This window comes from Artibeus jamaicensis, unplaced genomic scaffold, assembly GCF_021234435.1.
Source record: "Artibeus jamaicensis isolate MK-2021 breed Jamaican fruit bat unplaced genomic scaffold, CSHL_Jam_final scaffold_614, whole genome shotgun sequence".
NCBI lineage: Eukaryota > Metazoa > Chordata > Mammalia > Chiroptera > Phyllostomidae > Artibeus > Artibeus jamaicensis.
The window spans coordinates 4821044-5099872 of NW_026522050.1; the positions used below are offsets into that span (position 1 = coordinate 4821044).

The following is a 278829-nucleotide window of genomic DNA, read 5'->3' on the forward strand; positions in this document are numbered from 1 at the left end:
TGGTTGTACCAGTCTGCAATCCCACCAACAATGGATTAGGGTCCCCTCTTCTCCACAACCTCTCCAACACTTGTTGTTTGTTGCTTTGTTTATGACGGTATTGGTTCAATTTTTTAACAGTTATCATCAGCCCTGGCTGGTGTAGTTCAATGGATTGAGCGCAGGCCTGCAAACCAAAGGATTGCGGTTTGATTCCCAGTCAGGGCACATGCCTGGGTTGTAGGCCAGTTCCCAGAAGGGGACGCACAAAAGGCAAACATACATTGATATTTCTCTCCCTCTCTCCTTCCCTTCCCCTCTAAAGATAAATAAAATCTTTAAAAATAAATAAATAAAAGTTATCATCAATATGAAATGTCATCTTCATTTTAAGTAAGGGGTATTCAGATAAAATTTCTTCATCATTTAATTAATTGTAATCACATTAATTCTTATCATTAAGTACTCAACTCAATTTATTGTTATATATTTATCTAAAATGTAACATTTTTTCATTTAAATTACATTTGTTTGTGGTTACCATTTATTGTAACGAATAATTCTTCACAAAAACATGCAGTGATGACATTTTATTTTTAAATGCATTTATTTAAGTACAAACAGTGGGTTAGTTGAAATAAGTAAGTAATTTTACAATTGGTTTACAGTTATGGTTCTTTAATTATAGAATTTGAGTATAGAGCACTTTAAACATCCCAGGTCTTTTTTTATTAGAGTTAATAGTGAATATTATTTTATATTAGCTTCAAGTGTACAGCATAGTGGTTAGACAATTGTATAATTTACTGAGTGATTTCCCCCAGTATTTCTAGTACCTGCCTGCTACCATACGTAGTTATACAACATTATTGACTATATTATCCACACTGTATCTTACATCCCCATGACTATTCTGTAACTACCAATTTGTACTTCTTAATCCCTTCACCTTTTCTACCCCGCCCCCCAAACCAAATCCCTCTGGCATCCAACAGTTCCCTGCATCTATGAGTCTGTTTCTGTTTTGTTTGTTTGTTAATTCAGTTCTTTATATTCCACATACAAGTGAAATCATATGGTGTCTTTCTCTGACTTATTTCACTTAGCATAATATCTTCTAGGTCCATCCGTGTTGTTGCAAGTGATAAGATTTTATTCTTTTTTAGGGCCAAGTAATATTTCATTGTATATATCTACCACCACTTTTTTTTAAATTTTATTTAGTTATTTTTTTAAGTACAGTTTTTTTGTCTATTTTTCCCATCCCAGCCTCCCCTGCCCCTTGCTCCCCACCTCCCTCCCATTTCCACCCCCCTTAGTTCTCGTCCCTGTGTCCTTCCTATTTGTTCCTCCAAATCCCTCCCACTTTTTCCCCTTAACTTCCCTTCCCTCTCCCCTCTGGTCACTGTCCCCTTGTTCTCTATTTCAGTGTCTTTGGTTTTTTTTTCTGCTTGCTTGTTTGTTTTGTTATTATCTTCCTGTTAAAGGTGAGATCATATGGTATTTGTCTCTCAGCACCTGGCCTGTTTCACTCAGCATAATGCTTTCCAGTTCCACCCATGTTGTTGCAAAAGGTAGTAGCTCCTTCTTTCTCTCTGCTGCATAGAATTCCATTGTGTATATGTACCACAATTTTTTGATCCATTCATTTACTGATGGGCACCTAGGTTGCTTCCAACTCTTGGCTATTGTAAATTGTGCTGCTATGAACATTGTGGTGCATAGGTTCTTTGATATTGATGTTTTAGGATTCTTAGGATATAATCCTAGCAGAGGAATTGCTGGGTCAAAAGACAGGTCGATTTTTATTTTTCTGAGAAAATTCCATACTGTTTTCCATAATGGTTGTACCAGTCTGCAATCCCACCAACAGTGAACTAAGGACCCCTTTTCCCCACACCCTCTCCAACATTTGTTGTTTGTTGCTTTGTTTATGATAGCCATCCTGACTGGTGTAAAGTGGTATCTCATTGTTACCACCACTTTTTTTAATCCACTCGTCTACTGATAGGTACTTAGGTTGCTTGCTTATCTTCGGTATTGTAGATAACACTGCAGTGAACACAGGGGTGCATTTATTTCTTTGAATTAGTGTTTTGTATTTCTTGGGATATATTCCCAGAAGTGGAATTGCTGGGTCATAAGGCAGTTCCATATTTTAATTTTCTGAAAAAACTCCAGACTGCCTTCCCACCGCCAGTGCATAAGAATTCTCTTTTCTCCACATTCTCACCAAACACTTGTTGATTTATTGATGACAGCTTTTCTGACAGATGTGAGATGATATCTCATTGTGGTTTCAATTTGCATTTCTCTGATGATTAGTGACTCTATTCATCCTTTCATGTCTATTGGCCATCTGTATATCCTCTTTGGAGAAGTGTTTATTCAGGCTCTCTGCCCATTTTGTAATTGGAGTTTGGTTTTTGTTGTTGTTGAGTTGAATGAGTACTTTATAAATTTTGGATATTAACCCCTTATCAGATGTATCATTGACCAATTCTTCTTTAAGAAGAATCATATGGTGTTAAGGAATTTAATAGTTCAGTCCCTAAAGCATGAATATATACAATATGGAGAACCCAAAAATAATATAGCACTTTTTCTTCTATTTAGAGTTTCAAAATCTTTGTGCCTTGTAGTTAAATAAGCAGGACTCACAGAAAAAACAACCTTACTCTTTCTGACACAACTATGTGCCTAGTTCCCCTCAGATTCTAATTCAAAATCTAAGTTAAATTACTGACAGTGAATGAAGAGTTCTCCAGTCACTTCAGTAAATAAAATGTACAGTGTTATGCAAGAATCAAAACTCAGCTGTCATTTACAGTGAAAATGCCTTCTTTTCCTCAGTTGGGTCTGCTTTAGACAAGACACTTGTCTAAAATGAGAAGAAGGAAAGAATGTTCTTTTTTATCTCTAGCTGGCTTGCTGAGAGGGATTTCTGATTCCTGCTGAGCCAAGGGTAGGAATGAGAAATGCTGAGGAACAGAAAATTTCTTCCTTCTTAGGTACTTTCCCAACTTGATGTCAGGCTAGTGAGGGTTGAGTACCCAGTGGTTCTATCACTGGGATTCATTGGCATGGTACCCTCACAATTCTAATGCTCTTACTCAGCTAGGTGTTCATGTCTCCTCTTTTGTTTCATCCCTGAGGGTCCAGCAAAATATCCAGCCTCAGGGTCTCTCCTTCCTTCCACTGATGTCCATTTGGAGCAAGCTGTGAAGACCACCCCACAGAAGTCTCTTTGACGTGGCTTGCAGTAGGAAAGGTCAACCCAATACCACCTACCCTTCCTGCATAGTTATAGCAGACAGACTCTAGGATGTCTCTAATGATTCCTGACCCCTGGCACTAGCTCATGTCTTGTGTGATTGCTTCCCTTGGGTATAGGTAAGATCTGTGTCTTGCTATTTTTTTAAATTTTTGTTTATTTATTTTTAGAGAGAGGGGAAAGGAGGGAGAAAGAGAGGTAGAAAACATCAACATATGGTTGCCTCTCACATGCCCCCTACTAGGGACCTGGCCCACAACCCAGGCATGTGCCCTGACTGGAAATCAAACTGGTGATCCTTTGGTTTGCAGGCTAGTGCCCAATCCACTGAGCCACAGCAGCCAGGCCTGTGGCTTGCTTTGAATTAATAGAATACGGCAAAGGCAGCAGGATGTATGAGATTATGTGTATGCGATTACATGATTGCTTTGCAGAAGGTTGTAACATCTGTGTCTTTCTCTTCCCTGCTGGCTTTGAGGAAGTAGGCAGCTCTATTAAGAAGGCTATGTTGCAAGGAACTGTGAACAGCTTTTAGGAATTGAGAGTGGCCTCTAGCCAACAGCCTACACAGACCTCCAGTAAACACCAGCAAGAAAACTGGTGGAAAGGCAGGCTGGTACAGCCACTGTAGGAAACAGTATGGAGTTTCCTCAAAAAATTAAAAATGAACCTGTCTTTTGACCCAGAAATCCTATTTCTGGGAATATATCTGAAGAATCCTGAAATATTAATTTGGAAGATATATGAAATCTATCCAGAAAAGTCCAACCATTGTTAATATAACAAGAATGGTTGGCGTGACCTCAGTGTAGCCTGGCAGCCAAGGAGAATGTACTGGAATGCACATGCATGAACAGTGGTGACTTCATTGTACTAGTCACTGGGGTGGTAGACATCACTGAGTGAGGACATGTACTGTGTGGCCATCGCATTCAAAATGACTGAGCAAGTAGAGCAACAAATCCGCAGAAAATTTTGCATTAAACTTGAACATTGCTCTACAGAAACTATTCAAGATGATTCAGATTTTCAGGATGATGCAATGAGTGCAGTGCAAATAGAAGTGTGGCGTAAATGCTTCAAAGGTGGTCGAGAATCTGTTGAAAGTGATCCACTTTCTGGAAGGCCTACAGCAAGCAGAACACTTGAGAATGTTGAACGTGTGGGGGCTACAATCAACAAAGATCAGTGACTGACAGTGAGAGAACTGGAAGCTGACCCGGGGATTTCAAAAACTACTGTGTCCAAGATTCTGATGTAGGATCTTGGCATGAAGTGTGTTGTGGCAACATTTGTTCCACAGCTTCTGCTACCAGAGCAGAAGGAACATCATGCTGCAGTTGGGAGAACTGTGTGAAGTCCCAAGGTGCCTACTTTGAAGGAGACTGAGATGTCATTGTCCTGTGTGCAATGTTATTTTGTATCTTGTATCTTCTTCAGTAAATGTCTCTATTTTTCATATTGCTTGGCTGGATACTTTCTGGACAGACCTTGTATATTAAGTTGAACCTGCATGAAGCCTGAAAAACTACTATATTTAGTTTCTTCTAGAGCGTGTTTTTCCTCCCTCTGAGTGACAAGAATAAATTTGGCATGCCTGTAAAGGCATTTTTTTAACCCTGGATATGAAGAACTATTGCCTTCTTAAGGGAAAAGAGAGAAATATTTATCAGATATTTGGTCTTTATGATAACATATGAACACCCACCAAGAACCCCAACCCAAGAAAGTAAATTTTGAGTTCCCTAAAATGTAAATTTTTATGTAATGAATATTTTTAAATAGTATTTTTCTCTTGTCATTGAATATATGTGCTCAGTGGTGGATGGGGGGATCCTCTTGATTGGCAGATACTGGCTTCAGGAAAAGCACAGAACTGTAAATTGCCACTGACTAGACATTTTACATAAAATTAGAGTAGTGATTCATTCAGTAGGTAGTGGTGAAGTAAAGGAGACAACTTTCTCTTGTACCCTTTCATTGACGACAGGCATTCACTGATTTATTGTGGTGTTCAGACTCTTTTCCAGTGAGACTGTAAAAAAGTACAGTGTCTGATCACACATACTTTGCTCATTAGTGCATGCAGACAAGCCCCTACAATCACATCTTGGAAACTATGTAATTGCCTTTGAAATAAAATTTTTACTTGATTGTTAGAGTGTGTGTTTTTTTAACAATACCAAACAATTAATTCTGACACTATCTACCTGGAGATAGCGTCAAATATCACAGGTTAAGGGCTCAATCCTCCAAGACTCCCCGCCACCCCTTCCCCACTTTGAACATCAATTGCACGTCCAGGTGCTTCTAACCCATGGGGAGCTATACATTGCAAGTTTCCAAGACCCCTTCTCCTCAACGTTCATTGTTCATTAAAACCCTATGCAGAGTTCTCAGATAGAAGCTGTTTAGGAGCCATAAATGAGCCCATTGACTCTGTGGAGTGAGCAATGTTTTTCCAGTGGAGGGAAATACTCAGGAAATGCAGGTGGCAACTACCAAAGACTCTCACACTCTTGTGCACATAAATATATCACAACACTCTAACTCAAGATGAAATAAAATATGGATATGGTGCCTTATTTTACACTGATTTTTGTGGGTAGATCTATACCTCATACAATAGGAATGATTTGAGAATTTTTACTTCTAAGATAATTTTCAGAAAGAATCTTTTCAGTGGCTTTTGTCAGGAAAGCTCAGGACAAATATTATCATCCCAGATGTCTTGCTACACAGTGCAACAAAGAGCTCTGATTGTTATTGCCACCCCAACCACAAACCTAGCAATTGTGATTCTCGCAAGCACAGGACATGGAAACAAAAAGATCGGGTGGGAATCTTCTGTTCCAAACAGTTCATTTTCAGATAAAAAACCTGAGGTTCATGAAGGGAACAGATTGTCCCAAGTTCACAAATAAACCAGGGTCCAGACCAAGTTGTAAAATGGGACTAATGGTCCAGTGTCCTTTTGACTTCATCCCACCATTCATTGACCAGAGATGGCTGACGATTGTTCTTACAACTGTTTTCTGTCTGTAGTGTTATTAATAGATTGTCCCATTTGATAAAGCTTTGATTTTTTTAAAAAAAAAGGACTCTAGAAACTGTTCATGGTCCTTAGCATTATTGAATTGATGCTTCACTTCCAGTATTCTTCAAGAGCCACTCACCCTTATATACACCCAAAGAGAGACAAGAAGTCAAGGTAAATGGTTACAATTTATTGTATAAATACTAGTAGTTGATGCATTAAGGAGATCACAAGCACACTATTAATAAATGATAATACAATGCTTCATAGGGTAAAGTCATCATAAAGCAAGAAATAAAGACTGTATGAATAGGTGTGCATTAGGCAATTCTCATGGAGAAGATGACCTTTAAGTTGAAATTTTTCAAAACATAACTTTGAAGAATGAATGGGTAGAGAACACGGAAGTTATATGCTTAGTGTATATCTGAAGTGGGCACCTGATAAAAGACAGGCAGAGACCGGACAACTGTCAGAATGGTCTTGAGACAAAAATTAGGTTTTGTACATAGGAAATGTAGTCAACAGTGTGGCTGAAAAAATGAACCGAGTGGGAGAAAGAGTGGTGTAAAACATTACACCATTGTAAAGACAGACTGGATCCATTCGAAGAGTTCCTGATAGACCAGGCTTTGTGTTTGAATGTGAATGCCTATACCATGGATGTGATATGATAAATGCTTATGGGTGATCAAGAATGGAGATACAGCATAGCAAGCTACACAGTGAAAGGGTATATTTTCATTCTGCTGTCAAATTTTGAGAAAGAAAATTTTATTTCAGAAAAATGAAAATAAAAACCTGAGGTCCTGAGGTTAGTTAGGCATACCAAGTCACTTAATTGCTTGTCATGTGGCTATGTGATCACTTCTATAGTCTGGGAAGTTAATATTTAATTGTCTCTTTAATTTTGGCATCCTAAACACATATAATGTAATTAATTATTTTATTAATAAATTGTGAATAATACCCTAACATGATTTTCCAGTGCCTCTGCAGGATGCTTCTCCTTAGGCTAAAGATTTAAATTTCTTTTCCTTCTCTTAATAATAAAAACATCAACAGCAACAAAATTATTTTGCTTATCTTTTTTTTACTACTTTGTACTCACAACCTACTTTTACTTCCAACACCATGTATAACCCCATTCTCTCTCTCTAAATGCCTCTGTAAATGTTATTCATTTCCTCATCACCATTCTGTTTCAAATTTCTCTGCACCTTTGCAGTTATTCACCACTGGTATTTTCTCTGCCCCATCTCCATGCATTACCTGGAGTTGACTTATCACTATAGACTTGCCCAAGCCTGCAGATTCTGTCTCTGATGGTCACCTTTTCCCTTTTCTGTTTAATCACTCTCCACTTGGGGCTACTTGCTGTTACTGTTTCACAACACACTTTTCTGAATAATTCTTTAATCTTCCACCCTAGGTTATTTTTTCCTTTTACTTTCCCTCTGGTTATAGGCATGCAAAAGGTTAACTTGGCTTCACTTTAATCTCAAAAGTGTTCTCTTAGCGTGTTAATCTGCTTCACTGAATAATGAGCTCTCCTATAACAACACGAACCTCCATCACCACATTTTATCTTTACTGAAGTGCTGGAATAAATGCTGTCCAGTTGCACTGCTTTTGGTCTCCTAAAAATGACCATCTAAAACCAAGCTTCATTTAGGCCTGTCTACAGTCCTCCCCATTAACTCATATTTCTGATTCCTTGTCATTTCTTTCAACATTTCCAGGTATTCTCCTTTGATCTTATGCTCAAACACTTAATGTATTACTTAACCAATTGTTTGCCTAAATTTATCCTTTTGTTCAACTTGTTAACAAGACTGATTAGTCTTTCTATGTTTTAGATATGACCATTTCTCTCCATGCCCACTGACTTCATTTTAGCTAAGCTTTTCATTAATTTATTACTCTTCATTTCAAATTCCTCCTTAACTGATCTTTCTTCTAATGGTTTTCATCTCACCAGACACTGAGTAACTTAATTAAACTTTCCACTGCCCACTCATCAATCTGCAAAGTTTATTGAATATTGTGTCCATGAATGTGCTGATGAGTCAGGCAATATACAGATCTGTATATGACTTTGAGTCATTAGAAAAAATGTATTATCATTAATGAAAAGTAAAATATTTGCATTTAAAAAGTTATATATGGTGTAAGTTGTGTATATATTTGGTTTGAAAAAGTAATCATCTTGAGAGAGGAGCAATGTTGGCTAGAATATCTTAAAGAATGAGGTGGTATTTAAAAGAAGCATTAAAGAAAGAAAAAAATCAAGCAAGTACAGAGGAGAAGGCAGAACATTTCAAGCCAGGGTGCTGATATGAGGTGGTCAAGCACAAAGCATATTAAAAAGAAAGTTGAAGTGGAACCAGAAAGTAAGGCTTCTGAAGTTAAGAAAAAATGGATTTAAGTTTCATATAATTGGTGATTACTAAGATTTGAAGATTGCTTATATGTATACATAAGTTAAATAATTTATACAATCTCTCAGAGCACTTTTAATTGTGACACATGTATGTATGTGCCATCATACATATGTATGTATGTGTGTCTCCACAATAGCCCTTTAGTGATGGCAGGTAAATTATTCTTAATATCATAATTTTATAGATGAGGAAACCCATATTGAGTAACTAGCTAATTATTTGCCACAATTCACTCAACTAATAAGCAGTAGGCCTGGGATTACAGCACAAACTTCCTACATTGTATAAAATTGGTAATCCTTCTAACATACTATGTTGTTTTCTCCATAGAATAAGATCACACATAAGCAGGAAGCATTCATTGCTAATCTGGTATGAATCCACCAAAATATTTAATATTTTAATATTAAATATTCATGCTTACAGAATCTGCATTCAAATCTCTGTCGGAGTATCCTCCTAACTCTGTTCTTAAATCTGCCAATTTGATCTCCTTATCACCTCCAAATTCACTTTAGAATCGTTTCTTTCTCCTTGTCTACTCTATCTCTGGCCTGGTCTGGTAGGATATTGTTCCCGAATCTCTACCCATTCACTTCATAAATACACTGAACACCAACTCTGGATGAAATACTGGAATATACAATGTGAAAGAGGCAAGTGTGAAAAACTTCAACACTTAATTAGTTCCTAGGAAATGTCTGATTAATGGTGCTTATAATCTAGTGGGAGATATGTATGATGCCCATCACTTTTGGGAATGCTAAAAAAGGTTGAAAACCACACATCAAACTGTTAAAGTTTAACTCAATTTCAGCCAGCCTTCCTCTTATTTCTCCTGTTCGCACAGTTATGGGCACAGAATAAATTCCTATTGCACGTTGATTTCCTAGAAGAGATGGGTGTAAAATAACAATAGAAAACATGAAAAATGGGAGTCTATCATATACCTACAAATTGCATAGCGGGGTACTTAGTGTACAGAAACAACAGAAACAGAATATTATCATCTGGAGAATAAATCACAATGTAAAATTGGATTATAGAGAGAAGTGAAATTTTGCCAGTAGCCTCTTAAACAAAGATCTTGGCTTTCTAATACTCTTTGTGTGAGAATGTTCTGAACATGATTCTTATGAATCAGTGGGAGATGTCTCCCCTTTGTCTTCCAACTCACTGTAAATTGGTGACTGTACAGTTAATTCCTCATAAAGACGTTCTTCTTGAACCTGGTGAGGGAAAAATTATTCAATATCAATGACCAAGAATATTCCACCACTAGAAGACTTGTTCAAGAGATGTAGATGATCTCCTTTTGTCTCTGAATCTCACATTCTCTCCCATTACACTCTAATTATTTCCTCCACCTTCAAAAAAACCAAGCCAGACTGGCTGGCTGTGGGCCCAAATAAATTATGTCAGCCAATGACAAGCTGGTAAGTGTGTCTGAATTTTGGCATGTCTGCAGCCTTGTTTGTCTCTGGAGGAAAATGATTGAAACAGGCACCCATGCTTGAATGCTTCAGGCAAGTGGACAGAAGTAAAGAGTGTGTTTCATCTGGAAGATCTGAGAAAGTGTAAGTGCCTCAAACATGGGCAATTCTTTTAATACATTAAAGGTACAATGGATGAATAAGGCAAGTGGAAATGTAGGTGTTAGTTGTGAATTAAAAAGAAAAAAGTCCGAGGCTTCAGAGCAAATAAAAAGGTAAAAGCCAAGAGGGTGAAATCTGTTCAGGGATAGGAAATAAGTCCAGTTATCTGTGTGGTTCCATCACATGCTACCTGCTCATTCATCTCATGCCCAACACTTTTCAAAGCATTTGCATTTTCTAAAATGATGAAGGTTATATTGTCCTAACCCTCAGTCATGGAGATATTCTGATATTGTACTACTTATGAGTGGGAAATGTGCTTTAATACATGAGATTTGGCCACCAAAACACTGAAACTTGGGGAAATATATTTCTGGAAGAAATGTTCCAGGATATGTAGGCCATATGTCAGCAAGTAAGCTCAAAGTCTTTAGCCTGTCATTCAGGATTTAGTATCAGGTCTCTACCTACCTTATCTTCTTTGAGTAATTCCCCAACTCTGTAGACTATGAGTAACACAGCAACACCAAATCCCAGAATGGTGAGGAACATGATCATTGCCACAATTTCCTGTTGAACAACAACCAATAACAACCAAAAAGACAAGTAGAGTCACAAGGTAGGTTTCTCAAGGTGCTCTCCCTTATATCACCCACCCCCACATGATCAGTCCCTATAAAGCAACACACAGGCACAGAAAACCAGGGGACGGTTACTCAAGGCAGATGATTTCAACCTTGCAGAATTGAGCTGGGGGTGGAAGGAAGAGGTCATCAGCATCTCTGTGCATGAGCCTACAGAATACCACACTGAAAAGGAAATGAGGGTTTCTTACTTAGATTAGGACAAAAGAAACACTTACAGTGGAAAAAAAAACTGCGAAGCAGAAGTAATCCCGGTAAGCTTCCGAACAAATGTTGTGATAAGCCATTGTATTCTTTAGGTTGTCCACCAGAAAAACGATTCCTGTTCCTGCAGCTATGCTGCTGACCAAGTTTGCTCCCATGCTCCAGTGCACCTGATAATAAGGACACTTAGTGCCACTCCTGCTCCTGCCAGCACATTCAATTAACCCATTGGCATGTCAGGGCTGGGCATACCCAGTAAACTCTACATTTATATAAAATACAGATTAAAAAGGGAAATCTTGAAAATGTGTTTATTTAATAAGGATCTATAACTTTCTTGCTGGAATCACACTCAGGAAGACCCACACAGAGTCTCTCCTCAAATAGTCTCCTTAATTGAAAATAAATCATTTGACCATATGCCTATACTTTTAAGGGTCAGGCTGGTGTGATGATATTTTCTAAACAAGTGTCAAGGTAATTATATTTTATTGTTTTTAAGTGACACAATTGATATTTTAATAATTATATCCAACACAGAATAGACTAAAGAACAATCACATTATCTCATAACATAAGAGCCGATGACATGACTCCATCAAAACTCCTACACTTTGACTGTTCTTACCTTTACAAGTATGAATGACAGAATTGTGACTCACCAGATATGTTGCATTTTTCTTTTCAGACATAACCGACAAAAATCCAGAAATAGCAAACTGTTCAAAGGAAGGGAGGAAGGGTAAAAACAGTGAGTCTCTGCTCTTCTCTATGTCCCTTTCACCTCCCCTCCTCCACATATAAGGTCAAGTTGTGGGTACTCTATAAAGTTAACCTTTCAGGTTTTCCATGAACTCACTATTTTCTTATTCTTATTTTCTGTACAGTGCTTCTCAAAAGTAAATGTACACATGAAGTATGAGGGTCTTGTTAAAATGCAGATTGTTTTTAGTAGGTTCTGAATGTGACTTGAGATTCTCCTGTTCTACCAGGCCTCTCAGGTGCTGCTAACACTGATGGGCCACAGGTCACTTTCAGAGCAGCAAGAGCAGCAGCACCTGGAGCATGACTCTGCTGTAACACCACTCTCCTTACCTTGCAACTGTTTGTATGAGCACCCTGTATGTTAGGCTGTCAGCTCCTTTGTGCGAGGAATGTGTTTGTGACATGTATATCTCTAGAGGCTAAGATATATCATGTAGATGTTTAGTAATTATGAGAATGTACATGGTGAAAATATAAATCAATAGCATACATTCAAAACCATTTTAAAGACTGCATGAGGAGCTGAGAGATGCAAATAAGCTAAGTGTTTAGAATTAAAAGACAGTAGGGAGAAGTTTCAAATAAAATACAACCAAGGTTCAAGAAGACTCCTGATCTAGTCCTAAGTCATTAGCAGAGTGCCAAACCAATGTGATTGCTTTTTTTAGACTCAAAATATATCCTGGGAATGACATGGAGATACAAAAAAATAGCATGGATTAATTGAAAATTATTCTGAGTGAAGGAAGCCAGACAATAGAGAACATGCTGTATAATTTTACTTATATTAAACTCTAGAAAATGCAAACTAATCTATGGTGACAGAAAGCAGACCAGTGATTGCTTGAGGACAGGAAGACAGGGAATATTGGGAAGGAGGGATTACCAAGGGGCACAAGGAAAGATTTGGATGTTCATTACATTAATGTGATAATGTTTTTATGTGTGTGTACATGGATCAAAATTTATCAAATCACACACTTTAAATATATGCAATGTATTATATGCCAATTATACCTCAATAAAGCTATATATCTTTATAATCTCATTCAGTCATATAGTTTTCTAAACAGTATAATGATTAAAACAGATTCTATGAGAAAGCACCTGAAAAAGTTCATAGCGCATGAGAGAAGTTCATCAAATGACTTTGACCTTGTTCTCCTCACATCAGTAGTTTCTTCCCTCTTCCCTTCACTAAAATAACTTTATTAATAAATAGAGTTATATAAATGTTTCTAAAACTGTATTCTGAAGGTTTAGTTTCTATTTTTATTGGCTAAAGATCCCTTGAGCAATTTATTTAATTTGTATTAATCTCAGGTTTCTCATCTGATAAAAGTGTGCTGACATATTTAACCTAAGGTGATTTTTTTAAAGATTTTATTTATTTATCTTTAGAGGGGAAGGGAAGGAGAATGGGAGAGAAATATCAATGCATGGTTGCCTCTTGTGCATCCCCTGCTGGGAACTGGCCTGCAACCCAGGCATGTGCCCTGACTGGGAATCGAACGGCTGTTGTTTGGTTCACAGGCCTGTGCTTAATCCACTGAGCTACACCAGCCAGGGATCTAACCTAAGGTGATTTATAAACTGCAAACATATTTTATACAAACATATGCAAATATAAATATAAATATATTACTATGTATAATATAAGTGCTAGAAATAAACAATTGGATAGATCTGATCCAGTAGGAGAAGAGCTACATGCAGTGTTATTTCAGAGACAACTATTGATACATGTATACTCACAAGTACTGCTCCCCAGAATGGATAGCCTATTTGAAATGATGAAAAAAAATTTTTCTCAAATTCTGAAATTGTGATCCCAGGGTAGACAACTGTCCCAAAATAAAGACATATGAAACCAATCAGAATTTGTGTTACCTGTAGAAAAAGGCAGAAATTTTGTGAAATAACAAGATATTTTCCCAAGATTGCATAAATTTCATTATAAGTGAGGCCAAATGTGAGAAATTGCTTTGGTATCTTAGGCTGTCCTGAGAAAGGATCCAAATGTGATATTTTCCAGTATCCTCTGATGCTAAGAACTGATACAAGCATGACCTAATGCAGGAATGGCCAATATATTTCTCATGGCCTTTTACTTAGGTAGTCATTGGTGGATATCAATATTTGTCAGCGTAATGTCAGATATTACATTAATCCACCAACAGCTGGCCAGAGTTGCCAGATCCTGTTTGTCATTTTCACTCTAATCTCCATGGGGAAGTGTTTCTTTCTACCCAACAGGGCCCAGCTGGTATCAAGTCTTCACCTACTGGGTTCTTTAATCCTTACAAATACAAGTGGGCAAACTGTTGATGCAACCAAATACTTTTTCCTAGAGTCAGGCCTTATTTTAATTGAGGTTGGAGAAGGCTCACTTACCCCCAGGAATTCCACCTCCCTCTTCAGAAATATCAGCCATGTCTTTCGTGATAACGAGATATCCTTCTCCACTGGGATGTTACCAGAGAAAGGTGCTTCTGAAAGTTCAATTTCAGACCCTCTGTGAAGTTTAAACAGAAATTCAGTCATAAGAAAACTTTCTAACTTCCTGTGCAAAGTTCTAAATTCACAAAAAGGGAAGTTTTGATGGCTTGTTTTTCAAAACAATCTTCCAATTAAAGTCTTTATTGAAATGAATGAAAAGCTGACGTTCAAAGTGTCCAAGTAACTGGCCAAGATCACCATCTAATCAGTGATTAAAGGAGACAAAATTGAATGAAAACTATGCCAAATCTTCCTATTAATCCAAGAATTAATCCAAGTTCTTTTTCATTAATCTATACTGAGTGAAAATAAACATGATCAAACAGATTTACCTATGTATTAGTCAGTCCTTCTAACACAGAAATGTGTCTGAATTTATTCTGTCACTGACATACCCAATTTCATGTGCACAAAGAAATGGCTTTGAAAGGTTAGTTGAATCTCCAATCCTGTTTTCATCCTCAGAGGAGGTTAACTGGAAATACTCTCCCTTCTAAAGATGGAATATGCTTAACATTTTGCAATAATATTCAATCTGACATTGATTCACAAAGTGCTGTTTTCAGCCTCTCCTAAAACTGTTCAAAGGAAGTCTTAACATATGTTCACATTGGGCATTCAAAGGAAAACTAAATTATCCTCCTCTAGTGGCCTTCACTCCAAGACATTTCCCCTCTAAACAGTGGGGCAGAATCCCACAGCTTGAAGTTCACAAAGACGAACCAAGAAGGAGCCCAGGATCATTTTTAAAAGTGTCTGTTCCTTAGTACACATCAGACACAGAGGCAAGAGATCTGTATTGATAGTACAAACTCCCCTCCTCATACCTAGAATGTGACCTTCTTTTGTTAGAAAATTTAAGTTATTCCCAGTTAACAAGCTAAGTAAAAAACCTTCCTCCCCATAAACCAGACAGAACTACTGATAAAGTATAGCAAATGGCTTCCTTACACTCAACATATTATCAACATATTAAATAAACCAAGTGGGTCCATGATTGAGCCCATGAACTGACATTTCCCCAGCACTATGACTATCTCTGGCCCACTAACTGAGCATAGAAAACAATAATAGCCTGTGCCTACCTGGAGGGCTCTTGTGGGTTGGGGAGAGCAAGAGTTGCTCTGCTTCTACTTTCCGTGTCCATTTTTTCAAATTAACTGAACTATGCAGCAATAAAAATTACTGTGAACAACAAGCCTGTGGGCTTCCTCTCAGGTTCTGCTCTGAGTGGGAAGTTAAGATAGATTGGCTTGTGACATTGATGACTATCTTCATAGTTAAGACACTCGTCAGGCAGATAAGTTTACTGGATGACTGAGATCAATAGGGTTTTTCTTGTTATGTTGAGAAGAAAACCTGAGTAGTCTACTGAATAGGAACTAAGGTGAGACTCCTGGAGAAGAACTTTTCCTGATACCAGCAGGATGTACAAACCCTAAAGATGGAACAGTTTAATGGAAATTGAGAAGGTGAAGAAGAAACTCCTGCAGAACAGAAAGAGATGTCATTCTCTACTGGAACTCTCTCTACTTGTGTCCCAGTTCAGCTATTTCTATACCAGAAGTTCTCTAATTATACCTTTGAAAAGCCTATCTTCCCTACATAATACATATTGAGGTTCACACATAAGCTAAGGCTGAAGCACTTTTTGCAAGTAGGAATGTGTCTTAGTCTCTGAATCTCTGGATTCATCTCTGACTTGGATAGTTATTGTCTTTCTCTCTCTTCCTCTCTTTTGGACACTATTTACATGGCTCTCTGGAACAGATGGTGTCAGAAACTGGATAGGAAGAGTTCTAACTACTGTGAATCGTTCCTGATGCAAGAGCACTGAGACATTTTCACACTAAAGACTCCATTGTCTGCTAAATTATTAGACTGATGGTCTGTTGCTTTGATTTTTGTGATGACAAGGATGGGACAGTGAAAACACTGAAGGGCATGAATTTGAACTTGATGGCAAATCCTATGAATAGGTCTCAGTATCATTGGACTGAGCCGTATGCCACAATTAAGGTTAAAACTTAACTAATGTGTTCATTCTGATTGCATAAGTAGCTAGACCATAGCAAAGTGAACTTACAGGTGAATATACAGACTTAGGACACTTTAATTTGAGTTTAATTATAGTTATAACCTTGAATGCCTCTTCATTAAACTGTAAGATACTACAAATTGTATCACTAATCATCTGGATTGTTTCTCTGGGGTGTGATAAAAATCCTCATTCTTCGGGAAACTAAAATAATTGTATGAACAAGAGGACATAAGAATTTATTAACCCATATGTTATCTTCCCACTGTGTCTTCAGGAATTGTTGTACCTGACCAATGTGTTATTGTACTTAAGAAATAAACCTCACTCACTTATACATTCATCCAAAAAGGACTTTAATGTACCATGTCAGGTACTGCTGGTATCACTGAGCATGCACAGATGAGAACCAGGGTCCCAGGCCTTGTCCAGCTCACAATCTAGCAGCGTAGAACAAAGATAAATTATGTAATATTACCAGTATGTCAGAAACTGCTGGGACATACAAATGATATACGAATTCTACCTGAAAAGGAGTATGTAGAATTCAAAGAAGAAATTCCCAGAGAAAGGAATATTTGGGTCAGGATTTAAGAGCATAGCCTCAGGAGATTTCACTTCCTTACCTTTACCTCAGAGAAATTATAACACCTCTGTTGGAAAAAGACCTGAAGAAATGCCTGTTTATGGAGTTTTCTGGGAGTATATAATAGTTCACTATGTGGGCAGCAAATAATTCAAAATTAGACTTGAGATTTAGACAGGAAACCAATGGAGGACAGTCTTTGGTATTTGGGTATGATGCTATTTTGTGAGAATTTCCAATAGAAAATTGAAAAATGCAAACCAGAAACTGAGACATATTTTATGATCTCCAAATTGCTTCATATCCCAGTTTCAACCAGCACCTTCCTCCTACCCTTTCTGAGATGCGTATCATCTTCTGCATCCACACTGTGGGTCCTTACAGCCATGCTCTGTCATCTTTCACAACAGTGAACATTGAGATATATGACAAAATGGCTTTTTCTCTTGGTGGGAGCAAAATTATCAAGATGAGTTTTAATCACACATTTGCCTGAAAGGAAGAGATAATTGAACTAACATGTTTCTCCAACCACATACATTTCCTCCTTCTGATAATGCATTAGCACCTGCTGTTCATCCACATCCCCATCTGGCTTCCTCTTTGACAACCAAGGGTTTTTCCCCAAACTCAAAAGAAATTTGCTGTCATATTGCATCTGAACCATTGTTTTCTCAAACTGAATGCTCAAGTTACTCAAAATAAATATGCATGAATTTGCATGTTACACATTGAAAGTGCACTATCTCTTAAGAGGAATCTTCTGATACTCCCGAAGGGAAATCCCTCTCTCCCTCTCTCCCCACCCTCCACAGGCAATTATGGGTTTAATAAATACAGTTAAGGTGCCAATGCTGAGAGAGGCTGAGATTGATACCAAACTATGAATGCTCCACAGGAATGAGAAAATATTGTTTACAGAACAAGACAGATGGCCCCAATAAGCTTAGTGCTGAGTCCAAACTTGAAGAGAATACCTTTGTTTTTTCATTTATATGACCTCAGAAATGTAAAGAGAAAGATTTATACAGACTATTCAGTTGCTCCAAATCACTCTCTAATGTATGCCAAACTGCTAATATAGTACATGACACATAATAGGCACTCCATAAATGATTGTTGAATATACTAAAAAATAGTATATATATAAAATCTGTCTGGAAAAAGTCAAGGCATTGTTAATATAATGAGAACAGTTTGCATGACATCAATATAACCTGGCAGTCAAGAAGAGTGGACTGGAATGCACATGTGTGAACAATGATGACTTCACTATACTACTCAGTGAGGGAGGTAGACACCATTGAGTGAGCATGTGTACTGCATGGCTGTGGCATTCAAAATGACTGAACAAGTAGAGCAATGAATCAGAATCAAATTTTGCATTAAGCTTAATCATTTCTCTGCAGAAATTATTTGGGTGATTCAGAAGGCTACAGCTATGGGCAATTGTGGTTGGCAGCATCATCACAACAATGCACCTACTCATGAATCACGTCTCGTGCAGTTTTTTGGCAAAACAACAAATCACCCAGGTGACTCAGCCCCCTACAGTCCAGATTTGGCATCCTGTGAGTTTTGGCTTCTCTAAAAACTAAAATTACCTTTGAAAGGGAAGAGATTTTAGTCCTCTAATGAGATTCAAGAAAATACGACAGAGCAGCTGATGGTGGGCAATTGGGAGAAATGTGTGAGGTCCCAAGGTGCCTACTTTGGAGGGGACTGAGGCATCATTGTCCTATGCATAATGTTTATTGTATCTTGTATCTTCTTCAATAAATATCTCTATTTTTCATATTACATGGCTGGATACCTTCTGGACAGACTGTGTGTGTGTGTGTGTGTGTGTGTGTGTGTGTATATATATATGTATATATATATATATATATATACTTACACACATGCATACACACACATATATTCTGAAAAAGAGAGATAAGAATTAATAGAAATTATAGAAAGATCTTTGCACATATGGTAAACAAGGAGCTAAGAGTAACTTGTAGGTATGAACTTATGGACATTGTGGATGATTCAGTTCAGTGTCAAGAGAGAAAAATTAATTTATAGATCAGAAATATAAATAACTCAGCAGCAGATTCATAAATCAGGAGCCATATATATCAGAGGAAAGAAAGCCTTTAAAGTTGCTGGAAGGTGAAGGGGGACCCACAGTGAAAGAACAAGGGTTTCTGCCATCTTTTCTGAACATCTGACCATGATCCCACCTCAGCCTAACAGCAACAACAAGACCAACAACAACAGTCAAGGAGTGTGGTGTTAGTTTCCATTTGCTTTACTTTTATTCCACCCTCAAAAAAAACTGTTGATACGGTTAACTGATACTCTTACACTTACTTTACAGATGAGGAAAAACAGGTAAGAGGTTAAATAACTTACTCAAATTAACACATATTTGTGAGATAACACATACTGTTATATGAGATAACACATAATACATACCTTTATGAGTGACAGTATCAGAATTTGAACCCACATCTGTGAGACTTTAAAGCCCTTATTCTTTATGTCTTGGGTTTGCAGTTTCTCACCATGCTTTGAAGAATAAATGTTGATCTTGCTCTCAAAGCTCTCAATCTATACCATTACTTCTGTATCAGGATATGTGTGAATGCTTCTCAGCAGCTAATTGAAATAAAATCTTGAGGTCTGACTGCCTCACCTCAAATATAGTTACAATTTACCTTAATGATGACATTGATTTTTTTCATGACCATTTTTGCAATGCTGATTGACCTGAAGTCAAGAAGCATTTTTTGTAGTAAAAAAAAAAAAATCTGACTTTTCATTGGATAGATGGAGGTTGGATTTTAGAGAGAATACATGAGATAGAGATTATTCTCTTTGCCTTCTTTAAACCTTATAAGGCCATGGCATAGTTAGGTAAGAAGAAAGAGTACCAGTTTCTGGGAACAACTTTGGAGTGGTGATCACAGAAGTTACAAAGCTAGAAATGCCTAAAGAAGCATGGAGTTTATAGTGAGAACAGAAAGGACTGAGTTAAGTGTCCAAGTTTCTCATGATAGGTGCCATGATAGTAGGAATGCGCTTCAAGGCTCATGTTCTTTCGAGTTCCTGGCTGGAACTCTAACTCATGTAGATTTGAGGTTGAATTTCCTTGTGTCCAAATTTATTTTAATGAGGATGTGATCCTGATTCCACAGAACTGGGGGTTGAGGAAGTTGCCTGAAAAATAAAACAACATCAGTCTCCAAGAAGAGGCTCATCACCTGCCTCTCCTTCCATCCCTTTCTATTATCATCATGATCATTACCAATAATATTAATTCATGGATTATTACTGTGCTAAAGTACTATATACATAGTTCTTACACAAACATCAGTTTGTGAATGAATGAATGAATGAAAACAGTTTCATTTTACAGTTACCAAAAAAATCTAAAAGGAATTGGTGGGTTTTTTCCTGGGTATATAGCTAGAAAGTGACAAGTTACAGGAAAATAATAATTTAATTCTTTCCGTATAAAAAATGTGTGCTCTTAGTATGAAGTGCACTCTTTCCTCCTGCGTGTTTTACATCAGAATTCTTTTCCAGCCTTCATTCCATCTCTAACATTTGTACCATCTGTTACTCCAGGAACCCCACAAGCCATTACTGCATAGATGTTTCTTTTCAATCTCAAGAGTCAGGGGTGACCTCAAAACCCAGAGGAAGGTGGCAGACCATGGGAATAATTACTCATTTAAACAAACCCATCTCTCTTGAACTAAAGCAGTTTGCTTTGCACCCCATGGCTGAGTTAGAGATGGTTATGCATAATTCTATCAAGGTAAAGATCAGCATTAAAAACACAAGGCACTAGGGGATATGATGCCTCATTTCAAACCCAGTAGAAACATTCAGAGAAAAAAAACATCAGCAGAAAATCAAACTACAATATTTCCCTCCCACAGAATAGAACAAAGTAAACTGTAAATTAGTTTTAAAACACAGCCACACACTAACACTCTGTAAGAGACACAATTATCAGTCTGAAAACATGGAAATCTTTTTCCTGGAGAGAGATGTTGTATTTCTGTATCATGTGAAGTAGGCATGAGGGGGAGAAGCTACAAAGGCAGAATTCTGACCCAGCCACTAACACCTCCCAGTTGGAGTAGCAGCAAACAAAGAAGGTGAGAAGAAAGTTTTTTTAAAATGGACAAATATCACCCCTCCACAATCTCATTAATAGCACTTCATAAAGGTTTGGGCATTTACTCTATTCCTAACTAACAACAAACACTAAGCAAAAATATTAAACAAGAAAAGTACTAGATTAGTGGTCCTTCTCCTATTACTGAAGCACCTAGAAAAAAAGCAAATACAAAATTGCACTGGAAGGAAAATTCCATAGGATCTACAGAAAAGTCAGAACCATATAAGTATGAACTGAGTCATGAAAAATATAAAAAGAAAATGAAGACACTAACTACCATGAATAGCATCAGCAAACTGGAGGATTAGAAGTGAGTCGGTAAATAATAGTTTACAAATCATCATGGGGAAAATGAACAAATTGAGGAAATATCTTAATTTCTAAGTTACTCTCAGAAGAGAAAGGATGCCTAAACACAAACACACAAAAAAGGAGTTTGGAAAGGTTATTAAAGACCTTTTCCTTTGAAACTTCCACAGCCAAATTCAAAAGTGAGGTAATCCAAAACTTCAATGAGTCATTATTTGAAAAATCCCAGACCACAGAGGAACTTACAAATCTTCCAAGTTGGTTTTAAAAAGCAAGATGTGAAACAGAATTTTTTAAAATTTAAACTTTTTGGTGATTTTAGTAGTAGTAGTAATATTATATTATATTAATAATAATATAAATCACTGTAGTAAGCATTATTTTAATTGTTTGTCACATATTAATTTATTTAATCCTTGTACCAACCCTGTGAGATCGATACTATTGCTATCATTTCAAAGATGAGAAAATTGAAACACAGAGAGGTTATCTGATGTGCCCATCTTTACAGAGCTAATGAATGGCAGAGCAAAGATTCAAATCAAAGCAAGATGGTAACCCTACATTTTAGATTGTTTGCAATATTTTGTAATGATATATAACTTTTTAAACACATAAGATTGATGTGACACCCAGGTAAATGCATAAGTCCCATGATGGTGCAGACTGACAACTCTTGAATAACAAGATGCTAGTTACCAAGTTTGTTGAGAGAAAAGCAAAGCCTACTAAAGTGATTGTAGTGCTGGCAACATTCATCCCACAATTGTTTTTCATCTGGAAAGCAGTAAGAATTTTCAGTTAATATAGACAGCACATACTTCCTTCCTTTGTCTACAACTCATTTAAATAAGTATCAATTGAACATTGTTTACACAACCAGCAATATCCTACCTGCTGGGCAAACATCAATGAACAAAGATTCCCTACCCTCAAGGAGTTTATATGCTTAGCAGCGATCACAACAACAACAACAAATTAAGTATACTAATAGGTAAATTATGTAGTATTTTTTTAAAGTAATTAAGTGCTGTAGGATGCTAGAGTGGAGTAAGGAGGATATGGAAACCAGAGAGAGGAGGGGAGGTTTGTGATACTCATTAGGAATGACCAGTCGGGGGAGGCATTAAAGAGCTGAGGGAGTTAGCCTCAAGCATATCCGGAGGGACGTCCTTGTAGTCCAGGAAACAGTCTGTTCAGAGTCCCGGGGCCACAGTGTCCCAGGTGTGTTCCAGGGAAGCAAGGGGCAAGGTGGGAGGAGGGGAACGGAAACAACATCAGGAAATGAAGACGGAGAGTGAATAGACACCAGACCATGTTGGTTTGCCGACTCGTGAATGAATACGATCACCAGTGGAGCTAGTAGAGAAGGTGACAAAGCACTGAGCTCTAGGGCACCCCAACATTAACAGGTCAGAGAGAAGAAAAGGAAATAAGAAAGGAGATTGAAAAGGAGAGACTAAAGAGACAGGGAGAAAACCATTCAATGAAGATGTCCTGGAAGCCAAGTGAAGACATTATTGGAAGGACTAAGTGACCAGCTGTGTGCTAGTTGAGGCTCAAGGGGCCATTTTCAGAAGAACTGAGAACTGACCTCTCCGCTACCAATGTAGAAATCTTCAGTAATCTAATAGGGGTGTGATAGGGGAGAACATAAAGCATATTGGAGTGGGTTTCATTGAAACTGGGTAGATTAGAAATTGCAGACAAAGTAAAGATAATTCCTTTAAGTCATGGGTTGCAAACACAAGGCCCATGGCCGAATCCGGCCTCCACCTTGTTTTATCCAGCTCAGTGCCTTGTTTCTACCCTGTGGCAACACCGAGCTCTTGCCCCAGTTAAGAGATGGTTACATTTACACAGTCCTAAAATTATTTTGGCCCTTTGAAGGCAACTGTGAAGCTTATGTGGCCCCCAGTGAAAATGAGTTTGACACTCCTGCTTTAAGGGGTTTAGCTACAAAAGGAAAAGCAAACTGTAGCTAGCTAGCAGCAGAAAATAAGGTTGAGACTTTTTTTTCTTTTGACAGAAGTAACTGGATGCTTATAGACAGATTAAGAAGGTCTAGGAGAGCCGTCGCTGGTGTAGCTCAGTGGATTGAGCGCAGGCCTGTGAAGCAAAGGATCACAGTTGGATTCCCAGTCAGGGCACATGCCTGGGTTGCAGGCCAGTTCCCAGTGGGGGACACATAAGAGGCAACCACACATTGATATTTCTCTCCCTCTCTCTTTCCCTTCCCCTCTCTCTGAAAATAAATAAATAAATAAATAAAGAAGGTCCAAGGAGAAAGAAAATTGGAGTGATACACTTGCGTGGTGGGGAAGGAACAGAAGCTAGGATTCAAGGAGGGGTACTGACTTTGGAGAAAATCACAGAGAAGTCACTGATGGGAAAAGGTTAGAGTGAAAAAATGTATCGGCACAGATCTGGTCCATGAAGGAGATGTTAGAGGGGGATCTGAAAATTCTCTTTTGATGCCTTGAGCATGTCAGAATAGGAAGCCAGGTCATCACCAGAGAGAGTAAAGATGAGAGAAAGGGGATTGGTATTTGAGGATAGAATATAAAGGAGAAATAGCCATCCAGGAAGGAGGAAGAGTCGATGAACCAGGAAAGTAGTCTAAATGGGTAGACAATTTAATGGGAACACATAATAGAGACTTAGTAATTATTTAATGGATCACTAAAGATAGAATTTTTGGCTTTCAGTTATGGAACTAGTGCTGGGAGAATGCACACTCAAAACAATTAAATTGTTCAAAGTTAACAACACAAAAGAAGCTTTTTCCTAAGTTTCAGATTCATCAAATATTCATAGTAACCATTGTATTCACAACATATGTGATTTTCTGATGATCTACCATATGAATGCCTTAAGAAAGTTAATTTTATTGGGCATTAAAGAGACTCAGTATCTCAGATTCATCAACTTCTACCCTCCTATTATTTCTTAAAAACCTTTTAAACAGATTTATTTGTTTACTTTTAGAGAGAGGGGAAGGAAGGGAGAAAGAGAGAGAAACATCAATCAGTTGGCTGTTTCTCACATGCCCCCATACAGAGAAGAGCCTCATACGGAGAAACTCCAGAGTAGTCCTAGAGGGAGGAAACCTATTCTAACCCCATTATTTAACTTGACTTTAAAAAAAAACTATAAAATCAGGGAGAATTTTTAGCCTTCAGGTAAAGTAAATTATGTTCTAAAATATTAATTTAGTGCTTTTCTTTATAAAGGAAATGTTGATTTTTCTAAGGACACACCAGTTAAGTCCACTTATCTAGCTTTCAATGTACATTTTAAGTATCCTACTCATGTTACCTGACTTAGTTCTCACAACCTCCATATGAAAAGGTGATACTGTTACGACCTTTTCCATTTTACAGATGAGGAAGCTGAGCATCAGAGAAGTTAAAGTAACTTGCCCAAGGGAGCACAGCCAGCGATCTGAGGAGCTAGGAATCAGAACCTGGCTGCCACTAGAATGTCATTAACTGAAACTGTCCCCCTGAGTTTATGCAGAAGCTCACTCCCCAAATTCCGTACCTCAGGTGTGTCCACACCATCCCTCACTGCCAGAGCTGGCAGACAAATTTGGGTGCAGCCACTTGGATTTAACATATCTAAGAGGTGTACGTCTGTATGTATGTGTGCCCACGCACACCTTTTTCCAAATAAATAACTATGTAATTACATCTAACATTTTTCACCATGGCACCAAAGTAACCATCAAGAGAAAGCCATCTATAGAGCTGGCTGTTCCAAATCTCTACATAGCAACCAAGCAGAAAATTTTGCAGACATTCTCAGTGGCCTACTGGGTGACACTTTTAATTGATACAAAAGGCAGGAGAGAGGGATTCTATAGGGTTTACCTTGGAGGCTTCAAGCCTTGACAGACTTCTTTCCTCTCAAGCTTATCTTGTCGTGAGTAGGAGACACTCTGTAACGGTCACCACAGCATCTTTACCAGAAGATGGCAGCCTCTTCTAACTCAGGCTGAATGGATCTCTACCTTATGCAATAGTTCAGAGGAGGCAATGAACATGTTTTGCTGGGAGACTAAAGAGTGTGCTAACCACTTAGATGTCACTGTGCTGTGTGCAGGCATAGTGTTGGGTAGGAAACTGGCATCAGGAATAACTGTTTCTGACTTTGAGATGTTGTTTAACACATTGGTGGAACAAGAAATACAAGCAGAAAATATGGGTAGAGGGATAGGAAGGAAGGGATAGGATTGGAATGAAGGAAGAACAGTTAGCCAGAGCCATTGCAAATGGAATACTGCAGACAAAAGGGACAAGAAAGTGTCTTAAAAGAAAGAAAGAAATATGAGGAAGTGTGTCACAAGCATATGTTCATGATACAATCTTTCCCTATAAAGTCAGCCAGGCAACTGCTCAGCTAGCTGTCTGCTGAGCAGCCTGGCACCAACAAATAGATGAGTCACACACAGTAACTGTGCTATTCACTCAGCTTTTATTGAATGCAGCTTCACTCAAAGTAGAACATTGACATATATTAATATCCTTCTCACACTCTAACAACCTAAGAGAAATATAACACACACACAGAACAATCGATGGGGGATAATGAACCTGAGTTCCAGAGTCTTAGTCTGAAGGTTTTGGAGAGAGCATGGTGGGCAAGGGAGTTATCTGTATCTTGCAAGGAAGGATCTCAGGAGCCAGGTGGGCTGCAGGGAAGACAAAGTCTTCAGTCCAGCAGGGCAGAGCCTCCAGCAGCTGATGCCAAGAGAGATCAGCGTGGCATGGAGCAGTACTCTGGTGTGTGGAGCTCAGCTGATTCAGCAGTGGTCTGGAGTCTGCCTCAGTTCTGTCGTGAAAGTGGTACACTCCAGTCTTCTGGGTCTTTTGTTAAGTGTCTTGGCACCCCTGATGGCAAGTGGGGAATTTGCCCAGGAACCTATCTGTGGGTGGTCCTGCTCTGCATATGTGACTCTTCTGCCCACCTGTGCAGATATCTTACGTGTGTTTCCGTGCCAGAAGTGTCTGTTCTGACTTAGTTTCCCTCTTGAACCAAAGTGTCATGGCTGACTGACAGTCTTCTTGATTGACATGAGTGACTCTACTTTATCCTATCTTGATTGGACCAATGCCATTTTATTGATCCTGCTCTCCACAAAGTGAAAAAAGTATTTCTTTGAACATACTTGTTTTAAATTTAGAACTATAGAAAGAGCTGTGCAAGGAAATTATTAAAACTATAAGACTTCAGTTACCTCATTTGTACATTTAAGCTCATTGTACCCACCTTAGAAAACAGTTTTTCAATGACAGAATGAATAGAAAGGTCTTAGCAACTAAGGTCTTTTATAGTAATGGATAACTCTTCAAGTTGTTAGGATTAAATAAGTTGTCACAACACGCTGGTGGTATTGTCTGACATTCCTTTCAAGCCTTCCAGAGATGTCATCATTACCTGTGTTTTAACTGCCAAAGGATGTATCCATTATGGCAATGGTTAAATTCTTTGACAAGGAAATAAACAACATTTTATTGAATATAAGGTAGCAGCATGTTAAACTATTTTTAAAGCTTAATGAGTGTTGGGAACTATCCTGCCTGGTTTCAGAAGCTGTAACCCCCTATGGCTAAGGCTGAGTGAGAGATCTTGGGACAATAAGCCACTAAGGAAACAAAGTTTATCTCCCTGGCAGGGGCACCACCTCTGCCCCCTCTACTTCGCCCTACTTGGCCCCAAGCCTGACCAGTTAGCCAATGACAGGTAAGATTCCTCAAGGGAGGGATGACCTAAAACAGGCATGGTCATGAAGGGGCCCTCAGGGAAGGACTTGGGGGGCTATAGCAAAAAGGGGTGATGGACCCTCACTCCTCAGCTTTGACACAGCCTGAGTCCTCATTCTGTCTGCAAGAAGTCTCCTAATTTCTTTGGCTGCCTTACTTCCCCACCCTGACTTAAGCCTGAAACAAAACTGGATGTGGGTGCAGCCCTGTTCCGGAAAGAATGGTTCCCTTGGGCAATCAGGCCTAAGAAAGAATGCATAAAATTCTATGAAACCTACTTTGCTAAAATCCTCAATTTAAATGATAAGGGCCCAAGCATGAAATCGGTTTGTTCCCCAAAGCTTTATGGCCCTCTGACCCTGACTCCAAATAAGCCTTCAGAGTTCTTTGAATGTTATCTATTGTTTGATCATTATTGCCTGACAATGATTGACGAGCTTTACAAATACACCCCATATTCACACGCAAATTAAGCCAAATAAAAGCCCATTGAAGAACAGGCTCCTAGCCCTTCTCCTTTGAGAAATCGGCCACCTTTCCTCCTCTAACAGACCATGTCTTGGTAAACTTATTCTCATCCATGGTGGCTGGGCAGGGGCAGGGCAGGGTGGGGAACTCTTCAGGCAGATACCTCCCACAAAGGAGCCCTGGCTGATGTACCTCAGTAGATTGAGCGTGAGCCTGTGAACCAAAAGACTGCCAGTTTGATTCCCTGTCAGAGCACATGCCTGTGTTGTAGCCAGGCTCCAGGTAGTGGGTGTACAAGAGGCAGCCACACATTGATGTTTCTCTCCCGCTCTTTCTCCCTCCCTTCCTCCCTCTCTAAAAATTAATAAATAAAATCTTTAAAAAAAACAACCTTAATGAGCCCTGGCTGATATAGCTCAGTGGATTGAACACAGGCCTGAGAACCAAAGGGTTGCTGGTTCGATTCCCAGTCAGGGCATATGCCTGGGTTGTGGGCCAGGTCCCCAGTTGGGAGCATGTGAAAGGCAACCACACAGTGATATTTTGCTTCCTCTCTTTCTCCCTCCCTTCCTCTCTCAAAATAAATAAAATCTTTACCAAAAAAACTTAATGAAAAATATCTTAGCAAAATTTGTTCCACAAAGGATGTAGCACCCAAAATGTACATATCAGTAACTAATTGAATATAAGAAATATCCCCAAAGTCAGAAGTGAATTTTTTTTGGTGTATTATTGGGCAGACTTCCCCTTGAGTGAAAAGAAGACAGCACAAATAGCTGGCGATAGGTGATCATGTAATGAATTGCTCTTATGTGTCAGGATGATACGATGCTTGAGCATCTCACCCTGTCAATTATTTCAAGTATAGAAAAGTCATATCAGAAAGAAAGGATAATCTGGCATCACATTTCAGTGAAGGGAGTAGTCCCTAAATTCTAGAACATAGATTTTATTTCTCCCACAATAATTGCTTAAATATGGTGAACATTATTTTTAAGACTCAGCTTTATTGATTAACTAGGAAAGCACACCCAAGTTAAAGCATTCTCACATAAAAACACTTTGTGTCTCCTGGGAGTTAGTATATTTAATTTTAACTTCTGCACAAATTTTAGTCTCTGGCACATGTACACACTTGTCTCTATTTTTTATTCTTACTAAAAATATATAATAATTTCCAGAGGTTCATATCAAATAGATCAAACTATTGTCATTGAGGACATATGGCTCAATTAATATATAGAACAGGAAATAGAATTTAAATGGGTAATACCAAGTACCATATAGTTAACATAAGATTAATAAGGCATACTTCTAATAAATAATACTATTTAAAAGTGCACCTTCATTGAATCAGAACCATCATTTGAATTAAGGTTTTTTTTAAGGATCAAGATACCTAAGACCCCGGGGAAACGAAAGGCAACCATACATTGATGTTTCTCTCCCTCTCTCCTTCCCTTCCCCTCTAAAGATAAATAAATAAAATCTTAAAAAAAAAAAGATACCTAAGGAAATGTTTATAGCAATTATTTTTTGTACCAAAAAAAAAGCCCCAATGTTTTCCAACAAAATTCATGATGTCAATTTCACATTTTCTTTTTTCCTTAAGGAGGGAGTCAGTTTAACCAGAACATAGTAATCCTAACTCTTCTGGCGTTGCCTTGAAGTCAGCAATAAAAGGACTGGGATCCAATTTTATTTCATCTGTTGAGACTGGTGTAAGCCACACTGATTGCCTAAAGAAAGAAAAAACAGAAAGCAGCTAGTGTGCATGTGCTTGGCACCAGGTCTTTCTGAGGCTGACCTTAGAGCCAAGTTATTTTCCTTTTCATCACTTTTGAACACCATAGTCACTGTCAGTTTGGTGTTTTGGTGGTGCAGAACAGGACCTGTACCTCCTGGAGGAAGGTGACATAATGTCTGCATTAGCAGAATGCCCAAGTGTCCAGACTTAGACTTTTAGGTCCTAAGAATGGCAAATGAAAACTGTCAAAAGCTTCACCTGACCCATTGCTGTGTGTGTGTAGTGCTGAACCCCTCAGCCTTTGTTTTGCTCCATTAACATGAGCTAAAGGGAAGGTCAGAGGCTTTCAACAATGTGAATGCACTTAATGCCACTAAATTTTAAACTTATAATAAAATGTACCATTTAAGCCATTTTGTATATATTTTACCATAACAAAAAAACAATTCTTTCTTACTCCCCCCAATAATACTCTGATCATGCTAAAGGATACTGCACATTAGCTCTGAGCTCCAAATTCTTTGCTTTGGTGTTAACTATTTTCATATATTAAACAAGGACAGAATTCTCCTGTGGTTTTCAGGTGGTTTCCAGATTTGTCATTCAAGTTTATACCACTCAGTGCACGTATTTCACTGAAATGGTCAAAGTCTACCAGGATAGCATTCCACTGGTCTCAGAGTTCAATGTCGGTCCTTTTAGGATTCAGTGTCTCAGTTTCACAAAACCGCAAGCAAAGTACATTTAATTATTAGGCTGATAAGCTCTTCCTTTCATGTACCTCTGTGACTTAGTATTAAAATGAAAAATTGAGCCCTGGCTAGTGTAGCTCAGTAGATTGAGCGCAGGCCTGAGAACCAAAGGATCACAGTTCGATTCCCAGTCAAGTCACATGCCTGGGTTGCAGGACAGTTTCCCAGCAGGGGATGCACAATAGGCAACCATACATTGATATTTCTCTCCCTCTCTCCTTCTCTTCCCCTCTAAAGATAAATAAATAAAATATTTTAAAAATAAATAAATAAATGGAATAAAATAAAAAATTGCTTTTCTCTTAAATTTTTAGCTATTTACTCTCCTAACATGGACATGTACCAGAAGACAGTATTATGGAGAGAGCTTTGAAAGGTAATATCATGCTTGATTCTCTTACTTACTAAAGTGACTCTGCATATTTAATGACTGTGCTTTGTAGTTCAGTTACTATAAAATAACTTAGTCCCTCTAGATTCCATATGTTTTGATTCTAAAATGGTTATTATATTACAAAAGATAAGAGTATTCATTAAAATATTTTTGTAAATGCTAATTTAGTGTTTGTTTAGAGATAGGCTTATAGGCTTATGGGTGAATCAGATAGTATATGCTTCTGCAGAACTGTCTGATAAGGTGAAGTGAAGGCACTGGAAAGCGGTCTGAGCTATCGGACTCACCTAGAGGTGGAACACTGCAGAGGAATTATTTGGCAATGGCAATGTAGATCCCTTGGGTTATAGTACAGCTCACTTTGCAAGAGGAGAATATGCTCTGACACAACCTAGGAGAGCACAAAGATCAAGTAGAAGGTACTTATTGTGGGAGAGGAGTCATACACACATACGAACAGGAAGTAGAAAATATTCAACCTCACAGAAATGGCTATTTTCACTTTTAGGAAACTGTGAAGGTCTGACAACCCCCTGGGACAGCAGAAGTTGTTAGCTGGAAGAGTGAATTTAAAGTGTCTGCGGGGGGCAAATCTGAATAGTACCTCTAAGTGACCTAAACTGCCATTTAGAGCCACCTTTGTGATTTATTATTGAAAAGGTTTTCAACAGTTCTTTTGAGAGAGATAATTTGGAGGTCAAATAATACAGTGGTTCAAAGCATAAGCTTTGAAGGATAACCATCCTGGTTTGGCTTCTAAACTATCACCAACCAGCCCTGCATCCCCGGGCCAATTTTTAAAGCACCTTCCGAAGCTCCAGTTCCCATCTTTCCAAAGCAGAGATAAGACCTTATTCACAGATGACTGTCATCATTAGTAATTGGCATGAAATATTTTTGTAGTATGGCTACACGGTGTTTAAATTCAAAAATCTGTTTTAAAAGATAACATGTCAAGATAACAATGCAGTTGATTTGTGCCAGCAAAATAGTTGACAGATTTTATTCCAGTAAAAATCTACTCCCCATATTGATATATGTCCTCACAGAACATGGGCAGGTTCAAATGACATAAGGTTGAATGTGATAAACTGGCCCAGGACTGGGGACCTTCCATATTAGGAGCTTTCAATGAAATTTACAACTGTCTGCTAAGTTGTGGTGAAATTCAATTGTAGCCTGAAGATAACTTAAGGTCAGTTCCCTTCCAGTCTGTTAATCTGTGTTACAAGGTCCTGTGCACATAGATGGCCCATATTCATTGATTGGTAAGTAGGAACTGTGTTGTTATCTATTCATAAATCATTATAACCAGAAGCAAAACTTGCTCTTAAAAAACAATTTTAGCCCTGGCTGCTGTGGCTCTGTGGATTGAGTGCCAGCCCGTGAACCAAAGGGTTGCCAGTTCAATTCCCAGTCAGGGCACACGCCTGGGTTACAAGCTGGGCCTCAGGTAGGGGGCACTCAAGAGGCAACCACACATTGGTGTCTCTCTCCCCTCTTCCTCCATCCCTTTCCCTCTCTCTAAAAATAAGTAAATAAAACCTTAAAAAAAAACAATTTTTGCACCAGCCATAAAGGTCTAAAAAAGTATTTATAAATTGTCTTTACAAATAATCACTAGTCTCACCTGTGTCCTGATGCCGCAATCAGAAATGAGATATATAAAATGATACACATATGTTTCAATCCGAGTCGCAGGACAACCTGATCCCAGGTATAATTCCTCAGCCAGTATATACTGATGTCCACTGCAAGTATTTGGGACAACTTGGACCATCATCCAGTCCAGAGAACAAGTTATTTTCACTACAGAAAGAATCATAAGACAAAGTGTCAGATGTGTATTTATCTTTAAAAAGTGCTCAAAGGTTATTCAGTTCTGACCTTTGTAATAAATAAAATATAATTAATTGATCATGAATCTATCCATGAAAGGCAAACACAGCTTATAATATAGAAAAGATTTTCACATTACCATTATCTCCTAAAATATATACACAGTTATTTCCCCAAATAATTACATTTCAGTAATTTCACAGGGAAGAAAATCCACACACCAGAAGAAGAAGCACCATAATCATAGAGCTCCCTCCTCTTAAAGAAACTAGATTCCAGGTGGTCTTGACTTCTGGCCAAAATGGAGGCATAGGTGGAAACATTGTGCCTCCTCGCATAACCAAGTTTAAAGACAACAAAGTTTTAGTAACAAAAACGCAACCAAAACACAGAAAATTGAACTGTACAGAAGTCTGACAACAATGAAGCATTCAGCCAGACCAGTAAGAGGTTGGAGTCAGCGGCTGGTGGAATGGAATCGGGCAGGCAAAAGCGGCCTGACTGACCCAGGAGCGCAGGCCATGGTTGGAGGATCTAAGGTGTGGGGTTGCAGTGGGCAGACCCAGTGGGGGCACAAGGTGGCTGGCTGAACGCGGTCACACATTTGTGAGCAGGTAAACCAGGCAAAGGAGTGAGCAGTGAGACAGACCACACAGGCTAGGGCCCCAGTGCCAAGACTTAAAGCATGAAAGCATTGATTGGAGAAGCTTCCAGGCTCACCAAGAGTTTGTTGGAGAGACCCACAGGGTCCTGGAGGGTGCATAGGCCCACACACCCAGGAGCCAGCACCAGGGAGAACCGGTTTGCTTGCAAGAAGCAGCAGAGGGGACCGAAATCCCAGAGAGAGCTGAACAAATGCCATTGCCCCTCTCCGACCCCGCTCCCACAAATCATGGAAGTCACAAACAAATGTAAACACATACCATGTTCATGGATTGGAAGAATTAATATTATCAGAATGTCCTTACTAACCAAAGAAATTTACAGATTCAATGCAATACCTATTAAAGTACCAATGACATACTTTACAGACATAGAAAAAACACTTCAAAAGTTTATATGGAACCATAAACGACCCTGAATAGCAGCTGCAATTTTGAGAAAGAAGAACAAAGTAGGAGGGATCGCAGTACCTGATACCAAACTGTATTACAAGGACACTGTAATCAAAACAGCCTGGTACTGGCATAAAAGCAGGCACATAGACCAATGGAACAGAAAAGAGAGCCCAGAAATCAACCCAACCCTCTACAGTCAATTAATATTCGACAAAGGGGGCAGCAACATAAAATGGACTAAAAATAGCCTCTTCAACAAATGGTGTTGGGAGAACTAGATAGCTACATGCAAAAAAATGAAACTCGAGCACAGACTTACACCATACACCAAAATAAATTCAAGGTGGATAAAAGACTTAAATATAAGCCATGACACCATTAAAGTCCTAGAGGAGAACATTGGCAAGAAAATCTCAGATATTTCATGCAGCGACTGTTATACTGATATGTCCCTTAGAGCAAGGGACATAAAGGAAAGAATAAACAAATGGGATCTCATCAAAATTAAAAGCTTTTGCATGGCTAAAGAAAATAGTATTAAAATAAAAAGACACCAACTGTATGGGAAAACATAATTGCCAATGATACCTCAGAAAAAGGTTTAATTCCAAAATATACAAAGAACTTACACGACTCCACTCTAAGAAGACAAGCAACCCAATTAAAAAGTGGGCAAAGGACTACAATTATTTTTAAATGCATAATAAGTAACAGAGATAAAAAGCAATCTTAAATTAGATAGCAATACTTCCAAAATTGGAGAACAAAACATAATGAAGGAAAAAAATTTTAATTTTGAAACAATATAGAAGGCAAGAGAGACTTCCGCCAAGATGGAGGCATAGGTGGAAACACCTTGCATCCTTGCACAACCAAATCTAAAAACAATAAAGTTTTAACAATAATAAACGCAACCAAACCACACAGAAAATCGACAATACAGAGTCCAAAAACAATGAAATGCTCAGCTAAACTGGTAAGAGGGGCAAAGCCAGCAGAGGAGCAGGTTGGCCAAAAAGATCCCCGCCCTGGGTGGTGCACAGGCAGCTGAGTGCTCGGATCCCAGGTGCGGGCCAGCTATGGGCGGACACAGGGAAGAGGCGCAGCTGGCTGTCTGTGGTCAGTCGAGCATTTGCGTGCAGATAAACCAGTGAAGAGGCGAGCATTGACACCACACGGCACAGGGCGGCAGGCTCGCACATTTCCGCTCAGATGAACAGGCGGGGGCAAGCAGTGGGACGAACTGGGCGAGCAGAGAGGACCGCCATTGCTCCCTTTCTGACCCCGCCCCCACATACAGCATCACAAACCAGCAACCTGGGCGGCCCCACCCTGCACAAACAGATAAAAACATGGCTCAAAGAACAACTCAGAGCCCCAGAGCTGATAAATCTAAGCGATGAAGAAATAGCAAAACTTTCAGATGCACAGTTTAAAACACTGGTGATCAGGATCCTCACAGAACTGGTTGATTTTAGCCACAAATTAGAGGAATATATGAAGGCTAAACTAATTGGAATGAAGGCTAAACTAATTGGAATGAAGGGAAACGTACAGGAAACCAATAGTAATGGAAAGGAAACTGGGACTCAAATCAAGGGAGTAGACCAGAAGGAAGAAAAAATGACCAAACAGAAAAGAATGAAAAAATAAGAATTCAAAAAAATGAGGAGAGGCTTAGGAACCTCCAGAACATCTTTAAATGTTCCAACATTCGAATTATAGAGGTACCAGAAGGGGAAGAGGAACAGTCATGAATGGAAACCTTATTTGAACAAATAATAAAGGAGAACTTCCCCATTCTGGCAAAGGAAATAGACTTCCAGGAAATCCAGGAAGCTCAGAGAGTTCCAAAGGAGTTGGACCGAAGAAGGAACACACCAAGGCACATCATCATTATATTAGCCAAGATTAAAATGAAGGAGAGAATCCTAGAAGCAGCAAGAGATAAGGGGACAGTCACCTACAAAGGAGTTCCCATCAGACTGTCAGCAGATATCTCAAAAGAGACCTTACAGGCATGAAGGGGCTGGAAAGAAGTATTCCAAGTCATGAAAACCAAAGACCTACAACTAAGATTGCTCTATCCAGCAAAGTTTTCATTTAGAATGCAAGGACAGATAAAGTGCTTCTCAGATAAGATCAAATTCAAGGAGTTCATCATCACCAAGCCCTTATTATATGAAATGTTAAAGGGACTTACCTAAGAAAAAGAAGATAAAAAAGATGAACAGTGAAAGGATAGCAAACTCACAGTTTGCTGTGAGCAAACTCACAGTTATTAAGAACCACACCTAAAACAAAAGCAAAGTAAGAGGACAGCTAGATCAGTAGTGAACCATAGAAATGAACATCACGTGGAGGGTTAGCAACAGGGGAGTAGGAGAAGGAGAAGGGGGGAGAAAGTACAGAAAATAAGTAGCAGAGACAGTAAATAGAAAATAGATAGGGGGAGGGTAAGAATAGTATGGGAAATATAGAATCTAAAGAACTTGAGACAAGTATTCATGAACTAAAGGGGGGAATGGTGGGGGAGGGGGTGTGCGGGGTGGAGGGGAACGGAGGGGGGAAATAGAACAAATGTAATGGCATAATCAATAAAATAAAATAAACAAAAAATAACAACAAAAAAGAAGGCAAGGAAAAGAAAAGACAAAAAGCCAAAACAAACAAAAGAACAACAAAGTAAACAATAAGCTATGCAGAAGAATATATCAAAGAAATATTCAAAAAAGGAAAATAATCTAGAACAACCAAAATGTTCACCAAGAGAAAGGTAATGAATAAACATGAAATAAGCAGACTAGAAAATAGCAGATAGCTGCAGAAATAAATAAACCAAAGCAAAAATTCCCATATGGAGTAAAAGAGAAAAGCTGACTTTGGCTGTAAAAATTTCTAATAATATTTATGCAATTTATTTTTAAAAAGTAGAAAAAACGAAGAGGAAAAAAGAGACACTTATTTATCCTCTTTAGGAACTAAGTTGACAAGTAATTTGGACATAATTTGTCTTGCCACACTAACACCTGAAGGAGACAAATTATGATATTGTAAATATTTTTTTCTATTAAAAGCAGATGGACAGATGGCCAATAGACATATGAAAAAACGCTCACCATCACTGACCATCAGGGATGTGTAAATCAAAACTACAGTGATATACCACCTCACATCTGTCAGAATAGCCATCATCCACAAATCAACTAACAAACCATGTTGGTGAGGATGGGGAGCAAAAGGAACCCTGTGGTGGGAATGCAGGTTGGTACAGCCATTGTGGAAAACAGTATGGAGATTTCTCAAAAAATTAAAAATGGAACTGCCTTGTGATCCAATGATTCCACTTCTCAGAATATAGCCAAAGAAATCTGAAACACTAATTTAGAGGAATATATGCACCCTTATGTTCATTGAAACATTATTTATAATAGCCAAAATTGGAAGCAGCCCAAGTGCCCATCAATAAATTAGTGAATAAAAAAGCTGTTGTACATGACACAATGGAATACTACTTAGCTATATAAAAGGGTGAAATCATACCTTTTGCAACAGCGCAGATGAACATAAAGCATATTATGCTAAGGGAAATAAGTCAGAATGATAAATACAGATACCACAGGATTTCACTTATATATGGAATCTAGTGAACAAAATAAACAGGCAAAATAGGAACAGACTTATATGTTCAGAGATCACACTAACAGTAGTCAGTAAGGAGGGGTATTTGGAGGCTGAGTGAATGAGGTGAAGGGATTAAGTAATAAAAATTGGTAGTTACAATATAGTTACAGAGATGTAGTGTGCAGCATTGGAAATGTGGTTGATAATGTCATGATAACTATGTACGAGACCAGGTCGTGCTTGGGGAAGAAGGGGGACCACTCTATGGAGTGCATGGTTTTCTGGCTGCTTAGCCGTGCATCTGAGACTGGTACAGAATGATAACAAATGCGGCCTGTGATCAAAAACAAGTAGAAAAATGTTAAAATAAAGGCCAATGAAAAGGGAAGACAAAAAAAAAAACAATTTCAATAAATGAATTGCAAATATATCAACAATAATAACCAATGTAAATGAACATAATTCTCCAGGCCAAATGACCAACAACAGAATGAAGACACAAATTGCGATACATTCATATAATCAAATTCCATGTGGTATGGAAAATATAGTCATACATATAAACAGATACATCTGAAAACAATTATGAGATAGAAATCACAATACAAAACATATATGTCTATTGAGACAAAGTTCAAATGACAGATAAACATTTTTTAAAAAATTCCAAGCAACCAGACTGTTCTTAAATAGCCAGTACCCATCTCATACTTCTTTTGTATTAATTTATTTTTTATTGTTGTCCAAGTAAAATTATCTCAATTTCCACCCACCACTCCCCCTCCCCCACCTATCCTCACCTCTCACCCTCAATCCTACCCCCCTTTGCCTTTGTCCATGACCCTTCCCCTTTTCCCTCCATTATCTCCCTTCTCTCCTCCCTTCTGGTTACTATCAATTTGTTCTTTATTTCAATTCTCTGGTTACATTTGCTTGCTTGTTTGTGTTATTGATTAGATTCTACTTATAGGTGAGATCATAGGTATTTGTCTTTCACCAACTTGCTTACTTCACTTAGCATAATGCTCTCCAGTTCCCTCCATGCTGTCATGAAGGGTAGGAGCTCCTTTTTTCTTTCTGCTGCAGAATCCTGAAACACCAATTCAAAAGAACCTATGCACCCCAATGTTCATAGCAGGTCAATTTACAATAGCCAAGTGTTGGAAGCAAATTTACTGCCTATCAGTAAATGAGTGGATAAAAAACTATGGTACATTTACGCAAGGGAATACTACCCATCTCATACTTGTTAAGGCATTAGGCTCGTAACCTGAAACATGACTCTCCATCTCATCTGATACAACCTCCTCATGTTTTACAAAAGCAAAAGCAATGAGGTTTAAATCTTACCTTTTTATTTGATGTTGACATAAGCAACTGTAACACAACCTGTCATCCAAGCTAGAATATTTCGAACACGGACTTCATTTCTTAATCATCTTTATATTCACAGCCACACAAAGAATAAATGTTGAACACATATATTTGTTGTAGCCCTTGCTGACAGTGTACCTGCACACAAGGCTCCTAAATTAATGGAAATATTGAAGTTTCACTTTACCATTTAAGAAAGGGGAGGGGCAAAGCCTGACTAGCAATCCAACCTTTAGGGAGGCAGCTTTTTCCCAGCAGGCTGCACAGAGCTTGAATTCTGTATATACCCAATTACTAGTTAAAACTCAATACAACTGGAGCCTGGAAGTTCATGGCCTTTAAAATTAATCATCATCAAGAAAAGAAGAAAATTCAGGGAGATGTTATGGGGGAAAAAGTGAGGTTGGAGAAGGCAGGTGTTCTACATCAGTGATTGTAACCTACGAATCACCTCTCTCCATCTGTGTGAAATATCAGTCTAATACCACCCAGATAAGATTATTGAGATGATTCCTCCTAAAGAAAAAAAGGAAGAATTGTTTCAACAATGGATTTGTATGGCATTTGTCTTTCACTGCCTGGCTTATTTTACTTAGCATAATACTTTCCAGTTCCATCCATTCTGTCACAAAGGGTAGGAGTTTCTACCTCATGATCTCACTTATAAGTGGAACCTAATAACAATACAAGCAAGCAAAGTAAAACCAGAGACATGGAAATAAAGAACAAACTGACAGTGGCCAGAGGGGTGGGGAGAGAGTGGGTAATGGGGGAAGAAGGGGAAGGGTCAAGTCAAGGAACTTGCATAAAGAACCCAGGGACAAAGACAACAGGGGCATAGGATTGAATGCAGAAGGTGAGTAGGTGGGTATGGCAGGGGAGAGTAATGGGGGAAAAATGGGTACAACTGTAATTGAACAACAGCAAAAAGTTTTTTTAAAAAGATGGATGCTAAAGGGTAAGTGGGCATGGACATACAGAAAGTCCATGCTTCTGGCTTCACCACTTCCTTACATACTAATTGTAGAGTCAAATTTCCATTTGATATTCTGAGGTTGTCTCAAATAGCTGATAAATGAATTGAGAAAAAGCCTGAGGAACATGCATAGCTGCTACATACATTAACTGGAGCAGAATCTTCCTGGCACCACATTTACCATGATGGTACCATCATGTACCACAGCCAGGCCTGAACATCCCACTCACTCCATCTGAGATCTCCAGGATTCTCCCCTGACTCATAAGTCACTGTCCTTTCTCCACATGGGCCTAGCTGAAATTTTTGAATATCAATAATAATTCGTTGGTACGTGTGAGCTGTGGTATTCTAGGATTCTGAAAGATTTATCTTGGATATGATGGAAAGATCAGGAAATATATGAGATCCTTGCTAACAAAAGATTTACAGTCCAAACAGATAACAAAGAAATTCACAAGATGTGGTAAATATACACAATGGAATATTACTCAGCCATAAAAGATAATGGAATCTTACCATTTGCAACAACATATATAGCCTAGAGGGTATTGTACTAAATAAAATAAGTCAGAGAAAGATAAATACCACATAATTTCACTTATATGTGTAATCTAAATAATAATAATAAAACAATACACAAAATAGGTACAGAGAACAAATTGGTGGTCACCAGCTGAGAGGATGGGTGGGGAATGGATGAAAAAGGTGAAGGGATTAAGAATCACAAATTGCTAGTGATAAAAAAAAACAGTCATGGCAATGTAAAGTACAGCATGGGGAATATAGTCAATAGCACTGTAATAACTGTGTTGTCAGATGGGTACTAAACTTACTGGGTCATCACCTCATAACTTATATAAATGTCTAATCACTATGTTATACACCTAAAACTAATATAATATTGTATGTCAATTGAAATTTTAAAATAAAATTTTTAAAAAAATAAATTTTAGAACATCATCAGTCCTATTCACAGGACCTCATAGAGATGTAGCTTGTCATAAGAACATGTAGAGGATCTGTTCTGTGTCTCCTATGCACTGGGCAGTTGGAGAATATGATGTAGCCTTTACAAAAAAATTACAAGTCAGTTCCACACAAAAATGACCCACTGCAAACAGAAAGAAACATACACGTATAAGTGATCTTCTAAAAACATGAACACAAAAAATAATATTAAAATACTACCTTAGAGAGGTTGATGTTTAGTCAGGCCTTGAAGTTGGAAAGCATTGCAAAACACACATACACACACACAAGAAAATATTCCAGATAAAACAGAAAAGTATTCGAATCAGCTCGTGGACAGACCAGATATTGATATAGCTTTATCTTCCTAGCTTTGCAGAGCCATTCATGAATCTGACATGAGTGAAGTTCAGACAGTATTTTAAAAGAACAACAGGACTTCTGGCCAGGATGAAGGTGTAGGTAGATACACTTTGCCTCTTCACACAACCAAAAGGACAACAACAAATTTAAAAACAAAAACAACCAGAACTCACATAAAATCAAACTGTATGGAAGTCTGACAACCAAGGAATTAAAGAAGAAACATTCATCCAGACTGGCAGGAGGGGTGGAGACAGGCAGCTGGGGCAGAGACGACCCATGGCAAGACAGCCACTGGAGGACTGGGCGGTCCCACACTTGCGTGCAGATAAACCAGAAGGAACAACAAAGGACAAAGACGGACTGCACAACCCAGGCTGCCAGTTCAGGAAAATAAAGCCTCAAAACCTCTGGCTGTAAAAATCTGTGGAGGTTGCAGCAGTGGAGGAACACTCCTAGCCTCACAGGAGAGTTCACTGGAGAGACCCACAGAGTCCTAGAATGTACACAAACCCACCCACCTGGGACTGGGCACCAGAAGGGCCCAATTTGCTTGTAGGTAATGGGTGAAGTGACTAAAAGTCAGAGAGCCAAGCAATCATCATTGTTATCTCTCTTCATTCCCTCATGTAGAGAATCTTAAAAGCAGCCAGAGAAAAGGAGTTACATACAAAGGAGTTCCCATAAGACTATCAGCTGATTTCTCAAAAGAAACCTTGCAGGCAAGAAAGGGCTGGTGAGAAGTATTCCAAGGCATGAAAAGCGAGGACCTACATCCAAGATTATTCTATCCAGCAAAGCTATCATTTAGAATAAAAGGGCAGATGAACTGCTTCCCAGAGCAGGTCAAGTTAAAGTTCAACATCATCAAGCCCTTATCATATGAAATGTTAGAGACTTATCTAAGAAAAAGAAGATGATCAAAAATATGAACAGTATAGTGACAACAAACTCACAACTATCAACAAATGAACCTAAAAAAGAAAAAACTAAGCAAACAACTAGAACAGGAACAGAATCACAGAAATGAAGATCACATGGAGGGTTATCAGTGGGGAGCAGGAGAGGAGAGAATTGGGGGAAAGGTAGAGGGAATAAGAAGCATAACTGGTAGATACAAAATAGACAGGGCGAGGTTAAGATTAGTAATAGGAAATGGAGAGGCCAAAGAACTAATATGTATGATCCATGGATATGAACTAAGTGGGGGGAGGAATGCGGGTAGAAGGGCGCATGCTGGGTGGAGGGGAATAAAGGGGAGAAAAAGATGGGACAACTGTAATAGCATAATCAATAAAATATACTTAAAAAAAGAAGAATAGAGCAGTATCATCACCAAGGGAAATATTAAGAGTCTGGAAGTAGGAAGTTAGGTTAAGATACAACCAAGTATCTTACAATACAATACAATCAATTGTATTGTAATTGGCTGTGGGTTTGAAAACACAGACAGACACGTAGAGCCGAGGAGTATTTCTGAGGCACCTGCAAATGAAGGTCAAGATAGAAGATCACAACAAAAGAAAAAGAAAGACCTCAGGCATTTAGGCAAAAAGAGAAAATGTGTCCTCAACATATTGACTCAAGCCTGGTTAGTCCAAAATACTTCTCTTCTAGCAAACTGTAAGATCAGATTTCGCAGAGAGGAGAGTGCCTAAGTGGAAAGTCATCATTATGAGTAACCCCTCCAAGGATGCGTTCTCTAAAACTGGGCATTTACCATACATGTTGTTAGCACAAGGCCACATTGAAGCAGCAAGGAGAAACAAGATCTCTAAAGCCACAGAGACCTCCATCTTGGCAGACCCTCTGCACAGGGCTTCTCAGGAAATAGGAAGGGGTAACTGGCTTAAGTGATTTTATATGGCCTCCCATGCTCAGCTGCCTTTATTTTCCTACTTATTTGGATAATCCATGGGGTTTGCTTATAGCATCAACCTCCTAGAAGCTGAGACTCTCCTAATTTCCCAAACACTGAAGTTCAGGGAGGTGTATCAGGCAAAAAGTGCTTTTTGACTTTTGTGTCTGCGTGAGACACCTAGTTAAGTCGCCTGGGAGGTTGGCACAACACCCTACACATCCAAAAGATGCTCAGTTGTAGGAAACTGTGTTCAATAGGTGATTTTCAGGTGTTGCCTAGTAGGCTGAACAGCCTAAAACATGCATATTTGAAATCAGGAGATGATCACTTTTTCATTTCTGTGGGTTTGGCTGAAAGAATCAGCAGCAGAGACAACCAAGTGACTTGATTAGGACTATAAACCCCAAAAGGAAAAGCTTTGGTTTACTTTCTTCTGCCAATTAGGAGTATTTAGGTGGAAAATAAATTAGTAGTATGAAATTTGTGGATTGTGGATGTAATCACTGAAGATACTGTTTGTATTGCAGAAAGAGAAACAGGTGCAGACCAAAATGAGTCTCCTGTGGCTAATGTTGAGGTGCCAGCAGGGCTGCACTCCTTTGGATGACTCTAGAGGAGAACCTGTTTTCTTCTTGTCTTCTAAAGGCCCCCCCCATTCCTTGGCTGTGGCCCCCTCCATTGTGGTTCCATCAGTCCAATCTTTACTTCCATCATCACATCTGATCATTTTCCCTTCCTCTTATGATCCTCTCTCCCACCTTTCTTTTATTACATTAGACCCACCAAGATACTCCAAGGTAATCTTCCCATCTCAAGATCTTTAATTTAATCACACCTGCAGAAGTCCCTTTTGTCATATAAGGTAACATAGTCAGTCACAGGGATTAGAATGTGGACAACTTTTTCTTCTGCACCACAATTGCCCAGCTAAGTCCAATCACCTAGGACCTGACATAGGTCTCATAGAATGATAACGAAGTTAATCTATATTCAGGAACAGAGGGAGGCGGGTGATATAACAGCAGTTAAAATCCTAATATGCAAAAAACATCAAACAAACTCAAAGGTAACAGTAGGGTTGGAAGTATACTCTACTGGAAAATAAGCACACATGTATAAGATTTGTTAGAGGTTTCTACAGTTATGCAGCTCTGAGGATTATCAGAAGGAGAAATCCCTTAGCTTTCCATTGTACTCAGTCAAAATGATGTGCAAGCCTGGAGAATGAAGCCATAGCACTGGTTTTAGCAAAGTCAAGGGCACAGCCTCCATAGGTTTCTAGGGGGAGAAAAAAAGCATCTTGAATACACTTAGTAATGTTCTTCTTTGCAGGATTAAAACACTGTAAAGGTGAATGAAATGCACCAATGATACTACTCAACATTAACTCCAATATTAGTAGATTTGCATACTGGAGCAAACTAAAGATTCCTTTTTGAATAGATGAAGAAAATTATGAAAGCCACTTACTTCTGAAGGTATACTATGTGACTGGCCCTGTTGAAAATGCTTTAAATGTATTATCTTATTGCAGCCTCACCACGTGCCCATCAGAGAAGGATGTGAACAGATGGTTCAACTCAGGCACAAAAAACTCAAGGACCTCACGCAACATAATTCAGCAAATATTAGATAGATGCCAGAGAAATTTCAACCTGCAGAAAGCCTAAGTGTGGAGGCAAAACCCTGAGAATACCATCATTCTCTTTACTGTCCATTACAACCTTCAGTCACCACAGTCGGAGTTAAGAAAGCCCATGTCTTCTCAGTCCTAAAGCCAAGAAACTTACTCCCCAACCTAAGCAGCTGATGCTACGTTGTTTGACTGAATTTATGTTCTGTGTCCTAATAACAAGCATGGATCTAAGTATTAGGAGAAGGACAGAGATGGAGACTCTAGTAAAACTTAAGACCCTTCTGACTTGTTCATAAAATATGAAAATAATATCTTGGAATCACTGTATTGGATGATCATACAGGAAGATCAAGGTGGCAGCCACACAGGGACAAAAACCATGAACCTGATTGGAAATACAGAACTGGCCCATCAAACTAGCTACCAGTTTACAACCAAGGTAAAGCCTGTTTTAGACAGCCATAAAGGAACTATTTATACAACAGCTTTCAAAGGCCATCACACCTTATAAACCACAACCACTCTTCTATGTTCTCTCATTCATATCAGGTAATAGACCCAAAGCAGACCAAGTCATAGAAATAAGGAGGAAAATCCTTTGTAGCACAGAAGCCTTCATCTCCTCTGATGCAGAGTCAAAATCCCATTAAGGAAATGAAAATGCAATCATTGACTTTGCCGCATGCAGCTGTCTGCAATGACTCAGTCTGCCCAAGGGCAAGACCAAGGCTCTGCACACCTCACTAGATAGGGCTCAGGTGTTGAGAAATCAGCTTCTGTGGCCTGCATCTGCTTATTATTTCTTGTGACCACTGTTTTGCCTTACAGGTAAAGAAAGCTGCTTTGCTTTGACTTTCTCTGATCCATTACTCCAATCTCTCTTAGGCTGTGCATGTACAGGAATGGAGAGCACAGGGTCTGGCTCAGGTGCTTCCCTGGGCTCTGCAACATTAGCAACCAATTTAAAGCAACACTCCTGCATAGCCCTCCTCTATGTTCTCCATGCCAGAGTGCCTGATACTAGACCAGCTGTGAAACTCTCCTTGCCAATATTATGATTTTCCCACTGATAGTATCATTTACCTACCGTCTCCTCACACTTACCACCTTTACTTAGACTGATCTTTTATTTTAGTTTTACACATCTTAACAATGTTTTAGTAAACAAGAGCCATTAAGCAATCCAAACCCCCAACACCAAGAGCTACAAAAATAATGCACGCAAACCAAGATTGTGAAATCAACCTACACACACACACACACACACACACACACACACAAATGTGTGTGGATGAATGTAGACAGATAGATGCAAAAATACTCATTTTCTGGGACTTGTGCATTTCAAGAGGCCCAGGCCAGGTGCACTGCCAGACTATCCCATTCCATCAACTGACTTCAGTCAGGAAAGTGAGTGTTTTTCTACAGAAAATTACATTTGAATTAGGAACATCTGTGACTTGGCATTTCAGTTACGCCATTCATTCAGTTAACAAGTATTTATTGAGAGATCACTATGAGCAAAATATTGGTTTATGCCTAAGGAATACATTAATTTTTCTTTAAAAAAAGACAAAAATCTCTCCCTTTCTTTACCTTACATCATAATCAATAAGAAAAGTAAAATATATGGTGTGTGTTCAGTGATAAGAAGGCAAAATAAGAAAGAAAGGGAGTATATAAAATGTTGATGTGTATGAATTTTTAGATAGGGTAGGAAGGACTCAAAGAGAAGATGGTTTTGAAGAAAATAAGCAAGTAGCCATATGGGTATCTAGACAGAGGGAACAGCAAGGGAAAAGTTTGTGAGAAAGAATGAAGTATCTCAAATGCTATTTAAAGTAACTAAAGATTCGCTCCCACAAAACAACAGCATACATTGGACTCAAAAAATAGTCACTGCTCATGCACATGGACAATAGTGTAGTGAATGAGGGGTGGGGTGAAGGTGGAAGAGAGTATGATGGGGGATTAATGGTGATGGAAAAAATAAAATCAATTAGTTAATCAATTTTTGTAAAAGATAGTCATTAAATACATTAGACAATTGTCTATGATGGAGGAAGGATTGGTCAATTAAATCAAGAGAAGGGTCTTGCACTGGCTAATAATGTGGGGTTAACCTGACCCTTAAAACCTATTTAAGAAGCATGTCTACCTGGTTTGATTTTTGTCTAAAATCGAAAGCAGATGAAGCTAGTTCTTCTAGGTTTTCCCAGACAGATGAGAGACTTCAAATCTGAAAAATTAACTCTAACAGTGAATAATTAGTACCTCAGCATCCCCAGAACTACCTCACATGGGTACCCCTTACAAGTGAAGTGGCTCTTGACATTCACCATGCATTAGTTTCACCTGTTAAAACACAGCCTGTTGGGCTCCCACTCCCAGGCGTAGGGCCCAAGAATTTACATTTCTGACAAGTTCCCAGGTGATGCTGATGCTGGTACCCCGGGGAGTACTCTTTGGGAACCGTACTTCAAAAGACCTAAAGATATTCCAAAGATGACTCACAAAATGCTTCCGTTGGTTCACACAATAATACCCTGCACTTCAGACCTCAGGAGTGTGTTGAGGGCTTTCTCTGGGCTCCTCAAAGTCTTGAGTAATCATATACTAAGTGGGGCATTAGGTATAAGCCCATTTCAAACTTCTCAGATCCTCTCAACTTCCAGTTGCTTCAGGTGTCCTTAACTGCAATCTAGCATAAAGGAAGGCTTTGTGAAGTTATGTTCTATGCATCTTTAATTTGGACACGTTCTCGGCAGGACCCAGGTATAAGTGAACTTTGGCTGATAGTACTTTGAAAGACTGGTTTCTTGATGACCATGAGTTAGGGGCTTCCTGGCAAGTTGCTTAGGTTTGATTGTTCTTTCCTAAAAACTGAGAATGGGTGGTCCCAATCAGCCTCCTTGGGTCTGGTTAATATCACTGAGTAATTGATGTGCTTACATCATCTTCTCTCTCGAAAACATAGTCTGAGGGTTCTCAGATTTAATGTGTCTTTCCTCTTATCTCCTATTTCCTCCTGTTAAATCATCCTTGTCCTACCTGCTTCTTCCTGCCAGTGAGAGAATGCAGCAGTGAACAAATCTCTAGCTTTGCAGATGCTGCCTTCTAGTGGCAGAGTCAGAATTAGAAAATACCCAACCCCAAGTTAATGTTATCTGTTTAGCTTAAGAGATTCAGCAAAGACAGTAACAATCATATGGGAAGAATGGCTAGTGTGGATAGGGAGCTGAAAGCAAGTCCTCCGAGGAAGGTGACATAAAGCAAGACATGCAAGATAAGACTCATCAGTGCAAATGTCCATTTGAAGAGCTTTCCTGGCAGAAGGAAGAATTCGGCCTGTTCAAGGAACAGAAAGATTCATCCTCACATCAATGGTCATCACTAAGAAAGTAGCAACTCACTCAGGGTCATATAGGATATGTCCCAAAAAGGAAAGAATGGAAGTCGCAGTCCTGACTTCCTGACTTGGCTGCTCATCCACGGACAGGGATCGAGAAAATTGTCAGATGGATTACAATAGTCCAGCCAGAAATGATGAGCGCCTGCCTGAATTATAATGAGGGAAATCAAGAAAAGGAGGTGAGTTCAAGAATTTTTTAGAGTAGAATCAAATATTATGTAATTAAAATTGACTGTTTATAGATGTGAGCAATGAACCTCATCACTCACACCTCCATCTTTAACACAAAAAGACTACCCTTCTGTTGCAGACCCTGTCCAGCAGAGTCTGCCTGTTGTGGCTGAAGACGAGAATCAATGCACAGGAAACAACAATCCTGTGTGGAAAAAGGAAAACAGGCACGACTACTCTCTCAAGGGGAGAGTGCCTATGGTGCCTCGGCCACTCCCTCAAGAGGAGAGTGCCCCGACCCTTGTCTGGATAGGCTTTTATTGTTTTCCTTGGGTCTTACATAAAGAAAGATTTATAATCTATCACATAGAACATTATTCTCTACATTCTATGCACAATCGAGGAAATAAAAATAACATGCAAAGGGAGGTCGCAATTTGCTGTTTAGCTCTGTCCTTGGGAGAGCTCACACAGGCTTTGGAAATTACCTTGAAGATAAACAATACACATTTGTTGCTTTAGACCAGGGTGAGGGAGTTTTAGCAAAAGCAAGCCGTAACAATCTGTAAGCATTTTCTAGGCCTGATTCCCATGGGAAAACTCAGTTTGAAGGTCTGGCTCCTGCCCACCACTTCGCATCTGTAGGTTTTCCATACCGAGCTGAGTCACATTCGCCTGGCCAAGACAAACCGGTCTCCTACACCCTTCCAAGAAAGTTGACCAGGTAGATGCAAGATTTAAACTATCCATCGCTTTCATAAGTTAATTTGTTTGTAAATATCAGCTTCCCAGATTGATAAGGAAATGGGCATACATGTAGTTATAAATGGTTAAATGTGATATGTGCATGTCTGACAGTAGGACCTGTATTCACGCGGTCTGATATCGCACTGCGCTTCCTTTTTTAGCAACATTATCTCCACGAATAAGGGTTGTGACCCTTATTAATTAGTGTTTCCTATACATATTAAAATGAAATTAATAAAACTTTATAGTTTCATGAGTACAATCTATAATCATCTCACAGACCACAAAATATACCTGGAAAATGCGGAAAAGTCTAGAAAAGAAACAACTGTCAATTCATGGTTTTTTTTTTTTTAATTCCTGTTTCTTTAACTTGCCTCTTTTTGCACACAAATAGACCAGGCTCCAAGCCTTGAGGATGTGATTAGGTAAGGCAATGAGTTGGACTATGTAAAAAGGGAACAGTCCTGGAGGTACCCACAAGACGTATGTGCCCCTTCATTTTCACACATACTGAAAAATTAATAATTATACCCTTCTTACAAAATAATGATAAAATTATCCATCTACGTAAAAAAGCACCTCTGCTTTTTAATTTCAGACAATCATGTTTCTCAAAGTATGAATCGAGGGCCAACAGTTTCACCTTTACGTAGGAAATCATTAGTATTAGAGATTCTTGGGTCCCACTTCAGACCCTGTATCAGAAACTCTGGGAATAAGTCCATAAGTGATCCTGATGCATGCAGAAGTTTGACGATCACTGTAGACTGCTGGTCAAGGTGACAGCACAAGTAAACACGGCTCGCCTCCTTGCACAACCACATCAAAATCACAACTAAATTACAGAACAACCATCACTCAGAACCATCAGAAACTGAGTTGAATGAAAGTCTGACAACCATGGAATTAAAGAAACCACATCCATCCAGACTGGCAGGAAGGGCAGAGACGCTGAACAGGCTGGTCCCACTTCCATGTGTGGTGGGTAAAAATTCGGGAGGGATATCTTGGGAGCAAGGAGTCCCAGCACCACACCAGGACTCCCAGCCCAGGGTTCCAGTGCCAGGAAGATAAGTTACCATAACTTCTGGCTAAAGAAACCAGCAGGGATTGAGTTGGTGGGAGAAACTTCTGGAGTCCCCAGCAGTTCCTCTTATAGAACCCACCCATGGACTCACTCAGACGCACTCCCTCTGAGCTCCAGCACCAGGGTAGCAGCTTCAAAGGCACCAGTGGCACACAGGGAGGAACAGAAGTGTCTGGCATCAAGGCAAGAGCTGGGGGACAGCTCTCTCCCAGACAGAAAGGCAGGCAAAGCCACAGAGGACTCAGGTAGGTGCCATATATGAGACTCCATGAACCTGGCTCACTGTTTGCTCAACCCTGGAGATTCCCTGAGGCTCCTTCCCACACAACTTACAGCTGTTAACTATAGCTTTTCCATATGAATGACGGGCCTTAGCTCAAACTTCATAACTTCCTAAACTTTAGGTGGCAAACACAAGGACCGCAGGCCGAATCCGGCCCTCCACCTTGTTTTATCCGGCCTGGCACCTTGTTTCTACCCAGCGGCAGTGCCAAGCTCTCACTTAACTGGTAAGCAGTTATTACATTTTATACAGTTCTAAAATTACATTCAGCTCTTTGAAGGTAACCATGAGGATGATGCGTCCCCCAGTGAAAATGAGTTTGACACCCCTGTCCTAAATCCTTTGAAACAAGCAAGAGAGGAAAAATTCACAGGAAATGGAATAGACAAAGAACTTGTACATATGGCCCATGGACATGAACAATGTAATGGGGATTGCAGGTGGGGGAGCTGGGTAGACAAAGTCAAAGGGGGGAAAATTGGAACTATAATAGCATAATCAATAAAATATAATAATAAAAAAATCACTTTCGAGTCCTTTATCTCTAGAAAAGAATTTGGTATTTTAAAAATACATGCTGCCCAGAGGGAAGAGGGGAGGGAATTTCAGGGGAAAATGGTGAAGGGTTTGTAGGAACAAGTATAAAGGACACATGGACAAATAACAAAGGGGGGGTGGAAACAAGAGGGAGGTGGAGAGGGCTGGGGTACTGGGCTGGGATGAGGGTGAAAGGAAAAAACTGTACTTGAACAACAATCAAAAAAATAAAAATTAAAAAATTAAAAAAATACATGCTGCACATGAATCAAATGATGATCTCAGGTTTTTTTCTTAGTAAATTCTGAAAAAATCTTATTTAAGATTTCTGAGTGACAAAGGAATTTCACTTTAGCGCTAAATATTTCGTAACATGCAAAAAAGAATGAGCTTTTGACAAGTTTTCCTACTGGCGATATTGGGAGCAGATAAAACTTGTTTTCTGGGTCCCAATTGTACTCAAAGGTTTGCTCTGGGGATGTACAGAAAATGTAGTGTTTCTTAAAAGTGCCTCATTTCAGTACCACCCTACCACCATCGCCAAGAAATATGTGTACTCAGAAGTGTTAAAAGGAAAAAAAAAACCTGCAAGAACCCCTCTATAGGTTCAGAGTCATCAGCAGTAAAGATGATCCTCTTCTGTGCTTTTCAGATTACCTCCCAATGACCAAACACTGAAATTCACTCAACACACATTTGAAAGTGATGGATTCACAAATACAACCCTGACACCAAGGAAGATGGTTTCTATGGAAGTATTCAAATGATACATTTCACTCTATTCACCTTATTCTCCAGTACTTGTATTAATAAAATGCTAAATTTTAGGAGGCTTTCTTATAATGAGTAAAGGCCCTCCTCCAGCTGTCCAAGGTGGTGGATTATTGTGGACACCTGACAGACTTCAGTTATAACACAAGGCAGGTGGTCCTCTCACAGCTCCCCATTCCCTGAGTGAATGTTGCCTTGGGCTCTGGCCAGATGAAGGCTTTTCCAGTGTTGGGAGAGCTGTACCTCCTTTTTTCTCTGATTTGGACTTGCTCCGGAGAACAACCAGGTATTTACAGGGCACTAGGGGAGATGGTGTAAAACTGATGATCAATAATGAGGTTACTTCTTTGACTTTCCAAAGCTGAACGTCATAGTCTGCTACTACATTGCTAATAACAAAGGGTCTATACTACATGATCAGCTTTGGGTGGCTGCAGTTGGAATGCCTCATTTTCCCGCCTGGTTTCATCCCTGGTCGCTTCCTTTGCCCCACAGTATCCCCTCCCCTTTAAGGATGGCTTATCATCCTGTAAGAAAGGTGGGGTTGATTGATTAGAGAGCAGGTTTCCGTATATGCAAGATGGAAAGGTTATCTTGGCTTCAGCTATGAAGAATGATGTTTGGGAATAAACCTTAAAGAGAGAAATGCATTCTCAATACATGTGTATGTATCAAAGCTTGACTCTAGATTATAAGCTATTTCACAGGGAATATATGTGTTTTATGTTTTAATTTATGTTTTTAGCTTTGTAAAGCAAGACACCAAGTGATTGGGATTACTTGTAACAAAGATTCTGACAATGGAGCCAAGGGAGTTATTATGTCCCAGTACATTTTCAAGATACAGAGTCTAGTCCACCTCCAGAATTTATTTGACATACACACTTAAGGACCTCTGGACATGCATTCTTAGTGCTATTTCTAAAGAAAAGGCAATGAACTCTCACAACTGGAGAAACTAATTCAGAATTCTGACAAATGCAAGTCCCATATCACTCAGTGGTTTTGGAGGCTTCTTGTATAGAGAAGATCTGGGGTACATATTAAAACATGTGGACCTCTGGGTCCCACTCCACACCTTATTAACTGGATTTCTGAGAGTGTGACCAAATAATTTCATTTTTTATTTTTTTTCATTGTTATTCTATTACAGTTGTCCCAACTCCCCCCCACCCCCGCCGTTGCTCTCCCCTGCTTCACCAAATCCCTGCTCCCACAGTCAATCCCCACGGTGTTGCCCATGCCCATGGGTTATTTACACTTGCTCTTTAACCAGGCCTTTCTGCTTCTTTCCTCCTTATCCCCCTCCTCCCTGACTCTTGTACCTGTCAGTTTGTTCCTTGTTTCCATGCCTCTGGTTGTATTTTGCTTGTTTGTTTTGCTCATTAGGTTCCTGTTATAGGTGAGATCATGTAGTATTTGTCATTTTTTTTAAATTAAATTTTATTTAGTTACTTTTCAAGTACATTTTTTTTATCTAATTCTCCCATCCCACCCCACCCCCGCCCGGTCTCCCCCTTCCCTCCCATTCCCGCCCCCACAGTCCTCATCTCTGTGTCTTTCATACTTGTTCCTCAAAATCCCTCCCCCTTTTTCCCCTTAAGTTCCCTTCCCTCTCCCCTCTGGTCACTGCCCACTTGTTCTCTATTTCAGTGTCTTTGTTTTTATCCTGTTTGCTTGTTTGTTTTATTCTTTAGCTTCCTGTCAAAGGTGAGATCATATGGTATTTGTCCTTCAATGCCTGGCCTATTTCACTCAGCATAATGCTTTCCAATTCCATCCATGTTGTTGCAAAAGGTAGTAGCTCCTTCTTTCTCTCTGCTGCATAGAATTCCATTGTGTATATGTACCACAATTTTTGGATCCATTCATTTACTGATGGGCACCTAGGTTGCTTCCAACTCTTGGCTATTGTAAATTGTGCTGCTATGAACATTGTGGTGCATAGGTTCTTTGAAATTGGTGTTTTAGGATTCTTGGGGTATAATCCTAGCAGTGGAATTGCTGGGTCAAAAGGCAGGTCAATTTTTATTTTTCTGAGAAAATTGCATACTGTTTTCCATAATGGTTGTACCAATCTGCAATCCTACCAACAGTGAACTAAGGTCCCCTTTTCCCCACACCCTCTCCAACATTTGTTGTTTGTTGCTTTGTCTATTATAGCCATCCTGACTGGTGTAGAGTGGTATCTCATTGTGGTTTTAATTTGCATTTCTCTGATAGCTAACGATATTGAGCATCTCTTCACGTGTCTCTGGATATTCTGTATGTCCTCTTTAGAGAAGTGTCTGTTCAAGTCCTTTTCCCATTTTTTAATTGGGTTCGGTGTCTTCCTAGAGTGGAGTCGTGTAAGTTCTTTGTATATTTTGGAGATTAAACCTTTGTCTGAGGTATCATTGGCAAATATGTTTTTTCATACAGTTGGTTGTCTTTTTAATTTAATACTGTTTTCTTTAGCCATGCAGAAGCTTTTTATTTTGATGAGATCCCATTTGTTTATGCTTTCCTTTATCTTTCTTGCTCTAGGGGACATATCCGTAAAAATGTTGCTGCGTGGAATATCTGAGATTTTCTTGCCAATGTTCTCCTCTAGGACTTTAATGGTGTCACGGCTTATATTTAAGTCTTTTATCCACCTTGAATTTATTTTGGTGTATGGTGTAAGTTGGTGCTCAAGTTTCATTTTTTTGCACGTAGCTGTCCAGTTCTCCCAACACCATTTGCTGAAGAGGCTATCTTTACTCCATTTTATGTTACTGCCCCCTTTGTCGAATATTAATTGACTGTAGAGGGTTGGGTTGATTTCTGGGCTCTCTGTTCTGTTCCATTGGTCTATGTGCCTGTTTTTATGCCAGTACCAGGCTGTTTTGATTACAGTGGCTTTGCAATACAGTTTGATATCAGGTATTGTGATCCCTCCTACTTTGTTCTTCTTTCTCAAAAGAGCAGCTGCTATTCGGGCTCGTTTATGATTCCATATAAATTTTTGAAGTGTTTGTTCTATGTCTGTGAAATACGCCATTGGTACTTTAATAGGTATTGCATTGAATCTGTATATTGCTTTGGGTGGTATGGACATTTTGATGATGTTAATTCTTCCAATCCATGAACATGGTATATGTTTCCATTTGTTTGTGTCTTCCCTGATTTCTTTCTTCAGTGCTGTGTAGTTTTCTGCATACAGGTCTTTTACCTCTTTGGTTAGGTTTATTCCCAGATATTTTATTTTTCTTTTTGCTATATCGAATGGGATTTTTTCCTTGATTTCTGCTTCTGCTGATTCATTGTTTGTATACAAAAATGCCTTTGATTTCTGGATATTGACTTTGTATCCTGCTGTTTTGCCAAATTCATTAATTAGTTTGAGCAGTATTTGTCTTTTTAACAACCATTAAAAATGACTTTTATCAATAGAATTTTGAGAAAAATCCAGACTTCATAACTTCTAACTGAAATTGGGACTCAATGTGAAGTCACCTTATGCACATGCTCAAAATGGACAAAATAATCTCTCAGGAGATTTGGCAAGGCCCTCCAATTCTTCTCTACAATATGAGTTCATGTTGATAATTTCTATATGTCAAATTCTCTGAGATCTTATACTAACACATTATCTCATCTGAACTCTTCTAACTAGCTATCAGCATATTAACTTGGATGTTCAGATGTATCTTTAAATTATTATATCTAAAATAAAATGCATGCACTTTAAAAAAAATCTCAAGCCCACCCTTCCTCAGTTTTGTTTATCTCAGTTAACAGCAGCATCATCTATTCAGGGTGTTTTATTTTTGTTTTTATTTGTTGATTTTATAGACAGGAAGGGAGTGGGGAGAGAGAGAAATGTTGATTTGTTGTTCCACTCATTGATGTATTCATTGGTTGATTCTTGTATGTGCCCTGACCAAGGCTTGAACTCACAATCTTAGGGTATTGAAACAGTGCTGTAACCAACTGAGCTACCCAGCCAGGGCCTATCTGGGTTCCTTTCAAATTATCACTTTTTCTTCCCCAGTCCTACATCCACATGCATCCACAATATTTCTAGAATCCCACTGGTTCTCACTATCTCTTCTGCAACAACTCAAGTCCAAGCCTCCAGTAGCCAGTCTTGGTCTAACTTAATATTCTTAGAACTGATCTCCCTGATTCCGCTCCCACTCTTCTCCTATCCACCAGAACAAGCTTCTCAAATCGTAAATCAGATCCTATTTACTCCATGCCATACTCGCCATGGTTCATTACACTGTGACCACATTGGCCACCTTCTGGTTTTGGAAGTCACCAACCAGGGTCTTTGCACTCTTAATTCCACTGCCTAGAATAACAAGTGACTTAATGCTCAAGATGCCCTCTTCATCTCTGTGTAAAGGAAGAATGCCTAGTCTATCCACCACATATGAGCCAAATAGAAAGAATGGACAGGTCAATGATTTTGTGTTAAGTCATGTCACTCTCATGATTCTAGTACCAAGATTCGCCAGTGGTTAGAAATTACTGGCAGCTAAAGATGGCTTTACTATAGTGAATGGTTTACCCATAAAAGCTCATCAGTTCCACCACAGGTTAAGCTCCTAGTGGTTCTATGCCTGCCCTTTAAAAGAGCACATAATTCCTTCTCAGATTTTCCAATTTATTATCTGAATTGCCAGCAGTTCCAAATTACTCTGGGATTTAACTGCCAGAACCTATATTTCACCACTCTGCTTCTTGATCTTTAGCAAACTTTCATGCTTCGATTAAAAATATAGCTTCAAATGTCTTCTGCTTGATGAGGTATAATATTTCTTGAAGTCACAAACACTCTTCAATCTTTTATCAGCAACCTCTGGAATATTTCAACTTCATCACAACTCCAAGTTTTCCCTCTGTTTTAGGTCTCCTAAAACACAGCCCAGTGTGTCTCTCTTTCTGAGCAATAGTTTTATTCATGTATTTACTTAACAAATATTTACTGAGTGCTTGTTGTGGGCTTGTTCTTGGTTCTAAGTAATGCAGCAATGAAAAATAAACAAACCAACTCTTAATTCTCATGGACCTTCCCTTCTCATGTGAAGAGAGCAATATTTTAAAGCATATAATTATTAGGTCACAATTAGTAGTAAAAGAAAAAAAAGTATTAGAAAAGTATGCTCTGTTAACCTGTCTATAATCACTAGATTTATATTCCAAATTTGTTAGTTTTAGTTTGATCCAATGTCTGTATTGCTTCAGAAAATACCGAAATTAAACAGAGATACCAGGATTAGAACAAAGGTTGTGCTTTTCAGGAGCTGAAGCTAGGAATGAGGGCTGGCTGACCATTGCCCATAATTACTAACATAAATGCCACAGTGGAGATGTCTTCCACTTAGAACTGTAAAATGGGGCATCTAAGATCTTGTTTGGGTTCATGCTTATCCATGTGTAGGATCACCTGGATGATTCTTAGAGGTGGGAGGGCAAGTGAGTGCTTCAAGGGGGAAGGTAAGACTATAACGATCACCTCTCAAATCTGTTTTCCTCTACCGAGGGCAAGGGCGGGCATGTGCCATTTTTGTTAACTGGCCTTGAGCTTCCCTGACTTTCCATGGTACCATTGGATTATCTGACAGATTCTACTTTCTACCTTGCAATAGTGTATGTGCGGTGCAGCCCCTCTCTGTTCCTGGCCAGAGTCAAGTCAACTGCTTTTGATAATGATCTACCGGTGGGCCCTGAAGAAGTGTTTCTAGGAGATCATTGTCCTGTAACCTCGGTACATCAAGGATTTTATGAGTTTCGATACCATCCCACTGATTGTAAGATTAGGATTCAGGTAATGATATACCTGCCTCACTAATTAAATCTTCTTAGAGACTTTCAGGCTCACATACAGCGTGCCATGGTTTTGGTTTGGGGATATTTTGTTGTTGTTTTAGTTTCTTGTTATTCTAGTAATAAGACAAATTGATTTTTGCCAAATGTTATATCCAGACCATGAGCAGTGGAGGAAGGTAAAAATGCACAGTTTCCACTTGTCAGTCAGTTGTACCTCCCTCCAGAGAATGCAAAACTAAATAAGATATACCCTGGCCAGTAAGGTTCACTTGGTTGGAATATCATTCCATAACCAAAGGGTTGTGGGTTCCATCCCTGGTTTCTCTCTCTCCCTTCCTCTCTCTCTCTAAAAGCAATGGAAAAATTATCCTAGGTAAGGATTTTTTCCCCCCAAAATTTAATTAAATAAGACATGGGACTTATCTTACTCTTAGAAAAGAATAGGCATGTTTTATTTTTTTGTTCTCAATACATGGAGTCATCGAATTACTACAGCCTGCAGGCCTGATCTGGCCCACCACCTACTTATGTGGTCCATAAGCTAAGAATAGATTTTTAAGTGCTTAAATGCTTAAAATAATATTTGGTGATAGGTTAAGAAGTATAAAATTCAAATTTCAGTGTCCGTTAACTCAACTTCATTGGAACACAACCATGCTCATTTACTTATTTATTGTCCACAGCTGTTTTCATTCTAGGAGGGCAAGGTTGAGTAGCTGGGCCAGAAGCTACATAGCCCATCCCGCCCCATTGTAAAAAGTTAACCACAGAGCTTCATTTACCTCTAAATTTTTATAGTGCTGCCTGGCTGCAGGCCAGTGGAGAAAGAGTTCAAGTAGTTGACATATCTGACATTTTCAAGTGACATCTTCAAGAGACCAGCTGACCTGTCCCCTGACATCTCAGCTCCCACTGGAGAGCCTGGTGCCCCTTCCTGATTCAGGGGTCAGGATGGAGAGAATAAGGGCATCAGTCTGACTCAGGGTATGGATAGTTTGAAAGCCTCACAGGTAGCTTGGGTGCTTTGCCTTCACACATACCCAGTCTCACCCCATTCAACTTCCAGTAAGGAACCCTGAGAAATGTGTCATTTCCGTTAACTTCTCTATTTAAAAACTGAAGAACAAAAGCTTAATGCCTTTTTTTAAAAACAAATTTTAATAATATATTCATGTTCCTAAAAAATATTAGGAGGCTGATGAGAGTTAGTGGCTGGGCTCAATAAGCTAATAGGAGAGTTCCCCTGTCATTAAATAAATATTGAGGGTAAACAAAGAAAACATGCACTAGTCTTCACTGTGGTGGTCCCCAGATGATGAGATTAAATTTTCACATTGTTTATGCTATGTCATTCACATTTTCTTAAAAAAATGTTTTTTTTCTGAAGAACATAAATCTATTTAAATTGAAGTAAATGAAGAACATTAATCTATTCTTATAACTAGATGTATCTCACTATTTTAAGGTCATGCTCAGTATCTTAAGGCCTAAAATCTGGAAAAAAGTTTCTCAAAAGAAGAAATTATGAATGTTTTCTTGATAATATAAATGATCATTTGAGGCAATTTTATTTAAACTCAAGTGGCAGGTTCTCACACTTTCTGAGAACCATACCCTATAACATTCTAAGAATTCTAAGAAGTTAATTCTTCTTAGAATTAACTTCTAAGAGAGAGCCTCTTAGAAAATGGCTCTCTCTTTCCCACTGGTAAGATGCCTTTTAGATGTGTGGCCTGGTAAGATGCCTGGTAAGATGTGTGTGCCCATTTCTCAGAGATGTTGACTGAACCAAGTAATTCCTAACAAAATCTTGAAGTCAACTTATACATTTCCTTTGTCTCCTCAGACACTCCCAAGGAATCATCTCCTTTTTATAACTGAAATCATCTTTTTGTCACTGATCTCCATTCTTGAAGCTTCGATACCTGTGGCCTGTGCTGTCCCCCGGTGAGTCCACCAAACTAGTGTCATATCATCTCCACTGTCTTTACTGGTTAGAGGAGGAGAAGTGAGCTGAAGCCTAGAGATGAATACAATGTTGACCAAGCCTTCGTGAGACTCTGACTCTCTTGGTGCCATATTGTTCTGTGTCCCTGATCTCTCAGCTCTGCTACTTATTACCAGTGTGACTTTAAGGAAGTTATTTATTCTGTGCCTCAGATTCCCCACCTTTAAAGTGGAGAGAATAGTGCCTATTTCACAGACTTGTGGTAAGAAGTGAATGACATAATGCATGTAAAGAGATTAAACAGTGCTGGACTCATAAAATGTGTGTAGTGGCTGGTGCCCTCATCGCATCAGTTACTTCTCTTCATTGTGGTATAAAGCTGTGTATACAACTAGTAGGTCTCATTTCGCCATATATGTAGTAACTCTTAGACTGAGAAATCATCTTGTTCTCATTATAGTGTTCATGTTACAAATTCTCTCTCTTATTTCTTAGCCAAGACCCACTGAGAATATTTGAGGTCCTAATTGAATCAATGATAGTAGACCGATCACTATAAATTCATAAACTAGGGAAAGAGGTTTATTAGAATACTAGTTTTAACTACTTTAATGTTAAATATTTTAACTTTATCCATGATTGATGATAATAGGATTCTTACTGGCTCATTTAGACCCTGCCTTTGATAGATGGCTTAAGATCATCCAATTTTAAGTAATGATATCTGATCAGGTAATAGCAATCTGGTGATATATTTGGGAGACCCTTCCCTATATGAAGCTTCCTAGGTTCAATTGTTAAACTATTAACTCATTTTTTAAATTTTTTTGTTGTCACTATATTACAGTTGTTCCAATTTTCCCCCTTTCCCATCCTCTGCCCAGCCCACCCCCACTTCCACAGTAAATCCCTGCACCATTGTCCATGTCCGTGGGACATTTATACATGTTCTTTGACTAGTGCCTTCCCTTCTTTCCACCATTATGCCCCTCCCCACTCCCTTCTGGTCACTTTCAGTCTGTTCCATGTTTCCATGCCTCTGGTTCTATTTTACTCATCAGTTTAATTTTGTTGTTGTTGTTATTGTTATTGTTGTTGAACTATTAACTCGTTTTCTAAAGTGAGGACAGGATGACACCACAGGTTGAGGTACTGAACTTCAATCACCAGGACTTGCACAGATATTAATCCCATTCCTCTGTATCTTCTTTTCTCTTTCTCTAGCCATCCAGCTCCTATAAGAATAAGCATAGGAAATGATGCAAATAAACAAGGTGGTCCCCCCAAAAGATCAGGAATAGCAAATTTATACATTGGAAAGCCAATCGACCAGGAAGTTGAGGTGAGCTTACTTAAAGTATGTAGACTAACTCGGTTCGAACGTATAACAGGGAACAACAAGGTCTTTTACAAGGAAATTGTATAAACACCTGCACTTCCAATTCAGAGAAGGCCGGTTAAGGCACTCCTTCCTCACTACAGGTGTTGGTCTTTTTAGCAGCCCCTTGTTTGTCTGGCATTGATCAGCATGTTAACTGGCTTTAACCACATTGACTCAGATTGTCTCTCAGGAGCCATGGAGGAGGAGGCAGTAGGTGAAACATTTTTACCAAAGTTGACATCAATAGAGTATTGAATAGAAATGTTGTAAAATTGATACCAAACCATAGAATGTGGACTTTGATAAGGTAGAGATAATCCACAGTAATAGGCACTCAGGAATATTTTAGACTCTGTCCCTAAGGGATTAAATGCCTGACTGCCATGGTGCATATTTCCTAAATTGTATGGCTTTCCCTTCCTGGGCAGTGAGAGGGGAAATTCTAATGTATATAAATATGTATATTATGACCTTGGATGTAGCTCTCTCTGGAGGGGAGGAGCTGTACACTAGAGAGATGGTAAGCACTCTTTAAAATCTGAGGTGTGTTACAGACGCTATATTAAATCAGATATATATTACATATCTGGTATATTTTATGGTTAAGAAAAGTAAAAATACTTATATTGCTAGACATATACAAGTTGTATTAATACTTTTAGAACATGATCCAAAACATTATCTCTTTGCTCTCCTCCTCCACTCCTCCCTGGGGCTCAGGAACACTAGGGCCTCTGAGACAAAAAAAAAAAAAAAAGCTACACTGTGAAGATGCTTATCCTTTTTCTCTTTGCAGAGCTATAATTATTTTTGCCACTTAAAACACCCACTCAGCTCATCTTTCTCCACCTGGGAATTCAGAAGCAGATACTGTCCCCATAGCTGTGACAAGGAGGATGGTGTGTTAGAAGCTGGAGTGCTGCCTCGGGGTCCTGTTTGTCATCTTAAACTTTTTAATGTTTTAGATGATTTGATTTTTAATGGGATGAACTTTGTTGTTTTATGATTCTTCATTTAGAAGGGTCTGCCTCTGTTTTTAACTTAATAAGGAGTTATAATAAAATGGCTTTTCTTCTAATGGGTTATCTGCTATTTCCTAATGCACTGTGCTATGTGACACCTCACCACCGGCACAACTTGTATATGGAAGTGTCCATTGCCATTAGTGGTTTAGTGCCTGGAGTCCAAGGTTAACCCTAGTTGTCCTAAATGACACAGCCTGGGAATCTAGCTAATTTCTTTGTGACTGGTTAGAATAAATCGAAGAACTGCTGGAAACAAATGAAGTTAGAGTAAAAGGGTGAAAACTTTCCTGTTTCACCCACACTATTCAGTTCCAAGGGGAAAGGGAGGTAAAGACCCCAGGGAATGTTCCCAATTTACCAACAGGGGCCCTGATGGACAACACAGAGATGGGCTTATTCCAAGACCATGAAAGCAGGAGGTGCTTTGACTACTAGTCCCATACCACCATCAAATCCAAAATTAAACTGAAATCTTTTCCGTGTTCTCTGAACAGAAGTGGTCCTGAGTTTGGGATATGCCTCTTCTTAGGTGACATTTGTATGTGTGTTTAGAAGAAAACCAGGTTGCAGTATTATAAATAGTATAATCACACCCACCCAATTGTTCAAACCAGCATCATGCCAGGACTCCCTCCCAGCTGAGCTTCACTTTCCAAATGTTTAACTTTTAACAAGCAGTTCTTAGAAAACAAACTGTGAACCAGTCAGTCCATTAAACTCACCTGGAGACAAAGCACATTAAGGGAATTCTTCCAGTGACTCCTTTGTGAATGATGGTATAGTGGAGAGCTGAATAAAAGATCACTATGTGGAAGAAAACCTAATGGGGCACCTTTTTAATATCACCTCACACAGGGGTTTTAATGAAATCTGGACAAGGAACAGATCACATCAAGATGTAAGATCTTTATACTAAAGTCTTTTCAGAGAGCATCAAGAAAACACCAAGTCAGGGTCTACCAAGGGTGTCAAACGGTCTACGGGCCACATGAGGCCCAGGATGGCTATGCATGCAGCCCAACACAAAATGGTAAATTTACTTAAAATTTTTACTTGAAAAATCAGTGTATTCTTCCCTAATGCACCATGAGCTCTTCAAGATCAAATCCTGGGTCCCATTGGTCTTTATCCTAAAAGTACCAAATTCAAGTGTTATGAAAATGAGCAGGCTCTTCATGTTTGGCCTTGACTGCACCTATCTTGCACTGACTCTAAGCACAGCACCATCGCAAGCTAAGATCAGGCTGACATTCAGGGGTTAGGTTGTTATTTGAAATGGCCACAGCTCTTACCTCTTTCTGAATCCCATACTCAGTGACCAAGTATTTAAACTCATATCCCTTCTTAGGGATTATGTTGCTTACAGGACAGCCAATTCCCAGAGACATTGTGTCAGAATGCAAAAAGTGATCTTGACCAAGGAGAGTCAGTTCAACCACAGCCCAGAGCATAGAAGAAGTACATCCTACAGACACTGTTGAAAGAACACCCCCCAAAAAGATTCAGACAAAAATTTTAGTTCTAGAGGACACTCAGAGAAAATTTGTGCATAGTCTCTTAATAAACTAATAAGTACCCCCTGGAACACCCCTGGGAGATGCAATGTGATCGTTCAGATGAAGTTGTAACAGCTTTGAGTGAAGAATTGACATCAGATCAGGCTTGTGCAGGCCTATCTGGACACAATCTTCATTTCCTCCTCCCAGCACCATTTCCTTAAAAACTACAGAGTTAGGCTATACACGTGATGCTGTCTCTGCTTCGCTTGCTGGGTGGGACTGGTCCTGGTGTGCCAGCCTTGGGTCTCCAGGATGAGACCAGTATAAATGATCAGTGGGACATTTCCTCTGGCCCTCGTCTGTAGCAGTCACACACCTTTTGTAGTTGAAGGAACAAAGGAAATCATATAGTTGAGCAACCGCTGATCTTCCTATGAAATGAAGATCTGTACCTGTTGTGTCTCCTGCTCCATATCCTTCTCTAAAGCAAAATGGTGAGTATCTTAGATTAAAGCCCACTCACGTCTGGTGAGTTTGACTGTCAGCTCGACTCCTTATCCACAGCTGTGGTGCCTCATTTACTCTACTACCAGGGGTAAATTCTAAGTTTTCAGATGGAGATGCTGAGACACTTTATCTACAGATAAAGCTATCCAACACTGTGTTTTCATGATTGGGAAGTATGAGAAATAATGAAATTAACATTAAGTTTACTTTGTACATAGTACTTCTATCCAGTGACATTTTCAATAAAGAAAAAATAAATAACTTACATGAGAGAAGATCACTGTGAATTAAGCCACAAGTAGAACACATAGGGTAAGTGAGTTACAAATAAGAGATAGTAAAAGATAACTTTGCAGGAAAAGTAAGAAGTGAGAAGAGAAAAAGTGGAGAGCTCTGTTTCCACAACCCGACTTAGAACTAACACTCAGCCCCTTGGGGGGTCTGGGGTGACCAGACGCGGGCAGCTGGACTGGGAGCAGATCACTGTGGCATAATGGAAGAGCAGTCTGAAACTTGAAGTTGGGAATCTCTTTCCCCAGGTGGGACAATGGGAGGGAAAGCCATACAATGGGAAATATGTGTATCTAGAAAGAAGAATACAATGATCTCTTTCCCAAACATAAGGTAAACTGGATAAATCACTTGCTTCGGAGTATGGGGGCAAGGCATGGAAAAGGAGAAAGGAGAAAGCATCACTACTGCAGAGGTTAGAAAAATAGAATGGTGAGTCGTTGCTCCTGAAAGCAGCAAATAGTAACAGCCAGCAGCTTCTAGGAAACCACACCTTCAAACAACAAAACAGGTACCTGTCTCTTGCTCAGAAAAAGCCAAAATCGTGTACAAAAATAATTATTAACCCCACAAAATTCTTCCTGGTTTTGGTCATCAGCTCCCAACCAACGACCCTTGAAAAACACAGGAAATTGGAAGCACCTGACCTGCTCTGGGTACTTTTGTAGCCAATGCCACACCAAGCTGACTGCATTTCCAAATTACTTTTTGCTGATTGCTTTTACTTTCTAGGGATGTGTATTGAGTTTTTTCCTGATCCAAATTGCTTAATGTCTAAAAAAATATGGAGAGTACAAAGAACACAATTAAATATTCTTTATAAAAGTGGCCATTTTTTAAATATTCCCAGAAAGACTTCTTCCTCCCTCCTGAATCCGGACATCTCATGACCGCTCCAGTACCAAAACCGGGGGTGCATGTGCAGTGCCACTGGCAGATCTTTGAGACCTGTGACTCCTCCAGGCCTTCTGAAGCTCCTGGGGAAACAAAATGTTCAGGAGTGTCAATGCCTGTTTATAAAGTGTCAGGGAATGACATTCAGGGAGATATTTTGAGACTTTTTTTAAACACAAGCAGCGTCCAAATCATCTGCTGGGCTTGTGGAAACATGGGTTGCCAGGCTGTGTCCTGGAGGTTTTTACTCAGGGATGGTGTGGAGCCTGAGAATGTGAATTTCTGAAAGTTCCCAGGGGATGCTGATGCTTCCGGTGCCAGGACCACACTGTGAGAACCACTGACTCGAATACTCTCCCTGCAGAGAGCATCCAACATCATCTGGAGTGCTATTTGAAAACACAGATGTGTTAGTCCCACTCCAGTCCAGGGGGACCTGCTGTAGCTGGAAGCTTTAGAGTGCATGTGAATCACTGCAGTTTCTTGTCAAAAATGTCAGTCCCCACAGTTTAATATAGAGGAACAGGGCCCAGGAATAGGCATTTTTACCAACTGCCCCAGGTGAACTGTGGGGGCTCACATTTCGAGAAACCTTGAGCAGAAGTCCTGGGGACTGCTGATGAGGGAAAGAGCAAGGCAGGCCTCCAACTCCAGTTATTTGCATTTCACTCTCATCTGTTTTATAGTAGGAGCCTTAGTTTAAAAAACTCACCAATATTAGAAATCCTCTGTGTCCTTTTCGTGTAAGATCATAATTTTAAATAAGACATGAGATGTGCCTAGACTACTCAATAAATGTCATCTTTGATGAATCAACCAGGAATAAAAAAGTGAATCCAAATTTTATTTCACTTCATGTACTCTCTTGGTATTTCTAACATTGACCTGACAGAAACACTGTAAAACATTAGTACTAGTAGTCCTGGTCATTTGAGGATCTGGAACAACCTTAAAGAACAGAGAGACCAATTCAAGTAGCATGACATTGGGGCAAATTCCAGAATCAACAGTCTGAACAAGCCTTTCCATAAGCGGGGGGAAAATAGCCTTCACTCAAGGTAGCATTTCACTCCTTCCTCCCAGTTTTAGCCTCTTCTAGACTTCCACGTATAATAACAGAGGAAAAAAAGATGGGATAACTCAGTTGCCACCAGGCCATCTTTTGTCACCCTCTGACATGGAAAGGAAGGGTCTCTGCTCAGCAATCCATGCTTTCAAGGGCCTCACTCTGGCTTTCTCCATCATGCCTTTGCTTGGGGAAAAAGGTATGTTGGACCAAGAGGTCAAGCCCCCAGAGTTTCCTGCCCAAACAGCTCTCAGCTCACACTCAGGGTCTACATGAGATCCTTCCCTGAGTCTGCCCTCCCAAGTTGTGTACCCTCCACCCAGTGAGGAGCCAAGGGCCAGATGCCTGCTAGAAATGTGAACAGAGCTTGGATGCACCATCTGTAGTGCCTACACACATGCACATGGGTGGGAGGGCCCTTAGAGCACAGGTCAGAGTGGGGTTGGAAAGAAGGGACACACTGGGCCATTGGCTGTGGGTTGGGGAGTGCAGTGGAGTGGAGATGGATGATGGCACTCGCCACATGGAAATGTTTTGGAAGGGCATTCTGAGCCTTGGAGAATTCTGAATTAAAATCTGTCTTTCTATCTCATTTTGAATGTTTGCTTGTCAAAACAGGAGGGCAGGGCAGATCTTGTTTAAGAGTTTCTTCAACTGATTTATAACTTTTACATAGAGATATGGTATATGTGCCTCCACTCATACCCTTGTTCTAGCCCCTGTACATGCAGTGCAGGAGTAAACCTGAGGCCATTTGTGCTCAGCTCAGAGTAACTCGTTTTGGGCTGTATCTCCTGATCATCCTAGGAGCCCTGAGGACCTTGTCTTGCTCTCCTGATAAGCCTGGAAAGACTTGGGTTTTACTAGACAACTGGTGCTTGGCTCATTTCTCCATAGTCACCCTCAGTAAGTCAAGCAAAGAACCAGAATTCTAAAGCTTGCATATCAGCACAAAGAAGTAAAAGAAAAGGAGTGTAGATTATCTCAAAGTGGATCTGCTTGATTAGATAAGGAAGTGCTGAATAGATGACTCCAACATATTTAATAGTTGGGTGACCTTGACTCCAAACACCAGATGCTTCAATTGTGAATTCTCTCTCAGTCCTGTTGGAAGTCACCTCAATAGCTTACTTTTCTAGTTTGCTCCTGTATAAACTTCTAATATTTACTCCAATAAGATTATCTACTAATATGTGTCATTAATTAATCACCTGGCTCTGGATCTGAGGAGTTTCCTTCCAGCAAACATTCGACAACCTCTTATCTAGCAAGCATTTCATGTGGTATCAAAAGAAATTCAAGAACAAATGAGAAAAACTTACCTCTGCCTTTGAGGAACTCACTGTCTGGCAGGGAGACACACATTAAACAAACACAGTTAAGAAATAATTCTGCAAGTAACTAACTGTACTTCTCAGAAGTGCCACAAAGGAAAGTACAGAGTGCCAGGAGAGTAGATCACAGGGAGGCATAACCAGGCCTGGGGGTGCAGAGAGAGCATCCCCGAATAAGTGGTATTGAATCCGAAGGAGGAGTGGGCTTTTCAAGGAGACAGGAAGCAGCACCACCTGAACGCAAGCATTCAAAGAGAGGAAAACCACTTGTGCAAATGAGCCTTGAGGCAGGAAGGATCTTGGCACAATAGAAGAGTTGGGGAAAAGGGAGTCTGGAGCATGGTACACAAGATAGTGAAATAAATGCCGAAGAGACAGGCAAGGGTCAGAAGGTACAGGCTTTCAGAGATCACATTTAAAATATGAAGTTTTATTCAAAGTGCAATGGATGCCTCCAAGGTCTTAACCCGGAAGCAAATAATCAGAATCAAGGTTTGGAAGGTCACTGTGGGTGTGAGACCATACTCAGAGCCCCGAGTCGCAGACATATTTTCAATTCCATGAGGATCTGAGTAACTTTAAAAAAAAAATTTACCAGGACAATGAAATATCTCTTCTGCAAGAATAACTCAAAACTGATATTTTCCTAGTGCCGAAGTCTTAGGGTACTCTGTGTCAAACTCTATTCCTTATGAATTCCTTTCCTTTAGATGCGGTGTATGCATTAATCAAGTTTGGGAAATGCTGCTCCAGGAGTTAGATGGAAAGGGGCCAACAGGAGGGGGCAAGTGGCTAAAACAAAAATGTGGGAGTAAAGAAATTATGGTAATTTAAACCAGAGTAATAGCTGTGAAGGCAGAGGAGCAGACTGGTTCCAGAAGGTAGAATGTTTGACACTGGAGACTGATTTAGCTCAGTGGCTGGGGGAGGGAGTTACCTATCAGGTTTGACCATCAGAGTTCAGGTTGGTACAAATGAGTTCATGGTTACTAAGACAATAAGAGTTAAGAAGTATGTACTGCCTGTTTTGTACTAGGTGCTATTCCAGTGTCCTTATGGTAATTTATAAAATTCTCACAAAACCTTAGGAACAAAGAACTATTATTATCTACATTTTATTGATAAGGAAACTGAGACACACAGAGGTTAAAGACCTATGTAAGGCTGTTTCTGCGTCTCTAGCCAGGACCACAGTCAGTGAACCCCCCAGGCCAGAAAGGAGAATTTGAGTTAGCTAATTCTGCACTTGAGCTTGTGTGTATACAAGGCTTTCTCTGTTGGTGTGCCTTCTTCATACAGCCCTCCTCAGCAGCTCCACTGGGATTTCACCACTTCCTACCTGGAACCCGAAATTCCCATAGAACTTTCACCTATGGATGGATGTATCACATATTATTTCTGGAGGCAGGGAGTGAGCAAGGGACCTCCTATTCCACCATCTTGCTGACCCAGAGCAAATATTTTAAAACTAACCTGATAGAATTCGCTAAGAGTTCTTAGAAAAACTGAGAGATATTTCTCACATGTAGCATGTGGCATCTTGCCTGGCACAGCCAAAATCCACATTCATCATGTATCTTTGTGGTTATCCTTCTGGCCTGGAAATTTTCAGGGCATCTATCTTGGGAGAAAATCATCGGTCAAAAACCACTCTGCCTCCCGTGTGCCAGGCTCCCCTATACTGCCTGCTCCAATTTCAGGATTAGAACTTCTGCTTTCACATTTATGTGTTGTAAGCCCTTGCCACATCAAGTCTAATGTCCAGGACACATAAAAAAATAACAACAGTGGAATGGAAAAGAGGGAAACACTACTGAAAATAGTCTTTCACCGAATTTATTCTCACTGGGATGAAGGCAAGCAACACATGTGAACCTTGATGGTTTGGAGTAGGAAACAACTTATTTCTTCATTCTCCCTGACTGTACCTTTCCAGATTTCTTCCTGATTTGTCATATTACTTGGAGAAATGCCCTTGACCACACCTACCTGAATTGCTCAATATTTGCTTGAGTAGAAGAGGCTGCAAGCTGAAGTAGGAGCTCTCATTATCTTCTGTCTATCACCCAATAAATAGCCAGCCTAGTTAGTCCTCCCTCACCTTCCCAATACACTGTTGGAAAGATGAGACGATCACACCAGCTGCCTCTAGTGGGGCTCCTATTGTTTTCTCTTATTCCAGGCCAACTATGCACCATCTGTGGTGAGTATCCTTTGATCTAATATTACTCTAATGTGATAGACTCCTGACAGGTACTGATAGAAAACTTTGTAGAGTTTCCTGAGCAAAGACCCTATTTCAGTTCTATATGAGGATGGACTCTATAAGTAACATAAAGGGTGGCTAGAGAGGGTAGGGAAAGTTCTACAATGTATATTAGTATAAACAGGATCATAGATTCAATGTTAACTTTCCTAACTGTTCTTTCTATGCTCAGGTCCTCTGTACTACAATGACACTACATAGTAACTGCCTATTTTTGTTCCTTTTCAATGGTAGAAAATTCATGACCCCAGAAAATTCTCAAGATCATGGAAAGTTATCTTTTGAGATACAATCTATATTCCAAAGTTCAACCCATGGGTTTTGGGTTAACCATTTGTGACAATACAGAAAAAAACAATATTAATAATCCCTTTCAAATAATGAAGACTGTTCTCTTGTCATCACTGAGTTTAGCTGTCCCAAGCTACACATCCCCCTCCCTTCAGCTTTTCCTACAGGACATGGGTACAAGCCCCATTATCTCTCCTTTGAGTGTAGGCTCCAGCAATTATGTGGTTCTATCAAAAAGTAGCAGTAGAAGAAAGAAAAACTGGGTTCAGGTCTAGTCTGATCCCTTAGGAGCTGAATGATCTAGTGTTCTTTTTTTTTTAAATTATTGTTCAAGTACAGTTTTTTGTCTTTTACTCTCATCCCAGTCCCCCCCCCCAGTGCTCCCCACCTCCCTCCCATTTCCACCCCCCTTAGTTGTTGTCCATGTGTCCTTTATACTAGTTCCTGTAAATCCTTCCCCTTTTCCCTGAAATTCCCTCCCCTCTCCCCTCTGGTCACTGTACCCCTGTTCTCTATTTCAGTGTCTTTGTTTTTATTGATTAAATTCATTCATAAACAGAGGATAATCAGAGAAGGGTGTTGAAGCACATTTCTTGAAGTCTAGTGTAGCTCTCAGATGTATGATTTCTGCATGTAAGTCTTTACCTTGGAATTGAGCTTCAAATCAGCCCAAAGATGACTACATGGTCCTATCTGTGGCTTCATCTTCCTGGTGCTCTATAGCCCACAAGAAGAGATCAACACCACAACAGAAAGACTTGTGTTCATATAAGCTAAAGCACGGACTAGGCCAACTCTAATGTTATTTCCCAGCCCGTCATTTCTTTTTTGTATCCTAAGAATAGGGATTCTCTCTAGAGGCTTTGAAGTTCAATTCATTAAACAAAATAATTAACTTTGCCTTTAGTGGTCAAGGAAGCTGATTTGACTTGTTGACCAGGTCTCTTTAAGAGCCAAAGTCTGTTTCAGAGCCAGAAAATCTGCTGAACTGGATGCTTCCACAAAATGTCAGAGGTGACTCAACAATTGTCCAATTGTACTTGTGGCAAAATATGACCTTTCTACAATAACTCAATTCAGATCTTCCTGATCTCTATTTTAAAATGAGGAAGGGTAGTCAAGGCAAGTCACATACCCTGGATTCTCTAAGTATAGGGATAGAAGGTCCAACTAAGCAAAAGTAATAGTTTGTACAGTATTTTAAAATTTACTAAGTGACTTTCTATCCAATATCTATGAAATGTTAATATACACTATTTTAAAATGCAGAAACTAAAAGTCAGGGAAGTTATGTAACTTACCCACAGTCATAAATTAAGGAGCACAGAATCCAGCCAAGGTCTGGCTAGACCAGGGCTCATGTTCTTCTCATTATCCCTCTAATCCATGATAATCTGGAGATAGGTAGGATTTTTTTGGAATTATAAACTAAGCATATTTAGAAATGTTCTGAGTGGAAACTAACTCTTCTTATTCTCCACCAGTTGTTGGGGAACTCTGGATTCTCTTATTCTTTCCACCATATAATGTGATTCCCACCACCCTTCCCCCTGGGATTTGGGCAGGTTGTTGGCTAAGACTGGAGAGTTTCCCAGAGCTTGCCTACTGCTAAATAATGATCTTGGTGCTTGGTCAGTTGGTTATCAGATAATTCCATTTTGGGGGCAATCTCCAATATAACATAAAATGTTTGCCTTCTCTCCCTTAGCATTAACCAAATTGAGGTAGCAGAAGATGGAAAAGAAAAGAACAGAATTCAGAAATTAGAAAGGGCTATAGACTGGGAGTCAGAAGATATATACTCCAGTCTCCGTTAAGTCTCTGATTACCAAATTTTCTTTAAGGATTTGCTCTGTAGGCCTCATATTCAAAATTAGGAAATGATGTTAGGTCTCCAAGGCAGAATTGATATTCTGTCAGTACCCAGTGGCAAGGAGGAGCCAGGAGTTAACATGTTGGAATACTTCCATGCTGGTTGGTAAAGGAGTAGCAGGAGCTCCAGCAACTCAGCCAATGACCACTGGGTTTGTCTGTGTCTGTGCCATATCTGTTACTAAATATTTTAACATTACACCTGTTTCCTAGCCTTAATATTTTCTCCCTCCCCTGTCACAGAGGTAAGCCAAGAAAACTACTCCTATCCAACTGTATTGCCTTTATTAAATACAATGATCAATTCAAAATATACCAGAGGAATCCAAGCTGCCCATGTCCTGTTGTCCCTCAGACTTGTTGGGATCCAGGACCAAAGCTTAGAATGATAGCTGATCCAAGAAGTTAAAGAAAATGAGGAAAAGAAGGGTGAGTACATATATTCTCTGGAAAGTTTAGGGTAACAGTTGCCTATCTGTGAAGATTATTCCCAGCGAGCCCTGAAAATTGTGTCTAAAATATCCCTTCTACTTTTATCCCAGCTGTGTAAAACTTGAGGTTGCCAAAAGGTGCCTCAAAATACTAATCCCCTGCCAATTACTCTAGAGCCACTTACTTCTTTGGGTCCTAAAAACCATTTCTCTTCAAGAGGTCACAGGAAAAAGCAAAAGGAAGTTACAGGGTCTTACCCATTGATATTGCTCTATAAGATAGCTGAGCTCACAACCAGACAGGGATGTGGACCACAACTAAGAAAGCTGACACCAGGAAGGCAACCATAGAGCAATAGAAATGTGGCCTGGGTTTGAGTCCATGCTCCACTTTTGCCCTTCATGTCAATATGGACCCTCAGCTTTCTGTTTAATATCAGAGGGAAATGAAGCTACCTCTTCCTACCCCTTATTGAAAGAATTATGAAAAGCCTGGGAGTTTTGATACTCTATAAGGCAGAATATAGAAGTCAATTTTTACTACCCTGGCAAGATGATACTCACATAGAGAGAATATCCCAAGATTTTCATTATTTCTCTATTTTTCTTCTTTATTATTCTTATAAGAATTGCATGATTCCAAAAAGCTCCCATATTTCATGGGAAAACCCTAAGATTTAGCTTATATTTTTATAGTACAGCTAGAAAAGGCTCTGCTTGGGGGAATAAAAATGAGAACAGTAAAATATTAGTATAGAGTGGAACAAAAGGAAGAGGTGAGATGTGAAATAAGTCACAAGAAAGAGAGGAGGCGAAAAATATCAAAATGTATATACCTCGTTAAAACTGAATACTTTTCTTTTCAGGGTTAGATTTAACCTCAGAACAGCTTGCCTTGGTTATGCTGGCTTTGGGAGCCTGTCAGAACTCTAATGAAACCACTACATATGTTCACCTTGTTGGCCAACTGGAAAACACACTTGGGCAGACTTTTTTACCTATTTTTTCCCACACCTATATATGCTTCACAGTTAATACAGCTCACTGATCCCATATTTTCTGATTACTTACTTTAAAGATAACATCTGAAGCCCCGGTATTTGAAACTACTTTCATCCCCAGATAAGGAAAGAGATGTCAAACAAAATTTCTGGGGAACTGGTCCATTGCTTTGCCTAAAGTCAAACAACTTCAAAGAGCCTGGGCTGGAACCCAGGTCATGTCAACTTCACTGATTACATAAAGCCGGACCTCACCTGGCAGATCCTCACCTGAGAGCCTGAAAGGACATATGGAAAAGCACATACCTCAAACCGTAGAGTAAGGTGGGGCCTTAGGTGTTGCCCAAACCTCAGGGAAGCAGTTGCTGGTAGACAGAGTTGTCTGACAGGGTAGAAAGCAGCCTGGGAGGAGGTCTTGTTTATTCTCAGTGTAAAGACCCAGGATCCTGGTAAAGGGCACTTTGTCATCACGGCCTTCACTGCATGTGCAGCCCAAGTTTCTCATATGACTGTGCTACCTAGAAGTCACCTTCAGATACCCTGGTGGGTCTGTATAGTCAGTAGACTTAGATAAGCAAATGGAAATGAGTTCTATTAGGGAGAGGTCAGCTGAGGTGGTGAGGAGTGGCTGGGCTGGGCGTGGAAGGCAGACTGTTCCATAAAGAGAAGTATATATAAGAGAAAGTAGAGAAACACCCCCAGTTCATAATACTGGGATTTTTGAACGGGAGACATGGGCAGAACAGGATAGAGCGGCATGGCCTGGTTTTCCCTTTGCCTCCTGAACCTTCTCTGGGCTATGGCTGTGACCAGCACCCAGACCCAAAGCTCATGCTGTGAGTATGCAGTGTTTCCCAAGGACCTCAGGGAAGCGGTTGCCCCAGGGATAGGCAGAAACCTCAGACGCTGAGGTCTGCTGGTGAGAAGGTGGTGGAAAACAGCAGTCACTATGGGGGTTCCAAAGGGGGTGAGTCAGGGTGTGAGTGTGTGCGGTTCCTCTTCCCTGTGTAAGTTCTCTGAGAGGCGAGTAAGTAGTGGTGCAGGAAGGACGGTGCAAAGACAAGACGCTCAGTGACTGACCTGACCAGGCGCCACCACCAGTGGGGACCTCGGGTCCTCACTGACTCATATCCCAAATGTTTAATTAATTTGTCACATAAGAAGGAGGAAAAAATGCTAGGAAAACTGATTTCTGGAAATGTGCTACAGTGAATACAAACTGTCCAGGAGCCATATCAGTTGAAGTTGTCAAATGAGAAATGAGTTTCTGAAAGATAAAAATTATTTGAGAAGATGTAGGGACTAATTGGCCTCAAAAGAAAATCTCATTGTTTTTTCCATGTTTCTTTAGAAATCACCCCGAAAGGGGCATCCCAAAGAATTAAAATGCTAATCCTGTCTTCCCCTAAAAAACATAGCGAATGAGTTTCTGTGAAGAGAGGAGGATGGTGAGGGGTTTTGTAAATGGCTCACTGAGCCACAAAAGGACAAAACCAAAGGGTGGGGAGGACTCAGGGGAGTGAGGTGGGGACGGCTGGAGTGGAGTGGAAGTGGTAGGAGGTAAATGCAGGCAACTGTACTTGAACAACAATAGAACTATTATATAAATAAATAAATAAAAACACAGACTACAGGTTTTTGGCATTTCACACACCCAACTAAAATGAAATAAAATTATTTTTGTATTGGCTTACACACCTGTGATTCCCTGATTAAAAAATATGTATATGGCTTGTCTCTTCTCAGCTGTTCCCCCTGCACAGCAGCCCTTGGTTGACGGCATACAGGTGTCAATGGAGAACTCCGTGACCAGCTCAGCCTTCCCCAACCCTAGCATCCTGATTGCCATGAACCTGGTCGGAGCCTACAACTTGGAGGCCCAGAAGCTCCTGACTTACAAGCTCATGGCCAGTGACACAGCCGGTAAGAAGTCAGAACCTCCCCATTCACATGCTCCCCGAGTCTCGCTCCCTGAATGATTCACCATCCCAGATCCCAACTTGCTGCACCAGCCCCAACACCAGTCCTGCCCCTGATTATACCCGAATCTTCCCAACACCTTTCCAGACACATCTGGAAAACTCTTGGAAAGGAATATGTGTGACATCAGGACATTCAGAGAGGAGGACAGTACTACAGAAAGAACTCTAGACAAGATGTAAAAACGGCAGGCTCCCCACTCTGGCTCTGCCACTTATCAACTCTGTGACCTTGACCAGGTCTTGTGAGCCTGCTCAACCTCATTTTCCCCCCATTTGCAAAATGTGAGTAAGTCCAATAACAATTGCACTTATAGTAATAATAACAAGGATCATGATAATCAAGTTTCTGTTCTGCTACCCCACATGAGTTGCCTTGACACTCAAGTTAGAAAATAAAGTTACAATTAGTTTGCAACTAATATGAATTCTCACATATGAATTTGTACAGGAGTTCTTGTTGTTTTTTTCTAAACAAATAGCAGGGTTCTCCCTTCTCGGTGGGGTTGTCAAGTCACACAGAGGCCACTAGATTAAATGTTCCTTAAGTATTTTCCCATACTTCTTTCCTTAAGAATTAAGACAGATCAAAACTAATCATGTTATTTTTTTAAAAAATCAAAATGATCTGGAAAAAAGCAGAGAATTCAGCCCTGGCCCCCGCGGTGCTTTCTCTGGGCTGAAAACACCTTTCACTCTTTTTCCTCTGCCCTACAGACCTGACCATCGGCCAGCTCGCACTCTACATCCTAGCCCTCACCTCCTCCTGCCGAGACCCCGGGAATCAAGTATCCATTCTGCAGAGACAAATGGAGAACTGGGCACCTTCACGTAAGACCTCACTGGAAGGGAGGGGAGAGTGCGGCAAATGGTCCTTCCTGAGAACTTTACGCCTAGAAAGAAAAGGGTGGGAGGGTGCAAAGTTAGGAAAGAGACGATGTACCTCCACTCAGGTTCCCTTTGCTAATTCTGTGGGGGTGTTACTTACTCCCGATCCACAAGGCCACTAGCCCCAGGCCACAGACTTTCCGTGCCATCACCACAGTGAGGACACGTGCCTGAAGGACACGCCTGAAGACAGCACCATCCTTTTAATTACAGTCTCATCCCTTTAATTTCATTCTCAGAATATTATTCTGAGAAATATTGACGGGCCCTGACCAGTGTGGCTCAGTTGGTTGGACATCGTCCCACAAAACAAAAAGTTGCCAGTTTGATTCCCAGTCAGGGCACATGCCTGGGTTAAGGGTTTGGGATGTTTCTTTCCCTCTCTCCCTTCCTTCCCCTCTCTCTAAAAATAAGTAAATAAAGGGTCACCAAGGAACATGTATAAAGGACCCACAACAAAGACAACAGGGTGGAGGGAGGATTGAATGTGGGAGGTGGAGGTGGGTATGGCAGGGGAGAATAATGGGGGGAGGAAATGGGGAGAACTGTAATTGAACAACAATAAGAAATAAAAGTAAGTAAATAAAATTTTTTTAAAAGAAAAGAAATATAGACAGCATTTTCACCAATATGGTGTCTTTCTTTTCAGGCAGGTTTTCTAGCAATGTCTATCTAAAAGGTTTGCCTTTCTTTTTTCACAAATGTCCTCACTGTAGTGGGTGTTAGTCTCATGAAGGCCCTCTACTCCCTCCCAAGGCCCCAATGCCGAGGCTTTAAGCTTCTACGGACCCAGTCTGGCGATCTTGGCACTGTGCCAGAAGAACCCTGAGACAACCTTACCAATAGCAACCCGCTTTGCCAAGACCGTGCTGGCCAATTCCTCTCCCTTCAATGTGGGTGAGTTGGTGGCCACTTTCAGACTGTCTGGAGCTGGGAATGTCAAGGGCAATAAATGGTAGAGCTGGAGGGAAAACGAGGAAGGGGAAGAGCTGGGGCCCAGGAAAATGTCTGTAGAGGGGTGATATTGAATAAATATTTGCTGGACGTGTCAGTTAAGGAATAAATGAAGTAAAACATAGAAACCAAAACAATACTTGAAATGTCTGACAATTACAGAATCCCAGTTACACTGGGAACAATAAACATGGCACCAGCTTCTCAGGAGCTGTTCCCGGGTGAATGGTTGAATAATGCCTGAACTCAGCTCTGCTCTGAACCCTCTCTTTTACCACTACTAATGGTCCACACTCTATTCTTCTCAAAGCTTCTCCTTACAACACCCAAGTTTGTTCTGTCAGTTAAACAGCAGCTCTCTGGACCCTAAGCCTGCCGTGCGCCCCTTTGGGGATACAGTGGAACCATCTTGGTCCTTCATTCTGCAAGCGCATGGTTGCTTGTGAACGGACACTTCCCTACAACACCACGTCCTTCCTGGGCCCACCCTTCTGCATCTCATGATCCCTTTTCTGTACAAAGCCTCTCACACACAGCCACCTTTCCTCCTCTGCCCTCTCTAAGCAAAGGCCTTCTCTCAGGTTTCCACCCCCTTATACAAGCCTCATTAGCAACCTCTCTTACTTCAAGCTCCTTCATACCAACAAGCACATAGATATTCACCCAAGTCTCCCCACTGTGGGTCGAGAATGGACTGGCTTCCATGTCCCATCTGGAGCATCTCTGACAGCCCAGGGAATTGGGACATCTTTTTACAGCACCGGTGTGAACAATTCTGTCACCTTTAATGAGGTCACTCAACTTTAAGGTGGAGATGGGGACAGGGAGGAATATCAATGAAAGAAAAGATGTCATTTGGCAAGGCTTTTATTTGCCCTGGTCTTGTCATGCCAGAGCTCGTTCACTCAGCCCACGCATGTTCTCCCACAAAAAGACTGAAAAAGCTCCTGTCCTGGCTACTGTGGGGGTGCTGAGCTCCCAGTCTCCAGGAGTTCACGGAGCACAGCAACAACAAAGCAACAGAGCGCCACGATTGCTGAACAGGTATAAACAGCCGATGCCACAGAGGTTCAGGAAGGAGACTGCCTGTTGTGCTGAGGTGACCAGAGAAGGCTTCACAGAGAGGGGGAAATGGCTAGGTCTTCAAGAACCAGTGACATTTTTTGAAAGGTAAACACTGAGATAAGAGAAGCAGGATCGAATACACTGCCAGTCGACATGAACTAAAAGTGTGAGCTGTGGTGTCATACAGACACCACCACCTGTGGGTTCAGGGCCTGGGCAGTTACTCAGCCAGAGACTCCATGGTCTGGTCCCTCAAATGGAGATAATTATAGGTCCTATTTCACAGACTGTCCTGAAGAGTCAAGGAGATAAGGTGCCTGGAACACAACAAGCACACAGCAAATGTTCGCTGACCATATTGTTGTGGTGTGGCTGTCTTATTCCCCTATAATTCACAGACACCGGAGCGATGGTGACCTTGGCTCTGACCTGTATGTACAACAAGATCCCTGTAGGGTCAGAGGAAGGTTACAGAACCCTGTTTGGTCAGGTGCTAAAGGATACTGTGGAGAATATCAGCCTGAGGATCAAAGACAATGGCATCATCGGGGACATCTACAGTACTGGCCTGGCCATGCAGGTAAACACGTCACTGATGCTCTTCACTGGGTCCATGCCGGTGAGATCAGATTGTGGGGTCAAGAGACCAAGCTTCTTCTCATGTCTGTAGGAAAGACCAGGTAGTGTGACTTTAGATAAATTCCTTGTGGTGCCTGTGCCTCAGTTTCTCTACTGGTAAGATGCAGGTTAAGTGTTAATTCCTCCCTAGTTTATAGGCAAAGTGAAAACAAATCTACCTGAACTATTTTCTCTTCCTTAGGAAAAAAAGAAACAAATGGATCCAAGAAATGTATTGGTTTATTATTAATAACGATCAGTTTGTTCATAATAATTATAGACTAATGAAAACTTGGTGTATAAAAATATACAAAATAAAGATATTAATATAGGTCCTCAAAAATATTGAATTATTCTAATTTTACTTTGCCAGTCAGTATTCTTTTTATAAACCCTCATCTTGAACCAAAATAAAAGGGGGGCTTGTATTTAAAATGATTAATTTAAATGATCTAACGCTGACTGAACACCCTATCTTGGTCAAGCTCTATTTCGATCTTGGTCTCATTTTCACCTCACAAAGAGCCCCAGTACAAGGTGGAGCCAGGTGTGTCTGGCAACAAGTCCATACTATGCTTCCCTAGTATAGATTCCCAGGCTTAAATTAGATAAGATGCTGCTTGATTAGGGTTGATTAGGGCAGCATCCTCCCATGCAAAAGCCCCCATGGATAGTGGAGAGAGATAGCCAACTGGAATCAGAAACTAAAGGATCATCAATGGCCCAGTGCTCTATCCCAAACTGATAAGTTTGTGCTTCAAAGTCTCAAAATGCCCTATGGGATTAACAGAGAAACAAGAGATCATGAACTTCCCAACTCAGAAAGCCCAGGAAACAGAGTCGTGGAGTTACAAGGCCAGCCCTAAACCTACCACAGCTCTGGACTACTCTTAGAAACCCTTTGGGAAGAGCAGTGGACAGAGACTGGTATCAACAGTCCACATATTAAAAATTATGCAAAAGGCATAAACAGACTAAAAATTGGTTCATGCTAAACATAAGAGCAAATACAAAATCCTCACTCCAAGGTACCATGAATAGGAGCAACAAACGAGAAGTCAGCTTCTGTGTCATGTCATGGTCAACAGAGTTTGCTATGGAACAAAATCTTGAGGGTTCCCGTGGCTAAATCACACAGGACCAATCCCGGGGCCCAGGCTGAGACAGCTTTGTGGAGGAACAGGGGCAGTGGGAAAGGGTTAGGAAATGCGGCTCGGTCATGAGTCACTTAAAATAACTTTGCTTCACCCAGCACGAGACAGAGAGGTGTTTGATTTGCCTCGTTTGGTTTGTGAATTCTGTTTAGATTTTATCACCTGTAGGGTACACTCTGATAAGCTATTCCTTAGAAGAAAAGCTTTTCCTATCAAAAGGCAGGACCTCATCCATATGCAGATAACAGGCCACATGGATTTCCCATCAGTGATGATAAAAAGCCTCCCCCTAACCCTCTTATGGCCCATTTTCAGAGTCTACCCAGGCGGCCCGAAGTCTGGAAGCTCTATGTGTGTGCTATATGACCTTTTTCCACTTCAAAGTGTTCCAGCGTAGAACACCAAAGGGCTCCGGAGCTGTAACAACTTAGGTTTAAATCGCAGAAATGCCACCATCTTATGCATATATGGAATTTACCTGAATTTCATTTTCCCTCATTATAACAAGCTCGGAAAGGTATTTTAAAAGTCACAGGCACAGTGCAGTGTTCAATAATTGCTGGAGGTTTCTCCCGGCAGAAGGGTGGTGACATTAAGCTTCCTTTTGAGCCTTCGCTCACCCCCTTCTAGGAAGTCAGTGGCCTTCAAGTGACCTAAGCTGCCCCCGCTGCATCCCTGAGGCACTCACGAGGCATTTCCTCTGTTCCAGAAGTTCTCCGCTTTCTTCCATCAATATTCTCATGCTTTTCAGGTTCCTCTAATAGAAACGTAACTTGAAAAGGGGTCTGATGAACTTCGCATGCAAAGTTATTAATGATTTATCACAGCTTTAATATGTTACTCCTCCCTAGAGTGTTGGTGTTGGTAGTGTGTTATCCCACACTTAGAGGGACTTGTGAGGTGAATATGACAAGTGAACAAGGTATGCTTGCTGAGGGGTACATACCCGATGCCCCTAAACCAAACTGCCCTATGAAGTGGCCTCTGGCAGGTGCGGTTCATTATTGCCGAGGTCAACGGCAATAGTTGTGCCTGTCAGAATTGTCTAGTTGTTCACACTGCTACTCACAGAGCCATTTCTGACTCCCCCTCCCTTCTCCCATTTCCCATCTCAAGTTTCAGGTAAATCAGTCATCGGCAATCTTAGCCCATTGACACTCACTGGTGGCCGTGGTCAGCACAGACCTACAGAGAGGGAGGTGGTAATGATAGTTATGCGTCATACATTGCAAAATGATGCTGCATATCATCCCATAAGGGTCCCCCAGAGGTGAGCAGGAGTTACAGTTTCTATTTTGCCCATGAGGCAAAAAAATCAACAAAGCAGAGTGAATTGCTTGGTGTGTTAACCAAGACTCAGTTTGCAAATTACAAAACCCCAAATAATTATTGCTTGGAAAAAATGGAGACTTAGCTATTTCATACAAACTGGGGTGTTCAGGGCTGGATTAGGTGATTTCAGGAGTCATAAGAATAAAGGGCTCCAATCATGATAATCAGGGACAACTCTTTTTAACCTCTCAGCCCTGGTTTTTGTCATTCTTTCCTGCCCCTTGGCTCCTTCAAAGTGGCCAAGGAAGATGGACACTAGCAGCTCAGTGCTTACTGACATGGTACCTGCTGATAACCCCAGGAGGGAAAAAAAATGCTTCTCTCTCCCAATGTCTGGATATCAGGGAAGGACTTCGTCAAGTGCACGTGCCCACCAATCACTGCCACCCAGAGGATGACATTGCATGATTACTCCAGCCCAGGTCAGGAGTCCACCCCTGCAGCCAGGGTGGTGGAGCCTCTGGCTGACAGTCCCAACACAATCACAAGTGTGAGAGGAGTCCACCAAAGGGTGCACAGGACAACACAAAACAAGAGGTCAACTGTGTTTAGATGGCCACATTGTCCTAGACGGACACTCCCCCGGGGCTTGCTTTGCCCAGCTCTCACCCTCATTCTGTTCTAGAACTGTTAGTAAATCCAGCAGCCTCAGTAGCGTTCCCTGAATCTAAGTGTGTGCCAACTATGTGACAGACACTGAGCTTAGTGGTGGGGATGCAGCAGTGAGCAAGACAGATGATGTTCCTCTGCAGCTTCAACTCGGATCTGGGTGGGTGATCACAGAGAGTAATGATCACGTGTATCCCTTATAAGGCACATAAAGGCCAACTCTCAGCTATGCTTAATTTCTCTCTCTCCCCCTCTCTCTCCCTTCCTTCATCTCCCCCCCTTTCCCCTCCCTCCCCCTCCTCGCTCTCCGCCCCCCCCCCATCCCAGGCTCTCTCTGTGTCACCTAAGCAACCTAACAAGGAGTGGAATTGCCAGAAGACTATGGACGCAGTACTTAATGAGATTAAGCAGGGGAAATTCCAGAACCCCATGTCTATTGCCCAAATCCTCCCTTCCCTGGAAGGCAAGACATACCTAGATGTGCCGCACCTGTCTTGCATCCCTGGTAAGAACTCTTAACACCTGTCTCTCCTCATGTCATAAACTGGCTACTTACCTCAGGAATGCTACGTGGATCGATCTCAAGAGGCATACAGGCTTTTTTACGCCCATTACTTCCATGCAGGTGGAGCCACTTCTGACTTCCAATCCCCCAGGGTTGTGTGAGAACACACAGCCACGTCCCACCCTACATGCAGAATTTGGCCCTTGTGTCTACCTCATCCAGCATGCATTTAGGAAGCACCTACTAGAAGCAAAGCACTTTGTGAGATGCTGATAGAAAGGGAAGACCTGTGACCCTAACAATCAAATAACATGTAACTTCACTCATTCATTTGGCAAATATACCAAATATGCAGTATCTTATCATATCTTCTCTTTACAAAGCCAGCTGACAAAGTTGTAGACAAAACCCACAATATCTGGAAGAATAAAGTAACTAGTAAATAAAAACAAAGCATATACAGTTCAAAATCAAAGAGGGTGTAACCCATCATCCATTATTAACTTTCTCCAGGAGGCTTAGGAGAAGAACAGAGTTGACATTTCAGCCAGGCCTTCAAGACCTAAATATGAATCCCTGGGGGCTCACGGCCCACCAAGGGGATGGGGCAGGATTCTGGCACACAGCCTTTTTATTGGACATATCTTTGTTTTACCAGATTACAAATATAATACAGAGATACAATGCCAAAATATGCATTTAGAAAGTGGGAGTTCTGCATAAGTATGTTATCACTCCATAGATAACTAGTCTTTGGTATAGATTCCTCCAACTCTTCTTTCTACTCAACTGCTATGATAAAGTATTGTTTATTTTATGTTGTGGGGACATCCTAAGACAAGCAGAGGTTAATAAGCTCCTTTTCTACCTCAGAGCACAGTCTAGAGAGACCACAATTAAGTAACCTAATGCCAGTCATGCCAGACACAGCCACAAACACTTCCCAGTGATTTCCCTGACTTAACCAGGTGACCACAGAGTCTTTCCAGGATTCCACAATAGTTGCTTAGGTGTTTTGTTAAATACTCTGAAATGCACTACCTTTGCTTTCAGATTCTTAGGGTTAACAGAAAAACACAACAATGGAACGGTATCACACAAAATGTGTGATTTAGGACTCCCAACCCTCCCTTCAAGTTACAGATTCTTTTAACAAAATCAGTGCTCATTGTGAAACTAGCTGTCAGTGCTTCAGCCTACGGTCAGTTCTCCAGACTGGAAATGAGAGCTTCATAGGTCGCATCAGTTCCTCAGCACAATCCACAAACTCACTGCCATTTTTTGAAATGTTCTCTGGGATGGGTTGCCAACCACAGGGATTTTGCACCTTTAATACAGACTCCACAGTCTTTAACAAATTTGGCCTCCCTGCTCTTCACAGATCATGAGGTGCAACCAACTCTACCCAGCTATCCTAGTCCTGTTCCCACCGCCGCATCCAACATCACTGTCATATACACCATCAATAACCAGCTGAGGGGAGTGGAGCTGCTCTTCAATGTGACCACCGAAGTTAGTGTGAGAGGTGGATCCGTGCTACTTGTGGTCCTAGAAGAAGCAAAACGCAAAAATCCCATGTTCAAGTGAGTGCTCCAAGTGGCGTTAGCCTTTCTCCCCAAGCCTAACCTGAATTCCCATTTTTTCCTCCCTCTTTCTTTCATTTCCTTACTTTTTAGGAAAAATAATTTTTCTCATAATTTAACAGATTTTTATTTTTAATAGCTCCTTGAGAGCCTGCAATCTCTCATGAAAAATTAAATCACACAGGTTACTATATTATAGAGTTTTAAAAAACAGGAATTCAAAGGAGTGAGAGTCCCTTGTGGATTAGAATAGTCAAGAAGGCTCATGACTTTGTACAGCATTCAAAGAATAGGTGCTATACAGGAAATGTGAGAGGGTGGTGTCTATGGAGAGGGAACGGCTAAAACACAGCATTCAAGACAGGAATGGGCAAGGAATTCAGGACCAATGGATAGGCCAGCTTGACAAGAGAATTTGAGATTTAATTGAGCCTGGAAGGATAGATTGGGTGATAATATAAAAAGCTTGAAATACGAGGCTAAGGAGACTGGATGTCACATTGCACAGAAGCATTGCAAGATTTGAATATGAAAAGTCATGTTGTAAAATGTGAAATTCCAGGGCATGTATGACTACAGTAATGAAGCTATAAAGTGATGAGGACTTCATCTCGGACACATGGACTCATAGCAAGGAGTCCACAGGGCTGTGTGAGTGCTGGATGTGGGGGTCAAGAGAAAGAAGCTTCACCACTATTGACAGGAGTGTCAGGAATAGAGAAGGACTTTTAGAGCAAAAGGCAATTCCTCTGGATATATTTAATTGTGAATGTTTGAAAGAGACACATTCGGAAGCTTTTGGAGGTATAGAGGAAGTTCCAGAAAAAGAAGTCAGGACAATCAAAAGAGACGGAACACAAAACCTAGACAGAGCTAATTATCCCCACTTTATAGACAGACTCACTTAGGCCCAAAGAGGTTAACAAATATTCCTAAGGTCACATAACATGTAACTACTAGAGTTGAGATCTGAACCCAGAGCTGAGCCACTCTGAAGTTCATCTTCCTTCTATGCCCTGCTGGGAGAGGGTAGAACACAGAAATAAATCACAGAAGAGAAAATGAGACTTTGTAGAATATTGATTGTTTGCAAAAAGAGAAAGCAGTAGAGAAATTTAAAGAAAACTTAGCTATTGAAGGAGTAAAGGGGAAATGTCCGGTCAGAAAAGGACAAAAGGAGAAAACATCAAAGGAAAAATGACATGATCCAGATTCTGCACGGCAATGTCAAGGAAAAAAGCTGACAAAGGTCAAGGTTAAGTCATTTATCTGCTGCCCACATCCCACCTCCAAACCTTCCCTAATTTCTATAGACAAGTCAGGATAAAAATTGCATTTCAAGAATACTCAAACAACCCTCTGAATATACTTTACTTCTGTGAGCTTGGCTTTAATTTTGCCTGATTTTTCTTTTTCTGACTGTAAATGTAATTAAAATATATATAGAAGTTTTTTGAGGGGGAAGCATAAAGACGGAAACAAAGCCTTTATAGTCCATCCACAATATAATTACTGTTGCTATTTTTTATAATTTTGTAGGTATTTTTCTCTATGCATCTTACAACTAGTTGTGATCCACTATATACAGGGGACAGATTGATATTTCATATAAAATGTGAATCCCACATTTTCACTTAACATTACTGCATAAGCTTCCTCCCATGTCACTGAAAATGGTTGAAAAATACAATTTTCACAGTTGTAAAATATCCAATGTTGGATGTTCATGCCATTGCTCACCTAATTATTTGCCCTTTGTTAGACATTTACACATTTTAATTTGCTTATTGATAGTTTGGTTTTAAATCCATTCATTTAAATTTCAACTAATTCCAAGTGATTTCATATTTTTCAATCATTTGCATTTTTTCTTTTAAGCATGATTTTACCTGATCTTTAAATCATTTCAATGTCCCTCCCTTCATCTTAACCCTTTATTGCCTGACCTAAAGTGAGGTATTAATCATACAGATGGTTTTATTCTTCAGATTCGAGACCACAATGACATCTTGGGGCCTTATGGTCTCTTCTATCAACGACATCGCTGAAAATGTGAATCACAAGACGTATTGGCAGTTCCTCAGTGGGGTGACACCTTTGATTGAAGGTGGGAGAATAGAAGAAATGTGGGCATTTCCTCCTTCCAAGGCTACATATTTCTTTTCCTTATTTAATTAATCCATTCATTTCATCGGTAAATAATTGTAAAATTGTATGTGCATATACAATAATTATATGTAGAGCAGTTGTATGTACGGACATGCACAAACATATTATGAGTACATATATGGTGTATATGTACACCATATATGGTGTACATATACGCCATAGATACACAGATAGATAGATAGATAAGTAGGATGGATAACTACCTAAAGTAGGTTTTTAAAAAAGTCCAGAATCCTAACTCCACTCTGGGAAAATATCTAGTGAACAAAAAAAGTGGATTGATCTACTTAAAACAATAAGAGCTGAAGAAGGAAAAGGCAAATAATGGGAGATAGACCAAAAAAAAGACACAAAAGTATTATGTGATCGAAGACGATGGCCACCTTGGGACTGAAAACATAAACACATACGTATAAAGCAAACACACGGTGAACGCACGACCAGCAGTAAACAACTACGAGGGACAGAATAACAGCCATTCGTGTAGCAATGTCACATTTTTTTTGTTTCACGCACCTGCTTGGTAGGTGTTAGTGACACTCTTTTAACAGAAAGAAATGAAGCCTGAGAGACAGGAAGGGGCTTGCACGAGGCACACATCCGTGTATGTCAGAGCAGAGTCCGGCCCAGAGCGCATGAGCTCTATACCACAGCTTCACTCACAATCCACTCTCCGCCTTCCCTGCTGTTACTGTTTTGTTTTCACATCTCCAGGGACAGGAAAGCCTGTCCATGCATTGTGCAGGGGGAGAGCAGGACAAATAAATCCCAGAGTTTAGCAAAACTTTTTTTTAATTGTTGCACAAAAACTGGAATTTCCTCCATGTTAAGGGGCAGTGGTGTGTGGCTTTGTCTGAGCGTGATGTTACTTGGTTAACCTGCCATTGTCACTGTGCAGAGAGATGCGAAGCCAAACAAAGTCGCAGCATAGCCGAGGCTGGGCTCTGTAAAGATGCTTCAATACCCAAGATTCCAGTGGGAGGGATGTTTTTCTGACAGTCTGTATCATATATTTAACAAAATCTGGCTAATCAGAACTTGTGGAATTGCGGCAGAGCCTGTAATAAGGACCTTAGAGCCATGTGGGCCTTGGTTAGAAGCTCTTTCTCTGATTTACTAGCTGCATTTGGCAAGTAGTAAATCTTCTCTCAGCCAGTTTCCACAGCCGTAGAATGCACATAGTAATCACCACTTCTTGCATTATTGTGAGGATCAGCAATAATGTATTTAAAATGAGTAAGTGCAATGTCTTTTGCACAGCATGTGTTCAAAATGCTAATCATTATTAGTATCAGTTCCCCTGCCACCTTCATCTCAAGAATTGCCTAGGGAACTTAACTCAGGTTTATTCTCAAGTGGTCAATTGTTACTCTTCTCTGAAGGAGGCAATGGGAAACAGAAAGTCCTCAGAGGTCCAAAAGGATTTGGGCCTGGAACCGTTATTCGTTTGGATGCCAAAGCTAATCATCAACATTGTCATCATCTAGCTTTCCTGCCCTGAAAGACAAAAATTCTCAAAAACATCAAAAGTGAACTCCAGTTCCTGCCACAAATGCTCAAAAGCTGGCTTAAATAAGCCATTTTCATAATAATCGCCATTTATTGAACACGTGTATGTCAGGTACTATACTAGGCATCTAGTAGTCATTATTCTAATCCAGGGTAAATATTACTTGTGCCATTTCATGTATGAGGCTCACACAATGTAAGGGGTTTGCCAAAAATCATGCTCCACGTGGCTGCCTGGAGCCTGGAAACAAGGGCTCCCCAAATCTCAATTCCACACCCCTTCCACACTCACCAGGCTGCCCATTTCACTTCACAGTGACGTTACTTCTCTAATGATGGGCCGATCCTCTGGGAGGAGGGAATGGTTATAAGCACCTTGGCAACCTCCTGTCCCTCTGTGCTTGTTTCCAGGAGTTGCTGACTACGTACCTTTCAATCACGAGCACATCACAGCCAATTTCACCCAGTACTAAGGACAAGGTGGTTCACGTTCTACTGGACATCTCTCCAAAGGATGGCTGGAATTTTTTTCGCATCATTTCGAATCTATGCCAAACAGTGGACATCTGTGGTGGTACCATATTCCTGGAAAAACATGGAAACTGTGTGTAGAATAAATGATGCAAACTTCTCTAGAGTCTTAACATCTGTGACCTGTGAAAACAAAATGTGGCTTCTTGAAGGCATTGACCACCAGTTTCAGTCAAACCTAGGGTGACGGGAGATGATGGGACAGCCCAGCTGATGTTTGGGGGGACCAATCTGAGCTTGATTAATCAACCAATGCACTCCTCTATTTTTGCAAATGAAGTGATATATTTTAGAAACTGCTATGTTTGCATGATATAGCAAGTACTCTTTTTCTAACCACTTGTGTGAACATATAAACATACACATACACATGAAATGGCCAGAATTACTTCATGAGACCCCCAGATAGTTCAGAATGAAGCAAATGATATTAATGTCATAACTGTCCACTTCCATTTCCAATATTTGTTCTGGGTAAATTCAAGTTTAAATGGATACTTTTATATAATTTATATATGAGTACACATTTAATTTAAATATAATTTGTATTTAACATTTAACACAAAATGTAATATATTTTAGATAGTAAATATAGATATACATCTATAATTCCACCTCATATAAATATATATAATTTTACACACTAAATACAGATAAATCTAAAAACCCACAATATATGTTGGCATATGTATACATGAAAGCTTTAAAAGACAATCATAATTCTAATCTCTGCTGTTAAGAGTCAACACTGCCACAAACTTTTTAGAGAAGAATATGAAAATTTGAATCAAACACCTAGAATACACTCAACTTTGACCCTCCAAATATCCCAATTCTGAAAGTTATATAAAAGGGAGAATGATAAGTGAACACAGATATACAAGATCAAAATGATGGAACAATTAAAGTATGAACCTTAGATATGCTATTACAGTATATATATGCTTTAAATATACATACTGTATGTATATATATATATACACCAAATACTTTTTGCTCATTAAAAATTATACACAATTTAAATACAATAGACATCTGTCTCAATTTGCTCATTCATTTGTGTCCTAGAAGCTTAGAAAAAGATACACTCTCATATATATATATGTATATATATACACATATATATAACTCTCATATATATATACACTCTCATATATATATAAATATAAAGATACTCTCATATATATATAAAAAGATACACTTTCATATATATATAGTAAACTCCAGAGCGGACAGACCTAACGGCCCTGTCACAGGTCTCCTGCCCCCACCCCCACCCCTGCATCTCACTGCATCTCAGAGCAAAGACCTGCTCTCTGGTACCAGTCTGGCTCCGGGAGAGAGAGGTGTGAACCACACAGGCTCAGGTTCCATCCTAAACACACCTACTAGGCAAGTCACTATATCCCCCCAAAAGGCCAGGACTGTTACTGAAATGAAGGAACCCTTAAGGAGTGGTAAATAGTGCTCTCTCATAACATAACATAACATAACATAATGTTTATAACATGGAAAAAATGTCCCAGAGGAGATATGATGGGTTACTTAAAAGTCACTAAAACTCAAGTAGAAAATAAACACTAGCCGACATGACAAGACATTCACGTGAAGGAAGCAGATGACATGGCATTACGTAATTACACCTACGTCAGAGAGGTACAGTGGTTCTCTCTGTGAGGTAGAATTATTGAAGACTGACTTTGCTTGCTTCTCTGTTTTCTAAGTTTCCTCCATTCAATACATGATCATGAGCAACTGGAAAATGGGAAGATTTACTTTAAACAAAGACTTTTTTCTTATTTAACCATAAATTAGGCAACGAAAATAACATGTGTGCGCACACACGCACAAGAGTCATGCCCCAAGGGCAGAAAAAGAGCTTCCCAGACAAGAAATAACTAAAGGTGTTAGTTCATCATCACCAAACCATGATTATATGAAATGTTAAAAAAAAAAACTTATTTAAGAAAAAGAAGTTCAAAACTATGAACAATAAAATGGCAATAAATACATATCTATCAACAACTGAATTGAAAACACAAACTCAGCAAACAAGAATCATGAATACAGAGAGGGTTTTGATGGTTGCCAGATGGGCGGGGGGTGTGGGGGAATCAATAAAAAAGTGAGGGGATTAAGGAGTACAGATAGGTAGTTACAGAATAGCTATGGGGATATAAAGTATGTTATAGGAGATGGATTAACCAAAGAACTTATATGCATGACTCACGGACGTAAACAATGGGGGGGGGGGCACACTACCTGAGGGAGTGAGGGGTCCTGGGTGGAGGAGGGCAAAGGGGAGAAATTGGGACAACTGTAATAGTATAATCAATAAACTATAATTGACAAAATTTAAAAAACAGTCCTGCCTGCAATTTTTGCTCTCATGATAGGAACTGGAGGAACAGCAGTGTGGGAGACAGTGAAGAGGGAGACAGTCACAGGCTGGTTTCACACATGAAAACCTTATTTTAGCTACCTGCCTAGTAATCCTGTGTGTGTTCATCCGTATCTGCAGGGGTGGGAGACAGGGAAGTGATACTGACCTGGGATCCACTACAACAAGTTGTAATTCCGCTTTGAGTAGTGCCTTAATCAAATGTAGCCATGGTCATTATTGCAGAAGGCACAGTGCCCAAGGCCACATTTCAGTTGTTGCAGTGACTAATCAGAAGCGCTTTTTGTGACCTCTACTGGCCATGGCTGGTAAAGCCTAAACTTTTACTTAGAGGTGTGGTCAGTTATGCAAATTTGTGAAGATGCAAAGGAGAAAGGGAGGAAGGTTGCTACCAAGTACTTTTTGCTCATTAAAAATTATATGCAACTTAAATACAATAGACATCTGTCTCAATTTTCTAATCCCATTTGTGTCCTAGAAGCTTAGAAAAAGATCCACTCTTGTTCTAAATATTAAAAAATTTAGGCCCATATAAATGATTTGCCCAATATCCTCCTGGAATAATTATTTTAACTTGATATCAAGTTATGATATTTTCCATTCACTGGAGTCTCTGGAGTCACACAGACTGTGTTCAAGTTCTACTTGTACTGTTTGCAAACCTGAGAAAATTAGATTCTTGATGCTCAGGATGGAATCTTCGAAAATGGGTATAACTTATCTTGCGGATTTGTTGGGATGACTAAATGCCGGACACACTGTTACCGAACAAGAGGTCCGAGGGAGGGGCAATACAATATTTGGCCCACCTAGGGATGCCAAAAACTGCTATACAACAGGGGCCCCTCCCAAGGACAGAATACTGATATCTACTGGGCTCTCCTGTCCGCCGCCAATTGGAAAGATATCTCTCAATGCCAGAGATTTGTGAAAAGGAAACAAAATGTTTATTTAATGCTATTCAGGCCCAACACCTCTACTAAAATATCAGAGTCCTTTAGGGTATACTCCTACACCCACACAGCGCTCCCTTCTCCCACTGTCCCAACTCCGGGTACCGTAAATCAGGAAAGGAACACACGTCTGTGTTTCAGGCCTCTGGCACCATCAGCTGTATCACCATGTAGGCAGGATCTCTCATTAATCCAATCATGTGGCACCTTCTCACGGTCCACTGGCAAGAGTTCTTTCTACCAAGTTCTAGTCAAAGTCTCTCCTGCTTTCCAGGCCCTGCGGCCAAAGGGGGCACCCCAAAGCTGCGTGGGCCTCTTCTACCAAAGCTGCAGGGGTTCACACTCCACCAAAAGCATGTGGCTTTCTCCTTCACCTGGCTGCAGGGATCGCCATTCTGCAAAGCTGCGTGGTTTTCCCTTTCACCTGGGCAGTTCTCCCCTCATGTCCTGGAGCCCATCTTTTCCAAGCTCTCACACAGGTGCTTCTCTCTCAAGGGCACAGCCCCTAGTTTCATCCTGGGTCGAAGACACTCCCTTCTCCCTGGCTCAAAACCTGGCCACTGCCATTTAACATATCCAAAGGCTATAGGTATGTTAAAAGACAATGCCATGGATTAGCTGCAAGGCTGTGGCTGTACAAAACAGCCCTGCATGTTCCTGCTCCATGTGTTCCTTCCCCCAACTCACACCTGTGGGGGGGAAGGGGCAAGGACATCTTATATGTCTCTCCAATATTCCTATACACTTTGAATTCTGAGCACCATTCCAAATCTTTTTTGCTCTCCCCCCATCCCAGCTGCACCCTATATCAACATGGCAAGCACTCAGTAAATGTTAATACAATGATGAATCAGTCTTTGAGGGGCACCCTTGAGAAGTGTGATGTAGTGAATTGTAAGGAACTGTAAATTGTAAAATATAACATGAATGAAGCCACTTTAAAATGAAGTCAGAGCTGAAATCCAAGATGAATTGCCTTGCACTTCTTACTCCTCAAACCTTTGTAAGGTCAAAACCAGGTAAAATAACTTTTGTACTGGGCCTACAGCTGCTCTGTATTACAAACAACTATTTGCAAAGAAAACAGGAAAGCAGACATTGTAAGTATTGACCTGAAATTTAAAACACTTAGAATTAGGCGCCACTGTGTCCTTTATCGGCATCTACAGAAAGTCCTTCCTTCTATTCACACAATCATGCCCCTTCCTTTTCTCATAAATAACCCTTGCCTTCAACTCCCAATTTAAATATGATTGGGGTTTCTTCCCAAAACATTGCTTCGCAGAATTATAATTCTTTTGAGATTTCAGAGGTTATTGCCTCTCGCCTAAACTTTTTTACTTTTAGGTTAACAGAACCAAATTGCTGTGTGAATCCAGGTTTTCTCAGCACAGTAATCCGCGGAGAAAACACCGCGTCCCGCGACCCTCATCTAGGAAAAGACCCCAAACTGGATGCAGACCCCACAGCATCAAAGAGGACTCCTTCCAGACCAGCAGGAGCCAGCACCGGAACCCATGCCCAGAAGCTCGAGTTTCTTCTGCTTCCGTGGGGACACTCTTCGGAAGGCACCCGCGCAAATGCAACTTCCGGCCCATCGGAGAGCGGTGTGAGCGAATTCCGTAGGGTCCTACAGTGCTACACTCTGGGTGAAGGTAACCTCCGTGGTCGCTGTGGGAGCTCGGCGTGGCTGGACACGCGTGACCATGTGGCGTCTGCTGGCTCGCGCCAGCGCGCCCCTCCTGCGAGTGCCTTTATCAGGTCAGACGTCCGCTCGGACCCACCGGCAGTCAGTTTTTTCCACCCCATGCCCTATCCTTTATCGCGCAAGCTCAGAGAAGTCCTGCGGATGGTTGCCGAAGCGCCGGTAGGGGCTGCGCTTTGCTGCCGCCCCTCCTGCCATAGGATTCGTGCAAAAGGGTTCCAGCTGCGGGGGGGGGGGGATTGGCGCCCAGAGATCCCGGCTTGGTGGTCTCTTTGGGCGCGTGGGCCTGCGAACCCATTTAGTGGAACCCGCGTCCCACCCCTCATGACACCTCGATCGGGAGTGCCTTTGGCCCAGAGTGTCTATGACCCCGGCCTTGTCGCCTTCCTCGTTTAATTTGATTTGTCTTCGTACAGATCCTTGGGCAGCGCCGCCCGCCAGTGCTGGCCTGAAGACGCTGCTCCCGGTGCCGACTTTTGAGGGTGAGAGGTGATTTGTCCTTTTCACGTTTGTAAGCGGTTTGTCTGGTGGAACCCAGCGCGGGGTTGGGGTGAAGACAGAGTGTTCTTATGCTTTCCATCTCCATTCACTCATTCAATAAGTATGTATTGAGGGCTTTCAGTATGCCAAGCAGTGTTCTAGTTAAAGAACAAAGCAGTCCCAAAGAGGTCCCTGCTTTTATGGAACAAATGTATAATGGGAATGCTGTCCCTGTCCACCCTCAGCTCGGGCCAGTGGGCCTCAAATTTAGACTTTAGATGTTCTCTCCAAATGAGGTTACATATATGCAGCCACTTAACAAGATTATGTGAAAAGCATTAATTTGTTAAATGTAAATGTTGACGGTAAGCTGCAATTTTGTAAATCTAATTTCCTTTAAAAACTATATATTGGAAATCGCAATGCAAGGGGCCTGGACCTCTGAGAGCCTTATCTTCTACACGTAACTGTTACACTACTGCTTGCTCCGGAAGTACGTGTGGACTTGTAGGCCGAGGGGGCATCACTGTTTCTCTCTGGCTTCGTGTAGAAACTTGGGGGGGGGGGGGGCAGTTTCTGTAATTCTGAATAACCCGTTAATAACTTGATATTTCCTTGAAGTCTTCTGTTTTATATGTGACTCCATGGTAGAGTCATGCTTTACTATAGAAATAATTTACAAGTTCATTTTTTACCCAAACGCCAGACACGATAGATGTAGGGTGTCTTGACCTGCACGTCAGCCCACCCACCCTCACCCAGCACGCCGTTGCATGTGGTAGGATGTGTACAAGCCTCTACAGAGGGCCCCTGCCTGAGGAAAGGGAAGAGCACTGACCTCAGGAGTCCTAGGTCATAAGTTGCCCACCAAGAACGTGGCAGAGCAGAACTGAGGTGTTTTCATGTACAATGTAGTATTCTTTCCACAACCCCCGTTAACATCCAGAGAGGCAGCTTTTTAAGTGTCATACTGTGTGGCTTTGCTGTGTTAACTGGATGGCCTAAACCAAATTAGAATCTCTCTCCAGGCTTCTAGTTCCTCTTCTGTGAAATGGAGATTAAAAATGCCACCTGCCTCGTGTTCTGTGTCTTGGTCTGAGAGATAGTTATATGGGTGTGTTTAAGCATCACTCTGGGGTAATTTCCTGAGCTGCATGGTTTTTTATTTGGCCCTTTGATATATGTGTGTACAACCAAAAAGTTCAAAACTTGTATAAAGAAAGCCCTAAAAAAACCAAGACTATAAAAGTTGTTTTAAAAGATTAAATGAGATAATGCATGTAAAGCATTCAGCTCAATTCTAGCACTAAGTTAAAAAAAAATGTTGGCCAGTGTTATCCTGTGAGTCTTGTGTTACTATACTGTCCCAAATGGTCCCTTTAGAGTGTTAGGCACAGAGTAGGCATTTAAAAATGCATGTGGGTTTAAAAGCAAAAACTTTGCTATCGTCAAAGATTCAAAAACATTTACATGAGCCAATGTCATAGCCAGAGGATCCCAGTGTCAGCAACAGCATCCACAAGAAAAAACTAACGTCATTTTGGAACTATTATTCCATAGTAACTTTTATTTAACACTTTCTCCTGGTTGCTACAAACCTTTCTAGGAAGAAGATGAATCCTTGGAGATGTGCAGTTCACTTATCCTTAATTGTGCTTCTTTCAGATGTTTCCATTCCTGAAAGGCCAAAGCTGAGATTTGTTGAAAGGGTACCACTTGTGCCGAAAGTCAGAAGAGAACCCAAAAACTTACGTGACATACAAGGACCTTCTACAGAAGCTACTGAGTTCACAGAAGGCAACTTTGCAATCTTGGTGAGTTGAGCTCAGCATCAGGCAACTACAGGGTGGGAGCCAGATCACCATAATCTCATACTTGGTGAGTCTCCGCCTTCACTGGTTTTATTAAAACTGCCACCTGTTTGTTGCCCTTTAAACCGATGTGCAACAACCAGTAAACATTTGAGTTATGAATCTTTTTTTTTTAATATAGAGTAAAAAGAATGTAAAAGCAGGGCAAGAAAGAGGCTACCTAATTTACTCCAGAATCAGCTATGAGATCTTTTCAGGCCTCTGGAAAAATAAAACTATGCAATATTTAGCCTGTGAGACAGCTGTTCCCTTACTCAGTAGCTTCCATGAGGGCTTGAATGTCAGTAGCTGCACAAATGTGTGTGGGCTGGGCTTTATTTCCCGTCAGGCATCCAGAGCAATGTTTTAAAAGTCCTTTTCCCACAGCCTGCACGATCAGCCTCTGCCTGCCTTGCAGAACCTCACGTTCAGACGCCAGCCCATGTTCCGCACTCTCCTTCAGTCACACTGGCTTCTCCAACTCATCAAGCCTTCGCCAACACCACTCCTGCTTGCAACACTTTTCTCTCCTCCTTTGGCCCTTTCTTACTGTTCTGGCCTCAGCTTTGAATGTCACCTCCTCAGAGAGGCCTTTCCTGGCTACTCATGAAGTGGGTCCACCCTTGTTCTCACTTAGTACTCAATCCTAGGCTTTCCATGGTACTTATTAGAACTCTTATTTTCATGAGTCCTTTTGAAGCCACAGTTGCCATAAAAGACATAAGAATAGAGCCTATAAAAGATATCTAAATCCCCATGTGCTTCTAATTCTTCCATTGACTTTTAGGCACTGGGTGGTGGTTACCTGCACTGGGGCCATTTTGAAATGATGCGCCTGACAATCAACCGCTCCATGGACCCCAAGACCATGTTTGCCTTGTGGCGAGTACCACCCCCTTTCAAGCCCATCACCCGCAAGAGTATGGGACAGCGCATGGGGGGAGGCAAAGGTGCCATCGATCACTACGTGACTCCCGTGAAGACTGGCCGCCTCATAGTAGAGATGGGGGGACGCTGTGAATTCAAAGAGGTACAAGGTTTCCTCGACCAGGTGGCCCACAAGTTGCCCTTCCCAGCAAAGGCGGTGAGCCGTGAGATGCTAGAGAAGATGCGGAAAGACCAAGAGGAACGAGAGCGTAACAACCAAAACCCCTGGACCTTTGAGCGCATAGCCACTGCCAACATGCTGGGGATACGGAAGGTACTGAGCCCCTATGACCTGACCCAGAAGGGGCGATACTGGGGCAAGTTCTACCTGCCTGAACGCGTGTAGTGAGAATGTGAGAGATGAAGGCACAGGGGGAAGGAGTCTGCATTTGTGTTCCCTCAGCCCGCCCTGAGGCTTTGGGGGGCTCTGGTGTCAGAACCAGGGAGCAGCGTGCAAGTGCTGTGGGTGACCTCTGGGAAAGTGATTTAAGTGCACTATGTATACACTAAATAAAATTTGAGTATCAGTCACGTTATAACTTCTCGTCGGTCACCCTTAATCCCTTCAATGATGAAGACACAGGCCTGAGGAGCCCTCGGGAGCCCTGGCCCTCCCTGGCTGTGTGGCAAACGTCTGCAGGGCTCCAGCTGGTGGTGGCATCTCCCACCTCTGACGCAAGTCAGACGTAATGTCTGCACTAACTCTGACATGCACCACCGTGACAAGCACTCTGACTGGCTTCAGAAGCCAGTTTCCGTAACATATTATTATTTACAAAAACAAACGTTTGTGGGAAAGCAAAGGAAAAAATGACAGTACAGAGGTTAATGCAACAGGTATTTATTTATGCCCAGCTACCCATCTTCTCTCGATCTTGGAAGCGGGGACGTTGGACAATACAGCCAGGAACACACCCTGGCCTCTTAGCAAAAGGAACTGATAAAAGTAGAAATTGTGTGGCCCTGCCCAGGTTTGAGATTCTTTGAGGAGGAACAGTGGCTCTGCCTTTGTGTCCCTGCAGGTCCTCGTCCAGTGCCGTGTCCCCACATCACACTCAGTGGTAACTGCTGGGTAAATGAGGGCCCCAAGGTTGCAGCTCCCTTTGACTTTACCAAGATTAATCTATTGTTCAGAAGTAGCCAGCAGCAGCTTTCTATCCACTGTTCAAACTAAAGGCAATACAAAGTGACAGAAATATTAAACCACTTGTTTTTGAAAGGGGGTAGACTGTACACCAACTAAAAGTGTCAAATGTTTTTATCCCGCTTTCTTTAAAAGATCCCCTGTAAAGAAAAGCATTCACTTTCAAAAGCTCACATTTATCTCAACAGTGTGTGGTCCTCAAAAGTTGTGTACTATTTTTAGTGTAAGTTTCGTTAACCTCTTGTAATATAATTACTAAATTGCATAGAACAAACAGGAACCTTGAATTGGGGACAGTGTGTGGAACAGCTTTGGGGGCACACTGCTGGCCAAGTCAGTTCCAGCTAGCAACATGCACCAGGGGAAGATGTGAGTGAGAGTCTCACCTCGCCTTTCTCACCCAACACCTTCGCCTCCTTCACAGCGCGCGGTACTGCTGGCCGCCGCGGGTCCAGCCTTACTCTAAACCTGTTACTGTTGTTCTGGACCCATGTTTACTTCACTGGACCACCATCCTGGAGCCAAGCACCTCAGCAGAGTGAGAGGCCACCATCACCACCCGCAGAGAGAGGACTTTACAGTGCAAGCTGCTGTAAGGGGGTCCTGTTTCACAGAAGTAGATCACCCCATTCCAGGCATTTTATGCAGCCTCTGGTACTAACAAACTATATCCCACTGGTGCCTTAAAGGGTATGTGAGTCAACTCCAAGGACTTGTCTGTGAGCAGAAACCAGATCTTAACTACAGGTAATTAAGTGGACAGACAGTGGAGCACCTGTCCAAGGCAGGCCCTGTGCTGAGCACAGGACACAGCACTGAGCAAGACGTGTGTGGTGCCTGTCACTGCACACTCCACTCTGAAGACCAGTGGGCCCTGATGGAGGAGGCAGACGCGGGACTGGGGAAGGGTGGGACCCAGAAGAACCTGAAGAGGAGTATCAAGTGCCCTGACCCCGGTGAGCTGGCAGCAGTGAGCCGAGGTCCTGTCGAACCAGCTGTGCTGCAGCGTCTGCCCTCTTTCCTGACCACGGTGCCTGTGAGCCTGCAGCCCACTCCTTTAAACCGTCTTTCCGACCAGCCAGGTGTCTCTGCTCTGTCCCTTCACGCCTGCCCGCCACCCGGCTCTGCATGGTCATGAGCCTCCCCCTGCATAACTTCCTGTAGGTGGTCGATGGACGATGCCCTGTGTGGTAAGAGGTTTCGTAATGGAAAGAGGAGTCGCTGTTGAGGAATCCGCAGTGGGAAGTGATGGCACCACCGAGGGGGGAGGAGGGTTAAAAATGCCAGTCGCGGATCCAGCTGCAGGGGCTGAAGGAGACAACAGAAAGACGGGAAAGTCATACGCCACACAGCACGGTGTCGAGATCAGGGCCATTCTGCCACCAGACCTGGTGTGGTACAGGTCGTCCCCTCTGTCTCCCTGTCTGCCTCCTACCAACTCATTCTTCGCTCACTTTTCTCACTTCTCAGCATTCTCCAACCTTCGTCTCCTCTAACACCTGGTCCCGCCCAGATTAGGGCACCTGGTGACAGACAAGGAATGCCCGCAGGACGCGAGTGTTTCAGGCACACAAGGGCAGGCCTCACCCTCCCCACAGATGGCTCACCTTTTTCAGGCAAATATGCCCCCAAGGGTAGAAGCTAAGATGATTGCAAGGATGACACAGCAGATCATGATCATGACCTTCTTCTGCTTATCCAGACGAGGAAAGAAAAAGCACATGAGAAATAACATCACCGTGCAGGTCCAGGTCCCAAGGAAGGGAGGCAGCGTGGGTCTGGACGTGACAGAGGACATGAAGGAGGGGACCTGGATCTGGCTTCTAGAGCCCAGGGTGTGGGATGTGACTTCCAGGTGAGCAGTTCAGTTGACAGCCCGCTCCCAGGACAGCGCTTCAAGTGTCCCGCTGTCTAGACCCTGTCACACTGATTCACCCCATTGCCCCCGGGGCCAGTACCTCCAATGAGGGGGCCAAATTCTCCTCGGGGGAGCACTCAGCCCTGCAACTCAAATGGTTACACCACACTCCGAGAGTCGAACTGTTTTCAAAAATTAGAACCTCTGATCCACCTGACCCAGAGCATGTTTAAAAAAGATTGAAACCCCTGTCCAAAACCTAAACAAAAGCCACCACATGATGGCACCCAGTCACCAAGTACTTTTCAGGGAAATAGAGCCAGAACTGTTTCACAATCACTATAAAGTCATTTATTTTTAAATAGCAATAAAATAATCAAGTTTACATCTTTAAAAACATACAAACAACAAAACCCTTCACTTACTGTATTCCAAACTATAAGCCCTAGACCTCAGTCTCAGCAGAGCAAAAGCCTGTGATTAGAGTGTGTCTGGCCTTGCTGCGGGAGCCAGTCTGCTGTCGACTTCACAGCCACGGGCACGGGGGGTGTGCCCTGGGCTCCATCTGAGTGCTGGGCCATGACTGGGAGGAAGCAGCCTTTGCAGAGGCAGCCAGTGGGCAGTGCCTGGGTGAGGGTGCACACCCTGTCTTAGAAAGCATTAAAATCAATGCTGAAATATATTAGTAAATCAGACAGACTGGCAGGGACCAGCAGGGAATCAGAGACACCACTGGGCCAGCACAGTTGCTACATTTGAAAATGTCCTGGCTGTTGCTTTGCTTCCTCCCTGACAAGAACTGGGGGGGACAAAGAACCTGTCCAGCTCACTAACCCAGTAGAAAGAAGAGCAACTCAGTAATCCCTGGTGTGCCCCAACTGACTCAGCCCCAGAGAGAGGACGTTCCAAAGGCCACACGAATGATACCAAATTGCTCTGGGATGTTCCCAGGGCGAGCCCAGCCTCATCAGCGGGTAGGGGCAGGTGCCAGAGCTTGGCAAGCCTGTCTGCTAAGCAGACAGACTTCACGGAGGTCAACTCAGTCCTCACCCCAAAGGTCTACGATTCTCCTAGGACTCATACAGAACCAGCAGGTTTCTCGATGACATGGGAAGATCGCATTACTACTGTGATTCATTTGCAGGTAAGCAAATGTCTCTTAACCTAATTGTTAGCCTAGATCAAGGTTATTGTTTGAGGTTAGCATGTCCTCCACTTCTACCTTCCTACTTCATGAGAGAGACTTCATGAAAATATTTACATCGCACAGAATGATAGGAATGCATCTGGAACGCATGGAATGAATGACTGAAGGCTGGCACCAGTCTGAAGCACTTCCGGAGCCGGAGACTCGAGCACCTTGTTCCTGGCCCAATTTTAAGTGCCAACATTTTTCTTTTTAAGCAAAACATATTTGGCTTCAAGGCAGCAGCTACACAAAGCATGACTCGAACACTGAGCAACCAGTCTCCAAGACTTGACCATGAAAAGACACATCCCTTCCTCTCAGCCTCTGTGAATGGCGCCCTCAGACGGCGGTGTCACGCCGGCACCACCCACAGTGAACATGAGGATACAACGCAGACGAGCGTCAGGGGTGGCCACCAAGCTGAACGTACTGAGCTTAATTTAAGGCTGAATTTCAAACAAGTCAGCTCCCAGACCAAACGACATCTGCCAATCCCTCATGTTTTCAGGACACAGGGACAGCAAACTGAGTGCTGCGATCCTGCCGGGTAGAAGACTCAAGTCCGAACCTTACTGCTGCCATAACTTGGAAGAATCCCTTTGCTTTGTCAAAGAAACCCTCCTAAAAAAAGTACAATGCAATTTTTGGGAGAAGAATACTCCGTGAGGTAGAAAATACAGCACTTTGGAAAGGTCTCAGATCATTGGCTTCCCAAGGTGCGAGGCACAATTTGACACAGCGGAGGGAAGAGAGAGAAGCCGGGCTGCTCTGGGCACTCGGGGAGAGAAGGGTCTGAGGGGATCTCGGGGTTGCATCAGGTGCATCGGACTCCTCCAGGGCTGGATGCTGTGCTGGGTCAGGTCCACGGACGGTTACAGGAGACAAAGGAATGGGTCCCACTCTCTCAGGAAGGCCACTGAAAGTCCATTCCCATCTGCAGACAAGGTGGCCACACCAGGCGAGAGTAAAATCGGGCTGTAAGGGAGGCAGGGGGAGGGGCAGCGATCAGCACACAGGGTGACAGTGAAGAGCAACATTATGAATCAGCCACAACCTAGAAGGTGGAAAGGAAAACTCAGAAATGCCTGGAAAAAGGAGAATACTGAGGAAAGTCAACACTAAGCCTGAGAAATCCAATAGGCAGGCCCAAGACAGGACCTGAAATTCAATACCCCACTGCTTAAGAAGCAAAGCCCCATGATAAGGGGGCAAATTTTCAAAATCTCTGGGCCTTCTCTAGCCATTCACACAGGCTGTCACGTTCCCATGGAACGTGAGAGGGGGAGGTGCAACCACTTGTTGAAACACCTATTCTCTCCCTGACCGGTGTGGCCTGGTTTGGTTGGGCATTGTACCGCAAAGCAAGAGGTTGCCAGTTCAATTCTCGGTCAGGGCACCTGCCTGGGTTGCAGGTTCCGTCCCCAGCCGGGGAGCATGCAACAGGCAACCGATGGAAGTTTCTCTCCCTCTCTTTCTCCCTCCCTTCCCATGTCTCTAAAATTAAATAAATAAAATCTTTTTAAAAACAAACAAACAAAAAAACACCTATTCTCTCTGTGGGCTCACATCAACACCTTTCGAATACACGCTTCAGAAGCTCTCTGGGACTCGCATCTTCTCTTTCCTTAGAAGGCAGGAAGGCACATCGAGAAGAGTGTGGAGCAGTTCAGGGTTATACTATGGCCACTCCACCTTATTCGTTACGTATGTTTGGGCACGTTTCTTGACTTTACTGAGCTTCAAAGAACTTTCCCGTCTGAAAAGGGGGCGACGTTATTCCCTAGAGCAGTAACTGCTACGCAACTAGGGAAGAGAAATGTGGGTGGTCCTCCTTCCCTCTTGTTCAGAGACCTCTCTCTCTCAGGTCGCATGGAGGCAGAGCGGAGTCCAGACCTGGTAACAACCCGTCCTGATTTCATTAGGAAATACAGTGGACATCATGGTAAGCAACTCAACAACTGCTCAGTGACTTGGCACATCAGCTAAAAATAATATTCTGATGAGTCTCCTCATTCTTAAAAGTGATCCATTTACATTCTGAATTCCTGGAGTTAGGAATGGTAAAGGGCATTATGGATTAGCAAGAAATCTTTCAGCCAAGGATATGAGATATCCACTATCATGCCTTTGCCTGATTTTAACATCCTTTCCAATGAGAGTCAGAACAAAACTTGAACTTTAAAAGCAAAAAACTAATAATAATAAAGGGCTAGATGCCAAATGCTGGGGGAATAAAGAACCAATCAATTGATCATGGAAGACCTGTTGATGGCCTCATTGCTGCTTATCTCTCCGGAGGAGGGGATGGTTAGTGCTGTAATGTGGCTTCCAGACCCTCCGGTGACATGGAAGGCGGGAGGGAGAAGTGAAGGGTCAGTACAGGGCATCAACGTGGTAGTTCATACTGAGTCTTAGAAATACTTCTGCCCCGGCTGGTATGGCTCAATGGATTAAGCACCGGACTGTGAAGGAAAGGGTCATCAGTTCGATTCCCAGTCAGGGCACATGCCTGGGTTGCAGGCCAAGTCCCCAGTAGGGGGCAAATGAGAGGCAACCACGCAGTGATGTTTCTCTCCCTCTCTTTCTCCTTCCCTTTCCCTCTCTCTAAATATAAATGAATAAAATCTTTTTTAAAAAAGAAATATTTTTATCTACCCCAGTAATCCAACTTCTATGAATTTATAATAAAGACAAAATAGAAATGAGAAAACTATGTTCTAAGTTAGTCGTACTGTTAGTAACAGTAGAACAATAATAACAAACTCCAACACTGGGAAATGTGAAAAAATTGAGAGTACATTCACAACCTTGTGCTGCAAATCAGATTTACAAAGAGATTTCAGTGGTGTGGAATGATGCTTATAATTTTGTAACTGGGTTAAAAAAACTATAGGTAACTATCACTAGAAAACCATAGTCTGAACTGTATAAAACTACATCTGAGTGTGTCAATATGCCATAAGTTTATCACCCGTAATATTAAACATTAATTCTGTTCACCCTTTCTGCATTTTTATGAGTTTTTAAACAAAGAATACTATATTTTATTCAGAAAAAAAATAATGTTCAAGAAGTCACAGACTTAAGAGTCTTAAATTTTAACAGTCCCAATAACCGAATCTTTCTTATTATGTTACCACTGTACACATGCCGTCCTGATTCAGGGGTCAGCTGTATTCTTTTTACCAGATTTTCAAGAAATTAATAGGCTAAATTCTAAAGTCACCATCCTGCTAGGCTTCGTAAACAATGGTGAGTAGCCACCTTGTTGTACCGAGAGAAACTGAGATGTAGTAAAGGGCCCTTTTAGGTGCACCAGTATCTGTGTGTTCACACGTGGTTCAGTCACTTCTCTTTAAGCCGAGGTGTCTTCATGTACAAAATGTGGATGATAACAGCACCCATCTCATAGGGGTGAGGAGTCAGTGTTGTGTGTATACGGTGTTGAGTGTATCATCTGGCACAATTCAACACTCAAAAACGTTCACTACTAAGTTATTCCCAATCCCACCAGTCAGCGACACACAAACCCCTGGAGACCCCAACTCCAACTCAAAGCTTCATTTACTTGAAAAGGAGATGAAAGCAAAGCCCAACATCCATGAAATCCAGTGAGAATTCAGAAGACAACCCCCAGATCCCAAACACAACTGGTGCCCAGCTTAGAAGCATGCTTGCTGGGGAAGGAGCATGCCAACGAGGTGCTCAGACAGGCCAGGAATGGTGGCAAAACACACTAACAGGCAAGAGCACGGGCAGAATCCACCAGATAAGAACGAACAGGAGACCCAACCCATGGACTGCAGCCGGAACCCAAGAACAGAACTTTAAAGAGATGCAAGAATGCACGGGCAACTGCAAGGTTCAGAGAGCTCAGTGTGTGCGAGGACAATCGCAAGGCGGGAGAAGTGGAATTTGAAATCCCAGGCGAATGGGAAAGAATCCCAGGAAGCCAAAACAGAGCCCCGAGAACCTTCCGTTTACTTACTTACATTTCAGTGCAGCAGCCTCTCAGGCCGCCCTTACTTCAGCCCAACGGAAAGTCCAATAATCAACGCTAAAATGCCCAGCAACACAACTACTAGCACAATGATAATGATCAGTTTCTGGAGAGGGATGAGAGAAACAAACACAAGTCGTTATTCCAAACAACCAAAGAGCAACGATAATTCATCCAAAACCCAGCCCCTCTCACCTCGACAGTGAAAGCATCTTATCAAAGAAAACGGCCCACCTCTCTCCACGGACACATTTGTTAGGGTATTTTATGTTTGTTAGATTACTTCTTGGCTAGCCAGCTACTCCAGATGGAAACACAGAGTTTCTATCAGCTCTCGGCTCACACTGCGGTCTCCCACATGTGGACAGATGTCAGAGCAACTATCACGGAGCCACCAAGTAGCAACAGGCCAAGACATAAACTCACTTTTCCTTTTCAAGAAGGAATGTAAAGATGATTTTGACATAGCCCTCATGCCAAACTTCTGTCCATCTCTCCCATACAGTGCACCACCCCCTAACCACCCCAGTGGCTATGGATCAAAAAGTGTGATTATGGTTCTGCTGTGAACCAGCCCGGGTCCATCACGTAAAATAACTCCCCCACATCCTAAAACCCTGCACAAGCAATAAGTCAGAAGGAAAACAAGGAACAGAAGAAGAAAAATATCAGAGCCCAGGAGAAACAGAAAAGAACAGTCTAGAAAGCAGCAGCCACAGAGCTGGCTACCAGTCACGGGCAGGGGGGCTGGAAGGCCTGCAGCTTCAGCAGCAGGAAGCGGGCTGGGGAGAGAGGACAGTGTGGTGGAAAGAGCGTGATTGGAATCTGAGTCTGAACCCCAGTTCCTATGCTGACTACACGCCTGAAGCCAATTACTGAAACACTTCATCCCTGCCCCTCAACGGTTTCATCCATGAAGAAGAAGTAATAGATGCTCCATGAGATATAGGAGTAAGATGTTTACATAGCAACCAGCATAGCACTGGGTTCATGGTAGAGAAAAAGGGGGCAGAGCTGGGGCCTGTGGAGCAGAAGACAATAGAGAGAAGGTTTCTGAAGACAGAGGAGTCAAGTGCAGCATCTGAAAGCACGACGAGCTCTGTGCAAGCGCGACACCCGAGTGGTACATCCACTGTACAGAACTGCGTTCAGTGTGGGTTCCTGGGTGCGAGCCTGTGAGCCAGATCCATGGGAGACACACCTGGGAGGGGAGGATGGCTAGTCTCTAGGCCACACTGACACGGGTTTGGACAAGGCCGGGACAGGGAGAGAAGGCATAGGTTCAAGGACATGGGTGGGGGTGACTGGAGAGGGGAGAGGCAAGTAGGAGCAGCTGGGACGAAGGCGCTCACCCTCCGAGCTTCGCTCTGATACTTGACGGCCTTTTTGGTATCGGCCACGGCCCGCTCCACAAAGCCCACTGACTGGTCCATGTTGTTCTCAATACGGTCAATCATGGCTCCCTTGCCCCAGATGCAAGGAGTGGCAGCAGCACAAAAAGCGACAGATGGAGGGAAGAAAGAGCAAGAGACAGTGCACAAAATGGACTCCTCTCCAAAGGCAGCCGGAGAGCCTCACCTTCCGGGCCTGCCCCTGGTATTTCACGGCCCTTTTGGTCTCATCCCGGGCCTTCTCCACGTGGTCCACCGTGTGCATGACGTTCAGCTCTATGTTATCTAACATCTCCCCCTGCAAAGAGCAGACACTAGTCACCCTCGGGCACCCCGCCCCTGCCCCAGGGCAGCCCCAGCTATCCCCACATTATAAACTTCGATGCCGGGAGGAGCATCCAGAGAGCCTGAGTGCGGCCTTCCACAAGACACACTTCCCCTGTTCCCCTGTGACTGACCCACGGTTCCCGTCCTTGGTGCCACTCTCACTGAATCGCTTCTCTGTGACAGGTACTGGCTGGTCACCTGGAGCACACTGCCTACATGCCCGGTAACTACCTGTTGCTAGGGCGTTACTGGGATCCTGGCCTCTTGCTGGCCATTCGGACGGGAACCAAGTTCATTTGTCCTGAACTAAGTTTGTTCGCTACTATAGAATGGAGCCTGGCACACCACAGGTGCTTAATATAATAGTTGAGGCTGGGAACATGCGCTTTCTGTAGGAGACATTCCCAGGCCCCTTAGGTGATATACAGGGTGCACCCAGACTGTGTGGCTAAGACACAGTGATCTCTGAACAAGATTCCCAACCATTCCCCAGCTATCACTTCCTGACAGGAAGTTGTGACATTCCAACTAACCTCTGGCATCTTAGGATGGGAATTCTCCTCACCTGCCTACACTCTCCTCAGCCCAACCCCTCGCTCTATGGCAGTCCGTAAGCAGAGAAGGCACTTACCAGCACTTGAATCTCAAACCAGCTCCCGGCAGAGCAGTGTGGGGAGAAGAAAGAAAAGTGGGGCTGGAGGGACTAGAAACAGGGTCTCAAAGGCCAAAAGGGGCAGAGGACAGGCACCTGAGCCCTGAGCAGGGAACCAGCGTCAATGACCAGCTAGGCAGTGCGGCGGCTGCAGCCAGGTTTTGCCGTCCTTCTCCCAAGGGGGTTCTCAATCCTGTCCAGCTGGCCGAGCAGCTGCAGGTCCACAGTGACGGTGGCAGGACACCGTGACACCATACCGTGTCTGGCTGCCTCGTAAGGACTGGGCCGTCTGACTGTGTGACACTAACACCACACACGGGGACGAAGACTCGCACCCGGGAGAAGTGCACCCGGGGTGGGAACAAGCTGTCCTGCTAAGCTCTGCAAGTGCTTCGAGTTTTTATGTAAATATCCTGCTGTTCCCTCATTCACTGTGTTGGGTGCTCTAGTTCCCCAGCAAAAAGTGTCAACCTTTTTGGAAGAGCAAATACAGAATAAAAAACAAAATGGAAAAAAAATTAAAACTGCTACACCTAACTTTTCACTGCTAAGTGGGGAAAACAGCACATGTTTTCATGATTACCAGTGACGCAGTTCATACCAGGGGACTGTTTTAAGGCCTCATCATTAAAAGCCTGATTCTCTAATTAAGAAAAATAAATAAAGAGACCCTGCCTCTGGATGGAACTAGGCACTTGACAGACATATCAAACCCCATGTTAACTAGAAATAACTGTGAGGCCAAAGTGCCAGGAAAGAATGACAGACCCAGCCCGCCCCACGCGTCAGGGTTCAAGAGAGCACTCCTTTCCCTGGGATACTGGAATTCTGTGTCTCCATTCAGTAAATTCTGATCCTTCTCCCGCCCCGCCCCGCCCCACCTGGCTCCCAGTCCCTCCCTCATCATTCCCAGGAGACCATGAGCTCCGCCCCCTCCCCTCCCCCCCCACACACTGGCACCCACAGCCACTTACCTGGTTCTCCACCAGCATGGCGATGTCCATGAACATGTCATGAAGCTCCTTGATGCTGCTCTCCAGCCTCACAATGTCCTTGTGCCGTCCCTCGATCTCACTGAGGGCTTGCTTGGAAATCTGAGAGTCGATGATCTACGAGCGGCCCCACAAGGACAGGCCATCAGCCACCGCCCCCTGCTGAAGCCTTCACACACCCTCCCGCCAAGCCCCTCGCCTCCCCTGCCTCCCCACACCGGCAGCCCACCCTTCACTCGCTACCCGAATGGGACTCCCCAGTGGCCTCCTTCCTCTGCGGAGGGCTGTGCACCCCAGCTCCCGAGTCACTCACCCCGGAAGTGAAGATGGCAGGGTTTCCACTCTCCAACATCTCCTCCAGCTCCTCATCTGTTGTCTTTTTGCCAGCTTTATAACAAAAGAAAGACAGCATCAAGTACAAGGTCGAGGCACACCATTTCAAAAGTTCTCTGGAAATTAAGACTACGGTAACTCCACCACAAGGACCGTGGCCTTAACAACAGTCTGCCAATGATCTCCTGACTCATCTGTCTTCTGATTTCTCCCCTAATCCGATTCATCTTTAACACCTTCCTGTTAATTAGCAATTACCTTCCTGAAACATACACCTCACCATGTTCTTTCCCAGCTCAGAACGTTTACTGGCCCATCACTACACCAAGGCCCTCGGGACAAGGAGCTGGTTGCTGGGTGAGCCCTCCCTCCATCCCTGTGAACCTCACACTGCTTCTCCCGAATGCACAGTTTCCCAGGCCCAGGACAACCTGCCAGTCCTAAATACAACTGCGTTTTTCTGCCTACTTCCTTGTTCCTACAGTGTCTCCACTTACAGGGCGCGCCACCCCGCAGGCCCGTGTTCCACGTTACTCAGTTCCTAAAGGCCACGGCTCCATTAACGTCATCACCCCTCACAGCAACTAGCGCTATACCTCCCATTTCATAAATGTTCTTTGCGATCAAAAAGACACAAAAAATGGCATGAGTCTCCCAGACAGCAACTATTCGGTGTCTTTCCTCTATATGTAGGGAATGCTGGCTCCCGCACGAACAAAATCACTTGGGCCTGATACACACAGAGCCACCTTTCAGCCCAAGAACCAGCTTCCAGAAACAGCCAGCGCTGGAACACCTGTCCTGGGCGTGGCCACAGGGTGTGAGATGGAAGCCACAGCACAGGTGCTGCACCTTCTCCCCGGGTCTCATGACCTAGACGGACAGCCACACGGCAGAAAAACATGGAAAAGCATCCCCGAACTTCAGACACCTACTGATTTCCAGCTGCCGCTGGATTCGCCCTTTGCTGCGTTCACGGAAGTCCACCTGAGCCTCATTGTATTTGGTCATCACCTCCACAAACTTCCGGGAGAGGACGGAGTGCTGTGGGAATAATGTCAGATGCGGTGAGCCCCAGGAGGTGAGGAAGGTGGGAGGTCCCTGTTACAGCTTGGTCTCCTGCAGCACTGGCCTTGGAATCAAAAGACCAATGTATATTTTGCTTGCTTATTTGTTTTGTTGAGGTTTCACTAGGTTCCACTTGGACAAAGCCAAAGGGGGTAGGATCAAGGGTGGGAGGCGGGAATTGGGGGGGCGGAGATGGTGGGGGAGAAAATAGAGACAACGTACTTGAACAACAATCAAGAAAAAAAAAAGACCAGTGTATAAAACTCCACCTTTTGATTTCCTAACTTTACAGTAATGGAAGAGACCACTGACCTTTCCAAAGTACGTCTTCAGCATCTGTTTACCTGCCCTGCTGGCGTCATATGGTGATCGTGAGGCCAGACAAGATAATCTGTGCATCTCAGAGCCCGGCACCCACATGGCCCAGGAGCATTTTTCTGCAACAACGCTTGGCTTGCTTTCTAACGCTGCCAGACTCCCTTCCTACATCCAGTACCTACCAGATTACTCTTCCCAGCAGCCTGCAGCCTGAAGTAAACGCATCCAGGCTGCTCAGTGGTAATCAAACAGTCAAGGACCTCTGGAATACGGTACTACTTTCTCTACCAAAAACTCAATGTCCACTGCCCCACAACAGCCTTTTACCCAGATAGCTGCCCTTCTGCATGTTCATCTTTCACCGCTACTGCAGCCCTGTAGCCAGCACTATTGCTATCAACACAACACACACACACACACACACACACACACACACACACACCGCTCCTGTCCCCTTGCCTCTTTGGAGAACCTCTACCCCCGAGCCTGTCCCTGTGGGTGCTGTTACCCATCCAAGGCCCTGGCTCCTCTGGCTACCCCCAGTTCTTCCCGAGACCTTCTAGTGCTGAGAGCACAAGCATCAGGTCACGCCTTTGCACACTGCTCCCCTGTCAGGTCTTACACAGTAGGTTCCTTATGCCACTGGAATGTCATGCCAGTTCCTTAAGGACAAGGATCATGTCTTTGATGACCACCAACCAGACTAACTCCAAACTAGACAATTAATGATCATCTTTAGAGAGATTTCAGTTTCCTCCCCTATGAAACTAAGAGGCACGTGAAACCCTAAGCCGTGCTCTGGGAGCCCTGGGAGCCCTTCAGGGGTCTCCTTGCAGAAGGAGCATGTGGGAGAGGGGCCGGGAGGGCTGGACCCGTCCTCTGCTTCACCCTGGACAGCTCCCCCTTACCAGTTCTTCAACTGAGTTCCAAGTAAGAATTGTATGTTTTAAAAATCCTGAGCTAAGAAAGAGAATAAAAGATTGGACTAGACGATTGTTAGACCAGAGAAAGTCCCACCTGTGACTTCCGAATCCGAAGGTCTGCTGAGGAGCGCACCTCATCTTCCTCGATGTGCCGCTCCATATCTGGAGAGGAGAGGCGGGTTATTCTAGTGACACACCTGCTGCTCTCCTCCGAGACACACACAGTCCAACTGAAACCTCCTCGCCCCCTCTCAGCCAGCCCGTGAAGATGGAACGACAGGCAGGTACAATCTCAAAACGTCGGCTTATGTGTGCCCCACAGGCCTGGCACTGCACACCCTTTACTATATTACTGGGTCCTCTTTGATGGCATCTTAGCAGAGTGGTTAACAGCATGAGTCTTTGTCACCAGGAAACTTAGCCTCCAACCCTTGTCCTGCCACTTATTAGCTGTGTGGCTTGGGGAAAGCCACCTCACCCCTCATAGCGTTCCCTCACCATAAAAATGGAATGGACAACAGTCCCCTCTCGTGGCCCTGATGTGAAGACTCAGCGGGACTGCCCACAGACTGCCTGGCCCAGTGGCAGACACACTAGTACCACTATTATTGGAAGGTGCAACTGTGACCTCTACCTCTGACCTCCGCCCCCATGAAAACAGGCGTTGTGACTTGTTTGGGGGGAAGAAACAATAACTTGGGCTGAGCGATGCTGATTTCACTCTCTGACCAATAACACGCATTCACCAAATACACTGCACAAGAATGCAGACCGTAGCCATGGAACTCAGAGACCTTCTGGGCCCCCAGAGGAAATGAAATCTCTGACCTCAGCTTCACTGAACGATGCTCTGAACCTAAAGGGTGGGGCTGGGGTAATGGGAGGTGATATACTTGCCCTCCCCAAAAAGTGTCTACGGACTAAATAACATACTTTGCATCTATATAGCTGGACCAGTACTATTCAAATGTCTGTGGATGCTGGGGGAACGGAAAGGCTGAGGGACTAAGATACAGGACCACGTCACGCAACTACTCAGTGGCTGAGAACACACACGAGTTCCCATCTCCTAACTTCAGTCCTGCACTCTTTCAACCACGCTCGTGATCAAAAAGAGATAAATTTCTGGGGCTATAACAGGCCACTCCAGGGACAGTGCCCAAGCCACAGGCAAAGGTGGAACAAGTGGCGTCACTTCCATGGGGTTGAGGTTCGGGCCAGAAGAGCTGGACCCTGCGGATGGGAGAGGGACGGGAGGTGGGGGGCAGGCCTGCCCCCTTGGCTCCCTTCTTACTCTTCAGCTTGTTCCGGACGTTGTTGGCCCTTTTCTTGATCTCAGCTGTGAGCTGCTCTAGATCATCCTTGGTTTCTGGGTAAACAAAGGCAGGCAGGATCAGTTAGAAAAGACCAATCAATAGAGGAGCTGAGGCGCTCCCTCAGGCACCCATCGCCCAGACTAAGATTGGAGTCTCTGGGAGAAGAAACAATTTGTGAAAGACCCGTGGGGACAAGCAGCACTTGGGGAACAAAGTTTAGTCTGGCAGGTAACATGGGGGAGGACAGCAGGAAGGTGGCCAAGACGATTCCCATGTGCACCACTAACACATTCCAACTTTAATCTTTAGGTAATAGAGTCCCTGCAAAATCTGAACAGTAAAATAACAGTATCAAGCTTGTTCCTTGTTCTTATGGAATCCAAAATATAGCCCTAAATTCCACTCCAAAAATGTGAAATAATCAGGGGGGAAAAAGTTTGCCTCCATGGCAAACCAAATAGTACCAAATAGGTACCAAATAGGAAACTCGTGATGAGAGGGACCGAGGTGAACTTGAACCACCTTGGAGCACCTCATAAAAACCTGCGCGTGATCTGGAGGACTTGGACAGGGGCTGGGGGAAGCATTTCAGGCAGAGGAGATGGCACAAGCAAAGGGGCAGAGGCTGGGCAGAGATGAGGAAAGTAGAAAGCAGTAAGGGTCGCTGCTAGTCCTGAGAGTGACCAACGGGGAAGGAAAGTCTGGCCACGTGGATTATGCAGGGCCGTGAAGGCCAGAGCTGACCGTAACTGGGAGGGGTGACCTCAGACAGGATGCAGGAGAATGGGGGATGAGATGATGTGCACACCAGTGGAATGTAATGCTTACATACACTCCCCTGCTGTGCACAGAGAGAAGGAAAAACAAGACTGGCTCAGCCCCAGTGCCAAAGGCCGTTGCTGGGTGACTCAGCCCTAGGTAAACACTCACTGGGCTCTGGAATTGGTGCAGACAGAATGATACTGTAGAGTTTCTTAGCCTCCTCCACGTGCTCGGAGATCTTGTCAATGTTGAGCCGAGTTTCCTCAATCTGTCATCAGAAAGACAATGGCCTTTGTCATCAGAGGAGGAGTATGTCCGTGACTGAGGACGCCCAGGACTTAGCAGAGCTCCCTGGTGAAAGCTGCCCACCCTCTGGGTTTGGGGAAGAAGATGATGACTAAAGTGTCTTCTGCTTTTCATAGATAAAGTAATCCCAACGGAGTAGTCATTGAAAAGCCACGCCATTGCTCCCTGAGAGGAACACATCTGCCCCCCTTGGTCAGCAAGATTCAGGCCAGAGTCGAGAGGAGCTGGGAAAAGCTGTGAAGAGGAATCAGAGAAGGACCAACACACCTGATCAGGCAGATCCGTCAGCCCCCTGCACCTGCCCCACACCCCGAAGTAAGAAAGAGGATGAGGATGGGAGAGAGGAGAAAAGGGAAGGTGGCATAGAAAAGAGGTGCAAGGGAGAGAACCCACCTGGAGCGTGAAAAACAGAGAGAGAAGAATGAGAGGAACAGCAAGACAGAAACGGAGAAAGACAAAGGAGAGAGAGAGACTCCGCAGTGACCATATCGGGAGGCAGCCTGAGCCTGTTCGGCCTTTCCATCCCATTTCACTCGCAGCAGAATCCCAAGTCTATGCGACTATTGAAAAGGCCCGAGCTGCCACCTGTGAAATCTGGCAGCCTTAGAGGCATAGCCACCTCAGAATCGGGCCCTTGGGTGACCAGAAATTGTCTCCTTTACCCTTCCCTTCCCCGTTATCTCTGTATCAGACACTGGCTCCTCCTGCCAACTCATAAAACGTCACTGCATCACAGCAAGTTTCTATTTCCATCACATGACTGTCTTGCCAAAGCCATTACATTATATAAAACAGGACTGAGTGGGGCAAAGGCTTTCTAGAATGAAATACACTAACCATTGGTAAATGAACCTAACATATTTTAACAAGCCAGAGGCCTTAGATTTTGCACATGCAATGGATCAGACGTCTTAGAAAATATATTTGGAATCTTTTTCATAAATGGAAAAGCATCATGACCCAAAGTGTGGTCAACGGTATAAAAAATGAGACCGGAAGCTGCTAGGATGAGACGGTGGGGCCTCAGGCTCAGAATGCTCCGGACATTGGGAGACCGGATGGCAGGAGGGTTGTCCAGCCCTATGGGCAGGACGATCGAGTCCCGGTGCTCCATCCTCAGCCTGCCAGTGGGACTTCCTGAGGTTGGGGAGCACGTGCGTCCTCTCCCCCCCCCTCATCCTCTCCCCGCTGTAGCTGCTCCTTCCTCTGTCCTCATCAACCTCACCTTCTGGAGGCGTTTCAGAACCTGACTAATTTAGTCAGTGCACCACACAATCACCCTTTCGACCCAGGGGTGTCCAACCCGCGGCCCACAGGCCCCACGCAGCCCAGGATGGCTGTGAATGCGGCCCAACAGAAGATCGTGAATTTACTTAAAACATGAGGTTTGTTGTGATTATGTGTCACAGTGTATTTAATGTGTGGCCCAAGGCAACTCTCCTTGTTCCAGCGTGGCCCAGAGACGCCAGAAGGTTGGACGGCCGTGCTTTAGAGCTTCAGGATGGGCCACTGGCCGGTCATAAAACTTTCTTTTTTGAACTTCGTGTCTTTACTTTTTCCTGGAAGTGTTGGTTTTCTCAGAGGTGACTTTCTGGGTATTTCACAGTGGCAGCTACATGCAGTTAACTTCCTTTTGTGCATCTTCCAGATGACCAAAGGCTCCAGGGGGTGGGGAGGGTCTGGGGGAGGGAGGGCCCAGGACAGGGAACCTAGCAGTGCTGAACCTAACAGCTCAAGGCCATTTGTGTGTTTGTTTGGGCATGTTTTAAGTATACTGACATTCCCCTGCACAATAACATGTTTAAGAACTATAACTGATTTAGCACCTACCTGCATCAGAAACAAGAGCCTTCACGTCTGCCTGTGAAGTCCCCATCACTTTCTCCCTTTTATGCATGAGAACATTTTGGCTCAAACAGGTACAGAAACTCACCCAAGGCCATACTGCAGGAAGGTAACATCAAGGTTGAACGTAGCATCTCTTATGTACCAAGCCCTACCTCCTGAACCAGGTAAAGGTGCGAGAACCACCTGCAGGAGGCTCCTCCGCCTTTCCTCCCAGGTCCATGCACATCAGCCTGTGTCAGGTTATGTGCATGTTTGGCCCACAGTTTTGTGACAGGGTCACAGTGGCCTTTCACTGAGATCACGGGCCTTATTTCTTGGTTCTCCAAGCAACACTCCCTGTGGGAAGCTTTTCACACAAGGTGTGCTCATGGAACACTGCTGATGTAGGGAACCAACCAGGTTCTTTCATCAGTGCACTAAATGTGCAACTAGTACATCCTCACTGCCAGCTTATTGTATATTACTTTTTATTTGTCAGCAGTGTGGAAGTCCAGATATTATAGTTTAAGAAAATAAGCACCAAACAGACCAAATTCAAGTTTCAGCTCCACTTCTTAGCAGTTTCATGACCTTGAACAAGCCACTTACCACCCCCCTCCCAGCCCCAGTTCTCTCACCTGTAAAATGAGGATTATCATAGTTCCCACTTCCTAGACTTTTTGTGGGTTTAAATGAGTTAATACACATCAAGCACTTAACACAAAGTGCATGCTCAGTAAACACTGAGTGATGATGACAATGATACAATCCTAACCAGCAATGAATGCACATTTGTTAATGCCACGTACCAGGCTGGGCCCACACAGGGACATCTCATTTAACCCTCGCGCCACTCCTAATATTAACAAAATGCTCTGTGGTATCGTCAGGAGCCACCCACGGGAAATTAAGTAAGAACAGCAAGTTGACCATTCTTCAGGTTGGGTGTCTGCCTCAGGGAACAAATTATGATTACCACGGTACACTAATCACCATCATCTAATTAAAAGGAGAGAGTTATTTTCAAAGCATGGGTGGCCTCTTCCCTCTGGACCGAAGTAGCCAGTGGAATTTAATTAGACAATGGGAAGCAGAGAAAGTACTATGGCAACACTTTGAAGAAGTGGCTGATGTCGTGGGCTAGGGTAGAAAGCTTTGTCCATTCTACCTAAAGCATGTCCGCTTCCCCCAAGTTCCATGTACCTGTACCTCCTTCTAGTTAGGCATTAATTCCTGCATATTTATTTATTGAAAACATATTATGTACCACCCTTTCATGTGACAAAAGTAATGGAGTTGTAAGGGTCAAATAAATGACTCCTTCTTTTCACGATTCATTACTTTTTGCCCCAAACAGAACAATCCAAAACAGTCCTCATACTAGAAGTTCTGAGTCAAGTCCTCTTTGACTGCTTGGCTGCTTTGCTTTGGAAAACAAATACACATTGATGAGAAGGGACAGAGAGAGGTCTCAGTCAGCCAAGCAACAGAAGCCAAATCCCTCCGGGGTTTTATCAAGATTGGGACTAGTGTTTCAACGCTCGCTCATGAATGAAAAGGCATGAATGGTCTCGGAGTCCCACTGACCAGTGAAATCGAGTATTCTTAGACAAATCAACAGTGTATTTGGGCTTTGCAACACTCAAAATGTAGTCAGGAAAACAAAAACCTACCCAGTCGTTTTAAGTGAAGTAACGGACTACAGGGAATGCTTTACACAGAGACGGACGGGCCCAGAAGCCAAACAGAGGACAGTGAGACAATCTGGAAATTGGCAACGGCAGGTGGGAGGAACAAAGAAGGCAGGCAGGGCCACCTGGGCCTGAGGCCAGGCCCCCTCTGACGGGAGCCAGACCACAGGGAAGTGGACCAGCAGAACGGGACCATGGAGGTGGGGTCCGTCGAGGGAAAGTTGAGTCCGTGGGAGAGACCGGTCTGGGGAGGAAAACCATGGCCTCTTCCCTCCTCCATGAGTCTTCTGCCAAAGTCCAACACCCCGAAGCCAGTTGGCGAGGGAGCCTGGGAATTGAGCTCCCTGACATGCAGAGCGGAGCACGGGAAGGGCGGGGATGGATCTGAGAAGAAAGAGGCAAAGAATCGGCCAGGGCTTCCTGCCTGCCTAGTGAAGAGCCCAGAAGTGCAGAACCTACCAGCTCGCCTGGTCATCCAAACAGTCTACATAAAGAGAGAATCAAAGAGTATTCAACCTGCTATCCTTGACTTCGTGCCTGGATTTCCAAGTTACATGCATTCACTTTGAGGTTCTTAGTTTTAACAAACATCAAGCCCACCTAGCGACAGCTGGCCTCCCAGTTCCTCTAACCAGGTGCGCCCCACCCTCCGAAGCCCCACAGCACTTTGCCTGCACTCGGCCGCTCTCATTTCTCCCCCCACCCACACACTCAGATCTCCTCAAGGGCGGCGACCCACTGGTTCCTCTTAGACAGCTTGACACCCATCACCGTGCCAAGTACGTGCTGTGGCTCCACAGCAGAGACGTAGGTAACCACAGGAAACAAGCACACGCCACTGCAGGACTGTCCTGCAGACTTTTCTTAAGCACATCCAAAAAAGAAAACTTTCTGACAGCATTTTCCAAAACGTATGCATTCATCCTTGTTAAGAGAAGTCACATGTCAGAAAGGGTTCTGTGAAAAAAATAAACAGGAAGTGAAGCAGGTCTCTTTCCCGCAGGACTGCTTGGAGCCTTGGGTAAGTTAACCTGCATTTCACGTCTCCATGGCAGGAGGGAGTATGAAGCATTTCTCAACACATTCGCTCCCAGCAGTCCTTTCTGTGTCTCACACTGCTGTCCCCGACACGTGCTCGGATGTACCAAACAGCCACCCCACCTGCCCCCGCTCTTCTTGTTAAAAGAACTCTGGTTCTGTCTGGGCAGCAGTGCTGCCAGCCCCGGAGGATGAGTCATGGCCAGTCCTACGGCAATCCCGGCAATCCTGTCCCTTTGCAACGGAGTCACTCTCCCGGTCTCCCTTCCAGCTGGGAGTGGCCACAACCATGGTGATCCACTGCCGGCCAATGGGTAACAAGGGAAAGGCAGCTTGGAGGATTTGGGTCCTTTTCCTCCCTAATAACTAGATCTTTGAACTTTCCTAGCTGCCCCGCTAGTGCAGGCTGAGAGCACGTGGAGCTGTGCCTCTGTGATGGTTTTAGAACACAACACAAATTCTTTCATGCTCCTCTTGTTGACAGGTGGGATCCCATGTGGGGACCTTTGGAATCCCAGGGGCCTGCGCTGCTTCCACAGCAGAGTACAGCACAGGTGATTTCTGCAGCTGGGACGCTGGCATTGGGCCTCTGAGTCTGCGTGAGCCATGCTCACACTCCTGACTCCGTCCTGCTGAGAAGTCCAAGCCACAGAACGAGGTCAGGTGTAGGCACTCCAACTGACAGTCTCTGCTGAGCTTCCTGCATCACTCTAGTCCAGGCACCCATGTTAGAATAAAGGCATCTCTGTCAGATGCCAGCCTTTGGCTGCACAAGTCTTCGCAACTAAGGCACCAGAAATTGTGGAGCAAAACTCACCCACCTCCACTGTGCCCTGTCTGAATTCTTACTCCACTGACTCTGTCAGCGTCACCAAAGGGCTGGTGACACCACTAATGGTGACAGCAACCTGTTATACAGCAATAATCAGAACAGACCCTGTCTCTCAATCCTAAGGGACAAGCCAAGAGGATCAGAAAGATACTGACCTAGACCCCAGCACCTCTACCCCGCTGCACCGCCCCTAACTCCACATCCGTGCATTTGTGAAAATAATTTCCTCTTTATTGCTTAAGGTGCAGTTACTCAAAAGCATCCCTAAGAGGTACACCATGCCACCTCTCAGGGACCCAGCTTCAGGCCAGAGCTCTCATCTTTCTTCCCATGGGCCACTGCACCGGCCGACTTACTGATCTTCCTGCTTCTGGCTTGTCCCCCTCCACGCACTGCCACTAGAACGACTTTCTAAACACACTGTAATCCCATTACTTCTTTGCTTAAAACCTTCAAAGGCTCCCATCACTTGGCAGGGGGTTGTACATATAACTGCAGAATCATCTGGAAGAACTTCAAGAGTCTGAGCGATTCCTGACTCCTGTGTGTGTGCAAACTGCTCCCAGGTGACTCTGATGGCTGAGTCCAGTTAGAAACCACTGGAGCCTGCCCCTGCTTCCCTTTCCCTCCTTCCCGGCAGAAAGCAAAGTTTCCTCCTCTGGGCTCCCATGTTCCTACCTCATTAACATTTCCACAATCGCGCAACTTTTAAAAACATTGTCACCCTCACCAGACAAGGGGACACCAGAGGGCAAGGACGCCGTCACATGGAATGTTCCCTCCCTAGCACCTAACCCACTCTCGCGGAAGACAGTGTCACTCATGGATGATGAATGGAAGAAAGAACAATGAGTGGATGAGAGAAGTTGGAACGACAAACCCCTCGAGGTCCTGCCGTCTCACACACGTTCCATTCCCTCTCTCTGCCAACTGAGAAAGCAGAGCAAGGGAAATACGGACAACTGCGAATTAGACAAAAGTCTTAGGTTTATCATTTACTAGACCCTGGCTTACCCAGCCAAGGAGGCCTGAAAACCCAAGGGCCAATTTTTTCCTCTAACAACCGAGACGCTGGAGAACCCACTGGAGTTTCAGAACGCAAACACATCTGGAAACCGTCCCGGGACTGTGACTTCACCCACACCTTGCGAACACCTCTCTGACCACCTGCGATTTGCACGGCTGGTCCTCAGCAAGTAGCCGAGGGTGACCTGCTTGCTGAAATGAGACCAAAAGGCAGGCCTTACCACGAGAGTGACTTCCCAAGAAATCTACTTAGCTATGTCCCGCAGTGTCATGGTTCATACAGGGTGTCTTCCCCCGTCACAGAGAAACCTCCTTCTGTCCCCAAACCCCCATCATCTGGAATGCACTTTATTTCTCCTTCAAGGGTATTTCTAGACCATACTCTATAAAATCAACTCTGCGGCCCACTTACTCTAAATACCTTGGGGAACACGATGGTGAGAAGGACCAAAATCGCTGCAGACACACTCAGCGTACACCAGGCACCGTGCCAGCAGGATCACACGACTTTCTCGTTTTATACTGATAATGACCAGCAGGACTGGTCTTGTTTTAGAGGAAACCGGGTTTTTGAGCAGTTGGACAACTTTTCCAAGGTTACACCACTAGTAACGGGCAGAGCTGAGACCGACACCGGGGACTGCGTGGTGCCAGGACCTGTCGGATCTCTTGCCACGGCCCGCTCCCTCCTGCCTCCCTCCCACTCCACAACGTGTCCCTTCTGTGCTCATCAAATCGAAATATCTGATGAGAGAGAAGGAAAGGAGCACCGACCCTGCCCACACCAGGGACTCTCTGGGCGTTACCTCCTTTAATCCCCAACAAATCTGTGAGGTGGCTATTTTTCTCCCCATTTCACAGAAAAACCCACTGAGACTTAGAGAAGTTAAGGAGTGAACCCAAGATCACAGTTATGGCAGTTAAAGAATCACATTCAAAGACTATACTCTTTCCACCCCCCAGTACTGTCCCCTTCTGCTCCCTAAATAGGACAGGGCTCTTTCTTTCTAAGTGACAAAAAAAGCATGTGACAAAGAATAAGCCACGAGAAAAAAGCAGCCCCCAAGACCTCAAGTCTCCAAAAACGCCCATCACCCACCAGTGCTTTTCAGTCTCGACAGTGGTCTCCAGGCACGGGACCTCCTGCGGGCCTCACAACAGCCTGGAAGGGTGCGTGCTAACATCCCTGATTTCCAGAGCACGGATCAAGGCCCAGGCGGGTCAAGCAACTTAACCACCTCATCTGTGATTAAATGCTTAAAGATGGACACAGGCCATGTTTTGGAGGCTGACGCCAACCGTCTTCCCACCTCCCAAGGAACGCTGTCTCTCAGAGGCCCTCTTACTGGTTTAAGAGAAGACACAGCACAGTGTCCTTGGGTAAGTAAGATTCTTTATCCCTTACTCCTTATCTCCTTAGATTAAGTTCTTGATTGTATCTGGTTCTCCAAGTCCAGATCAGAGGGACAAGCTACAGTGACGTAAACATCTCAAGTCTAACCCAACTAGTAAACAGAAAGACGTTTCCTTCCATGATCCACACCTGGAACTAAACTGAACGCATAAAACACAGATGTGTGATCTTACTTCGACTTCTCAACCTAAAGGACAGGCCCACCCACAGGGACGGCGGGGCTCTGTGGAACATCCACAGCCACCTCCCCGAACAGGGCAGCACGTGCTCAGGGTCATTCTCACAGCTGCTTATCACTCTGACCCGGGAGTGGGCCTGCACCGTCCAGCCTCACTCTTGGCCGGTTAGACAAGAACCAGAGGATGACTCTTCTACATCCACCAGCTAGAGGAAGGGAAGCACCCTCACACCCCGCTTCTAGGGAATATGATGCCTCTTGTCTTCTTTCCAAAAAAATATAAAAGCCATAAAAAGAAACCATAGTCTGGTGGCAGAAACTTCAGTGCCTGAACTTTCTTTGGTTTTGTTCTTTTTGTTTCCAAGTATTGTTATTGAGCACATACATGTATCTCAGATGCTACACGGAATGTTTTAGAAATATTATCCTTTTCAATCCTGATAATAACTCTCCAGAAAATTATATTACCCATCCAATCTACAGCTGAGAAAACCAAGCCTGCTAAGAAATGTTCCCAAGATCAACAGCTGGTGGGAAGCAGGGCTGAGATTTGAACCCGGGTTTACCTGGCTCCCAGGCCTGTGCCCCTGCCCGTGACCCACCACCCCCACAGCATTCCAGCCCTCACTGTCTACCGTAGCACCTTCCCAACAGGGACCTTCAAAACCAAAGACTGCGGGAGTCTGTAGCCATGCGCAACCGGTCTTCACCCCTATTCAACTGCAGAAATATAAGCCAGTGGTTTCTTGATCTTCCCATTACCACTAGAATTAAGTCCAAAGAACTAAATTTTGTGAAATAAATCTGAGCTGGATGAATCACAGGCCTGAAAATGCAATGTGTTTTATCCCTGTGGCTGAGCCCCCATGGTTGGTCCTGTACTCAGGTTATATAATTTAACAAAAAAAGGATATCACTAAAAAGTAGTCATGTCACATAAGAATAAGACTTTAAAAGCAGCTCTTTAATTACATGTCATTTACCCTCTGCTGACTTTCTCCCTAAGATTGAAAAATCCAGATCCTCCCAAGTAAGTATCGGAGAGACTCTCCTTGTAACATCTTGGTCTGGCCACCCCGCCCCAGTGAAAGCCTGACTTTCTTGGCTTCCCTTCAGAGATCTGAGGGTTTTTACTCTTTGCCAAGGATGCTATGTTTCCTTATGTGCACTCAGAGGGAGGCGGCGGGAGGTCGCCTACCTACCTCAGAGAAGAACTCATCCATGAAAGCGGTGTTGTCAATGGCGATCTCGACCTCGTCGGCATCGTCGTCCTGTGTCAGCTGTTTCTGCGAGAGACGAAAGGAGCAGGGTAAGACCAAACACACAAGAACTCGGCCACGGCACTGAACGCTCACTAAGGACAGGAGCTGGATCCACGTTCACCGTTTTGCATATATAATCTCCAAAACTCAGAACGGCTCTGTGACCTGTCAGACTCCAAGGCCACACTGTCTGAATTTAAATCCTAGTTCCACTGTTTACAGGTTTTGGGTGGGTTTTTGTTTTTTTTTTTGGTAGGTTAGGCAAGGGAAGGATGGGCACATTACTATCCTCACTGCACCTCAGTTTTCTTACCTGTGAAATGCTAATAATAACACTGCTAACTTCACAGGCTTGTTTAAGAAATCAGTAAGATAATCAATGATAAAACACTTCTGCGCAGTGTCTGGCATGCTGTAAATACTCAATAAATTGCTAAGTTTGGTGACAGAGACATTACTATAACTCATTCCAAGCAAAGAACCCAAAACAGAGAGGTTAAGGAACTTGGCCGAAGGCACAAAGCTAAAACGTGGAAGCTGGCGGGTCTGGCCCATCCGGGATTTGGAGCCCACGTTCCAGCCCTTTCCCCACACTGTCCAGTGCGTGAGCCGCCCCACCAGGATCTCTTAGAACAGCTTCCAGCCACGGTTCCTCCAAACACTGGATGCAAATTCTCACAGCAGGAGTGAAGATTTTCCTGTTTTTAGAAGCACTTACTGCAAAGGAAACGGCGCTTTGTGTTGTTCCCTGAGTTCATGTTTACAAGGAAAAGGAAGCTCTACCTCCAGCCCCCAGCCACCCTTAGAAACACCAGCTTTCTTAACCTCGCTCAGTTTCCTCTGCAAAATCACCAAGTGGCTATCTAAAGAAGGGCTTCCCCTCCCACCCGGCATCCAGGGCCCGAGCATTGGCTCCATTCTTCCCAAATGTTCTTCCCAGACCACTGCTGCATTGCACGTGGCCCATTTCTAAGGACAGAGAATGGGATGTCAGCAGTGAAGGTGGGGAGGGGTAAACCCCCTACACCAGCTTCTTCACCTTCAGTGCCCTACAGCCTCCTAAGCCGAGACACATCACTCACAAACACTCAGAACTCCACGGGCAATGAAAGCCACCAGGGGCCTCTTTTCTTCACCTGCTACCGTCCCCCTGATCTGCAACACAGAGGGAGTTCCTGGGAAGTCCATTACAGTCTGGGACTCTCCAGGCATCCAGGGAGCCTCTTTTGACTGGTGCCCCATCACCTCATTCTGTGGCTCAACTGGAACCATCAGCCACCCAAGTTCAACAGCCACGTTCGGAGGAGTTAAAATTTGAGGCACTGCTACAGTCCCCACAACGTCTTCCTAAAACTAAGAACTGATCATGCACTTCGCCACTTAAAGTCACTCGATGACAGCTCACCTCCGAGGACTAAAATTCCCACTGCCTACTGGGGCACGAGGGGCCCTTTAAGATCGGGCCCCAGCCACATCTCTCCCTCTACAAGGGACTCTCTCCACCAGGCACTGGGAATTCCTTGCATTTCCGGGGCACGTCATTCTTTCGTATTGCTGAACTGTCACACTCTTTCATATTTCGAGGGCTTCCTCCTGAAATGCATTTGTCCAGCTGGGAACTTCTTCCTTAGCCTTTAAAACTCAACCTCGGACAACCTTACCTGTCAGCCGTACCTGACCCTCCCCCACCGCCCCCCCACACACAAAATTCAAAACCTCCCTAAGCTCCCAGTGCATTTTGTACAAACTTCCATAGCAGCCAACTCCGCCTACTATGAGTTGTCCCTCGATTTATGTGCCCTTCCCCCCACTGCCTGTAAACTCCTGGAGGGTCAGGACTACCGTGTGTGTGTATCTCCTGTGGTAGCTCCCAGAACTCCTTCCTTCATGGAGGTACCCCTCACCTGCCCACCTGATTCTGGAAAGGCTCTCAGTCCTGACCCAGGCCCCCTGAGGAATGTGAATTGTGAAGGGAAGAGCAGACTCGACCAGCGTTGGCAGACAGAGAAGTCTGCTCGATTTCCAGAGCTGCCCTGCTGCTGTCCTTCCCAGGCCACACCTTGGCTTGGCGCAGGTTCCCCAGACCTTCCCAGATATACTTCCAAAGAGCAGAACAGTATTCTTCCACCTTGTTTAAAACCCATTTGGGCAGAATTGGCTTTTTCCACTTGCAATTAAAATTATTTGTACTTGCACTCTGACTGGTGTGGCTCCATGGACTGAGTGCCCTCCTGCAAACCAAAGAGCAGCAGCAGGTTCGATTCCCAGTCTGGGGTATGTGCCTGGGTTGCAGGCCAGGTCCTTGGTTGGAGACACGTGAGAGGCAACAACACACTGACCCTTCTCTCCCTCTCTTTCTCCCTCCCTTCTCCTCTCTAAAAAATAAATGAAGCATTTTTTTAAAAAACAGTTGTACTTGTCATTAATCTACTCCACACGTATTCTGGGCGCTGACCATACACTGGATATGTAACAGCAATGTAGTCAGCTCTAGCTGAGTAAGTTACTAGTGTCCACACGGACTAGTAGCCTGCTTTCAGCCGGCAGCTTCTCGTTTGAGAGAAACGCTCCCCTGACCCCCTGCCACCAGTACTTGGGCGTCTCGGCAGCCTCCGGAGAGCTAATCCCCCACGAAGGGTTTCCGTGGTCCTCGCTAGCAAACAGGAGCCCAGTCTTCCTTGGGAAGCACTTGCTGAGTGTTTCCTCTCTTCAGGGGTCTCCTACAGACCCGTGCTGAGGGGGCGCACCCGACGTATGTGTGTGTCCACAGACACGCAAGTGCGTCCACTCAGCTTTCTTCAAATAGACACGCATGCTAAGAAGGCGGGATAAGGCTACCATCACGGGATGGACTGAGGGACGTTTCTGGAAGCTGAGAACAACTGTGTCCTTGAGCATGAGAGGCAGGCACTTAGCTCTCCAGCATGACAAATGTTTTAAGACCCCGAGAATTTCTACAGGGATCCCCCACCTCCAAGACAGCCACCCGTTGGCTGTCAGCAGATTCCAGCAAGGCAGCCTGGCCCATGTCCCGTGAGACACCATGTGAACTGGGAAAGGGGACGCCTCTGGCAACTCACCACCTAGGTCCAAAACCTGCTGCCAGGGGCTGGCTGGGAGACCTCAGTCAAGTCCCTCACTACTCCGAGGTTTTTCCCTGCAAATAGTCATGACACCACACACTTTATCACTCTTATGCGGACGGAAAGCTTCTAGCGCAACACTGGGCACACTCCAGGGCCTAATAAACAGATGTCAGCATTCGAGTCACTGAGCGGCAAAGACCTGATGCCGAAAGGGTGAGTCCCCCCCCCCCCACAGGAAGTGCTCATAGTCAGGCTCAGTGGGTGAGATGGACGGCGCTGCGTCATGACGACCAGGGTTCCTTCACACCTTGGGCACTTCACCCATGGGCTCAACATCTCTGAGCCTCAACGTTCTCATCTACAAAATAAGAGCAATAGTGTCCACCAGGGCTTCTGTGGGGATTAACTAAGACACCACTTAAAGTTCCTTAGGTGGTGACCGGCACATGGTAACAGCTCAATAGAACACCTGCATGTAAGATCTCGCCAGCTTCTCCACGGTTTTAACCGGGATCTGAGTACCTTTAAACAGGAAAGGGGGCGGGGAGGGAAGACACAGGACTTGTGGAGGTCCATGCAGCCTGACAGTCTATCGTTAAATTCTCTCGGAGACAAGCAAGACAACGCCTAACACCAGACAGTGCGTTACAGATTCAGCAGGAAGAGAACAGTTTGCTGAACCCATGCTCCTGGGAGCTCCCCCCACTGTGGTGGCTGCTTCTAACCACATAAAAGAACATCAACAACACAGCAACCACGTGTAGATCAGAAAAGTCAGGGAAGAGGGCTTGATGATGGGGTTGTCTGGAGCCATGTGACCCTGGAAACTGCCACCACGCTTCTCGAGGAAGGGGGCCTGGCAGATCCCAGAGCTGGGACTCCTTCCCTTGAGACCGAGCTGTGCCTTTCAGACCAGGAGGCTTCGGGGACCCCAAGGGCCCTTTATCTTCAGCCCACACGACTGAGCCCAGCCAAGAAGAAAACTTCAGCATCTTTATCGAACAATCAAGGCGTGTGGTAATAGGAACGTTCCAGTAGCTGCAACATCGGCCACAGTTAAAAAAGAAAGAAGCAGTGTAGGCCAGACCAACGGCCCACTTCCTGCCCCCACAACCTGACCCCAGCCTCCTGCTGCCTCTCCCGCCAGGAGGCCGGAGGTATCATCAGTGACTTAGGCAGCCCTGAGCAAGAGCCCAGGACCTATCTAGCACCCACCTTTCAAATGTGTCCCACAATTCAGCAAGGGAGTGAGGGCAGCCGGGGCCAAGCCCTCCTCTCGGGACAGAAAGTAGAAAGAGTTCAGGGGCCCAGAAGTCAATATGAAGTGATTTCACCTGCGAGTGCTCTCACCCTGCTCTCCCCTGCCTTTCTCTCAACTGCCTCCTCGGCCACCCTCAGTCTATTTGACTGTGGGTCCCTTTTCGCTAGCTCCTTCAATATAAATACTTGCCACTTCAAACCCCTAGTAGGAGCTGAGCGGCCACAACACTGATTTACATAAACTATGTCGACAAAACCCATCTGTATGCTGAAGTTGAGAACCTGAGGTCAGAGAGCGTCTGTGTTATCTGAGGGCTCCCAGCTATTGGCTTGCAGAGTCGGGGCTCAAGCTCCGCTTGTCTGTCCCAAGCTCTTGCTAACTCCACTGCACCCTACTCACAGCAGCCCACTGCCGAAGCAGCCAGCAGCCCCACCCTGCAGAAGCACCTGGTGGGAGAGACAAGCCGTGGGCCTTGGGCACAGCACTTGTCTCCGTTAAGCCTCGGTTTCCTCGCCAAGTAGCATTTAGCTTTCTTTCCAATGCGGCTTTTGTGGAAACCCAGGGCACCTGAGATGTGCCTCAGATGCCACTCAGGGAAGTCAGGGAGCGTGGAGTCAGGCAGACCGGTCCTTTCCCCCAGGTCAATCTGCATAGCTCCACTTTTTATCTGCTTTTTACCTTGGGGTTGAATATAACATCTCATATTAAGCCCTGTTGTCATGAGAGGGAAGAAAAAAGAAAGAAGGAAGGAAGCCAGCAAGCTTGGCCAGCCGGCTGGAAAACCACTGAAGTAAATGAACAGATGCCTTCTAAAGAAAAGAGAGAAAGAACAGGGAGGGCCCTCACTCCCCTCCAAGCGAAAACACAGGTGCCGAGGGGTTAAAGTCATCAGCAATTCCATAAGGATCATGACAAATCAGACGGGCAAGAGGAGAAGGAAGTGGCAAAGAAAGAAAAGAGGAACCGTCCCAGCCTTGGCCAGGGCTCAGCTGGTTGGAGTGTGGCCCCGTACAACAAAGACTCGCTGGTTCCATCCCTGGTCAGGGCACACACCTAGGCTGTGGGTTCAGTCCCCAGTAGGGATGTGTTCAGGAGGCAACTGATCAACATTTCTCATTCTCTCATATTCTTTTTCTTTCTTTCTCTCTCTCTCTCTCTCTCTCTCTCCTCTCTCTCCCCTCTTCCCCCTCCTCCCTCCTTCCCTCCAATCAATAAACATATCCTCAATGAGAATTTTTTTTTAAATGGAAGCCATCCCAAATGAGGAGGGCACCAGCCAGCGGCTCCCAGTTCTCTGCCTGCCAAAGGGGCCGGCCGAGGAAGGCCAGAGGGTCCCACAAGAAGACAGAAGTCCCAGAGCTGTTGGGAAAACTTTGAGGTGAAGGAAATAATAACAGAGAGGAAGGGACCAGCAGTCTGGACTGAAACGGACATTTGGCCCTCAGTTTTCCGAAGCGGGGTGTTCAAGGACTGTGGCTGATGGGGGCTGGGGTGAGGGTGGAAGCCCTTCTGGCAAGAGCTGGTGACCACAAATTCTTGTACGTCTTCCTCTCTATATTTAAACAGCTCTTTGCACAGGAGATACACACTCTTCTCTATAAAGCCAGATTTTCTCCCAACAAACTTGATTCCAAGAGACAACAGCCTAGTTTTTATTGCCCCTGCTGCTCACTTCCCCTGCACTGCCTCCCTCTAGGATGAGGGTCCGCGGATTCCCGAAGATGAACATCACCGCTTCCAAAAATTCTAAACACACACACAGCCCGACATATGATCTTTCCAGTCCCTCCTCTTTGATGAGCAGAAGTCAGAAATCCGGAGTAAGCCTGTCAACGCTCGAGAGGCACTCAGTGCTCTCTGTTCCCCGTTTAAAGAATCAGGTGGCCTTTCTCCATTGCCCAGTTCTCCCTCCTACACTGCTTTAGATTCTTGTCCAGCGAAACCCTCCCAGAGGGAACTTCCCCTTTCGGCTGAAATGCATCTTCCCCAACGTACTTGTCAGATGAATCAAGAGGAGATCCACGGGTAATGAACCCTGGGCGAGCCTCGCACTTTCACTTTCCAGGTGTTTGTTCTGCTGAGCACTGGAGGCGAGCATGGCCCTCTTTGGACACCGAAACGCTGAGGAATAAACTCAATGCCAGATCAGCCCAAGACCAGCAAGTTGGTGGACAAGTGAACCAAAGCCGAAGCCCCCGAGGATCCCATTCCACGCATTCCGCCCGAACAACCACACTACTGGATAACACCTGTGTGTTTGCTTGCAGACACGCTTGTGGTTTCAAATATACTATTTGATTCTCACGTCAACCCCAGGAGAGACAAATAATTACTTTCTCCAGTTACGGATGAGGCAACCACTTAATTAGGTTAAAGGATGCAGCCAAAGTCATTCAGCTAATAATAGCAGCATTAGGACTCTGTTCTTACCCTCTACACCCCACCTAAAGACGCCCTTCCCACTCTGGCTTGGGAACACACCCTCACTTATTGCAGGGGATGCCGCAATGTCGATATAACTAAATTGGATTAGTCTATATGCATGAATGAAAAAAAATACCGGTGCACATCATCCGTGAATGTGCATGTATGTAGAGACGCAGAGATACATCTGTGTTAGAAGTCCAGCTCTGCTTCTTAGTAGCCCTGTGATCGTAAACAACTGACTTGTCCGCTTGGTGCCTCGGTTTCCTCATTTGCGACATGAGTGCTCTGCTCACAGAACTGTTGTGAGGGTTAAATTAGTTGATACATAGGAAGAATCTAAAGTAATGCTGGGTACATATTAAATGCCCAAGACCATACCATCTAAAGCAGGGAATTGGGCCTTGTTTTCTCCAAAGAGAGTTTTCGCTGAAGTCACTTCTCTGCTATGTGCATTTAAAGAAATAAAGCTCCCTGTGGATTCTGCTTCTGCTACATTCTCAGCAATTCTGTTACTTACAACTGTCATTACTATTCATTTCTAAACAGTCTGTCATTTCCATTTTGTTTTCTTTTTAACCCAAGAGTTACTTAGAAAAGTGTTTTTAAATTTCCAAAGCAAGAAGCATCTGGGGAGGACTATTACTATATTGTTCATTTCTAATTTTCTTATGTCATTATCAGGGAACCATTATTGCATTATTAATTTCTAGTTTTATTACATCATTATCTACCTGGAAACATAGTCTAGATGACTTCATGTTCTGTGGAATTTGACATTTTCTTTGCGCCCTCTTACACGGCTACTATTTTTCCTTTTCTTTTTTTTATTATTATTTATGCTTGGAATACATGGTCAGTATTTTTTGATCTTCTACATGTGTTTGAAAAGATCTCGCATTCATCTGCTGCACATAAAAATCACGCACATTGCATCTCCACACGCCATGTTGATTCCTGTCTGCTTGTGCTTCCCAAGACCTGGGCCAGGTCTAGAGAAGGAGCAGTGAGAAGGGATGGAAGTTCACCTGAGTGAAGGGCTCTGGGGTCTCAAAACCAACCACCCCGCCCACAACCTTCTCCTCATTACAAGGTCATTCACCTGCCCAACAGTATTCATTAACCATCTACCATTTGCCAAGCCCAAGGACAGACCCTGCGCAGCCCTGCCTGCTCTCCAGGACCTCACTGTCTCTGGGGGTGAGGGGGGCAGACAGCCACACAAGTCATTACAAGTCCACAGGCTGAGGATGACGGCACTTAGCACCAGGTTGTACACCCAGGAGAAGACCATGGCCCGACCTCCCCGAAGGCAAGGCAGAGCCTGGGACAGATGGAAGCCCATTAGAAACGTCTGCACAGGTGATTCCTCAGGGAAGTTTGGAAGGTGAAGTGGATTTACCAAAGGATACCTTCAGGAAAGCCCTTGTGGGGTGAGACCACCACACCTTTTCCCTGCTTTCTCTCTGCTCCCAGGAGCCATTCAAGTAGAGTTCCGGTCGCCTTTCAAACCTCCCTCCCCCTCCCGAGCCTTCTTCACTCTTTTCTGACTTCCACCCTCCTCTACCCCGCAACATGCCCACAACATCCATTTCCGTATCTCGAGGACACAGAAAGGAGGAAGGCGCTGCTGCTGTTTCCTCTGCTCTGCCCTCAGCCTTCTCCTCAACCCTCAACCCTTCTTTTCAGCCAGTCCCACAGCCCCCTTCCCTCATGGTCCTTCTAGGCCACTTCATTAAGTTATCATTGATAACATTTTTTTTAATATTTATTTTTTAGAGAGAGGAGAAGTGAGGAAAAAAGCAAGAGAGAGAAACAGCAATCCAGGCACGCACCCTGACCGGGCGTTGAACCGATACCCTTTCGGCCTGGGGGCCTGCACCCAACCGACTGAGCTACACAGGCCGGGGCTGCTGATAACATTTTTGAGCTGAGAACCCTCTCCATGCCCTGAGGGCTCTTCTAAGACGTGTGCTCTATATCCACCAAAGCATTTAATCACATAACAATCTTCTGAGGACTTTCTCCATCTGAGAGCTCAGAAAAGCAAAACATAAAGACGACCAGCAACCTGTCGCGATGGTGCAGGCAGCAATGGTGCCCGAGCCAGGACAGCCCGGGCGGCTGGCGGCACAGCCCTGGGACTCCGCCGGCTGAAGTGATGCCTCCTACCAGCCGCCCCCCACCCCCGGTTCGGCAGGATCACCGGCCACAGAAACACACGCACAAAGCTCTGAACGCCGCCACGCCCACAAGGTCATGAAACACAAGAGACCGAGAAGCTGTCACACACAGGCCAGAGGAGGCCAAGACACCTGACAACTAACCGCAGTGTCATGTCCTGGATTGGATCCTACAACAGAAGGAGGGACATGTGTGAGCAAACGAGAGAAATCCACACTGAATCTGGCTGTTAGTGAACAGCAACGTGCGGATATCAGCGTCTCAGGTCTGACAAGCGTTCCATTGCGATAAGACGTGTTAACGATGGAGGAAATCGGGTGAGGGGTAGACAGGAACTCGCTGTACTGTTTTTGTGACTTTCCTTGTCCACCTAAAATTAGCCTAGACTAAAAAGTTAATTTTTAAAAAGAAAAAAAGCAAATCTGATGCCATACCAAACTGCCCGACCCAGACAGCTAAACGCACCAGACAGTACACGAATCACCAATCTCCTTAGGTGGGAGGTGAATGTCACTCAGTCTCCAGAGACTGGAGAGTGTTGCCATGGAAACAGCCCAATGCCAGAAAACAGGCTGACCACACAGTGGAGGCAGCGGTGAGGGGGGGAAATTGCAGAAGGGCCCAATGCAACGGCGGCTGGAGATAAGCCCCCCCCCCACTCCCAGGGATGACAGAGTCTCCAGAAAAGTTCATCTGCAGAATATCCCCATTCATTCACTGAAGGTTTGGTTAACAGCTTTCCCAGCTGTGAGCTGGGAAGGAGGCATGTGGGGTCTGTGCTCCCTTGGGAGAGCAGGACACCACGGGGCCCGTGGCTTCTGAAATTACGACACTGCATGGCTGCTTTGCTGTATCAATAAGAGTAAAGAGTCTGTAGAAGCCCCAGGGAAGCAGAGTCCATGCTGTCAGCTTGGAACTGAGCCTTAAAAGGATGGGCAAGAAACTCCGGGGGCAGCTGGAGTTTCTCTGTGGCACCCGCATCTTCCTCATCTCCTTTCTGAACAGGGAAACCTTCCATGATGTGCGGGTGGAGGGTTGGGGGTACAGCTAGGAGCCTTGGAACTCACCCATCCCTGTCCTTGAGGGTGGAACCAGGACCTCTGGCTTCCTTAGAAAATGTATGGGTTCCCTGAGTTAATGCTCCACTTCCGGCAAGTAAAGATTCACCAACCCACAGGCAACGGAGTGAGAAGAGCATCATAATGAGTAAGGGATGTGTAAGGGTCAAGATGTTGTTCATTAGCCAACAAACATTTAATAGGTAACTAACTACCATGCAGAATGCTAGGCTCTGGGGCCCCAGAGGACCATCCCCTCCACCACTGCATCCAGGAGCTTACAGTAGTTGGGGAGACGAACAGATATAGTGTAGGGAGACTTAAAAAAAGCACAAAAGATATGCTCAGTTCTTGGTCCCACCACTTCCGAGCTGGAGATGTCAATCAGCTGTGTGCCTCAAGCCTCTTACCTGTGCAATGAGAATAATATAACAACACCTCGTCTTGTAGGGTTGAGGGGATCAGAGGCGAGGTAAGTAAGGCGCCTAGTGCAAGTGCTGTCCAACAGTAAGTAGCTGCTCAGTAAATGATCATTTGTTCCTGAAGCTGATATGGTGGCAACAAGAATAGAACCATCAATCTTAAAGACAACAGCACCCAGAAAACAGAGTCCATCTCATTAAGGTGGGTTCAAATCCACTCCATGGTAACAGATAACCCCACTGATTTATTAGGAGACAGGTATTTTGCTGCAAAGTAATGTACAGCCATGCCGGCTGCTGGAATGGAGGAAGCATATTCTAGGCTCCAGTTGGGGAGCATCACCTACAGTGAGTCAGTCTTGGAAGACAGGCAGGGACTTTGACCAAGAGCAAGGGACACCAAAAGGGAGAGGGGAAATGGGGGCAAGCATTTCTCCCTCGGTGCCTGCCAGTCCCCCGGCCTGCCCCACACTCACAGGAATAAAAATAAAACTAATCCCCTTCTCTCATCCAAGCATGTTCTCTTCTGGCCTCTGGCCGATGGGTCTGTAATCCCCGCTCAATCCCCGTCACTCTCCTCGCAGCTGCGTCCCATCTGCTCACAGCAAAACAGCTCGCCCAGGGGGTGAGCGCTCCCAGGGAAAGAGAGGAGCTGGGAAGAAATCCGGTCATTGAAGGACGGGATCTCAGTGACCAGATAGATCCTCAAGTCAGGGTGCTGAGGTTCGCTTATGATCCAAAGCATAAAGGGGCTCAAAATACAGGGTCAGGCAGGAGTAATGCTTGAGTGTGGTTGGTAGGGTAATAATATGGGTGTAATAATTTAGTTTTAATGTGAGCATTTCGCCTAAAATGTCATACAGTATGATTGACTGCTATTGTTATATTACAGAATCGCATGCCTATGATTTTGTAATAAAAGATCTTTAAATAAAAACAAGGGGCATTATTTGTGCCGGACCCTGTATATTTACAGAATGCACTAAGCTTTAAAGGGGAAGTTCAGCTGAGTTTCTCTGGAGCTGTGCTATCGCCGGTATCCTGAGCAACTCTGACCTTGCAGAGACACCAGAACTTCACGTGGGGCAAGGGGCCCAAGACAAGCCCTGCAGGACACACAAGACAGAGCAGAAAGAGCAAAAAGTAAGGCTGACCTTGAGAGCCCCAGGTGGTTGATTTCATTAGGTGCTGGCCTTGGAGGGGCCCATACACCCCAAACCATTTCTAGTCCTCTGTAGATCAATCTCCAACAGGGTCCCAAGGCCTTGACCTCTATTCCATAGATCACTGGCATCTCTATTATCATTATAGACCTTCAGTGTTTTTTGGGGGAGGCGAGGTTCCTACTTCATAAAATACAGCCCTTTGTTTTCCCTATATGACCATTAACTCTTAAAGACTGGGACTATGTGATAATGCTGTCTACCATGATGCCCGGCAGGATGAGGTCTACAAGACTGAGGATGAGCAAGCCCACCAGGTCAAAGAGCACAGACTGTAGTGTGTAGTGTGTATATGGACACTCACCAACGGGAGACAGACAGGTTGAGAAGCTTACTGGGAAGACTCCACATGCCTCTAAAGGCATTACATTTGATTTTAACTAGGACTTGAAGAAGAAACCTGAGCTCAAGCATCAGTACTTCTGGGAAGCAGCCCCACCCCCTAATGCCCTGTCCCCATCTCCGAGGGGCCAGCCAAGGATGTATTCCCACAGGTCTTCTACCACAAGGATGACACCGTTGTGTGTTTCTCGTGTGTCTCCCCATCTGACTAGGAACGTCCTAAGACCCAGGAAAATGTGTTAATCACCATTATACCCCAGCACCATCCCAAACACCTGGGACACAGCAGGTGCTTAGCAAATGTTTGCTGGCTGAAAAGAGAGCCAAGCAAGAGGTTCCGGGCCAGGAAGTATCTGGACTCAGCAGATCCAAAGTTCAGCTCCTGAGAAATCAGCAGGATCCACCTGGTGAGATAGGCCAAGGGTAGGCACCGCACATTCCTGGCGAGCTTGTCTTAGTCACTGAGGACGCTGACTGCTGGGAAAGCCCACTGGGAGGGGCAGTGCCAGAGATGAGTCTGGTCTCACGACAATGGCCCCAGGAGGGTGGGCCTCTCAATGTGGCTGCGGCTCCCAGCAGGTCCAGTTGGAGGAACTCACATTTACTGTGGTGGGGGATTATCAGGGGTTCTCTCATTTTACCCTTTCAGTGACCCCAGGGGAAAGGTATGATGAGCCACTTTATACTTTATTTATTTTTAGAGAGGGATCGAGAAAGAGAGGACAGAGAAACATCTTTCCCTCTCCTACACACCCCAACCAGGGACGGAACCCGTGTCCCAAGCTCCTGCTGGGACCTAGTTGAACCGGTGACCTTTCACTCTGCAGGACCACACCCAACCAACTGAGCCACACCTGTCAGAGCTGATGATCCGCTTTACCTGTGCAACTCTGAGACCTCAGTCCTACGGAAGCCAGAGCCTAACTAACGGGTGCTTAGCACAGGCTCACAAGGAAACAGGTCACACAGCCACACATCCTCTGAGCGAATGGAGGCCTTAAACTTCCTGATTGCCTCCTCTCCCTATGACATCCAACATCCCAACAAATTCCTTGCCTCCTCCCTCCCGTGCAGGAGGGTTCCCCGCCTCTCCAGCCAGCCCAGCTGGTCCTTGGGCAGCTGTGAGCACTAAAAATCCTTTTATGCAAAACTGTAATTTCTACCCATTGACTTCATATCTTCTCCCTGTATCTACGCAGTTGAACCTAATCTTTGGCACGTGACAGCCCTCCAGCTATCTGGTGGCAGTTATTGCCTCGCCTCCTCCGAGGTTTAGAAAGATGCCTCAGAAAGAAATTGCACAGGCTGCTCAGCATGAAACTGGTTTCATGCAGATTAACAAACGCCTTCCCTTGATAAAAGAAATCAGAGAGAGAAGATGGTTATCTTGTTGCAGCGAGAGCTGTCTCTCTCCTGGGGGAGGGGGAGAGAGGGGCTGGACTAGAAACCAAAACGTGTGTAAACCTTAACAGTCTTCATGGAAAACATTGATGTTGCCAAAGGAGCTTCTAAGATCAACCAAACTCTTTGTTTCACAGAGGAGGAACAGAGAAGCAGACAGGGAAAGTGACCCAAAGGAACACAGCTATGAAGTGGCAAGGCCACGGAAGCCTTTGAACTCGCAGCCCAGTCCCACTCGCCTCTGGGCTCCAAAACGCTAAGAGCACCTGTGATATCAGAACTGCGCTCCCCTAACAGCTGCGCTACAGTCTCACCTAAACCACCACCCCAAGAGGCAAAAGGAGCAGACGCAGCATTTCGCCCATGTTATAGGGTGTAGTAAGCAAGCTTGGAGAAGCAAAGGAACTTGCTTTGGCTCCCCGGCAAACTGAATTTATCCTGGGAATGCAAAGCTCAGTGAAGGCTCTCTGCTCTTTGTGGACAGTGGGCTACTGAAAGAGGCCACAGCATATCTTCCTCTGGAAATCCCTGAGGGGAAGGGAGCCACCTCGGCCGGCTGTTCGGTTTTGCCATGTTCTACGATGCCTGGATGTGCTGAGAGAGGAAGACCTTCAAAACCAGGCTCCTCTTCCCTTTCTGCCACCCCAACTAGTGTGCTTCAGAGAAAGAGCACGGTGGAGGGTCACCAGCTCTGTCACTTGTGGCAACCCTCCTACCCGGGCTGAGCTCCAGTCTCCTCACCTACCAAAACAGTAGCAAGACATTCTGCCCTGTTGGTAACCACTGTGGGGCTCAGGTGACAGACAGCAGGTAGGAAGCACAGCGGCTCACTCCTTCCACTGTCCCTTCCTGTCTCACATTCCCCCTTGACCTGCTCCTCTCCTTCTATCCAGAGAGGGTGAAAGGTCCCAAAGGTGTCACCCAAGGCAAGGGAGGAGAAAGGAAAACAATTGCGACATCCCACTAGTCCCTCATGTTTGTATGAGGTCTCTATTTTTCCAAAGAGTTTTAACAGTCAGTAGCATCACATGTACCGTTCATTAGTCCCCAGGGTGCTGTACAGGCCCTTCTGGGGTGGTCCTCACAACCACCCATTTCACAGGCGACAAAACTTCAGATCCGAGGTCAAGGGGCAGCTAACACTTCAGCACTTCCAACAAGCGCCCAAGTAGATGGACTACTTTGTGTCCAGGACTAGATTTTTCAATTCCACTGAGGCAGAGCCTGCCCCTAGACTGCACTCCATAATTATTTGTTGAGTCAGTGAATATCTGACTCAAAAACCTGTGTATGCTAAGTCTCATTATGTCACTTGATCTCTTAACAAAGCTCTAGTCAAGGCGTGATCACCCCCATTGAACAGATAAGGAAAATAGAGCCTCAAAAGAGTAGGTAGCCTAAGGTTCTCCAGCCTTGTGTAGCAGGGCCGGAGGCGGGCTACCTTCACAGCCTTTGCCCCTACCACAGCTGCCCCGAGGATGCAGGGGTAAATTAATAATTACAGAGCGCCGGATGACAATGAGCTGGACCCATCTCAGCACACAGCTCTGGGGGTCCCCCAGGAGGGAAACAAAAAGGGTAGGAGGGGGTCAGTCCTGGGCGTAGCGGGGTGCCCCGGACCTCACTGAGAGCTCCTCTTGGCCCAAGCACCCTCCGCGGATCCCAGCTCCGCACTGACGCTGTCCAGCTGGGGAGAGGAGGAGGGAGGAGAGCCTAGTTAGAGGCATCCAGGGAAATCGCAGTCCAGCGATGAATCACCGGCACATGACCCCGGTGGGGAGGGGAGAGTGCGGAGCCAGCGCGGGATGCGCCTGGGGCTTGTGGGGGGCAGGCCTCGCGCGCAGCCCCCTCCGGCCTGGATTTGGGGAGAGAAGGGAAGCCCCTCTCCCGCGCAGCGCCACCCTCCGAAGCCCTCCGCCCGCCGGGCTCCCGGGGGCGGCGGGACTCACGGCCTTCAGCTGCTCCAGCCGGTCCTTCATCCTGGTGCCCAGGCGCCCGGAGGCAGGTGAGCGCGTCCCAGGTGAGCTGCCGGAAGTGGCGACCCGGCCGGGCCGGCGCCGGGGAGCTGGAGGCGGCGGCGGGCGGCGGCGGCGGGCTGGGAGGAGTGTCCGAGACCTGGGGAGGCTCCGCCAAGCCGCCCCCTGCGGCCCCGCCGGCGCCGCGAGCTCCAAATCCGGCTCCGGGGCCAGCGCCGGCGCGTAGCGCTGATCCGCCCGCGGGCCCGCCCCTTACCTGGGCCGCGCCCCGCGCTCCTCCTTAAAGGGGCCCAGCCCGGCCGCCGCCCCGCCACCCGCGGCCCCTCTAACTCCCCCGCTCGGACCCGCGGTCCCTCGAAAGAGCGGAGAGGTCTGGGGAGAGGGCGGGGCGCTGGGAGACCCGCCGCAGGGCGGAGGAAGAGCGAGGGCGCCGGTTTGGCCTGGGTTCCATCCTTTGCGCCCGACAGACAGTCTCTGCCTGCGCCGGGCTCTGTGCTGGGATCCAGCCCTCACCAGACCCGCTGGTCGTTGCGAGGTGGGGCGAAGCGCTGCAGACGAAGACGACGTGACTGGACAGGCCACGTGCGGGGAGACCGCAGCCGAGGTCTCCGGGGGAGGGCATTCTAGTAAAGCAGCTGGTAGGGGGCGGCCCCCGGGAGAGTAACTGGAGGAGAAGAAGCGGGCCGGGCGGGCGGGAACGAAGAATTCGGATTTCCTGGCCTTGGCAGTAGGGACCCTTCGGAGAAATGTCAAGCACTTCGATATTGAAGTCAGAACACCTGCCACTGTAAGACCTTGGGGGGGGATCACCGTTCCTCTTTCTCTAGGGGACTGTTCCTGTATCTATAAATAAGAGCTAATACTTCGCAGCGTGGGCTGAGGCCTAGGTGGCAGCGGAGACAGGACTGATTAGTAAATTATAGATCAGGGTTGTAAGTAAAGATACTCGCTTTGGAAAGCTTAAGCCGTCTCTCTACCCGGTGTAGACCCCCAGGTGGGTCGTAACTTCTGAAAAAGGGCGGGGCGGGGAGGTTCACTGCTCCCCCCTCCTCCTTGACGCCGCTGTCTCCCGGAACCCACCCTCTCCTCTCTCTTCCCCATTTGTGCCCTTTTGGGGGAACAAATGACCTACTCAGCAGAGAATGGCGCTCAATACAAGGGACTGACTCTCCGAAGATTCATTTCTCAAGTCCAGAAAACAATCTGCTCGATGCATTCGGGTTAAAAGGCTGCAGTATTTTTCGAAATTCTAACAGACCTTTGCCCTCTCCTGCGATCTGAGCGCGCGCTCCATGCTGACTTCATCGCCTCCCATAAAGATATATTTGCACAGTCCGTGAACGGCAGGGCAGTTTGAACCCCGCCTTTCTCAGCCCCAACCCGCCCTGGTTAGTCCAGAACGCTTCCTGCCACCGCAGGTGTTATCCTCTGGGTGGAGTTTCCCACCTGCGGTACTAGGAGGCTTCTGCGCCCCCTGGTGGCCGTACACGGAAAAAAGTGAATCGGAACCATCCCACCTCTTAACAAACCTTTGCTGGACTAGCTGGGTCCCTGCACTTCAGGAAATGAGGGTCTCCTGGATCCAGTCTCAGAGTGTTGCCACAAAACAGTGGTCACCTGACATCACACAATCTATTTTGTCATCTTTCAAGTAAGGGAGCGGATCAAAACTAATGATTACCAGTCTTCAAGATCAAAAATATCGTGCATTCTTTTTTTCATTTGTGGATCTCTTGTTTTTAAAGACTCCGTATCCCTAACAAAATACACTTACTGTGTAATAAGAAACTTGGTTTCCTCGAGTTCATACGTAAAGAGCACAGGCTGGTCCTTGGGGGGAAGGAGCAAAATGGGTGAGGACACAAACTTTCAGTTATTGGAGAAATAAGCTCTGGGGATATAATATGCAGCATGGTGGCTATACTTAACAATAATGTGTAATATATTTGAAATATGCTAAGAGAATAGATCTTAAAAGCCCTATCATAAGAAAAATTGTAACTTTCAGGTAACGGATGTTAACTTATGGTAATCATTTTGCAATACTGTACATACATACTCATATACTTAAAGCTTGTAAGTCACTGTTACATGCTTTAAACTAATGCAGTGTTATATGTCAATTACTTCTCCATATAACTGAGGGTGATGGGATTTAGTTTTCAATGAGAGGATGTTTCCATGAAGAAAAAAATGACCTTTTGGTTGGCCTGTGTGGCCATACAGAGATAACCATATGATGCCGCCCCTTATTTTTGTAAACCCTGAAAACAGTGTAAAGAGCCCTCTGACCTGCAACTGGAGTTGCAGGAGTCCAGGCAGGGGGACATCATCAGACTTCTTTTGTTATGGCGTTCCATCCGAGGGTAGTTATTACAGACTTCAAGCCTTCTTGAAACCTCCTAGTGGGTATGAACCCTACTTTGTTAATTTTATCTTAATATTAATATTTGTTCTTTCCTGACAGGCAGAAGTCTGGATTCTACCTACTAGCTGTGCACACACACACACACACACACACACAAACAAAAATTGAAGGAAGTCAAGTAACTGTGGCACATGGGACCTGAGCTAGAGGAGTCCCTGGGCTGGTGCGGAAAACACGATACTGAGCCCAAGTGGACTCCAGGGCCTCCACGTAGGTGGACAGTGACTTCAGGTCCCAGACTCGGTATCCTCTCTGACATGTTTTCTTTATTCTGCCCCACAGTGTACTTGGTCTTTCCCACCCACCAGGTTTTAGTGTAGCTGTTTCCCCACTAAACAAAGTCAGGACTCATTCAAGTGTTTGCATTTTGGTTCTAAATAAGTCAGCCAACAGTTTCATCTTTACAAACAAACCAGACAGACTCCTGCTCACTCCTCGCTGTAAGCCTCTTCTTTCCCAGTGAAGAAAAGAATTGAGCCTTACCCCAAATAAAACCCCAGAGCCAGCTGGGAAACAGGGAAAATCACTTTCTGGCTGGTGTACCTTGCGGCAGGGTTTCTGGCATGTGGTGTTCAGCAGAGAAAGATAAGGGGAGCTAGAGAATTGAAGGGAAGATTCTGTCTGTCCTCCACAGCAATTGTTCCCCATGGCAGGAAGGACGGAGAATAACCAGGATGGAGAATAAGCTTTCTGACTTGTAGTTTTGCCCCCTCACAGTTTGTATTAGTTATCTATGGCTGCATAACAAGTGCCCCAACACCCAGCAGCTTCAAAGAACAAACATTTTTTATCCTATCACTTCTGCAATTCGGGAGGAATCCAAGTGTGGCTTAGCTGGGTGTCTCTGTGTCAAGATATCTCACAAGACTGCAGTGAAGGCATTGGCTGGGCCACAGTGCTGGGCTCATGCTTGCCTGGGAAGGCATCTGTTTCTAAGGTCACTCACATAGGTTATGAGGGCCAGCAGAATGCAGTCTGTGCTGCCAAGGAAGGAGAACATCTGGGCGCCACGGCCAAGCAGGGAGATGAGGGTTCTTTCTGTGGACAGGCTGCTGACCAGAGTCAGAGGGGCAGCGGTGGAAGAGTAGCAGATCTCCAGCGCTCCACACTGGCCAGGAAAAAGTACACAGGGGTGTGGAGACAGCGGGTGACCCAGAATATCAGAGAAATGAAGGCATTGCTGCTGCTGCTGATCAGGCACACAATCAGGACAGTCACGAAAATCAGCATCTGCACCTCAGTGAGTTTGGAGAAGGGGCTGAAGTGGAAGTGAACCATTTCAGCTTGGTTTTCGTCCTCCTTGTATTCAATGCATAGGGCCTGATAATGACACAGGCACTGCCCCTGAAGATAAATAATTGTCAGGACGCGGCGCTCCTCCTGGATGACCCATTCAACTCCTGGCCTTGCCCTTTCTTGATCTTCTCAACTCCAACCATCTTTACCTCTAGTCTGCATTCAGCAGCTCATTTCTACAACAGATTTTTTGTTTCTGTAATCACCCAGAACAGATTCACCACTGAAACCTTTTTTCAGTTTTGTGGTAAGATATATATTGCATAATATTTACAATTTTGGCCATGTGTCAGTACACATTTCAGTGCCATTAAACACATTCTCAATCTTGTGTAACCATCACCGCTATTTATACCCCAAACTTTATTATCCCAACAAAAACGCTGTGCCCATTAAAGAACAACTCCCCACTATCTCCTCCTTTCAGATCCCAGTAACCTCTCTCCTGCTTTGTGTCTACAACCTGGCCCATTCTAGGTACCTCACGCAAGTGTAATCAGACAATATTTATCCTACTGCGTCTGGCTTCACTAAACATCATGTTTTCAAGGGTGATCCATGTGGCCATACACACCACCATTTTTGCATTCCTTTTTGTGGCTGAGTAACATTCCATCGTGTGTATACACCACATTTTGTTTACCCCTTCATTTCTTAGGGAAACTTGGATTGTTGCTACCTTCTGGCTATTGTGTACACTGGTGTGTAAATATCTGTTTGAGTTGGCACTGGAAACTTAAAAGCACAGGATACCATTCCCAGGCCACAGTCCCTCTCTTCTCTTAATCCCTTGCTTGGTTGTCAGGAGCATAGCCCCTGGGGTGAGACCATCTAGGGTCTAATCCGAGGTCTCCCGCTGACCAACAGTTCGACCTTAAGCAATTTATTGAAGCTTTTTGCTTCAAGTTCCTTATCTATAAAGATAACTCTAAGACCGCTGTGAGAAGTAAATGTTTCTGCCCTCCGTCTATGTTGGCAATAATCATCAACACTACTCTTCCACCTTTTCAAGTCGACCTCAGTGCCTCCAGTTCCCCCAGATGAGCAGGCTTTGGGCTTTACTTCCTGCCCCACCCAACCAATATTTATGGTCCCTCTCTTGCATTGGTCTTTGCCAATACTGTCACTACCCTTGGCTTCTTGACCAAGGACTACATCCAATACCTGTAACCTCCAACATCTCTGTTCCAGGCTGACCATAACTAAAGATGATCACGAAATTCTACTGGCTGGTGCCACAAAACAAAAATTAGCTCATTGGTCTAACCCACTGAAATCTTAGGAACCACAGACACTGAATATCTGAGGAGCCCACCCGCACGAAAAGCACGCACCTAGGTACCGTGAATCCTTCCCTGTTGCTGCTGCTCAACGGAAGAGCATGAGGACTTGGAGACTTGCAGAGACAGACTTCTGGGTTCCCTCTGAACTCTCGCTCCTTCTCATCTCATTTCTCAACAATGCTCTGTCTACTTTGATGCAATAGGGCCCTGCGAGGTTAACTTCATCTTAACTTGACCATCCCCTGTAGTTCAATGTTTGAACACAAACAGGAATTGTTTGAGGATGTGATATTCTAAACTAGTGTAATTGCTGCTAGACTCAACTATATTAACTGTTGCTGAATTTTTTATACTCCAACTTTTAGGGAGCTTATCAACACATACAGTTGTACAAAATTAAAGAAAAAAAACTCATACAAAGAACAAATTGACGGTCACCAAATGGAAAGGAGACTGAGGGTGGGTGAAAGGGGTGACAGGATTAAGAAACACAAATTGCCAGTTATAAAAAAATGCAGGGATGTAAAGTACAGTCTAGGGAAAATGGTAACATCATAACAACTGGTTGTGGTGTCAGATGGATACTAGACTTATCGGGGCAATCCCTTAATAAGTTATATAAATACCTAATCACTCTGTTCTACACCTTCATGCATTGTATTGTATGTCAACTGCAATTAAAAAGAAATAAATACAGCTTTAATTTATCTGAGTAGGGGTTAATTTCATGCACGTAGACAAGTTCTAAGAATTCTTCAAAACTGAACCACAATGTCGCCACCTGCCTGATAAGCCCACCTACCTTTCCTAACCCTCTTCCAAAAAGTGCCTTCCTCTGCCAGTAGGCCTGGTACAGGGCGAGGAAAGTCAGGGGCAAAATGACTCTCCTGTGCCCTTGAACTTGGAGGAGGCTCAGTCTGTGATCACGGAGTATTTATCCTCATTGCTTTCTTTGGAGTTTGGTTAGTGTTATCTTGCCTCCCTCGCTGCCTAATCTACCAGCTGTGTGACCTTGGAGAAGCTGTGGACTGGAGTGTTTTTTTAAGATTTTATTTATTTATCTTTAGAGGGGAAGGGAAGGAGAGAGGGAGAGAAACATCAATGTATGCTTGCTTTTCATGCGTCCCCTGCTGGGAATCGGCCTGCAGGGAACTGGTCTGCAACCCAGGCATGTGCCCTGACTGGGAATCGAACCGCGATTGTCTGCTTCGCAGGCCCGTGCTCAATCCACTGAGCTATACCAGCCAGGTGGAGTGTTCTCATTTTAAATGTGGGAAGAGTGCAAGAGGCATGTCAGAGCTGCAGCAAAAGTCAAATGAGACCCCCTGTTTGAAACTGCCACTCCTTCCTATGATTAGCGTGTTGTTCCAAGAACACTGTACGTACAATGGATACATTTGCTAGTCAGAGTGTGACATGGGGACCAGCAGGATCAGCATCAGCTGGGAGCTTGGTAGAAGCGTGGACTTCCAGGCCTTACCCAGCCCGTCCTAATTCTGTTAGTAAGTACAGTAGTTTTACACTGAAATTCCTTACATTTTCTAGGTTTCCAACCCTATTATCTGAGACCAATTATTTCATTTTCTTGCCTCACTGCATGATTCAGAATCTCCAGAAAGTGTTGATTAATCATGGCAAGGGGGGTCCTGTCCAGCACCTAATATTTCATGAACATGGTTTGGTTATTTCACCAATTAAATGGTGCCTGCTGTGAGAGTTTCATGTAGTCTTTTCCCTAGAAAGAGTCAGTACATGATTGAGGGTTAAGCTCTACAGCAGGGATCAGCATATTTTTCTGTAAAGTCCCCTAATCTGAAAAACGAGGGTATTAGTAGTGTCTCCTTCATAATGTATTTGCGAATGTTAAGTAATACACGCGAAGAACTTAGAAGAGAGCCTACTGCAGGAGAAGTGCAAGACCATAAGCCTTTTCTGACTTATTCCCCATTGTACTCCCAGTTCCTGGCACAATAAGTACTCAATAAATATTTACAGGGTTACTAAAAGTTAACTATTACATATGTAAACAGTTTACTTCTATTACTATTCAGAGCTTTTTTCACATTTTATTTATTTATTTATTTATTTTTAGAGAGAGGGGAAGGGAAGGTGAAAGAGAGTGAAACATCAATGTGTGGTTGCCTCTCATGTGCCCCCTACTGGGGGACCTGGCCCACAACGCAGTCATGTGCCCCGACTGGGAATTGAACTGGCGACCCTTTGGTTCACAGGCCGGCGTTCAATCTACTGAGCCACTCCAGCCAGGGCTATTCAGAGCTTTTATAAAGAAACTCTGGTGAAATTTATCAAATAACTTTTCAGCATCTCTTAACAAATGTATTATTTGTCAATTCTGTTCCACATAATACCAGAAGTCCTAGCCAGAGCAATTACCCAAGGGAAAGAAAAAAAGAAAAGAAAAGAAAAGAAAAGAAAAAGCATCCCAATCAGAAAGAAAGAAGTAAAATTATTTGCAGATGACATAATTTTATACATAAAAAAAACCTAGAGACTCCACAAAAATTCTATTAGAACCTGTAAAAAATTCACTAAAGTTGCACAATACAAAAGCCATATACAAAAGTCAGTTGCTCTTCAAAAAGGAAATTAAGATATAATCCCAATTATAACAGCAGCTAAAAGAATAAAATACTTAGGGAGTAATATACTTGAAAAGTGAGGACGAGGGGGCAGAGGAGGATATGAAGAAAAAAGTGGGGAGTAGAAGAAGCAGCTTTTCTCTTCTAGGCAAAAACGTCGAATCACAGGGAGTTCTGGCTGGCATCTCAATTACTCCAACTGATAACGTACCTGGCAGTATCTGGTTCCTTTGTAGTCGCTACTTTGCCACAGTGGTCCTCAAAGGGCAGTCGGTTTTCAGGAGCAGGAGCACCTGCATCACCTGGGAATCTGTTAGAAGGCAAACTCCCTGGCCCCACCGCAGAACCACTTAGTCAGAAACTGGAGAAGTCAGGGTCCAGCGGTGCGAGTTGTAACGGACCCGTCCACGCCCCCCCCCATGTGACTGCTTTACAAAGCAGGCAGGTTGGGAAATGCTCAACACTCACAGCAACCCCCGAATTCTACCATCTGTTCCCCAACCGCACTTTCTTCCACGAGGCAAGAGCTGACATGGTTACTACTGTGGTCACTACTCCCAGTAATTTCTCTGATTATTAGATTTAAAGGATGGGACTTTTAAAATTTTTTTTATTTTTGCCACTATAATTCTTTATCCTGTGGCTTCAGTGTCGGTTCCATTTTCAGAACCTTTGATTCCTATATGGATTCGGGGAGGACGGTGGTAGAACCGGGTTCGTCCTTTCAGAGAAAGGTCAGAGCTCAGCCAGTTGCTGCGTCTTTTAGTGGCCTTTTCGGGTGTCAGAGTCCTTACCTCTCCACCCTAGAACTAAGTGATACTGATAGCAGTAAAGGAAATATGCCATCAGAGTTTTGAGGATAAAGTGATCCTAATTATCCCTGGGAATAATAAGAATTCTGTCTCTGTCTTCAGTTTTTGTAAGATCTTTAAAGATCTGGAAGACTGGCAGCCCCACGGAAGTCTGATCGAGTTTTGACTTTCTATCCAGAGAATCAGTAACTTAGAGACCTGCCATGTGCCATGCAAACTTATTCACACGATTTAGTCCAAGTGAAGACAGACAAAGGGGACACAACAGGTTTGACTGTGCGTCGAACAATTTCCATCTCATAACTTCAAAGTGAAGAAAACGGAGGCTAGGCATGTAGTCGGGACGATGGCAATGACCCTTTCAAGGGTACATACCCTAACTCCCTTACATCCCATTGCTTAACCCAAATCTGCTCAGTCCTAAGAAATCAGGTGAAAATTTGGGGGATCTGTCTCCAAGATTTAGAATGTTCCAGAGAGGTTGCCCCCATTGAACTGGTTTGTACAGGAACTTCAAAATCTCCCAGACAGTGTTCTATATTGCCCCGCTCCCTAGCATACACAAGTAAGAAGTCCTTCGTTCATTCTTACATTGTCTCCTGTATTCCGGGGCTGATAGATGTTGGGTGTGCAATGGTATGCACAAGCTGTGAGAGCCGTGAGCCCCTTCTTCCTGGGAGAATGTGAAATAAGAGAAAATATAAAATAAATAGTCTAAGTCATCAACTATAGTAATTAAAATTCAAAAGGGAAAGATATACTGGAAACTTCGAACGGAGTACCTTTAGGTCACTGGATTCCCCCCATGGGGAGTCTATGTCTATGAGCTCCTCATAGACTATGCCAAATCTCACCCATGTAGTTTTTCTTTGGATCAGTAGAATTTTTTAGAGTTGCCCCAACCATAGAAACCTTGTAGATTTAGAGAATTAGCTGGAAACTCTGGGTGGAATTCTCTTGATTTTGTTTTTCTAGTATCACGAGGGCCGTTCTTACACGTCTAGATGAGCCTTGACCTGAGAAAAGCTGTTTGCTGGTTTGTCCGGGGTTCCATGGGAGTGTCAGCGACAAGATAACAACCGCTCACTGTCCTGCGACAAGAATCAAGCCGGATGTACATGATGATTGCTCAGCACAAGGAGATCTAAATGCTAGCCTCTCCTCCACCTCTGAACCACTGCAAGGGAACGAATCAGTTACCTTCTCTCCAAGGCCTTGGCCACAGAACAGGAGTATTAAAGGGAGCTATCTTCCTACTTGCTAAAGATTTTAAGAACTTGCTAAAGAGATGGTGGAACACAAATACATCACAAACACATAAAGTAGCTAAGACCCAACTGTCTCTGAGTTGCTACAAAACATGTCATTCTCCAAGGTTCACACCCAGGTCACTCTCTTTTCGGGAGGGGCCGCAGCTTATCCCACTAGAACGGAGAAATCCTTGGAGGCAGTGAAAGCCTCACTGAAGAAAATAAGCCCTCACTTTGGCCTCCCTGGCAGCATCCACCATGATAACAGACCTACTTCTGTTTCAGAAACTACCCAGAAGGTTAGTAAACTTAAGGAATCAAGTGGAGACTCTACACGGCATGGAGACCCCAGGCTTCTGGGAAGGTAGAGAAGATGAAGTACATCTTGAAGAAAAACATAGCCAAGCTGTGTCAAGAAACTCCTCTCCATCGTGATCAAGCTTTTGCCTATTTCCCTGCTCAGGATAAGGGTGGTTCCTCAAAGTGGGATTCAGTTAAGTCCCTATGCTACTGTGTACAGGTGGCCACTCAGGCTATGAGTGGGGTGGGAGATCTATGTATGTAGATCAAGAAGTGAAGGTAAAGAAATGTGTACAATATTTAAGTCATACTTAAGCTGTAACTAAGGACCTTGCCTGTATTAGAGACTTCTCCCCCACAGGTTTGCCACACTCCTTTGCACCTGCAGATAAGGTGCTGCTCAGACTTGGAAAAGAGCATCTCCAGAAGAGTGGGCTAGACCTTGGGAAGTACTCCTCACCACCCCGACCGTGGTGAAGTTGGCAGGAACAAAACCTTGGACTCATCACACCAGCATAAAGAAAGCACTGGAGGAAACGATGGACCGCCGAGCCTCAAGACCTGAAAGTCACCTTTCAAAATCAATTTCGTCACCACTTGTTTAACCTCTTCCTTATGGACAACTTATTCCTTTCAAACGAGATCAAAATATTTAGGTATATTTAGCAAAAATGTTCTGAATATTTCTAACTTTTGTCTTGCAGGAGGAATTTATATTAAACAAGTTTTCACTTCATGTCTTGTAGGTGTTTGTACACCCTTGGAAAGCCTCAGAAATTATACTGTTTGAGTATATCAAAAGAAAATGACCTACTCCGATATTTATAATTGGGGACTGGTGGTAACTATAAAGGGCTGGGAAACATTTTCCTTAATGGTCGCTACTGTACCCTGGCTAGAAGAATGTGCCACTTGTCAACTGTACTAAAAACTGTTCTGTGCTCTGACAGGTGTGAAGGTGAATTGCACCACTACCACTGATGTATCTTACACTTTTGCTCACGTTAAATCGTCCACAAGATGGTTTCTGATATGTGGAAGGACTCTGTCGTTTTAACCTAACTGATCTTACAGAAATAAGATATTTTAAAACTAACAATGGGGGAATGATAAGGGACTCAAGAGTTGTGAATTTTTGAGATAAATGGTTACAAGCCTACTAAGTAATGCATATGTTAAAGCTATTGTTCCAGGAACTGAAGGTGTGACCCATCCTGACTCCAGGAGACCATAAGCAGTCCCACCTTTGTGCCTCAGGAGGACTGCAAGCAATGAAGATGGCATGTGAGCCATTGTGCTCCAGAGTGAGATGGCCACCGCCCAGGACATAGCTAAAGACTACCACCCAGAGCGAGAATACTGCAGTTTTATTAATCCAATTAACTTTTCCCTGAATTCCAAATCCCATACCTACACTTTGTTCTCCTTGTAAAAAGGTCCATTTTAGAATGGAATTTAAGACGGTCTGTTAGGGTATGAACCCAGCGTCTTGTCAGATCGCTGCCCATCTGAATAAAGTGCCCATACAGATTCAATCCCCGTCTCTGCTTATGGGTTCGGTTTGTGACAGGCAACAAGAACACTAGTCTTTCCCGGTTTCAAAAGGATTTAGGAAGTTGTGAAACAGGAGCCAAGACCAGACTCATGTGGAAGAGCCACTGGTAACAGCTGTAAGTTGGGTGGAACAAAGCCTCAGGGTGTCTCCAGGGCAGGGCAAACAGTGTTAGGCAGGCTGGTGGAATCTCAAATGTGGCACACACCTTACAGCTCTGTGGCTCTATTGGGGGAGAGTTCAGAAAAGGGACACTGGCCTCTGCCTGCCTTTCTGTCTGGGAGAAAGCTCTCCTCCAGCTCTCGCCTTGATGCCAGACACTCTGTTCCTCCCTGTGTGCCACTGGTGTCTTTCAAACTGCTCCCCCAGTGCTGGAGCTCAAAGGTCATGAGTCTGAGTGAGTCCATGTGTGGGTTCTTTAAGAGGAACTACTGGGAACTCTAGAAGTTTCTTCCACCCACTCAATCCCTGCTGGTTTTTGCAGTCAAAAGTTAAAGGGACACAACTTCCTGGCACTGGAACCCTGGGCTGGGGGACCTGGTATGATGGGTCTGGGACTCCTCATTCCCAAGATACGCTTCCTGAATTTTTATCCACCACATGTGGATGTGGGACCAGCCCGTTCCGCATCTATGCTCCTACCAGTCTGGATGGATGTGGTTTCTTAATTCTGTAGCTGTCAGACTTCCATTCCACTTGATTTCTGATGGTTCTGAGTGATGGTTGTTCTATCATTTAGATGTAATTTTGATGTGGTGTATGATGAGGTGAGCCAGTTTACCTATTTGCTATCTTGCACAAAAGTAAAAATTTCAGATTTCTAACATAATGATCAGAAAACATAATCTGCAGCACCAAGAATCAGCTAACTCTTACTGAAAAGGGCCAGATACAGTAAAGATCTTAGGTTTTGCTGGCTAAATGGTCTCCATTCAACTCTACCTTTGTTACCCTAAAGCAATCAAAAACAATATGTAACCTAGTGAGCATGGGTGTATTCCAACAAAACTTTACTTACAAAAACAGGCAGCTGGACAGATCTGGCCCAGGGCCATAGTTTGCCTTGGTTCACAAGGCACCAATTCTTCGGTCATTGTTAAGACCTGCTGTTACCTAGCACAAGAAGTTTTGTAATGTTCCATGCATGCTTGACAATTATCTTATCCTTGGCCTGCTCCACCTCTTTAAAGTGCAGGCCTGGCCCATGTAAACATTTGCTTTTGTGAAACTGTCACAGGTTTAAGAGATTGGGTGTTTGGTATCAGCCAGCCCTCAGTTGCCAGCTTTAACATTTGCTGTTGGGTGGTTTGGGACAAATTATTTAATGTCTCTAACCCTCAGGTTCTTCATCTATAAAGGAGAAAAATAATAGTACCTACCTCACGGGATCTGCATTAGGAAAGAATCAATTTGATAATCCATATTATCAAATTATTATAAAGGACATAGCAGAGTGCCAGAGAGACTTCGATCATGATCGTGGGTATTGGCATTATCTTGCCACTGAATCACTACTCTGTGAGGCAAGTATCATTAAACCCATTTTACGAAGAAATTAGGGCTCAGACATACTTAGATAGCTTGCCCAAAACTGATAGTAACACAAAGCACTGATTCGCAACCAAACTTTTATCTCCAAATCCAAAGTTTCCAGCACTCAGGCTCTGATTAATCCAATTCCACTAAGACGGGAAAAGACTTACACTACGCTGCTCCAAGGCAAGGCTCACTTTAAGATATGCAGAGAAAGGAGTTGCGAAAGCACAGGAATTCATTCTTGGCTGTGCTAGTCCTTGGGAGGAAAGGTATAATTCCCGGAGTTCTAGACTGAAAGGGCACGGGAGATACTAGAGGATGTTACAAAGTACCCAGATTTCCTGAACCAGTGCGTGGAGGTTTATAACCTGAACACACTCTTTTCCTACTTTGATCCGATTCTACGGAGGCGGTGTCAACCAGCGACGCACCCAGGGTGGCGCTTCTCGGCCTCAATGACCTTGCTGCCCACGGCTGTGCTACCCTATTTGACTCTCCCCCTCCACGTGCCTGGGGCGCTTGGCGCCTACATACAATCACCCCGGCTGAACCTCTCGGAACGTGCCTTCGGCTTTTTAAAAGGAGAGCGCCGTCGCCACTTTGAGACACATAAATCACAGCCCTGACATGCGGTTGATTCAGCGGGTGACGCGCCGCTGATAGTAGCGACGAATCCAGCCCCTTTGGATGACCTGAATTTCTCAATTTTTTTCCCTCCACTAGGCACATGCCACATGTGTGAGGACCTCCGGGCAACCCGAAGACCGTGTTGAGCGCTGGTCAAACAGCCCAGGCATCTCCATTTCTCCCAGGTCAAACAGCTTGGAACTCTTCAAAGCCATACCCTGTGACAATCACGAGGGCTTAGCTCCGCCCCGATGGTGACGGAAAACTCGTGACTCCGACCGGAGCGCCGGGCAGACCCGGTGAAAGCAGGGGAGGGGTTGCAAGTCGGAAGTCGAAAAAGCTTCGGACTAGCGGCGCCTGCGCAGACTTACGCCTGGGGACCTACTTCCCGCCGCTGAGACTCGGAAGCGGGACGCCAAATCTGTCCCCGCGCAGACGCCGGCGGCGGCTCTGAGCCGGGTGGCCGCCCTCCCTGAGGCGCGCGTGCGCACGTTCCCACGCACGCTCCGGCGTACGGCGGCGGCCAGGGGTCGCGAGCCGGTGGAGGACCCGCGCGCGGAGGAGCCGGGAGAGCCAACTCTTTTTCCCTCCCTTCCCCACTCCCCTCCCCGCTCCCTCCCCCCTCCCCAAGAATGTTCCGCTACGAGGTGAGCAGTTGCGACCGGAAATGACCCCTCCCTCCCTCTGGAGCCCCTTTTCTTTACTTATTCTCTGTGCTTCTGTCCCGCGCTCCTCGGGGGGAGGGGACGGGTGATGTGACCGGCCGGACCCAGAGGAACGCATCAGGCCTGGAGTCTTGGGTGTATCTGAGAGCCGTGAGCTGGCTTCAGGGGGCGGCACTATCCTATTAATCGTCGCTGGGGGGAGATGGCCTCTTTTTGAAGTGGGGAGGGCCCGTTAAGTGCCTTACCCGGACCACTCGCCAGCCCCACCCTGGGAGGAGCCTCGAAGAGAAGGCCTTGCACCCACCTGGTGGCTCTTCCTGAGGAAGAGTCACTGGGGAAAGCCCAGAGATAGGTTTCCCGCCCTGGATCCGGAGCCACATTCCCTCCAGTTCAAAACACCCATACACACAGGGAGCCATCCGGTCAGTGGGACCTGGCCTTGCCCTTTGACTGGGTCCGTAGGCTGTTTACTAAAGAGGCCTCGGAGTTGGGAGGGGGCGTGTCCAACAGAAGTTTCTTCTGGCCGAGTGGGGGGAGACGTAGGTTTTTGGTGTTGTTCCCGGTAATGTAGCAATAATCGAGAGTCCTGAACATGTCACTGATTCACTGTGTGACCTTGAGGGACTCATGTCTCTGGACGTAGGGTCTGAATTTATAGAATAAAAAAGCTGCTCTCGATAATCCCTGAGCGTCTTTCTAATGTAAAAAAACAGTGATTTGATTATGTAGATCTTTGTGATTGGGGAAGGAGTGCTGCTGGATGTTGCATACCTGCTTTGTGTGCGTTTGGGAGGGCTTGAGGTGGCCCTTCGGCCTCACCTTTGTGTGGGAACAGCCTAGCTAAGAGGTGGCCAGGCAAGGTGTATCACAGCCCTGCCGTCGGATTGTAAGTCTTTGAAAGTTATGGACGCCTAACTTGATACGTGATAGGAAACGGTTTAAGACCAAACTAACTTCATGTAAACGTGGAAAGATGATGAGAAGTGGTAAGCAGTTGCCAAAAGAAAACAAAACTTGAAAAATCCGTTAAAAACTGAAGTGGAAGGAAGAACTGTAAAATAGAACCCACCTAGGTTGTTATGGTAATACCTGGCTTTGTTCAACAATCCACAGTCTTTAAATCTGTGCCTCATTTGATTCTCTTAACTGGGGAAGGTGGTGTACCTGTATTACCACTTGGGAGACTAGAGCCTAACAAAGCCTGAGACACAATGGGTGCTCAAGAGGTATTTAATGAATTGATTGCTGCAAATGACTTGCCCAAGTTCATACTATGAGAGTTTGCTTAATTGTGTTTGAAAAGCTCAGCTTTAGTTTTATGACCAGAGTTTGGGCCTGTAGGGAAACAGAAGGGGGGAAAGATGGAAAATGAAGAGAAAGTTTTAAAAGGGAATAATAAAATAGTTGACAACATGACATGAATATGGGGAAGATTAAAATTTTGTTGAAAAATATACTAACACTCAGGTAAAATAGTAAAGAATGCGTTTTCATCTGTTGTTACTGTTAACCAGTGATGCAAAGGAAGTTGGCATTCCATGAGGAAATGTTATTAGATTCCTGATAGAGAATCGTAATATTTGGGGGTAAAGGTTAAATGAAATAAGGAATAGGAAAGAGAAACTGAAAGGAAAGAAGATACTGACATTTTCTAATGTTTGGGGAAATTGGAGAATTAAAAGAATGCCATCTTTACAAAATCATAATGAAGCTGTTATGTTGGGTGGGAAAACAAGATGAATAGCTTCAGAACATTTTACAGTGAGGTTGTGAACTTCATGAATATCTTCTTTTTTAGTCTTTGGAGGATTGTCCTCTGGATGAAGATGAGGATGCATTTCAGGGCCTGGGAGAGGAAGATGAAGAGATTGATCAGTTCAATGATGACACGTTTGGGTCAGGTGCAGTTGGTAAGTGACATCTTATACATCATACTGATTTCTTGCTGTTTTCAGATGCTGTCCTTTCTAAATGTTTTGTCTTAGTAGAATCTCAGTCATTGACTTAGCAAAATATTCCACTCCTGGTCTTAGAATAGTCTGGTTTTGACTGGAAGCATCCACCCTTCTGGGTAGATGGGCCTCTTTTGCCTCACTTGTGAAACCAGGTGTTCTTCAAGTCTGGCCTCTGCCAGCTATGTGATATACTGCTCTGGGTTGACACTGTAAGGAATTCAGATGGTCAGAGAAGTAGACATCTGACAAACATTTCAAATTGTCCCAGAAGAGGGAAATTTTTATTTGTAGAACATAAAACTTAAGGAAAACTAGTGGGCCAGGAGGAAACTCAGATTCTGATATATATGTTTTAAAATTCAGTTGGTCAATAGTGTATAGTACATGCCCCTGCTATTGTCTTTTAATATGTTCCCATAAAATAGAAATTCTTTTTGTTCCAAGAATTTTGATGATAGAAAATTTCTCTAAGTGAGAATAAGATGAAATTTTCCTATGTATGGATAGAGGTAAAAATTCTTAAGAGTTGGAAACGATTATAAAAAATAAAAGAACCAACCTATTCTTAGAAGTCACAAATTTCCCATTACTGAAATGGGAAATTTAGAGAGCTAGCTTGCATGGTAAAGTTTGAGAATTATAGATCCTAGGACAAGTACACTAATAAGTTAAAATTAAACTCTATATTTAAAAAATGAATAGGTTAAGATTAAGTGCAAATACTTTTGCTTTGTTGATATTGAAAACAACAACTTTTTTGCTGGGATATGTAGAATATGTGTGATTTCTTTGGAATCAAGCATTTCTGTCTATGTAACAAATTTCAGAGTTAAGTAATAAGGAGAAATTTAACTGTAGTGTATAGTCCCAGGATGTTGAATCTCAAAAAGAGGTGTTTCTTTTTTGTTTTGTTTTGGTTTTTTAGATTTTATTTTTAGAGGGGAAGGGAGGGAGATAGAGAGGGAGAGAAACATCAGTGTGTGGTTGCCTCTCACATGGCCCCCACTGGGAATCTGGCCCACAACCCAGGCATGTGCCCTGACTGGGAATCGAACTGGTGACCCCCTGCCATGTGCCTTGACTGGGAATCGAACTGGTGACCCCCAACCCACTGAGCCACACCAGTCAGAGCCAAAAAGAGGTCCTAATGATGATGTAATGGTTACTGGTTTTGCAGTAACCTAAACAGCTTAAATTTATTGAAGCTTAAACTGAGTTGAACAAACTGGAAAAAATGAAATAGTATACTATGTCAGTCAGGGTTTGCAAAATCTGTGGAGGGCTCAAAACTGCCACTCTTTGGAGCAGCAAGAGAAGGTTTTAAGGTAGAAGGATAGACTCATTACCAAAGGGAACCAAAGACCTTTTGGATTGTAGCCATAGTTTAGGAGATGAGATCGGCCAAGGACAATGACATGATCTAAGATGCTGTTCTCACTCCTTGGAGATCACAGGCAAAAGCAATAGAATAGAATTACAAAAGCAGGTAACTGGTGCACATGGTAAATTGTATTTAGAAATTCATTTACTAATAACCCATAGAATACAATGGAAGCTACAAACATTGTGTGCTTGTTTCTAGAACACTTTTTCTCTTAAAATATTGTACTGAATCTTACTTTTTTTTTTAATCCTTATGCAAGGATATGTTCATTGATTTGAGAGAGAGGGTGAGAAACACCAAATGTGAGAGAACAACACTGATCAGTTGTCTGCTGTATGTGCCCCCAACCAGGGATGGAACCCCACTCAACCATAGATCAAACCCGCAGCCTTTTGGTGAATGGGACGATGCTCCAACCAACTGAGCCATCTGGCCAGGGCCTGAATCTTACCATTTGTTAGCAGATTCCTCAGTATTAAAATGAGGTTGATGAAATTGATGAACTCAGCATAGTAGTTGTCCTGTTTTGAACCTGGGCAGAGAAGGAATAGTCCTGCCTTCTCATTGACTTCCAGAGTGCTGTGGACAGTCTTTTTTTCTGATTATTTGTATTCCTCACAAGAGGAATACAGAAAGTATTTCCCCTCGCAAGGTGAAAATATTGCCTGAAAAGGATGCTGGAGTTTACAGAGCTGTATTTTATGTGATAGAAAGAAAGAAAAGTACACACACAATGAAAAAGCCTCTGGGGTTACACAGAAAAGAACAGGCAGTGACAAGCAAAAGCAGTGAAATAGCACATGGTTGCCCACTTTGCACCCACAAGCATAGGAGTGATTAAGAAGGATTTCTTAGTTAACAAAGTTCATGATAAAAAAAAGTTGCAGATGTGAGCCCTTTCCATTGAGTATAATATACTTGAACTGTAAAATCTTAATTCCTCATACCATCTCTTTTTTCTTCATAACTTCTTGATCTAAATACTACAAGGATTTATGAAAGGGAAATTGCTTTCTAAGTCTTCCTGTGTCTTGCTTAATACACCTCTGCAAGTAGATACACAGCTGGTGCAGAGAATTTAAACCAGGAGATAAAATGTCAGACCTTTGTCACGTGTTTTGGTTTGATGATTTCTAATTCAAGGAGTGAGTGTCTTGAATGAAACCTGTTAATACAGTAGTTATTTTAAGTTGCTGGCTACTCTGATGTCACCTTCCCTTAAACTAGTCACTGTCTTCTGCGTGGAAAAATGTTTGCTTCCTCACAGAGCCGTAAATGGGCCACAGTAATCTCAATTCATTCTCTAAAAATAAATGCTTGCACTTACAAGATGCTTATTATGTGCTAGACACCATTCTAAATGTTTTATATATAACCTTCACAGCAACCTTGTGAAGTAGGTACTGCTGTTATCCTCATTTTAACAAATAAGGAAGGGGGGAAATGAGGAAGGAAAGTGACAGAGGGATTAAGTAACTATAAATGGAATCAGTGCAAACCACCAGTTAAAGCAGTCTTTGGGCAGCTCCCACCTTTATGTGGAAGGACTCCACATTCTTCCTGCTTTTATTGGTAGCTGCTCTAATAGTTAGGGACTGAGAATGCCTTAAAGTTAAATCACCTGTACTCCTTAATCGTTTTTATTTAAAGATATCTCTGAGCCCTGGCCAGTGTGGCTTGACTAGAGTCGTCCATACACCAAAAGGTGTGGGTTTGATCCCCTGTCGTGTCTCGTGCGGGAGGCAACCAGTCAGTGTCTCTCACACTGATGTTTCTCTCTTTCCCTTCATTTCTCTGGTATTCTCTTGCCTGCTGTTTGTCATTTGACCAATGTGGATTGAGATCCAGTATTGGCATACTTGAATAACTATATGTTTAGGTCATCTGAAAAGATACACAGCGAAAGCATCCTCTTATAAGGTTTGGCATCTCTGACATTGCTTCAGATGGTTTTTCACAAGAGCACGTAAAACCTGAAATGACGATGATGGTATTCGGTGCACAGATTCCTTTGCTTACATGTTTGAAAAAGTAACAATTCCCAACAGCCATTCTCACAGAATATTTAACCAGTGTTTTTAAAATGTAATTGTTAAGGACTAGTAGACTTCTTTTTGGTTAGGATCTGGTAAAGTTAATAAAGATAAGTATGGAAGCAGTGAATGAAAACAATGCCAATTAGAACTCCACTGCATTGAAATCAGTCAGTTAACAAATTAACTTATTAAATTTGGAAAATAAATATAAAAACATTCCTTTTTCAGGATTATAAACACCCCTTTTTTTGGCATTTGCTGAATTAGTAAAATTATTTTAAAAAATATTTGTCCTTTAAAAATTTTCTCAGTTTACTCTTCCTTAGCAAAGATGCCATAAGTATTAATGTCACAATTGATTTTTTAAAAGATTTTATTTATTTATTTTTAGAGAGGGGGAGGGAGGGAGGGAGAAAGAAAGAGAGAGAGAGAGAGAGAGAGAAACATCAATGTGTGGTTTCCTCTTGAGCACCCCTACTGGGGATCTGGCCTGCAACCAAGGCCTGTGCCCTGACTGAGAATCGAACCAGCAACCCTTTGGTTCGCAGGCTGGCACTCAGTCCACTGAGCCACACCATCCAGGGCATGACTGGTTTTTAATTACACAATTTTTTCAAGAATTTTTTTGCTGACAACATTATTTAAATTAATATTTAGTTTTCATGTAACATGGATTTTTCCCTTTACCACAAGTAGTACATTTATATCTTCTGCAGTACCCAAAGACCAGGCAGTATGGTTCTAATCATACCAAAATACAAATTTGGAAGTCCCACTTTCCTCACTTTTTGGACTACTGATACATCATACGTTGTTATGCAGTAAAAATAGCAAATTCTAAATGTTTATAATCTAACCCTGAAGGGGACTTAACCTACTTAAATATTTGCTTAAGTGGATAATATTCATTATAGTATTAATCATTATATTGAGAATTTGCAAATAATCTAAATTGCCATCAGTAGGGAAAAGCTAAATTAGTCAGTTTGTCAGTAGAATAGGATCTTATATAAAAATTAAAAAGAATGAATTAATATTATCAGTAGTTACCTGTGTGTGCATGCATGAAAAGATGTCCAAGCTATAGCTCTTAGTAAAAAATAAGTTAAAACTTAATAGTTTGCAATATAAAAATTTTAATATATGGAACTGTGGGAAACTTCTAAATTACATTTTGTGTGATGTAACCATGTATTTTTTTTTGTAAGCAGAAAAAAGAATAGAGATAATTTTAACAAGTCTCACATGAGCCTCATCTATTACACCCTATGTATCAGGCATCTTTTTTCTTCTCCTTTCTTCTAGTAAGGCATATGGGAAAATTATATGGAGAGAATTGTCATTAAAGACACTTTTTGAGAAAACTCCGTTTCTGTGTTAGTCGTGGAGGGAATTCCCTTGTTATTTCTCTGTTAAATTTTATTGAACATACAAAACAAAATTAAAATAAGAATAAAATATATAACATACAAAAGAATACCTGGGTGTTTTGTGAATTAGAAAGTAGTGCATGTTTCAATGAGGTGAAGGTAGAATTAAAAAGGTTATTTAGGGAAAGCTTCAATGAAGAGAGATAGGTGGCTGAATTTGAATGCTTAGAGGAGCAAAATAGTATGGTTTTTATAGTGGAAGCAGAATGTGGTGATGAGATTGAGGCGCTCTGAGATGAGAGAAGTGATGGAAGTAAGGTACAGCTTTAGAGAAGCTGACAGAGGGTTCTGAAGACACCCTTCTGGGCTGTGGCGAGACTCAGAAACCATCCTGTGTCAGCGTGAGGAAAAATGAGACGCAACCTGGTGCCAGTGCTACAGACGGGATGGGATAGTAGCGTACAGGAATTGCAGACGTAACCAAAACAGGAGAGGAGCTGACCTGGATCCAGTTCACCATCACCTTTGCCCTGGCGTACTGCAGTAGCCACCTAGCAGTCCTCCATGCTTCCAGTGCTGCCCCCATCCTGCTTTCAACACAGCAGCCAGAGGGATTCTCAGAAAGTCAGGCCACATCAAAACCTTCAGTGGCCCCTCATTTCAATCCAAGTGGCCCGAGAGGCCCAAAAGCCGCTCCCTCCTACTATCTACCTTTTTGACCTCATCTTCTGTTATCTCCCCTCTTGATCATTGCAGTCCAAACACGGTTCTTTCTGTTTCTCAAAATCATCAGTCTCCATTCTGTGGCCTTTACACTGACTCCCTCACCATGGGACACTTCTCCCAGATACAACATGGCTAGCTAGCTTACTCTTGAATCCTTTCCTCAAGTGTTACCCTCTCAGTGAAACGTACCTCCAACCATCCTATTTAAAGTTTTCAGTCTACCTCTCTTCCTCCATATTCCTGTAGTATTGCATCTTTTAATGTAGTGTCTAATTTACTTATTTACTGTGTTTATTGTCTGTTATCCATCTCTTCCCTGCTTAAAAGAAAACTCTAGGAGGGCATGGATGCTTGTCCATTTTGTACATTCATGTATCCTGTGCATCAAAAACAGGGCTTGTCACATAACAGATTCCCAACAAATATTGAATGGAATGAATAGATTAAAAAACTTGTAAAGATGACAGTTATAATCTAAGAGGAAGTTGTATATTAGTGCAATGAGTTTTAAATTTCCTTTACATTTTTTGCCTGAAATGTCATAGAAACTCAAGATCAACAGTTTCAAAATTGGTTTCAGAATATAATTTAGATACCATTGATAATATACTAAGCTATTACTCTAAATGCTTCAATTTTATTCCTGGTATGATGTTATTTCTAAAATGAAAAGCCCACTTTATTATGCCCCATAGTTTAAACTTTATTTCACGTGTCCAAGTAGAAATTTAACTTTCCAACTATCTTCCGGAGTTGGAATTACTCACTTAGTTAATGGAAGAATTTTATAAAACTTACTAGTTTGAGTGTGAAGTGAATTTCTTTATTGTGATTTCCTTATAGATGATGATTGGCAGGAAGCACATGAGCGACTGGCTGAATTGGAAGAGAAGCTACCGGTAGCAGTCAGTGAACAAACAGGAAATGGAGAAAGGGATGAGATGGACTTGTTGGGTGACCACGAGAACCTGGCCGAAAGGCTCAGTAAGATGGTGATTGAAAATGAACTAGAAGACCCAGCCATCATGAGGGCAGTGCAGACCAGGCCTCCTTTGCAAGTGAGTCAGTTACTCTGAGCACCATAGCAGATTAAGTGAGATACTGGCTTTGCCATTTTATTTCATCTACTGTAATGAGAAAATTACATGTGCTCTAGAAAATTGTTTAATGTAATTCCTGATAACAATTCTAGCAGTGAAGGTGGAGAATAATGTATACTCTGGAACACTGTCATTTCTTTTTCTCAAGTAGTTAAGGCTCTTAGGGAGCCTTGTTCCCCAAGAGCCCCCGCTATTCCAGACTTAGCACGTTTTCCCTTCTTGTTAGCCCCAACCAGGAACTCTCAATTCTAGCATCTGGGATGGATCTGAAGTTCTGAGGCGAATTCGAGGGCCACTGCTTGCTCAGGTATTAAACATTTTCTCTTTGTGTAAAACTCCTAACACGTGAAAACTGCAGGTTGGGCTCCTGTTGTCATCCTTTCCACGCAGAGACATGCGTAGTTGGGTATCATTGGTCAGTTGTATGTGAGTTGCTTCACCCAGCACTCACAGTTGCACCTCTTGGCTACGCCCTGCCTCAGCCTCAGGGGCAGTGCTCACTCAACTGCGCTTTGCTCTGAGTGGGGCCGTTGTTACTCAGCTTTGTCAGCCTGCAATTTAAGTTACTTAGAAAGTTATTTCTAGGCAGGTCTGTAAGACTGGAGAACAGATAGGGTTTGCTGGTGTTTGGGGTGGTGGGAGGGCTCGACTCCAAAGCCACAGCACAGAGGAAGTTTGAGGAGTGACAAAACTGCCCTGTGTCTTGATTGTGGTGGTAGATTTATGACTCTGCATTTATTAAAGCTCAGACAACTGTACACCAAAGAGGGTAAATTTTGCTGGGTATGAAATAAAGTTAAATTGAAATTCGAAAAATGATTTCTCAAGATATTTTTGGCATGTGTAGAGACTTTTAAAACATTTTCAAGTTAGCTAAAATTTTTTTTACTACTTCCTTAATTAGGAAATGCCTACAGTGTCTGTGTTAGAATATGCCTTGCCTCAGAGGCCCCCACAGGGCCCAGAAGATGATCGGGACCTTTCCGAGCGGGCATTACCGAGGCGGTCCACTTCCCCCGTCATCGGGAGTCCTCCTGTGAGAGCCGTCCCCATAGGCACTCCACCTAAGCAGATGGCTGTAACCGGCTTCAACCAACAGGTACCTCTCATTAACAGGCACTCAGCCCAGGATATTGGGAATCTGGGCAAAATTATTTGGGAAATTGGTTGTACTGGGAGGAGGGCGGAAGTTTGGGGTAGGCATTAGATTAGAAAGAAAAATAGCCAGTTGGAGGAGAAGTTAGTACCAATAAGAGACACATTCCCTAAAGCCCTTTACTGGTGCTGCTCCTGTTGCTCCGCTTTTTAAATGGGGGAGAAAAAGGGTAGTTAACCACATTTAGTGTATATGTCCTTTTTAAAGGGTTTTGCTGGCTGCCCAAAACATTAGCAGAGAGGTGACTGAAAGCTGGGGGGAGTGGGAACAACACAGCATTGTCCACATCCCTTTTTACCTTTAAGATATCCCTGCTTTCCCTAGAGCCTGTGCAGTCCTGTTCCATAGACTTTCCTCCACCTGAAACGAGCAGCTGAAAAGGAAGGCCAATTTGGAAGGTATGGGGGGAGGGTGGTGTTGGTATGGCCTAGTTAGGCTCAGGATCCTATGACAAGGTGGAGTCACAGTGTATCACCAAAGAGCTGAGCATGGCGGCCATATCACAGGGGCTTCAGAATAGGACTTAGTTAATCCTCCAGCTTTCTTATCATTCCTTCTCCCTCACTGCTACCAAAATACATCCTCTTGGAGAGAATTTGCAAGTTCAAATATCTGCTGGTACCTCCCTCAGATAGCATGGAAGGGTGGGGATAACTGGAGAATTAGCTAAATCTTCCTCAGTTGCTTGGTATTTGTGAGAGGCACTGTTGCTTGATATTTGTGAGAGGAAGTGACCGAAGGTTCTATATCTGAACCCATAGCCATAGCAATTTGCTTAGAAATAGGGCTTTGCATTGAGTTCGGTGTGTCTGCCAGTACTAGAGGGGAGGGAGTGTAGGCGGAGGAAAAACTGACTTCATTGAGTGTAGTTGTTTATATGTTTGTCCCGATAGATTCTGTGTCCGAAGCCTGTCCATGTTCGACCCCCAATGCCACCACGGTATCCTGCTCCCTATGGTGAGAGGATGTCTCCAAACCAGCTCTGCAATGTCCCGGTAGGTCACTTGGTGACCAAATGAAAACGCAGTCTATATTTCCTGGTCACTAGTTGTGTAATCACTATACAAATGGATGGACTTCTCCTAAGTTGTGCATATTTTTTCCTCTCTCTCTCCTTGAATTTCTGTATCTTCTGGTCCCCAGGTCAGAAGACATGGTTCACTATGTTCAGTTGTTTCTTATCTCAGTTTTTTTCTTATCTTTAAAACTAAAGTTGAGTGATCATCTGGTTTCCTGCTATCTCTGTCCCTCGTTCTACTGTTCTTTTTCTTGTTACATTATCATAGTACTTGGTAATTTCAAAATTATTATTTTATATTTCTTCAGTGGAGAACTTGACTGTACAATTTATGAGTTTTTATATCCAAGTTCTGCATTTCTATTGAGTTCCCTCATTATACTGATTTACTTGTTTTGTAGTGTAATTTTTTTTTCTTTTTTTTTTTCCTAGAACTCTTCCCTACTGGGTCACCCTTTCCCTCCTGCTGTCCCTCCTGTTCTCAGCCCCCTCCAGAGGGCGCAGCTGCTTGGAGGAGCACAGGTAAGCCTTGAATAGCCCTACTGATGAAGTGCTGTCTTACTTCCCTGAAGTGTGATGGACGATACCCTTTTTTTACTCTTTAATCAATCACTATTGCCCCCTTTTTTTTTTAACATTACCCTTTCAAACAAAGTTACCAATTGAAACAGTATTTTGACTTTTCTGTGGATAAAAGCAAGGGGGCTTGCTGATGAACTAAACCTAAGATTTTGTCCCACTGTAGCTACAGCCTGGACGGATGTCTCCCAGCCAGTTTGCACGGGTCCCTGGATTTGTCGGTAGTCCACTTGCTGCCATGAATCCCAAGCTGCTGCAAGGGCGAGTTGGGCAGATGCTTCCCCCAGCACCAGGCTTCCGTGCCTTCTTCAGTGCTCCACCCGCCGCTACCCCACCTCCTCCACAGCAGCACCCGCCTGGCCCAGCACCTCACCTGCAAAACTTACGGTACGCACAGCAGATGCTGCTGTTTATTCATTGTTGGCTGTCTCTTGTCGATGTTTAATGTTATAAAATGGAAGTCTCTTGATTTGTGCAGGTGATAAGTTTTGAGATGTTACTGGATCCTCAAGTCGCCGAATGAGTGTTTGACAGTCTGCAGGCTTTCTTACGAATTCACATTTTCCCCAAGTCATGTGCTTTACTTGATTTTACTTGATATTTATTTTATGAACACACACACACACACACACACACACACACACACACACAGTGTGTTACCTAACAGGACGTACCACACACTGAGGGTTCCCCAGAGACACAGAACCAACAGGGGCCGTGTGCGCATATGCAGGGTGGGGCAAAGGCAGGTTTACAGTCGTTCATATGGAAACTGATACAGTAAATAGTAGTAATAATACAAGAATAAACTTTCACATGGTCACACCTGTAAACCTACTTTTGCCACGCTCTGCACATACTCACCTTCTATTGTGTATGTCTTCCAAATGTATATGTAACTAAGTTTTTTGTTATTGAATCATCTATTACATATAAATAAAGAACATAACATACAGTAGAAAGTAAGTACTCATCTTCCTTTGCAGTTTAATTCAGTTTTTAATTTTGACAGTGTAACAAGGTGCTACTAATTTATATATTGAAATTTGAGTCCTGAGTCTGAAGTTTATGTGGTGGGCTGGCAGTTGGGAAGCTCAGGCAGGACTTTTATGTTTCAGTCTTGAGGCAAAAATTGTTTTTTCCTCCGAGAACCGGGTGATGCCCTCCCACTTTACATCACCTTTTCTTAGAGTCAGCCAACTGGGAAGATTAATAATCCCCTCTACAAAATACGTTCACAGCAACATCCAGACTGATGTTTGACTAAACATTGGGGCACCACAGCCTCCCAAGTTGGCATGTGAAATGCACCATCACACACACTTGCAGTATCATTCCCAGGTGGTTGTAACTAAGTACGTTAAATCTGTTTAGGGACTTCTGCTTAACAGTAGCAAAAAGACAAAAAATACACTGCTTTACTGTCAGCTCGCCCGGATTTGTGATTGTCTGCTCAGGAGCTGAGAGCTGGCCTTTGTGGAAGATGTCAGAACACAAAAGGCCTCCTCAGAGTGGACGTTTGCCTTCCCTTGAATGAACCTGCATGAAGTTATCTTGTGCTGCCAACACTGAAAAATTTCAGATCGTCAGGACAGCAGCATTGAAAACCTTGTCCCTTTGTCCTTAGACCTCAGGCCCCGATGTTTAGACCAGACACCACTCACCTTCATCCACAGCACCGTCGACTGCTGCATCAGAGACAGCAACAGAATCGAAAGTAAGTGCTCACCTCCCTCCTTTGCGGTTTCTTAATTCGGCTTTTCATTTTGACAGTGTAACAAGTGCTGCTAATTTCCTTTACCTTTTTAGTAAGTTTAACTAATAATAAGCTTATTTTACTGGTAAAGTCAGAACATATAAGCTGTCATTTTACATTTTTTGATACATGGGATTTAAATGACAAGATTCTGTCAGCTAGTTTCCAAGTTACTATAATTCTGTTGACTATAAATCAGAAATGCAGTTTAGATGTGATTTTCCCCCCCAGTGTTTTATATTCACTGCTTACCAAGTTCGTACCATACTCTTAACTACTTTTTGTCTACCACCTCAGCTTTTCAGTAATCTCGAATTATAGTGGCTAGCCTTACATTGGGTCTTCTGTAAAGCCAACAGTCACTCTTTTTTTTTAAATTTATTTTATTTTATTTATATATATATATTTTTTACATCAATGATGGTTGCTTTTTGTGCATCCCCTGCTGGGAATTGGCCTGCAGGGAACTGGCCTGCAACCCAGGAATGTGCCCTGACTGGGAATTGAACCACGATTGTCTGGTTCGCAGGCCCGCGCTCGATCCACTGAGCTACACCAGCCAGGACAACAGTCACTCTTGAATCAGCAAAATTATTTAATCCTCATAAAACAAATATAAATACATATTTATATATGTGACCCCCAGCTATATGCCAGGCACTATGGTAGGTTTTGGGGATTGAAAGAACAGGACATGTAAAACCCTGCCTTAGTGAAGCTTATGTTATAATCATTCATATTTTGTTGAGAACGTAAGCCTCATGATAACTGTTCACTATAACAAAAGACCTCATACACAAATACGCATTCCCAGTAGAACCTACATGGCTCATAAAAATGAAGATTTTCAAACTCACTTGCAATCAGAAAAATGGGGATGAAAATTAGGTAACCGTTTTACATCACTAGATAGGCAAAATCAAAAGTGTCTCATCACTGTCGCTGTTGGCAGGAATGAAGTGTATAGCCTCCTAAGAGAGAATTTGGCAATAAATAATAAGGTTGAAATGTGAATATACCACTTCTCAACAGTTTTACTTTCTAGTACATACCTGGGTAAGAAACAAGGAGACCATTTAAGTAAAACTGAAAGGCACACAGAATAATACTGAATAAAATTTAAAGATGGACATACAAGTAATCAAAGTATAAAAACATTTCATGGAGGATTCATGCCAAAAGTCATTTGTCCAGGAAGAAAGGGAAGCTGAAAACTGGGATCCATCCAGAGAGGTACAAGAGGGCCTTCAGCCTTAAATGCAACACTTAATATTACGTATAAAAATCTGAGGCCAATTTCACAAAATAGATTTTTTTTCATTATGTCTAGGTGGAAGGTTAATTAATTAATTATGGTATTTTCTGGGCTTTTCTCTACATTTGAAGTGTTTCATGATTTTCAACAAGTTCTTTAAAAGTATGTAGACTAGGAATCAAATTGGCCTGTGTCCAGGGCCCTTACTCTGACCAGGTTCAGGTAATTGAGCAAATTACTTGATGTCTGTTGGCCTTGGTTGGTTGTGTTAAGTGGAGAAAATAACTCTAGTAGCTCATAGGGTTATTGTAGGGTGTACATAGAAATCCATAGGTGAGCGTACTTAGCATGTAGTAAGGAAGTCACATCTTAGTTTTATTTTCTTAATTGTGTATTGCAGAACTCTTTCCTCTGAAATTCTGTAAAGATTCAGCTCTTTTTTACTTCTCTAATTTTGACAAAAGCAAAGAGGAATTTTTTTTTAATTGGCCTGGTTTACTCCTGTGTAATTGTAAGGCATAGTTAACTTGCCCACTTGAAGGAAACGTGGCCTGTTTGTGTTTCAGTCAGCATCGGAATCTCAATGGTGCAGGAGACAGAGGAAGCCACCGGAGCAGTCACCAGGATCATCTCCGGAAGGATCCATATGCCAATCTCATGCTGCAGCGAGAAAAGGATTGGGTCTCTAAAATCCAGATGATGCAACTGCAAAGCACTGATCCCTACCTGGATGATTTTTATTACCAGGTCAACACTCTGTGCTGGTTTAGCAGATAGTAGTTTAGTCCCTTCCTCTGGTGAAGGCACTCATTTAAACATTGGTGGAATTGAACATTGATAGCTTTTTCTTTAGTAGTAGTCTTCGAGTGCATAAGAATGACTAAGCAGATTCTGTCCACTTTTCAAGCTGGAGAACCTCTCACACTGTTCACTAAATGGTTTGCATACATGCCTTTTATTTTTCACACAGGCTTTCAAACCCATGTTTTCAAATCCCTTTGGCATCAGTAATCTGCTTCTTTCAATTAAGAATATTGGCGATGTAACTTTAAAGATATTCCCACTAATGATTAGGTTTTTGAAGGCTGGGATTTTTTTGATAAAGGAAATTTATAGTAGTTTTAATTAGAGATCAGTACATTTGCAGAGAGCAAGTTATTATAGCCACTAGTGTAATTATTTATTGGTAAAGAGCTGCCATGTTCTGTACCTGTGTTGCAACTGAAATTACCTTCTCACATGGCAGAATTACTTTGAAAAACTGGAGAAATTGTCAGCTGCTGAAGAATTGCAAGGTGATGGCCCTAAAAAGGAGCGCACCAAGCTCATTACTCCTCAGGTGGCCAAACTGGAGCACGCTTACAAGCCAGGTAAGGCCCTTATCCATAGGGCCCTTATCCACACTAAAAAGGAATGGAGTGTACCTCACCTGTGGCCTCCTGGACAGAGCCCTGCACTTACGGTCAGAAGTCATGGGGTTTTGTCCAAACTTGTTCAGGTCGCAGCTGAGTGCTAGGTGCAGGTCACCTTTCTAAGAAAAGGGATAAAAATGACACTGTCCACGTATTAACTATTTCAGCCAGTTCATCAGTTCACATATATTTCTTGGATACTCCCTGGATGTGAGGCACTGTGCTGGATGCTAAGGAAACAAGGTGGTTACCAGCACTTAGTTTGTGAAGTGTAAATGCCACGGTGCAAGGCCACATAGCATAGTGGTCAAGAGCACAGACTCTAGAAAACAGGCTGCAAGTCATGACTTTCTTACTTCTGAAGTAAGAGAAATTTGGCAGGCTGCTGCTATGTTAAAATGTAAATAATTATATGGGCAATTGGATAGAGATGTTTAAAACTGATTTATAAAGTACCATTGTCCTTAGTAAATACAGAGATCAGCCTTTATTCAAGTGTGGAATAGTTTGGTAGATGACCTCTTAGATTCTTTTCTACTTGAGAGTTTATAACTTTTTACCATCTGTTTTAATTTCTAGTACCCCTAAAATAGATACAGGAGAAACACTAAAGATTTTAATTTGATTATTGTGGCAACAAAAAAATGGGAAAGGATAGATTTTGTAAGAGATGGGTTTAGACGGTAAATGGATTTTTGTGGTAAATTGTGAGATTGTGAGTAAAGAATAGAGAATGTAAAGATCTTGGAAAGCTGCCTGCATTGCTGAGTGCTCACTCCTTGGAAACGCTTTGTCCTTGCAGTGCAGTTTGAGGGCTCTTTGGGAAAGCTTACGGTCTCCAGTGTGAATAACCCCCGGAAAATGATCGATGCTGTTGTGACATCTCGGAGTGAGGATGATGTAAGTGTCAGCAGAATTCTGTGTTTAAGAAATTCTGGGTCATCAGTTCTTCTTTTGGGGTCACTGTGGAACGAAACCAGGCATGATGGAGTTGTTCACAGTCCAGCCTGACCTGGAGCTTCTGGCTGGGTCTGTGGCGGCATCCTGACTTTCTTCAGATTCTAACACGTCTCTGAGGCAGCCAGGCAGGACCCAGGGTAGCAGGAATCTTTCCACTGGGTAACTGGCAATGACCAATATCAGTTATTTTCTCCAGTTTTTACGTTGTCATTTTCTATGCGTTTTCAGATTTTTCTATGATATCTTCATATCTGCTGCACTGTACAATTACCTTTGCCTATCTGTGAATTCTAAGGATGACTTCTATCTGTGAATCCTATCTAAGTCTAATGGTTTGTGTGTAGATTGAGTCAATCAACTCGTGACCTTTATTCACATCAGTGTTTTAAGATTACTAACCTTCAAAAAATCAAGATTGTCATCTCATAAGTATTTTCACAGGTGGAACATACATGTGCATACTTAGAAACTTAACGTTCAACAGACATAAAGAGTCCACATTGAATAGTCTTGTCTCTTTTTAGGAAACGAAAGAAAAGCAGGTTCGGGACAAGAGACGAAAAACCCTTGTTATAATTGAGAAAGTAAGTGTTAGAATTTGTTGGCTATAGTTAGTTTCAATGAAAGAACTGTCAAATGTATACACAAGTGAGCAGTTAGTGTTCCATAGTTCTAATTAATGGGTATATTCTCGATAAGTGCCTATTGTATACAAAGCACACTAAAAAGGAATGGAGTGTACCTCACCTGTGGCCTCCTGGACAGAGCCCTGCACTTAGGGTCAGAAGTCATGGGGTTTTGTCCAAACTTGTTCAGGTCGCAGCTGAGTGCTAGGTGCAGGTCACCTTTCTAAGAAAAGGGATAAAAATGACACTGTCCACGTATTAACTATTTCAGCCAGTTCATCAGTTCACACATATTTCTTGGATACTCCCTGGATGTGAGGCACTGTGCTGGATGCTAAGGAAACAAGGTGGTTACCAGCACTTAGTTTGTGAAGTGTAAATGCCACGGTGCAAGGCCACAGAGCATAGTGGTCAAGAGCACAGACTCTAGAAACAGGCTGCAAGTCCTGACTTTCTTCTGAATCTGTGACTCGAGGCAAGTTATTTAAGGTTTCTGTGCTGTCCTCGGTTTATCTGTAAAAACGGGATGACAGTAGTCTGTTACTCACTAGGCTGTGGTGAGTGAGTGCATCCATCGAAGTTCTTACGACAGTGCCTGGCACCCAGTAGTAAAATTATTACCATTTTTATTCACAGAAGACATAACTTGGAGCAGTGCTACCGATGGTTTTTATTACAGTGATGTTGCTGCTGGAAATTGTAGAAAGGGATCATTTAGAAAAGTCATCATTTCAGTATCATTACATTCCGGATTAGAGGTCAAGGAGGGATGAAGATAATTTTTGAAGAGTTTTTTTTTTTTTAAGTTATCTCATTGTTTTTCTGGATTTAAAAGAGTACCTTTGTTCTCTCAGTGTTATTACAGGGAGGTTTTATTCTTAGGTCTTTATCAGATAGTCCTGAACTGTGGGGTGGTTTATCTAACACTCTGGTCCTGGCGTAGACCTACAGCTTACTCCTTGATGTTGAGGACTATGAACGGCGTTACCTCCTAAGTCTGGAAGAAGAGCGACCTGCCCTGACAGAGGAAAGAAAGCACAAAATTTGTAGCATGTATGACAACTTAAGGGGGAAATTACCTGGACAAGAGAGGTAAGAGTTATACACTTTGAGGAAAACATGAGACTAGCCGGATTCCTTACTCTGCTAAACTGAACTTTATACATTTCTACCTTTAGCCTTCCTCCTTGCCATCCCAGTAAGCTCCAAGTCTGTCCTTTTGGCCTAACTCCAATGCTGCTTTAAGTAAAATATTTTGCAATCTTTCCCAGCCAGCAAATATTCTTTCGTATCTACTAGGGACTGCTGGGTGCCAGAGAGACAATCAGGAATATTATTGTTTCTGATTTTGAGCTTACCAATTGTACCTGATTTATACTTACCAGCATGTTCAGCCCTGTAATCTCTTTTTATTTATTCTATTAGTTGTCCCAACTTTTTTCCTTTGACCTCCCTCCACAGCCCCCCCCCCAGCCCAGAGTGGATTCCCTCCCTCTCCATTGATCATGTCCACGTGCCATTCATACATTTTCTTTGACTCGTTTCTTCCCCTTCCACCATTCCCCTCCTCCCTCCATCCCCCCTGCAGCTGCTGGTCTGTTCCATGTTTCCATGTCTCTCATTCTATTTTTCTCCCTAGTTTATTTTGTTCTTTGGATTCCAATTATAAGTGAGATCATATGGTATTTTGTCTTTTGCCAACTGGCTTATTTCACTTAGCATAATAGTCTCCAGTTCCATCCGTTCTGTCACAAAGGATAGGAGCTCCTTCTTTCGTTCTGCCGTGTAGTATGCTGTTGTGTAAATGTGTCACAGTTTTTTAATTCATTCATCTACTAATGGCACATGGGCTGTTTCCAGCAGTTGGCTATTATAAATTGTGCTGTTATGAACATAGGGGTGCATAAGTTCTTTTAAATTGATGTTTCAGGATTCTTAGGACATAAATCCCAGCAGTGGAATCCCTGGGTCATAAGGCAGTTCCATTTTTAGTTTTCTGTGGAAATTCCATACTATTCGACAGGGGCTGCAGCAGTCTGCATTCCCACCAACAGTGCACTGGGGTCCCCTTTTCTCCACATCCTTGCCAACAGTGATATTTTATTGATTTATTGATAACCATTTTGACAAGTGTGAGGTGATACCTCATTGTGGTTTTAATTTGCATTTCTCTGATGGCTACTGATGTTGAGTATCTTTTCATATGTCTCTGGGCTCTCTGTATATCCTGCTTGGAGAACTGTCTGTTCAGGTTCTTTGCCATTTATTTATTTATCTATCTATCTATCTATCTATCTATCTATTTACTTATTTATTTACATTCATTCATATTGTTGTTCAAGTACTGTTTTCTGCCTTTTACCCCCATCCCAGGTGTTTGCCCATTTTTTTGCTTGGGTTGTTTGTCTTCCTAGTTTTGAGTCATATGAGTTCTTTATATATTTTGGAGATCAAACCCTTGCCCATTGTGTCATTGGCAAATATGTTCTCCCATACAGTTGGTTCCTTTTATGGTTTCTTTAGCCATGCAGAAGCTTTTTAATTTGATGTAGTCCCATTTGTTTGGTTTTTTCCCTTTATTTTCCTTGCCCTAGGAGATATATTGGCAAAAATATTGCTACATGGGATGTCTGAAATTTTACTTTCTATGTTTTCCACTAGGACTTTAATGATACCATGGCTTATAAGTCCTTTATCCATTTTGAGTTTATTCTGGTGTATGGTGTAAGTTGGTCTAGTTTCTTTTTTTTGCACGTACCAGTCTCAGTGGTCCCGACAACATTTGCTAAAGAGACTGTTTTTACTCCATTGTATGCTTGTGCCCCTTTTTCAAATATTAATCGACCATAGATACATGGGTTTGTTGCTGGGTTCTCTATTCTGTTCCATTGATCTATATATCAGCTCTTATGCTAGTACCAGACTGTCTTAAATAGTGGCCTTGTAGTATAGTGTAATGCCAGGTATTGTGATTCCTCCTACTTTGTTCTTTCTCAGGATTGCCAGGGCTATTTGGGGCTTTTCTGGATTCCATATAAACTTTTGGAATATTCGTTCAATATCTGTGAGATATGCCATTGGTATTTTAATAGGAATTGCATTAAATTTATAGATTATTTTGTGTAGCATGGACATTTTAATGATGTTAGTTCTTCTAATCCATGAACACAGTATATGCTCCCATTTATTTGTAAACGGTATTTTTTTTCTTAGTTTTTCTTTCTTATAATTCATTGTTGGTGTACAAGAATGCCATAAGTTTCTGAATATTGACTTTGTATCCTGCTACTTTGCTGAATTCACTATTAAGTAGAGTATTTTTTGGTGGAGACTGTAGGTTTTTCTGTGTACATTGTCATGGCAGCTGCAAATAATGACAGTTTTACTTCCTCCTTTCAAATCAACCCTATAATCTTTATGTATTTTCTTTTCCACTAAGCCGAAAAGTACAAACATTTAAACATTCTTGGGCTTTCTGTAGAATACTCATACACTGTAGAAACCAGTCAGTCTTTCAGTGGGGGTTGAGCTCCTTAATTTTTTTTTTTTTTTATCTCTGTCATTTCTTTTCCACCCAGAATCTGGAACAAAATCTTTCTAATGGTAAATGTTCTATAAATCCCTGATACTTATTTGGTGAATGCAAGAAGACTAAGACAGGACATAAACAAAATAGAACATAAGAATAATCAGCTTTTGCCCTGGCTGGTGTGGCTCAGTGGATTGAGTGCCTGCCTGCAAACCAAAGGGTCACCAGTGTGATTCCCAGTCAGGGCACTTGCCTGGGTTGTGGGCCAGGTCCCCAGTTAGGGGACCACACATTGTGTTTCTGTCCCTCTCTTTCTCCCTCCCTTCTCCTCTCTAAAAATAAATAAATAAAATATTTTTTTTTTTTTTTTTAGATTTTATTTATCTTTAGAGGGGAAGGGAAGGAGAGAGGGAGAGAAATATCAGTGTGTGGTTGTTTCTCATGCGTCCCCTGCTGGGAACTGGCCTGCAAACCAGGCATGTGCCCTGACTGGGAAGTCAACTGCACGCAATCCTTTGGTTCGCAGGCCCGCGCTCAATCCACTGAACTACGCCAGCCAGGGCTAAATAAAATCTTTTAAAAAAAGAATTTAAGTGCCTTTTTTTGTGGAGGTGGGCTGACAGGGAACTGATTGAATAAACGTGGGTTTGTCCAGATTGGAATGTTATGTAGTTGAAGTGTGTGTATTAACGTGGAAAAGTGTTCATAAGACGTTATGGGGAAAAGTAAAGCAACAAAGCCACATGAATTCTAATCTTTCATATTCTTATGAAAGATTAAATATTTATATAATACACAAAATTTTCCTCAAAATGTTAACACTAATTTTCAGGTTGTGAATTTATTTTTATTCTTTTTGCTTATGTATTTTTCAGATTTTGCTGTATTGACTATGATATTTGCATAGTTAATTAAAAGTTAATAGTTTGACCACATATTTCTGATGTAGTTTTTGAAATGACATTCTATATTTAGGAAACTTGAAAAATTACTATATTGTTTGGTTGAGGTTTGGAGAAGTACTTCTCACTGTTTTGTAGTACAGATAATTGTAGAATGAAAATGAATGCAGTATTTTCATTTAGTAATATATGAGGGGGGAAAAGAATTTTTTATGTCTTTCTTGCTGACCTACGTTAGCATTCTTTTCCCCTGCAGGCCAAGTGATGACCACTTTGTACAGATCATGTGTATCCGAAAAGGGAAGAGAATGGTTGCCCGCATTCTTCCTTTCCTCTCCACAGAGCAAGCAGCTGACATTCTTATGACGACAGCCAGGAACCTCCCTTTCCTTATCAAGAAGGATGCACAAGATGAGGTGATCACGTGTGGGAGGGAGGAGAGTCTTTTCTTTGAGTCTTTGTAGTTAATAATGTTTCTAGGACCCAAATTTCTTTTTCTCACCATTCTTTTTCTGTTGTCTTATCAAATCTTTGGCAGTATGACTTGATTATTTGAAGGAAAACTTTACTCCAGGCCTGTATCTTTAATCCCATGTTTTATTCAACAGATTGTGTTTCTAAACAAGTGGAAAGCAATAATTCTATCTCATTAAACATAGTTGTAAAGCTGTTGTCTGTATCTGAATTACTTGGGAAGCGAATAATTTAGCTGTACCTCAAATATGCTAAGTCAGAATTTACAGAGGAAAGGCCAGGGCTTCTGTGTAACAAGGTCCCCAGCTGAGTATGATGCTCACTAAAATTTGCCAGCTGCCCTGGTTAATGTGGCTCAGTGGATTGAGTGCCAGCCTGTGAACCAAAGGGTTGCTGGTTTGATTCCCAGTCAGGGCACATGGCTGAGTTGCAGGCTAAGTCCCCAGTGTAGGGCACATGAGAGGCAGCTACACATGGGTGTTTCCCTCCCTTCCCCTCTTTCTAAAAATAAGTAAATAAAATCTTTTTTTTTTTTTTTTTTAAGAAGTTTGCAAACTTAAGGTCTTGGTTACTTTGCTGGCTATGAAGTACCACTCACTGGGCTGTTGCCACTAGCTTAACTCACCTGTAGACTGAGTTGAATGGCATCCTGCCCACTGATTCAGGCCAGTGTTTTCAAGTAATTTTTATCATGATCTAAACTAGATTGGAAATTGAAACATGATTGTCAAGTTCACAACTTAACTCTTATTACAAGTTAGTCCTTACAAGTTAACTCTTGGTAGGAATCGTTCTCTGCTTACTCCTGTCCTAACACTTGAAGGATTAGAAAATTTAGAATGGTGTTAGAAGTTCAGAGAGGTTGATAAGGGTTGCACAAAGGACCGGTATTACTAACTGTGAGACTCAGAAAAATAGAATTTATGAGAGTGAACCTGTTAGACTACAAGTTGAGCAGTAACTGGGAATAGTCCCCAGGAAACGTGATCTCAAGATATTTTATCAATGGTAGAACATGGAAGAGTTGAAAATTATTTCTTCAGAAACAAGTTGAAAATACACCTTGAAATTTTGGCATCTGCAGAGGAAAGGAAGCCAAGTTTAGGTTTCATCAGCAAAGGGAAGTGAGATGAGACAAGTACATTTTTTTCTTTTTGGAAATGATTTATTTTTTTATGTTTTTTCTTAATTGTTCAGTTACAGTTGTCCCCATTTCCCCCCTGCTGCTCTCCCCTGCCCCATCCAGCCCTCACTCCAAAGACAGTGCCCTCCCCATTGTCCTTGTCCGTGGGTCCTTTCTACACGTTCCCCTTCCCCCGTTTATCTCTTCCCCCCTCCCCGCCGGTAACTGTCAGTTTGCTCTTGATTTCCATGTCTCTGGTTCTTTTTGCTCATTTGTTAATTAGGTTCCACTTATAGGTGAGATCATATGGCATTTGTGTTTCACTGCTTGTCTTATTTCACTTAGCATAATATTCTTTCGTTCCATCCATGCTAAGATTTCAAGAATGAAAAATGGATCAGAGGAAATGGGTTAAAGGTTAAGGATCTGAGGTTATCCTAGAAAGAAGAAAACAAAATTAAAAGTAACAGTTGCCTAACAGCCTGTAAGTTGTGGGAAAGGAGATAGGCACTCAGTCATCTCAGAGGAACTCATCAATGGAAAAAAGTTCTGGACAGCTTTATTCACTCAGCAAACGTTTACTGAACGCTTCTAAGTACCAGGCACTGTTTTTTGGTTCTAGAAATAGAGCAGCTAGTTCTAGGTGCTGGGAGCTAGGAATCCAAAGATGCCTGCTTCAGTGGAGCTTATATGCTGGTGAGGAGACTGTGGTTAAATACCATATTTTGCCATGTATAATGTGCACTTTTTCCCCCAAAATTTTTGAGGGGAAATAAGGCTGCTCATTACACAAGGGTATAATGATGGGTATATTCATTAATGCATAGTAAACCACATCACTACATATGATTTCCTTGAAATAATAGCTGATTCCAGGACTGAGGCTTATAAAATGTGCAAGATAATCTTGGAATATCTTCTGCCAGAAAGCAAGGGAGCTAAAAGATGACTAGGGTCCTGTGTAATAGATGCACAAACCAACTTGAAGGGGCTCCTTTTGGTTGAAGGTGAAACCGTTGGCATCTTAAAGAAAAATTACAGCAGCAGGTTGAAGTAGATACAGTTCATGAGTTTATAATGGATATCAAAAAGTTTGTTAATCATCCTCTGTGGTTGCTAGCCCATCATGATCTGCAAACTGATAAGAAAAAGATCCAAGCATTCATTCTGCCTTTCCATTACAACCAAATACGGTGACAAGAGAGAGTTGATAATGGGAAGTGCTTTATAGAAGAATTTCAGCTGCTGAATGCAAAAATAAAAGATTCGGAAGCCATTTTACAGCCCCCAGTGGACAAAGCAGTCAGTCTAGACAGCCATCACTGTTGCTAAAAGCACGAAGTGAAAGGTGGATGGGGAACGTTACGGGGGTTTGGAGCAGGCTAACAACACCCAAACCCACTGATCACCGTCAACTCCACCGAGAAGGGGACAGCCAGACGCCTTGTGCATGGACGTGATGCGGCAGAGAGCACACCAGCTCTGCCCCCTCCACCAGCCCCCGTTGAACTGGAATCTAATCAGACCTCTAATTTAACTTACCAGCTTTTATTGGGGGGGGGAAGGGTAGAAGAATCTGTTAAATGACACCCCAGCGGTGTAATTACTCAGATCCAAACTGGGACAGATGACCCAGTTTCTTCGACAAATAAATGATACGGGAATAGGTGATGGCCAGGACAAAGGACCTGTTCACAGATTTTAAAAGCCTTACCAACCAAGTGCAATGTGTGTGTGCATCTTATTTGAACTGTGATTAGAATAAACCAGCTGCTAAAAGACATTTTTTAGACATTTGGGGAAATTTGAATTGGGGGTAGATATTAGATGATACTGAGGAATTAACTTTTGTTAGGATTGATAATATTGTGGATTTTTTCCTTGAGAGATTTTGTTAGAGATGCAAACTTAAGTATTTATAGATGAAATGAAAGACAGGTGGAACCGATTTATAAAATTGGCAAAATACTGATTTAATTGTTGAATTTGGATGATGAGTACATGGTCTTCATTATGTTGTTTATACTTTTGTGTATATTCAATGACACTTTAATTTTTAAAGCTTTGTTTATTTAGAGGTAGTAGATCATAGAAAGTAGTCTAGTTTCCATCTTTGGCTGCTATTTAAAGTAAAACCAACCATCTTTTTTTATACCATGGACAATGAGTGCTAGAAGCACTTTTGATTTCTTTTCATATGTTGTAACCTAATTATGTTGGTAGTTCCGTGTTTTAACTTTTTAATCTGGGCCTATGGCCAAAAGGAATGATCGGCTAGCAGGCTAGAATCCATCAACCTTGGATTCTGTTTAGCTTTGTAACAATGAACACTGAATTTCTGATCACTTAGCTTCTCTAATCTATACAATTGGTGGATCCTTTCTCTGTTTCCTCATTTGAGATTGTATAAAGATAAACCAAGATAGAATTAAGTGTGAACAATACTTCTCAGGAATTCTGTAGTACTCAGAATTTACCTGTCTTAGAGTATTTCTCAAAATATATTGAAATTGCCTAATTACTCATCTTCCCCTCTGTATTTTAGATTCTGAGGGTCTGTCTGTCCTTATAACTTTTGTTTTTAGCTCAAGTACCTGCTACATTGTGGGCATTTAAATGTTTGTGGGATAAGTTAAAGTGCTGATGTTTTATTGTGTATCTTGTGTATTTGAGAAGTAATTTTATACCTTTGGTTCACACAAGTCATGATGTTTCCTGTGCACGTTGAGTTGAAAAAGTACTCAGTAGATAACCTTAGACTCCATTGCTAAAATTCTAGTCGTACTGGCTAGATTCGTCAGCCCGTTTTCGTTAACTCTCTGGCCGCTGAGTGCACAACTGAGCCTCCTTCCACCCATGCCCTCTGGCAGAGGGTGGCTGAAGCAACAGTTACCAGTGTCTAATGCTTTTGTTTCTTTTCTGTAGGTGCTGCCATGCTTACTGAGTCCCTTCTCTCTCCTCCTCTATCATCTTCCGTCAGTGACTGTCACCAGCCTTCTGCAACAGCTAATGAACCTACCTCAAAGTGCAGCTGCACCAGCACCCTCTAATCCTCACCTCACAGCTGTTCTCCAGAACAAGGTGTGCTGGCCTTTTTTGTTCTGGAACTTTACAAGGCTTCTAAATTACACTTGTAGATAACAGTAATGGCTACTGTGGCTGTGGCGACTTATTAAAAAGGTTTCCTTCAGTCAGGAGTTAGATTAAGCTCCTAGTAACAGAGGCTAGAAATAACAGTGGTTTCAACAAAATAGAAACCACTGTTACTTTGTTGTTTTTCATGTCAGCAAATCTGGCACGACGGCTCCTTCGGTTTGCCTTCTCTGCCATCTTTAGCAGTGGCTGCCATACTCAGAACCTCTCAGGGTCCCTGGTGGTTGTAGAATTCAAGGTGCCACTTCCCATCAGGAAGAGGAGTGCGTGTGGAGGGCTAAAACGTGTGGACCAGCAGTCTGTCTTCCTTATTAGGACCCTTTCCAGGAGTTTTAGCCAACAAGTACTTAATCCCAAAGGCCAGTCCTAGTCACATGCCACACCTGACTTCAGGGAAGCCTAGAAACGAGTTTTGGTTCACACCGTTGTCGTCACAGATGACACCAGAGTGCCGCGGGCAGAGGAAAGCGGATCTGGTGGGTTAGCAGCAGCCTCTGTCATGAGACTGTACAGAGGACACCCCATCACATCAAGTTAAAAATCCAGAGACTGACATGGGAGGCGTAATACAGACGAAAGAACATGAGCTTTTAAACAGAGCAGGTTTTCATTCCTTGCCTGCCACTTTCCAGGTTTGTGACCCCAAACAGATTATTTCACTTTGGGCAGCCAGTTTCCTGCCGTGTGAAGTGGAGGTGATGACATCTACCTGAGCGTGTCCCTGTTACGTAGATGAGAGACAGCTGTGGACAGGTCCTGCCCAGACGTAGACGGCATGAGTTAAGGCCAGGTGGTCCAGTGAAGTGGAGGAGTAGGCTCCTCCTCGCACCTGAAAACCTGCCAAAGCGTGACTCGCAAGGGGGAGAGGAGGGGGGGTTCTGGCGCGATCAGCTGTGTGCCCTCCACGCAGTTTGGTTTCCTGGTGCTCACTTCAGTAACGGCGGTAGAAAGTCGTGAGGGCCAGTGTTGTTTTTGGACATGAAGGGAACTTTCGTGGAAAAGGCAGGGTTGCCTCTGTGAGGGGGACTCAGAAAGGTGAGATGGAATTCCCAGGTCTCCCCACCTTCTTTCCGTGAGCCATTGTAACTGTGATTGGGACAGCAACCCAGCACTTCTGGCCCTTTTTTGTGTTTTCCTTCTGTGCCTCTTTAGACGCTATGTTTTCTGCTTTTACTACCCCTAAATAAGAAGTATTTTATATATTTCTATCTCTAAAGCACGTTACTAAATTTTAATAATCCTAGATATGGTGAATATACCTATTTATCTTTCCCTCTTTTATTTTTTAGACTCTTACTAACATCATATCTAAGCCTTTGTGTTTCCACATACATGTGTCCTTTTTTAAGGAAATCTTCTCTCTGTATTCTGATCATTCCAGTCACTTCTACATTTTCCCATGGGTTTTAGCATCTTTTTTATTCATTCAGAATATCTTACTCTAATGTTTTTCATTTTTTCCATGAACTTTAATTTTCTATGTCAATTTTCATTTAACTTTTCTTTTAAAATAATTTCTGTTCTTGTAAATAGGAGAAAAGCTATGTCCCACATTATCCATGGCAAGAAATAATTGCCCCTTTACCCCAGTGGGGGTAGAGGGGAGCAGAGAGAGCCGTGGGGCACGGGGACCTTCATTTCCATTTCCTTCCTTTGCTGCTGTGCAAGTAGCAAGACGCAGTGTCTCTGCTCACGGTTGTCTGACCTTTGCCTGGTTTCATAGAGAAGCACAGCAGTGGGGTCACTTTGATTTAGTGCCGTTCCCCCTCCCTGGTGGGGGCGGTGAGATGCGGTGTTGGACCTGTCTCCCTCTCTCCCCTTGTAGTTCGGCCTGTCACTGCTCCTGGTCGTCCTGAGCCGCGGAGAAGACCTGCAGAGTTCAGACCCTGCTACAGAGTCGGCAGAGAACAGCCAGTGGTCAGTCTGGGCTGTGTTCCTTCTTCTCAGTTCTTTTTGGTAATCTTTCCTTCTTTTTCTTACATTGTTGTTACTGATTTTCCCCGTTAGGACGGAGGTGATGTTCATGGCGACCCGAGAACTTCTGCGGATTCCCCAGGCAGCCCTGGCCAAGCCAATCTCTATCCCCACAAACTTAGTATCCCTCTTTTCTCGCTATGTTGACAGACAGAAACTGAACTTGCTGGAGACAAAACTGCAGTAAGTGGGCAACAGGAGGGTTCCAATCTCACTAACGAGGGCACTTTAGAAGTTAGGGGGAGGAGGGCGGGTGGGGGGTGGGGTGGGTGGCGTAAATCTGAATTCGGTGGAAGAGATTGAAGACTTGTGTCAAATATATTATCTGCTAGATGTAAAACACAGTACTGGGTGCAGCGGCACCCTCACAGTTGACTGAATGGTAAGGGTAGAGAGCTCTTAGGTGTTTTCTTAGGAGAATTTCTACAAGGATATAATTCGAATGCAAAACATTGCCTTCTGTTTTAACTTATTCATACAAACAAGTTTTCTTTCTTTCTTTATTACCTGTAGGCTAGTTCAGGGGATACGGTAAAAGATGTGCAAGTGTGTCCTGGTCCTCCTCTTGGCTGTCACCTGCACTGCTGCCGTCACCAGCGGAGCCTTTGTGATGAGGGAGGGAGGGAGCTTGTTCCCGGAGCATCTCGTGGGGCCGATTCCCGTTCACAGGGGCTGCCTCTGAGTGCCAGGTGTTCCCCTGCTCTGTGACACTTGGATGGGTGATACTTCTGCAGGTTTCTTCTTACCTTCTCCGTTACAATTCTGCATGTCCTACTTTTACTCAATTCTTCCCAGTTTTGCGTTTTCTTTGCCCTAGAGACACAAATATAATGTCTCCCTCCATCCCACCACCGCTACTCCAGTTCAGAGTAGATCGTAGCCTGCCAAAGGGCCCCATCCCGCATCCTACTGAAGTCTTTTTTGTTGCCCCATATTAATATGAGAGCCAATTAAGTAGAAATTAATATATATACACATATGCTTGCACACACATGTTTATGTGGTCTCCAGAGGATCCTTAAAAGAATGAGTTTTAGATGGAGTATTTAGTTGACACATCCCTCCTCTAAACACAAACTGGCTAATGTATTTTTTATCTGTTTCTAGTCCATCTTGTAATTAACTTGGTGGGTTCTCCTTGTTTTAATATAAATACAAGATATGCAGCATATTTAATAAAATCAGAACTCTTAATTGGCTGATGCCCAGCTCTAGACTGAGAAGTCCTTTTTCTCCTCCCCACTCGAATTTCCTTTGTTTCTGTCCACCCGAATGGAAACAGCACATGGTTAATCCTCTTTCCTGCTACGGCTGCAGTGCACTTGAGTTTGCCCCCTCAGGTGCGTGGAAGATTGCCCAAGGTGATTCTACTGTAGAACCTGCCACCACAGTGCACCTTTTGTCTTCCTGAGACTACTTCAGTAAGCCATGCTCTCCTGTCTCGCTTGCCTGTTTTTATTCGGTGACATGGGTAGAAACTTCCCAGTGTGACCACGGACGCTAAGTCAGGCTTGCTTTGCTCTTCATTCTCCTCTACGTCGTGGGCAGAACTGCTGTTCTTGCTATTTCATCACCCGACTCCCATCCCTGGCACCCAGGGGCCTGGATATGAATCCCTGGAGGGACGGCCTGCCATGACTCTTTTCATTTGTCCCTTTCCCCCTCAGCAGTCAGCCGGGATAAGGGGTTTTGATCCCTGGTGATTATAGCCGTCACGACAATTAAATCTGAATTGGCTTTATAGGAGTGCCCTGATACACTTTTTGCTGTTCTCACCTTTTTGAATGTCGTAGGGGAGACAGGTTATGGTATTGAGAGAGAATACATGTTTTGCACATACAGGTGTCGTACAACAGTAAAAGCCTCTGTTACACCGGCCGTCCCTGTGTCCACCTCCATTTCTTCCCATTTGTAGCCCTGGGCTCCACCAGCTGTTCCACAGTGGCATCGCCTAGCTTCCTGCGACACTGTCTACTGACTGTTTTCACTAGGCACCTTTCCTGCCTTTCCACTTCACAGCCGATCAAGTGAACACTTGATTATTATTTTTTCCTCTCTGTGCTTTATCTTTTTTGTTTGGTTCTAATTAATAAAAATTAAAGTTTCTAAATTTACATTTTTATAGGGTATTGTAAATAAAAACAAATTGTATACTTGAAAAAAATGTGTGCCTGCATTTCTCCTTTCTTGATTTTTAATGTGTTTCTAGTGTATTCAGGTAGAACTGGCAAACTTTAATGTTGGAGATTTATGAGGATATTACCTAATGTTTCCACCCGTTTAATTTTGTTGTAAGGGACACAGATAAAGATCTTATGTTTACTTGGTAATGTTCCTTTAAAAACCTGTAGTGCTTTTGTTTCTCCCCTCCCCCCTTTTAACTATGAAACAGAATTATGGATTATAGTACATAAATCATCTTCATTTCCTCTATCTCTAATAGGCATATGTGATTTTTTAAAATATATATCTTATTGATTATGCTATTACAGTTGTCCCATATTTTTTCCCTTTATTCCCCTCCACCCTGCACACCACCTCCCACCTGTATCCCCCCCCTTTGGTTCATGTCCATGGGTCATACATATAAGTTCTTTGACTTCTACGTTTCTTATACTATTCTTAACCTCCCCCTGTTTATTTTCTACCTACCATTTATGTTTCTTATTCCCTGTAGCTTTCCCCATTCTCCCCTCCTTCTACTGATAACCCTCCATGTGATTTCCATTTCTGTGATTCTGTTTCTGCCCTAGTTGTTTGCTTATCGTTGATAGTCGTGAGTTTGTTGTCATTTTACTGTTCATATTTTTTATCTTTTTCTTAAATAAGTCTCTTTAGCATTTCATATAATAAGGGCTGGGTGATGATGAACTCCTTGAACTTGACATTATCTGGGAAGTACTTTATCTGCCCTTCCATTCTAAATGAAAGCTTTGCTGGATAGAGCAATCTTACATGTAGGAAATCTTGCCTTTCATGACTTGGAATACTCTTTCCAGCCCCTTCTTGCCTGCAAGGTTTCTTTTGAGAAATCCGCTGACAGTCTGATGGGAACTCCTTGTAGATAACTCCTCTCTGGTTTTAAGATTCTCTTCATGTAGCCCAGTTTAGCCTTAAGCGGCCTTCATGATTAGCTCTGAATTTCATCTCACAATACATATCTTCAAAGCAGATGGGGAAAATTTGCTAATTCGTTATAGTAAAGCTATGTTTCAGACTTCAGTATCATCTTTAACATACTCAAGGTAAAAGGCTCCGCTCTTTCTCCCCTGCTGTGCCATCGTCCTGTGTGCAGTCGCGTCTTTCATGCACTGTGTCTGCCCACCAGGTGTTCAGGATCAAGTGATGCTTAACCATGAAACAAAACTGGGACCGCCCCCAGTCCCCAGTGGGTTTGGAGGAAAACTAACAAAGTCAGGTGCAGCTCCGAGGGGAGACACCTGGAGCAGAACCCGTGACCTGTGAGGAACGACATGTGAGACGGTGCGCACGCTTGTGCTCTGTCACAGGCAGCAGCCTCTTCCACAGGAGGCTGGCGGTGCCACCACTCTGGGCAGGCGGGCGTGTTTTACAGAAAAAGTCATTTTTCTCTTGGCTGTGTTTCTGCACTAGTTGACTAGTTCAGTAAGAAACATGTGAGACCTTCAGTTTGAATAAAAAGACACAGCAAACAAGTAGAAAAAAGTCAAAAATGATAAAGAGGGAGGGGATAATTTAACATTGGCTTTCCACTTACATGAACCTTATCTTTACCCCAGTGAGTGAGTGGACAGACCCCTTGAGTTAAACAGCTTGCCCGGGGTGACGCAGCAGAGCAGGAGATTCATACAGGACATTCTTACCGCTGTGAAGGAGTAAAAGTGTCTTCTGCTAGACTTGCTCTCACCCCTACATGAAAGAACAAAGTCTCATTAGATAGCTCTGCTTGGATAGAAAGGAAGTGGCTCTAGGGTGCCCCTGGGTTCCCAGAGGTGAAGATACAGAACGTGACAAGTGAGGAAGACCTTAGAGACTGGTCCCCAAGCCAGGGAGCTGAAACAGGGCAGCAGCTTGCCTCGGGTCCAGTGGCTGAAACTCGAATCCGTAGGCTCTGCTCCTCTGTAGGTCGCAGTTCACCACGGCCTGAGAAATACCAGGCTTAGCCCGGAAAACGTCAGTGTTACGTTCCTTGTGTGAAAAAGCTGAGGTTTAGGAAAGATGTGCTTCTCCTTTATAACAGGAGGTTACAATGACTACCAAATGATTTTGATGCATGTAGTATATTCAAGATACTGTTCATCCTAGGTGCTTAAAAAGTCATACTTAAGACTCCGAGTAAACTATGAAAGCAATGTTAGCCTCCCTGCTAATGTATGTCAAAAAATAAATTAGGTGGTGCACTAAAGCAACTTACAATGGTGTGTTGCAGTCAAAAACTGGCATCAAGGTGTATAACTTATTTAAAAAATAGAAGACCCAGGTAAGATGTAACAGACTTGGGGATAATAATTTTCACAAATGAAAATGCAAGTAATTTTAATAGTAAGAAATTTACCCCCAGCTCTGGCTGGTGTGGCACAGTGGATTGAGGGCCAGCCTGTGAAGCAAAGGGTTGCCGGTTTGATTCCCAGTCAGGGCACATGCCTGGGTTGTGGGCCAGGTCCCCAGTTGGGGGTACATGAGAGGCAACCACACAGTGATGTTTCCCTCCTCTTTCTCCCTCTCTTAAAATATTTTTTTTTAATTTCACCCCCCAGTAGTAATCAGATAAAAAAATTTTTTAACTCACCAAATTAACAAAATTTTTAGAAATCTTGTGATCGTTCATGGTTCTGCCTAACTAACAGGTAAGACCCACCTATGCTCTTTTCATCACTTACAGACTTTGAGAATATGTAAAATCCTCATCGTTCAGAGTTCCCCCACCCATTAGTCTAGGATACGCCTGTCTCTGTAACATTGTACCTTCTAAAGAGTTGATACGCATAATTGTTTATGTTCATACTCCTGTGCAATGAAAAATGGAATCCTACCCTGTCTCACCAGCTAGGATATTGCTAAGGAGTGATTTATTCGAGAAATTAGCTCTTGGACAGTGAACTTTCACAGTTACAGTTGTCCAGAGTACTGTTCATTTGAAAGGCCCACTGTATCCCTTTTGGCAGCTATAACGTGGGCCCAACAGTCAAGGACCTTCTGTCAAACTAAAAATGTCCATCATTGCTTTTGTCCATGTCTGTGAACTGGCCGCAGCCACTCCCTTAGACATCCAGCAGGGGACCTTTAGTGCTCGAGAACAATGCCCTAGGACAGAGTACCTGCACAATTCTAATTGATTAGCAGTGACCATTGTATTGGGAACGAAGCACCAACTTTACATCTGGAAGTGACGACTACTTAAAATCACAAATCGGTTATGTGCAAAATTGTGGTCCCCCAGTGTCTCCGGTCAACCTGGATCCTCCGCACGCAGCTCTCTTAGTATCACCACCGAGGGTACTTGGGACTGTTCATGCACCCGAAGGAGCTACTGTGCCTTTGTCAGTCTGGGACCACATTCCTTCCTCACTTTGCTTTAAAACGGAGGGTACTTGGGACAGTTAATATCCCCGAATGCCACTACTGTACTTAATGTTACTAAAGAACCCGCCCATGATGACCTTGTATTAAACCAGGGCCCTCGGGCCAGTTAGTGTGTGAACGTGCCCCTGCTGCTCTGTGGTTACTCAGAACCCACTAATCCTCACTTTGCACTCAAACCAGGCCCTTGGAACAATAAATGTGCTTAAATGCCAAAAAAAAAGAAGACAGAAAGAATGCTTGTGAGGATTTGGAACTGCCACTTACACAGATGGGGTACGGGTCTGCATTTCTGGGAAGTCCTCCAGCGATGTGAGGAGCTCCAAAACCATTCATAGCCTTCGACTAGTTAGTTTGGCTTCAGAAATCTAAGCAAAGACTCCCAAGTAATGATACTTTTCACAGCATTATTAATAAGAGAAATAACCTAAATGTCCAAGATCACAAAAATGGTTAAGTAAATGATAGGCCAAGTGTCATGGATACTTAGGCAGAATATTGAATCATGGAAAGTGTTTTATAATAGAATGTGGGGGAAAACCATAAAATGTTTCACTTCGAACCGAATTCTTTTTAAGGAGATGCCTGTATGGTGGTGTGAATATGGGGACCTTTTGCTTTTCAGCATTTTTCAAATTTCCTATAGAGAAAAATGCATTGCCTATATTCTTAGAAGAAATACTGTTTTAGAAGAATTTAGTTATGTGGAAAAATACTAAGAACATAATGTTAAACATAAAATAGTTTCTCTGCATTTGATGTAATCTGTGTGAGGGGGAAAAATGGGAAAAAGAATGCAGTTGAGGGTGACCAAATAGCTGTGGTTGCCTTAAAGGGGAAGGGTCGTGGGGGAGTTTGTGTGTAGGTGATTGTCCCTGCTTTTCCATATTGTTTTAGCAGGGCAAGAGTGTCTGATCTAGTCCTGGAGTTTAGGGCCAATGCATTTGACTTTGTAACAGAAGAACGTGCTAGGGATCTGAAAAAGTCATGTGAAAGCAAGGCAATTATCCGGAGAGATGGTATTCCATTACTGGACACATAAGGTGATTTATTAGTTGAAAGATCAAAGAACCACTTTGATAAGTCCAAGCTTTATCTCCCAGTAGACTTCTATATTCACACTAAATTGCATTTTTCCAAACTGACTGTTGAATTAAGATGGATCCCAGCTCCATCTGCAGAAAGATGTACTTTGGCCTAAGTGCCAGCCAGCTAGCTTTCATTCAAGTTCCCTGTCAGCATTAGGAAAGTCAAGACATGACTGAATTTGACAGAGAACCGGACACCATCTACCATCTATTGGAGGCCAATGAAATGCATACCACTGTTTTGCCCTTTTTCCTCCTTGGAGCAGATTGTGAGTAGATTACAGGTCTCTTAACAGCCTCTGGTTTGCTTTTTATTATTGCACATAAGGCTGTTCCAAGAACCTTTTCCTTAACTATTCAATGTGACTCTCCAAGCTCCCCAACCTAGCCAAGTTCATTCTTCAAGTCGGTACTAACCTAAATCAGGCCTGAACGCTGGGAAACAGCCATCAGGGAGCTGGGTAATGAGTGACATGTGTGTTTTGCCAGTTATGAATAGAATTTCTTCAATTGCTTGGACCTTGTACCAATCTGAAGAACCAGAGAGAAATCTGCAGATAACCTGCAAAGGAAAAGTATCTCAAGTTCCATGCCCAGGAAACCCACTGCTGAGTTTAGCGTATTGTCCTCTAAATGACTTCTTTTTTATTTTTTAATATACTTTATTGATTATGCTATTACAGTTGTACCATCTCCACCCCCGTATTCCCCTCCGCCCAGCACCCCCGTCCCACCTGCTGATTTCTGCATGTATATGCACACACAGAGGTATTTTTACCTCATAATACAACATGGACATCTTTCTATGTCACTGGAGAGAGAGCTACCCTGTTTCTTAAATGTCCGTATGGCGTTCCACCATGTGCCATTGTGCCATAATCTAACTGCTGCCTTGTTAACAAGATTCAGTTCTCAAGAACTTTTCATCAGTCATTATTGTTCATCCAGCATATAGTAAGGACTAAAACTGGGACTTAAACCATGAATTTTAAGCTCCAAGTCTAGTGTCCTGGCTACAAGAAGGCTCCTGCCCCTGGACCCATGCTTCATACAGGAACAGCAGAAAAATGAGCACCACTTAAGGACGTATCTGCAAACTCTTCTGATCGGACTTCTTGTTTAAAATTTTTGTATTGTTTATGCTATTACAGTCATCTCAGTTTTCCCCCCTTTGCCCTCCTCCCCCAGCAACCCCTTTCTGATCAGACTTCAATGCCTTCATTTCTGGTAGACAAACAGTTGCCTCCCAGTAATGTCAAAAAAGGGGCGATTACAATACATAAAGATCAGAATTAGAGAGGAAGGCCATTGCGAGGCATCTGTATGGTCTCTTTGGGATTAAGCATTTTTGAAAAGGAGGAAAAAGAAGACTCCTTGTTTTCACCCTTTTCTATTCTAATATTTTGAAATGCATTTTTATATTAGATGTATTGTCACAGGTGATTGGTTCGTTCACTTATTCACTGCATTAATATGTGAGCCGCACAAATGCAGGAACTGTCTTGCTCACAGGTGTACCCCAACATCCAGCTCAGAGATGACACCTAGCAGACATCAGACAAACACCTGTTCATGAAATAGTTGGGCTATGAAGAATCAGAGCTTTAAAGAGTTATGAGAGGACAGAACTTAATGAATCAGCCTGTGCGTGCAAGGCCCACTTCAAAATACACTGTTTTTGTTTTACCACAATACCCTCTAGGTCAGGAAGATTTTAATAACATAAGGCAAGCACTAGTGTCCAGTATTACTCCATGTACAGGGGCGACAAAGACAAACAAAGGCCATGCTCTGGCGCAGCTTATGTACTGAGGGGGATACTGAGAGTGGTAAGTGCTAAGAAGAGAATAGAAGAGGACAATGGAATCAAGAGGGCTGGGGAGATATGTGCTTCAGACCGAGTGGTCAGGAAAGGCCTTGAGGAGCATGCGACATCTAAGCAGGCACATGAATGATGGGAACAGGACAGCCATGCAAAGGTCTCAGAACGGCATCCCAAGCAAAATGAAGAAGCTGGCCAAGACCCTGAGATGAGAAAGAGAGAGAAGTTGGAGGGACCGTGGCAGGTCGGTGTTGCCGGGGTGAAGGGAGTGAAACGGGGACCACACCAGGTCTTGTAGGGATTTATTCTCCTGGAATGCTTTTCCAGAGTTTTTAAGGAAAAAGTACGAAACAAGATATGATCTGATTTATGCTTTTATTTTTTTTTAAGATTCCCTTTATTTATTTTTAGGGGGATGGGAGGGAGAGAGAAAGAGAGGGAGAGAAACATCGGTGTGCAAGAGCTGCATCGACAGGTTGCCTCTCACATGCCCTCTACTGGGGACCCGGCCCACAACCCAGGCATGTGTCCTGACTGGGAATCGAACCAGTGGACGGACAACCTTTTCAGTTCGTAGGCCAGCACTCAATCCACTGAGCCACAGCAGCCAGGATTGACATATGCTTTTAAAAATCACTCACCCACCCAGGTGGCTCAGTTGGTTGGAGCATCGTCCTGTACATACACCAAAAGTTTGTGGGATCAATTCCAGGCCAGGAAACTTACCTAGATGTGGGTTCAATTCTTCATCCAGGAGCATCTAGGAGGTAACTTATTGGCATTTCTCTACTACACATCGATGTTTCTCTCCCTTCCTCTCTCTCAAAATCAATAAAAACATATCCTCAGGTGAGGATTTGAAAAGTAAACAAACAAATAAGTATTACCAATAAAAATCACTCTGCTGTATGAAGATGCAAATAGATAAGGGAAGGGGGCACTTAGGAAAGGCCCTCACAACACTATTCCTGGTCTACAGGATGAGGAGACTGAGCCTTTTTAAAGGCAAAGTGACAGGGAATAAATTTTTAAAAAATAGACTTCAGACAGGAGTTACTTTGGGAGTGTTTAGGGGAATGGGATGGACATAAAGACGTAGGAAACTGGTCATTTTGTACTTCTTATGTTGAGTGGTAGATTAATGGGTATTAATTTTATTGTTATACTTCATAACTTTCACATATCATATGCATTTTATAGGTTGAATTGTGTCCCTCAAAACTCATGTTGGGACCTGACTAGTGTAGCTTAGTGGATTGAACACGGGCCTGTGAAGCAAAGAGTCGCTGGCTCGATTCCCAGTCAGGGCATATGCCTGGGTTGTAGGTCAGGTCCCCAGTAGGGGAGAGGCAACCACACATTGATGTTTCTCTCCCACTCTTTCTCCTTCCCTTCTCCTCTCTCTAAAAATAAAGATAAAATATATTTAAAAAAAAAAACTCATGTTGAAGCCCTGGCCCCCAGAACCTCAGAATGTAACTGTATATGGAGAATGAGCCTTTAAAGAGCTCTTAAGTTAAAACAAAGTTATCAGCATGGGTGGGCTCTAATTCAATACGACTGGTGTCTTTATAAAAAGAGAAGATTAGGACACAGGCACAGAGAAGAGACCAGGTGAAGACACTGAGAGAAAAGAGCCGTCTGAAAGTCAGCAAGAGACCAGGAGAAATTGGCCCTGCCAACACCTTGATCTCAGACTTCTAGTCCCAAGAATTGTAAGGAAATAAATTCCCATTTTTGAGCCACTCCATTTGTGGTATTTTGGTCTGGCAGCCCTAGCAAACTAATAAGTATAGGTGTCAAGTATTTCATCTTTAAATTTTTTAAAATTAATTTTTAAAATCCATAAGATAGTAGAATATATGTCAAACTGTTCACAGTGGTCACTCCTAAACATTTCTTCGATTTTAAAGATGTTTTCCTTCATAGCCATCATGCCAATATTACTTCGAACCAGTGTAAAAACTGCTTAGTATCATCAAATACTAATCTTCAAATTTCCCCAATTATCCCAACAATGCCTAAAAATCGGGTATTTTCCAGAACCTGAATGCAATCAAGCATTTGGTTGTCTTTTATGGTTTTTTTTGAAGCTTAGAACAGTCAGCCCCTGACCCTTTTTTTATGACATCAATTTTGCTTGATCTTTTGTGTTTCCTGTTCTATGAAACTAGTTGTCTTATAGAATGTCTCACATTCTTGAACGATATGGAGCAGTTTCCTATTGTTTCTTTGAGGGTTCCTCCATCCCCTGCAGAGGGGAAATTAGATCTAAAGTCTTGATTGGAATCAGCTTGAACCGTTTTGGCAAATAGCTTGATTAAGTGATGTTGTAGACTTTATGCTGCAGCACACGGGGGACCTCACAAAAACTTGATTGTCCCAGGGTTAATGATGCTAAGTTGGATAACTGGGTTCAGGTGGGGACAGCCGGATTGCCCCAGTGTAAACATGTCTTCCTTCTTTCTGATGGGCAAGTTATCCGAGAGGTGTGTATCTGGCAACATACCTCACATTTTTGCAGCTGTTTACAGTTTACCAAGTATGTTGAAATGTACAACAGCATCCCTGTGGGGTTTTATTTCTGTTTAACAGAGTGAACACTGAGTCTTGCAGTGTTTAAGTAAATGACTTTTCCCAAGTCCTAGAGCCAGGAAGTAGCAAAAAACAGGACTGAAGCATAAATAGGTTCCCTTTAGTTCAGTTTTTAAAAAATATTAATCCCAAATAGCTTACATCTAACTGCAGATTTTCAAAGTGTATTTTCTTCTCTGAGTTCCATAAATCTCATGTTTTAAAAAATATTTTCTAAAAAAGGATCTTTTTCTTTACTTTCTTGATACCAGGAATACATTACCAAGGAAAAGCAATTTGTTTTACAATGACAGCTGTATCTATTGCCTATCTAAACTAGCGAAATGTAACAGATTTCCTAAAGCTCCATTTTAACAGTAGTTTACAACATCTAAATGTTAAATAAGTTACTGAATATGTCACTTTCGCAAATGTGTGAGCAAGGTCAATTTATAACAAAAATTTTTGGTGCGAAGTTAGGCATACACAGGTGCGCTTACACTAAAACCAATAAGGGCCTTTAGGCCTGGAAGAGACACTGACATGAAGTACGTACGAAGTCAGGTACTTCACAAGTCTATTTTTCCCTTTACAGCTAGGTGGGCAACTCTTGGGACAGAATTAGAAGCAGGATATAAGGGGTGTGGTACGCTGATGAGAAAACCAGGGAAGGGAATTAGGAGGATCGTGGATCCAGGAAGGAACTGGGGAAGCTATTTCTGGGCTCCCCAAGGAATCTGGACCTTCAGCTCGGGGTAAATACTGCGAGACAGCTCTAGAAAGGGAAGACTCACTCAGGCAGGGCCTGACTGCTGAAAGTCACTCTTCCTACTAAGAAACTATGGAGGTCTTAACTCAGCAAGAGGGACTCCGACACTACGCTTAAATCAAAAACAATTTAGTGAAACTGACTTGTTTTTATCTCGCGTCAACTGTCCCAAAGCTAGAAGCAGGTGGACACACCCCCTAGGCAATCATCCTGAATTTTATTGGCTGCCCCTGCCCGCCTCTCTCAATAGGTTTCTTTCATTGGTCAACATTCTCAGGCTTCCCCCCCATAGGTGAATGACACGTTTGCTACCCAATAAGAAATGAAAATAAGCATATGACGAAGAGACTCCTCCCTTTTCCCCCCTCAACTTGTTCAGTCAATGGTAGAAGAGGTTGAGCAGCTGATACCAACCACCAATCCGTAAGGGCGGAAGAGGGACGCTAAAAAGATGATGGATATGGTGACGTGGCAGTGACGAGAGCATAAACTCCAATGAGTGGCAGAAACACTAGCCAATCGGCGATCAATTGGCCGGGCACTCTGCATTCTCCAGTTCTCCATAAGAGCTTCAGAAAATCACCAATGAGCCTTACAAGAATCTGATGGGCCTTTACGTAAACCAATCAACGGCGTGCCTGGACGATGTGTCCCACCCCCGGGCTCTCACTCGGCAGTATGGAATGACAGACCCGAAGAAAAATGCCAATATCCTAGAGGTCTTCAGCAAGTGACACTCAGTAGCACCAATCGACTTTCTTGTACCAGCGACCGATCCCTCCTCCCCACGGCGGGCCTGGCAGGGCGGTGACGCTGCGCGGCGGCGGCTGATGCGGTAGCTGTGTGGGGCTCTCCGGACGGACGGCGACGGCGGCTTTCGTAGGCGGTTCCGGTCCTGTGTCTCCGGGCGGTGGCAGTTCATGGCGGCGACGGAGCTGAGAGGAGTGGTGGGGCCGGGCCCGGCAGCCATTGCAGCTCCGGGCGGCGGCGGCACCGGTCCTCCCGTGGTGGGAGGCGGAGGCGGCCGCGGAGACGCGGGGTCGGGCTCCGGGCCAGGCTCCGGGCCCGCGCCAGGCACTGTGGCCGCGGCGGCTGCGAGCGGCCCAGGCCCCGGGACTGGGGGAGTGGCGGCGGCGAGCCCAGCCTCAGCGCCGCCGGCGGGGGGCTCTGGCGGCTCGGGCGCTGGGGGTTCAGGTTCGGCTCGAGAGGGCTGGCTCTTCAAATGGACCAATTATATCAAAGGCTACCAGCGGCGGTGGTTCGTGCTGAGCAACGGGCTCCTGAGCTACTACAGGTAACTGCTTCCGGGGCGCTGTTCACCACCGCAGCCCACAGTCCCCATGCCCTCACCCTCTCCAGCCGGCACCGCAACCAAGGTCGCCCCAGGCTCCTTTTCATCACCTGCCAGCATTGACAGTCCGCGACATGGGCCCACCATCATAAAGACTGAATGCCCTAGGATTTACCCCTCTGCCTGGGTTACCCATCTTTGGTGCCATACCTTGCCCCTCGGCCCCTGGCCTTTCCAGTTGTTTGAAGAGCATCGGTTTTTCCATTAGGTTTCCACCAGCATATCGGTGCTATGGTTAGTTTCGCAAGGGAGGCGCTGTTGTAGGTGCTGAGGGGCATGTATAGGAGAGCAAAGCCCAGGCTCTGCACCCAAGGAACTTAGAGTAAAAGTCCCAAGGTTTAGTTAGCTGTTTGTGTCTGGTCTCCAAATTTCAAGGTTATTAGCAATCCTTGATGTACCCGCCCTTGCTCTCTCCACTTTCAGGCACAAGGACACCGCTCACAGGTTGGGCCCGGTATCTGTCCCCTTGTCTTCCTTATCTCTCCAAAACTTGCTTATGTTTCCTCCTAGACATTCCTGAGCTAGACAGCTCAGAATGAAGATGTGCACTCCAGTGCTGCTTTTATTTTTGCTTGTCCCACCTTCTCCCATGGAACGATTGAGTGTTTTATCCAGTAGTATTTCTGGCGTCTCTGGTTACTTTGGTTTCAGTTTATTAAAAAAAGAAACAATGTCTTTGATATGATTACTTCTGTTTAACAATGTGTGTTTCGGGATGTTTAACATATGTTTATGGTGATCCACAGTCTTGTCATAACATAACATGCTTTTTGACTACTCCTGTTACTCTAGATAGAGGCGTTAAGATACCGGATTTGGGGAGAGAGCATAAACATTTTCTGAGGGCTAGCCAGTGTGCATGGGTGTTTTACATACAGTATTTCATTGACTCCCAACAACTCTGGGAATCAGGAGGTATTCCCACCTTCCTGATGAGGAAACTGAGACCTAGCTCAGGCAGCCTTCCTCAAGTCTTAAGGAGTCAGGATTTGAAACTAGTTCCGTTTGCACCAACATAACCTAAAACCCAGGTTAGTGTTACATGAATTAGGTAGAGATAAACTTAAGTAAGTTTATAGATCATGGTTACCATGTTTATTTTTATACAAAGTATATAAAAGTCTCCTTCCAGGGAGACTTTGCTTAGTACAGTGGCATTTCTAATTGAAATCTTTTTATGAAGACCATCATCCTATTTGGGACACACAATGCTGTTAGGAGCAGGTCACTCTAGTTCTTTTCCTCTACCAGTAGTCATTCTGCCACCAGGAGAGTTAGGGTGAAGGAATCTCTGCCATTAACTTCATTGTATTGGCTCTTAGAGAAATTTTGAGGGGTAGCCAAAGGTGGGAGTTGGAAGTTTAGTTGGATTTAGGAAGAGTAGAAAATACCTTAGTGTATCCTTACTGCTTAGCAATATTAATTGTGAACAGTTGTGTATATCATTTGCATTATTCTAATTACTTATCCAGGACTGTAAGGTTAGATCAAAAATAAAAAATTTAGTTTGCTCCAAAGCTTTTCCCTTACTCATTCTAATGTTCGATTGATTCACATCCTAATTTGGCTTGTAAGTCATTGTTAACACTCATTCCCCATTTTCAAAAGTTGTATATCAGCCAGGGGCCTTAATTCATGATCATTTTTCCCCATCTAAGTTCTTATCAAATCTACTTTCCAGGCCAGTAGATTCTTTGATCAGTACCAGTCTTGATCAATATGGATCTCGATTGGACATTAATAACATATATTATTGTTGTCATTGTTGTTTGTTTGTTTACTTTAAGAGAGGGGAAGGGAGGAAGAAAGAGAGGGAGAGAAACATCATTGTGTGAGAGATACATCCATCAGTTGCCTTTCTCACACCCCCAACTGGGAACCTGGCCTGCAACCCAAACATATGTCCTGAATGGGAATTGAACTGGCAACCTTTTGGTTTGCAGGCCAGCGCTTATATATGTTGTTTTCAAGTACTTGAAATCACTTTTGACTTCTCATAAGAGCTAGTGGTATCTGTCTGACCATAGATAAAACTCCTTCAAAAACATACCAAGCCACATGTTGGGAAATATGCCACAGGCCTGTCCTTGCCAGCTAAGATAGTCCCACCCACAAACCAACCAAGCAACCTGGATCCAGAATTATCAAGTCTATGCACTACCCTCAAAATCAAATTGAAGTACTTCCTACCAACTATGTTGGTAGTTTATTTTTCCCAATAGAGTTCTTCTGGTCCTCAGCTCCCTAGAATTATTTAGCTAAGTTGTCGTTCCTCTTGCTTTTCATGCCTCCGAAACCCATCATCTCCTATGTATGCCTTTCAAAAACTACTGTTGGTTTTTTTAACCGAGATCATGTACCTCCTAGACCCATCCCCTGATGAACTGTCCTAATAGACAACACCACTTCCCTCTCCTTACGTATCCTGTTCTTTCTTACATGCCCAGTTGCACAGATGGCCAGTTACTTAAAAGCAAATGTAGAATCCCAGCTCTCCCAGACACATCGTGACAGGCCCATAGTATTAGTTTTCCTGGCTAGCTTCTAGAGATCGAGTTACTGTTTCAACTAGCATTTTCAGGGAAGAAATTTCTAGCTACCTAATGCAATACTGCCTGAAGAACTTACTGTGCACCCTGAAAATCATTTTTTCTAGCTTCTATACTAATCATTTATAGCCATCTGTGTATTTACCCAAACCCAAGAGCCTCGAGGTCAAGCCTGCCTTACTCCTGGGGTTTTTTGTATCTTTAAAACTGCTACAGACTTTATATGATTTGAGAAACTTCTTTAGTTCACGAATGTGAACAGGCAGAAGAGACTCCTGGGAAGTGATTTGTAAGAAGTTACCAACACGTTGAGAGCAGTGTGGTAGAAGGTCCCAGTAGCACCTTTGGAGTAGAAAGCAAGGGTGAGCTGCTGTCCGCTGTGGGTCTGTTGTTTGGCCTGCATTATTCATAATGTAACTGAAGCTTGGGTGGGAGGGAGGGGAGGTAAGAATAGAAAAAAACAGGGATTCACGTTACAGTGTGGCAGGTGCAGGAGATGGAAAGCCGCCCAGTCCGTTGAGACCCCGCCTGGCCATCCCATACTGCTCATTTGGGCATTCGAGGATGAAAAACCAGTTTCGTGTGACAAACTGAACAATAGCACATCTGTCTTCCAAAGCACAGTAAACCGACTTTCACAAACATTACCAAATCTCACTTTAAGGAGATGGGTGCGTGTCATTTCTGGCATGCAGGAATTCTGAACGTGCCAGGTGTGTTTGGCCACTTGGCCCCAGTGAAAGGGAAGTGGCTCTGCTTTGCACAGTGGCAGTTGGCAAAAGCTTTGACCTCTTTGTGTTCCAAGTTGGTCAGGGAAAACTGCAGTCTCAACATGCAGGTCCCTGGGCATAGCCAGCAGGTGGTGGGGAAATTAGGACAGTTTGCACAGTATGCCCAATTGTGCTAGCAGCTTGCTATCTTTTCCTTTGCTTTTTTTAGATTGTATTTACTTATTTTTAGAGAGAGGGGAAAGAAGGGAGAGAGAGAGGGAGAAACATCAATATGTGAGAGACACATTGATAGGTTGCCTCTCTCACACTCCCAGCTCGGGATTTGGCCCGCAGTGCAGGCATGTGCCCCGGTGCTCAATCCACTGAGCCACACCAGCCAGGGCAGCAGCTTGCTATCTCATGTGAAGTCTCTTGTAGCTTGTTGTCACCAAGCAGTGCTGTAAAGTTCAGAAGTTAGTCTATGAATAGAACTGTCAGTCAGTAGAGACGGGGACAATTTTTACACCCAGTCCTCGGAGAACAGATTTGCTGAATCTTTCCTAGCTATTAATAGATGGCTTAGGAGTTCCCACCAATAGAGGTCAGTGGACCTTAGGAAAGAATATAGCCCAGAAAGATTAGACCACCTGGTGATTCTTTTGTCTTTTCTCCCACAGAAAGCTATACATTCCTATTTCATATCATCTGAGCTGTAGTCAACTCTTAGTACTCTAAACATCCGGGTGTGCCTTATACTTCTGCAATACAGTTCGAAGCCTAGTGTGAGGGGTCTCACGTGGGCTGAGTCAATGAAGTCTGGGAGGATTGTTCAGTACATGTAAAGGGGTGCTATTCCTTCAGGGAATGAAACTGTTATGCACAATTTTGTTGCATGAGTTTATAAAGCACTATGTTATAATTATAACTTTCTAAGTAAAAAAGTAATTCCTGACTAAGAAAGCACATGAGGGAACTTTTTGGTGTGATGGAAATATTCTACATTTTGATTATAGAGTTGGTTACACAATTATATACATTTGTCAAAACTCACTGAAATCATACACTTAAAATTGATGACTTTACCCCTGGCTGGTGAAGCTCAGTGGATTGAACGCGGGCCTGTAAAGGAAGAGGGTTGCTGGTTTGATTACAGTCAGGGCACAGGCCTGGGTTGTGGGCCAGGTCCCTTCTGGAGGACACACGAGAAGCAACTACACATTGGTGTTTCTCTCCCTCTCTTTTGCTCTCCCTTACCTTTTCTTTAAAAATAAATAAAATTTTAAAACTTGCTGAATTTATATTGTTTGTCATTGTACTTCAGCGAAGCCTTTTTCTTAAAAAAAGCTAAGGGTGATAAGAACAGCAGATCAATAGAGTTTGACTCAGAAACAACACTTAGGCTCTGAAAGGAAATTTCTACTAATCGTTTCTTGAATTTAGGGACTCGTTTGAGTGAAATATTAGGAGTTGCTCGTTCCTACCAGTACTATATTTTCAAAAGGCTTAGAGTTATGAAAAGAAATGGAACATGATCAAAGAGTAACCACCCATCAGCTTTCCACTTAGCGTGTCTTTGCCTCGTTGTTGTAGGTCAAAGGCAGAAATGAGACATACCTGCCGTGGTACCATTAACCTCGCCACAGCCAATATCACTGTGGAGGACTCCTGCAACTTCATGATCTCCAATGGGGGTGCTCAGACCTACCATCTGAAGGCCAGCTCGGAAGTGGAGCGCCAGCGCTGGGTGACGGCCCTGGAGCTGGCCAAGGCCAAGGCTGTGAAGATGCTGGCAGAATCAGGTGGGGAGCAGAGAACATCATGTCTGGAAGACTTTCCATTTGCTTGTCTTACGCACAAATCCAATTTTATCACTCATGGTCATTTAATTATCAACTGTCTCCTAGATGTCTGGGCTTCTCATCATGCAGTATTTCTCCTGGAATGATGATTTCCTACTGAGGGCAGTTCTGCCTTGCAGGGGACGTTTGGCAATGCCTGGAGCCACTTTTCTGGTGCTGGCCGAAGGCGGCGGTGCTATTGGCATGTAGTGAGTGGAGGCCAGGGAGGCCGCTAAACCTCCTGCGAGGCAAAGGACGGCCACCCCGACAAAGAGCTGTCTGGTCCCAATGTCAGTCGTGCTGAGGTCGAGGCTTACGTCCTGCAGGCGTGAACTGTTGTCCTTTTGGCTTTTAATGCCAACTGACTACCTTAAAATTTTGAGAAATAAATTATTTTATCGCTAAATCAGTCCTAGGATTATTACAGCTTGCAATCTGGATGTATTCTTTTTTTTTTTTTTTGATCTATTCTTACTTTTTTATTTTCTCCTGATATCTTTGTTAACTGTCAGTTGAGTTGAAACAATCTTTGTAGACTGCTGAAAACATTGTCTATGATGTTTCCTATGAAAAATCTTCATTTTGCTATCTTTGTTTCACCAAAAAAGAGTACTCTAATTATGTTTGGATTTTTTTTCGAGGAAAATGGTAGGATTTCACCCTCCTAGTTGTCGATAGTTTAATCATACTGAGCTTGTTCACTTTGAGCTGACCAAGATGGTTACCTGCCGACTTTTGTTCATTTGTTGGTGATAGTGGGTTTTTTTGTTTTGTTTTGTTTTGTTTCTTAGAGAGAGGGGAAGGGAGAGAGAAAGAGGAACACCGATGTGAGAGAGATACATTGATTGGTTGCCATCTGTGCGCGCCCTGAGTGGGGACTGAGCCCGCATGTGCCCTACAGGGAATCAAACCAGTGACCTTTCGGTTTGCCGAATGACCCCAACCACCTGAGCCTCTCTGGCCAGGGCGTCTGTTGATCTCCCTATGCCCTGTCATTTCCCGTACCGTATTTAATATCTATTAGGCGGTGAGAGGAAAATTCACTGCTTTGTAAAGTTTTCAGTAACAGGTGACATTTTCACTTTGGCCTTGCCTCTCTGTCTAGCAGCTAGGTCAGGTGTTTCCTTATTTCTTTTGTTTTGATTTTAGTGCTGATGTTAGCTCCCCCAAAGGAAATGACACTGCTGGAAAAGCACTTTGCAGCCACAACAGTGTTAAGTACAAAACTGGGAGCGAGAAGTGCAGCATAGCTGCCTACACGACCTCTTACTGGAGAGTCATTTAACACAAGACCTTGCTTTACTTTCAGTGCAGTGGTGGCTGTCATGTCAGAAAAGATAAATAAATGTGTTGTCTTCTCATCTTCAAAAACTATGAGTTTATGAGTCTTTTGGTGATAGGGACATGGTTTACAAGGAGCTAGGCTGTGATTCTCAACCCATTTCATAGGAGGCCCACTGATCACCCAACAAGTGACAGTGAATTTGCAGTAATAATCAGCCAGGACTGGACTGGAACCCTCACTCGAGAGTTTAAAGGCTCAGTAATTCATACCTAACCCCAAGAGCCATTTAGCTTCTCCATCCTGTCCTCTAGGTTCTGAAACTTCAGTGCCTCTCAGAATTACCAGGCAGCTTATTCAAAATGCAGGTTTCTAGGCCTTACCTCATACCAGCCAAATCAAACTCTGGGAGTGGGGCCAGAGAGTCCACACCTATAAGAGGAACTCCAGTGTTTGTGATACAGGTGGGCTGTGGACCACACTGTAGAGAAGCTGTCTGGTACCGGCAAGCTGTCGGTCGGTCAGAACGCACAGTAGGAGAAGCATCAGTTTGGTTGTGGGCAGACCTGGCAGGTTTAGGCTCTCGCTCCTGGGCCTGGAATCATGTAACTCACCTTTCACTTCTGCAGATGAGTCGGGAGATGAAGAGTCTGTCTCACAAACCGACAAGACAGAGCTGCAGAATACCCTGCGGACCCTGACCAGCAAAGTGGAGGACCTGAGCACGTGCAACGACCTGATAGCCAAGCACGGCACGGCGCTGCAGCGCTCCCTCAGTGAGCTGGAGTCCCTGAGGTTGCCCGCCGAGAGCAACGAGAAGATCAAGCAGGTCAACGAACGGGCCACGCTCTTTAGGATCACATCCAATGCCATGATCAATGTAAGTGTGGATGGTCCGTTTTGCTTTGTGAGTCTCTCCCTCTTTCAAAATGTAATTTTCCCAAATGCTGGAAAATCATATTGATAAAGCACCAAGCATTAGGTCCTGCTTTGCTGCTCAGGATTTAAGTTACATTATTTGTTGTATGAAGTAGAACAGGGTGCACAGATGGATTGACTTTCACGTTCTTCTCACATGCTCGGGAGGACACTGCCCCCGCCAGGGAGCAGGTTCTGCTGGTGATAATTGCATCCTCTAACCTCTCTGGGTTGTGGTTTTATTTATTTCGAGCTAACTGTATCTGTTAGAACTGAAAGGTCTCACGGGTCCTTTCCACTGTCAAGTTCTTTGAGCTTTTAAGTTACCGTCTGATCCCTGCGTGTGAATGCATGTGGCCTACAGTGTGGTAAACGGGCTGGAACCAGTACTGGTGGGAACCTTGTAATACTAGTTGCCAGTGTTCCCATCTGTACTCCTTGCTTTCAGGGGTAACTTTGAGTGGTAAGACAAAACACCCAGCTTTGGATACTTTTCTGTTTAAAAAGAAGGGCCAGTGCCTCTGCCTCCTTGTGACACCTGTCTTGGTGGCTGTCGTTGGCTGGTGGAGTACCTCTGCTGCTTGGCGGCAAGACTCTAAGTAAAGCTAAAGCACCGCTGGCATTAACAACGTATTTCAGGTCCCGGGTGGCTGGGATGAAATGAATACATGGTTTGAAATGCCGTTTGTGCTCTCCTGGTGACTGGTTCTCACCTGGCGGGTTGTTTTAGCAGCTTCTCCATGAGAACCCTAGAAGACATTTCATAACACAAGTGAGAAGGGAACTCTCTGAGAAAGGGCTTGTGTGGGGTTTGTTTTTTTCTCATCTTATTAAATGGGATGGAATTACGTCACCAGGTCCAGGTTTTCCCGTGTTAGGAAGTGATAATAAGGCATTTGCTTAGAGCTACTGTGGCTCTCGTGGCTCCTAGAGATCGGAGGTTTTCCCTGTGACCAAGGGGAAAGTTAATTAATTGCGTTCATTTAAAACCCTTTGTTCCTTACAAAACGTTGTGATCACCTTTATTTTCATGTCATTTTCTGAAGTGTGGGACACTCACCGGCGGTGGAAAGGACACGGGCTTTCGTGCACCGGGGCCCCGGCTGTGTCCAGGGCTGCTCTGCTCATCAGCACCGCGCTGGTTTCTCATGTCTGGTCCTGCGCCCTTTTTCCAGTCTGGCGCCTCTTAGTGGTTGTGCCTGTTTTTCTGGTCCTTCTGTGATCAGGAAAACCTCACAGATCACACAGGCCAGTTAGTCAGTAAGTGAATAATGTTGTCTTTTATCCCTGTCAGGTGAATGCCTTGCTCCATGACAGTTTTTCCTCTGTTGATAAGAAAAATTTGCTAAATAAAGCACCTCGTCATTGAAATTTTTCTCATGAAACCAAAACTTTAGTTTGGACTTTACTCTGGAAACTGTGCTCATTTTGGTTTTGGGGGCAGGTCTTCTCCAAATTGTAAGGGTCCAGAGCTGGTGTCAAAGGGAATGATTCCTTGGATGTCAGAGGAAAGTCGTGTCTTATCCTCGGGCACTGCCTTTACCTTTTTCATCACTGGCACTTCGTTTTGTTTTGTTTTGTCACCCCCGTCTTGTTTCCTTTGTCCCTTTTAGCAATGGTGGCTAGGTCCTAAGCATAACGTGCGTGTTAGGAGTTACTGTCCCAGCGCGTCTCTAACGGGGGACCTATATCAAAGGAAGTGTACGTTTTATTCAGCTTCTTAGGACACAGCTTTTCTTTACTACCACAGTGAATCTAATCAGAGGTGTAAGCTTGACACAGCCAGAGTATCCATCTGCTCGTCAGGGAACATCTGCTTCGCACCTTCTGTGTTCTAGGCACCGACCGCGCTAGGAGACATAAAACAAACGTGGGGGTAGCCCCTGCCCGCAGGGAGATGGCTCTCTAATGGGGGGACAGAGAAGTAACCAGATCGTATGGTCTGTGCTGAGTACATGGCAGAAACAGCACGGCCTGCTGTGGGATGGCGCACATGGTTTAGCTCAGACTAGGAGAATTCAGACTTCAACTAAATTCTGGAAGAGCAGAGAGAGCCTTCCTCCAAGAAAAGGAATATAGAGCCTGGGACCCTGAAGTCTGGGGGCTGCAGGTAACTGTCTCTACAGCCTGGGGCAGCCTGCTTCCTCCGTGACCTCAGTTTCTATTGTGTAAACGGTGACAATACTGCTCAGCTGCTCACAGGGTGTTCAGCAAAGTGCCTGACATGTCATTGTCTCTCACTAAATTCTCATTGGGATCAGTGTCATTAAAAGGAAGTGAGGGAGAAGAGTTGACCCAGGTAGAGGTGGTGTGTGTGGATGTCCTCTCTTCCAAAGTTCGGTGATCGGCTCTTAGTGGAGCAGGGTAGTAGCTGCTGGGGATGAGGCTGGAAAAATGACATGTGAGGAGGCGATGGGGTGCAGATCCTACTTCATGGGTTTGGTAGGTGCGCCTCTAAAGAGGATAAGATCAATTTTGGTGCAGCCTTAATATAATAGCCAACACCTTACTGAATGCTTTCTGTAAGCCCAGATGGTTCTAAATGCTTTACATGTAAATGCTTTACAACTTTTTGAGGTAGTTACTATTGTCACACTCTGTTTACAGATGAGGAGAATGAAGCACAGAGGGGTTATATTATTTGCCTAGAATTCCACAGCTAGACAGTAGGGTGGAGCTGTGATTGGAGTTCCAAAGTCCCACTCCAGCGTACCTACTCTGGACTGCCTCTGACACGGAGGGTGGGGCGACGTGTGCACCTGTAGCCCAGTTGGTTACAGTGTCATCCCCATATGCCAAGGTTGTGGGTTTGATCCTGGTCAGGGCACGTATAGGAATCAACCAATGAATGTTGAAATACGTGGAACAACAAACTTGTCTCTCAACCTCTCCCACTCTTTCTTCCTTTCTAAAAATCAATAAATTTTTTTAAAATAAAGAAGCGTGCAGATTCCAGAAATATTAAAGAAGAATCCATAGGACTTGATCATTGGATGTGAGAGGGACTCAGGACTCAGAAGCAAGGATTCTCCTTGGTTTTCTGGCTGGGGCAGGTGGGGGGGCCCTGGAGCTGCTGTGCCACGGTGAACTCCGGAGGGAGAGGCGGAGTCAGGAAGGGAGCCTGGGGAGTTCAGGTTGGGACCCACAGATTTGGAGATTATCTTGAGCCACTGAATAGGTAACTGGATATTCCGGTCTGAAGCCTGGTGAGCACAGAGCTGGAATTATTGATTTTGTAATCGTTAGCCTGCCAGCCAGAGTTGAAACCATGGGTGTAGATATTTTATTTACCTTATAGCTTCTCTAGAACAGGGTGTTGAATTTGAAGATTACATTGCTTCATTTTTTTCATTTATTTATTAAGCAAACTTTATCAGGCTCCTACTATGTGCAAAGCCACTAAAATATGACTTAACTATGAATTGTGTCTTCATATTGCTTATGATCCATATGGAGAGACAGAAAACAGTCATGACATTGCTGTGGCTGGTGCAGAGCAGAAGAAGTATGTACCAAGTGCTGTGGAAATGTAGAGAAGAGACTTGGGGGGAAGTGTCACAGAAGAATAACATTTGCCATCGATACTAAACAGTGAAGAGGTCTTGGCCAAGTCAAGAAAAGTGGTGGGAAAGGGCATCCTAGGCAGAGCGAATAAATATGCTGTTACAGGAAGGCCCGAAAGAAATCTGTCAGCCCAGGAAACGGTGAGCAGTGCAGTGTGGTTCCACGGGAAGATGCAGGGGCCTGGACAGGAGGGTGCCAGGCAGGTGGTGGCCCCACCGTGAAGGGCCCTTGTGTTTATAACTGGTAGTTAGGGAGCCAGTGAAGGGACTGATAGGATCAGATTGGTGTTTTGTCTCTAGAGCCTTTCTTTGATTCCTCAGGTAGGCTTCTGATTTTTAACATCAATTATTTCCTAATGGCCAAAATAAAAAGAAATGGAGTGTCCCGTATTTGGTCTAACTCAGTGCAGCCTCTCTGTTCTCAGTGTCTGAATTCCTCAGCTCTAGGTGACTTGAGTTCAGTCAAGAATTTATTGAAAGCCGTCATCTTCTGTTTTTCCTCTATTTCAGTGGGTAGATTTTTTTTTTTTTCTCTTCGTGTAGTTCACATAGCTGCCCTTTGTGATGTTGCCACAAATACTTTGTCTAGGTTTACTGCTCACTTGGCATTTGGTTGATCCTATGACCAGGAAAATATAAAAGAACCGTGACAAACCATGCTCGTTTTTTTCTAGAGTTGACCTTCATTGCTTCAGGAAGCTGGCTGTCCCCGATGCTGTGGAATGACAGGGAAAGTCTTTCATTGGAGTCTGTGTGTTCAAGTTCCCAGAATAAGGTTCCTTTTTGGGCTGAAAAAGGCCCGAGGGGTGTTTCTGAGTAGTTAAGTTGATGTGACACATGCTAACTCTTTTCCCCTACAGGCCTGCAGAGATTTCCTTACGTTAGCCCAGACCCATAGTAAAAAATGGCAGAAGTCACTACAGTATGAAAGAGACCAGCGTATCCGGCTGGAGGAGACCCTGGAGCAGCTGGCAAAACAGCACAATCACCTGGAGAGGGCCTTCCGAGGAGCCACGGTGCTGTCGGCAAACACTCCTGACAGTGTAGGTTCCAGTAAAGGTAAGACACTGGTAGATGAACTCCAGATTCTCCAGAAGCAGTGACTCGTGGGAAATGCGATAATAGGAGCCGCTTATTTCTTCTGACTTTTCCACTGTTTTCTACCATTCGTTGCTGTGTTTGTGATTAGATTTAAGTGAGCCTGCCATGCCAGGTTTGGTAAATGTAGCCAAGGTAAGTGAATAAGGCTTTTCCCGTTATAGATCGGTGCTGCTCTGGCAAAGGAGACATGAGTGACGAGGACGATGAGAATGAATTTTTTGATGCTCCCGAGATCATCGCCACGCCCGTAAATTTGGGCCACAAGTAAGTTGCCTTTGACTCGCCACCAGAATGAACATACCCGACCATCAGAAGGTCGGCAGTGTTTCCATGGAAGTGTCACGGCCGTCTGCGTTTACTGAGGTCTAGCCCCTGTCCCTTAAGTGAGTGGAGAACTGGTGGCTTTTTTACCTGGACAGATTGTCCACAGATGTTTAAATTCATACATATTTTATTCTAAGTGTCTTTCGATCACCCATTAATAAGTTTGTGCACTATGCTCAGCATTCCGCCTTGTAAAGACACAGCGAGGACCAAACTCTAGCTCTGCTCTTTGTTCTAACTCTCGTATATTTCCTGTCCGTGTAGACGTACTGACAGCAACATCAGTGGAGCCAGCAGTGACATCAGCCTTGATGAACAGGTGAGTTCTCTGAAGTGAGGGACTTGAAGTGTGATTCCCGAGGACTTGTTTGTAAAGCACTTAGAGAAACAGAAAGTGCTGGGATTTTTTGGGGGGTGGGGGTGGGGGAGGAAAGGTTATAAATACCAGGTTTTCTGTTCTTTTCGGGAGATTGAATGGCTCTGTGTTTGTTTTCAGTACAAGTATCAGCTGGAAGAGACCAAGAAGGTAAAGAGAACTCACATACCGCAGAAGCCAAACTATAGCCTCAATTTGTGGAGCATCATGAAGAACTGCATCGGAAAAGAACTCTCTAAGATCCCCATGCCGGTGAGGTTCGCACACGCCTGGGCTGCTGCCTAGAGGGCCCCCAGCCCCCCAGGGGAGAGTGCGGCCGTGATGGCCCCACCCACTGGTGTGGCCGTTTATGGCATGGTGTTGGTTACCCTTAGAGTTGTGCGTATCCCTTAAAATTACCTGCTTTTATTGGGGCTGTGGATCTGGTATGTTCTCAGATCACCTCGAATCATCTCTGTTCAGCGGTTTATTTAAGAGCAGATTTCTAGGCTGGCAGAGTTCTTTGCCAGGCAAAGATAACAGTTTCTATTTTCAAGAAGTGTGTAGTTTAAAGGAATCAGGCATGAAAACAGGTAAAGAAAAAAACATTATTTTTTATGATAGTGTTGTTTGAAGTACTATACATATAAAGGTTTGGGGAGCACAGAAGCCAAAACAATTCATTCCACCCTGGCTGGTGAGGTTCAGTGCATTGAGTGCTGCTGCATTGTGAAGGGAAGAGTTGCCTATTTGATTCCAGGTCAGGGCACATGCCTGAGTTGCAGTCCAGGTCCCCAGTAGGGGGTGCACAAGAGGCAACCACACATTGATATTTCTCTCCCTCTCTCCCTTCCCCTTTCTCTAAAAATAAATAAACTCTTTGAAAAAACAAAACAAAACAAAAACCCCACAATTCATTCCAACCAAGAAGGTGAGGACCGTGACCATGATGAAGACGGTGTCTGGGCTGACCTCCCTGCCTCCAGTCAAGCCCTCTTCCTGTCTGCCCTGTTGCTAAAGTGATGTTTTCAAAATTGAAAATGTAGTTGTGTCACTTCTTAGCTTAAAACCCTTTACCCGGTCTTCATGGCTTCGAGAGTGGGCCAGTTCCTGGGTGGGCTCCACGCTTCCCCTTAGAGGGCAAGGCTGTGTCCACACACTCCGGTGTTCTGGTTGTTGCAGTCGACCCTCAGGTGCTCAGAGGCGGCTTGTCTTTTCCCTCAGGGCATTTCTGCCGGGATTTCGGCAGCTCCCCACTCATCCTTGCCACTTTTCTTTTGCAGAATACCCTTTCTGTCAGGATTCAGCTGTAGTATTGTCCCTTTCAGCAGGGCTTCATCCCTGCATCCAGGCAGGGTGAGGTGTTATCTCTCCTGTGCACTAATAAGTCCAGTGTTTATGACTGGGAAGTAGATAGCACTTGCTTGTTCATCCCATAAGCATTCACTGAGCACTTGTTGTCTGCCTGGTGTTGTAACAGTATGTCCATTAGGTTTGAGTTTAATAGAAAGAAAAAATTAAGCCCTGGCTGGTGTGGCTCAGTGAGTTGGAGCATCATCCCATAAACCAAAAGTTTGCAGATTCGATTCCCGTGCACCCCTGGCATGGTCGGCATGCATGCCAGAGGGCAGCCAATCGACATAGATGTTTCTCTCTCTCTCCCCCTCCCTTCTTGTCTCTCTAAAAGCAATGAAAAAAATGTCCTTGAGTAAGGACATATTACAAATTCGAAACATATTGGTTTAAACCAGAGGTCAGCAGACTGTGAGCCTTGGGCAAATCTGGCCACTATCTGTGCAGCCTGCAAGCTAGCGGTAGCTTGTCTGTGTTTAACTTTAAATGTATTGGAGTGACATTCGTTAATATTATATGATTGTTTTTGTATTTTTAAATGCTTGGGAAGAAACCAAAAGGAGAATATTTCATATCATGAGAATTACATGAAATTTAGATGTTAGTGTCCATGAAGTTTTGTTGGAACACAGTGATACTCATTTGAGTTGCCTATTAGGGCTGCTTTCGTCCCACAGGAGCAGAGTTGAGTGGTTGTGACAGAGCCCTGACTGCCCTAAAGCCTACATGTTTACTTTCTAGCCTTGACAGAGAGAGCCCGGCCAGCGCCGCCTTAGACAAATACTAGCTTGCTCATTGTCATGGGAGAGTCCGAAGGAGGTGGCTCGGGGCTGGGTCTATGCTCCGCAGCGTCCAGACCAGGTTCTTTTCTGTCCTCTCCGTCTACCGCCTGTGGCCCAGTTTCTAGGTCACAATGGCTGCTCAGTTTGGGCAATCAGGGTCTCATTCCAGTCGGCAGGAAGGAAAGAGAAGAAGGGTGTGCTTCCTGGAATGGCACAGACCCTTTCATTTTGGTCTCTTTGGCCAGAGCTTGGTTATCACACGGCCACAGCTAGCTGGGAAGGAGGTTGGCAGTGAGGACGTCTGTATTTGGTGGCACCACCTAGTTAAAAATTCGGGGTCCTGCCTCTTACAGAAGGAAGGAAGACTGGGTAGTGGAGGGTGGCTGTCGGTTCAGCATGCAGCCAGGTGCACACAGAAATACGGAATGCATCCTCACACCCTGCTGGGGCTTATGGACCAGTGACCACAGCCCGCGTTCCGCATGGGAGAGACTGTCTTACTGGTTTTTATAACCTCGAGTCTTCACCAGGGCCTGGCACAGACACACACCATTCAGCACATGCTGAAGCAATCAGTTAATTGGGTCTTGGAAAGCTGATAGATTTATATGTGTGTAAGATTTCTGTTTAAAAAATGTTGACCTCCAGAAAAGGCCATGAGTAAGCATACTGTACTTGGTTCACTAGAGCCTGAAAGATTTCCCACTTGCCTGGTGCCTTGAAGGAAGTGCCTTGGGTAGGTGGGCTGGGAGTGAAGGTCTTTACAGCCTTGGAAATGCAGATCTTGCTTAGAAACAGCTTCTGAGTGTAGGTGACCTCGCTGTCCTCCTTTACCATTAGTTCCTCGTTGACTTTGCCACTGGGAATGTGCAGTCCAGCACGTGTTTGCCTCCAGGTCTAGACTTTGCCCTTCCCTGCTCTGTGCTGTGTCACAGCAAAGCTGGGAGCTCTAGGTTGTTTCTCGGGCTTCCGTGTCTGCTGGCATCTGGCCGGGCTCCACCAGTGCAAGGCACCAGTAGTTTACAGTGGGGGCGGGGGAACCCCAGGGTACTTACAGGGGTTCTGGCTTCTGCCAGATGCCTGTGGCCTTCAGGCCAAGTAGCACCACTGCTGCTGTCCATGCCTTCAGCTTCCCAGTGGCTGCGGCTTCCTGCCGATGCTAACCTCTAGCCTGTCTTTCTGGGCTGCCCAACTCTCCGTCAGCTGTGCAGCTGACTCCCTGCTTCCCTCCACTTTAAATTCACAGGTTCATTTGTTCCCCTGTTAGGCCTCAGAGTGATAAAATGACCAATATGGAAAGCTGGGCATTTTTAGAGAAACTGTGGCTCCAGGAACAGTCGGGGGTCAGTTGTGTGTAGGTGTGAAGAGCAGTGGTAGCTTAAGGACCCAACAAGGCACTGCTGCTGTGTCTTCTAGCCACGAGGAGACGATGCCACCCCCCACCCGCCCCCATTTTTGTCAGAATGTCTAGAAATACTACTTAACGTCATCTAAAATTCTGCCAGTGGGAAATTTTGTTGGCATAGTTAACAAGCATCCTCTGTGGGAAAAAATACAGACTCAAGTCTTACCAGTCCGTTGCCCCTCTCAGTGCGCACGTTTCTTGTCACAGTGCTGTTCTCTCGGGGCCAGGAAGGTGGTTTGAGGGAGTGGGGGCGCACTGTTTGGTTGGGGGGGGGTGGATCCTGTGTTCTGTAAGAGGAAGACTCCGGTGTTGGGCCTGTGGCTCTGTGTTCACTGGGAAATTTTCACGGAGAAATGCTTGGTATGTTCCTCAGGGAAGAAGCAGGCTCTAGAGTATTATTTAGAATTGTACAAATGCAAATAAACAAACATCACGTTAATCATGGTTATCACTGGCTGATGGCATTTCAAGTAAATTTTTGCTTCAGACTTTGCTTTTAAAATTTGTCATAGTGGAAATTATAAAATATTTTATAATTGGGAGGACAGTAAATATGAGGGGAGCCTGTGGCTCGGGGATTGGCAGGTAGGACACTGAACAAAGATGCAGAGAAGGGGGTGGACCATAGGAAAGAAAAGTATTGTTTTTGTTCGGGTTGTTTAACTGAAATGTTGCTTTAGGCTAGCTCCTTTCACTAGAAAGGAACATTTTTTTTCCTTCCTCTGTTCTCTGGATTCAGAATTTAGGCTAGTGATACCTGGGTCTATTCAGCTGCATTGTGGATTGAGTTAGCTCTTTTTTAAAAAAAATAGCATTTAAAAAAATACTGGTGTCATCTTAAATCCCAGTCAATTTAGAAGGTAACTTTTTTTAAGGGGGAGACTGGGGAGACATGTCTTCTGTTCACTTCTCTGCACCCAGTGAGTAGCATAGGGCCCGGCACATAGGAGGGCTCAGTGAATATCTGTGGGAGGAATTAATGAATGAATGAATGAATGAACGAATAAATGAACAGCTTCTGCCGGGGAGAAGCAGGGGACGTTCAGTGGGTGAGCACCCTAAGTTGGCTCTAAAATTTGAAAGGTGGAAACACAGCCCCCTTAGTTCCCATTAAAAGCACCCCAGGTCCCGAATAACACCTGTCCACTCTCAGAGCTGAGAAGTCAGAGTCCTGGCCTGATGTAGAACAGAACTGACACTTCATGGTCATCTAGTCCAGGAGTGGAAGCGAACTTGTAATGTCTTCATTGCACTAACCAGGGCATGCCTGTAAAAGTTACTACCCTTTCTTTCCTCAAGAATGTTAAATACCAGCCTTTCTCTCTGGGTATACTTGTGCTGAAATACATTTCCTCTTTTATTTGTTCATTCAATACCTATTTGATGACGGTCTCCTGTGTGTGAGGCATTGAGGGCTTTGCATGAGCAGTGATGAACGAAGAGCTTATAGTGAGTGATGTAAATGAACACGGTGACATGAGCCACTCACTGACGCGAACAGTGGGCCTGGGAGGAGGGATTGCCGGCAGGTTAGAGCTTAGAGCTGCTCTACTGAGCAAAGGCCGCTTCTCTTACCAGCGGTTTGCTTTATCACTGTGACGACTCAACATGTTTCTCCACCTGCAGAAAAATGAAACTGTCTCTTACAGATGTGTGGGCAAAGTTTTTATATCTGTTCTCTTTCTGACAGGTGAACTTTAATGAGCCCTTATCCATGCTTCAGCGCCTTACTGAAGATCTGGAATACCATGAGCTCTTAGACCAAGCTGCAAAGTGTAAGAACTCTCTAGAACAGCTCTGTTATGTTGCAGCTTTCACCGTGTCCTCCTACTCCACTACTGTCTTCCGTACCAGCAAGCCATTCAACCCACTCCTTGGGGAGACCTTCGAGCTGGACCGAGTAGAGGAGAATGGGTACCGATCCCTCTGTGAGCAGGTAAAGGTGCCTCAGGACCGAGACACATTTCCTTTTTGAAGAAGGGCTTGATATTTCGCGTTGCTCTCTCCACCCCGGGTGTCGTGTTTGCCAGATTTCCAGTCCCTGTCATCCCACTCTGCCTTCTTTTCCTTCAGGGCTTCCACCCTGCTGTGGGTGTAAAAATGCCCAGTATGAATTTCAGGTGTCCACCAATTAATGGGTGGCACCTTTCCCTTCTCCCTTCTTCCTTCTTAATTTGAACCGCTGGTTTCTTCAAGGTGAGTCATCATCCCCCCGCTGCTGCACACCATGCCGAGTCCATAAATGGCTGGACGCTGCGTCAGGAGATCAAAATCACCAGCAAGTTTCGAGGCAAATACCTCTCCATCATGCCCCTAGGTAAGGCCACCATCTCTGTAAGAACTGGTGCTCATGGAACAGCGGGTTCTCCGGCAGGGTGGGGGAGGGCCCTGGTTTGGGGGTCAGGAGACCGGAAGTCTGGTTTGGGCCCTGAACCTGATTAGTTTGCTTTGTGCCAGTCATTGAACTTCTCAGCTCTCAGATGAATGAGAAGGCACAAGACTCTAAGGAGCCATCCAGTCATAATTTTTTGTCTTAGCTCTATTTAATGCATCTTTAAGTACTATTTAAAAATATAAATTCTAACATGCAAAAAAATTTTTCTATCTCTTAACTGGTGTTGTTTCTCCTATTACCCTAGCAGTCAGGTTCTCTGTAAATCAAAACTCTTGTGACTGAGAGGTTAGGTTTCTCAGCTACCCCCTCCTTCTCCTCTCCCTTTTCCCCTCTCTCTTCCTCTACCAGACAGGTTAGGTATTATTTATGTAATGGCCTAACCCCAGGTAAAAGGAAACTTTATTGTAAAAGACCTTAATGGATTACAAGTTAGTTGTGCAGCAAGAACAAAGAGACCAGGCCTGGGAATAGGAACCCTACTCTGCGATGTTAGATAGGGAAGTGCCTGTGCTTTGAGGGAGGTGAGATTGTTCGGAACGTGCAGCAGAGCTTCTCAGCACTCTGTGGAGTGAGAACAGCCGTGTTGGCCGTTTGTGGACGGAAGGGTGAATGCTGGTCTGTAGGAAAAGCAGCACGAAGCCAACGGAAACCTAGCGGCTCTCTAGAGACAGTAACTGCCTAAGCCCCTGTGGCTCTCCGTCTCCTGGCTCGGGCCAGTCAGGGGGCCTAGCTGCAGGGCTTGCTTATGGTGCTGTAGTCATCTTTCATGGCGTTCTCTCAGGAACACAAAATACAACGGGTGGACTGCAAGATAGAAGTCAGCCAAAAAAAAAAATCCAGGGCTGTTTGTAATCACAAAAGGAGAGTGAGTAGAAGCTGGAGTATTAATTCTGTCACTTCATGGTTAAAACACAAAAAGCCCTGAGGTCTCCTTTGAAAAGGAGACCAAGTGATTTTGGTCTTGATCTTTGCTGAAGATCTTTAAAAATGTTCTCATTGCTTAATTATCTTTGAAGCTAATAATTTTAGGAGTATTAAGTTAGGAGTAGTAAACACCTGGGATGTTGATACCTAATTTTCAGAACTAGGGCATCAGTGGCCATATTGCTGTATGACTTTCACCTCAGGGCCCACCTGCAGGTCTCTAAAGAGACAGAGCATATTTAATTCTAGGGAGGGTTGTGTCTACCTTTGAAAAGTAGCAATAAACTTCCTTTACCAGTGACGTGCTATGTGTTATAATTTGATTAATCTGGAATTCTCTGAGGGGTAAGTAACCATGTGAACATGGTCTAATTGGTAGATCTAATTTTTTAGAGTTAAAAAATCTTTTTTTTCTCAATTTTATTTTATTTTATTATTTTTTAAAATTTTATTATTTTTCAAGTACAGTTTTTTGTCTATTTCTCCCATCCCAGCCCCCCCACCCCGTGCTCCCCACCTCCTTCCCATTTCCACCCCCCTTAGTTCTCGTCCCTGTGTCCTTCCTATTTGTTCCTCCAAATTCCTCCCTCTTTTTCCCCTTAAATTCCCTTCCCTCTCCCCTCTGGTCACTGTCCCCTTGTTCTCTATTTCAGTGTCTTTGTTTTTATTCTGCTTGCTTGTTTGTTTTGTTGTTTAGCTTCCTGTTAAAGGTGAGATAAAAGACTTAAATATAAGCCATTAAAGTCCTAGAGGAGAACATTGGCAAGAAAATCTCAGATATTTCACGCAGCAACATTTTTACTGATATGTCCCCCAGAGCAAGGGACATAAAGGAAAGAATAAACAAATGGGATCTCATCAAAATTAAAAGCTTCTGTGTGGCTAAAGAAAACAGTATTAAATTAAAAAGACAACCAACTGTATGGGAAAACATATTTGCCAATGATACCTCAGAAAAAAATATCTTTGATGGGATTCCATTCTTGTGGTCATTTGAGGATTCAGGTCACTAGGATATGTGGTCTGTTGGATACGGCTACCTCTGTGTAAGGGCATGGGAATGTAAGTGAACAACACCCGCATCCCAGCCTTTATAAGGAACTTGAATGAAGAATTGACCCAGTAACAGGAAACTGAGCACAGAAGTATAGAGAGTGGGATTTCCAGACATTAGCCCTGGGGATGGCTATATTTAATATTTTGGATCAGTGACTTGGAAGGAGAATCATGCAGTGAAGTTTTCACATTTGCAGTGGTACTCAACTCCCAGAGGGGACACTGTTAGACCAAAAGATGTCACTGAAGAAAGATCTATGAATAGGGTTGTGATTGAATAGGCAAACAGATGCTACTTAAAAAAAGGTTTTTATTGTTGTTCAATCACAGTTGTCCCCATTGCTCTCCCCTGCCCTGCCCTCTCCTCACTCCCACATTCAGTCCTCCTTGTTGTCCTTGTCCGTGAGTCCTCTACACAAGTTCCTTGACAGCCTCGGGCCCCCAGCCCACCCCCGTCATCTCCCTCTACCCTCCCCTCTGGGCACTGTCAGTTTGTTCTTTATTTCCATGTCTCTGGTTATATTTTGCTGGTTTGTTTATTTTGTTGATTAGGTTCCACTTGTGGGTGAGATCATTGGTGTTTGTCCCTCACCGCCTGGCTTATTTCACTTAGTGTAATACTCTCCAGTTCCACCCAAGCTATCTCGAAGGGTAGGAGCTCCTTTGGCAGATAGGTGTTTTTTGAGGTGGTGGCAGGGGCTCTGAGTCTCCTGTAAAATAGACTAAACAGGTTAGAATTCTTGCAATCTGGGAAAAAGAATGTTTCCAGAAAATATGATTGAAGTTTAAAATGATAAAGACCATGCATTTTCTCAGTAAGTACCAGGGTATTAGAACTAGGCTATAACCTTGACGTTTAAAGAGATACATTTAAATAATAAGGACATTATTTTATAGTTCTGGAGTTCCCTAGCCCAAGAACAGTCACAGTTTCAGAATATGAATGAAACAACCATCCAGTCTGTTGATCTCTGTGTAACTGGCACTGCTGGGCTCCATGGACCTTGAATTTGGCCCCGAGTGATACTTTAGTCAAAAAATCCCCCTCATGTATTTTATCCATTCTTCCAGTTTCTAAGTTGTTTTGGTAAGCATGTTCAGTTCATTTACATTTATTGTAATTGCTGATTAGGTAGGGCTTACATCTGCTATTTTGTATTTGTTTCCTGTACATCCCGTGTCTTTTTGGTTCCTCTGTTCTTCCATTAGTGCCTTCTTTTGTGTTAAGTAGATTTTTTTTTTTTTTTTTTTTAGTTTACCATTTTGGTTCCCTTGTTTTTTTCTTTTACTGTATTTTTAAGAGGTACTTCCATAGAGGTTTTATGAAAATATTTTGATCCTGGGTATTACAATTAACTTCCAACAATCTAGTACAGATTTATACCACTTTAATTTTAATTGTGTACAAAAACTTTGCCAAGTATATGGATCTATTACCTTTCCCCTCCTTTATGATTTTACTTTCATAATTTTTTACACTATAATTGTATCAACATAGTTTTATAACTGTTGTTTTATGCAGTTTTCTTTTAACTTATACAGGAGAGAAAAAGAATTGCAAGCAAAAAATATATTTATATAATGTTTTATATAGTTTCCTTGTAGTTGTTTTTTTGGTCCCTTTATTTCTCAGTGTACATTCAAGTTACTATCTAGTGTCCCTTCATTTCAGCCTGAAGGGCTCTAGTATTTCTTGGAGGAGAGATCTGCTAGCTGTGCATTCTCTTAGGTTTCATTTCTCTGGGAATGTCTTATGTTCACTTTTGCTTATGAAGAACAGGTTTGCTGAATATAGAAATCTTGATTTGACAGTCTTTTTCTTTCCTCCAGCATTTTGACTGTGTTATCCCGCTGCCTTCTGGCCACCATAGTCTCTGATAGTCTCACTGAGGGTCACTTGTGCACAATGCATCGCTTCTTCATGCTGCTCTCAAGATTCTCCTTGTCCGTGTCTTTGAATAGTTTGATTATGATGGGTTTCGGTGTGGTGCTCTTTGAGTTCATCCTACTTGGAGTTCATTGAGCTTCTTGGATGTGTAGATTAAGGTGTTTGTCACATTTGGGGAATTTCTGGCCTATATTTCTTCAACTGCTCCAACTGTTATCACCACCTCAGGCAGCTGCTGTGTTAAACTGTCGTTTGCCACTGATGGTTTTGGTAATCACCCCAGGGAAAAGGCTGTGTGAAGTGACCAGGTGCTGAGTCAGGTCAAATAAAGGTAAGCCTTGTGAGTGGGAGTTTACAAGGAACTACCCCATAGGCCAGGTAGTGACAGTTCTTTGAAAATAGGACTTTTGGGGAGTTCATACTTGTTGGTGAAGTGTGAGGCTCCCCAGAAGTGTTTGCTAGGCTGCCTGCTGGGTTTCAAGGCTACTGCCAAGCTGGCACTAGGAGGGTGGGAATAGAGCGGGTTAAAATGCCTGCCCCAAAGCTCATTTTTCTTACTGAGATTCAATCATTCTCCTGAATAAATGTTTCTTAAATTATTGTAAGCCTTTGGTTAATTTCCAGAGTTCTGAAAAAGTTCATTCTGGTAATTTTTGCAAGTGTTCTTGTTGATTTTTTTGAGGAGCGGATGTAGGGAAGTCCTTACTACACAATTCTGGAATTGGCTATCTTTTCCTTCAGACATTTATGTGACCCCGTTTTTCCATCTGTAACTTAATGTCAAGTTTTCAAAACACAAATATCATATACAGAAGGCAGTCACAGGACATTCTTTTCTTTCCACTATCCCAGTGAGCTGGAAGGGACACTGTAGAACAACAGGTACATCATCAGGGTAAGAAATAGGGTTATGGCATTGGGCTACACCGATGTTCTGACCTTATTTTAAACTTCAGCTCTGGTAGTCTCTAGCTGTGTGACCTTGGGCAAATTACTTGACCTCTCAGAGCTCAGAATTTTCGTTGGTAAAATGAGGATGTGGTAGGCTGAATAAGGCCCCCTAAGATATGTCTACATTCTAATGTCTGGAAGCTATGAATATGTCACTTTACATAAGGAAGTTTGTAGGTGGGGTTATGTTAAGGATCTCAAGCTGGGGAGATAGTCCTGGATTATTCTTTGAGCTCAGCATAATCACAAGGGTTGTTGTAAGAGGGAGGATGGAAGATCAGAGTCGGTGACAGTAGAAGCAAGACACTTGAGTGATGCTGGAAAAGGACTACAAGCCAAGGAACACAGGTGACCACGAGGAGCTGGAAAGGCAAGGAAACCGATTCTCTCCTAGAGCCTTCAAAAGGAACAGAGCCCTTCTGACACTGCTGATCTCCAGAACTGCAGGACATAAATTGTATCGTTTTAAGCCACTGAGTTGTGGCAGCTGGTTCCAGCAGCAATAGGAAACAAGCAATAGGGGACAGTAGTGCCTGCGGCTAAGGCCTCAACAGATATTTGAGAGTCACTATATACCAGAAAATAGTCTAGGTGCTGCGGGTACAGTGGTGAACAAAAGCTACCTTGCTCTTGTTTGCTTGTATTCTTTAGACAAAAGAGTGAATATATAAATAAGTTAATTCTGTATGTGGTAGGCCTATGAAGAAAATAAAGTAGAGATAGGGGTTAATGAGACATGAGTGTGTGTGTCATTCCTTGGACAGGATAGTCAAGAAGATTCTCTCTGAAAAGGTTACATTTGAGCAGAGACCTAAGGAACAAGATGAAAGCAGCCAAGAGTTGATTTGAGGGAGAGTGTTCCAGCCAGACAGAACCCCCGAGATAAAGGCCCTGAGTGGGCAGCAGGCATAGCGCGTTTGAGAACAGCAAGGCCACAGCAGCTAGTTCCGAGTGAGCCGGCAGGGACATGGAGGGGTTCAGGGGCTTGGTTCTCAGTGCAGTGGGAGGTCGTTGAGAGTGTTTTCTCAGTGTGGTAGTTGATATGCCATGTTTTAAACATCATTTTGATGAGAGACTTTAAGGGGGCAAAAGTGGAAGCTGGAACATCAAAAAGAAGTGGTTCTAGAGGGTCCAGTGAGAGGTGATGGTGGTGCAGACTGCAGTCGGGGTGGAGGAGGTGTTGAGCAAGAGATCAGAGATGTGTTTTGAAGGCGGCTGTGAAGATTAGTGAGGTGCTAGCCGAGGAGAAGCTAGCACAGCGTCTGGTACACCGCAGTGCTCTCAGCAGAGCTGCTGTTACTGTCATTAATGTCATTGTCAGCAGCAGCAGCATCACAGTGCAGCTCCTGGGGCAACTTTAATCTTTTGTGCAAAAAAGGCACGCCTAAAAACCACAGTGTGTCCTTTTCACTAGTGGTCACACGGGGAGCTTAGAGTTATACCATTACTGGAATTGACTGTATTATTGACTGTAGACACACACACCCCTTACTTTGCTGTGTATGACGTGTTCCCGTGTATAATGCACACCCACATTTTTGTGTACACTGTACACAGGATTATTACGCCCATGGTATGTAATCATTGTACCCATGTACAATGCGCACCCTTAGTTTCCCTTCAAAACTTTGGGCAAAAGTGCACACTGTACATGGCAAAATATGGTATATTTATATATGTACATATGTATATATATGATTCAAAATAATATATATATATCTTTAAATTTTTAATTATTTTGCTGTTTCAGTCACTTCTAGTCAAACAACTAATTGATTTTGGTTTGGTATTCATTGGAGATTAGCTCAAAGGAATAGAAGAGGACTATATCTGAGTGCCTCTTGTGTTTCAAGCATGTTACTCTATAAACAAACAGACATTTACAGCACAAGATGTGGTTACCCCAAGTTTACAAATAGGTAAAACCGAGGCCTTGGAAAATTGAACACCTGCCCGGGGTATAGTCCTGTAGCATAGTTCCGATGCTAACTACCCAGATTAATAGCAACCACACAGGTTAAGAGCACAGTCTCCGACAAGTCTGCCCTCGCTTAAGACGCCAGCCACACGCTTGGAGGTCCCCAGGCCACCTGCACACAAATTCAGAGGTACCTACGACTCCTTCAGGTTCAGTGATTTGCTAGAATGATTCACAGGACTCAGGAAAATGCTATACTCATTACAGTTTTATTATAAAGGGTACAAATCAGAACCAGCCAAATAAAGACACACACAGGGTGAGGTCTGGGAAGGCCTTCCATGCCCTCGCCCCATGGAGTGGGGGCACAGGACCTTCCAGACACATTGATGTGTTCACCAGCCAGGAAGCTCCACCAATTGCCATTGTCCAGAGATTTTACTGGGATTTCATTATGTAGGCATGATTGATTGAATCATTGGCCACATGATTGAACTCAATATCCAGGCTTCTTTCCCTCCTAGAGGGAAGGGATATTATTTCCAGGAGGTCAGGAGGTCCAGCCCTTATCAGGTAACTCAAAGCCCCTACTCTCCAATTACATGGTTGGTCTTTCTGGCCTGCCCTCATCCTGAACCATCTCGTTAGCCTAAGCTATCTAGGGCCCACCGTGGTGACTCCTGGGCATAAACTTTCAAGGCCCCCATGAATAACAGAAACACTGCTGGCACTTGGGAAGCTCCAAGGACTTCAAGGTTTCTTCTTCAGAACCATGGACAAGGAGCAGACCAGTTCTTTATTCTGTAACACAGGGCCGTACAGCTTATGCGTGGTGGAGCCAGGACTTAATTCAGTTCTGATTCCAAAGTTATGGCTCTCTCCACTCCTCTTTTATTGTTAAGGCCCTTATCAATAAGGGCCCTTAGTAACTGGGCCCTTAACCGATCTAGTTACTACAAATAGGGCCTGGCCCCGGAATTAACTCCCGATGCTGCTTTCCACAGTGCAGTTTTATGTGTTTCACGGTGGGGCAGATCTGACCTGCTCCTGTGGATTTTGCAGCAGGCATGATGGGCACAGTTGGAGAAAAGTTTGGGGTTTTGCTTCATTTTTATTTCTGCAGTTGTACACAGTTGCTTTCTAGTCGAGCTGTTTTCAGTGTTTGTCATCACTTAGTTATGTTTTATTCATAAATTTTAAAATCGAGTGAAACCGTTCAGTCGGTGCTTCCAACATTTACAAAGGTTATGAATTCCTTTTTGACTTATTGTTTCCCAGTTAAAAGTAAGAAATATGAAAAGACGAAAATCAACCCATTGTTATTTCTAGCTAACATGACTATTTCTTTAAATATTAGGCTTAGTTTGTGTGCCTCTCTCTACTTCCAGGCAGCATCCACTGTATTTTCAATGAAAGCGAGCACCACTACACTTGGAAGAAGGTGACCACAACCGTGCACAACATCATCGTGGGCAAACTGTGGATAGACCAGGTGAGCAAAAGTGCCCGACCTGCTCCTGAAGCCCCAGACTGTTGTCACTGGCTTATGAGTTTCTCCTAAGGAACTCACCTCAGGCAGTGGCCCACCCTGCCCTCCCCGAGATTTTGTGCCTTAAATTAGTATTTACAAATGACCAGCTTACAGCACTCAGCGACTGCTAAGAGTGTAGGGCACTGTGAAGGATAAAGAAAATAGTAAACACGGCTCCCACGCTTCATCCTTCCATTATTCATTAGACATTCACTACCAAGCAGAGGACCAGGTCCTGGGGACACAGTCTGATGAAACGTTGTCCTTCAAAGAGTTATTGTATCATTGGAGATATGTGACACATGTACATAGGTTGAAAAGTACTTAACAAAATACTCCAGCCCCGACCTGTGTGTCTCAGTTCGTTGGGCATCAATCATCCCACAAAGTGAAAGGCTGCCAGTTCGATTCCCGGTCAGTACTTGTGCCTGGGTTGTGGGTTCAGTCCCCGGTCTGGGCACATGTAAGAGGCAGCTGATCGATGTTTCTCTCTCACACTGATGTTTCTCTCCCTTCCTCCCTCCTTTTCTCTCTCTCTAATAAAAGAAATAAATATGTTTTTAAAGAGTGGTTTGGGATTCAGAAGGTAGGAAAATATGAACTGAACAAAGTGTAGAAAGGTCTGCTGCTGTGGTCCAGCCGCAGCAGGGTCCAGGGGTTCCCGGAGGTGGGTAAGGCGTCGGTGATGGGTAGCAGACGACAACACGCCTCAAAGGACAGTGAAGCTCTGTTCCGGTTACTGCAAGTACAAGCAGGTTTTTATATTTTCATTTTAGGTAGTGATTAACATTTGCAACATAGCATGATCAGTTAAGAAAAAAAATCAATACAAAGGTAACCAGGAAAAATACAAGAATTTCCATAGTTTCAGTTGTTAAACAAAAGTTGTTTTGACCAGGAGAGCCATTAATCAGACAGTCTGAAATAGCTCTATGTACAGAGTTTGAATGTCTTATTGTTTATTAAAGGTCTAGAATTTGGCATGGGGCAAAAGGTACGCTAGACTGAGCAGAGGTTAGGAAATTCATTATAAGGCCTTTGTGATGTCTAACTTGGCTATCTATCTTTCTGTCCAAAATGTTTATCTATGTACTATGGACTCTGACTCCTTGGTAATTGTATCTATGTGCTTAGTTTGTAGTAGCTAACAAGCTTCTCCTGTTTCTTTGCCTGCTAAATTCTAATTAATGTATATTCCCGTTCAAGGTAAAGGAGGGGCTGTTACTCCAACAACTTTTAGACATTCAGGGGCTATTTCATTAGAGGGGATTTTTCCATCCTTTCAGGCAGTTCCTTGGGGAATACTAATGTTTTCCCCTGAATTGTCCCTTCCTCTTGGGTGATTTTCACACGAATAAGTAAGTACAGTACAATGTCTATATTCAGTAGCAAGAGTAAAATAATTAAAATAAAACAGCCAATTGTTAACCCATTTTGGATGCCACATTCTCCTCCTGGGAGACGAATTCCTTGAACTCGACTCCTCCATGCCCTGAGCTTGTCAGACAGCATGGTTGGAAGAGGACGTGGCAGTCTGCCATTTTTAACCTTGAAATTGTGAGTGGAGTACTTCAAGCACAGAGTTCCTGAAGGGGGCTAGTGAGGATTGGTTTGGAAAGTAAATTATTATGTGAATATTAGCATATGTGCTGAAGAGCAAATCATGATATCTAACATGTGACAATTTTTTTTTACTTTTAAAGATTTTACTTAATCTCAGAGAGGGGAAGGGAAGGAGAAAGAGGGGAGAGAAACATCAGTGTGGTGCCCCTCCCTCCCACCAGGGCAGATTTTACTTTTTAAATTTATTTAGAGAGAGGGGAAGGAAAGGAGAGAGAGGGGGAGAAAAACATCAATGTGTGGTTGCTTGTGTCCCCAACTGGGGACCTGTCCCACAACCCAGGCATGTGCCCTGACTGAGTATTGAACTGGTGACCCTTTGGTTCAGAGGCCCAAGCTCAATCCACTGAGCCACACCAGCCAGGGCACAATTTTTAAATAAAACGTCATTTGGTCTTCATCCCAACTTGGGATACCAAGGTTACAAAGGGATTCCATAGCATCTCAAGGTTGGCTAAGTCCTGAATCTTAAGCAAAGGAGTGCTAGAATATACGATTGAAAAGTAAGAATTATGAGGCATGGGGTTGGCAGGTATTCAAGTCATCCAGTCTAATAAAACTAATCCATGATTCTTTTTATTTTATAGTCTGGCGAAATTGATATTATAAATCACAAGACAGGAGACAGTTGCAAACTAAAATTTGTTCCTTATAGCTACTTTTCTCGGGATATAGCAAGAAAGGTAAGAAAAGTTGGAATTACAATTTGTTCATTTGGTGTGTGTACCTTAGAAAGCCTACTCCTTTGGGGCGGGGATGGATGGGTGGATAGGGAGGGAGGGAGATAGATAATCTACATACATATCTACACATATGATGATTCAAAAAAAATTCCAGAAGAGGTAAAGGAGAAAGTCAGCAAGAAAGGGGACTATATTGTATTACTACCCCAAATCTTTCTTCTTTCTGGGAAAAGCAACAAGTAAGAAAGGAAAAGTCAAGAGCAGTGAGAGACAAACAGGAAACATGGAGGCAGGTCTAACCAAAGGGTTTCCAGGGAAAGGGCATGGGCGCTCAGACCCTGCACCTGAGCCTGACAGTTATGTGCTGCTCCACAGTGCAGTTGTGCCAGGAGTTTTGATGGGAGAGTGAAAGAGAGAGCTTTAAATCTGTTTGTGGCTCTCTCTGTACTCTGGAGAGAAGAAAATACCGTAATTCTGAGTACCAGTCAGATCCTTTTCCTACATAGTGTTATTGCAACAAAAATTCCTACACAACAGTGATGATGAAACCTCCAATCATGCTTCGAGTATTTTAAGCAGCCTAAGAAAAGTTAAATCATTTGGATGACTCCATGATGTTTGTCAGAACAGGATTCAACTAGTATTTACCCCAGAACTTTGGTTTCCAGAAGAGCCAGGTAAGCCAGCCCACGGTGGCTGTGGTCTGCGTGCCAAAGTCCTGCTTTCCGTCCTTGTAGGTGACCGGGGAAGTGAAAGATGAATCGGGGAAAGTTCACTTTGTCCTGCTGGGGACGTGGGATGAGAAAATGGACTGTTTCAAAGTACAGCCAATGACTGGGGACAATGGGGGTGATGCTCGACAGAGAGGCCACGAAGCAGAGGACAGCAGGGTCACGCTGTGGCAGCGGAACCCTTTACCGTGAGTATCCGCAGGCGTGCCGCCCAGACGCCCTGGGACCTCAGCCTGGGAGCGGTGCTGACGGTGTGTCTGCACTGCTTCCCGCTGAGTTACGGGAGGGGTTGGGCAGGAGAAAGCGGGACCTTGAGAGAGATTGCCAGAGGCCGTCACTGTGTGGCTGGGGTCATAGCGTACTTTGTCCCGAAAGTTCAAACCGATCGAACAGTATCTGCCAAGCTGTGTTTGGTGCTTTCCGTAGGTCCTTTGGATTGTGGCTCAGATGGATATTAGTCTGTAGTTTAGAGTAAAACTATAATTTAGAGCAAAAATTTATGCAGAAGTGGCTAGAGGAGACAGATGCATACCACTTGTGAACCATTTAGCCTAAAGGCCCAGCACCTATGTAAAGCTTCCTGAGATAATGTGCAGGACTTTGGAAATAAATTAAAACAGAAGCCATTTTTCTGTCATCATTTACTATGTTCAGTCTGCAGTAATAAGAGCCAGGATTATCTCAGACAGAGGTTAAAGGCAGAGGAAACAGGAATAAGGAATTTTCAGTTGCAGAATGTTTCCTCTTTCCTAATGAATGTCTCCCTACTCTCAAGTGAGTGCAGCACAAGCCCAGAAAACCATGGAGTTGAATGGTCCTGGGAGAAGAGGAGGGGTGGTTCATTTTGGGTCTCTTAACTCGGGGGAGGTGTCATGGTTCGTGAGTCTGCCCATTGTACAGCAGCCTGGTCCTCTTTCAGCAGCGTGTTTAGTTGTGGCTCCGTAACTAACCGGGGCCCGGGATCTGGCATGAGCCTATTTCTTTCTCATCCTTTGCTTTTAGGAAGAATGCAGAAAACATGTACTACTTCTCAGAGCTCGCTCTGACCCTCAATGCCGAGGAGGCTGGCACTGCTCCCACAGACAGCCGACTGCGGCCCGACCAGAGACTCATGGAGGAAGGGAGGTGGGATGAAGCAAACGCTGAGAAGCAGCGCCTGGAAGAAAAACAACGACTTTCCAGAAGGAAGAGAGAAGCAGAATTTATGAAAAGCACAGCCAGAGAGGATGGTAACAGACCTGCCCTCCTCTCGATTTCTTGCTGTGTGGAGAATACCGATGTGTTAGGGGCTCTAACTGGTTTTTCTTTGTCCCCTTTCCCTTTCAGGCACACCCTGCGATCCCTATAAGGCCCTGTGGTTTGAGCCGAAGGAAGACCCTGTTACCAAGGAGTTAACCCATATTTATAGGGGAGGATACTGGGAGTCTAAAGAAAAACAGGACTGGAGCTTATGCCCGAACATTTTCTGAACCAACAGTAAGGAAAAGGAGGAGGAGCCAAAGGCCAAGGGGACAGAAGATGCCCGGGAAAGCTGGGGATTCCCTTCCCGAGGGCTTTCCTCAAGTTTGTCTGTCTTAACCAATCATTTTTTCCAAATCAATCACCAGAAGCAGACACCAGTGGTGGTGATTGGCTGGTTGCCTTAGCTGATTGAAACTGAAATCAACATAATAGACGCCTGTGTTTGTAAGGGAGAGGTTTAGTGGCTGAAAGGTAGAGTTCCACTTCTGTAGAGGCAAGTGTTCTTGGCTCTTCCTTCCCCCGCGGCCCCCCACTCAAGATGATGCCGTCCAGCCTCCCCTCGTAGTGTCCTGCTTAGCCAAGGTCTGCGCTGTTCAGAGTAAGAGCTGGTTTTAGACGTTCTTTAGAAGGAAACACGTAAGGCTTATCGACGGAGGCATCGTGCACGACTGCGGTGGAGCTCGGGGTGGACCTTATGAGATGCGCTCACCAGTGGGGCCTGTGTCATGGTGTGTCCGTGTGGGGATGACCGCGTCTTGGGACACCCAGCAGCAGAACCGTTCTGTAAGGTTGGAACGCCGAGTCACGTTCTTGGACGTTTCTGTCTCCACCCATGTGGAGCACCTTTCTGCTGTTCTCCATCTCCTTGGACAGCGCGAGGCCGCTTCAGGGGTCGGTAGGAGGGCTGCCCTCACAAAAGGGCTCCACGGACTCCCTCCGGCAGAGAACTCCCGAGAACACAGGCAGGATGGGAAAAGACTGCCAGCCACCTTTGCTTTCCGACTTCCTCCTCACTCCCGACCTTCATTTCCTTGCTCACTTCGCTTCTCCTTCTCTCCGCACGGGACCAGTTTGGGTCTCTGTCCCAGCGTGGAGCGAAACCTGTCCTATGCCATTCTGATCTCCTGCAGAAGTTGAGAGAAGCGGTTCATCTGGAATGAAAGTTGTCACCATCTCTCAAGCCCCATGAACTGGAGCCACCTATGGAATAATGTGTTAAAAATCTGTATATTATACATATGTAGAGAAAAATCTAATTTTTTGTTTGATTTTCCTTCTTTTAAGAATCTTGTTTTTTTGTTGTTGTTTTTGTTTTTGATATTGCTGGTCTCCCTGGGACATGCTTGGGTCTGAGGATGTGGACTGGAGCCTCCTCCACTTTCCACCCTCCAGCAGTCACTGAGCAGGCACATGACCTGTGACTTGTGTCCTGGGGTGCCCACAGCTGTCTGAAGTGTGCTCTCCTAATTTCCTGACTCATGCAAATGAAATCCTCGCCTCCCCCTTTCTTTGGTCAGGGGGACTGTGGGTCCAGAGCGTGGGGGATGATCTCCAGATTGACTCTGCCTCTGTCCGAATCCCAGCTCACACAGCTGTCTCCCAAAACAGCTCTCTTCCTGGACTCGGGGCTGTCCCGAGGGGTGGGTAAGAGAACCCCTGCTGGGCTCTGGCTTCCTTCACTTGTCTTGTTCCGAAATCTCACCCCTCGCAGCCCAGCCTCGGTTGAGGATCATAAATTGAGGTGCCTTCCTTGTATGCCTTTTGTTAGTGATTTTTTGTTTCTGTTCCCCAACTGCTGAGCCTCAGCCAGTGTGGGCCCTAGGGGGCAGTGTCATTCCAGAGGAAGCCAGCCCTCCAGGGAAGCTGGGTTGCTACTGGGTGAGCTAGCACCCCCTCCCTCCTCCCTTCCCAGCCCTGGACTTGAGAGGGGGCTGCAGGGGAATTTCCTCCTGAGAACCTGATTCCCAACAGAAGCAAGGGATTGCCCTGGGGCTCCTTTCAAGGAGGTCGGGAAAAGTGAAGGCCTGATGACTTGGGGGGCTTAGAGTGAGGGTCCCCCACCTAAACTGAACTTCCCTGCTTCCTGCCCCATTTCCTCCACCACTGTCCCTACGACACTCCCAGCCTGATCCCCTGGTCAGATTCCTGCTGATGGAGGCAGCTTCAAGTCCTTCAGGTGAAAAAATAAAGTCCCGTCAAAACAAAACAAAACTATATATATATTTTCAGTTTTTTTTTGCCTTATTGTTTTTTCCAAGAAAACTACTAAATTAAATAATTTTTAAAAAGTCATATTGTTTGTCTGATTCACTTCTGTGGGGTAGGAAGTGGTGGGAGGAGGTGGAGAACTGGCCCAATGGTGTCTTCTTGGGACGCTGATCTTCACAGGAAACGGGAAAACTGGGCACCAATTTCCAGACGTTTCAGCTGTTCAGCAACATTCTGGAGGCCCTGTGAGCAGAAGAGGGGTTTTGACAGCCCCCACGGCTTTGCTGTGGTGTGACGGACAGCGTCTCACCTTGGTAGAGAGGAACGGTTTCCAGTGTCACTGATGCTGGGCCTGTTTCACCTCAAAACTGAAAGTTCCGTTTCTCTGGCCCGTTTAGGTTCTTAAATTCTTCAGTTTCATATAGGGACTCAAATCTGTATTTCCAAACATAAGCAAGTGGGTATTGATTTTAAAGACCTTAGAAGTAAGAACAGTGAAAATGCTTGTTTAGGTTAACTGTGGAGTTCAGGGCAGAGTAGTTAGTCAAAGGGGCCTCGGGGGGACCTCCGCCAGAGAGCAAGCCCAGCGCCTGCCCTGTGGGAGCACCTGCTTCTGGGTCCAGGATGCTGAGATAGGAACTCGGGATTGTCTGGCTTACGCTTAAGCCATTTTAAGAAGCAAGTGTTACAATTGTGTTGAATATGGAGAGAGGCAAGGGAGTAACTAACAATTTCACTGAAGGTCGTGTAGCTGGTTAGTCACACTGTTGGAATTCAGAGCCGAGTTTGTTTAACCCCGGCGATTGTGACCCCGCCAACCTTGTGTTCCAGGAGCAGCCTGGGTGGAAGGCCGCTGATAAAGTTGTTTGCCCTGGATTGGATCACATCCTGTAGAAATGCTGTTCTGTTTCCAGAGGCTTATTAATGTGGACAGTACCACTCTGGGGGGTCCACCTGTAGGAAGGAGCATTCTTGAAGTTCGGCCTCCAGGCTCCGTCCACAAGATTAGATTAGCTGGGTTGTCAGAGAGAGGTTTTCTAGCCTGGTCCTGGAGAGGCAGCTTACCTGTTCAAGTCATCTGCCTGATTCCCAGTGATTCCCAATGCTGAGCCTGATGTACGTTTCAGCACCAGTCTGGTAACTCATCACAGTAGATGTAGGCATTTGTCAGAGCTGTGTCCCGCGGTCTTGAACACCCCTGTGCTGCATCTTCCACTAGGGGCAGTCAAATACACCTGACACATTTTTAAATACTTATAAAGACTTTAGAGGGGAAGGAGAGAAATATCTATGTACGGTTGCCTCTTGTGTCGTGTGTCCCCGTGGCATGTGTTCCCCACTGGGAACTGGCCTGCAATCCAGGAATGTGCCCTGACTGGGGAATTGAACTGTGATCCCTTAGTTTGCAGGCTGGTGCTCAATGCACTGAGCTACACCCTGCAGTCAGGGTATCAGACACATTTTAATCTCTCCTTTAGTCCTTCGGTGGGCTACTGTGGCATTATGGGTCGGGACAGAGGTCCGTCCACCACACTCATGATTTCAAAATTATGACTCAGCAAAATTGCAAATTGCTATACTTCTCAGGGACCTCTGAAGAGCCCACAACGATGTTAAACCTATACTTTGAAAACCAACCTACAGTATAGTCTGAAAGGGAAGCATAGGAACATCTGTGGAATCTACTCAGTGTAAGGTGTATACCTTGTGAAACTCTTAAGACTGTTAGGAAAATTTAGAGCCTGCTTCTAAAAGTTTATGAAGCTTTTGCCCAGAACTCTGCCCTGCCCCACGGGAAGCATTCCAAGCCTTCATGGCTTTCTCTTCCAAAACTCCTAAAATAACCTGGTTGTATCCTCTTCAGACTTTCCTCTTTTCAAGTGGAGAGCCCCTCTGAGTTCACAGACATCCCTCGTCCCTCAGGGGAAGGCAGTAGGGTAGCCAGATGAAGAGTCATTAAAGGCAAGCACCAAAGAGCTCAGAACCTTCCGTTTATATAGCCTTGCAGGGGGCACGTCTGAGTATGACCAGGTGATACCAGAAGTTAGTGAAGACCCAGCTGGCCCTGAGATACAGCTAGGAGTGTCTTCACTCATCGAACATTACTCCAGCCTGTCGTGTAACATACACTAGGGACGCAGATGGCAGTCACAATCCAGTTTGACAGGCACTGTGAAAACGCCGTACAGGGGCAGCCAGCCTACAGAGACGCAGAGGGGGGGCACTGGGACATGTCGGAGGTTTCTAGAACTTAGGAGACAGGACTGAAGTTTAGAGTTGCAGTTTTAATGGAGGTTAGCCGAAGGGTAATGTTAGAAGTGCTGCATGGGCCATGATGAGCAGAGTCAGGGAAAGCGTCCTGAGTGTGGAGGGCTGCATGAATGATTCGAGTTTAGAGTTGAAGAGAGGGCACTGATATGATGTTGAAGAGTGGCGGAGCCCAAGGTAGAAGTGTCTTTCTGTACCATGTAAAGAAGACTTGGTTTTTGTTTTCAGCTAGGGAGCCAGGGAAGGGTTTGTAAGCAGGATGATGGGTTCCAGTATGAAAACTGATCTAGAGGTGGGAAGATCAATGAAGAGGTTGGAGAAGACTTGAGAATGAAAAGAAGAGGAGGGGTTCCAGAAATGTCGAACCAAAATGACTGGCACTTGGGTGCAATTATGGGTGAAGGACAGAAGGTGGGAAGGAGGAAGAAATTTGTATTTTTCTGGCTTGGGAAACTTGGATGGAAGAGGTAGTAAGATAAACAAGTTTAGAGGAAATACGGGTTCATTTTTGGACATTCTGAGTTGGAGATGGCTGTGGAGAGGTTGAGTAAGCAATGTAAAACATGAGCTCTGTGTAACAGTCACCTTTTTGTGTGAGAACAGAGGAACAGGATGCTGAGAGAGGCTACACATTGAAATCACCTGGGCAGCTTTAACAATTACATAACCCTGAGCCCCACGAGCAGAGATTCCAATTCACGCAGGGCTAGGACTAGCGCAATTATACACACAGGTGGAGCAAAGGTCGGTTAACAGCTGTGAGTATGCAAAACATAGGGTTTATTCTTTTATTATCTTTAGTTACTGTATTATTTTCCATGCAAACAACTGTGAACCTGCTTTTGCCCCACCCTAGTTATCTGAACACAAAAGGTGCAAAATTATGAAATGGGAGGGGCGGAATACAGGTAGAATATTAGGGGATATTATGAAAACCAGAGCCTGCTTCTCAGAAGTTTGAGGGAGGTCTGAGCCAATTCCACTATACTGATTGATCGGTTGATTTTTAGAGAGAGAGAGAGAGAGCCTGATATGTTTGTTGTTCCACTTACTCATGCAATCATTGGTTGCTGCTTGTGTGTGCCCGGGCCAGGGAAGCCAACCCACAACCTTGGCATAGAGGGGTGACTGTAATCATCTGAGTTACCCAGCCAGGTGCTATGTATTTAACGTTTTTTTAAATGCCAAGGCGGAATGACAAAAACCGAGGTACATTTTAAATATTTAGGTTTAGCAAAGCAATGCTTTTAACGGACGGATACAATGCCTGACTAGTGCACCTCGGCTGGAAGTAACATTGTTAAGTCCACACTTGAAACCTTTAAAAATGGCCTGTCTCCTTCCATACAGCTGTGGAGTCCAGTACGACCATATCTGAAAAACGCAAAATGTTCCTATCTTCTGACCTTGGAAGAAATCTATCTTCTTACAAGAAGAACAAATAAATACAAAAGGATAGTCAATTACAATACTGTTTTTTAATAATGGAAACTAGAAGGGAAAAGTCAAAATGTCCATCATTAGAAATTTGAATGGGGGGGGGCTGGGATGGGAGAAATAGACAAAAAACTGTACTTGAAAAATAACTAAATAAAATTAAAAAAAAAAAGAAATTTGATTAAGTGGATTATTATGTTGTACCCACACAACTCGACACCGTGCATGGGTTAAACAGAATGAAAGAGTCTGCACTACTTACTGTACCGGAATCAAAAGAAGCTCACGATTTACTGTGAACAAACTATAGAAATGATCTGAAAACTACAGACTTAAAGTACAGTCTTCACGAGTTACTTTTACGTAAGGAAAGCGGCCGAGAGAAGTGAAATCAGTTCTCACTTCCAGCTCACAACGGGAGCCTGTCTCCCGACTCCGTGGCGCTTACTGGTACTTACCCCGCGGCCGCTCTTCCGTCCAGACCCCGCTCGTCACAGCGACACTAACACTCCCGATGGAAGGGCCCCGCCCGGCAGACGCCGAAATAGCTCAGTTGGGAGAGCGTTAGACTGAAGATCTAAAGGTCCCTGGTTCGATCCCGGGTTTCGGCAGAGGTTTTGGGTGCTCCCGCCAGTCAAACGGGCGCTCAGTTCCTCCTCGTGACAAAAACCTCCGACATTTGCACGCACAGCGCACGTTCCCGGAGTGGGTCCGGGGCAGGGCCCGTCTTTTTCCTACCGGGGGGAGGAGACTGGAGACCGAAAAGGGATTTTTGTTGTTGCTTTTCGACCGCGCAGCGCGAAGTCAGGGTCCTTCCCTGACCGGGGGTGCGGGTGACCCTCCGCCCTCCCCACGCGCCGCGCGCTTCCCTTCAAATCTTCCCCGAACCTCCCTCCCGGCTCCGGGTTCCGGACGCTACGGGGGCCGCAGGGCCCGAACCGCCTCCGCGGGCCCCTCGCCTGAAGTGGGCGGGGCTCGGCGGGGCGGGGGCTCGAACTTGCCGCTGCCGTCTCTCCGCTGGAGAAACCCCGGGCTTCCGCGGGTCCCGCTGGGCTGCCGGTGGGGGCGGCGGCAGGAAGCCCTTTTTCTTTCTTCGAAGCTGCGTTTACTGGGCAACACTGGTGAACGCAATCACTCGGGTTTCGGGCGCAAAGGTCCCCACTGGACCTGGGCACGCGCTGCGCGACCCCAGCCCGACGCCCACGCGCCGGTTAAGGCGCGGCACCGGTGCTTTCACTCTTTCCCGCCGGTTCCACGCTGCGCGCCGTGGGGTCGTCCCTCCGCGGAGGCCCGGCTGCCCCGGCCCCCAAACCCGTGCGGGCGCGGAGGGCCGGGCGTGGCGCTGGCGATCGGGCTGCCTTCTCCAAGGCGCCTGGGGCGGAGGGAAAGGGAGGCGGCGCTGCAGTTGGAGGGACGGAGGGGACAGCACGTGCAGCGGCCCAGAGGATTAAGAGCGTTTGTGGGTGGGGAGTGTGGGTTCAGCTGGGGAAGGGCGGTGTGAGCGCGGGCGAGGGGGTCTTTCCTCTCCCCTTCCCCTCCCCCCTTCAGTATAATTAAAGAAACGAGACCCAGCTTTAGCGGACAGTGTAGCCGTTTTCCTTTAGAGAGTGAAGTCCTGCCAATCCAACCGCTTTGCTGCGAAAAGCCCGGGCAGGGCGCCTCCGGGACTGAACGCTGCAAGAGCGTGACTGTAGGAACTCGATAGGCCTGCGGGGTTCCCACCACTGCCGTCATTAAAGAATGGCGGACAGACACTTCGGGACGTTCCTGGGGCGCCCCCCCCCACACAGTCTCTGCCCACCTTGGCCCTCCTGTCCGTGGCGGACACTCTCTTGGGTGTTCTCTCGCTAGGAGCCTGCGACCCCACCTTCTACCCCTCTAGAGAATTTTCTGGACTCTGAAAAGGAAGAGATGGCCGACCAGAATCTGACGGACGTAACAAGCAAGGCATTCCATTCCCCCAAACGAAGTCAGATTTCTCCGCTACCCTCGAATGTGTGACCCTGAGTCCCGGGAGGAGCGGAGGCTGAGAGCTGCTGGTGGGAGGAAGAGAGTGCATATTGGGAAAGACCGTATCCAGGGGACTGGAATGAGACAAGTCCTCGTATTCGGAAAACAAAAAACTTAGCTCCCACTAACTACAAATTAGTACGGAACCATTGGGGCCCTGAAAGATTTTGAGGAAGTTGGGTTGTATATCCAAGAGAAGCACAGACGCAGGTCCCCCACGACCGAACTAACGTTCCGGTGAGGTGAACTGACCATTCTTGCTCAGCTGGACATTGAGCCTTCCTCGGTTCTACCAGGCAACAGAAGAAAGCCTGTTGCTTGCTGCTCTCCCCACTAACAGGATGGGGATGGGGACTGACCGAGTCTGCTGCCCTCTCAGCTGATGGACTGCGGTATCCAGGGAGTCCTGGTCAGTGGGATGGGGCCTCCACAGGTCGTGTAGGAAGGAGTCTCCTACTCTTGGGCGCACACCAACCCACAATTCGTGCCCCCTCCAAAGTGCAGCTTCCCCAGCAGCATCCATCTCATAAACTTGTAGTGATGAAATAAAATAACATGTTTGAGCAGTGCTTCATAGAGTCTTAGCCTAAAAGCAACATTTCAATACATTATTAAAGAGCTTCCTAAACTGAAAATAAAACATAACGTACTGAAGTGGGTGAGAACCACTTCAGAGAAATAAATTCCAAATACGCCCAAGAGAGTAAGTCCATGTTCACGTGACTTGTGTGGGTTAGTATATGCTAAGGGGACAGCCGTGGTCACTGATCCAGGGAGGCGTGGACTGCTTGGTCCCAGGGGTTTCTTTCGTGAAGAAAGTGAATCACGGGGCTCTCCTGGCATTTCAAGGATAGAAACAGTGTGAGCAGTTCTGGCAAACGTGGAGTTTTTCTTCTTCCTGAGGGAGTCCCCCGGAAAGTGATCAAGTTCACTTTCGACAGCCTTGAGAAGTGGATTTCTCTGCTCCATTTTGTGACTGAATGAGACCAGAGCAGGCCCCGGGAAGGAGAGGACGAGGGTGGAGAGCCCTGAGACCTCCTAGTTCTCTCCTCCTTCTTCTCAAGTTCACGCCCATTCTAGCTGTGGTTTTCACGCTTCCGTGAAAAGTAAGGAAAAAAAGTAAAGTCTGTCTCTACCAAGAGTTCTTTGGGCTTTAGAGCTGGATAGCTCTGGTTCAACTCTGGAGAATTCGGAGCAAATTAGCTATTTTATTTAAAAATTATCACAAAGCGACCTCACAGCTGGGGTGGGTGTGAGGATCGACTGGCTCCACGTGGATCACGTGCTGGGCACACAGTAGGCATTTAGGCTTTACTTTGATTAGAACCCTGGAGGGACGTAGGGAAAGCAGTAGGAAGATAATAAAAAATAACCGGGGACAAGGCCCAAAGCCAACGTCTCCTCACACGACAAGAACCGGTTTTCTCACGGCTTTCAAATCCTCCGAGCTAAAAACGGCACTTATCTGCAAGGCGAGCTCAGAAACTGGAAGGATGAAGATGGATTTTTTAAAATTTTAAATTTCACGAACACTATGGAGCGCCTCCTCCAGCTCGCCGAAATAGCTCAGTTGGGAGAGCGTTAGACTGAAGATCTAAAGGTCCCTGGTTCGATCCCGGGTTTCGGCAGGTCTTTTGCGCGGAAGCTGCGTCCATTGCTTCCCTTATAGCATCGCAGTGGGCGTACGGCGATGCACCTACAGTGGACTCAGCAGCACAAGGAAAGAAGGAGCTGGAACCTCTGAAAGAAGCCGCAAACCACGCAAGGATCCACGCCCGTCTCCGAGCCCCGCGTCTGGACAGTTGGGCACTAGGCGGTGACGTCAGCAGGACGCGCCGCGCTGTGGCCGAGCGGCCGGGGCGGCGGTGGGGGCGGGGCCCCGGGCGGCGGTGGGGCCGGGGCCCGGGGGGATCAAGTGCTCCGCAGACCCGAGGGCAGGCTTTTCCAACGTCTTCCTCTCCCGCAGAGACTCGCAGGTCAGGGCCCCACCCGAGCGCCGGAAACGTGGGGAAGGACGGTCCCGGCGGGAGACGTTGGTTTACAAGCGCGTGTCTCGGTCTGAAACGGTTTCTGGAAGCTGCGCTTTCTCAGCGCGGGTTTAATAATAATAATAATAAAAGCCAGCACTGGTCGGTGCCCCACGCAGCGAGCCGCTGGCGTGGCTCTGCGCGTGCTGCTGTTTTGCACGGAAACGTAACACGCGCCGGTGCTCGTGGGGGAAACGCCCACGGGCGGAGAAGCGGGCGAATGATCGCGGGGAAGGAAGCACGAGCCTCGCCTTCCCCCAACAGCCAAGTCCGCGGAAAGCCAGGCCCAGGTGCTTGGGCAGGAACCCCAACCTGCTCAGTAGGAGCGGCCTCCGCACCCCCCCCCCCCAAGCTGGGGAGGGGCAGGGGCGTGGGAACCCGTTTAAAAATACTCGTCCCGCAGAGGGACTCGAACCCTGGGTCCTCAGATTAAAAGTCTGATACCCTGCCGCCTGAGCTATCTGGGCTCGCGCGTAAGGCGTTGCTGGAAAGGGATCCACGTAAATAGACCAAGTGGCCTCGCTGCGCCTCCACCGGCCGATTCCCCGCGGAGTGAAAGCGCAAAACCGAGCTCCAGCAGGCGTTTGGGGGGGGGGGAACAGAGTCTTTGTTTCTCCTTTTTCCCATCGCAGGTAGACTCTGGAGGAAATAGCCGCCTGCCTGCCCCGCCCCCGCGTCCTAAAGGAAACCGAGTTCCCCTTTAAGGGGAATTCTCCAGGTTTAGGGCCTCCGGGGGGCAGCAGGGTTTCTAACCTTCATCTGGGTCTCACCCCCATCTTTGCCCAGCACTTAGAGCGTCTTGTGGGTGGGGCATTATTGATAATTGATTAGATTCAAACCATCTCTGGGACATTCATGGAAAACATGCTGCGTTCCGGGAGCGGCGTGAGCGAGCTTTCGGGGCTGCGAGGACCCAATTCCGACCTCACCGGGGCGCAAAGATGCGCAGCGCAGAAGCGCCCCGTCCAGCGTTAGTGGTGGGACCCTTGCGGATCCCGGGGGACCCCGCCGACGCCAGAATCCAGGAGCTGCCAGGACTTCGGAGGCTGGTGATGTCTGACTGAGCTGTGCCCAGTGGCTGCACCCCGAGGTCTTAGAGAAAGAATTCCGAGCCAAAGGGAGGGAGCACGTGCGCTAGGGACTCCGAACATTTTTCTGAAGCCTTCACTGGAAAGGTCTTGATCAGACAAGCTACGGTCTGGAATTCTGTTTTCGGGAAGTCCTGTTACCCTGGGCAGCTCTGTCCGGCACATGATTAATGAGTCAACGTGTTGCAGACGTCCTGCTCCTGCGCCCCCCTGCGGTGCCCTGAGGCACCGGGTGAGGACCCTGGAAGGGAGTCCCCTGGGGCGGAGCCTCACCCCCTTCGAAGCCCTCGGATCTCAGCGACACCACCACGTGGGCGACCCGTGAGTCCTGCGTTCTACTGCGGAGAAATGTGCCGGGAATTACGAGCAGCGTTTAAAAGGTGATCTGTAAGCAAAAACAACACAAAGTGCTTTGCAATGTATGTAATACTGATGAAAAGATGAGAGGTTATGTATTTGAATCCTTAAATCTTATACATTTGTATTTTTGGCCCTTGCACATATGTGAGATGTTTCAGGATAAAACACGAACTGACAAACATTTTCAGGAATGGAGATGAAGTGTGTGAGAAGGGGATCTCGCCACCTCCTTTAAGTACATCGATATTATCGCATTAAAAAAAAAAGCATGTCTTCTTTTCCTAATAAAAACATGTGAAGAACAAAAAAGGTGTAGTCTGTAAATTGTTCCACCGTCTGGGATCATTTAGGCAGCCCTTCAGATCAAGCGTTCCTGGTCCCTGTTTCCTGCAGATCCCAGCAGAGACGTGTTAAAAGCACGATTTCCTTCCTAGGAGGGATTCCCTCCGAAAAATCCCTCCAGGCCTCAAGATTTTGGAGGAGAGTTGCTATACTGAAAAATTACAAATGAATTAGGTACAGTTTTCACAAATAAAGACGTGGGTCCCTAAGCCTCAGATGACTGAGTCAGAGCTCAGCCAAGAACATTACCCCTCCCCATCCCCCCCCCCACCCCGCACCAAGAAAAGAGCCCCCTGTGCCTGGGGGGAGTCAGCGAGCCTTGGCCCAACCTTAGCATCTTAACCCGGTTCTACGGTGCTGGGGCCACAATGGCTGCTGAGCAGAGAGAAGGGAAGCATATATATACCTGTGAAGGTGAAAGATTGTATCATCAGCGGGAATAAATTTGTCCACGTTTTATTTTCCTCAGAGCGCGTATTGCCATCTGAAATTCTATTTATTTGCTTGTTTACAAACCAAGCAAATTAGTTTATAAACCTCTTTCCTCTGCCATTCTGTCATAAAAATGCTGCTGGGCAGTAACTTTGTTGGTTGGGACCTTTTTTTTAGTTGCGGTTGCTTTTTGTTTACTTTTGCATTTTTCTTTTTTTATTTCTGCATTCCCACGACCCCAGGATTTAGACCCCAGGATTTAGAACAGTACTTGGCACAAAGCAAGATTTTAAGAAGTAACTCGACTAGTTTCAAAGAGTGAATGTTTTTCCTGCACACAAATGGAGTTTCAAGCAGGTGATTTCTATTTTCCAAATTATCAATTCTGAAGATGTTTGTTTGGCAAATAGACATTAACTGCCCCGTGGAGAAAACCCCCAGGGCTGCACCAGGGCTGTAGAACACTACCAACTTTCAGGAGTTTGGAGAAAACGGGCCTCCTCTTCCGGGAGTGGGGCTTGAACGTACGAGAGTAGCAGCCTCCATGGATTTCCAAGTCCCGGGCCTTAACCACTTGACCACCCCGGAACACCTCGCCGGCCTCCTATAGTTGGCTGATAACCCGAACGGGACCAAGCTACTGCTGCAGAACGATGTAAAAATTTTATTCCTGACGCAAGAGAATAGTACTGTAAAGCGGGGGGAGGGGAATCTTAGTAACTTTGATCACATCCTGCTAATTTCTTCATCTCCAGGTTCCAGAAATTCTGGAGCCACGTGAAACATTGAGAAGACGGATTCAAGCAGTGGGATTCCTCACCGCTTCATTCACCACTGAGCAGCCAAGAAGGAACTGGAATGAGTGTCTTTCCTTCTCCTGGTGGGAGAGTCGGATTAGAGAATTAAAATGAGCGAAGTATTGTGTTGTTTTTCTACTTCTATTACGCACCGCCCCCCCCATAGCAAAACAAAAGCGACTCTGGTGGGACTCGAACCCACAACCTTTGAATGCCTCCACCTATCTAGAAGTCCAATGCGCTATCCATTGCGCCACAGAGCCAAGCACCTACTGAGATTGTTGCGCTACTTACATCAAAGCACGAGCGGCGTCTACCCGGGACGTTCACCGCTGCTTAGGTCACGCTTTCTTTCTTCACGAAATAATGTCGTCTGTGTCGCCAAGGAAGAGCTCGGGTCGGAGCTGTGCTTGGGAGGCTGAAATGATCTTGAGAGTTTCTCTCCCTGAAAGATGGCCCAGCCTCAGATCCCGGCCTCGCTCCACGTCGGGCGGCAGGAGGTCTTTGTGCGGAGTTATTCGACCTTGGCGAGCCAGCTTTCACGTGCGGTTCCATAGTGTAGCGGTTAGCACATCTGCTTTACACGCAGAAGGTCCTGGGTTCGATCCCCAGTGGAACCACAATGCGAGGGGGATCCCCTTTTGGTATCAGTGGTCCTTTAGGACCAGCGTCCTTTTTGCCAACCAGACCTTGGCGTTCTGCTCCAGGAAGCGGCAGACGCCTCGGTTCAGGCCAGGGCCCAGGGCTTTGTCTCCCGAAGCCTGCACCGTTTGCCCGTTTGCTTCCGTGGATCAGCGGCCAAGGCTGCCCCCGTGCGTCACCGCTTGGGAGGTGCAGGCGGCCGGCCCTTCTCCAGCCTCCGGGCCTGCGCCCTGGAGCTTGTGCCCCGCTCACCGCCTGCAGGTGCCCCGCCTCGTGCTCCCTTCTAAACTGTGCCTGATGCCTCAGCTTAGTTGGATATCCCGACGGCTACCTCCCTCCTTTGTTGATTCACTTCAAGTCCAGATACCTAAATTAAAAGTCGTTTTTAAAAAGTTATATGCTTGTGGCAAAGAATTTAAACAGTCCCACGTGTTTTCCGTGATGCCTCCCTCTGACAAAGGTTTTCTCCTTGACCAGACGCCAGCCTGGCTCCTCCGAGTGCTCCTCTCAAGGATCCCCATCGACCTTGGCCTGGAAAGATTTGAATACACAGTAATATCAACATCGTTTCTAGCAGCCTCAAGGAGGGACCCTGAGAAGACCCTGGCTCCACTCTTAAATCAGCTTTGTTGGGGTGTAACTTGCATACAATAAACTGCACCTAATTAAAGGGTACAGTTTGAAGTTTTGACATATACAGGGTCCAGCACAAATAATGCCCCCTTTTTATTACAAAATCATAAGCGTGTAATTTTGTAACATAACAATATCACACTCAAGCACACCATAGGACATAACAATATCATACTCAAGCACACCATAGGACAAATCAGAACTATAAATTACTACACCCATATTATTACCCTACCAACCACACTCCAGCATGTGTTACTTCTGCCGGGCCCTGTATGTATACACCTGTGAAGCCACCATCACAGTTGGGATAAGGAACATCTCTATCACCCCTAAAAGTTTCCTCGTGCTCCTGAGAATTGTAGAACTCTCAGCATACAGTAACACCTCCGTGCAAAACTCTGCACCAAGAGACTCCAAGCTGTACCACAGACTCTGGCAGCATACAGCATGTCCTTAGGATGATGACCCTGGCCTCCCATGAAAATGCCTGCCTAGGGAAGCAGCAAACTGCCTGGAGAATTTACTGTTTTTTTCCCACAAACAATGAGATAGTCCCTGACCTCCCTTTCGTTTACTAAAAAGGGCTTGCAATTGTAGACATGTATCTCTTGCCACTCAGGACTGTCTTCCCTTTCAGACTTGAAAGACAACTCAAGCAACAATAACTCAACAAAACTCTGCAGAGCCCCTCCGGGCCCCTGTGCCCCCACCCCAGGGCAGTGTCTGGACTGGAATTTTACAGACGCTTATTTGGTTCCGTGGTGCTGACCACACTAGCATTTTCAAAATTAACCAAAAACAACCCTAACTTTCTTGGAATTTCTCAAAGAAGTCCAGAATGGCAGGAGCCCTCCTAAAGTAGCCCGTTTGTGCATATAGATACATTTATTTGCTGATAAAAATATTGTGGAAATCTAAAAATAGGTTCACGGGGCATGGCTTAGAGTCCATTTTTAGCCTGTATCATTTCGATTTATCTACAACATGGTGATAATAAGCCCTGTCTCACACCCAGGGTGTCTCTAAGGAGGAGGTGAGAGTGTATGTCGGTTTTGGAGACTGAAAGCAGCCGAGGAATCTGATTTTGCCGGTAGCTACCTGGTCTCGCCAGCTCCAGGCGAGGGCTTCTTTCCTAGCTCAGGCCAGGTCCACCCGTGGGGGCCTGACAGTGACGCATCTTACTGTTGACCCTGGATCAAAGCCCTCTCCCAACACTTTGGTACAAAAGTGGGAAATGCCATCTCTCCTCTGGGGATATTTTTTCTTTTTTGCTCAGGAATCTGAGCTAAGACATATGTCTAAAACAGTCAAGAGTATTGTATCGCATACCTGCTTATAAACATAAATACTTTTTTAATTGAAACCTTTTATTTTATTTTTCAAGATTTTATTTATTTATCTTCAGAGGGGAAGTGAAGGGGAGAGGGAGAGAAATATCAATGTATGGTTGCCTCTCATGCATCCCCTACTAGGGACCTGGCCCTCAACCCAGGCATGTGCCCTGACTGGGAATCAAACTGCGATCCTCTGGTTCACAGGCCCACGCTCAATCCACTGAGCTACACCAGGGAGGGCAACATAAATAATTTTTGTATGCAGTTGCAAGTGCAGTTATTTATACTATAAACTTTACAGAAAGAAAATAAATTATAATCTTCTATTACAAATATGGTCATCTGGATATCAGGCTTTGGTGGCGGGTGGCCCATGCAATGTTCAAGGTCCGAACATTACAGAAAAGTGGGCAGAATATTGGAGCTCTGCTTCACTTATTTTTCACTTGCTTTTAGCAAACATTTGTGGGGTGATTCTTGTGTGCTAGGCCAACTGCCCTGTTTTATCTGTCCTAAACCTATACTATCCATGTGAAATAACTTCTACTGTTTGATTTTATAGATGACGAGACTGAGGCACAGAAAGTTCAAGTAACTTGTTCAAGGTCATCTCACAGCTGGTAGAGCTGGGTCTTGTCTTATTAAATCCAGATTTGTTCTATTCAAAGACTTGCGCTCTTCACTACAGCAACGAAACTTCTTCCCAGGGTGGGTCAGCCCTTCCCAGAAAATCCTGCCAAGAAAAGGGCTCAGGAGAAACCTTTGCAGGTGAGAGAAAGAAGCCCTCATATGATGAGTGACAGGTGAGAGTGACTCAGCATGAGAGGACGTTTGAAGAGACTATAAAAAAAACAAAAAGTGAAGTCCAAAAAAGCAGGCTGGGGAGGGGGGCTGGGATGGGAGAAATAGACAAAAAACTGTACTTGAAAAATAACTAAATAAAAATTAAAAAACCAAAAAAATTCTTATTAAATGCTATTATCTAAAAAAGAAAAGAAAGTATAGGATTGGGCACCTTGCATTGAAACACACACACACACACACACACACACACACACACACACTTAGAGAGGGAGAGGGGGAAATGGATGAAGAAATACAATTTTATGTGTATTTTGCAAGGTCAAAATTAAGGAGCACAAGGATTTCTTTGAAAGCACCCCAAAGAGTACTATCCTTTGGAGACAAGCTTATCAAACACCCTGGGCAGAGCCTGCAAACTGAGAATTACCCTCACACGCCAGCTTCCCTCTAAGCCAATGCCACCCCATTCATTGCATTGAATTGGGGTCTCTCAGTGCAATTTTCTCTTTCCCAATATTAAAAAGCCTCTACACTGATCAAAAGAGGGCACATGAGGGCGCAGAGAAGCTGGCCTTTAAAACACCTGACTCAAAGTCCCGCAAATTCCTATCCTAGCCACGAAGCAAAGTTGACCAGACTGCATATACCGATTCTGGAATTTCTGTCTTTACAAAATTGTTTTTCCAAGGCAGGTCTCCCTCCTGAGAGCTGGGGCTATCAGCATCTTCTCAACTACCTTCGAAGCACTCCGAGGTCAATATCCCACCGAGTAGAATACAGATGCTTTTCAATTTTGAAGTTCACACACACACACAACACTGACTTGAGCCTTCAAGAGGGAAATGAATCCTCTTAGGATGCTCCAACTATAGCTTAGAAGAAGTAGGTTCTGGGGAACTTCTGTGTTTCACGGAATGCCTACCTCAAGGCTAGTGATTCTGTGATCATCTTTCTTCAGCTGGGAAAAGGCAACCTCAGAGAACCACCTCTTTCTGACTCTCCTACATTGACCTGCGGAGCCTGGCCATCTTTACCAGACCCTCAGCCACAAGCCCAGTGAAGGAAGTAGCAAGAGAATGTTATTGGGTATGAATGTGGAAGCTGAGTGGCCAAGTCAGCAGCTTCTGGGGGTCATTGAATGTCACCGATCCCTTCTCCTCTCTCTCCCTCTTCTCCTCTGTGCCCCATCTCACAGCTCATGCAGATGAGCAGGTGCACCTCTGGGGCATGTCCCTTTCTTTAGACAATGCCTATGACACCTTCCATTATCCCCTTGGCTTAGGAAGAAAGCAGTATGTTAAACCACACCAAGGATGCAGTATTTCTCCTCACCCAAATCACCTGGGCTGCAGTCTGCTGAGAAATGAAACTTCAGTAGAAGGGTAGCAAAGGGAAATTCCAAGCTCTGTGGCTACTGTCAGAGCAACTATCAGAGACCCAACAGTGTAGATGTATGTGTGCAATTTCCAGTTTCATGGGACAGGTAGATTGCCCCATGCAATTATTTTAGTCTGCATCACTGAGATCCACAGCTTGCTGAGAGGTAGCACGGTGAGAGCCCTTGGTGTCCATCTGTTCAATTTCTTCAAAATTATGTTAGTGGGTTCATGGGTAGCCAGAGATGTTAATCGTCAAAATGATTGATCTGGGGAGCAAAGCAGGGAAGGGCAGTTTGAAAGCCATGTCTGCGCCCAGAATGCATTGATTTTTCTATGGCTCTCAGCAGCAGCAGCAGCAGAAGCAGAGCTGAAGAAATAACAAAAGCTGATTTCATCCTGGCTGGTGTCACTCAATGGGTTGGGTGCCAGCCTGCAAACCAAAAGGTTTCTTGTTCAGTTCCTTGTCAGGCACATGCTTAGGTCGCAGGCTAGGTCCCTTGGTCAGGGTGCAGGGGAGAGGCCACTAATGGATGTTTCTTTCCTTTTTTCCCCCTCCTTTCCCCCCTCTCTAAAAATAAATAAATACAATCTTAAAAAACCAAAACTGATTTCAAAGGGAGGAATGCAGCCCAGCTTGTGACTTTATGTCATGCAGATATATGATATATATTGTAATTAGACTCAATTGCTTTCCCCTTCCCCCAAACTGTAGAATCAGGGGATGTTGTGTTTAGAGAGGGTCTGAGGACGTCTCAGGGACACTGATGAGACAGGGGTTCCTGCCCCCAGGGATTAGGCTTCTGGGTACAGTGATTCAGACCCTGTAGATCTTCGGTGCCATCCAACTGTGACATAGCGATAAAAATCTGCTTTGAGTGACTCACAAGAGCTAGGAAGGAAAGGAAAGGACACATTTGCATTGGATCGACTATTCAGTGGCCTGTGACATACATTTTTCATGGGCAATTTCATAATGCAAAGCCTGGGGCTCTCGAGACTAGAGCTACCTGACTATGGACTCTACGGACAATGAGAGGTGGGAATTGTTCTTAGAATTTGCAGGCTAGGGGATAAAGGTGAATACTGTAAACAGTTAGAACTGATTGATCAGAAGACAGGGAATGGTGAACAGTCGAGCCAGTTAGTTGATGAGTGCTTGTGGGTTCAGCCAAGATCTGGGAGGAACTGTGGTGACGTCTGTCTCCAGCATTTGCATTCACATGCGCATTCACCTGCACATGGTCATTCACATTCACATGCACATTCACCTGCACATGGTCATTCACATTCACATGCACATTCACCTGCACATGCTCATTCACGTTCACATGCACATTCACCTGCACATGGTCATTCACATGCACATTCACATCCACATTCTTGGGCTAAGTGTCCCTGAGCTCTTTTCTGACCCTCTGGGTCAGTCTGACTTCTTGGTCTGATCTCCTACTTTCACTCTCAAAGCCCAGGATTTATTGTGGACCCATTGTCCTCTTTGATGTGAAACTCTCCTACACTCTGTCTCATCAGCTTCAGAGTAACTCTGCAAGCTATCTAAACAACAACAAACTTATCGTCGTGTTCTAATGACAGAAAGCTAGACATTTTAAGATAATAGATGCTTTGAATTCAGTGTATGTCCCCATGTTTTCTATCCTATCAGTTTTTTTTTAAATAATGAGAACTATAGGCCATGTAGAAGAGTGTACCAGGGCAATAGGGATGAAATCAGCCTTTAACTGAGCATTTACCATTGGCAGGGCGTTGTCTGTTTCACATGTGTCATCTCGTTTAATCTTCGCAACGACTCCGTGAGACAGATACTGTAAGTGCCTTTGCATAGGTGAACTATGACCTGTGAAGAAGTACAATACCTTGTTCGATATCACACAGCTGGTGGACAGCAGAGATAGGGTCTGGACCCAGGTCTGTCTGACTCAGAACTCAGAGCTTTCAGCTATAATGCTTTTCCTTTTTACTTTACTTTTGCCATGCCTTCCCAGACAAAGTGCTGCCAAGACTGCCTGTTCACCACCAACAACAGATTGGAAAATAGGCTGGTTAGAGTTTTAGCTTCCTTAACATGTGCTGTCTCTCCGGCAGGAAGAATGGAAATCTTCAGTGGTGAAGCCAATCAGAGACTGGCCCTGATGAGGCTGCCACTGGAAGAATCAGCTCTTGGATGGTGAAAAGGAAGCTCTCTGTGTGTAGGATGCCTGGGGGTTCTGCCTTTGTTCTGTGTAGACTGGGGAAGATAAATCTCTTTAGGCTATTTCAGGATATCTTCTCAAGCTTTTCCATTCCTTCTAAGGATCCAGGAGAACGACCATAACGTATTTTTTAGGTCACAAGACCATGAGGAGTTTAACTAAGGAGAGAAAATTTCTTAATCTGTGAGAGGTACCCATGTAGGAGTATTTCAGAGGCACTCACTCATCATGGGATCTTTCCAGAACAGGATTTGGTATAAATAGGTCTAATAATGTGATACATTTATGTATCACATTATGTGGTGGTAGAACAATAGATTGGGTATCTGAAGATGTCTCTGAGATTTTCAGCAACTCCCTTTATCTCTAGGCTTCTATTTACTTGCCACTTGAAAAAGGGGCTGGGTTCAATTAATTTCTTCACTGCCATTTAGTTATTCTTCATGGGAAGGATAAACACATCTATCAACTTAATCGTATAATACTAGTTATTTCACTCTCACCAGAAGCTTGGGTTATCAGTAACCTATTCTTAAATAGAAAAATTCAATGTTACTGAGTAAGTAGAGTTGGTTTATTGACAATTTATTTGTGTACCTATATAAGCCATTGGGAAAAAAGTGAAAGGAGTCCCCAGTGAAGAAGAAGTTGGAGATTCTTATTCTCCCATCACAGAAGGCACCAGTCTTCTCTTCAGTCTCCTCATGGCTGACTTCATCTCCTGGTTCCTCAGAGTGTAGATCAAGGGGTTCAGCAGTGGGGAGATGACAGTGAAGGTGACAGAGATGGCCTTATCCGTGGGGAGGGCAGTGAAGGGCCGGGCGTAGACATAGATGCAGGGCACAAAGTGCAGGGTCACCACAGTGACATGGGCTGTGCAGGTAGAGATGGCTTTCCTCCTGCCCTCCCCTACCTGAGACCTCAGCATCCTTAGGATGACTGTGTAGGACACCAGGAGGAAGAGGAACCACAGGATAGTGAGCAAGCCGTTGTTGGAAATCATGAGGAGTTCAAGGGTAAAGTTGTCTGTACAGGCGAGGCTGAGGACCTGGGGGACATCACAGTAGAAAGTGTCCAGAACATTGGGTCCACAGAAGGGGAGTGGGAGCAGCAGGGAAAGCTGGACAATGGAGTGGACAAAGCCCCCCACCCAGGAGGCTGCAATGAGGGCAGTGCAGCGTCCCCTACTCATGATGGTCATATAGTGCAGGGGCTTGGAGATGGCTATGTAGCGATCTAAGGCCATCACAGAGAGTGAAAAGATGTCTGCTCCACCAAGGAGGTGGAAGAAAAAAATCTGTGTCATGCAGTTCGCATAGGATATGGTCTTTATCTTTGACAGAAGGTCTACTAGGACCTTTGGAGAAGTGATGGAGGAGAAGCAGATGTCAAGGATGGCTAGATTGCGGAGCAGGAAGTACATGGGGGTGTGAAGGTTAGGCTCACAGGTCACGGTGACCATGATGAGAAGGTTTCCCAGCAGAGTTGTCATGTACACAAAAGACAAAAAAAGAAATAAGACCAAGCTCAGGTCTTGGGACTGAGTAAGCCCCAGAAACATAAATTCTTTTACCATGGTGTCATTTTCCAATGCCATTGAATCATGTTTTCTCTTCCTCATGTAGCTTGGAAAAAATTAAAAGTGTTATTTTATAAATTCTCTGCTCTCCCTTAATAGATTCAGGTTTACAGAGTCAGGTACAGGTCTGAAAACCAGCGAGCTGTTATCACAACATGAATTGCTCTCCTGAGATTATTGTTAATGTGTCCAAAGGGACATCTTACTCCACAAACATTCATTTAATTATCCTTTTCTCTGTAAATTATAAGTATCTTAGAAAATGCATAAAAATATTGCTCTAGGTATCCAAGATAAACAGGGACATGGGGAGTATTCAGAAAGGAACTACTGTGATACAAGGGATGTGAAAATGGGCTCAGAGTGGTGTGTGGGTACGGCAGTTTCTGTCTGGTGTGACTCAGGTCCTTCCGAGTTCCACAGGGACACTTTGTTCGTTTGTTTCATTTTTCCAGACTGGTTACTCCATTGAAATAGTGCGAGAACTCCTATCAGCAAAATGGTTCTCTTTGGACTGAATTCTACAGAAGCATTCCTCCCTATTTCTAAGTAACAAACCTAATTCTATGGAAAATTAGAAACTTTTAAAGCCACATGATTTTTCTATTGCTTAGCTCTCCCTTAAGGGGAGCTTGTCTTTCTGCTTTGAACTTAGATTACTTTAGGTACCAAAACCTCAACTACAGGGGGGGAAAAAAGGATAACTCAGAGCTTTTCTTCTGTTCATTGTTCAAATTTATTTCTTAAGAAGTTACTTTTGTATTGTATTGAGCTGTCATTGACATACAATAGACTCACGTATTTGAAATACACACTCGGATGGGGTTTGACGTGGTGTAAGCTTATACCCATGACACCATCACTACATATAAGACAATTAATATATCCGTCCCCCAGCAGGGTCCTTTGTGATCTTTGCAGTCTGTCCGCGCTGCCTCCTCTTCTTCAGGCAACCACTGATCTGCTTTCTGTCACTACCCATTAGTGTGTTTTTCTAGAAAATGCTCTATAAATGGAATCCTGCAATATGTAATTCCCTTTTGTTTGGCTTCTTTCCCTCTAAAATTCTAGCATGCTTTTTTGTGTGCTAATATTTGTTCCTTCTTGTTGTATGCATGTACAACAGCTTGTTTATATACTTGCTTGTCGATGAGCATTTGAGTAATTTCTACTTTCTGGCTCTGAACATTTCTGTACAGATCTTTGTGTGAACATATGTTTTTATTTTTCTTGGGGAAGTACCTAGGGGTGGAAGGACTATATCTCTGAAAATTCAATAGTAAGAAAACAAACAACGCAACTGAAAAGACGAACGATTTGTACAGACACTTCAACAAGAACATACAGGGGTCGCAGATAAGGACATGAAAGATGTTCGACCTCAGTTATCATCAGGAGAATGTAAATTAAAGCTATAGTGAGGTAATAGTACATACGTATTAGCATTGTTAAAATAAAAAAAGTGGACATTTCCAGAGTGAGTAAAAATGTAAAGGAATTAGAACTCTGGTGGAAATGTAAAATGTTACAACCTCCTTTGAAAACAGTTTGGCAGTTTATGAAGGTGTTAAAAGTATACTTACCGCATAACTTTGTTGCTTTTGAATTCCTTTTTTCTTTCCGCGAAGCCTTAAAATGGGCCCTTTTCTCCTGTTTCTGTTAATGAGAAACAAAAGAAAGGTAAAGTCATTTCTTTCCCACTTTCTGGGTGTGCTTTTCAGTTCAAATGAAGATATTTTTTTTCGCCTAGCTCATCTTCCTTCCAAGTTTTCTTTCCTCTGTTGGCAGTTTTGTTCAACGTCTATTTAACATGAAAAAGTAAAAAAAAAAACAACTCTCAAGAGGTATCAGAGCGTCTCTGGCATCACACAGTTGGTTCGGATGCCGGCTGGGCAGGTACTGGTTTTGTAAACATAGACAAGTGACCTCCCCCCTTGGGCTCAGTCTCTGTAGCAGTATTTGGAAACGATAGCACCTCCCGCATATGCATTTTGTGACGATTCAGTGAATTGACCCACGTAAAGCAACAGCACGTAGAGCATTGCCTAAGCCCTTGAAAGTGGGATTCTATGTGTGCTGCCTGAAAGGAAAGGCTAGCAACTCTCGCAGACAGGGATGCTTTAACTATACTGACAGTCTTTTAGGAGAGCTGTGTATTTTCCTGAATGTGTATCGTAAAACAACTTCAGCCAAACATACTGTCTTGAGGAAAACAGATCTTTTTCCTTCAGCATCAGTAAGCGTGGTCCAGCAGCCGGTGACAGTGAATGAGATAAAGGGGAGTGCGTGCTTGGTTTGGCTTCTCACCCGACATCGTCTTGGCAACCAGAGAAGTCAGTGCATGGTTTCTGCAGCGAGAGCCATCTGGGAGAGTCCTGGCTCTGTCAGTGTGATTTGGGGGAGTGAGAGACTTCAGCGGGTCTCTACCTCCTCATCCATGGAGTGGTGAAGTTATGAGCATTAGGTGAAAGCTTTCCATAGGGACCTCACGTAAATCACAGACTACCTGTCGGTTTACACAGACAGGTAGAGGGCATCTCAGACCCCAAGCCAGGCCTGCTTGTCAGAAAGGACTAGGTCCCAACTTCGCAAACCACCTCTGGCGATTCAGATGACATCCACCAGCTTCTGTGCCATCTTTCTGCTGTTTTCAGTCCATCTGATTATTTAGCAAATATTGATGGGAGATTGGCAGAATTCTAGGTTATTCGAGAAAAAGGAATATAATTTAAAACTGCTGGACAAAGAGATGGAAATCTAATAGCAATGTGGGGGAGATGGGGGCCATCTGAAGGCAGATGAGCTGAGTGTGAGCAGAGGGTGATTTCTCACCGAGAGGCTCAGAGAAACTTGCATGGAGAAGGTGATGTCTATGTTTGGGGCGCATGGGAATGGAGAGAAAGGGAACTATGGCTTTCGGGGACCACTTGAATACATAAAAGTTGCTTATAAGTGCTAAGTTGGGCTGGAAAGAAAAAATGCAAACACGTAGGCACAGAAAACATGGGAAAGGAAATCATTACGATGAAAAAAAATTTTTGTGGTAAATCTGAGAAAGGGTATGCAGGTGTTCACTGTATCATTCTTTCAACTTTTTGTGAAGATTTGAAATGTTTCATGTTCTTGCTAGTTTTAACTTTAACATGAGAAATATATTTGTAGCAGTTTGAGAAGCTCCTTCTCCAGGAAATAAGCTTGAGAAAAGTCCCTCTTCTTTGTATAGTTCGAGGGTCTCAGAAAACAAAAACTGCTTTTTCTCCTCTTCCAAATGGAACTCATTTCTATGTATGACATGCCATTCCTCTTTGTTACTACTTCTTAGCTGAGCTGTGCCATCTGTCACCAAAGGTTCGCCCTGGAATACAGCACCTTCTGTACATGCTATGTGATGTTTACTCAAAATGTACTCAATGAATATGCATATTAGTGATTAGATGTATATCTCAATTGTTTCCACTCTTATGCATGGACACCCAGAACCCACAAACATACACACTCATGTAGAGTTATGTTTCTTACCTAAAATCTTCAACCTTCTTTCCAGAACATTGTAAGGAATGTTCACATGGACATTAAGAATCATTCAGCTCCAGGAAACTCTGTTAAATAGCTCTCTGAAGCCCAGTGATTTCGGAGGCTTCTCTTTTATCTTTATGTGGAAAAAAAAATGCAGACTTGGGGAGTTGTCTTTTCTTGGCTCTTCTATGCCGATTCCCAGCATTCTGTCATATTTACTGATTCCCTAATCCCCAAACTAGTGTGAGAATTATCAGAGGGAATAAAGTCGGCTGTGGTTGTGGAAAAATTCTGCCGATGGTGAGGTTGGTTCAGTGGGAATAATTAAAATGCTACTCAGGCACATGTGCTCGGGAACACACATGTTGTCTAGGGTCTAAAATTTTCTAGTTGTGACAAAGATTCTGTCTGTAACCAAACCCTACTCAGGCTCCCTTGAACTTTTCACAATACTTGTGAAACACAAGTATTGGAAGAAACCCTTGGGCCCAAATGGGGTGTGTAGGCCAGAGTGAACGAAGTCCCTCTCAGTGGCTGAGGAACAAGTGGGTGACGGAGGTCTCACAGGGGCACATGTAGCCAGAAAATCCACCTTGGAGCCATCAGCAAATCCCACCGGCTTACCCTTCCCAGTTAAAAAAAAAATTCTCACCACCTCCCCCATTACCATTCTAAGTCATGTCTCCATTATTCCTTTCCTGAGACTATTTCAGTGGTCTCTTAGTTTTCCTCTCTTTGTTTATCTTTACCCCTCAGCATATTTATAACCAAGCCCCTGAAATTCTGTGAAAACATGCATCAGTATCCTGATCTTTAAAGCCTATAAATACTGTATACATATATTAAGTTTCATCTCCTAAATATATACCATTTCTATTTGTCAATTATTCCCCAGTAGAGCTGGGGGAAAAAACCCTCAACAATTACAATGTGATAAAATTGTTTGAGCGTATTTTCATTTTGTTTTCTTAATTTCTTCCAAGTCTGCATTGCGACAGTACATACCTCTCTGACTAACGGTTTGATTTCTCTACTTTCTTTTGTAACATGAAACCCCATATTTTTACATTATTATTTCATGCTGTTCAGAATTTTTGAAAGTCATGTGTATCTCAGCAGAAATATAAAAGTTAACTAAGAATGTTTTAGTAAATACAGTTTATTTGATGGACATTTTCAAAGGTGGTAAGAAGGACAAAAAGGAGAAGAAAATTCTCTAAAGCTTTCAGAAAGCACCAGTCTTCTTTTCAGTCTCCTCATGGCTGACTTCATCTCCTGGTTCCTCAGAGTGTAGATCAAGGGGTTCAGCAGTGGGGAGATGATAGTGAAGGTGACAGAAATGGCCTTATCCATGGGGAGGGCAGTGAAGGGCCGGGCGTAGACATAGATGCAGGGCACAAAGTGCAGGGTCACCACAGTGACGTGGGCTGTGCAGGTAGAGATGGCTTTCCTCCTGCCCTCCCCTGCCTGAGACCTCAGCATCCTTAGGATGACTGTGTAGGACACCAGGAGGAAGAAGAACCACAGGGTAGTGAGCAAGCCGTTGTTGGAAATCATGAGGAGTTCAAGGGTAAAGGTGTCTGTACAGGCGAGGCTGAGGACCTGGGGGACATCACAGTAGAAAGTGTCCAGAACATTGGGTCCACAGAAGGGGAGTGGGAGCAGCAGGGAAAGCTGGACAATGGAGTGGACAAAGCCCCCCACCCAGGAGGCTGCAATGAGGGCAGTGCAGCGTCCCCTACTCATGATGGTCACATAGTGCAGGGGCTTGGAGATGGCCACGTACCGATCTAATGCCATCACCGACAAAGAAAATACATCCACCCCTCCAACAAGGTGGAAGAAAAACATCTGGGTGAAGCAGCCATTGAAGGAGATGGTCTTTCTGTGTGACAGAAGGTCCACCAGAACCTTGGGAGCTGTGATGGAGGAAAAGCAGATGTCGGCCACCGATAGATTACGGAGCAGGAAGTACATGGGGATGTGAAGACAAGACTCACAGGTCACTGTCACCAGGATGAGGAGGTTTCCCAGCAGAGTTGTCATATACACCAAGAACAGGAAAAGAAAGAAGACCAAACTCAGGTCTTGATTCTGGGTGAGGCCAAGGAAAATAAATTCTTTTACTCTGGTGTCATTTTTCAGCTCCATGGAGTCATCTTCTCTGTCTCTCCTGTGTTTCCAGCTACTTCACATGGAGAGAGATGTGTCTATGTTGTTTCCTTCCTATGCACTAAGAATGCAATTCAGAATGCTGCTCATGTGGCTGTACTGTGTGCAATTTTTCGGAGTCATGCAAATTTCTGAGATCGCAGTCAGTTTGGTGATCGAATAAAATTATCACACGCAAAGTCATTCAATAGTTCTTTTTCTATAAAACTGTTTTGCAGAAAATAAACATTTATGTTAAGTAGTGACCTTTACATAGCACATTTTAATCAACTCATTTTCATTTAAAAAATTTATTTAGTATTATTTTTATTCCACATATACTCATTGAATGTCAGGAACTGTCTGAAGCATTAAATACAATGATATGTAAGGCCCAGTTCCAGCCATTGTATGTTTATAGTCTATAATTTTAATATTTACATTAGCAAATATTCCATTGACTTCAACAGAGTCTTATCTTGCTAAAAAAAAGGAATGTCATTCTGTTTCTTGTTGCAGTATTGCTGTGACATCAATCAGTTTCCTCGATCTTAACTCTCTATTGTTGAATTTCTTAAAATTACAGTCTATTATTCTGTGTAAATTGTCACTGTAATTACTTTATACTGATCAGTTATTTGCTTAATTACTTAAACACTTGTATAATTTGCTATTGGAGCACAGATTGAAACAATGTGTAAATCCAGATCTCAAAGTATATCATTAATTTTTTTATGGTATAGTTAAAACACTTAAACACAAAAGCTACCCTCTTAACAGATTTCAAGTTCATGGTTCCATATTGTTAAGTACAGCCAGAGGGCTGTACAGCAGACCTCTAGAACCTTACCCATCTTGTAGAGCTGATGTGATCCTCGCTTGAGTGTAGGGGACAGAATAAAGACAGTGACCTGCTTCTGAGAAGTGGCCCATACTGCGTCAATCATGCTCTCTGCCTCTTTCCCTTCGTGGGACAAAAACAGGAGAATGAAGGGCTCACGTGGCAGGGTGAGACCCTGGTATCATTAGAATAGTGTCTTTTAGACAAATCAGCTATTATTGATCCTTCTTAGGGATTTTATAGTTACTATTTGTTCTACCTTACATTTAACAAGTGAACATTTCTAGCAGTATCCAAATGTGCACGGGTAAATTGGACCACATTTTCAAGGTCCTTGCAGCTTATCCAAAGTGGATGGTTTGTGTGCATTGATGTATTAATGTGTGACACAATGTGAAATGTGTCATGATAGAAGTAGAGGCAGATTTGGGTGGGATAGGAGATGTGATAGGAAATATCATGGTTTCCAGCAGTAACAAAAGCAACTATTTTTTGAGAGCTGACACAGACAACAGTGTGGCAATGCCCAGAGGGAAGGGGCTGGGGGGCTGGGTGGAGGTGGGCAAAGGGTGGGAAAAATGGGGGCATCTGTATTCATATCAACACTAAAAATAAAGTTTAAAACAAGAAGTAGGAAAAGTTGTTTTGTTTAATTTTCACCACCATCCTTTTGTAAGTATTAATGTTTTCTTATTTTTTACATGGAACATATTATGAATCTATGTTTGCCAGAAGGGAAGGGAGAGGTGGAAGTAGGAAGGCAGAAACCATTGTCTTTCCCCCTCAGTCTTATATGTGTAGACAGGGGCTAATTTCGTGCAATAAGAATCTTTGATAAAGTCTGTCTGAAGATAAGAATTAGGCAGACAGGGGCTCTGGAAACCCAGTTCACACTGATTTTAGTCTGAGGCAGCCTCACCAATAAGTAACTCAAAGTGTCACAAATGTGTGGTGCCTTCTCACGCATGAATGGACCACATTTCTGAATCCTTCTGAACACAATGTCTTTCTTCCCAATGGTTAACACCCACCTGTGCTGTTTCCATCACTGAGACCATCTCGCTATGAAGCATTTAATATACTACCTGGAAAATATCAAAGTCAAACTATTTATACATCATCAAAACAAGGACATCTCACTTTCACTATGCATAACCTTCCCCCTTAGCTAGATGTTGGATGTCTTTACCTAATCCCTTGGGTCCTGAAACTCCAACCACAAGATGTGTGCTATAAGGTACAGTGCAGAACAGAACACTGGGTGATGTTAATTCTTGAAAATTTTGTTTCTGAAGGTAAAGTCTTTTGGAACACTGAATATCTTAGCATCTTTGCCTACCTGTCAGGAGAGAAAGGGCAGGTCCAAAGAATCTTCTCTTCAAGAACGTCCACTGTGGGTCTATCCTATATACAAATCCCTCAGCCTCAGGCCTGATACAAGAATTGCAAAGGGAATATTATTGGACAAGGAAGAGCAAGTCAAGTGTCTGATTCTGCTGTTGGTGATGAAGTTTCAATGGGAGTTATTAAAAAGTTACTGAGACTTTCATATATGTCCAGGTGCACACGCATGCACACACACATGGATGCATTTTTCTAGGTGTCCAAATTATTTAGAGGCAGTATAAGATAATTATACTCTCACCCATGGCTCAATCAGAATGTTGTGAAAGCATGCCAAAGTTTGTGCCCAACAGATGACAAGGGTCCAATTTTCATGGCTTGCCAGGCTCAGAGGACACTATACACAAACGAGTTTCAATTAGATTGCCAAAAACTAGATGAAACAAACTCGACCTGAAATCTTTTGCTTCCAGTTCACTTTCTAATCATACACACGATGACCCCAGTGTCATGATATTGCTCTCTCCACGTGCAGAGAAACATGGCTTTTCAGGTGTTTGGAAAATGCACATTTTTCCTGTTTCCCAATAATTTACTCTCAATGAAATCTCTCAACCGGGATATAGCTAGATAAAATGTGTGGACAGCCTACACAATTATAGTAGTTATATAAAATTAACTCAATTTATTAGAGTTTCATCTTATATAGAATGTATACAATACATGCCACTCCACGGTTGGCAGAGGAATGATGGCTTTAGATTTAACTGCTTTTATATTTTGTTTTAGAGCATTAAACTAGTTAACAAAGATGAAAACTGCAGGAGGTAGGTTGTGTGTTTGAGATGGATAATGTTTTCTTTCCCAGGTGTGGTGAGATACAATAGACATGTACCACTGTGTGTGTTTAAGGTATGCAGTGTGTTGATTTGGTACATTTATATATTGCAAAATGATTATCATTGTAGTGTCAGCTAACACCTCCATCACCTCACAGAATTCTTCTCATGGCGAGATCACTTATGATGTACTCTTTTAGCAACTTTCAAGTGCACAGTACAGTAACGTTAACTGTAATCGCCATGCAATACATTAGGTCTCCTAACTTATCCACCTTGAGATTGGAAGCTTGTACCCTTGGAACAATATCTCCCCATCTTGCCCCTCCCCCAGCACCTGTCAAGCAGCATTCCACTCTCTGTTTATGTGAGTTCAGATTTTTAGATTCCAAATGTATATGCGATCATAATGTGCTTGTTTTTCTCTGTCTGATTTATTTCTCTCAAAGTCCACTCATTCTGTTGAAAAGGGCAGAATTTCCTTAATTTTTATGGCTGATGACATTCTATTATATATATATGTATATATACACAGACATACATATATACCTATACATACCATACTTTGCCATGCATAATGCACATATTTTTGCCCAAATTTTCCCATTATTTTTGAGGGAAAATAAGGATGTACATTATATATAGGTATAATGATTATGCACCATAGGTATAATAATTGGTAAAATAATTTCATGTATAATGCACACAAAAATGTGGGTGCACATTATACACACAAAATATGGTACATACCATATATACACACTTACATACTGCATCTTCTTGGTCCATGCTTTGCATCAGTGGACACTTAGATTATTTCCATATCTTGGATGTTGCAAATAATACGGCGGTGAGCATGGGAGTGCTGATGCCTCTGTGAGACCCTATTTCATTTCCTTTGGATATAAAACCATGGATGGAATTGCTGGACCACATGGTAGTTATATTTTTAAAGTTTTTTCTTTTAAATATATTTTATTGATTATGCTATTACAGTCGTCCCATTCCCCCCTTTATTACCCTCTGTCCTGCACTGCCCCTCCCGCTTGCATTCCCCCTTCCCCCCTTAGTTCATGTCCCTGTGTTGTACATATAAGTTCTTTGTCTTCTGCATTTCCCATACTATTCTTAACCTCACCTCTGTCTCTTTTGTACCTACCGTCTATGCTTCTTATCCCCTGTACCTTTCCCCCCATTGCTCCCCCTCCACCTCCCTGTTGATAATCCTCCATGTGATCTCCATTTCTGTGAATCTGTTCCTGTTCTAGTTGACTGCTTAGTTCATTTTCATTTTTGTTTTTTTAGGTTTGGTTGTTGATAGTTGTGAGTTTGTTGTCATTTTACTATTCATATTTTTGATAATCTTTTTTGTCTTAGGTAAGTCCCTTTAACATTTCATATAATAAGGGCATGATGATGATGAACTCCTTTAACTTGATCTTATCTGGGAAGCACTTTATCTGCCCTTCCATTCTAAATGAAAGTTTTGCTGGATAGAGCAATCTTGGTTGTTGGTCTTTGGATTTCATGACTTGGAATACTTCTTTCCAGCTCCGTCTTGCCTGCAAGGTCTATCTCTTTTGAGAAATCAGCTGACAGTCTGATGGGAACTCCTTTGTAGGTGTCTGTCCCCTTATCTTTGCTGCTTCTAGGATTCTCTCCTTCATTTTAATGTTGGCTAATGGAATTATGATGTGCCTTGGTGTGTTCCTTCTTGGGTCCACCTTTTTTGGGACTCTCTGAGCTTCCTGGACTTCCTGGAAGTCTATTTTCTTGGCCAGATTGGGGAAGTTCTACCTCACTATGTTTTCAAATAAGTTTTCCATTTCTTGCTCTCCTTCTTCTCCTTCTGGCACCCCTATGATTCAGATGTTGGAACATTTAAAGTTTTCTCAGAGGTTCCTAAGCCTCTCCTCATTTTTTTTTGAATTCTTCTTTCTTTATTCTGTTCTGGTTGAATGTTTATTTCTTCCTTCTGCTCCAAACTGTTGATTTGAGTCCCAGTTTCCTTCCTGTCACTGTTAGTTGGTTCTCTGTGCATTTTCCTTTATTTCACTTTTCATAGCCTTCACTTCTTCCTCTTTTTCTTGTGACCATGCTCAACCAATTCTGTGAGCCTCCTGATTACCAGTGTTTTTAACTCTGCATCTGAGAGGTAGGCTATCTCTTCATCACTTTGTTATATTTTTTCTGGATCTTTGATCTGTTGTTTTATTTGGGCCATTTTTTTTGTCTTGGTGCACCCAATACATGGTATGGGGTGGAGCCTTAAGTATTAGACCAAGCAGGGCAACCTCTGTCACTGTGTTGTGGTGCTTTATGTGGGTTGGGTTCTGAGCGGGAACAGTGCCACTTGCTCAGCTCTCCCCTGGCTTTCAGTAACTTCCTCTGCTACCCACAAGCAATTGGGCTCTTCTGGTGCTGATTCCCAGGTGTGAGGACTTGTGAATGTTCTAGGACTCTGTGTGTCTCTCCAACAAACTCTTCTGTGAGGCTGGGAGTTTCTTCCACTGCCACAACACCCACAGGTGTTTTCAGTCACAGGTTTTCAGGCTTTATTTCCCCACGCTATAACCCTGGGTTGCTTGGTAGTCTCACTCCCCAGTTGTTCCTCCTGGTTTATCTGCATGCAAATGTGGACACTCCCACATTCTCCACCACCTGTCCCAGAAGACTCTGCCGTGCCTCGAATCTTCTTTGTCTTGGCTGCCCATCTCCACCCCTGGTATGGGTCTGTGTGAGTGTTTCTTCTTTAACTGCTCAGTTGTTGGACTTCTCTGTACAGTTTGATTTTCTTGCATTTCTGGTTGTTTTTTGTTTTTAAATGTGTTGTTATTCTTCTTTTGGTTGTGTGAGGAGGCTAAGTTTATCCACCTATGGGTCCATTTTGGCCAGAAGCCCTAATTTTTTGATGAACTTCTAAACTGTTTTCCATAGTGGCTGCACCAATTTATATTTTCATCAACAGTACACAAGTGTTTCTATGTCCTTGCCAATACTTACCTCTCAACTTTTTTGATTTGCATTTCTTTGATGTTTAGTGTTGTTGAGCACCTTTTCATGTACCTGTTGAGCATTCATATGTCTTGTTTTGAAAAATATCTATTCAGAGACACTTCTCCAGAGAAAAACAGAAAGCCAATAGACATATGAAACAATGCTCAATGCCACTAATCGTCAGAGAGATGCAAATTAAACCCACAATGTGATACCACCTCACACTTGTCAGACACCTCACACATGTCATCAATAAAACTGCAAGTACTGGCAAGGATGTGGAGAAAAGGGAACTCTAGTGCACTGTTGGGGAATGCAGGTTGGTGCAGCCACTATGGAAAACAGTATGGAGTTCTCTCAAAAGATTAAAAATTGACCTGCCTTATGACCCAGTGATTCCATTTCTGGAGATTTATCCAAAGAAACTCAAAACACTAATTTGAAACAATATGTGCATCCCTATGTTCATCGCAACATTATTTACAATAGCCAACCTATAGAAGCAACCCAAGTGCCCATCAATAGAGGAATGGATAAAACAGCTACAACACATATATCCAATGGAATATTACTTGGCCATAACAATTAATGAAATCTTATCATTTGCAACAGCATGGATGGACCTAGAGAGTATTATGCTCAGTGAAATAAGTCAGTCAGAGAAAGACAAACACCATATGATTTCACTTACATGTGAAATCTAAAGAACAAAACAAATGAACAAACACAATTGAAGTGCACTCACAGACACACAAAGAGAACTGGTGATTGCCCGAGGGGGGAGAGGGTTGGGGCACTGGGTGAAAATGATGAAGAGACTAAGAAGCACGAATTGGTAGTTACAAAAATGTCGAGGGAAAGTAAGTAAAGCATAGGAAATGTAGTCAATAATATTGTAACTGTGTATGGTGCCAGTTGGGGTACTGGAAATACCAAGTACGTAAAGTATAAGATTGTCTAATTACTAAGCTGCATACTGAAACCAACACATAATAAAAATTAGTATGTTGAAATTCTAATCCCCAATATAGTAGTATCAGGATGTAGGACTTCTGCAGGTAATTAGGCATGAGGGTGGAGCCCTCATGAATGAGGTTAGTGCCCTTACAGGTGGGGCCCTCTCTCATCCTCTTTCCACCATGTGAAGATATAATGAGAAAATGGCAGTCTGTAACCCAGAAAAGAGCTTTCTTCAGAACCTGACCATACTGGTACCCTCATCTTGAACTTTCAACCTCCAGACTGTGTGAAATAAATTTCTGTTGTTTATAAGCCAGGAGAAAAATAAAGAAAATATTTATTTATTCCTCTGCTCACTTCTGTTTTTTTGCTGTTGAGTTGTATGGGTTCTTTATATATTTTGAATATTAATTCCTTATTGGATATATATTTTGTGAATATTTTCTTCCATTCTGTATGTTTTCTTTTTATTTGTTAATTGTTTTTTTGCTGTGCAAAAGCCTTATAGTTTGATGTAGTCACCTTGGGAAAGGTAGACATAGGAGTCATGTCTTTATGGCTTTCTGCTTATCCCAGTGTCCTGGCCATGTGCTCTAGTCTCTCAGGCCCAAGCGTAATATGAGAATTAGGGAAGGGAATTTTATTGAAGGTGAGTGTAGAAATAGAATGCACATTCGTATGGTAGTGTTGGAACTCCAGTGGGAGTTAAGTAGTTTAAAACTTAATAAGTAGTATAAAACATGAGTCATTACTGCATGTAACTCCACACATATGCCCTCACACACATAAGCACAAACCTGTCCACATTTCTATGCTTTAAAAATTCTAGCAAGGCACCAGAAGCCATAAATATATTCTGTGATTTTCTAGTTTTGAGGAAATATATCAAAATAAATATCTAATACTATATGATCATCCATTCTTAATGTGGGCAACTTCCCAAGAGTGAAAATATTGGTTCTTTGGGGTCAAAAAGTCTCAGATATTACAGTGATATGTGGCCCTTCATGGAGCCTCAGTACATGAAAAGATGTAGGGTACATCTTTGGTGTTATATTTTCTTGTGGGGGTGCTACATATCTAAATTTTTTTAGAAAAATTAGGAAAAATATCTAATGAAGATTGTTGAGGGTCAGTAACTTCAAAAAATTGAAAAGCATTGGCATATGATTAGGAGTCTTGGCCCAATGTGTCTGCCTTGCAGGACTCGGAGAAGGTCACAGATGTGTTACCTACTAGGACGTCTTTGGCCAAATATTAATACATCATAACACCTTGCAAAAATTGCTCTGTGTGCTGCAATTTCCTGAACTTTCTTATTTCCCTTGGTTAATTTTTGAATGACTACTGAAGCCGAAAGGTAAATTTAAGGTGAACATAGAGAAAAAAGGAAGATTAACTGTGGATATGTCTACTTGCTTGGTATCCTTTCCATGGATGAGAGGTGGATTACAACACAGACCCTGTGGCTATTCCTAAATGACCTTGATCATAGGATGTTTCTTTTCTCTGCTGTTATGCAAAATGATTCTTGAGTACATGGAAAGATGTTTCTTAGGCAGCTTTTTTGATACTTCTATGACTTGCCTTGAACTGTCTATACATACATAGGCAAAGACTATAGTTTTTCTCCAATTATAAAAGTCTCAGGGGTGAAATGGAAAGAAGAGATAGAGGGGAAAAAGAAAGTTCAGGTTAACATAAAATGTATTATCATTGCAAATTTTGTGCGGATACATCCTCAAACTGCATAAATTCTTTTGAGATTCATCTCAGCGGGAAAACAAGTAGAATGGACCTGAGAATAAGAAATACTTGGCCAATGTGTAAGATTTGTCTGTGTATATATCTGGCTTAAGATAAATTAAAATATTTCTCCTCTTTACACTTATCGGTGAAATAACGGAAAATTCTGTATTTGAAATACAGCATCAAGAAGTGACTTTAATAATCAAGTGGACATAACTGTCACTAGAGAAAAGAAGTATGAAATAAGTGCTCCCATATTTCATATATGAGCCTGTGTAGGGATAGAGGGATAAGCAATAGGCATTATTGATTGTATGCCTGATTAATGCGGGGATGGTGCTCACCATCGCACACTCATCCGCTCAACATTCATCCTGTTTCATTCTCATGACAGCCTCGTTAGTAGACAAATTATTTCTATATTATAGGCAGTGAAAGCAAAGCAAAATATGTTGGTTTGAGAATCACAGATTCTACCAAAATGGCATTGGGTATTGATTTCAGTGTTATACCCCATATTTCTCCCAATCCACAAGCCCATAGTTATGTTGCTCATTACCATCTCTTCCTTTTGTCCTCACGTGTTTCTATCAGAGCCGAAGGGCTTTGAGTATATTTAGAAATGACTGGAGAAAGAGCTCAGTGTCTCTTACCCTTAGGCTAACAGTTTGAGAAAATCAAAGCAGTTAGATTTCCAGTCTCAGTCTGAGTGTTCACCACAATTTACTACACTCAGAATGTCCAAGTCTCCTCTTCAGTCTCTTCATGGCTGACTTCACCTCCTGGTTTCTCAGGGTATAGATCATGGGGTTCAGCATGGGAGTGATAACCGTGTTATTGATGGACACAGCTGTGTCCATGGACAGTGTAGTGAAGGGCCGGCAGTAGATGTAAACAGAAGGCACAAAGTGAAGAGTCACCACCAGGATGTGGGAGGTGCAGGTGGAGTAGGCCTTTTTCCGGCCCTCCCCAGAGTGAGATCTGAGTGCCACCAGAATGACAGTATAGGACCCTAGGAGCAGGAGGAACCACAGCGAGGTCACCAGACCATTGTTAGAGATCATGAGAAGCTCTAGAGTGGAGGTGTCGCTGCAAGCCAATTTAATCACCTGGGGCACATCACAGTAGAAGGCATCCAGGATGTTGGGGCCACAGAAGGGGAGAGGAAGCATCAGAATTATCTGGACAATTGAGTGCAAACCACCACCCACCCAGGAAGCTGCCACCAACGTCATCCACACCTCTCTCCTCATAAGAGTCACATAATGCAAGGGTTTAGCGATTGCAAGGTATCTGTCATAGGCCATCACAGAGAGGAAGAAAATGTCTGCCCCACCAGCAAAGTGGAAGAAAAAGATCTGTGCCATGCAGCCATTGTAAGAGATGGTGTTCCTCTCTGTCAAAAGATCTACCAGGAACTTGGGAACGGTGACCGATGAAAAAACAATGTCCAGGACTGATTTGTTCCTTAGGAGAAAGTACATAGGAGTGTGGAGGTGGGAGTCACAGGTGACGGTCACAACAATGATGGCATTGCCCAGCACAGTTGTTGCATATACAGCAAGGAAGAACACAAACAAGAACAACTCCAGCTCCCGGAAGCGTGTGAGTTCCAGGAAGACAAATTCCCTCACTTGGGTGTGGTTACTCTGGCCCATGATGAGAATCACTTTGTTCCAGGTCTATGTTGGGAGAAGACACATTAGGATTAGGAGTATGGTATCATGAGACGGCAACATCGTTTATCATACATTGTTATGAAGCTCTTTCAAGCATCCAAATGATTGTGACTACTCAGAGAACTGGTCTGGAAATTCTTTAGTTCCATGATTATTCTTTCCTACCGTAAATACTGTGGGTTGGCAATAACTGTCACACTCCTATGTCCTTACTCTGACCACAGGGAGATGAGAGGACAATGGTCATTTGACTCTGGCTTATCTTAGGTCCTGTAAGTGTAACTTCCACACATGTGCAATATGCAAAGCTTTCCACGTTACTGAAGGTTTCACCTGGAAATCTCATTTTGATTTTGATAGTTACAATTTCTCTGTGGAATTGTAGTATGGTTATGATTACCTCCATTTTATATGGGAGAAAGTGGAGCTCAGAGCAGTTAATGACTCCCCTACATTTACATAATTGCAAAGTTAGTGTCAAATCAAGGATTTGAACCCAAATAATTTTTTCTGACTTGAGAAAGACTCCTTTCTTGACCAAATTTTTGTTAAGCTCCTCTGAGCTCTCTTTTCTATTAGAACTTGATCTTGGCCTTTCATGTCTTTCCTTGTTGAACCCAGTTTTAGTGAGAATTCTGCTAAATCAGTTTGGCAGGAAGCCCCTACCTTACATTCTAATCAAGTTCCTCCTCCTCTACCCCTGATATCTAACTTCTTATATCTAAGTTCTTGGCTTGTCTTTAGCAAGAATCCCTGTATTCTTTATTTTTTTAAATATTTTATTGGTTATGTTATTACAGTTATTCATTTTCCCTCTTTATTCCCCTCAGGCCTGTACCCTCCCTCCCAAATCATTTCCCAACTTTAGTTTATGTCCATGGGTCGTACATATAAGCTCTTTGACTTCTCCATTTCTGATACTATGCTTAACCTCTCCCTGTCTATTTTGTAGCTACCATTTATGCTTCTTATTCCCTGTACCTTTTCCCCCCATTCCCACCCTCCTGACAACCCTCCATGTGATCTCCATTTCTGTGACTCAGTTCCTGTTGTAGTTGTCTGCTTAGTTTGGTTTTGTTTTTGCTGTTTGCTTTTAGGAAGAAGCCCTCTCTTCTTGATGTCTCCTCTTAGATTCCATTCACTGACGCCCTCACTCTGTTCTTGGGCTATAAATTCCCATTTGTCCTTGTTGTATTTGGAGTTGAGCCTAATCTCTCTCCTCTATTGTGGTAGTCTTCACCCCTTATGGCAATAGTCTTGGATAAAATCTGTCTTGTCATTTAAGGCAAGCATCTGGGGAACAATTTTTGGGGTTTTTTTTCAGGATTTGACTTCCTGCCAAGATAGAGGCATAGGTGAAAATACTGTGCCTTCTCGCACAACCAAATTTAAGGACAACAAAGATTTAGAAACAAAAACATGACCAGAACAGACAGAAAATTGAACTGTACTGAAGTCCGACAACAATGAACCATTCATCCAGACTGGTAGGAGGGGCAGAGTTGGCACCTGGAGGAGAGGGGTCCAGGCAGAAAGAGGCAGTGGTTGGCAGACATGGGTGAGGGGAAAAAATGAGCAGACCCAACCCAGTGAGGTGCGCAAGGCAGTTGGCTGACTGCGGACACACATTGGTGTGCAGATAAACCAGGCAAAAAAACAAAAGGGCAATGCCATAGATGGTGCAATGCTGGGCCCCAGCAATGGTAAATAAAGCCTAAAAGCACTGACTGGAAAAAACTTTTGGGGACTGAGGTGCTGGGAGAGGCTCCCAGCCTCACAGGAGAGTTCATTGGAGAGACCCACAGGGTCCTAGAAAGTACACAAGCCCACACACCCGGGAACCAGCACCAGAATGGTCCAATTTGCTTGTGGGAAGTGGCAGAGGGGACTGAAATTAGAGAGAGAGAGGAACAGGCACCATTGCTCCCTCTCTGAGCCCACCACCAGTCACAACCCAGCAACTGGGTTGACCTGCCCCGGTGAACACCTTAGCTTTTGCCCCTCATATGTAACAGGTGTGAACAGACCAAAACTTTATGGTTCAAGCAGAAGAACAGCTCAAAGCTTTAGAGCCAATACTTCTAAAAGACCAAGAGATAGCCAACCTATCGGACGCACATTTCAAAACACTGGTGATAAGGATGCTCACAGAATTGGTTGATTTTAGTCACAAATTAGAGGAACAAATGAAGGCTACACTAAGTGAAATGAAGCAAAATGCACAGGAAACCAATAGTAATGGAAAAGAAACTGGGACTCAAATCAAGGGAGTGGACCAGAAGGAAGGACAAAATGACCAAACAGAAAAGGATGAAGAAACAAGAATTCAAAAAAATGAGGAGAGGCTAAGGAACTTCCAGGACATCTTTAAATGTTCCAACATCTGAATTATAGGGGTACCAGAAGGGGAAGAGGAACAGCAACAAGTGGAAAACTTATTTGAACAAATAATAAAGGAGAACTTCCCCAATCTGGCAAAGGAAATAGACTTCCAGGAAATCCAGGAAGCTCAGAGAGTCCCAAAGAAGTTGGACCCAAGTAGGAACACACCAAGGCACACCATAATTCCATTAGCCAAGATTAAAATGAAGGAGAGAATTCTAGAAGCAGCAAGAAATAAGGGGACAGACACCTACAAAGGAGTTCCCATCAGACTGTCAGCTGATTTCTTAAAAGAGACCTTATAGGCAAGAAGGGGCTGGAAAGAAGTATTTCAAGTCATGAAATCCAAAGACCTACATCCAAGATTACTCCATCCAGCAAAGCTTTCATTTAGAATGGAAGGGCAGATAAAGCGCTTCTTAGATAAGATCAAGTTCAAGGAGTTCATCATCACCAAGCCCTTATTATATGAAATGTTAAATGGAATCATCTAAGAAAAAAGAATTAAAAATATGAACAGTGAAAGGGCAGCAAACTCACAGTTATTAAGAACCACACCTAAAACAAAAGCAAACTAAGCAGGCAGCTAGATCAGGAGCAGAACCACAGAAATGGAGATTACATGGAGGGTTAGCAACAGGGGAGTGGGAGGAGGAAAAGGGGGGAGAAGGTACAGAGTATAAGTAGTGTAGACAGTGGGGAGAAAATAGACAGGGGGAGGGCAAGAGTAGTGTGGGAAATACAGAAGCTAAAGAACTTATGACACATGGACATAATCTAAAGGGGGGGAATGTGAGGGGAGGGGTGTGCAGGGTGGAGGGGAATGAAGGGGGGAAATGGCGCAACTGTAATGACATAATCAATAAAATATATTTAAAAAATTAAAAATTAAAAAAGATTTTTCATTGTGCCACTTGCCAGATCAGAGAGCGTGCAGCTTACAGTGGGTTTTCAGAATTACAGTGGGTATACAAGGTATAAATAGCTAATTAAGTAGTCTTTCTTATTTAATCCTCACCTTTTTCTTTAAGGGAAGAGGTAAATTAGGCCCTCCTAAGTGCTCCTCCCTGCACTCTGAGACTTGAGGACCTCACTCAGGCCTACAGGGCTGTAGGTAGCATGTAGAGCTTCAGTCATTGTTCAGAGCACAGGGAAGTACCACAGACCAACTGATCATTATAGCGTCAGGACCTCAGAGGTGACTTAACCCAACCCTCCTCACTACAGCACTGAACAGAGAAGGATGATTACTTTTCCAGGATCAGTATATAAATTGATGAAAGATGGAGAATTAAAATTTTTGAGCATCTTTTGTGATTTATTTATTGTTATGAGGACATTTAATACCTACTCTTTAAACAAATTTCAGGTATACAGTATGGTCAGCTAGAGCCACATTTACTCATTCTGCTTAACTGAAACTTGGTGCCCTTTGACTGACATCTCATTTTGCTCTCCTCCCAGGCCCTGGTAATCATCATTCTGCAGTCTGCTTCTGCAAGTGAAGGGCATTATGCCTAATGAAGTAAGCCAGATGCAGAAAGACTCAGGCTGCATGATCTCATTTGTAAGTAGAATCTAACATAGTTGAACTCACAGAAAAATAGAGAATTTTAACCAGGATTATGGACTCAAATTCTAGGGATTTTCTGTTATTTCTATATTATAGCAAACGAGGATTTTTCCAAATCAAGTATCTGGCCATTAGAAGACAAAACTGTTTTCAACATGTACTCTGTATGTTCATGTTTATATGTTATATCTATATGTTTAAGGACTCTCATATACCAGATAATTTTTAAAATTTCAGATCATTAAGATAATAGAAATTCAGTTCAACAATAGAAAGTAACGACATAGTCCTGGTATTTGAAGCAATGGACTTAGATGTGAAGATAACAGGATAGGAAAGAAGGGAGTAGACTAGGTGAAAAAAAAATAGAGCACTTTTTTCCTTAAATAAAAGCATAATAAATCACCCTGCAAACAACTTTGTTACTGTTTCTTTTTCTAGTTCTATTACAGTTGGGTGTATTTTATGATTGGTTTAATTTGAGGGGTTAAGACATACAGAAAGCTGCTTATACGAGTAAAAATCTTTGTTGATTTTCCTAGATCTTTGATTTTCTCATCAGTAAAATCAATTTTTGTGAGAAGGGAATTTCCTCTTTAAGGGTTTTTTTTTTTCTTTTAATAGGACCCAATAGGACTTGTACTTCACTCTCCCAGCATTCAGTAACACATTTCCTAGGACTAAAACTCAAGAGTTTTTTACTGCCACCTAGCAAATCGCAGAAAGCTTTGAAAATGCTATACTGAATTTGGAATTATGTTATTGCCTTTTATCTCCATGATGTCTTCAAAGAAAAGCTCCCCTTATGACTGTATCGAGGACGAGATCCATTCAGTTCCACCCATTTGAGACCCTAAGGAAAACATTTGTTCTAGACCCAAGTGTTTTCCTCTTAGACAATAATTGGAACGTTTTTCTTTCTTCTGTCTTTCATTCACTTAAAAACTTATATGAGTCTCCATTTCCTACTCTGTATTTTTTCAACTGTAGTCTATAAACAGTTTCTTACTTGCATTTTATTGTTTTATTGCATGTGTTCAGTTGTTGCTGTCAGATCTCCCTACTCCTGTGTGGAGTGTGATGGGAAATACATTGGTTATTAAGGTACAGCCCGGTTTCCATAGGTGTATGGCAATCCGACCGGTGGGGAGTAGGCATTGGTGATGAAGACTCAGTTAGAAAGGGGCACTAGCCCGGACAACACAGTAGTGTTAGGAGACAGGGTTGGAAAGGACTTGGAAACTAGGGGTGAGGGGCAGCATCAGGAGTCAGACTTGCAGAGCGTGCAGGATGTGCAGGGGGTGAGGGGCCCCCAAATTTACCCACAGCCCTCTCCAGTGTGCCTGGTTGGGTCCTAGTCACTGTTTTCAGATAATGTTGCACTCCACATTTTGTGAATGCATTTTGTTTGCATCTTAAAGCCCAGACATAGATTTCCTGGGTCAAATGATGTTAATTTTCTAATTTCAACTGATAATTAAGGCATCCAGTGCAGAACCGGGACCAGACAAGTCAGATCTCCAGAGATAGAAGCTAAGACTTATTCTCAGCTTCTCTTTTGAATTCGTAGGATTCTCCTTTCTCCTCTGGCCAATCACCTGAGAGGTTTTAGACTCTCAGGTACAAGGTCAGGTCAGGACCAGATGGTGGCCCTTCTATCTTGAGACTTCAGGGTTGCATTTTGGAACCTAGAAGCAGCTTATTCAAAAGAACACAACTTTTGAATTCAGGTTCAAGTGTTTTAAAGTTTGGCCGTGTGACCCTGAGCAGCTTAACCTTTATGCAGTCCAGGGTCTTCTTCCATGGAGTGGGGAATGTAAGGCTTGCTTTACAGGACGGAGTTACTTGTTATGACCTAGCATTTTTTTTTTACCGTCTGTCATTATGTGTCTAGTTTTTTCTGCTCCCTCCTCCAAATGTAAACCCCTCAAAGGCAGGGATTTTGTTTGGTCAAGATTGTATACTCAACTCCTATCCAGTACATATCAGTTACTCAATAATTCTTTCAAAAAAGGTGAATGAATGAATGAATGGATGGATGGATGGATGGATGGATGGATGACCAGTGTCTGATATACTGTGTTTACCCGGCAGAGGACCTCTTCTCCTTTATTCCATCTCCAGCCTCTCCCTCCTTTTGCCCCCTTATCCACTTTTGTTGACAATTCAACAACTCATATGTGAGCACAATGTAAACTTCGAAGCACTATCAAAATGTAAGGTGTTAATGCCATTGTAATGCTAATGTCATTTACACAAGTGTGTTTCTCTGCCTGCTCCAGCTAGCTTTTGATATTATTTTTAAAGGAAGGGGTGGTGCCAATTATTTTATTAAACATTGCAGGTGCTCAGTTAAAGTTTATGGAATGAGTTTTAATACAATGAAAATCACCTTCTAACTTGAATGTGTCTTCACAAGCGTGACACATTTTATGTGAAAGGCAGGAGCTTTTAATCAACTTAAGGCTTTCGGTTCTAAGTGACACATATACCAAGACCTACACGTGAATATTTTGCCTTCAGGGATTGGAGACTAAACACTATGGCAGGTATGTAACTACTCGTGTGCTGAGCTAAAGTAGCCTGCGGTTGTGCCTTCAGGCTGCCCTCACCTACCTTTGGGTTAGAAAGTTGAGCTCCCCGGGCCCCCCATCTTCACGGCTCGGTTCTTCTGCACCCAGACACAGGCGCTGTCCACACTGCTCTCTGAGACACCGAGTGGAAGCCTAATAATATAATAATCAGCGCAGGGAATTTGTCAGCTATCTGTAGGAAAAAATAATTTTCAAATAGGAAGATGGCAGTCGCGGGTGCCATGGGAGTTATTAAGAAGTTGCTAAGCAACACGTGTAAATATTGGGATTTTCCCATCTTACTTCCGATTATTGCTTTCTATTCCACTGCAGTCTGAGAGAGTACTTCATGTAATTTGTGAAGGTGTGTTGTGTGGGCCAGAATGTGGTCTATGTTGGTGAACATTTCATGTGAACTCGAAAAGAATGTGCATTCTGCTGTGGTTGGATACAATATAAATATTGATTGGATCCAGTTGATTAATGTTGCTATTCAATTCAACTGCATCGTTACTGATTTTCTGCCTAGTGGATTGATTGGTCAGTCACTGATTGAGGGATGCCAAAGTCTCCAACCATAATAGTGAATTTGCCTATTTCTCCTATTCCTATCAGTTTTTGCCTTGCTTATTTTGATGGCTGGTTGTTAAGTGCACCCACATTAAGGCTTGTTGTGTTTTCTCAGAGACTCGACTTTTTTATCATTATCATTATCATTATCATGTCCCTACCTTTATCTCTGATAATCTTCTTTCATCTGAAATCTTCTTTATCTCAAATTAAGATATCCACTCCAGCTTTCTTTTAGTTTATTTTTCTTCATTACATTACTTTTAATTGCTGTGTGTTTTTATATGTAAAGTGGGTTTCTTGTTCTGTAAAAACTATGTTTTCTAAACATATAGTTATGTCTTTAAAAAAATTCATTTTGTTCTCTCTGTCTTTTAACTGGTGTGTTTAGACTATTTGCATGATTGGGTGGCTTGAAAAGGGACTCTGTTTCATCATTCTTTTATTTTGTTCTTGAAAATTCAGTTTAGAGACCAGTCCTGAGAAGAACATTCAAAGTTGAAGGGTAAGATTTCTCAGCACTACGAATTCAATTTTCTACTAGATAAGTTGACTCCAGAAGAAAAGGAGCATGAATATATGCTGCACTGAATGTTACTTTAGAAACAAATCGAAATGATTTATCATCAGGGATTTTTGATATAATTCAAATCCCTGTTACTGTGAAAGCTATAGAAGAGGGGATCTTTCCATGAGCTGTAAATTACAGGAATTACATATATGTATATAATTTAATTCCCACAGCTATTTTGCAGAACAGGAATAAAAATTTAAATGTCAATCAACTTTAAAAGAGTAGTATCCCCTTGGTAGATTTAGAGAATGAGGATGGGAGAGCATAAGTGACATCCCCAAATTGCCAGAGTTGGCAAGTTTTGGGGTTGGGATTTGAACCTTGATCACCTGAGAAATATCTTTGTGCTGATTGTGTCAAACAGCAACCATGAAGCGTCTGGCAAGATGCTCTGTGAGCAGCAGGCACTAGGTCAGTGTTCACTTCTTTATGTGTATTGTGGGGGAATCGTGGGGAGTGTCTTGGGAGTGATCCTTCAATTACACAATGATACTTAAACCAGTAAAACAGATAAGATTTTATTGGTGTGCCAGACCCAGAATGTTGTACACATATTACATCCCAGAATGAGCTTTTCCTAGTTTCCAATGTCTTAATATTTGTGGGCTTGACCATTTGGGTTGCCAGTTTTGTTTTGACAGGTGTCTTTGCTGTGAAACTGAGATGTTACAAATTTATGTCAGTGTTACGTGAACAGACCCCAGTCAGGCTGTGAGGTGCCTGAAGTTTGTCTGTGAGAGCACCCTCTTCTAGTCTGGGACTTGTCCTGGGTGTTCTCTTTCATAAGCCTCTCACTTTCTATATTCTTACTGTTCAAATGACTATGAAACTTCAAGAGTAACATCTTTTAAAAGAAAATGTTTGGCATTTTATTTTATTTATTTTTTAAAATATATTTTATTGATTATGCCATTACAGTTGTCCCATTTCCCCCCTTTATTCCCCTCCACCCTGCACACCCCTCCCCTCACATTCCCCCCTTTAGTTCATGTCCATGTGTCATAAGTTCTTTAGCTTCTATGTTTCCCACACTACTCTTGCCCTCCCCCTGTCTATTTTCTCCCAACCATCTATACTACTTATTCTCTGTACCTTCTCTCCCTTCTCCTCCTCCCACTCCCCTGTTGCTAACCCTCCATGTAATCTCCATTTCTGTGGCTCTGCTCTTGATCTAGCTGTCTGCTTAGTTTGCTTTTATTTTAGGTGTGGTTGTTAATTACTGTGAGTTTGCTGCCCTTTCACTGTTCATATTTTTAACTCTTTTTTCTTAGATAAATCCCTTTCACATTTCATATAATAAGGGCTTGGTGATGATGAACTCCTTGAATTTGATCTTATCTGAGAAGCACTTTATCTGCCCTTCCATTCTAAATGAAAGCTTCACTGGATAGAGTAATCTTGGATGTAGGTCTTTGGATTTCATGACTTGGAATACTTCTTTCCAGCCCCTTCTTGCCTGTAAGGTCTCTTTTGAGAAATCCGCTGACAGTCTGATAGAAACTCCTTTGTAGGTGACTGTCCCCTTATCTCTTGCTGCTTCTAGGATTCTCTCCTTCATTTTAATCTTGGCTAATGGAATTATGATGTGCCTTGGTGTGTTCCTTCTTGGGTCCACCTTCTTTGGGACTCTCTGGGCTTCCTGGATTTCCTGGAAGTCTATTTCCTTTGCCAGATTGGGGAAATTCTCCTTTATTATTTGTTCAAATAAGTTTTCCACTTGTTGTTCTTCCTCTTCCCCTTCTGGCACCCCTATAATTCGGATGTTGGAATATTTAAAGATGTCCTGAAGGTTCCTAAGCCTCTTGTCATTTTTTTGAATTCTTGTTTTTTTCATTCTTTTCTGTTTGGTCATTTTTTTATTCCTTCTGGTCCACTCCATTGATTTCAGTCCCAGTTTCCTTTCCATCACTATTGGTTTCCTGTGCATTTCCTTTCATTTCAATTAGTTTAGCTTTCATTTGTCCCTCTAATTTGTGACTAAAATCAACCAGTTCTGCAAGCATCCTTATCACCAGTGTTTTGAAATGTGCATCTGAAAGTTTGGCTTTTTCTTTGTCACTTAGAGTTATGGGCTCTGGGGCTTTGAGTTGTTCTTGAGCCATAATGTTTTGGTCTGTTTGCGCCTGTTACCTAGGAGAAACAGAGCCTTAGATGTTCACCAGGGTGGGGCCACCCAGTTCGCTGGGTTGTGAAGCAGTATGTGGGTGCGGGGTCAGAGAGGAACAATGGCGGTCCCCTGCTGCTTCCTGCCGCTGGGGCCTGCATGGTCCGTCTCACTGCGCGTGAATGTGTGACTGAGGTCAGCCCTCAGTGGGTTCGCCCACTGCTACTCCACACCTGGGATCCGCCCATGGCTGCCTGCTCACCTGGATTGGAGTGCCTGGGTTAGTCTGGTAGATCTTTCCCGCCCAACCCCTCTCTGCTGCTGGCTCTGCCCCTCTTACTGGTTTGGCTGAAGGGTTCGTTGTTGTCAGACTTCTGTATAGTTCAATTTTCTGTGGCTGCGTTTTTGTTGCTAAAACTTTGTTGTTTTTAAACTTGGTTATGCAAGAAGGCACAGTGTTTCCACCTATGCCTCCATCTTGGTGGAAATCCTACTGTCCATATTTTTGATCATCTTCTTTTTCTTAGGTAAGTTCCTTTAACCTTTTATGTAAGGGCTTGATGATGATGAACTCCTTTAACTTGACCTTATCTTGGGAGCACTTTCTCTGCCCATCCATTCTAAATGAGAGCTTTGCTGGATGGAATAATCTTGGATGTAGGTCCTTGCTTTTCATGACTTGGAATACTTCTTTCCAGCCCCTTCTTGCCTGCAAGGTTTCTTTTGAAAAATCAGCTGATAGTTTTATGGGAACACCTTTGTATGTAATTCTTTCCTTCCTTTTGCTACTTTTAAGATTTTCTCTTTATCTTTAATCACTGGTAACTTAATTATGATGTGCCTTTGTGTGTTTCTCCTTGGGTCCAATCTGTTTGAGACTCTCTGGGCTTCCTGGACTTCCTGGAAGTCTATTTCCTTTGCCAGATTTGGGCAGTTTTCCTAAGCCTGTCATCATTTTTTTAAAAAATTCTTGCTTCTTCATTCTGTTCCAGTTGGATGTTTATTTCTTCCTTTTGTTTTAAATTGTCGATCTGAGTCCTGGTTTCCTTCCTGTCCCTGTTGGTTCCCTGGATATTTTGCTTTTTTTTTTTTACTTTGTGTAGCCTTTATTTGTTCTTTCATGTTTTGACCAAACTCATTCAGTTCTGTGAGCATCTTGATTACCAGTGTTTTGAAGTCCACATCAGATAGGTTGGGTATCTCCTCATCACTTAGCTCTTTCTCTGAAGTTTTGCTCTGTTCTTTCATTTGGGCCATATTTCTTTGTCTCAGCACACCTATTAAGTTGTAAGGGGGTGGGGCTTTAGGTATTCTCTGGGCAGGTGAATTGCTAGTTGTGGTGCTGTCTGTGGGGGAGTGGTCAGAGAGGAAACAATGCCCCTGGCTTGCCCAGCTCTAGCCCCATGTTTCAACAAACTCTCCTGTGAGACTTGGAGTTTCTCCTGCCATTGTAACCCCCACAGTACTTTATAGCTAGAAGTTTTAAGCCTTTAGTTCCCTGTTCAGCTAGCTCTGCCTCACCTGCAGGGTCCACTGCCTTGCCATGTGTCCACTCCACTTGGCTGCCTGTCTCCCATTTCTCCTCTCCTCCTACTTGTCTAGACAAATGTTTCGTTAACTCCTTGGTTGTCAGAGTTCCATGCAGTTTTATCTTCTAGCCCTTCTGGTGGTTTATTGTTTTTAAATTGCTTGCTATCCTTCTTTTGGTTGTGCAAGGAAGTGAAGTGTTTCTACCAATGATTTCATCTTGGCTGAAAGCCTCTCATTTATTTCTGCTTTGAGCTTTGTTATTTTGTTCCTTCTGCTAACTTTGAGCTTGAATTTGTTATTTTATTTTGGTCCCTTGAGGTGTAAATTTAGGTTGTTTGAATGAGATTTTCCTTTTTCTTAATATATGCAACCGTCTCCATAAACTTCCCTCTAAGAACTGCTTTTACATCATTCCATATGTTTTGGTGTGTTGTGTTTCTATTTCATTTGTTTCAAGATTTAAAAATAATTCTCTTTAGGTTTATCCTTTGACATATTGGTTGTTCAGTAGTGTTTTGTATAGTTTGTACATGTTTAAAATTTTCCTACCTTTTCTCTTGTTGAATTTTAGTTTTATATCATTGTGGTTAGAAAAGATACTTGATATGATTTCAATCTTCTTAAATTTGCAAGTCAGGAAGAGAACTTTCACCAGAATGACTATATTGGCACTCTGATCTCAGATTTATAGCCTGAGGGACTGTGAGAAAATAAATTTTTATTGTATAAACGACCCAGTCTGTGGTATTTTGTTATAGCAGCCAGAGTTGATAAATAGTAAAATAATACTTAGGATAAAAATGGAAGCAGTTGATGATAATTGTCTGGAATTTAATATGTTATGTAGATTGACTCAATTACTAGATAACGAAAATGAATCAATAACCAGAATGATAGGGACTGGAAGTGCAAACACCGAATGAGTCATCAAACATACTTCCACCTTTTGGTTCTCAGACCCATGTAGACCTATGTAGGATAAGGCACCATAGAATGGTTGTGATTTAGTACATATATGATAGCTTTCTGGAAAATACTCGTTGTCACATGCTATCTTCTTAGACTTGGTTTTCCCCTCAGCAGTCCATTTCATCACTCTGTTAGCCAAACAGTGTCAGGAGCCGGCCAGCAACTGTCCCTTGACAAGTTCAGGACGGTTGAGATGCATCTGCAAGGCAGAGGCATATCTGTGGCTGGATTTCCTGTCTATCTCTCCTTACAAGTTTGTTTTGGTGATCAAGGGGTGGTGGGATTGTTAGACACCTGTATTTCAGGTTCATTGATTTGTGTAATTCCAATGAAGTTGTACAGAGTAATTTCTTGACCAGAGAACAAGGTTCCCTCTAATGAAATAGCCCCTGAATGTCTAAAAGTTGTTGGAGTAACAGCCCCTCCTTTACCTTGAACAGGAACATATATTAATTAGAATTTAGTAGGCAGAGAAACAAGAGAAGCTTGTTAGATACTATAAAATAGGCACGTGGATACAATTACCAAGGAGTTAGAGTCCATAGTACATAGATAAACATTTTGGGCAGAAAGATAGATGGCTAAGTTAGACATCACAAAGGCTTATAATGAATTTCCTAACCTCTGCTTGGTCTAGCATACCTTTTGCCCCATGCCAAATTCTAAGACCTTTAATAAACAATAAGACATTCAAACTCTGTACATAGAGCTAGTTCAAATCGTCTGATTAATGATTCTCCTGGTCAAAACAACTTTTGTTTAATATAACTGAAACTATGGAAATTCTTGTACTTTTCCTAGTTACCTGTGTATTTGTTTTTTCTGCTTAACTGATCATGCTATATACCTGTTGCTTTAATGTTATATAACAATCTCTATAAAAATAAAGCCTAAATCAAACTCTATGAGTTAAGTCAGTCCCACAGAGGCTGGCTGTTCTCCGGCATCCAATCAGATGTCTGATTCTTCATTCACCTGCACAGTCCATCTTTCAGGGACGCTGGACCCTGGCAAAACAGCTTCTGCATGATGTGCTGTATGAGAGCATCAGTAGGTCTCTTGGACCTGTGCTCACTGCTGCATCTTCTCTGCTATAAAGTATATTCCTTGGGTAGGTGTGGTTGCATTTGTGGTGGGAAATGAAGAGGAAGGAAATGAAGTAATTTCAAAGATAAAATAATAGCATATTTGTATTTTTTAATTTCTTTTTTGACAGTATATTTTTAAAAGAGATAATAGATATATTGGTGTCCCTTGTATTGTAGATCTTTATAAATAGTATTTTGTAAAACTGTATTGTCAATTATTCTATAAAACAACATCAAGGTAAAAAATGTAGAACAATATTGTGTTGGCCTGCACTCACTATGAAGAAATTAGTACTTTGAAGTTGGTACTCCCGTTATCACACTCTCCTCCCTCCAGTTACAGAAACTGAAATACAAACATTAAAACACAAGGAAGGATAACTCATTCTGACTTCTGGTCAAGATGGCAGCACACACAGGCAAACACAGCTCACCTTCTCACAAAACCACATCACAATTACAACTACAATATAGAACAAATGTCACCCAGAATCATCAGAAATTGAGTTGAATGGGAAGTCTGACAGCTATGGAACTAAAGAAACCACATCCATCCAGACTGGTAGGAGGAAGAGAGTCATGGAATAGGCTGTTCCCACACCATCAAGTGGTGGATAAAAACTCAGGAAGGATATCTTAGGGGTGAGGAGTCCCAGCTCCACACTAGGTCCCCCAGCCCTGGGTTCTAGTGCCAGAGATAGAGGTACCCACAACTCCTGTCTGTAAAAACAGGCAGCAATTGAGTCGGTGGAAGAAACTTCTGAAGGCCCAAGCAATTCCTTCTAAAGAATCCACATACAGACTCACTCAGACGTATTCCCACTGTGTTCCAGCACTAGGGTAGCAGTTTGACAGGCACCAGTGGATACAGGGAGGAACTGAAATGTCTGTCATCAAGGCAGGAAATGGGAGACAGCTTTCTCTCAGAAAGAAAGGTGCACAGCCCTGGCTGGCATAGCTCAGTGGATTGAGCGTGGGCCTGCGAACCAGAGTATCGAGGTTCGATTCCCAGGGTTCGATTCCCATGTGATTCCCTGCAACACATGCCTGGGTTGCAGGCCAGTTCCCAGCAGGGGATGCCTGAGAGGCAACCATACATTGATGTTTCTCTCCCACTCTTTCTCCTTCCCTTCCCCTCTCTCGATAAATAAATAAATATTTAAAAAAATGCTTTAAAAAAAAAAGAGAAAGGTGCACAGAGTCCATTTGTCACCTTTCCAAAATTTCCCCACACAGAGCCACAGAGCTAGCAGGTATGTGCCATATTTGAGATTCCATTAACCTGGCTAACACTGCTTACCACACCCTGGATATCCCCTGAGACTCCATTCCACCCAATCTACTGGCATAGCCGAATGGTTAACAGTGACTTTTCCCTATGGATGGCTGGTCTTGGCACATGCATCACAACTTCCTAAATCTTCTCAAACAAGCAACAGCTGGCCTGAGTCAGACCCTAGCTCCTATATGACTTGCTAAGTGGCTCCAGGCCCAGCACCAGCACCAGCAAACCTAGATTCACAGCTTAGCCCCACCTGGGAATTTCCAAGCCCGGCACAAGTAGCATCCATCCCAGATTGCTTTACAGATCAGACAGGGTGGCCCTGGGAAGAACACAGGTAGGGGCTGACTTTGGCCTGCACCACCTGGGAAACCCCTGAGTTTGCTCCCACAGTTGACAGCTACAGACCATGTCAGAGCACCACCACCCTGCCCCTGCACAGCTGATCCTGCATAGAGGGCAGAGGTTGGTTGTCAGTGGTCACAGCCAGTCCTTCTAGGTGACTGGCCTGGGTAAGTCCCTCCCATTGACCTGCCAACAACAATCAAGGCTCAACTACAAGAGGAGGATGTACTCAGCCCACACAAAGATACTTCTTGCATATCCAGCTGGGGTGACAGGGGGAGCTGTGCCACTGGACCCTATAGGACACCTACTACATTAGGCCATGCTACTGAGATAGGGAGTCATAGCAGCTCTACCTAATACATAGAAACAAATACATGGAAGCTGTCAAAATGAGGAGGCAAAGAAACATGGTCTAAATGAAAAAAGAGACCAAAGCTCCAGAAAAAGAACTAAGCAAAATGGATATAAGCAATCTATCAGATGCAGAACTCAAAACACTGGTTATGCCCTGGCTGGTGTGGCTCAGTGGATTTAGTGCCAGCCTGTGAAACAAAGGGTTGCTGGTTTGATTCTCAGTCAGGGCATATACTTGGTTTGCAGGCCAGGTCCCCAGATTGGGGTGTGTGAGAGTCAACCACACATTGATTCTCCTCTTTCTCCCTCCTTTCCTCTCTTTATAAAAATTAATAAATAAAATCTTAAACAAAACCACTGGCTATAAGGATGTTCAAGCAACTTAGTGAGGACCTCAAAAGCATAAAAATAGCCAGTCAGAAATGAAAGATACACTAGTGAAATAAAGAACAATTTACAGGAAAACAACAGTAGAGTGGATGAACCTGAGAAACAAATCAATGATTTGGAACATAAGGAAGCAAAAAATCACCTATTACAACATGAAGAAAAATGATCCAAAAAAACAAGGATAGTATAAAGAGCCTTTGGGACGACTTCAAGTGTTCCAACATTTGCATCATAGGGGTACCAAAAGGAGAAGGGAAAGAGTAAGAAATTGGAAATTTATTTGAAAAAATAATGAAAGAAATCTTCCCTGATTTAGTGAAGGAAATAGACATGCAAGTCCAGGAAGCACAGAGATTCTCACACAAGATGAATGCAAAGAGGCCCACTCCAAGATACATCATATTTAAAAGGCCAAAGGCTAAAGATAAAGAGAATCTTAAGGGCAGCAAGAGAAAAGCAGTTAGTTATCTACAGGGGAATTACCCTAAGTCTATCGGCTTATTTCTCAAAATAAATTTTTTAGGCATGAAGGGATTAGTAGGAAATATTCAAAGTCATGAAACACAGGGACCTACAGCCAAGATGGCTCTACCCAGAAAAGCTATCATTTAGAATGGAAGGGCAGATAGAGAGCTTCACAGGCAGGAAAAATCTAAAGTTCATCATCACCAAACCATTATTATATGAAATGTTAAAGGGACTTATTTGAGGAAAAGGTTGCCAGAGTGAAGGGGGTTTTGTGGGCTTGGGTGTAGAGGTGAAGAGATTGAGAGGTACAAATATGTAGTTACAGAATGGCCATAGGGATGTAAATTATGGTATAAGAAATGAAGTAGCTAAAGAGCTTATATGCATGAGCCTTGGCCATGAACAATGGTTTGGGGGTTGCCTGAGGGGAAGTGGAGTCCT

At 43.6% G+C, this 278829-nt stretch overlaps 11 protein-coding genes, 1 long non-coding RNA gene and 4 other non-coding genes across 23 annotated transcripts; 7 read left to right on the forward strand and 9 right to left on the reverse strand.

The window, feature by feature from the left end:
• Positions 1-6501: 6501 nt before the first annotated feature.
• MS4A2 (membrane spanning 4-domains A2) lies at positions 6502-15646 on the reverse strand. Its single transcript, XM_037137808.2, has 7 exons — positions 15527-15646; positions 14337-14457; positions 13698-13832; positions 11840-11896; positions 11192-11347; positions 10801-10899; positions 6502-9963 (listed from the first exon to the last, which is right to left on the reverse strand). Exons 1-7 carry the CDS (start codon positions 15586-15588, stop codon positions 9868-9870), a joined length of 726 nt encoding a protein of 241 aa, XP_036993703.1. The 5' UTR covers positions 15589-15646; the 3' UTR covers positions 6502-9867.
• A 5139-nt stretch (positions 15647-20785) lies between these two features.
• Positions 20786-22331, reverse strand: MS4A3 (membrane spanning 4-domains A3). Its single transcript, XM_037137827.2, has 2 exons — positions 22185-22331; positions 20786-20905 (listed from the first exon to the last, which is right to left on the reverse strand). Exons 1-2 carry the CDS (start codon positions 22329-22331, stop codon positions 20786-20788), a joined length of 267 nt encoding a protein of 88 aa, XP_036993722.2.
• A 7080-nt stretch (positions 22332-29411) lies between these two features.
• Positions 29412-36709, reverse strand: OOSP2 (oocyte secreted protein 2). The gene is made up of 4 exons (XM_053659046.1): positions 36697-36709; positions 32311-32489; positions 30968-31071; positions 29412-29526 (listed from the first exon to the last, which is right to left on the reverse strand). Exons 1-4 carry the CDS (start codon positions 36707-36709, stop codon positions 29412-29414), a joined length of 411 nt encoding a protein of 136 aa, XP_053515021.1.
• A 23242-nt stretch (positions 36710-59951) lies between these two features.
• Positions 59952-92767, reverse strand: LOC119043717 (uncharacterized). Its single transcript, XR_005081468.2, has 3 exons — positions 92712-92767; positions 87794-87949; positions 59952-60376 (listed from the first exon to the last, which is right to left on the reverse strand). It is a non-coding gene; the product is annotated as an uncharacterized LOC119043717 (long non-coding RNA).
• On the forward strand, positions 73720-87880 carry CBLIF (cobalamin binding intrinsic factor). Of its 2 annotated transcripts, XM_037137809.2 has the most exons (9): positions 73720-73835; positions 74746-74922; positions 75696-75809; positions 76623-76763; positions 78284-78465; positions 81926-82103; positions 83485-83686; positions 85675-85793; positions 87776-87880. In XM_037137809.2, exons 1-9 carry the CDS (start codon positions 73757-73759, stop codon positions 87835-87837), a joined length of 1254 nt encoding a protein of 417 aa, XP_036993704.2. In that variant the 5' UTR covers positions 73720-73756; the 3' UTR covers positions 87838-87880. The 2 variants fall into 2 exon arrangements, with proteins under 2 accessions (XP_036993704.2, XP_053515144.1); XM_053659169.1 differs by lacking the exon at positions 87776-87880 and having other exon boundaries at positions 85675-85864.
• Positions 92768-92830: 63 nt separating the features above from the next.
• MRPL16 (mitochondrial ribosomal protein L16) lies at positions 92831-96750 on the forward strand. The gene is made up of 4 exons (XM_037137811.2): positions 92831-93010; positions 93371-93436; positions 95100-95248; positions 96072-96750. The coding sequence occupies exons 1-4, from the start codon at positions 92956-92958 to the stop codon at positions 96555-96557; spliced, it is 756 nt and encodes a 251-aa protein (XP_036993706.2). The 5' UTR covers positions 92831-92955; the 3' UTR covers positions 96558-96750.
• Positions 96751-97036: 286 nt separating this feature from the next.
• On the reverse strand, positions 97037-138744 carry STX3 (syntaxin 3). Of its 7 annotated transcripts, none has more exons than XM_037137816.2 (11): positions 138694-138744; positions 121999-122082; positions 112653-112752; positions 111701-111775; positions 110501-110568; positions 109033-109141; positions 108078-108151; positions 107747-107881; positions 105981-106091; positions 98963-99045; positions 97037-98663 (listed from the first exon to the last, which is right to left on the reverse strand). In XM_037137816.2, exons 1-10 carry the CDS (start codon positions 138727-138729, stop codon positions 98968-98970), a joined length of 870 nt encoding a protein of 289 aa, XP_036993711.2. In that variant the 5' UTR covers positions 138730-138744; the 3' UTR covers positions 97037-98663; positions 98963-98967. The 7 variants fall into 7 exon arrangements, with proteins under 7 accessions (XP_036993711.2, XP_053515065.1, XP_036993707.2 ...); XM_053659090.1 differs by lacking the exons at positions 97037-98663; positions 98963-99045; positions 138694-138744 and adding exons at positions 99542-101377; positions 137080-137146; positions 137409-138209; XM_037137814.2 differs by lacking the exons at positions 97037-98663; positions 98963-99045 and adding exons at positions 101289-101377; positions 104395-104508.
• Positions 138745-151449: 12705 nt separating this feature from the next.
• On the forward strand, positions 151450-181466 carry PATL1 (PAT1 homolog 1, processing body mRNA decay factor). The gene is made up of 19 exons (XM_053659128.1): positions 151450-151766; positions 153583-153694; positions 160099-160313; positions 160582-160662; positions 161260-161454; positions 162405-162506; positions 162962-163051; positions 163275-163495; positions 164736-164825; positions 166686-166866; positions 167366-167489; positions 168334-168431; positions 169016-169075; positions 170061-170209; positions 173805-173964; positions 178071-178226; positions 180124-180215; positions 180306-180455; positions 180786-181466. The coding sequence occupies exons 1-19, from the start codon at positions 151752-151754 to the stop codon at positions 180805-180807; spliced, it is 2313 nt and encodes a 770-aa protein (XP_053515103.1). The 5' UTR covers positions 151450-151751; the 3' UTR covers positions 180808-181466.
• An 11172-nt stretch (positions 181467-192638) lies between these two features.
• On the forward strand, positions 192639-226846 carry OSBP (oxysterol binding protein). The gene is made up of 14 exons (XM_037145994.2): positions 192639-193378; positions 198285-198493; positions 200444-200694; positions 205156-205354; positions 205558-205660; positions 205985-206039; positions 206217-206348; positions 211306-211551; positions 211812-211932; positions 220136-220239; positions 222486-222581; positions 223319-223500; positions 224315-224541; positions 224639-226846. The coding sequence occupies exons 1-14, from the start codon at positions 193005-193007 to the stop codon at positions 224779-224781; spliced, it is 2442 nt and encodes an 813-aa protein (XP_037001889.1). The 5' UTR covers positions 192639-193004; the 3' UTR covers positions 224782-226846.
• A 4159-nt stretch (positions 226847-231005) lies between these two features.
• On the forward strand, positions 231006-231078 carry TRNAF-GAA (transfer RNA phenylalanine (anticodon GAA)). The gene has a single exon. It is a non-coding gene; the product is annotated as a tRNA-Phe (tRNA).
• A 2954-nt stretch (positions 231079-234032) lies between these two features.
• Positions 234033-234105, forward strand: TRNAF-GAA (transfer RNA phenylalanine (anticodon GAA)). The gene has a single exon. It is a non-coding gene; the product is annotated as a tRNA-Phe (tRNA).
• Positions 234106-237700: 3595 nt separating this feature from the next.
• On the reverse strand, positions 237701-237786 carry TRNAR-UCU (transfer RNA arginine (anticodon UCU)). The gene is given in 2 exon segments: positions 237701-237736; positions 237750-237786. It is a non-coding gene; the product is annotated as a tRNA-Arg (tRNA).
• A 284-nt stretch (positions 237787-238070) lies between these two features.
• TRNAV-UAC (transfer RNA valine (anticodon UAC)) lies at positions 238071-238143 on the forward strand. The gene has a single exon. It is a non-coding gene; the product is annotated as a tRNA-Val (tRNA).
• Positions 238144-245186: 7043 nt separating this feature from the next.
• LOC119049819 (olfactory receptor 4D11) lies at positions 245187-246149 on the reverse strand. The gene has a single exon (XM_037145962.2). It carries the CDS (start codon positions 246147-246149, stop codon positions 245187-245189), a length of 963 nt encoding a protein of 320 aa, XP_037001857.2.
• Positions 246150-246783: 634 nt separating this feature from the next.
• On the reverse strand, positions 246784-251783 carry LOC119049827 (olfactory receptor 4D11-like). The gene is made up of 3 exons (XM_037145977.2): positions 250847-251783; positions 249400-249424; positions 246784-246787 (listed from the first exon to the last, which is right to left on the reverse strand). Exons 1-3 carry the CDS (start codon positions 251772-251774, stop codon positions 246784-246786), a joined length of 957 nt encoding a protein of 318 aa, XP_037001872.2. The 5' UTR covers positions 251775-251783.
• Positions 251784-261217: 9434 nt separating this feature from the next.
• LOC119049806 (olfactory receptor 4D6) lies at positions 261218-262162 on the reverse strand. Its single transcript, XM_037145956.2, has one exon. It carries the CDS (start codon positions 262160-262162, stop codon positions 261218-261220), a length of 945 nt encoding a protein of 314 aa, XP_037001851.2.
• Positions 262163-278829: the final 16667 nt, after the last annotated feature.

What these genes read in the sequence shown, in the direction of transcription:
- MS4A2 (XM_037137808.2), bottom strand. Translation starts at nt 15,588, where the DNA reads ATGGACACGGAAAGTAGAAGCAGAGCAACTCTTGCTCTCCCCAACCCA. An exon ending in GGGAGGTGGAATTCCTGGGG is followed by an intron (nt 13,833 to 14,336) that starts GTAAGTGAGCCT and finishes CTTTTTCTACAG; the next exon opens with GTAACACAAATTCTGATTGG. An exon ending in AGAAAAATGCAACATATCTG is followed by an intron (nt 11,348 to 11,839) that starts GTGAGTCACAAT and finishes CCTTATTATCAG; the next exon opens with GTGCACTGGAGCATGGGAGC.
- MS4A3 (XM_037137827.2), bottom strand. Translation starts at nt 22,331, where the DNA reads ATGAAAAACAATTGTGGGATGAATGTTGCCAGCACTACAATCACTTTA. An exon ending in ACTTATGCATTTACCTGGGT is followed by an intron (nt 20,906 to 22,184) that starts GTCACATCAATC and finishes CATATCCCCTAG; the next exon opens with TGCCTTGTGTTTTTAATGCT.
- OOSP2 (XM_053659046.1), bottom strand. An exon ending in ATTGCGGCATCAGGACACAG is followed by an intron (nt 31,072 to 32,310) that starts GTGAGACTAGTG and finishes GTGCTCTCCTAG; the next exon opens with GTTGTGTCAGAGCATATTCT. An exon ending in CTGCAGTGTTCCACCTCTAG is followed by an intron (nt 29,527 to 30,967) that starts GTGAGTCCGATA and finishes TTCTTTCTTTAG; the next exon opens with GCAATCAGTGTGGCTTACAC.
- CBLIF (XM_053659169.1), top strand. Translation starts at nt 73,757, where the DNA reads ATGGCCTGGTTTTCCCTTTGCCTCCTGAACCTTCTCTGGGCTATGGCT. An exon ending in CCAGACCCAAAGCTCATGCT is followed by an intron (nt 73,836 to 74,745) that starts GTGAGTATGCAG and finishes GTCTCTTCTCAG; the next exon opens with CTGTTCCCCCTGCACAGCAG. An exon ending in TTCCTCTCCCTTCAATGTGG is followed by an intron (nt 76,764 to 78,283) that starts GTGAGTTGGTGG and finishes TATAATTCACAG; the next exon opens with ACACCGGAGCGATGGTGACC.
- MRPL16 (XM_037137811.2), top strand. Translation starts at nt 92,956, where the DNA reads ATGTGGCGTCTGCTGGCTCGCGCCAGCGCGCCCCTCCTGCGAGTGCCT. An exon ending in CCCGGTGCCGACTTTTGAGG is followed by an intron (nt 93,437 to 95,099) that starts GTGAGAGGTGAT and finishes TGCTTCTTTCAG; the next exon opens with ATGTTTCCATTCCTGAAAGG. An exon ending in AAGGCAACTTTGCAATCTTG is followed by an intron (nt 95,249 to 96,071) that starts GTGAGTTGAGCT and finishes ATTGACTTTTAG; the next exon opens with GCACTGGGTGGTGGTTACCT.
- STX3 (XM_037137812.2), bottom strand. Translation starts at nt 138,729, where the DNA reads ATGGAGCGCGCGCTCAGATCGCAGGAGAGGGCAAAG. An exon ending in GATCGCAGGAGAGGGCAAAG is followed by an intron (nt 122,083 to 138,693) that starts GTCTGTTAGAAT and finishes CGTCTCTCGCAG; the next exon opens with AAACAGCTGACACAGGACGA. An exon ending in CGTCCGGAACAAGCTGAAGA is followed by an intron (nt 110,569 to 111,700) that starts GTAAGAAGGGAG and finishes TCTCCTCTCCAG; the next exon opens with ATATGGAGCGGCACATCGAG.
- PATL1 (XM_053659128.1), top strand. An exon ending in TAACCGGCTTCAACCAACAG is followed by an intron (nt 161,455 to 162,404) that starts GTACCTCTCATT and finishes TTGTCCCGATAG; the next exon opens with ATTCTGTGTCCGAAGCCTGT. An exon ending in CCCTTGTTATAATTGAGAAA is followed by an intron (nt 169,076 to 170,060) that starts GTAAGTGTTAGA and finishes GTCCTGGCGTAG; the next exon opens with ACCTACAGCTTACTCCTTGA.
- OSBP (XM_037145994.2), top strand. Translation starts at nt 193,005, where the DNA reads ATGGCGGCGACGGAGCTGAGAGGAGTGGTGGGGCCGGGCCCGGCAGCC. An exon ending in CCCGTAAATTTGGGCCACAA is followed by an intron (nt 205,661 to 205,984) that starts GTAAGTTGCCTT and finishes CTGTCCGTGTAG; the next exon opens with ACGTACTGACAGCAACATCA. An exon ending in CTCGGGATATAGCAAGAAAG is followed by an intron (nt 222,582 to 223,318) that starts GTAAGAAAAGTT and finishes CCGTCCTTGTAG; the next exon opens with GTGACCGGGGAAGTGAAAGA.
- LOC119049819 (XM_037145962.2), bottom strand. Translation starts at nt 246,149, where the DNA reads ATGAGGAAGAGAAAACATGATTCAATGGCATTGGAAAATGACACCATG.
- LOC119049827 (XM_037145977.2), bottom strand. Translation starts at nt 251,774, where the DNA reads ATGGAGCTGAAAAATGACACCAGAGTAAAAGAATTTATTTTCCTTGGC. An exon ending in AAGACTGGTGCTTTCTGAAA is followed by an intron (nt 249,425 to 250,846) that starts GCTTTAGAGAAT and finishes AGCTCAGCTAAG; the next exon opens with AAGTAGTAACAAAGAGGAAT.
- LOC119049806 (XM_037145956.2), bottom strand. Translation starts at nt 262,162, where the DNA reads ATGGGCCAGAGTAACCACACCCAAGTGAGGGAATTTGTCTTCCTGGAA.